We start from the raw sequence: 288358 nt of genomic DNA on the forward strand, positions 1-288358 counted from the left end.
CTTCTGCACTGGACTCCCTCTCTTCCTCCTTGGCTGGCTGAAGGGAGTCATGCAAGGTCTTGTTTTAAAGCAATCTCTGCATTAAAACAAGACCAAGATTGAGACGCTAGCTGTGATAAATGGCAAGTAAGAGCAGCTTTCACTGGGATCTGTTCTAAGAGATGAGATCGTCAGTTTTTAATCAAAACTGGTTACAATCTCTAGCTGTTACAAAACCTGAGATCCAGCCATCCGTAGCAAGGACGTACGAGAAATGTCCTTGATTACTGAATTTCCACTCTGCAGGGACATATGACATACGTCCTTGGCAGGGAAAAGGTTAAAGGTGTTGTCTAATGAAAAATATTCAACATTTTTCAAACCAGTGTCGGGATCTGCATACTTGAGTCAAATTAAAAATGTAGTATAGTCACTGAGTTATTCAATAAAATGTATGTGTATAGCGCCACCTGCTGCTTGTTCTGTTCCTTATTTCCGCTGAACTGCCACCAGCTGGCTCTACAGTTAGAATCTATGACAGTTATAGGGATATTGCTGCAACGGAAAGGACACACTCCCGGAGCTTCCAGATAGAAATAAATCTAGCAGAGCCATTGGAATATTAAATGGGGAAGATCACTGGATTCACGAGGTACAGGTTTGGTTCGAGCTTTGTTAGGGCTCGTTCACACGACCGTTGGTGTCCCGTTTCCCGTATTGCGGAGGAATCGCGGACCCAATTAAGCGAATGGGTCTTCGATTCCCATGCGCCTGCTCCACGGAAGGTGCCCGTGCATTGTGGATCGCAATTTGCGGTTCACAGCACGGGACACCAACGGTCGTGTGAACAAGCCGTTAGAAAGATATATTTTGATTTGTAGATTAATCATACAGCGACCCCTTTAACCCCTTAACGACCCAGGACGAGAATGCTCGTCCTCAATCGCCGGCACTTAGTATTCTCGTCCTGCAGTCGTTCCTCCCCGCGTGCGGTCCCCCCGATCAGCAGCAGAGATCCGGCGGTTACTGACAGACTGATCCCTGCTGCATCCACCAGCAGCCGGTGAATTAACCCCTCATATGCCGCGGTCAGCGCTGACCGCGGCATATGGGAGGTTTGCGCTCCCTCACCTCATACATCGGGTCCCCGCACTGCTGTGGCGGGGACTTGATGGTTGCCATGTCAGCCCCAAGCTATTCCAAGGCTTGGGGCCTGTCATGTACGGAAGCCTAAGAGGTCCAGCCCCCAGGCTGGGTCTCCTAGGCAACTGTTAGCGTCTTACAGTGTAAGACACTAAGGCCTCTTTCACACGGGCGTGTCCGGATGCGTTCCGGTGCATTGCGGCAAACCCGCGCGAGTAGGAACGCAATTGCAGTCTGTTTTGACTGCGATTGCGTTCCGATTTTCAGTTTTTATTGGGCGGGTGCAATGTGTTTTGCATGCGCGTGATAAAAAACCGACTGTGGTACCCAGACCCGAACTTCTTTACAGAAGTTCAGGTTTGGGTTAGTTGTAGTGTAGATTGTATTATTTCCCCTTATAACATGGGTATAAGGGAAAATAATAGCATTCTGAATACAGACTGCATAGTAAAATAGCGCTGGAGGGGTTAAAAAAAAAAAATATAATAATAATTGAACTCACCTTAATCCACTTGTTCGCGCAGCCCGGCTTCTCTTCTGTCTTCATCTGTGAGCAATTGGACCTTTGATGACGTCACTGCGTCCATCACATGGTCCATCACATGATCCATCACCATGGTGATGGATCATGTGATGAGCGTAGTGACGTCATCAAAGGTCCTATTGCTCACAGATGAAGACAGGTAAGTGGATTAAGGTGAGTTAAATTTTTATTTTATTTTTTTTTAACCCCTCCAGCCCTATTGTACTATGCATTCTGTATTCAGAAAGCTATTATTTCCCCTTTATAACCATGTTATAAGGGGAAATAATAATGATCGGGTCCCCATCCCGATCGTCACCTAGCAACCGTGCGTGAAAATCGCACCGCATCTGCACTTGCTTGCGATTTTCATGCAACCCCATTCATTTCTATGGGGCCTGCGTTACGTGAAAAACGCACAAAGAGGAGCATGCTGCGATTTTCACGCAACGCACAAGTGATGCGCGAAAATCACCTCTCGTGTGCACAGCCCCATAGAAATGAATGGGTCAGGATTCAGTGCGGGTGCAATGCGTTCAACTCGTGCATCGCATCCGCGCTGAATATTCTCCCGTGTGAAATGTACAGATGTATTGTGCTGTATTGAAACAAGGATCAGACCCTGTCCCATAGTGGGACAAAAAATAAAGTGAAAAAAAAAGTTTTACAAAAAAAATTAAAAGTTAAAAAAAAAAAAAAAAAGCGTCCTTTTCCAAAAATAAAGTAAAAAAAAATAGGGAAAAGGCATATAGACATATTAGGTATCGTCACGTCTGTATCGACCGGCTCTATAAACATACCACATGACCTAACCCAGATGAACACCATAAAAAATAAAAACTGTGCTAAATAAACAATTTTTTTTGTCACCTTACATCACAAAAAGTACAACGGCCAGCGATCAAAAAGGCGTACGCCCACCAAAATAGTACCAATCTAACCGTCACCTCATCCCGCAAAAAAGAGCCCCTACCTGAGACAATCGCCCAAAAAAAAAAAAACTATGGCTCAGAATATGGAGACACTAAAACATCTTTTTTTGTTTTAAAAAAGCTGTTATTGTGTAAAACTTACATAAATAAATAACTTACATAAATAAATAAAAAAGTAGACATATTAGGTATCGCCGAGTCCGTATTGACCGGCTCTATAAAAATATCACATGACCTAACCCCTCAGATGAACACCGTAAAAAAAAAAAAACGGTGTAAAAAAAATGCAATTTTTTGTCATCTTAAATCACAAAAAGTGTAATAGCAAGTGATCAAAAAGTCATATGCAGCCTAAAATAGTTCCAATCAAACCATCATCTCATCCCACAAAAAATGAGCCCCTACCTAAGATAATCGCCCAAAAACTGAAAGAACTATGGCTCTCAGAATATGGAGACACTAAAACAGACCTGGGCAAACTACGGCCCGCGGGCCGTATACGGCCCGGCGGACCTTTTAATCCGGCCCCCGGGCGGAGCCAGAGGCGTGCCAAGCAACGATACCCCTCCTCCGCGAATGAAGAGGACTTCCGACTCGGCGTGCTGCGTGTGGCATGGCGCGGTGGCAGGGAGGCAGCGTCAGCGGCAGTACTGTCTAGGTAAGACACAGCAGGGGGGGGGGGGGTGCCTCGTGCGAGCCGTACCCGGGACCCGGCCGGCCGCAATTATTCCCTTCTCTGTAACAGTCTGACACTGACAGTCACAGAGCCGACAAGCATGAAGCTGCGGCCGCCTCCCCCTGTGCTGTGTGTAGTCAGTGTGACTAACACATGGCTGATCATCTCTGAGCATTACGTTTCTAAAGGCAAGGGGGGGGGGGAGGGGTGTGTACTATTGTAAGGGGGGGGGGGGTGTTCTGTATATGATGGGGGGGCCGGGGGGGTGTTCTGTACACAAGGGGACAATGGCTGGATTCACAGGGGGACAATGGCTGGATTCACAGGGGACAATGGCTGGATTCACATGGGGACAATGGCTGGATTCACAGTGGGACAATGGCTGGATTCACAGGGGGACAATGGCTGGATTCACAGGGGACAATGGCTGGATTCACAGGGGGACAATGGCTGGATTCACAGGGGGACAATGGCTGGATTCACAGGGGGACAATGGCTGGATTCACAGGGGACAATGGCTGGATTCACAGGGGAACAATGGCTTTCACTAATATGAGTCACAAATAGTGAAAAATGTTCATTGTTTTGGGAAATTTTGTTTAATAAATTTAAATTTTTTTCTTGTAAGGCAACCTCACTTTTTCATTGTTTAACTATAACAAGTACTCGTACCAGTTGTCCAACAATGATATTTACTGCTTTTTATAAAGAAATACAATTGATTTTATGCAGTATTGAGTTTAGCCTTTTGGCCCGGCCCTCCAAAATATTTTCAGTTTCTCATGTGGCCCCATCGAAAAAATAATTGCCCACCCCTGCACTAAAACATGATTATTATTTTTTGTTTCAAAAATGAAATCATTGTGTAAAACTTACATAAATAAAAAATTTTGTACATATTAGGTATCGCCGCGTCCATGGCAACCTGCTCTATAAAAATACCACATGATCTAACCTGTCAGATGAATTTTGTAAATAACAAAAAATAAAAACGGTGCCAAAACAGCTATTTCTTGTTACCTTGCCTCACAAAAAGTGTAATATAGAGCAACCAAAAATCATATGTACCCTAAACTAGTACCAACACAACTTCCACCCTATCCTGTAGTTTCTAAAATGGGGTCACTTTTTTGAAGTTTCTTCTCTAGGGGTGCATCAGGGGGGCTTCAAATGGGACATGGTGTCAAAAGGAAACAGTCCAGCAAAATCTGCCTTCCAAAAACCGTATGGCGCTCCTTTCCTTCTGCGTCCTGCCGTGTGCCCGTACAGCAGTTTACGACCACATATGGGGTGTTTATGTAAACTACAGAATCAGGGCCATAAATAACGAGTTTTGTTTGGCTGTTAACCCTTGCTTTGTAACTGGAAAAAAAATATTAAAATGGAAAATCTGCCAAAAAAGTGAAATTTTGAAATTGTATCTCTATTTTCCATTAATTCTTGTGGAACACCTAAAGGGTTAACAACGTTTGTAAAATCAGTTTTAAATACCTTGAGGGGTGTAGTTTCTAGAATGGGGTCATTTTTGGGTGGTTTCTATCATGTAAGATTCACAAAGTGACTTCAGACCTGAACTGGTCCTTAAAAAGTTGGTTTTTGAAAATTTCTGAGAAATTTCAAGATTTACTTCTAAACTTCTAAGCCTTGTAACGTCTCCCAAAAATAAAATGTCATTCCCAAAATGATCCTAACATGAGGAAGACATATGGGAAATGTAAGGTAATAACTATTTTTGTAGGTATTAATGTGTGTTATAGAAGTAGAGAAATTGAAACTTGGAAATTTGCAAATTTTTCCAAATTTTTGGCAAATTTGGTATTTTTTTATAAATAAAAATGCATTTTTTTTTTTTACTCCATTTTACCAGTGTCATGAAGTACAATATGTCTCAGAATGGCCTGGATAAGTCAAAGCGTTTTAAAGTTATCACCACATAAAGTGACACTGGTCAGATTTGCAAAAAATGGCCTGGTCCATAAGGTGAAAATGAGCCCGGTCCTTAAGGGGTTAAAGAGACCCACAGCAGCATAGTAGGATAGGCTGCCTTGTCTACAGTCACTTTGGTGACGCCTGGACACCTGATTTGGTGGGAACCCCTGCAGAGTTTACAATCCCTGACCCAGTGTAAGAACTATTGTATTTGGTCATGCCACTTCTTAAAAATTCGGCTACTTTCACACTGGCGTTTTGGCTTTCCGTTTGTGAGATCCGTTCAGGGCTCTCACACGCGGTCCAAAACGGATCAGTTTTGCCCTAATACATTCTGAATGTAAAAGGATCCGCTCAGAATGCATCAGTTTGCCTCCGTTCCGTCTCCATTCCGCTTTGGATGCGGACATCAAAACGCTGCTTGCAGCGTCTTGGTGTCCCTCTGACAAAACTGAGCCAAACGGATCTGTCCTGGCACACAATGTAAGTCAATGGGACGGATCTGTTTTCTATGAGACAATCTGGCACAATAGAAAACGGATCCGTCCTCCATTGACTTTCAATGGGGTTCAAGACGGATTAGTCTTGGCTATGTTACAGATAATACAACCGGATCTGTTCTGAACGGATGCAGTGGCGGATCCAGAGCCTGGTCTCAGGAGGGGCACTTTCAGATTTCTTTTCAGTCCGCCGCCACAAAACAATGGTGCTTATAGAACAGACTACACAGTGTAGCGGTATACTGTATATTGTGGGGCACAGTGTAGCGGTATACTGTATATTGTGGGGCACAGTGTAGAGGTATACTGTATATTGTGTGGCACAGTGTAGAGGTATACTGTACATTGTGTGGCACAGTGTAGCGGTATACTGTATATTGTGTGGCACAGTGTAGAGGTATACTGTATATTGTGGGGCACAGTGTAGCGGTATACTGTATATTGTGGGGCACAGTGTAGAGGTATACTGTATATTGTGTGGCACAGTGTAGCGGTATACTGTATATTGTGGGGCACAGTGTAGCGGTATACTGTACATTGTGGGGCACAGTGTAGCGGTATACTGTATATTGTGGGGCACAGTGTAGCGGTATACTGTATATTGTGTGGCACAGTGTAGAGGTATACTGTATATTGTGTGGCACAGTGTAGAGGTATACTGTATATTGTGTGGCACAGTGTAGAGGTATACTGTACATTGTGTGGCACAGTGTAGCGGTATACTATATAATGTGGGGCACAGTGTAGCGGTATACTATATAATGTGGGGCACAGTGTAGAGGTATACTGTATATTGTGGGGCACCGTGTAGAGGTATACTGTATATTGTGGGGCACCGTGTAGAGGTATACTGTATATTGTGGGGCACAGTGTAGAGGTATACTGTATATTGTGTGGCACAGTGTAGAGGTATACTGTATATTGTGTGGCACAGTGTAGAGGTATACTGTATATTGTGGGGCACAGTGTAGAGGTATACTGTATATTGTGGGGCACAGTGTAGAGGTATACTGTATATTGTGGGGCACAGTGTAGAGGTATACTGTATATTGTGGGGCACAGTGTAGGCTATATGTGTTGTGAGACAGTGACAGGTCTCACGTAGGTTAGAGGCAAGGAAGGGGTGGATAGTGCGGTCCACACCCGTTCCACCACAGGTGAGACCAGCTCGAGGTACTCAGCCTGGCATAAGGCACCTCCCAGAGTGTCAAAGGGGGGAGTGTGTTACCTGTAGACAGAGGCCTGGAAGCTCTGTCTGTGTGGTCTCAGCTGGGCTAGGCTGAGGGACCACGAGGCTAAGTGACAGCCTGGAATTTGGGGGACGCAGTGACGCCTGCGGTACAAGGGCCACAAGGTCAGAGTCGGGAGGACTGCTGGACCACAATCCCCCAAAGGGACTTGCATTTGCTACAGCCTGGAGGCTGCTGGGCTAGCTGAGAAAGCTGCATGTTGTAACCGTGTCTGAACAGCACTCTATAGGTGAGTCAGGGATTCTGCACGATGTTGAGTTAGAGCCCAGCCGGGCAGGTATTTGTTTTGTATTATGTTTGTTTTGCTAAGGTGCCAAATAAAAGCGAAGTTTGGACCTTAAACTTGGTGTCTGGCAAAGATATTTGTGTGAATGACCCCCGGAGAAGAGCTAAACCCCTACAGTGTATAACAAACATATTTCACATGAAAACTTACAATTACTTGGCTTGGCCCTTGGGGATCTCGGACGCCACTTCAACACTTTGGCCGGGGGCTCGGCGGAGCTGATGTGTTTTATCCTAATGAGAAAGATTTCATAATAAGGATTTGGAGAAGGGGCAGAGGGATAGCAGAGCAGGGAGAGGCTGGTGCTGCTACTAGGGGGTCATACCATGGGGGAGTAATAAAGCCCACCATAATATCTCCCCCAGTAGAAATAATTCTCCTTATAATGTGACAGTGCAAAAAATACCCCCTTGTAATGCCCCCAGTTGAGCTAATGTCCCCATAGTGCCCCCATAATGTGCCAGTATAAAATACCTTTATATAGAGCCCCTTGTAAATGCCCCCATAGTGCTCCACACCCTCCTTCCTCCTAGTGCCCCCCATAATTTACCAGTATAAAATGCTCCAGTAGATGCCCTCAGTGTCCCCCATAATTTGCAAGTATAAAATACCCCTTCTTAGTGCCCCTCGTAGATGACCCCATAGTACTCCTCTCCCCCCTTCCCCATAGTACCCATTATAATGTGTCCCGTAGGGCTGCACGATATGGGAATTTTGTGCGATTGCGATTAGGGCCCTAAAAATTGCGATAACGATATGCAATGCAATATTTTAAGGGAATTGTGCTAGAGGTCTATTTGCTTGGATTTTCCCATATGAGCCGCTGACGCGGCTGGGTATGACCTAGTTATGGGGGCTCTGTGGATGGCGCTGTTATGTGGGGGATCTGTGGATGACGCTGTTATGTGGGGGATCTGTGGATGACGCTGTGTTGTGGGGGGATCTGTGGATGACGCTGTGTTGTGGGGGGATCTGTGGATGACGCTGTGTTGTGGGGGGATCTGTGGATGACGCTGTGTTGTGGGGGGATCTGTGGATGACGCTGTGTTGTGGGGGATCTGTGGATGACGCTGTGTTGTGGGGGGATCTGTGGATGACGCTGTGTTGTGGGGGGATCTGTGGATGACGGTGTGTTGTGGGGGGATCTGTGGATGACGCTGTGTTGTGGGGGATCTGTGGATGACGCTGTGTTGTGGGGGATCTGTGGATGACGCTGTGTTGTGGGGGATCTGTGGATGACGCTGTGTTGTGGGGGATCTGTGGATGACGCTGTGTTGTGGGGGATCTGTGGATGACGCCGTGTTGTGGGGGATCTGTGGAGGACGCCGTGTTGTGGGGGATCTGTGGAGGACGCAGTGTTGTGGGGGATCTGTGGAGGACGCTGTGTTGTGGGGGATCTGTGGAGGACGCTGTTATGGGGTGGATCTGTGGAGGACGCTGTTATGGGGTGGATCTGTGGAGGACGCTGTTATGGGGTGGATCTGTGGAGGACGCTGTTATGGGGTGGATCTGTGGAGGACGCTGTTATGGGGTGGATCTGTGGAGGACGCTGTTATGGGGTGGATCTGTGGAGGACGCTGTTATGGGGTGGATCTGTGGAGGACGCTGTTATGGGGTGGATCTGTGGAGGACGCTGTTATGGGGGATGTGTGCTATGACACATAGGGCCATGGGGGGGGGCAGCATAAGACGTATAGCATCTTATGCTGGTTCCCCTCATGGCCCTATGTGTCCCCTCATGTGTTCTAAACTGCGCACATAACTGGCTTTGTGTGTAAAGTATTTTACTAGTGTGTGAAACAATCTCTCTCCTATTGATAACATGGCCGCGTCTGTAGTCACTGTCACTATGACTGCACTACAGCGAGCGGCAGCGAGCTGGCCGGCGCGTGACTGACGTCACTGAGTAATGCTCCTCCCACTTCAGGAAGCAAGAGCGTTACTAAGTGACGTCAGTCACGCGCCGGTCGGCCCGCTCGCTGCAGTGCATTCATCGTGAAAGTGAGTACAGAGGCTGGACCTGTTATCTATAGGAGAGAGATTGTTTCACACACTAGTAAAATACTTTACACACAAAGCCAGTTATGTGCGCGGGGCCCCTTCTTATATAATCGCGGCATTTTCGGGTTGGCCAAATCGCCATATCGCATTTGCCGATTATCGCGATTCGATTATTTTTTGGATTTATCGTGCAGCCCTATGTCCCAGTATAACATTGTACTGTACAGAGCGCCCATATAAAATACCCTTTCTTTGTGGCCTCAGTAGATGCCCCTATAGTGCCCCCAATCATGTGCCAGTATTAATAACAGCCCCCCATGTGCCAGTATTAATAACAGCCCCCCCATGTGCCAGTATTAATAACAGCCCCCCCATGTGCCAGTATTAATTACAGCCCCCCATGTGCCAGTATTAATAACAGCCCCCCCTGTGCCAGTATTGATAACAGCCGCCCCCCTGTTCCAGTATTAATAACAGCCGCCCCCCTGTGCCAGTATTAATAACAGCAGCCCCCCTGTGCCAGTATTAATAACAGCAGCCCCCCTGTGCCAGTATTAATAACAGCCGCCCCCCTGTGCCAGTATTAATAACAGCCGCCCCCCTGTGCCAGTATTAATAACAGCCGCCCCCCTGTGCCAGTATTAATAACAGCCGCCCCCCTGTGCCAGTATTAATAACAGCCGCCCCCCTGTGCCAGTATTAATAACAGCCGCCCCCCTGTGCCAGTATTAATAACAGCCGCCCCCCTGTGCCAGTATTAATAACAGCCGCCCCCCTGTGCCAGTATTAATAACAGCCGCCCCCCTGTGCCAGTATTAATAACAGCCGCCCCCCTGTGCCAGTATTAATAACAGCCGCCCCCCTGTGCCAGTATTAATAACAGCCGCCCCCCTGTGCCAGTATTAATAACAGCCGCCCCCCTGTGCCAGTATTAATAACAGCCGCCCCCCTGTGCCAGTATTAATAACAGCCGCCCCCCTGTGCCAGTATTAATAACAGCCGCCCCCCTGTGCCAGTATTAATAACAGCCGCCCCCCTGTGCCAGTATTAACAGCCGCCCCCCTGTGCCAGTATTAATAACAGCCGCCCCCCTGTGCCAGTATTAATAACAGCCGCCCCCCTGTGCCAGTATTAACAGCCGCCCCCCTGTGCCAGTATTAATAACAGCCGCCCCCCTGTGCCAGTATTAATAACAGCCGCCCCCCTGTGCCAGTATTAATAACAGCCGCCCCCCTGTGCCAGTATTAATAACAGCCGCCCCCCTGTGCCAGCAATAACAGCCGCCCCCCTGTGCCAGCAATAACAGCCGCCCCCCTGTGCCAGCAATAACGGCTGCCCCCCTGTGCCAGCAATAACACCCGCCCCCCTGTGCCAGCAATAACAGCTCCCCCCTGTGCCAGCAATAACAGCCGCCCCCCTGTGCCAGCAATAACAGCCGCCCCCCTGTGCCAGCAATAACAGCTCCCCCCTGTGCCAGCAATAACAGCTCCCCCCTGTGCCAGCAATAACAGCTCCCCCCTGTGCCAGCAATAACAGCCCCCTACCCCCCTGTGCCGACCTAGTGCCTGCAGTCTATCAGAGGAAGGGAAAGGGACACGCCTCTCCCTCCCCTGCCGCAGCGTAGACATCTGTATCGCTGTCCTGAGGACGGCGATACAGATGACTGGAGATGAGCGCTTCCACAATGGAAGCGCTCATCTCCCTGTGCCCCGCCGTCGCCAGCTCGGGGGGGGGGGGGGGGGGCAATTGCCCCGTTGCCCCCCCCCTGGATCCGCCACTGTGCAGACGTTTGTATTATCTGAACGGATCAGTCTGTGCAGATCCATGACGGATTCGCACCAACACGAGTGTGAAAGTAACCTAAATCTACTAAACTGCATTATCTATGTGGTCGTGAGGATGAGCTGTCAAAAACAAAATCCGTCATCTCGATGTGTGTCTAGATAAGAACCTGTAGAATCCTCCACTGCTCCAGCACTGAAGCTCCTCTGGTCTCCTTCAGTCTGTTTACATCACTGCAGAGACAACATTGGTTGGAGCTGCAATGGCAGTATGTATGTCACCTGACCATTGAGGCCTATGATGGTCTATGGTGGTCACGTGCTGTTCATACTGGCATCACTGATGTGGCCTTACCTTTCATTGGTTCTAGGTCATGTGAAAGTCTGACATATATTTTGAAACTGCCTTGACCTTACACATGGTGCTTCTGCCTTGTGTTCCCTATAAAAGAAGAGAACACAACATCTACACTTTATTATCTCCTCCAATGTCTCCTCTTATTATCTCCAGTTAATGTGTTTTACAAGTTGTTTTTTTTTTTTTAGCATTTACATTGTCTCATCTTCTCTCCATTCAGGTTCCTACAATATAGGATCTGCTCAGTGGATATCTTCTATATAAGATCCTTCTCCTGATTGACACGTCAAGGATGGATAGGGACGGAGACAAGATGGCAGAGAGTATAATAAATCTCACCCTAGAGATCCTCTTCCGGCTTACTGGAGAGGTGAGAAATTCTGAGGATTTGGGGGGTGGACCATCTCTCCTTGGGGAGAGAGCTCCTTAGTCGGCGTGAGGAGACTTATAGGCCATACATGCTCCTCTGGAATTCTGAGAAGAAAAAGTTGCAAATGAGCCCTTAACAATCTCTGCTTCTAATGCCACCAGATGTAAGGCAGCCATCCTATAAGTCAATGTTCGACTCTTTAAATAGGCCTTGAGACTTGACTTGGATAATAAATAAGCCAGCACCTCATCTGCAGACAGCTGTTTCGAGGTGATTGCCCCTAATCAGTGCAGAGCAGAGAATACTGGCTTAACTGGGTGAGTGGCCTAAGTCAGGATTTGGGGGGTACTATTTCTCCTTGGGGAGAGAGCTCCTTAGTCGTCGTGAGGAGACTTATAGGCCATTTTGAGAAGAAAGGGATGCAAATGGTATATTAACAAGCTCTGCTTCTAATGCCACCAGAGGTAAGGCAGCTATCCTATAAGGACACGACAGTAGAGGTGAGGGACTATGGAAATGTATGGAGTGATATTTATTACATAGTCTCTCCATAACCAGGACTACACAGTAGTGAAGAAGACCTCTAATGAGCGCTGTCAGGACCCTGTGTCTGAAGGATGGGGAAGAAAACTGAGCCCAATGACGGGGCCTCCACCTCACCCCCTGATGCATGAGGAAATCAATAGAAAGAAAATCCTAGAACTCACCAACAAGATGATTGAGCTGCTGACTGGAGAGGTGACACTGCTGGGAATGCTGGGATATTATACAGGAACGCTATGAAGGGATCTGGGTGATTACTGTATCATTGTGTTGTCAGGTTCCTATAAGGTGTCAGGATGTCACCATCTATTTCTCCATGGAGGAGTGGGAGTATTTAAAAGGACACAAAGATCTGTATAAGGACGTCATGATGGAGGATCACCGGCCTCTCACACCAACAGGTAATAGACATGACTAAATACACATGTCCTCTCATTATCTGTATGTAAGGAATGAATTCAGTCACTGGATGTGTTTTTCTACAGTTAAGGAAGAGATAAGAACACCGGAGAGATGTCCCAGTCCTCTTCTTCCACAGGATGGTTTTGAAGAACATTACAATGTCCCACAGTATGATCAAGTATATGGAGATAAGGACATTATGATGGAGGATCGCCGCCTCCTCACATCACCAGGTAATAGACATGACTAAATCCACACGTCCTCTCATTATCTGTATGTAAGGAATGAATTCAGTCACTTGATGTGTTTTTCTACAGTTAAGGAAGAGATAAGAACACCGGAGAGATGTCCCAGTCCTCTTCTTCCACAGGATGGTTTTGAAGAACATTACAATGTCCCACAGTATGATCAAGTATATGGAGATAAGGACATTATGATGGAGGATCACCGGCCCCTCACACCTAAAGGTAATAGACATGACTAAATCCACACGTCCTCTCATTATCTGTATGTAAGGAATGAATTCAGTCACTGGATGTGTTTTCTACAGTTAAGGAAGAGATAAGAACACCAGAGAGATGTCCCAGTCCTCTTCTTCCACAGGATGGTTTTGAAGAACATTACAATGTCCCACATTATGATCAGGTAGATGGAGATAAGGACATTATGATGGGGGATCACCGGTCCCTCACACCTACAGGTAATAGACATGACTAAATACACACATCCTCTCATTATCTGTATGTATGGAATGAATTCAGTCACTGGATGCGTTTCTTACAGTTAAGGAAGAGATTAGAACACCAGAGAGATGTCCCAGACCTCTTCTTCCACAGGATGGTTCAGAAGAACATCACAATGTCCTACAACATGATGAGGTAGATGGAGATAAGGATTTCATGATGGAGGATCACTGGCCCCTCACACCAAAAGGTAATAGACATGACTAAATACACACATCCTCTCATTATCTGTATGTATGGAATGAATTCAGTCACTGGATGTGTTTCTTACAGTTAAGAAAGAGAGAAGAACATCGGAGAGATGTCCCAGTCCTCTTCTTCCACAGGATGGTTTTGAAGAACATTACAATGTCCCACAGTATGATCAGGTAGATGGAGATAAGGACATCATGATGGAGGATCACCGGCCCCTCACACCAACAGGTAATAGACATGACTAAATCCACATGTCCTCTCATTATCTGTATGTAAGGAATGAATTCAGTCACTGGATGTGTTTCCTACAGTTAAGAAAGAGAGAAGAACATCGGAGAGATGTCCCAGTCCTCTTCTTCCACAGGATGGGTCAGAAGAACATCACAATATCCCACCAGATGATCAGGTAAATTAAGATAAGGTCTCATGAAATGTCCTCTATGATCTGTAGAAGGCTGTGAAGATCTTGGGCCAGATTTATCATTAGCTCAAGTCAGAATAATGGAGTGAAAAAGTTAAAAAAAAATTGCGCAATCGCTTAAACTGCGCAAAAATTTGAGACTTTTATTGGCTCTGCGCTATTTTCACCAGTTTTTTGAAAGTGGGCGTGTTTTCTTATGTAAATGAATCTCTAGACAGATTTACTATTGTGACCATTTAAGAAGTTGCAAAAAAATGTGCAAAATCACTCCAGTGCGGACCATGCTTATCTTATGCGACTTTTTACAAGAACATGCGACTTTTCGTAAAGACGTGCGACTATTGTAAAGCTGCTTACTGACTGATAAACTGCTACGGTCAAACCACATTTCACAGTCTTAAAGGGCCGATCATAAATCTGATTGGAATAAGCTGTCAGAGTAATGATAAATCTGTCCCCTTGTGTTCAGTCTTGTTTTATCCGTGTATAATAAGAAAGGTGGAGATTGCAAGATTACAGCTGACCATAGATATTACATGTTGTCTGGTTTTTCTCACAGTTTTCTGGTTATGGAGACTGCTGGTTGGAATAGGGAACCCTTTGGACTTATACAGAAGACCTGCAGATATTGGTGTCTGATAACTGGCAGTGGAGGTGCCCACCCTACCAAAAACTGATAATGTGGCCATATTGCTGATATGGTTGTGTTAAGAACATGTTTGGTGTATGTTTTCCTTTGCAGGCTATGGAAATTTAGTTAGACGTTTATAATGTTAGGTTGTTGTTACGAGCAACAGACTCTGTTTCATTTTCACCTGGTTTCAAATTTTGTGTGGGCAGTTGCTATGCATTTGCCTTGCTTCTGAACCTAGGCATGGTTATCACCTAGCTGTCACGCCCTGCCCTGTGGGTGTTCTGAGGAGATCTGTCAGAATTGCTGCACGTAACTTGATCTGACAGTTTGTTTTGTTGTGGGTTTGAGCAAAATCCCACCTCCTCCCAGGTGTTGTTATTTAGGTAATTGGTGAGGCTATTTATTCCTCTCTCTCCCTATAGCATTTGTGGGTTATAGTTCTGCCTTGTGTGAGCTCTGAAGTTTGGTGGATCATCTGCGCCAATACATCTCTAGATAAGTCCTTTTCCCTTTTTCCTTCTGTGTCTGTTTTGTCCAGGCCTCTAGGGAGACGCTCGCTCCTTCGGTTGTCGAAGTCTCTTTCCCTCTTCCCTACAGCTGAGGGTTTGGTTCAGTGTGTTTTAGCCTTAGGTACGTGGGCATATGCATATCTACCATTGAGATATGCACATGGGCATAGCAGCTTAGGGAAAGTCTTTTAGGGATTACTTGGAGGTGACCCCTTTGTTCCCTAGCATTTGGTGCCTAGTCAGTTGTTTTGTTTGCTTTGCCGTGTTCTGTTTCCTTCCCTTATCTTATCTACGTGACATTATAACCCGCCATACCGTCATTTGTGCCTTGCTGTTTGCAAAATGGAAACTATTGATCATTCATCAACTATCTACCTGTATGTCACACATCTGTCATCCATTCCTTTGGTGGATAATTTCCTCTTTCTGTGACCCTTAGCATTCAGTTTCTGTTATCAGAGCCAAATAGGCACCAGAGGGGGTGGTGCCAGAGAGTTTTAAATTTTTATTTTTACTTGACCACCCACCCCCTGCTAACTAGGTAACCTGTCATGAAGTAGGGAGTGGGGTGAGGGGCTGTGGTGTTTTGCAAAGGCCCAAAAGAAGTGACTACTAACCTGGATCAGCTCTGTATTTGCTACACTGCAAGAGCTGAAGGATCTGCGGTGGTGTCACCATCATGTGATCAGTGTAAGAGGGGCCAGAGCTCCGCAGTGGAGATAGGTAGAAGTGAAGGACCTGTGATGACATCACAGTCATGTAATCAGTGCAGGAGCCAGGGCTGAGCAATGGAAAAGTGGTGAGCCTGAGAAACATTTGGGTTAATATAGTAGTCCTCTCATTTTATACCCCTCTCTCCAATATCCTCTATCCCATAATAACGACCTGGACATGCTGGGAGTTATAATCCTCTCTTACAACCTCCCCCCTCCCCTCCCCTCCTGATATATACTCTGATATCCCATAATAACAGCTTGGGCATCCGATCCGTGCCTCCGCTCCATATCTTGTGGATTGCAGACCCATTCTGTTTGTGGCCACAATACAGGCATGGGCCACACATACGTTCGTGACCCCTTCAGCTGATTTGTGGAGCAGCAGTGAGCAGAAACTACTACTCCACCAATCCGCCCAGTCACATACACTCCTGCAGTGCCAATGAGGAATTAGGAGCACTGTGACTACAGGCCTGCCCAACTCTTGCTTCTGGGCCCAGGCTAGCCTAGAACTGAAGCCTGAACACTACAGTAGCCAGACTGCCCCCCCCCCCCCCCATAGGCAGAAGAGGAGAACTGAAGAGGCCCCCCCAAGTGTGACTCCGGCCTGCGCTAACTCTTCCTCGGGGTGGAGGATTCCATAAGTGATTGATGTTAATGCATTAGACTAAATTCACACAGGTGAGTTTTCCATGCACGAAGGGAAACGCAGAGCATCCGGACTGAATCCTGACCCGTTCATTTCAATGGCTCTGTGCACGAGTACGTTTTTCACGAATCATCTCTGAGTTCAGGAAATATCGTAGCCTGTTCTATATTGTGCAGTTTTCACGCAGCTCTGGCCCCTTCGTAGTGAATGGGGCTTGTGTGCAAAACGTAAGGGAGGAAGGCGTCTGGATGCAATGTGTATTTCACTGATGATTGCTCGGAGATGTGGATTGTTATTCTTAATTTTTGCGCATAAAATACACATGCAATCCGGATGGAATAATCAGAAACTCAACGCAATGGCGGACAAAACTAAGTAAGCTTGTGTGCAAAACAACCATTTTATCCCTGAACAGATCCTGACACAATCCGTATCACTCGTGTGAAAGAGGCCTTAAAGGGGTTGTGTCACTTCAGCAAATGGCATTTATCATGTAGAGAAAGTGAATACAAGGCACTTACTAATGTATTGTGATCGTCCATATTGCTTCCTTTGCTGGCTGGATTCATTTTTCCATCACATTCTAACCTGCTTGTTTCCATGGTTCCGACGAGAGATGAGCGAATTAAAGTTGACGAAGTGGAATTCGATCTGAATTTCAGTAAAAACTCAATTTGTCCCAAAGTTGAATTTCCTAGCACTTCGTGTTAATGAATGGCTGCTGCACATGTTACAAAGTGAAAGTAATAAGCCCGGGAACGAGGGAGCACCCACAATGCCATGCGTGAAGCCAATCGGCAGATAGTGAGCCCCTGTGATGTCACAGCTCTATAAAAAGCCTCCTCATGCCCGGTCTCTGCTATTTTTCAGTGAACTTAGTGCAGGGAGAGACGTGTCAGGCACTAGGGACAGTGATCAGGAAAGACTTATTAAAAAAAATATTACTATTGAGCAATTCAGAGACAGATTATTCATAGTGTAGGGAAAGGATAGGGAGGCATTATCCACACTGTAGGGAGAGAGCAGGGACCAATAGGGGAGTGTAAAGCCTGGGTAATAGGGACTATTCTATTGCACCTTGCTGTACTAATTGGGGATACAAAGTGATCTATTACTACAGATTTTAGATTGGTTTAAACAGTAATTGCAGTAATCTTAGCATCTGTTATTGGGGTGAAAGTGCGGTCTGATGCAACCAGTTTTGGGGTGTATTTATTTTAAAGGGTAACAGTCATGTTTTCATCGAAAAATCTATTTTAGCATATGTTACTGCTGGTGGAGCATTATGCAAAAAGCAATCTTCAGTTTCTTTACATACCACAGTTTTCCTTGAGTTTTTCCCTTACTTACGGCTGTTTAAACATTTACAATATGAGGACCTTCTCAAGATGGCTCCTCTGCCAGTTCTCTGAGGCCAAAACTGCTTTCCCTCACTTCCCATACACACTTGCTGTAGCCAGCAGCTCCCTGCCAGCCAATCAGATTGGATTACTGAGAGACACGCCTCCTCAATCTGAAGCCTAATGCAGGCATGCAGTGTGAAGGACCGCCCCTCCGTCTTCCTGTCTTCTTAGCCGGAGACAGACAAGCCGTAGCAACTATCTTTTAAGGGAGCAGTGGAAAGGGGCAGAGGACATTAATGAAAACTGTTATTATAAGGTAATTACAGATCTTTTGACAATCTCATTGACAGACTAACTCAGGTATACATGCCTAGCTCTAATAAACTAGCAAATAAAATAAAAATATGACAGTTACCCTTTAATATATAAAATTACGTCCATTCATCCTTGCTTTTGGGGTGAATTTGCTGTCTGATGCAACCAGTTTTGGGGTGTATTTAGTTTATATATAAGTACTTGCGGTCTGGCATGCTGCACGAGTGAAGAAAGCTCACTCCTCGGGCTTAAGAAAAAAAAAAAGATACTAGAGGTGATCACACCATAAAGGCCACAGAACCTGAAAAGGTTTAGTCGCCAAGGCCATGGTTCACCGAAGCAGAGCACTTCTCTACACACTTTTAGGGAGGTCAAATTCTTTTACGCCTAATTCGATGCCTCAATCCGTAGTTGTGGAGTTGGTGTGAAATAGCGGCCGGATAGTACACACTTTAGGGTGACTTCACACTTCAGTTATTTTATCAGTTATTACGATAATTTTTTGTCAGCTAAAACCAGTAGTGAAGCCTACTCAGGGATAAGGTGAAATGGAAAGATCTGCACCTGTTCTGTGTTTTTGACCCAAATCTGGTTTGATACTACACATTTTAGGGTGTTCAAATTCTTTTACACTTAGGCTACTTTCACACTAACGTTTCTATTTTCCGTTATTGAGATCCGACATAGGATCTCAATACCTGAAAAAAATCTTCCGTTTTGTCTCCATTCATTGTCAATAGGGACAAAACTGAACTGAACAGAACGGAGTGCTCCAAAATGCATTCTGTTCAGTTTGGTTGTGTTCCCATACTGGAGTTGCGGTTTTCTTTCCAACATGGGATGCGGAGCAAGACGTCATGACCCACAATGCAAGTCAATGGGGACGAATCCGTTCAACTTTGACACTATCTGACACAATAGAAAACGGATCCGTCCCCCAATGATTTTCAATGGAGTTCATGACGGATCCGTCTTGGCAATGTTAAAGATAATACAACCGGATCCATTCATAACGGATGCAGATGGTTGTATTATCAGTAACTGAAGTGTTTTTGCTGAACCCTGCCGGATCCAGCAAAAACGCAAGTGTGAAAGTAGCCTAATGTGTCAATCAGTAGTTGCGGAGTTGGTGCGAAATTGTGGCCTGGTACTATTGCTCTTTTACCCTTGCAGTTACGGTACAGTGTGTCCGACAGACAGGTGAGGAGGAGAGATCCGCTACTTCCTCCGGTAGACGAGCAAGTAGCGACGATGATTTTCGCATGGGAGCTGCTGTTGCAAGCAGTCAGGCACGTGGCCCCGGGTAACTTAAGTGACGTGCAGACAGTGGCGGACGATGAAGAGGGGAGCTTCATTATCATCATCAGGAGAAGAAGGTGGCAGCTTGCGCGTGAGGCAGTGGATGAGCCAACAGGGTGGTAACGTGGCCGTGAGTCAGCAGGGTGGAAGCAGTGTGAGATCTGTAGCCAAACGTGCCTACTTGTCCGCAAAGAAGTAGCGGTGCACGGAGGCAGCGGTAGCAGGCAGTCATGACCAGCAGTCTACTCATATGAAACATTCCCCATAACTTCTCCAACCGTATGATGACCTCTCCATTATTTGACTCACAGGTTCTGAATCCGAGTGAAGATCTGAACATTATATATGTTACAGAGACAGATGTGAAGGGTGATGAGCAGAATATAGAGGACATTCCTACAGATAACCGCCCAGGTGAGTAGTAACCACTAAATAAAGCAGAGAAGACTAACAGATTCTACTCCTTCACTGAATACTACAATTTTATGTTGAATTCTTTATGGTCTGTATTCTGTAAGGTTTTTCAGCCAAAATATAAATTGAATAAGGATGAAAATGTGATTCTGATTTTGAGAGTGAGGAACCATTAGCTCCTATTAGGGTCACATAAAATGTTATTGTGTGCTGACACAGAACAGATATACACCCAAATAAGAGAGGGAGGATGGAAGGTCAGAGCTATTAGTGTCAGGAATGGTGGTCACCAGAGTCTAGGAGGAAGAGATGAGGTTCTCTTTGTACTCTCAACCTCCTCTTCTAGTGATTTGTTCCTTCAGAAGTCCAACTGTAGACATACTAGGGATAGTGTTTAAGCACTGCCCAGTGAAAATGACCGCAGGTGGACCCCTGCCACAAGCTATGCGTCCCAGGTACCAGAATTTACTACGTTGCAGGTTTTCACATGGACATGGTTGGACTTGTGAAAATCAGAGGTATTGCTAGGGTCTCAAAAGATTCAGGGCGAAAATCTTAATGCATATGTGTCAAATTCTCAATCTAACCCCTTCCCCAGTGCTAAAGGCATATTTTAATGGACATTACATTTCGCATTATCACACGTACAGAGGACTACAGCACCACCTACCTATTAATCCAGTGATATCTCCCTTGATGTAGACGTCCTTTCCATTCGGCCCAAGCTAAATTTGTAAAATCGGAGAGTCTTGAGAGACTTCATTGAATAACTTCTGCCTACGATTCTACAACTAAAAAACATTTTAAAACCGTAATCCGAAGTCAGCTTCGGTACCAGTTGGTACCTTGTAACCAAAGCCGACTTCGGATTCCTGTTTTAAAATGTTTTTAAAGTCGTAGAATCAAAAGCCGAACTTCTTCACCGAAGTCTTGCGAGACCATAATACCGCCGTGAGGTATAATGCCCCCCTTGTAGTTCCCACCATCATTGAAACAGGTAGCCCTGGAAGACCCTTTGGGTTCTACCCCAGAGCAAGAACCTACTACATCGGGGTCCTTTTTTCATTACGACCACCAAAGGTTGCAGCTTGTTGCTTAAATCCTTAGAGGTTGCTCATAAAAATGAAAGGATTCTAGGATAACATAATAAAGACTCTTCAGGGTAGTAGGAAGCTGGTCACTTCGACCATCTACTGAACCTTCAGATCTGGAAGAGGTTCTGTTCTTGGTAGGATAAGGTGATGGTCCCCCAAATCAATATAGATTAGTAAGGGTACTTTCCCACTAGCGTTATTCTTTTCTGGCATTGAGTTCCGTCCTAGGGTCTCAATACCGGAAAAGAACTGATCAGTTTTATCCTAATGCATTCTGAATAGAGAGCAATCCGTTCAGGAAGCATCAGTTCAGTCTTTTTTACTTTTCAGGACGGAGATAATACCGCAGCATGCTGCGGTCTTATATCTGTCCGGAATGCCAGCTCCGGCATTATTTCCCATTGACATGCATTAATGCCGGATCCGGCTCCAAGTGTTTCGGAAAAACGGATCTGGCATTGCGGTCTGCGCATGCTCAGACTGCAAAAAATGTGAAAAAAATAAATGCCGGATCCGTTTTTCCAGATGACACCGGAGAGACGGATCTGGCATTTCAATGCATTTGTCATACGGATCAGGATCCTGATCCGTCTGACAAATGGCATCAGTTTGCATGCGTTTTGACGGATCCGGCAGGCAGTTCCAGCGACGGAACTGCCTGCCGGAATCCTCTGCCGCAAGTGTGAAAGTATCCTTATTCAGAGGATCCTGGTTTTCTTTCAGTAGGGTATTAAAAAGGACTGAGACCCAGCACTTTCAAAGTATCGATCTTGGCTTTGAGTGTCTTCTTTGAGACTAATTTGATGAAGTACAGGTGGATACAGAGGTTGAACAGAGCTGCATCTAGACTGAGACCTTCTATTAAGAATTGTATTCTTCAATGGGACTTCAATTTAGTTCTTTGGGCACTAATGGGGCTACCATTTGAACCCCTGGACTCTGTCAGTCCAAATTCCACTCTCATAAAGTAGCTTTCTTGATCCACAATTGCTGATGTTTATATAGAGAGAGAGAAAAAAGCCATTCTACAAGAACCATTGCTTCCTCTTCAGCTGCAAGAGCTGGGGCTTCTCTACAACAAATTTGTAGGGCAGCAACTTGGTCTAATTTCCATACATTCCTAAAGCATTATAGATTACACTTGCAAAACTTAAAACATTTTTCTTCTCCAGGCCATTGTCTCTCCCTAATTACTAATCTGGGACATCTCTAGGTGGTGCTGCCATGGGGACAAAATGGAAAATGGGAATTTGCTATACCTATAAACTGTTTCCATTAATCCTCCATGATTGCACATATTTTTATACCTCCCTTTGTTTCTGCCTGGTGTATGATGGTAATACAATACATTTCTTGGTTTGGCAGATTATCATTGGTGACTGTAGTCATTTAGTAAACACTGGTGGGTATGTTCTGGATGAGGGGTGGGGTCAAATTTAACCTTAGTCTGTTCCAGCCCCTAAAGAGATCAAGGTGGTACCCTCATAAGGGACTCATGGAAACCGAATTGCCAGTAAGAGTAATTCCCATTTTTTGTGGCTAAGCGAAGAGTTGCAGTGATGGCCTACTGCGTTTATCCTAGATCTTTCTGGGCTGTCAGACAGCTAACTCCCAAGATATAGGAAATTGGTGTCAAGAACGCAGAGTTATGAAATCTGAGTATGGAAACTCTAGCGGTAAACTTTGGAAGATATAGAAGTTGGACCCTGGCCTGCTAGGTTTTCTAGGTTACCCTGGGCATATACCATGTTAAAATGGTCATGACATGCAGTATTTATAGGGTATTACTAGGTACACAAGCACTACCAATTCCTGCAGCAGCAACTCCCAATTATGTGGCCTTACTGGGTTCTACATGGTAACATATAACATTAACAACACCATTTTTACATTATTGCAGGGTTCAATGCGATCAAGAAGTAGGCATGCTAACTTATCAACATTACACATTTCAGTAGAGCTGGGAAGGTCATCAGCAACATAACCATCCCAGATCAGAACCTAGTAAGACATTGGTGAGAATATTCTCAGACACTCCAACTTAATCCCTCTCCTGCATTGTAGTACAAATACACCCATGCCATAGCCAAGGCAAGGTTGACTCTTTCAAACTAGTCAGTGACAATCAGGGCTTTCCCGAGTGTTATATCCTCAGAAGACACACATTTGGGACAGACTAGTATCATTTCAGCACCAGTGTCTTTTAGTCTCAAAACTATTGTAACAGTAAATTGTCAATGGGTTTCCCTTATCCCACTCACAAACAAAAAAGCTGGTTAGAAACAGGTGGTTTTGGTAAGTGGGTGTCCTTTTGTCAGGACAAATATTGCTGAGGTGTCCAAATTTCAAATGCAGGGTTGGTATATTATAAAGGGGTAGAACCTCGAGGAAAAAAATCTCTAGAAAACGGTCTTCAAGTTTTCAAAGATAGTAATGGACAATCCATGGATCCATTGCTGAATATTGATTTTCCGGCCATTTACCACATCAGAGTAGCTGATAATAGTTCCACAAGAAGTCCTATATTTTTTGATAGACCTTTTGGGTGAGGTATTATTTCAGATGAGAGCTTTTTTAATTATCTCATAATCCTCACCCTGGTGTCGGGGAAGTTCTGCAACCATTTACAGGGTTTCCTCATAACCAGGGTATTAAGTTGTAAAATGAAGCACAAAATACGCCAAATGCAAACTAAAACAACAAACGAAGTCAGAACAATACCAAATCGCCAGAAGCCAAAAATGTAGTCGCAATACCAAATCCAAAAATCTAAGCAAAGAAGTCTTCCTTAAATGCAAGAGAACAGTAAGGGGAGCCAGAGGACAAGAAATTCACTGGCACATTCAGGTTCCGGCCTTTTAAACAGAAGAAAGGCAGCTGACTCCAGCGTGCCTGCCCACCGAGTGGAGATGCTGGCCGCAAGCCCTGACGCTCGGGAGCCCCAGCGTACCTCCTCATTGGCCCAGGGCTCCAACATCAGCATAGACTGCCAGTAGACCGGGCAGCAGTGGCTGGGGGAACCGTGACATATACAAAATAAAAACAAGAAGGGGGACACTGATTGCAAGTATTTCCTAATTTAAAATAAGCAGTGAGCTTGTCATTGTAGACTGGTTTATTCCTCGAAAAGGATTCCACGTATGTGTGTCAAAGAGATACCACCTAATAGCTCCGACTTGCAAATCCTTCATGATTCTCCACTGAGAATTTCAATAGAACAGTGTAGAGATCGTCAAGAACATAAACCTGTGAAGAAGTGGAAAACTGGAAAAGAACAGCCTTGTGCCTGAACATAATCTACTGGTCCTTGTTCTGAAGTCTTCCGCTAGATTGTGATCTGTTTTCTCACCACTGTCTTACATTAATAATTGAATTTTGTTCTATACTTTGCAATTTGTATTAAACTTTTTCTATAGAAATGGATCTGGTTATATTGCTCACAATAATAAAATCTGTTTTATTCTTGCAGATGACTGTACCAGGAGCTCAGATGAACATTGGATTACATTAGCTTTGGATGCAACTGCTCATGATAGTACCCAAGCAACATATGAAGCTATACCCTCAGCCCTTCACAGCCAAGATCTTTCATTTGATATATTTCCGCAGGTACAATCTTCTGATTCATCACAGACTGTAACTCAAAATAAAAGTGGTAGAAGTTCTGACGCGAGAGCTGACACGAAGATTAAGTTGTTTTCATGTTCAGAATGCGGAGAATCGTTTAACCATGAATTAGAACTTCTTCAACATGAGAGAAGCCACACAGACGAGAAGCCGTTTTCATGTTCGCAATGTGGGAAACGTTTTGCTTTCAAAAAAACTCTTGTTGCTCATGAAAAGATGCACATTGAAGAGAAGGCACAGAGGAGTCACACAGGGAACAAGCCTGTCTCATGTCCTGAATGTGGGAAAATTTTTCTCAGAAAATCAAATCTTCTTAAACATCAGAGAATTCACACAGGAGAGAAGCCGTTTTCATGTTCTGAATGTGGGAAATTATTTATCAATAAATCAAATCTTATTACACATCAGAGAATTCACACAGGGGTGAGGCCATATGTGTGTTCAGAATGTGGGAAATGTTTTACTCAGAAATCGGATCTTGTTAGACATTGGAGAATTCACACAGGCGAGAAGCCATATTTGTGTTCAGTATGCGGAAAATATTTTTCTCGGAAAACATATCTTTTTGATCATCAGAAAACCTTTCACAATGGAAAAAGTCATTTATGAATGTGGGAAACATTTTACCCAAAAATCACATCTTTCTATCTTTAAAGAACTTAAGCAGGGATGTACGGTAGTCATTTTCTTTTTTTAACTAACATGTCATGCAACAGAAAGGAAAGGCAAATAAGAGCCGTAAATTATAATTATTAAATGTATGCAATTAAGAGTTCCTTGACTGCCATAGGCCTACAGGTGAACTTTCTGTTAGTTTGCAACTTAAAGGGGTTATTCAGACATACCCTTATTTTCACCCAGGCAGCACCCCTAAGGGCTAGCATCGGAGCATCTCATCCTCCGATGCGCTCCCTTGCCCTGCGCTAGATTGCGCAGGGCACGGGCTCTTTTGTTTATCATAACACACTGCCGGGCGGAGGCTTCCGCCCAGCAGTGTGTTCGGTGACGTCACCGGCTCTCATGGGCGGGCTTTAGCGCTGCCCTACTGGCTAGGGCAGCGCTAAAGCCCACCAATCAGTGCCGGTGATGTCACCAGGCTTCCTGGCAGCCCCATGGAGAGCCCGGTTCGTTACCGAAACTCCTAAAAATACCTTTGCCCTGAGCGATTTAGCACAGGGCAAAGGAGAGCATCGGAGCATGATCTGCTCCGATGCTTAAGTCAGGGGGGCTGCCTGGGTGAAAAAATGGGGATATGTCCGGGTTCATCTCTGAACTCGGACAACCCCTTTAAATCCCAGATAATAACCTGTAGCCACCACTAGAGGGAGCTTGGTGAAAAGAGATTTTTACAGTTTGCATTGAGCTCAATGGAAGTCATATTTATTCCTATACTGTTTGGAAGAGGCGAAGGAATTAGAGCTGTATAGAGGAGATTTGGCAATGTCAGTTGCCTGGTGTAAATAGATTCAGAGATCATGGGGTTCAGAATGAGCGCCATATTTATAAAGCCCCTGCTCTACTTTTTACAACATAGGAGTTAGGGAAAGTACGATTTTGTAAAAATTTTGATTTGTGTACCAATAAAAAAAAAATGATGTCAGAAAGGTCACAGAAAGCCAATTTTCCCAAGGGTTCCAAAAATGTTGTTGTATGCCCCTGACAGTTACAGAGAAATTGTGAAAGGGCTAATAATACCTAGCAAACCATAGAGTAGTGAAGCCTGTATAGGATTGAAGAAGACCAAACTTGGCCAAAGCTTGGTCATCTGTTTTGACTACACAAAAAGCAGACACCGCTGTAGTGAAAGCATAGTCAAATTTCAAGTCCATGTGGAAATGGATGTAGCACAGATAGGTCATCAATATTAGATCGGCAGGAGTCGTACTTCCGGCACCCCCGCCGATCAGCTGCTTAAAGAGAAAGCCGCGGCGAGCAGTGTAATTACAACTATGGTGTCCCCATTCACTTGAACAGACAGAAGTTGTCCTATAGAGGTGAATAGAGATGCCATAGTTGTAATTACACTGCTCGCCACTTCAATTGTGACAGCGAGCAGGTAAACAGAGAAGGTAGTGCTTGTACAAGCGCTGCTTTCTCTTCAAATAGCTAATCGGCAGGGGAGCCAGGAGTCAGACCCCTGCCGATCTGATATTGATGACCTATCCTATTGATGATCGATAGGTCATCATTATAAAAAAGCGGACAACCTCTTTAATTTAGTTCAAATGGTTTAAAGTTTTTGCTACACCCACCTCTATCAGGAATTTCTGTGATTACTTGTCCTGATAGCAATATTTTACCAACTGTATCTTTATTACCAATAAATCCTTATAACACACCTGTATATCCACCATGTGTATAGAATATTTTACATTAAATATACTAATGTGTTCCTCCAGTATCCATAAATGAATAGTACACAGGAATATAAGTAAACTTTGTAATATATCTTGTTAAAGTAAAAAGCTTCTATCTGCTTTTAGATGGCTGCTTTGCTCATTCCTATATTTGACTGACATCTGGATGAGGAGGAGGAGGCTGCTGGATGAGAGACCCACAAACTGTAGTTTTTTAGCTCTGCTACACTTAGCACTTTTGAATCTACTACATCTAGTAGGATAGGGCTCTACCACTGTTTAGAGTGATGTAATAAATCACTTACTAGCTGGCAGCAGCCCCCCTCTTTCCTGAAATTTTTGTGTGTGAGGCTGGACATGAAGACGGGCTACAAGACATAAGAGGGAGAATGAGGAGGAAGAGAAGTAAATTGCCCTCAGAAGCCCAATAGGAAAATGAAATCTTTAATACAATATATTATAAAGTTTATTATATTCACTTGTACTGTTCATTTCTGAAAATGTGTTTCTTACTGGAGGTACACTATAATGGTCTTAAATCTTGTTACTAATCATTAATAAACATCTGCTTGTAAAACCTCTATGCTTGTGTTTGAGCCAATCATACTTCATCCTTTAGATGTTGCCACAGAACTAATGGAGGTGCAGTGGAGCTTATAGATATACTGTATATGTTCCAGAGAGAGAGATGATGCCCAGTCCTTTCTTGTAAGTAGGTGCGAAAACCTTTGATGCTTCAGAAAGGCATTTCTGCAGGATGTTAAAGAGGACCTTTCACTAGAATAAAACATCTAAACTAACTATACAGACATGTACAGCGGCGCCCAGGGATCTCCCTGCACTTACTGTTATACCTGGGCGCCGCTGTACATGTCTGTATAGTTAGTTTAGATGTTTTATTCTAGTGAAAGGTCCTCTTTAACCGCCTAACGCAGGATCGCGTTCCGGAGGCGTCAGCTGCAGGCAGAGTCACACATATACGCGTCATCTTGCGAGACGCGAGATTTCCTGTGAACGCGCGCGTTCACAGGATCGGAAGGTAAGCGAGTGGATCTCCAGCCTGCCAGCGGCGATCGTTCGCTGGCAGGCTGTGGATGCGATTTTTTTTAACCCCTAACAGGTATATTAGACGCTGTTTTGATAACAGCGTCTAATATACCTGCTACCTGGTCCTCTGGTGGTCCCTTTTGCTTGGATCGACCACCAGAGGACACAGGCAGCTCAGTAAAAAGTAGCACCAAACACCACTACACTACACCCCCCCTGTCACTTATTAACCCCTGATCACCCCATATAGACTCCCTGATCACCCCCCCTGTCATTGATCACCCCCCTGTAAGGCTCCATTCAGACATTTTTTGGGCCCAAGTTAGCGGAAATTTTTTATTTCTTTTTTTTCTTACAAAGTCTCATATTCCACTAACTTGTGTCAAAAAATAAAATCTCACATGAACTCACCATACCCCTCACGGAATCCAAATGCGTAAAATTTTTTGGACATTTATATTCCAGACTTCTTCTCACGCTTTAGGGCCCCTAAAATGCCAGGGCAGTATAAATACCCCACATGTGACCCCATTTCGGAAAGTAGACACCCCAAGGTATTCGCTGAGGGGCATATTGAGTCCATGAAAGATTGAAATTTTTGCCCCAAGTTAGCGGAAAGGGAGACTTTGTGAGAAAAAACAAAAAAAATCAATTTCCGCTAACTTGCGGCAAAAAAAATAAAAATTCTATGAACTCGCCATGCCCCTCATTGAATACCTTGGGGTGTCTTCTTTCCAAAATGGGGTCACATGTGGGGTATTCATACTGCCCTGGCATTTTAGGGGCCCTAAAGCGTGAGAAGAAGTCTGGGATCCAAATGTCAAAAAATGCCCTCCTAAAAGGAATGTGGGCCCCTTTGCGCATCTAGGCTGCAAAAAAGTGTCACACATCTGGTATCGCCGTACTCAGGAGAAGTTGGGGAATGTGTTTTGGGGTGTCATTTTACATATACCCATGCTGGGTGAGAGAAATATCTCGGTCAAATGCCAACTTTGTATAAAAAAATGGGAAAAGTTGTCTTTTGCCGAGATATTTATCTCACCCAGCATGGGTATATGTAAAATGACACCCCAAAACACATTGCCCAACTTTTCCTGAGTACGGCGATACCACATGTGTGACACTTTTTTGCAGCCTAGGTGGGCAAAGGGGCCCACATTCCAAAGAGCACCTTTCGGATTTCACCGGCCATTTTTTACAGATTTTGATTTCAAACTACTTCTCACGCATTCGGGCCCCTAAAATGCCAGGGCAGTATAACTACCCCACAAGTGACCCCATTTTGGAAAGAAGACACCCCCAGGTATTTCGTGATGGGCATAGTGAGTTCATGGAAGTTTTTATTTTTTGTCACAAGTTAGTGGAATATGAGACTTTGTAAGAAAAAAAAAATCATCATTTTCCGCTAACTCGTGACAAAAAATAAAAAGTTCTATGAACTCACTATGCCCATCAGCGAATACCTTAGGGTGTCTACTTTCCGAAATGGGGTCATTTGTGGGGTGTTTGTACTGTCTGGGCATTGTAGAACCTCAGGAAACACGACAGGTGCTCAGAAAGTCAGAGTTGCTTCAAAAAGCGGAAATTCACATTTTTGTACCATAGATTGTAAACGCTATAACTTTTACCCAAACCATTTTTTTTTTTACCCAAACATTTTTTTTTTATCAAAGACATGTAGAACAATAAATTTAGAGAAAAATGTATATATGGATGTCGTTTTTTTTGCTAAATTTTGCAACTGAAAGTGAAAAATGTAATTTTTTTGCAAAAAAATCTGTAAATTTCGATTAATAACCAAAAAAGTAAAAATGTCAGCAGCAATGAAATACCACCAAATGAAAGCTCTATTAGTGAGAAGAAAAGGAGGTAAAATTCATTTGGGTGGTAAGTTGCATGACCGAGCAATAAACCGCTAAAGTTGTGGAGTGCCGATTTGTAAAAAAGGGCCTGGTCACTAAGGGGGTATAAACCTGTGGTCCTTAAGTGGTTAAGCTAGGGGGGCTGAGGTGGTTAAAGAGGTTGTCCGGTCCAAAAAAAAATCTAAATTCTTTTTATGTGCTCCTAACACCCCTCACCATGCCTACATATGCCCCCAATCCCTGTTTTCCATGTCCGAGTTTTCCTTCTCCCCTAGAAGACATCACATTATCCTGGCAGATCTGTTTACTTTCTCCCCTTCTTGTTTTGTTGAATACATAACTTTATTAATACACAAGCCTGGCTGCACTGCACAGAGATGAGTCACAGGCTGGCCACGCCCCCCACACTGCTCTGTCTGCAGCAGCTCCACCCACTACAACTCCTGTGTCCATCTTTCTACACCCAGACAGGAATCTACTTCTCACTCAGTGTCTGAATCCCATCACTGACCGTCCATAGGCTCTGCCCTCACATGTGTATCTAATCCTATCCTGTGTGATACAGCCTGCCGAGCTGTGTATCTAATCCCATCACTGACCGTCCACAGGCTCTGCCCTGACATATGTATCTAATCCTATCCTGTGTGATACAGCCTGCTGAGCTGTGTATCTAATCCCATCACTGACTGACCACAGGCTCTGCCCTCACCATCTCCAGAGTGTAATAAACACATTATACAGCTGTATCTAATCCTAACATGTACTGTATGTGTGCCTGATGTGCAGTGACCAGGATTTGGGGTACGCGCTGATGCCACTTATGCAGTGGGACAGAATATGGGTGGTTAATAGTCTATACGTTTGTTCGTGATTCCAATTGCAGTCACAGGGACCTTTCCAAGGTGTTATAACGCACGTCCCAGGTTAGGAATGCCAGAGGGGTGTAATGTCTCTGTATGGTGGTGGTAATGGTGTCAACGGTGTCTCCTACCTGGGTACGGCTGGACTCCTGGCTTACTTGCATCAAATTGAGTGTAGTGATAGGAGGAGTAATAGAGGGATTTTGCAGTAGAAATTGATGTCCAGATCTTTAGATGAAGTTCAAACTTGGCTTTACTGAAGATAACTTTCATCCAAACAAAATACAGCTTTGGTCTTGGTCCCAACCAGCTTTGGCAATGGTTGGCAGGAATAAATCGTCTGCACTATAAATCTGTGAGCTTGCAGGAAAAGACATCCACTTGTGAGCTCTGTAATCGTGGCAGGAATTTGGCTTCTGCACTTCTCTCTATCATCTGCTGTATGGGGACTGACTAGCTGAGGAGGAATATTGGTTCTTCTAGGTCTCTGGACTTTACTCACAGGCTCTAAGGGAATGCTTTCTTCCTGGAGGTTTTCTGCTTAACTGGTGGTTTTCAGCTTGCTTCATCCAGCCGAGGCTGCAGGGCTCAGGATGGGGAGGTGATCAATGTCTCAGCCGAGACAAGATCCTGGCTTTCTTCCCTAGACAGGGGGACTCCTTACACACACACACACACACACACACACACACACACACACCCTACCCCTAGCAGGGGGTGGGCTACACTGACTCTAACTTCCTGTCATGGTCTTACCTTCTTGCTGTTCTCCTTCGTTTGACATGTGCTGGCGGCCATCTTGGTTTCTGGGTTTCTTGTAGCCTCCCACCCTGCGGCTCCTCCTTCCCACTGGGAGGAGCTGGATGCCTAGCTCATATATATAGGAGGTCTGTGGCTTCAGTTCCTTGCTTGGTCCTCCTGTGTTCACATGCTTCTAAGACTGCTGCTGCTTCTGGTTCCTGATCCTGGTTTCGTCCGACTACCCTGCTGGTTCCTGATCCTGGTTTCGTCCGACTACCCTGCTGGTTCCTGATCCTGGCTTCGTCTGACTACCCTGCTGGTTCCTGATCCTGGCTTCGTCTGACTACCCTTCTGGTTCCTGACCTCTGGCTTCGCTAAGACTCTGCTTCGGTTTCGCCATCCGTTTGGACTTTTGCTTTACAGCTTTATTTTCAATAAAGCCTTCTTATTTTCACTTATCTCTTGTTGTACGTCTGGTTCATGGTTCCGTGACACTTCCCTTCTCTCCCAAGCAGCAGGATGTGGGAACATTCCACACGTCCACAGAGGGGGAGCTAAGCTGGAATGAACCATTCCAGCTTAGCTAAACTAAACTAGAACTAGTTCCTTACCAATCCATTGCTGCCACCTGCTGGTGAACATGGAAAATGACAATTATTATATTTAACAAGGTTTTATATGCACATTGTGAAGACATAATGTAAGTTACATGAGATGACAATGTAAAGGCTCTTAGGAGATAGTAGCGGGGTAGAGGCGTGTCGTAACACAACTCTGGGGTGTTACAGATGCATAGCCTGTTGTATGCGATACTCCCTGCTGAAGTGTGTATCTAATCCCATCTTCTATAATACTCCCTGCTGAAGTGTGTATCTAATCCCATCTTCTATGATACTGCCTGCTGAAGTGTGTATCTAATCCCATCTTCTATGATACTGCCTGCTGAAGTGTGTATCTAATCCCATCTTCTATGATACTGCCTGCTGAAGTGTGTATCTAATCCCATCTTCTATGATACTGCCTGCTGAAGTGTGTAAATAATCCCATCTTCTATGATACAGCCTGCTGAGCTGTGTATCTAATTCCATTTTGTATGACACAATCTGCTGAGTGGTGTATCTAAGCCTATCTTGTATGATCCTGCCTGCTGAGCTGTGTATCTAAACCCTTATGCACACAGCCGTATCCATTTTTCGTTCTGCGAGACGCAGATCCGCTAAATAAGGATACTGTCCTTGTGCGACCAGCATTTTTTTATTTATTTTTTTCAGTCCCATTGATTTCTATGGATTTCAGGTCTGCATTATGAGGACTAAAATAGGACATGTTCTTTTTTTTTTTTTGCATAACTGACACTGTGCTTTCCACATCCGTTTATCAGTACAGCAAAAGATAGAACGGGTCTTATTCTGGTCCTCAATGCAGATCTAAAGCCCATAGAACTCAATGGTTCTGGAAAAAATGCACATCTCACACAGGCAGTATCCTTATTTAGCAGATCTGCTACTTGGAGAGGAGGCCAAATCCTATCTTTTTTTGGTCCTGACTGCTGAAGGGTTTATTTTGGGCCATCATGTGTGATACACGTGAGATAAGACCATGATCAGCCTGGGAAACACTGTCCGTGTGTCGCCGCATTTCTGAGGCCGACCGCACTCTCCTGACAGAACTGACGATATGACAGTAATGTATGATACAGCCAGTCTCTTATCTGGTTGGGGAGCCGAGGTTGGCCTGGAAATTGTGGCTGAGATATGGATTCCTGGGCCGATCACAGTAGTTTGCATGATCCCTATCACTCATACTGAGCTGCCATAACAGTGTCATCCACAGTGTCCCCATAACAGTGTCATCCACAGTGTCCCCATAACAGTGTCATCCACAGTGTCCCCATAACAGTGTCATCCACAGTGTCCCCATAACAGTGTCATCTAGAGCACCCCCATAACAGTGACATCCAGTGCTCCCATAGTGTCATCCACAGCGCCCCCATAACAGTGACATCCACAGCGCCCCCATAACAGTGACATCTACAGTGCTCCCATAACAGTGACATCCACAGATCCAACATAAGTGACATCCACAGCGCCCCCATAACAGTGACATCCACAGCGCCCCCATAACAGTGACATCCACAGCGCCCCCATAACAGTGACATCCACAGCGCCCCCATAACAGTGACATCCACAGCGCCCCCATAACAGTGACATCCACAGCGCCCCCATAACAGTGACATCCACAGCGCCCCCATAACAGTGACATCCAGAGTGCTCCCATAACAGTGACATCCACAGATCCAACATAAGTGACATCCACAGATCCAACATAAGTGACATCCACAGTGCCCCCATAACAGAGACATCCACAGTTCCCCCATAACAGAGACATCCACAGTGCCCCATAACAGTGTCACTCGTATGGGAGCACTGTGGATATCACTGTTATGGGGTCACTCTAGATGTTATCTACAGTGCCCCCATGTGCCATCCACAGATCCCTCAATGACCTCCACAGCATAGCAATCAGCTATGTGGCTGATCGCTATGCTGTCACTCGTGTACAGCGCTTACATCGCGCTGTACATGAGTCAGTACAGGCTTCGCATAGAAGCCTGTACACTCAAGAGATGGCCGGCGGTCCCGGCGCATGCGCAGTAGTGTGCAAGCGACGGGACCGAAGAAGGCTGGAAGGAGGCAGTGACGTCAGTGATGACGCTCCGTCTCCTGCCTCAGGCAGGTTAAGAAGAAGACGGTGCTGGACCGGAAGACTTCAAAACGCTTCAAGAGCGGTCACGTGACGTGAAGGGAATCATAGGAAGCGCTGCGCTGTGGAGGGTAAGTATTGGTGTAAGAACCTTCCCTCCACAGGTTATGAAGATGGGCAATTTTCAAGTAGGAGCCGGAGAACCCCTTTAAATTATGGATTGGCAGAAGCTGTCGTGAAGTTTAAAATTTCTTGGACTGACCATAGATAGTGTATCCTGTACATCTGAAAAGGTAGGGCTACACCCACCATATTCTCAGGGCTCTAGTTTTTGGTAGGCAGCTTAGGCTACGTTCACTGTAGCGTTCTGAAATGCGGCAGGCTGTTCTGCCAGAGTCCACCATATTCGGAACTGTCAGACATGATTATAATGGGCTCTAACAGTAACTCAGACATTTTCCGACTTTTGGCCAGGCAAATACAGCGGCATGCAGCTTTTTTTGTCCAGCAGATAGCATTTATGCCAGAACAGCCTTCCGGGACAGGTTGCTGGATTTATTAATGCTGGTGTGAATCTAGCGCTAGAGAAGGGTCTCTCCCCCAAATTAATGGAGAGATCATTGCTCCACTAAAGAACTACTGTGACATCACAATATCAGAATTGTGTGCTGTCCACAGTAAGGCCTCTCTCACACGAGCGAGTTTTCCGCGCAGGTGCAATGTGTGAGGTGAACGCATTGCACCCGCACTGAATCCGGACCCATTCACTTCTATGGGGCTGTGCACATGAGCGATGATTTTCACTCATCACTTGTCTGTTGCGTAAAATTGCAGCAAGCTCTATATTGTTAAAAATTATTAGAAAATAATTAAACTCACCTCATCCGCTTGTTCGCGCAGCCCGGCTTGTCTTCTTTCTTCTTCTTTGATGACCTGGGAGGAAAAGGACCTTTGGTGACGTCACTGCGCTCATTACATGGTCCATCACCATGGTGAGCGCAGTGACGTCACCAAAGGTCCTTTTCCTCCCAGGTCATCAAAGAAGAAAGAAGACAAGCCGGGCTGCGCGAACTAGCGGATGAGGTGAGTTAAATAATATTTATTTTTTTAACCCCTCCATCTCTAATTTACTAAGCATTCTGTATTACAAATGCTATTATCAGGAGCCACTGAGGAAGAAAACAGTACAGTCTTCGAAACGCGTCTAGCGTATCGGATAAGATATTTGAATCTGGCATTATAATAACCGGCAAATGGATAACTAACATCGCTCTCCTAGCTGATGTTAAAGAAAGCGCTTTCATCCAAACAAGCCCAGACATCCCGGCAGCGATTGGCGTGCTACAGGAAGTAGCAGGAAGCTAGCGAAGCCCCATCACTTGTATAGGCACCGCAGGAGACACGAGGGACGCCAGAGACATACAGGGAGCCTTCTCATAAGCTGATTCTGGGACAACCAGAGAAGAACTATGATTTACAGCAGAGTTCTGTCTACCAGTCACAACAGACTGCATCTGCGGCAATGAGGTATTATTGAAGCCTTCTATTTACAACAGACAAAAGTCCGAGGTAAGCTTACCCTAGACTCGCCCCACGTGGGACGCCACGAATTGGATATCACCTTCTGTTACAATCCTACAGGCTCACCTGAGTCAGAGGATAGCTGGCTGGAGGTGGAGCCCAGTGGCAAGGACCGCAGGCAGGTTGTAGTTGCAGGAAGTCACACAGAGGCGTAATCGGTTAGCAGGCGGTGGGTCAGGGCAGGCGGCAGTGAGCGTGGTCAGACAATCCGGATCGGGAACGGTGGAAGCAGTTCAGTTGGTAGGGACGAGCAGAAGAGTAGTCGGGGACAATTCCAAGGTTGGCAGCAGTCAAGTTGGTAGCAGTAGCAGCAGAGGAACAGCAGTAGATGCAGCAGGATCAAGTCCAGAAGAACAATAACCAGCAGGGATCTGGTGCAAGAGGCTGGGCTTATAAAGAGGAAGTAGCAGGTGCAAGGAATCACAGCAAAAGTAGAAGGAAATGTCCAGAAGGGTTGGTAGTCTAGTGGTTAGAGCTACTGCCTGGGACATGGCTGGTCACTGGTTCGAATCCCGACAGTACTCCCCCCCCCTTCCAGGCACAGGAAAATATTCGGGACAATCTTCATCGAGCCCAGAGCCGCTTCAAGCAGGCAGCGGATAAGCACCGCAAACCCGCTCCGGAATTCCAGGTAGGGGACAAGGTGTGGCTCCCCGAACTGTACTGTACTCCCCGAACTGTACTCCCCCCCCCTTCCAAGGTGACCTCCGGGCACCGCAGATGATGGTTTATCGGGATGTCTTTGGTGGAAAGATTTTACCAGTCTGGGGGCATGGACATTTTCCTCCGGCTCCCAGGAGTTATCCTCGGGGGAATAGCCCTTCCACCCAACTAGATACTGCAGCCTTCCACGGTGGAGTCTGGAGTCAAGGATCTTGGCCACAGTGTATTCCTCCTGGTCTTGTACTCTTACCGGAGGAGGAGGAGGGGGGTGGCGGCCTGGGAAAGTGTTCTCAACATGTGGTTTCAGGAGAGAGCAGTGGAAAACCGGGTGCACTCGGATGGAGTCGGGAAGGTCGAGTCGGAAGGTGACTTCGTTGATTCGAGCCGTGATCCGGAAAGGACCCATGTATTTTTGGCCCAACTTCCGGGAGGGAACCTTTGGGCTTAGGTTTCTGGTGGAGAGCCACACCTTGTCCCCTACCTGGAATTCCGGAGCGGGTTTGCGGTGCTTATCCGCTGCCTGCTTGAAGCGGCTCTGGGCTCGATGAAGATTGTCCCGAATATTTTCCTGTGCCTGTTGTAGACTTGCAAGACGTTCGGCCACAGCTGGGACTGTGGTGGAAATGGGCAAGTGAGGGATGAAGGTTGGGTGTAGGCCGGTGTTAGCGTAGAACGGGCTGTATTGGGTAGAACTGTGCTCCGCATTGTTATAGGCGAACTCGGCCGTAGAGAGGTGGTCCAGCCAGTCGTCCTGCAGATGGGTGACGAAACAGCGCAAATACTGCTCGAGGGTTTGATTCGTTCTCTCGGTCTGCCCATTGGATTGGGGGTGGAACGCAGAAGACAGGTTCACCTTGATCCCAAGGGCTTGACAGAAGTTTCTCCAAAACCTGGAAGTGAACTGTACTCCCCGATCCGAAACAACATCGTCCGGGGCCCCATGTAGCCTAAAAACCTCTCGGAGTACGAGATCGGCCGTCTGTTTGCCGGTAGGTAGGCCCTTGCAGGGGATGAAGTGGGCCATTTTGGTGAGACGGTCGACGACGACCAGAACGGTGTTCATGCCTTTGGAGGGAGGAAGTTCCACAATAAAGTCCATGGAGATTGAACCCCAGGGGCGGGAGGGAACCGGGAGTGGACATAGCAAGCCCACGGGGGAGGAGCGGGGGGTCTTGTTGCGGGCGCACGTCGTGCATGAGGAGACAAACCTCTCGGTATCTTTTCTGTAAGTTGGCCACCAGAAGAGACGGGAGAGGAGCTCCTGGGTCCTTCTGATACCCAGATGGCCGGCCGGTTTGGAATCGTGGTTGAGTTTAAGTACGTCAAGTCGTGCAGATTCTGGTACGTACAACTGCTGATCCCGGTACAACCAGTAGCCACCCTTGAGAGTAAGGTTTACAGCTCCAGGTGGGTAGGTGAGGAGGTGATCGTTCTCATACCCTTCCTTGAGGGAACCCAGAAGTTCCCTCAAGTAGGTGGCTCCTATGATGCTTCTGTCGGGAAGGATACCGGCCGGAGCCTCATTGATCTGAGAGGGTTCAGAGAACATCCTTGAGAGAGCATCCGCTTTGCCGTTCTTCGACCCAGGGCGATAGGAGATAACAAAATTGAATCTGGAGAAAAACAGACTCCACCTGGCCTGTCTGGCGGTGAGTCTCTTGGCGCTGCGGATAAACTCTAGGTTCAGGTGGTCAGTGTATACAGAGATGGGATTATGGGCCCCCTCCAGCAAGTGTCTCCACTCGGTGAAAGCGTCCTTGATTGCCAGCAGTTCCTTATTCCCGATGTCGTAATTCCGTTCAGCGGGGGACATCTGGCGGGAGAAGAAAGCGCAAGGGTGTAGGAGCATCTTTTCCCCTGAACGTTGAGACAGAATTGCGCCCACCGCAGCGTCGGAGGCGTCCACCTCAACCGTAAATGGTAATTCAGGGTTGGGGTGGGCCAGGATCGGGGCAGAGGTGAAGAGGGACTTCAGTTTAGCAAAGGCCTCCTGTGCCTCCGGAGTCCACCCGAAGGGGACAGTCTTTTTTGTTAGTTGAGTGATTGGGGCGATGATTTTTGAAAAGTTCCTGATGAACTTCCGATAAAAGTTTGCAAAACCTACAAACCTCTGGACCTCCTTTTCGTTCTTCGGGGCGGGCCACTCAGTCACGGCCTGGATCTTCCGGGGATCCATACTTAAGCCCTCCGGTGAAATAATATAGCCGAGGAATTGGGTGGAAGTCTGTTCAGTTGGTAGGGACGAGCAGAAGAGTAGTCGGGGGCAATTACAAGGTCGGCAGCAGTCAAGTTGGTAGCAGTAGCAGCAGAGGAACAGCAGTAGATGCAGCAGGATCAAGTCCAGAAGAACAATAACCAGCAGGGATCTGGTGCAAGAGGCTGGGCTTATAAAGAGGAAGTAGCAGGTGCAAGGAATCACAGAGATTAACAAGGCAAGGCTGGAACAAGGTAGATCAAAGAGTTCAGTAGAAGGAAATGTCCAGAAGGGTTGGTAGTCTAGTGGTTAGAGCTACTGCCTGGGACATGGCTGGTCACTGGTTCGAATCCCGACACCTTCATACATGTGAGTACTGGACTAACCCTTGGCAAACGGCACTGTTTATTACGGAATCCTTCTTCTTGATCATACTGTGAATTCAAGTCCCAGATTGCTACATTGTATATGAACATGAAGTAGGAACTATAAGCGACATTCCCTAGAGAACTATAAGCTACATGCCTTAGGGAAGGGACTTGGGCATCACTACTGCGGAGTTCCCTCATACTGCTGGCAGTTTATCCATATCATCACTTTGATCAACAGGCCTTTCTCTGTGAGCACGTTTGCACCTTAGAGTATATAACCTCTATTTTTGCTGCACGTATTGTATCCTCTCTACAATACTCTAGATTTTTTTCACTTTTATATATACACTGCTCAAAAAAATAAAGGGAACACTTAAACAACACAATGTAACTCCAAGTCAATCACACTTCTGTGAAATCAAACTGTCCACTTAGGAAGCAACACTGAGTGACAATCAATTTCACATGCTGTTGTGCAAATGGGATAGACAACAGGTGGAAATTATAGGCAATTAGCATGACACCCCCAATAAAGGAGTGGTTCTGCCGGTGGTGACCACAGACCACTTCTCAGTTCCTATGCTTCCTGGCTGATGTTTTGGTCACTTTTGTATGCTGGCGGTGCTTTCACTCTAGTGGTAGCATGAGACGGAGTCTACAACCCACACAAGTGGCTCAGGTAGTGCAGCTTATCCAGGATGGCACATCAATGCGAGCTGTGGCAAGAAGGTTTGCTGTGTCTGTCAGCGTAGTGTCCAGAGCATGGAGGCGCTACCAGGAGACAGGCCAGTACATCAGGAGACGTGGAGGAGGCCGTAGGAGGGCAACAACCCAGCAGCAGGACCGCTACCTCTGCCTTTGTGCAAGGAGGAACAGGAGGAGCACTGCCAGAGCCCTGCAAAATGACCTCCAGCAGGCCACAAATGTGCATGTGTCTGCTCAAACGGTCAGAAACAGACTCCATGAGGGTGATATGAGGGCCCGACGTCCACAGGTGGGGGTTGTGCTTACAGCCCAACACCGTGCAGGACGTTTGGCATTTCCCAGAGAACACGAAGATTGGCAAATTCGCCACTGGCGCCCTGTGCTCTTCACAGATGAAAGTAGGTTCACACTGAGCACATGTGACAGAGTCTGGAGACGCCGTGGAGAACGTTCTGTGCAACATCCTCCAGCATGACCGGTTTGGCATTGGGTCAGTAATGGTGTGGGGTGGCATTTCTTTGGAGGGCCGCACAGCCCTCCATGTGCTCGCCAGAGGTAGCCTGATTGTCATTAGGTACCGAGATGAGATCCTCAGACCCCTTGTGAGACCATATGCTGGTGCGGTTGGCCCTGGGTTCCTCCTAATGCAAGACAATGCTAGACCTCATGTGGCAGGAGTGTGTCAGCAGTTCCTGCAAGACAAAGGCATTGATGCTATGGACTGGCCCGCCCATTCCCCAGACCTGAATCCAATTGAGCACATCTGGGACATCATGTCTCGCTCTATCCACCAATGTTACGTTGCACCACAGACTGTCCAGGAGTTGGCAGATGCTTTAGTCCAGGTCTGGGAGGAGATCCCTCAGGAGACCGTCCGCCACCTCATCAGGAGCATGCACAGGCATTGTAGGGAGGTCATACAGGCACGTGGAGGCCACACACACTACTGAGCCTCATTTTGACTTGTTTTAAGGACATTACATCAAAGTTGGATCAGCCTGTAGTGTGTTTTTCCACTTTAATTTTGAGTGTGACTCCAAATCCAGACCTCCATGGGTTGAAAAATTTGATTTCCATTTTTAAATTTTTGTGTGATTTTGTTGTCAGCACATTCAACTATGTAAAGAACAAAGTATTTCAGAAGAATATTTAATTAACTCAGATCTAGGATGTGTTATTTTTGTGTTCCCTGTATTTTTTTGAGCAGTGTATTTTGTACTCCTTTGACTTACACAGATCTGGACTTTTTTTTACCTATAGGTCACAGCTTGTAATTGATATACATTTTTTCTTTTACACTATTTCAATAATTTGTTCATCACATCACATGAAGATTCATTCACCTTTTTTTGCCTGAGATTGGAATGAACTCTGCTTGGATCTTAGAACTTGCATATCAGCAGCTACTCTATATGCTTTCAAGTTGATATCCATATTTTATTTTATATTCGCAGTGCTGCTAATTTTATATAATTTTATATATTTTTCTTTGTTCTTGATATATTTCCTATACTCTTCCTACTATACCTGAAGATACTTGTACGGACATTTTTATATATATTTTATATTTATATCTCCAGTTACCCTTGATACACGCATCTATTTAATAAATTAATTTAGTGATGCTATATATTGAGTCTATGTGTATCCATATATAAGAGTGCCCACTCATTTCCTTTTTATTTTCCATTATAACCATGTTATAAGGGAAAATAATAAAATCTACACAACACCTAACCCAAACCCGCACTTCTGTGAAGAAGTCTGGGTGCGGGTCTGGGAACCAAACATGCCAATTTTTCTCACGCGCATGCAAAACGCATTAAAACGCTTTGCACTTGTGCAGAAAAATTGCGCATTTTCCCACGACACACCCGCATCCTATTCGGCCCTCCCACGCGACGCCCGTGTGAAAGAGGCCTTTGATAAGCCACACACTATGAGGTCAAATTAAATTATGGTTATGACAGATGTAATGCTGTTGTACTTTTAGTACCGGAGGAAAAATGGTCACCAGACTAATCCTCCATAGCAATGACTAGAGATGGGCTGCAAGTGTTATAAGCCACTAAAGGCTTTTCAACATATCTTAGTATGTTATTCAGTACTACAAGAAAATATATATGCATTTCACTTCTGCAATTATTTCTGTTGAAAGCGTATAGTGGCGTATTTCAGTACTACAATAAAAATATATACGCATTTCACTTCTGCAGTTATTTCTTTTGAAAGCGTACAGGGGCGTATTTCAGTACAAGAAATATATATACGCATTGCACTGTTGCAGTTATTTCTGGTGAAAGCGTATAGGGGCGTGTTTGAGTACTACAAGAAAAATATATACGCACTTCACTTTTTTTTTTTTTAAGCAAAAAAAAAGCTTTTTAGTTCTTTAAAAGTTGGAAAACATCATGTAAACTATGGTATATTACTTTGGGATCTCTGGAATCATAGTGACCCACAGATTCAATTTAAAATGCCATTTTTACTGCGCTGTGAACACCTTCAAAATGAAACCCTGAAAAACGTGGCGGAATTGTTGTGTTATTTTCACACCGTCATGCCAAAAAATGTCTTAAAAGTTATGCAGTAAATTAATAAGATGTACCTCAAAATAGCACCATTAAAAAAAAAAAAAACTCAGTCTGAAAAAAGATACATACACAGCTATAGCAGAGCCAACACCCACACCCGGCGAGCCATCACTAGGGACAAGCGAAGTGAGCCCCGGATCCCAAAAATGAGTTCGCACTTCACTCTTTAATTGTTTTCTGGTCAAAGCGTATAGTGGCCTATTTCAGTCCAACAACAAAAATATATTCTCAGTTCACTTCTGCAATTTTTTCTGTTGAAAGCGTATAGGGGCGTATTTCAGTACAACAGGAAAAATATATACGCACTGCACTGTTGCAGTTATTTCTGGTGAAAGCATATAGGGGTGTAGTTCAGTACAACAAGAATAATATATTCTCAGTTCACTTCTGCAGTCATTTCTGTTGAAAGCTTATGGGGGCGTATTTCAGCACTACAAGAAAAATACATACGCACTTCACTCTTTAATTGTTTTCTGGTCAAAGCGTACAGAGGCCTATTTCAGTCCAACAAGAAAATTATATTCTCAGGTCACTTCTGCAGTTATTTCTGTTGAAAGCGTATAGGGGTGTATTTCAGTACTACAAGAAAAATATATTCTCAGTGCATTTCTGTAGTTAGGTTACTTTCACACTAGCGTTTAACTTTTCCGGCATAGAGTTCTGTCCTAGGGGCTCTATACCGGAAAAGAACTGATCAGTTTTCTCCCCATGCATTCTAAATGGAGAGCAATCTGTTCAGGATGCATCAGGATGTCTTCAGTTCAGTATTTTTGACTGTTCAGGACGGAGATAATACTGCAGCATGCTACGGTTTTATCTCTGGCCAAAAATCCGTAACAGATGCCGGATCCGACATTTTTTTCCATAGGAATGTATTAGTGCCAGATCCGGCATTCAAAATACAGCAATGCCGGACCTGTCCTTCTGGTCAACAAATAAAAATAAAAAAAATGCCAGATTCGTTTTTTCCGGATGACACCGGAAAGACGGATCCGGCATTTCAATGCATTTGTGAGAATCCTGATCAGTCTTACAAATGCCATCAGTTGGCATACGTTTTGACGGATCTGCCAGGCAGTTCCGGCGAAGGAACTGCCTGCCAGGTTCCTTTGCCACAAGTGTGAAAAGTGTGAAAGTACCCTTAATTGTGGTGAAAGCGTTTAGTGGACTATTTTTGTAAAAAATGAAAAATATATTCGTCGCTTTTAGGGGTGTTTAATTTGTGTAGTTCAGCTACAAGTATGTCAGGCAGAGAAGTTTCAGGCCATGCATAGAGGAGTGGCAGAGGCCTGAATGTTTCTGGCGCAAGCAGAGGTTGCAGCAGAGTAAGGGGGTGTGGCAGCAGGAGTCGCAGCAAGAGGCCTGAGCTCCCAGTTTCATCTAGCGTTCGTGTCTTGACCAGCAACCCAGCGGTTCTTCATTGGTTAACTCGGTCATCCACGTCATCCCAAGTGACATCAGACACCCCCAGCCAACAGTTGGTGGGTTCGTCAGACACAACCCTTAGTTGGCATGGCCCGGGAACAGGCCCTGAGCCCTCACCTGTGCTAAACCTGCCTCTGTCTTTTTCTGTTCCCTCACCACGAGAAGTACTATATTCTGTGAGCTCAGCTCCACTTTTCAGCGAGGAAGAGCTACTAGAGAACAGTCAGCAGCTACTGCCCAGCCAAGATCTGGAAGAGACATCCGCCGTTTCCTCTGCTAGGTGGGCAATTAGCGATGAGGAAAGGAGCTCAGGAGCTTGTGTTGCGAGCGGTCAGGCTCCTGACCTAGAGACCATTGAGGAGAACATCAGTGACGTGCAGACACTACTTGATGATGATGAAGCCGATCGCACTTGGGAGCCGGGTGCAGAAGGGGCTTCATTATCATCAGGAGAAGAGGGTGGCAGCTTGCCTGTGAGGCAGCGGATGAGCCTCAAGGTGGTAGCATGGCTGGGAGTCAGCATGGTGGCAGCAGTTGCTCAGCATGGTGGCAGCAGTTGCAGGTCGGGAGCCAAACGTGCCTGGGGTAGACCACCTGCTTCACAGCAGCCTACCTGCCTGGAAAGTAGTGGTGCGGCGGTAGCAGTCAGTCAGTGCGGACTGTTGGGGGGGAAATCACCTACTCGGCCGTGTGGCAGTTTTTTATTAGGCTGCCAGAGGAGGTTACGTGGCCACATGTAGAATATGTGGGCAGAAAGTGAAGCGTGGCCAGGGTGCCAATGTTGGCACTATGGCCCTGCATCAACATATGCAGCATCGTCATGCAGTGGCCTGGTAGAACCGTGGCTCCAATATAGTGGTCCAGCCTGCCACAGCAACAGCTGCATCACCCAGTGGCACACACCCGATTTCAGCCAGTCAAGACTCCACCACCTCAGCCGAAGGGAGCCGTCTGTCATTCCCATCTTCTGCTATTCCAGATGCTCCTGGTCAGTCATTCCGTAAGCAATCAATCACTGAAGCAATTGGGAAGAGACAGCAGTATGCGTCCATGCATCCAACGGTGCCGAAGCTGAACGTGCTCCTGTCCAAGTTGCTGGTGCTGCAGTCCCTCCCTTTCCAAGAGGTGGACTCTGCACCTTTCAGAGAACAGATGGCTTGTGCCGAGCTGAAGTGGAGAGTCCCAAGCCGTCATTTATTTGCGAAAAAGGCAGTACCAGCCCTGCACAAATATGTCGAACAGAAGGTGGGCCAGTCCTTGAGCCTGTAGGTGTCTGCCGAAGTGCACGGCAGTGCCGATGTGTGGAGCTGGAACTATGGTCAGGGACAGTACATGTCCTTTACGGCCCACTGGGTGAATGTGGTTCCTGCACAGCCACACCAGCAACTTGGTTAGGTCACGCCACTTCCACCTCCACATTGTCACGCCGTTGGTCCTGCAACAATGTCCGCCTCTGCCTACTCAGCCTCCACTGCAGGGACAAGTCACAGTGCCCCTCCAGCATACCACATGTGCAGGGCTCGGCGGTGTCACTCTGTTCTGCACCTGGTTTGCCTTGGCGAATTGAGTCACACAGGGGAGGAACTGCTCCATGTGATGCATCAAGAAATCGAATTTCTCCATGACAACTGAAAATTGGAACCATGCTGACCGACAACGGGAAGAACATGGTGACAGCACTGCATCAAGGAAGGCTGAGCCATACGCCCTGCATGGCACATGTGTTCAATCTTGTCAAGCAGTTCCCAAAGTCTTCCACCCATCTCCAAAAAAAACATAAAAATGGGCAGGAAACTTTGCATGCACTTCAGCCACTCGTACACTACAAAACACACCCTCCTTGAGCTGCAGCGGCAGAACGGCATCCCCCAACATAGGCTGATATAAGACGTTTCCACCCATTAGAATTCCACCCTCCATATGTTGGACCACTATACGAACAGAGAAAGGCCATCAACGATTTCTTGATGATGCAAGCGGATAGGAGAACCCCACTATGTAACTTCGATGTCAGCCAGTGGCAGCTCATGCGTGACACCTGCCGTTTGCTCAGGCTCTTTGAGGAGGCCAAGTTATTTGTCAGTCGCCAGGACTACGGAATGAACATCATTCCACTGCATCATGTCCTGGAACAGATGCTGGTAACTATGGCTGGTTAGGGTACAGGAGACGTGGTGCCTTGATCTCATGGCCACATGAGCCCTGTGGGGGCTGAACTGGGAGAGGAGGGCATTAGAGCACAGGTAATGTGTAGCCAAATGGGTGGTTTTTCTACTCAGCTGAAAGGAGAGGAGGAGCAGGAACAGCCAGAGGAGCTACAGGGCGATAAGGAAGATGAGACAGAGGACCCGGACACACCGTGGCATTATGCAGTGGAGATGGAGGCATGGAGTCCCTCCGAGTCACTTGCACAAATAGCATGATGCATGCTCACTTGCTTGCGTAGTGACAGCCGAATTGTCACTATTCGGCAGAAGGATGACCCTCGCTACTGGTGGAGAATGGGGGCCTTTTTTACACCCACCGAGAGGGAGGACAAATTGAACTACTACAGAGACATCCTATGTAGTCAGTTGGCCGCTGCCTATCTGCACCATCGTCCATCCTCTAGCAGCTCTGACCGGGGGGCCCTCTGCGCTCACATTCCACTGCCATGGCTGCTGGGGAGGGGTGGGGTGGCAGGAGCAGTACCAGCTCCTCCAGCAACAGCTTGAGTCTACAGTCGCTGATGAGTAGCTTTCTTCACCTGCATAGTGAAGAAACTACTCACCAGCAGCAGGTAGACCTGGAGCAGGACCTGAACCATCAGGTGGTGGCATACTTGGACATCACCCTGCCACCCCACATTGAAGATCCGCTGGACTACTGGGCAGCCAAACTAGATTTGTGGCCGCAACTTGCAGAGTTTGCCCTGGAAAAGCTGTCCTGCCGGGCCAGTAGTGTGGCATTGAGAGTGGGGGCCATAGTTACCCCAAGGAGAACTCGTCTGTCCACCTAAAATGTGGATCTTTGTCAAGATGAATCAGGCGTGGATAAGCTGGGGAGGGGTGGGGTGGCAGGAGCAGTACCAGCTCCTCCAGCAACAGCTTGAGTCTACAGTCGCTGATGAGTAGCTTTCTTCACCTGCATAGTGAAGAAACTACTCACCAGCAGCAGGTAGACCTGGAGCAGGACCTGAACCATCAGGTGGTGGCATACTTGGACATCACCCTGCCACCCCACATTGAAGATCCGCTGGACTACTGGGCAGCCAAACTAGATTTGTGGCCGCAACTTGCAGAGTTTGCCCTGGAAAAGCTGTCCTGCCGGGCCAGTAGTGTGGCATTGAGAGTGGGGGCCATAGTTACCCCAAGGAGAACTCGTCTGTCCACCTAAAATGTGGATCTTTGTCAAGATGAATCAGGCGTGGATAAGCCAGGAATTCGTACCACCAATTCCTGATGCATCAGACTAGATCATCCATGGTGCCACACCAACACTGATAAAAGAGACTGGTTTCTTCTGACTACCTGCCTCAGCTACTACTGATACTGCAACCTGCCTGATGCCACACATCTGATGCCAAGTGCTCCTTATTTCACCCACCTTCGTTAGCGGGCACTGGTATTGCCACCCACCGCCCCACTCTATTACTGGGTCACTTTGTGGTCTCCTGATGCAGCTGCTGCTACTGCCATCTCCACACTATGTTACCTTTCCACTCTGTGGTATTCTGCTGCTGCCATCTCCACATTATGTCACCTTGCCACTCTGTGGTCTCATGCTGCTACTGCCATCTTCACACTATGTCACCTTGTCACTCTGTGGTCTCCGGATGCTGCTGCCACCTCCAAACTATGTCACCTTGCATCTCTGTGGTCTCCTCATGCTGCTGCCATCTCCACCCTATATCACCTTGCCACTCTGTGGTATCCTCCTTATGCTGTTACTGTCGCCACCTCCAGACTCTGACATTGTGCCACTTTGGGGCCTCCTGATGCTGCTGCCAACTCCAGACTGTGTCATTGTGCCACTCAGTGGCTTCATCATACTGCTGCCAACTCCAGACTCGGTCATTGTGCCACTCTGTGGCCTCATCATGCTGCTTCCACGGTTCCACGTCACCACTATGTCATAGGGCCACTCTGTGGACTTCTCATGCTGTTCCCACCCACCCCACGTCATGACTGGGCCACTATTTTGCCTTTCGGCCTGGCTGACATAATGATTTATTTAACCGTTCTTCTGATTTGTCAGAAGGAAGGAAAAATTTGATGCACAACGGATCCTGTCTGTGTAGCAGCTGTAAGGCCTGTATGGTCCCATCAGAATTGGCCTATGATTTGGTAGCCAAAAGTAGGAGTGGGTAGAAAACACAGAAGACATGCAAATATTCCATTCACGTGTCATCTCTGTTTTAGATCCACTCCTGTTTTTTTTGGCATTAGCAATACTGATGGATAACTGAGCAAATGCTGACTGAGCGAAAGGCGTATGCTCCACAGACAGGATACGTTTTTTGTAGGTTATTTTTCTGATGGATCAGAGGAAGGGCAAAATAATCAGTGACGTCAACACAAACTTACTGCTAACACCCTCTACACTCTGTCCGGGGGGCTCTACTTGTATAAGCGTTTAATAGAACAGGTTGTGTAGACATCTATGTGAAATCAGCTGGCGATGGTGTAAAAGGAGTGCTCTTCTTCTTGGCGCTAACATCGACCTGTAAGGCTGAGTTCATACTTGAGTTATTTGGTCAGTTTTGGCCTCGTGACTTCCCAAATAAGTGAAGTGTGCAGTGATTCTAAGAGCGACGCCTGTCATCTGCATGTCATACGGGCTCACAGTGTTATTTCACTACCAAAACAGACTCCCTATGTGTGTTACTGCAAGGCACAGTGTTCTACACCCCTATAAAGGCTCTCTGCAGCCCGGAAATAGCCATTTTAACGCGATACGTCACAAATAAATTCGGATCGAAGTGAATTTGTTCAGAATTTTTTTTTTTTTTATTCGCTCATCATTAGCAATGACGTCTCATCCAGCAGCATAAAACTATGCTTCCTATATAAAAAGACATACACAGAAAGCTTACCATATCACTCTTTTCAAGGTCCTTGAAATATTTACTGGTTAGCTTTGACAGAAAAAAAAGTTTGGAGTCTCGGGAGGGGGGAGATGGCTGCTTGATTCTTAGCTCTCCCTGATATAGATGCCTCACCACAGCTCACAGTGCTTTCCCTGCCCTGCTGTAAGTACGTCATATCGGCCACAAAGATGAACAGACATCTGAAGCAGCTCTGTGCAACCTCTCCTCCCACCAAGCGGGGAGCATACAGTTTCTGACAGCCTCTGAGGCTACATTCTGCGGCGGCCATATTGCCCACATATAGAGATGACAGCGCAGCCACACAGAGGAACAGACGGCTGAAGCAGCTCTGTGCATCCTCTTCTCCTACATTTCACCCCGCTGTCCTCACACTGCTCAGGAAGCACAGGGTTTCTGACAGCCTCTGAGGCTACATGCTGCGGTGGCCATATTGCCCACGTGTAGAGCTAACAGCATGGTTTTCTGCTCTTGGAAAGCTAGTTGCTTGGAGCTAGGGCCTGCCATCCAGTTCACCATACTTGCCAGGACTATTACTCTGATATACTCACCTGCTCCATGTATCAACGCTTCCAGCGAGGTCTGCCAGCGTGTTTCCTCTGGTTCCCTAATCAGCTTGAGGGGCCACCATTATGGATCTGCAGACACCATAACAATACCTGAGCTCAGGATTATTAGTGACGGATTGTCCTCTTAACATCATTGGGCCTTCTGAATGTCACAGTAGTGATATTTTATCCTCATCACTAGAGGTACCCTCATCACACAATCAGGTACTGTTTAACACTTCTTTGCACATTTTTCATTTTATTTTGTTCTGTTCCTGTATTGTGGCTTAATATGACAAAGCAACATGGAAAATCTGCTGCTCCTAGGAACCTAATAAACTTTTTTGGTGCTGGGGAGCCACCCCCTGCTTCCTTGGAAGTGCATGAATGTTATGCAAGCAGGTGTGGACCCACTCCGCCAACTACCTGGTCTTCACTAGAGCCTCTGATGGGGAGGATACGCTTGGGTCGATAGGGTAGTTGCTAGGTACCACTCCAGAGCAGTCCCCAAGTCAGGAGTACATGGTCAGGAAGTCCAAAGTCAGCGATCAAGCAAAGTCCATAAACGAAGTCCAAGGTCAGAGGCAGGGGGCAAACAAGCAAATTATGATAAATCCAAAAGCAGGGTCCAGTACACAGAAAAGCAGGAACTCCAAAAACACCTTCACACTAGGAACTAGACAAGCTAGTGACCAAGAGTTGCTCAGGCATCTTCCTGTGGTAAGAAGCACCTTTAAATACTTCCTGCGATCCAGCCATAGGCTGGGGAGATAGCGGGTGTGTACATGCTGCCTCACAAGGGAGGAGAGACACACCCATGCATCCCTAACAACAGTACAGGACTCAAGCAGGAAGTAAGCTCTGGGAAGGAGCACAGATACAACAGTTAAACTAGCTGATGCCCACGCTTGTCAGCACAGCAGCAGGAGGGAAAGAGGGCACCCGTGCCTGCGAGTAGGGGCAGCAGCACTTTCATAGACCGCTGGCCTAACAGTACCCCCTCCTTACACCCCCTCTCCTCAGGCCTGGCCCTAGAAGAAAAAAAAAATTTCAGAAGAGGGGCATTGATGTTCTCTCTAGGTTCCCAAGATCTTTCCTCAGGGCCAAACCCCTTCCAATCCACAAGAAACAGGGTTTTGCCTCTACTCTTCTTCATCCCCAGAATAGTTTTTACCTCATAGACGTTGTCCGGATCCGGCGTGTACTCCACTTGCCGGAATTACACGCCGGATCCGGAAAAACGCAAGTGTACTGAAAGCATTTGAAGACGGAACCGTCTTCCAAATGAGTTCAGTGTTACTATGGCACCCAGGACGCTATTAAAGTCCTGGTTGCCATAGTAGGAGCGGGGGAGCGGTATACTTACAGTCCGTGCGGCTCCCGGGGCGCTCCAGAATGACGTCAGAGCGCCCCATGCGCATGGATGACGTGATCCATGTGATCACATGATCCATGCGCTTGGGGCGCCCTGACGTCACTCTGGAGCGCCCGGGGAGCCGCACGGACGGTAAGTACACTGCTCCCCCGCTCCCCGCTACACTTTACCATGGCTGCCAGGACTTTAGCGTCCCGGCAGCCATGGTAACCACTCTGAAAAAGCTAAATGTCGGCTCCGGCAATGCGCCGAAACGACGTTTAGCTTAAGGCCGGATCCGGATCAATGCCTTTCAATGGGCATTAATTCCGGATCCGGCCTTGCGGCAAGTGTTCCGGATTTTTGGCCGGAGCATAAAGCGCAGCATGCTGCAGTATTTTCTCCGGCCAAAAAACGTTCCGTTCCGGAACTGAAGACATCCTGATGCATCCTGAACGGATTTCTCTCCATTCAGAATGCATTAGGATAATCCTGATCAGGATTCTTCCGGCATAGAGCCCCGACGACGGAACTCTATGCCGGAAGACAAGAACGCAAGTGTGAAAGAGCCCTTAACTGACATCACTGACTGCAACAAGAGCTGAGACAGGTTTTTTGACAAAACAAATCAGGATGACAGGTTTCAGCAGAGAGATTTGGAAAGAATTTGGTACCCGAAGAGAGGCCGGCAGCTTAAGCTTGTAAGAAACATCATAAATTTGCTCAAGGATCTCAAATGGACCGATGAAGCGCGGACCCAATTTGTAAGAGGTTATTTTGAGCCTGATGAATTTGGAGGCAAGCCACAATTTATCACCAGGATGGAAATTAGGAGAATCTCTACGTCTTTTATCAGCAGTCTCCTTCATGCGCACAGAAGCCTCTTTCAGAGCTCCCATGGTCTCCTCCCAGATTTTAGAGAACTCTCTTGAAGTTGCATCTACAGCAGGGATACCAGAAGTAGAAGACACCAGGAGTGGGATGTTAGGTTGTTGACTATAAACAACAAAAAAATTGTGATTTCTTGGAGGACTCGCTGACATGATTGTTGTACAAAAATTCAGCCCAGGGTATTAGTTCAACATAGGTAGTTGTCATGACGAATATTAGTGAAATGGCGCAAAAAGTTGGTAAGAATTTGGTTGACACGCTCCACTTGACCGTTGAACTGCAGATGATACGCCAGAGAGTAGTCCAGAAATACATTCAGTAACTTGCAGAGAGCGCTCCAGAATTTTGACATGAAATGTACGCCTCTTTCAGACTGTCACTGCCGGCACTGGCAGAGATCTTAGAAGTTCAAATAGATGGAAGACTCAGGATTCTATCTGACAGATCTCTCTTTTTTTTCATTGTTGCCGACAAGTTTCCACCCCTTCGCAGATGCTGCTCATTATCAGTCAGGTGGCTCTTTATATGTTCCACCTCTCACTTGTTTCCCTGCGGCTGATAGCTCTTCTGTGGAGTGCTCTGCTTGTGTGGTGGTTCTCCTGTTCCAGTTACATCTCAAGCTACGTCCTTTCCCTTTTCTTGGTGTGTCTGTCCTGACTAGGCCTCAGGGAGACACTAGCTCCTTCAGTTTGGGTTTTGTGTAGTGTTTCAGCAGTCTCAGGTTCCTGTGCATGTGCATTTCTACCACTGAGATTTGCACATGTTGTTAGCAGCTTAGGGAGAGTATCAGGGAATGCTAGGAGGTGACCTCTTTATTCCCTAGGTTTGGGGCCTAGTCTGTTGTTGTTTAGTTGTGGTCTCCATTGGTTGCCTTTCCTTCCCCGTACTTCCTGTGACACAGACATACTACAGAGCGGGAAGCCATGGAGACGGAAGATGTGCTCAATAAATTTGTTGCCCAGTTGGGGAGCAGAATGGAGTCCAGGGGAACAAAATGCGCAATTTTAGAGAAGCGGTTTACCACTACCAAAATCAACCAGAGGAAGTGGGCAGTTCCGTAATAAAGTCCATGGCTATTTATTGCCAGGGAACCTCAGGAACAGGAAGAGAAAGCAGAAGGCCAGCTGGACATTGTTTGGAAGTCTTATTTTGTGCACAGGATGGACAAGCAGCGCCAAATTCTTGGATGTATTGTTGCATGGACGGCCACCAGTACCGCTGCGCTATGAATCTGAAGGTCTTTCGCTGATCGGCATGAACCGCCACTTTAGATGAATTGCCCCATAGTAAGACCTGCTTTCTGAGAGACTCTGCAACAAAAGTCTTTCCAGATGGAATCTCGGATAGCTTGGCAGGGCAGGTAGAGATTTAAGTGGGATTGATGATATGTTGGTGCTCCTCTTCCTGGTCGGTAGAATCAAAGGATCTTGAGAGAGCATCTGCTTTGATGTTCTTGTCTGCAGCACGAAAGTAAAGAATTAAATAAAAATGGCCAAAGAACAGGGACCATCTAGGATTAAGTTTCTGTGCAGACTGCAGATATGTGAGGTTCTTGTGGTCGGTATAGAGCACCACAGGATGACCAGCTCCCTCCAGAAGGTACCACCATTCCTCCAATGCCATATTGATGGCAAACAACTCTCTGTCCCCAATTGAGTAGTTGCACTCAGGAGCGGAGAAGGCCCTGGAGAAGAAGCCACAGGTTGTCATCTTACCCGAGCAAGACTTTTGTGAAAACACCGCCCCAGCACTAATAGACGATGCATCCACCTCCAGAAAAATTAGCTTACTGGCATCAGGACGATGGAGTACTTGAACTGTAGAGAAGGCTTGCTTCAAGGCTTGAAAGGCTGATCCAGCCTCAGCTATACAACTCTTGGGATTCGCCCCTTTGCGGGTGAAGGCTGAGATGGGAGCTGTCAAAGAAGAGAAGCCTGGCACAAACTGGCGGTAGTAGTTGGTGAACCCCAGGAAACGTTGAATTGCAGAAGGACGAGGCCACTTCAAAATCACAGACAGCTTCTCAGGATCATTGCAGACCAGTATCAGATAATATGTACCCCAGAAATGGAAGCGAGCATTGTTCAAAAATACATTTTTCAAATGTGGCAAACTGATTATTCTCTCAAAGCCTTTTTAGGATGAGGTGGACCTGTTTTCGGTGGGATACCAAATCTGAGAAGAATATTAGAATGTCATCAAGATAGACCACAACACAGGAATACAGTAAGTCTCTAAAGATATCTTTAACAAATTCATCAAATACCCCCGGGGCATTGCTTAGCCCTAAAGACATTACCAGATACTCATAGTGACCATCACGGGTGTTAAAGGCGGTCTTGCACTCATTCCATCGGCAAATTCAGATCAAATTGTAGACCCTACGCAGATCTAATTTGGAAAAGATCTTAGCTTCTCTGAGGCAGTCAAACAACTCTGGAATAAGGGGAAGAGGGTATTTGTTCTTGACTGTGAACTTATTGACACACCTATAATCGATGCATGGCCGGAGATAACCATCTTTTTTCTTCACAAAGATGAAACCAGCGCCAGCCGGAGATGACTTCCGGATAAATCCTCTATCAAGATTTACTTTAATATATTCGGACATGGCTTGCGTCTCTGCTGGCGACAGGGGATAAATATGACCACGGGGAGGTGAAGAACCATGAACCAGGTCACAAGGACAATCATAGGGCCTGTGTGGAGGTAACATCTCAGCCTCTTTATTATCGAAGACATTGGCATAGGTGTGATATGCTGCAGGCAGATCTTCAAGATTTGGTGGTACACGAGCAGGCTGTACAGGAGAAAGACATTTTCCAAAGAAGCACATCTCTGGACTTCCAATCAAGAACAGGTTCATGGATACAGAGCCATAGTAGTCCCAAAAGAAGAGGATGAGACAGACTTGGAAGAATCAAGAACAAAATGTCTTCAGTATGGAGTGCTCCCACCTGTAGTTTCACAAGTTCAGTAGTAATCTGTACAGACTCAGAGCCCTTCCATCGACAGATGACACCATCAATGCTCTCTGCAGGCGTCGGACTGGAATACGATATCGATCCACTATGGCTTGCTGCAGGAAGTTTCCTGCCAATCCGGAATCCAGAAGTGCCATCTCCATGAACCAATTATCTCCAAATGACAAAGTTGCCGGCAGAGTCAGGGGTAAAGAGAAATTATCTTCACCTAGGGCCGCCTCTGCAACAGACCTTAGGCTCGGGAGTTTCCTGGCTTCAGGGAACAAGCACAGAGAAAATGATCAGAACCACAACAATAGAAACAAAGTCCTTTAGCATGCCGGTAAGCACATTCCTGTTCAGTCAGCCTAGCGCCACTGCATAGATATCACACAGAGACAGCTCTGCTACATACACGTCACACAGAGACAGCTCCGCTACAATCACATCCAGTGGCGGATCCAGAGCCTGGTTTCGGGAGGGGCACTTCCAGATTATTTTCTGTCCGCCGCCACAACACAATGGTGCTTATAGAACAGACTACACAGTGTAGAGGTACACTGTACATTGTGTGGCACAGTGTAGAGGTACACTGTACATTGTGTGGCACAGTGTAGCGGTACACTGTACATTGTGTGGCACAGTGTAGCGTTACACTGTACATTGTGTGGCACAGTGTAGCGTTACACTGTACATTGTGTGGCACAGTGTAGAGTTACACTGTACATTGTGTGGCACAGTGTAGAGTTACACTGTACATTGTGTGGCACAGTGTAGAGGTACACTGTACATTGTGTGGCACAGTGTAGAGGTACACTGTACATTGTGTGGCACAGTGTAGAGGTACACTGTACATTGTGTGGCACAGTGTAGAGGTACACTGTACATTGTGAGGCACAGTGTAGAGGTACACTGTACATTGTGAGGCACAGTGTAGAGGTACACTGTACATTGTGAGGCACAGTGTAGAGGTATACTGTACATTGTGTGGCACAGTGTAGAGGTATACTGTACATTGTGTGGCACAGTGTAGAGGTATACTGTACATTGTGTGGCACAGTGTAGAGGTATACTGTACATTGTGTGGCACAGTGTAGAGGTATACTGTATATTGTGGGGCACAGTGTAGAGGTATACTGTATATTGTGGGGCACAGTGTAGAGGTATACTGTATATTGTGGGGCACAGTGTAGCGGTATACTGTATATTGTGGGGCACAGTGTAGCGGTATACTGTATATTGTGGGGCACAGTGTAGAGGTATACTGTATATTGTGGGGCACAGTGTAGAGGTATACTGTATATTGTGTGGCACAGTGTAGAGGTATACTGTATATTGTGTGGCACAGTATAGAGGTATACTGTATATTGTGTGGCACAGTGTAGAGGTATACTGTATATTGTGTGGCACAGTGTAGAGGTATACTGTATATTATGTGGCACATTGTAGAGGTATACTGTATATTGTGGAGCACAGTGTAGAGGTATACTGTATATTGTGGGGCACAGTGTAGAGGTATACTGTATATTATGTGGCACAGTGTAGCGGTATACTGTATATTGTGGGGCACAGTGTAGCGGTATACTGTATATTGTGGGGCACAGTGTAGAGGTATACTGTATATTGTGTGGCACAGTGTAGAGGTATACTGTATATTGTGTGGCACAGTGTAGAGGTATACTGTATATTGTGTGGCACAGTATAGAGGTATACTGTATATTGTGGGGCACAGTGTAGAGGTATACTGTATATTGTGTGGCACAGTGTAGAGGTATACTGTGTATTGTGTGTCACAGTGTAGAGGTATACTGTATATTGTGTGGCACAGTGTAGCGGTATACTGTATATTGTGTGGCACAGTGTAGCGGTATACTGTATAGTGTGGGGCACAGTGTAGAGGTATACTGTATATTGTGTGGCACAGTGTAGAGGTATACTGTATATTGTGTGGCACAGTGTAGAGGTATACTGTATATTGTGTGGCACAGTGTAGAGGTATACTGTATATTGTGGGGCACAGTGTAGGCTATATGTGTATAACATAAACATACTCCATATGAAAACTTACAATTACTTGGTTTGGCCCTTGGGGATCTCGGACGCCACTTCCACACTTTGGCCGGGGGCTCGGCGGAGCTGATGTTGTGTTTTATCCTAATGAGAAAGATTTCATAATAAGGATTTGGAGAAGGGGAAGAGGAATAGCAGAGCAGGGGGAGGCTGGTGCTGCTACTAGGGGGTCATACCATGGGGGGGGTAATAAAGCCCACCATAATGCCCCCTCCCCCCCTAGTAGAAATAATTCTCCTTTTAATGTGACAGTGCAAAAAATACCCCCTTGTAATGCCCCAAGTTGAGCTAATGTCCCTCATAGCGCCCCCATAATGTCCCAGTATAAAATACCCCTATATAGTGCCCCCAGTGAATTCCCCCATAGTGCTCCTCTCCCCCTTCCTGCTAGTGCCCCCCATAATGTACCAGTATAAAATGCCCCATATATAGTGCCCCTGTAGATGCCCCTCAGTGTCCGGCCTCTGATAGGCTGCCGGCCTAGTGTCCCCATAGATGCCCCCCCATCATGTGCCAGTATCAAATGCCTCTCTCCTCCCCCCCACATGTCCCAGTATCATAGTGCCATCTACCCCCCAATGTGCCAGTATGAAGTGCCTCCCCCCCCCCCCCCCACATGTCCCAGTATCATAGTGCCATCTACCCCCCAATGTGCCAGTATGAAGTGCCTCTCTCCTCCCCCCCACATGTCCCAGTATCATAGTGCCATGCCATCTCCCCCCCCCCCCCAAAAAAAGTGCCAGTATCAAGTGCCTCCCCCCCATGTCCCAGTATCATAGTGCCATTCCATCCACCCCCCCAAAAGTGCCAGTATCAAGTGCCTCTCCCCCCCCCCATGTGTCAGTATCATAGTGCCATGCCATCTCCCCCCCACCCCATGTGCCAGTATCAGGTGCCAACCCCCCTCCCCCCATGTGCCAGTATCAAGTGCCTCCTGCTCCCCCCATGGCAGTAACAGTCGGGTATTAAAAAAAAACTAAAAAAAACACTTCTACTTACCTCCATGTCAGCGATGCAATGCAGCCTCTTCCTGTATGTCCATATATGGAGTCAGTGCTTGTGTATTTCAGAAAAGGTTCGACCCACGACCTTCTGTATCAGAGGCAAAGCATTTAACCTCAAGACCATAAGAGGTGCCATGCTACTGACTGACAAAATGTGAGACTTAGCTGGCTAAGTGTACATCTATACATATGACAGCTGCCCTAACACATCCAGCACTGCTATATCTCTATATGACAGCTGTCCCAGCACACTCAGCTTTGCTATATCTCTATAAATGATAGCTGCCCCAGCACACCCAGCTCTGCTACATCTTATACACATGACAGCTGCACACTCAGCTCTACTATATCTCTATATATGACAGCTGCTCCAGCAAACCCAGCTCTGCTACATCTATACACATGACAGCTGCCCAAACACACCCAGCACTGCTACATCTAATACACATGACAGCTGCACCAGCACACTCAGCTCTACTATATCTCTATATAGGACAGCTGCTCCAGCAAACCCAGCACTGCTACATCTATACACATGACAGCTGCCCAAACACACCCAGCACTGCTACATCTAATACACATGACAGCTGCACCAGCACACTCAGCTCTACTATATCTCTATATATGACAGCTGCTCCAGCAAACCCAGCACTGCTACATCTATACACGACAGCTGCACACTCAGCTCTACTATATCTCTATATATGACAGCTGCTCCAGCAAACCCAGCTCTGCTACATCTATACACATGACAGCTGCCCAAACACACCCAGCACTGCTACATCTAATACACATGACAGCTGCCCCAGCACACTCAGCTCTACTATATCTCTATATATGAGAGCTGCTCCAGCAAACCCAGCTCTGCTACATCTATACACATGACAGCTGCACACTCAGCTCTACTATATCTCTATATATGACAGCTGCTCCAGCAAACCCAGCTCTGCTACATCTATACACATGACAGCTGCCCAAACACACCCAGCTCTGCTACATCTATACACATGACAGCTGCACCAGCACACTCAGCTCTACTATATCTCTATATATGTCAGCTGCTCCAGCAAACTCAGCTCTGCTACATCTATACACCTGACAGCTGCCCAAACACACCCAGCTCTGCTACATCTATACACATGACAGCTGCACCAGCACACTCAGCTCTACTATATCTCTATATATGTCAGCTGCTCCAGCAAACTCAGCTCTGCTACATCTATACACCTGACAGCTGCCCAAACACACCCAGCACTGCTACATCTAATACACATGACAGCTGGAGCAGCTGTCATATATAGAGATATAGTAGAGCTGAGTGTGCTGGTGCAGCTGTCATGTGTATCATATGTAGCAGAGCTGGGTGTGCTGGGGCAGCTATCATTTATAGAGATATAGCAGAGCTGAGTGTGCTGGGACAGCTGTCATATAGAGATATAGCAGTGCTGGGTGTGTTAGGGCAGCTGTCATGTGTATAGATGTACAGCTATAATTTTTCAATCAGTAGCAAGGCTGTTCTTATGGTCTTGAGGTTAAATGCGTTGACTCTGATACAGAAGGACTCTGATACAGAAGGCCGTGGGTTCGAATCCCAGCAGAAGCTTTTCTGAAATACAGCCTGACTCCATATATGGACATACAGGGCGGGACACAGGAAGAGGCAGTGCTTTGCCTCTGATACAGAAGGTCGTGGGTTCGAATCCCAGACACATCTTTCCCTCTCCTGAGGCAATACAAATGATTCGTAAATCGGCCCTGCTGGTGTCACCCCCATCAATGGTGTCCGCAACGCCACTGCTTATTCGTCGCATATAATTTTTACAGGGTCAGCTCACTAGCAAGCCTTCACCTACAACCTTTTAGAGGGTCAGCTCACCAGCAGGCCCTTGCATATAATTTTTTACAGGGTCAGCTCATCAGCAGGCCTTCACCTACAATCTTTTACAGGGTCAGCTCACCTGCAGGCCGGACCTAATTATACCTAATAGGTAATTTGCGCGCATGCTGCCTTGCTTGGATGTGGTAGACGTAGCTGTTTCTCAGGCTCCCTCTCCGGACTCATAGAAACATAGAATGTGTCGGCAGATAAGAACCATTTGGCCCATCTAGTCTGCCCAATATACTGAATAGTATGGATAGCCCCCGGCCCTATCTTATATGAAGGATGGCCTTATGCCTATCCCATGCATGCTTAAACCCCTTCACTGTATTTGCAGCTACCACTTCTGCAGGAAGGCTATTCCATGCATCCACTACTCTCTCAGTAAAGTAATACTTCCTGATATTACTTTTAAACCTTTGCCCCTCTAATTTAATACTATGTCCTCTTGTAGCAGTTTTTCTTCTTTTAAATATTCTCTCCTCTTTTACCTTGTTGATTCCCTTTATGTATTTAGCAGTTTCTATCATATCCCCTCTGTCTCGTCTTTCTTCCAAGCTATACATGTTAAGGTCCTTTAATCTTTCCTGGTAAGTTTTATCCTGCAATCCATGTACTAGTTTAGTAGCTCTTCTCTGAACTCTCTCCAAAGTATCAATATCCTTCTGGAGATATGGTCTCCAGTACTGAGCACAATACTCCAAATGAGGTCTCACTAGTGCTCTGTAGAGCGGCATGAGCGCCTCCCTCTTTCTACTGGTAATGCCTCTCCCTATACACCCAAGCATTCTGCTAGCATTTCCTGCTGCTCTATGACATTGTCTGCCTACCTTTAAGGCCCCCTTTCACACGGGCGAGTATTCCGCGCGGATGCGATGTGTGAGTTGAACGCATTGCACCCGCACTGAATACCGACCCATTCATTTCTATGGGGCTGTTCACACGAGCGGTGATTTTCACGCATCACTTGTGCGTTGCGTAAAAATCGCAGCATGCTCTATATTCTGCGTTTTTCACGCAACGCAGGCCCCATAGAAGTGAATGGGGTTGCGTGAAAATCGCAAGCATCTTTATGTGATATACAGGTTGTATCGGAATGCCTCTTCCTTGTAATTTTTGGCAGCATTTGCACTTTATATACCCAAGTAAATATACAAGAAAGAATGTTTCCTAACAATTTTTCCTCTAAAATTGATTTTATTATCGGTTTGGTGCATATCATTGTCAGTCTGTAAAAGTAACTACTTGGACAACATCATTCCCAGCAGCAATCTGGGAGTCCAAGATGCATCCAGACATCCTCCCCATGCTCTTCCCGAACCATTTAGGTGGTGTTTCCATCATTTTCTGACCTTTTCCTATGAACCAGGCACCCTCCCCTCTTCAGAGCAGGGGGTGCCTGGTTTAATGCTCGGGTTCTCCCATTGACTTCCATTGTGCTCGGGTGCTTGGTAGAGCACTCGAGCATCCCGATGTGTTCAGCCCGAGCACTATGGTGCTCAATCAACACTAGTCAAGACGAAAGGCAACCGGATTAATAATGGCAGAGATCTTATATGGCCCAATAAACCTTAAGCCCAACTTCTAAGAGGGTACCTTCAACTTAATGTTTCTTGTGCACAGCCACACAGAATCACCCACTCTCAAGTCAGGATCACTCATATGTCTCTTGTCAGCCATATGTTTATACTTTTTGCCCATCTTTTTTAAATTGTTTTGAATTTTCCGCCAGATAGATGACAACAAAGAGGAAAATCTTTCCTCTTCCAGTATACTAAAAGTCTCAGTACCCAAAAATGTGCCAAACTGCGGATGGAACCCATATGCTCCAAAAAAATGGCGACTTATCAGTGGACTCCTGTCTACGGTTATTTATGGCAAACTCATCCAACGACAAAAATGAAGACCACTCTTCCTGACAAAACATCACAAATAAGTCTCCAGATTCTGGTTAGTGCATTCAATCTGTCCATTCGACTGAGGATGAAAGGCCGAAGAGAAGGACAATTGGACCCCCAGGTGCGTACTGAACGCCTTCCAGAATCTGGAAACAAACTGTCCCCCTATCAGACACCACATCAGAGGGGATACCGTGTAGTTTCACAATGTTATTGACAAACACTTGTGCGAGAGTTTTAGCATTAGGTAGACCTTATAACGCTATAAAGTGCGACCTCTTGCTGAAGCCATCAACAACCACCAGAATCAAAGTTTTCCCTGAGGAATTAGGCAAATCTGTGATAAAGTCCATGAACAAATGAGTCCACGGTCGGGACGGGCTAGACAAGGGAAGCAGAGATCCTGAAGGCCGAGTATGTGTCACCTTGGCACGCACACAAGTCTCACAAGCTGACACATAACCCTCAACACACTTACGCAACCCTGGCCACCAGAATCTCCGGGAAATGAGATCAACTCTGTATCTGCTCCCAGGGTGTCCCGTAAGAACAGTACTGTGATGTTCCTCAAACACCTTGTGCAGTAATTCCGAAGGAACAAACAACTTCCCTGAAGGACAAGAATGAGGTGCATCTCCCTGGGCCCCAAACACCTCTGCCTCCAGTTCAGGATAAAGAGCGGATACAACCACCCCATCAGCTAATATCGGACCAGAATGCTCTGAATCCCCCCCCCCCTTCCCCCGGGAAAGCTACACGACAAAGCATCCGCCTTGACGTTCTTAACCCCAGGGCGATAGGTGACAACAAAATTAAATCTGCCAAAAAAAAAATAAATAAATAAATAAATCGACCATCTGGCCTGTCTTGGGTTCAGATGTTGTCATGCCCCACTCTGACGATGTGCGGAGGTCAGCCAGGATTGCAGCACGAGTCTAGTATTTGTTTTGATGCTGTGCTGGATCCGCCTCGCATCAGGTGCACTGGGTGGAGTCATTAGTTTAAATAGTCTCCAGCTAAGGTGCTCTGAGCGGATTATACTCTTCATTGTGGTCTTGGAAGCTAGGATGGAAGGTTGGCTGTTTGTTCCTGCTCTCAGCAGATAAGTGTCTTTGGTTGTTTATGTCATCTATCCGATCCAGGTTCTGTGCGAGCTGGCAGCTCCTTTCTCCCCACTTCACCATCTCAGGGAGTTCAGGGTTCTGTTAGCATAGGCTGGTGGACACAGCAAATCTACCTTCAAGGTTTGTCTGTGGGCTGAGCATTGTAGGGAAAGAGGTCAGGGATAAATTAGGAGGTGACCCTTCCCCCGTCTCTCGTCCAGAGCCTGGTTGGTGTGTTATCTGTTTAACTGTGCACGTCCGCCGTGACAGATGTTTAGCCAACTCCAAATTAACAACAGTCGAGTAATTCAAGATAAATTTACGGTAGTTGGTAAACCCCAGAAATCGCATGAGCGCCTTCAGATTTTCGGGTCGATCCCAGTCCAACACAGTCCGGACTTTTTTCCGGGTCCATACTAAAACCCTTAGAAGAGAGTAGGTAACCCAGGAATTGCACTTCCAGGACTGCAAATACACACTTCATCATAGCATACAATTTATTCTCCCTCAGGATCTGTAAAACCTGTCTCACATGATCCTGATGATTCTCCATGTCAGGGGAATAACTTAGAATATCATCCATATACACCACCACAAACCTACCCACCAGATGAAAGATGTCATTGATAAAATGTTGAAAAACAGCAGGAGCATTGGTCAACCCAAACGGCATGACCAAATACTCAAAATGACCTTAAGGGGTAATAAAGGTAGTCTTCCATTCGTCCCCCTCCTTTATCCTTACCAGATTATATGCCACCCTCAAATCCAACTTAGAGAACACCTTGGCACCAACAATTTGATTGAACAAATCTGGGATCAAAGGAAGGGGGTAGGGATCACGGACAGTAATTCGATTAAGCTCACAGAAGTCCAAACATGGGCTAATAGTTCCGTCCTTTTTTTTTTTTTACAAAGAAGAACCCTGCATCCACTGGCGATTTGGATGGTCTAATACAGGGCTCGACAAATCCCAGGCGCCAGGTCGCCATGGCGATCAGGAATTTGGTCCTGGCGCCTGGGTATTTGTCAGCCCGTTTTCAAAGGTGCATGGGCGACGGTTGCGGAGTGCCGGAGGGGGGCCCGTTCAGTCCGGATGCAGCAGGAGTGGAGATGAGCGCCTCCATTGTGGAAGCGCTCATCTCCATATTCATCTGTATCGCCGTCCTCAGGACAGAGATACAGATGAATGGTGGGGAGAGGCTTCCTCACATTCACCCGCCAAACCTTCCGGAACATGGTGGGCACCGGCCCGCGCGCGTGCACACACACAGCACTGCCTGCGGCCCGAGGAGCTGCCCGCCCGAAGCAAAGCAGACGCTGCACTGGGCTCACGGCAGGAAATCACAGCGATCCCTGCTGCACGGCGGTGTTACTAGCAGGGATGGAAGCTTAGCCGAAGAAAAACCTACTGCTGACACCTAGTGGCTAGGAGATGGAATAGACAAAGGAGACAAGGCAGTAGTTGTCCAGCGGCTGGATGCCATTCTAGTTTAGGGGGCACATTTACTACAGTGTCTGCTCCAGTATTCAGCAGTGAAAAAGCTGTTTCAGACTTTGGTAAGTCTCATTTACAAATTCCGCCTGAGCCGTACAGGCCGGAAGAGGCCTGCATCGCATCACTAACAGCAGCATAAGGTAAGTTTTTGAGTTTATTGTTTTTATTATTTATAGTATACTGTGGCAAGAAGGGGGGTGGGGGCCCTATATACTGGCACAATATGGGGGGGGCGGGCACTATGGAGAAGCACTATGGGGGCCCTATATACTGGCACAACATGGGGGCACTATGGAGAAGAGGGGAAGCACTATGGGGGCCACTATATACTGGCACATTATGGGGGGCACTATGGAGAAGAGGGGAAGCACTATGGGGGCCCTATAGACTGGCACAACATGGGGGCACTATGGAGAAGAGGGGAAGCACTATGGGGGCCCTATATACTGGTACATACAAACTTCGGAATAATACTGTACGGAGATTCATTGCCGTACAGTATTAGAATGTATGGGCTCCCATGAGCTGAAGTTAGTTATTCACGAAGTTGAATAACTTTGGTAGTTGATTTTTAAAGCGGAAAATCACTTTTAAAACTTGAAACCGAACCCATAATTTAACGTTTTTTTTTTTTTATATGAACATAGGCTGGTTGAGGTGCTGTACATTGAATATATGCATGTAGTGCAGTAAGTCTACTGTGTTATGTGCCACTTGTGCAGGGGGTGGGAGACTAGGGGCCCACCGGGGGATTCCCCTGTACCCCTGTGGGCCAGTCCGAGCCTGACTACCGAAGTTATTCAACTTAGTCACTCGCGACTTCGTGAATAACTAACTTTGGCTCCTCGGAGCCCATACATTCTAATACAGTACGGAGATGAAGCATCCGAAGCTCGCTTCGCTCAACACTACTGATGACCTATCTGGTGGAAAATAAGGTTCTAGCCCGAAAAACCAGCGCTTTCTCAGCGCACCAACACTAAAGCGCGTTATTGCCGTATGAACCCACATATCTAAAGAAATGTAGGGATAACACGACCGCCGCTTCATGGTAGATTCGCTTACCTGAGTGATCGCCGGTCACTTCCTGTTCAGGGGAGTCACATAACAGGCAGGAGGCGCGCACCGAGGAGGAAAGCAGTCCTGACCGCTACACTAACAGCGACGCCTTATATAAGGGGCGGATTGTGACGGGAACTTACTTTTCTTTGTCTCCTTCCTGCCTAACATGGAGTAAAACTATATATTTTTTTTTCCCCATCAACTTTGCCGTATGACGGCTTATTGCTGGCGGGACGAGTCGTACATTACAACAGCAGTTGAATCTACCGTATAATGAACCACAGGACGGCTAATAAATCATTATCTGCGGTGGAGGGAAAAATAAACCGCAACTTCCTTATTGTTTTGTAGGTTTCAGTTTTACGGTATTAATTGTGCAATAAAAGTGACGTTACCTTTATCCTGCCGGTCACTAGGAGCACGGAGAAACCGGACAGACGGTGACGGTGACTGTACACCTCCCTCCAACGGTACCGCTGTACTATACCAGTATGGGGGAGGGGGAGACTAGTGGGCTAAAGGACCTTTCATGATGTCATGACCACGTGATCATGTGTGGGAGGAGTCAGGCTCCAAGCTGTGCTGCTGGAGGTAAAGGACCTGTGATGATGTCATGACCATGTGATTGTGTGGGCGGAGTCAGTGATCATATGACCAGCTTAAGCAGGATTCTGCTCTGCAGGTTGTGATCAGTGCTGATGGCCTGAAGATTTTGTGTCGCATCAGGATGGAATTACAGTGTGTATGTAGCAGAGCCGGGAGCGTAACTACCATAGTGGCAGACCATGCGACTGTGATGGGGCCCAGTTGGGATCATCTCCTCTTCTACTGGAGGTGAAAACCTTGTCAGGACTCTACCCTCTAAAGCAGGCATGCTCAACCTGCGGCCCTCCAGCTGTTGCAAAACTACAACTCCCAGCATGCCTGCTCTAACGGAACAACTTTTAGCAAATGAGGCAGTGGAAAAAATGACCAAAGTGTCATTGAAAGGGGTTTAGGCAGAAAACCCTTCTGTCCTGTGTGGGGGGGGTCGGTTTAACCCTTGGTATGGGGCCCTTACTTCTCTATGTACGCCACTGGTCACACAGACAGCTCCGCTACATACACATCACACAGAGACAGCTCTGCTACATACACATCACACAGAGACAGCTCTGCTACTTACACATCATACAGAGACAGCTCTGCTACATACACATCACACAGAGACAGCTCTGCTACATACACATCACACAGAGACAGCTCCGCTACATACACGTCACACAGAGACAGCTCTGCTACATACACGTCACACAGAGACAGCTCCGCTACATACACGTCACAGAGAGACAGCTCCGCTACATACACATCACACAGAGACAGCTCTGCTACATACACATCACACAGAGACAGCTCTGCTACATACACATCACACAGAGACAGCTCTGCTACATACACATCACACAGAGACAGCTCCGCTACATACACATCACAGAGAGACAGCTCCGCTACATACACATCACACAGAGACAGCTCTGCTACATACACATCACACAGAGACAGCTCTGCTACATACACATCACACAGAGACAGCTCTGCTACATACACATCACACAGAGACAGCTCTGCTACATACACATCACACAGAGACAGCTCCGCTACATACACATCACACAGAGTCAGCTCCGCTACATACACATCACACAGAGACAGCTCTGCTACATACACATCACACAGAGACAGCTCCGCTACATACACATCACACAGAGACAGCTCTGCTACATACACATCACACACACAGACAGCTCCACTACATACATGTCACACAGAGACAGCTCTGCTCAGTGGTGTACATAGAGAAGTAATTGTCCCCTAGCAAGGATAATACCAGGCTCCCCACACAGGACATTTGCTAAAAGTTGTTCCGTTAGAGCAGGCATGCTGGGAGTTGTAGTTTTGCAACAGCTGGAGGGCCGCAGGTTGAGCATGCCTGCTTTAGAGGGTAGAGTCCTGACAAGGTTTTCACCTCCAGTAGAAGAGGAGATGATCCCAACTGGGCCCCATCACAGTCGCATGGTCTGCCACTATGGTAGTTACGCTCCTGGCTCTGCTACATACACACTGTAATTCCATCCTGATGCGACACAAAATCTTCAGGCCATCAGCACTGATCACAACCTGCAGAGCAGAATCCTGCTTAAGCTGGTCATATGATCACTGACTCCGCCCACACATAATCACATGGTCATGACATCATCACAGGTCCTTTACCTCCAGCAGCACAGCTTGGAGCCTGACTCCTCCCACACATGATCACGTGGTCATGACATCATGAAAGGTCCTTTAGCCCACTAGTCTCCCCCTCCCCCATACTGGTATAGTACAGCGGTGCCGTTGGAGGGAGGTGTACAGTCACCGTCATCGTCTGTCCGGTTTCTCCGTGCTCCTAGTGACCGGCAGGATAAAGGTAACGTCACTTTTATTGCACAATTAATACCGTAAAACTGAAACCTACAAAACAATGAGGAAGTTGCGGTTTATTTTTCCCTCCACCGCAGATAATGATTTATTAGCCGTCCTGTGGTTCATTATACGGTAGATTCAACTGCTGTTGTAATGTACGACTCGTCCCGCCAGCAATAAGCCGTCATACAGCAAAGTTGATGGGGAAAAAAAAATATATAGTTTTACTCCATGTTAGGCAGGAAGGAGACAAAGAAAAGTAAGTTCCCGTCACAATCCGCCCCTTATATAAGGCGTCGCTGTTAGTGTAGCGGTCAGGACTGCTTTCCTCCTCGGTGCGCGCCTCCTGCCTGTTATGTGACTCCCTGAACAGGAAGTGACCGGCGATCACTCAGGTAAGCGAATCTACCATGAAGCGGCGGTCGTGTTATCCCTACATTTCTTTAGATATGTGGGTTCATACGGCAATAACGCGCTTTAGTGTTGGTGCTAGGGCTGCACGATATGGGAATTTTGTGCGATTGCGATTAGGGCCCTAAAAATAGCGATAACGATATGCGATACGATATTTTAAGGGAATTGTGCTAGAGGTCTATTTGCTTGGATTTTCAAGGCAAAAGCACACACAAATTACTGATAATGCTGAAATGTAGTTATGCTCAACTCAAGAACTGAAATGCACAGTGTTTTTCAAAATAAAACATCTTTTACTAAATTAAATAACATATTTGCATTACTGCAAAAGGACAAAATACAAAACTTGCCATTTTCTTACTAGCACTGCACAGAACAGATAAATAAAATAGAATAAATAGAAGAACATTTGTTCATTAAAATAACGACTTGCCTCCAGCCCCTCCTCCCTCTCCGCACAGTAACTGATGTATCGCCGGCCGCGCTGTGCAGCATATCGGCCGGCGATACATCCGTGTCAGCCACGTAAAAAGTCAACCATCGCTTTTTGGGGGACAAAGTTTGTCTTATAAAGCGAAAAATATGGTAATACAATTGCAGCATTTTTGGGTCGGCCAATTGGCGATTGCGATATGGCGATTTATTGCAATTGCTTTGGCGATATATTGTGCAGGCCTAGTTGGTGCGCTGAGAAAGCGCTGGTTTTTCGGGCTAGAACCGTATTTTCCACCAGATAGGTCATCAGTAGTGTTGAGCGAAGCGAGCTTCGGATGCTTCATCTCCGTACAGTATTAGAATGTATGGGCTCCGAGGAGCCGAAGTTAGTTATTCACGAAGTTTCGAGTGACTAAGTTGAATAACTTAGTCACTCGCGACTTCGTGAATAACTAACTTCAGCTCGTCAGAGCCCATGCAGTCTAATACTGTACGGTGATGAATCTCCGTACAGTATTATTCCGAAGTTTTGAACAAAGCATCCGAAGCTTACTTCACTCATCACTAATCGGTGGGGTCCGTCACCGGTGTCACAGGTGTTTTTACGCCATCCTTGCCGCTCCCAAGTGACAAGGGAGTGTCAGGGGCCCGCCTGGGGCTGAACTGTGCTTCCCAATACTCTACTGGGAAATGCAGGGAACGCCATGGGGTTCTGCATCTTGCATGCATACATTAAATTGGCTCTACCTCCCAAAAGCCTTAAAGGGGTTGTCCGGGTTCAGCGCTGACATATCCCTTTTTTCACCCAGGCAGCCCCCTTGACATGAGCATCGGAGCACTTCATGCCCAGATGCTCTCCCGTGCCTTGCTCTGTATCGTGCAGGGCAAGGGCTGTTTGTCTATTTTTATTTACACTGCTAGGCAGAGGCTTCCACCTAGCAGTGTTCCCAATATCGATCCAAAGGAACAACACACCAGCTCAACCAACACCAAACAGGAGATATCAACCGCATAGTAAGCAGTGTGAGTCAGAACTAAATAGGGCCTCAGAAATTATTACAAGCTGCTTTTGACAAGAGGTGTGGTTAAGCAAAACAACAACACTGCAAGGAGAAAACAAAGAGACTGTCAGATAGCGTCACGTGCCACCAGTCTCTCAGATCTTCTCACGTCTTTCATGGGAGGGACCGTGACAGTACCTCCACCTCTACGGGTGACCTCTGGACACCCAGGACCAACTTTATCAGGATGCGCCCTATGAAATGCCTTCACAAAGCGACTGGCATTAACGTCGGTCGCAGGGACCCGCATTCTTTCCTCTGGACTGTAACCTTTCCAGTGCGCGAGATACTGAAGAGATCGACAAAGAATTTGTGAGTCCACTATCCTGGCAATCTGAAATTCAAGATTACCGTCCACTAAGACAGAAGCAGGAGGTAAGGAGGACGGTTAAGCAGGGTCGACATATCTTTTCAGTAATGACTTGTGAAAAACATTATGAATTTTTAAAGCTTGTGGGAGTTCAAGATGAAAAGCAACCAGTTTAATAATGACAGAGATTTTATATGGCCCAATAAACCTTGGTCCCTACTTCCAAGAAGGTACATTCAACTTACTGTTTCTTGTGGACAGCCACACAGAATCACCCACACTCAGGTCCGGACCACTTATACGTCTCTTGTCAGCCATATGTTTATACTTTTTGCCCATTTTTTTTCAATTGTTTTGAATTTTCTGCCAAATAGATGACAACGAAGAGGAAAATCTTTCCTCTTCCGGTATACCAGAGGTCTCAGTACCAGAAAATGTGCCAAACTGCAGATGGAACGCATATTCTGCGAAAAATGGCGACTTATCAGTGGACTCCTGCCTACGTTTATTTGTGGCAAACTCATCCAACGACAAAAATGAAGACTACTTGTCCTGATTCTCCGAGACATAACATCTCAAATAAGTCTCCAGATTCTAGTTAGTGCGCTCAGTCCATTCAACTCCATTCGACTGAGGATGAAAAGCCAAAGAGAAGGACAATTGGACCCCCAGGCGAGTACAGAATCTGGAAACAAACTGTCCCCCTATCAGACACCACATCAGAGGGGATACAGTGTAGTTTCACGATGTTATCAACAAACACACGCGCAAGAGTTTTACCATTAGGAAGACCTGATAATACTATAAAGTGCGACATCTTGCTGAAGCGATCAACAACCAGAATCAGTTTTCCCCGAGGAGCTAGGCAAATCTGTGATAAAGTCCATGGACAAATGAGTCCACAGTCGGGACGGGATAGACAAGGGAAGTAGAGATCCTGAAGGCAGAGTATGTTTCAGCCTTTGCCCATGCACAAGTCTCACAAGCTGACACATAGCCCTCAATACATTTATGCAACTCTGGCCACCAGAATCTCTGGGAAATGAGATCAACCGTGGATCTGCTCCCAGAGTGTCCCGTAAGAACAGTACTGTGATGTTCCTGGAACAGCTTGTGCCGTAGTTCTGAAGGAAAAAACAACTTCCCTGGAGGACAAGAGTCAGGTGCATCTCCCTGGGCCTCCAACACCTCTGCCTCAAGTTCAGGATAAAGGGCGGATACAACCACCCCATCAGCTAATATCAGACCAGGATCCTCCAAATCACCCCCCCGGGAAAGCTACGCGACAAAGCATCCGCTTTGACGTTCTTATCCCCAGGGCAATAGGTGACAACGAAATTAAATCTGGTAAAAAACAACGACCATCTGGCCTGCCTTGGGTTCAGACGTTTAGCCAACTCCAGAGAAGCCCGATTTTTGTGATCAGTAATTACCGTATTGGGATGAATCGCTCCTTCCGACCAATGACACCATTCCTCAAAAGCCAACTTAATGGCCAGCAATTCTCTATTACCTTCATCCTAATTTCTTTCAGCAGTAGGGAGTTTTTTTAGAAAAAAAAAGAACATGGGCGCCATTTGCTAGGAGAAGGACCCTGCAACAAGACTGCTCCAACCCCTACCTCTGGTGAATCAACTTCCACAATGAATGGCTGTAACACATCAGGTTGCACCAGTATAGGAGCAGAAGCAAACACTCCTTCACCACTGAAAAAACAGGTAATGCCTCATCAGACCAGACTGAGAAATCCGCACCTTTCTTAGTCATATCTGTTGATGGTTTAACAACAGTCGAGTAATTCAAGATAAATTTACGGTAGTAGTTGGTGAATCCCAAAATTGCATGAGTGCTTTCAGATTTTTGGGTCGCTCCCAGTCCAATACATCATGGACTTTCTCCGGATCCATACAAAAACCCGAAGATAAGAGAATGTACCCCAGGAATTGCACTTCCGGAACCGCAAATACACACTTCTCCATCATAGCATACAATTTATTCTCCCTCAGGATCTGTAAGATCTGTCTCACGTGATCCTGATGCTTCTCCATGTTGGAAGAATAAATTAAAATATCATCCAGATACACCAACACAGTCCTGCCCACCAGGTGATGAAAGATGTCATTGAAATGTTAAAAAACTGCAGGAGCACTGGTCAACCCAAAAGGCATGACCATATTTTCAAAATGACCCTCAGGGGTATTAAAGGCTGTCTTCCATTCGTCCACCTCCTTGATCCTTATCAGATTATATGCCACCTCAAATCCAACTTCGAGAACACCTTGGCACCGACAATCTGATTTGAACAAATCTGGAATCAAAGGAGGGGGATAAGGATCACTGACAGTAATGCGATTAAGCTCACGGAAGTCTAAACATGGCCTAAGAGTTCCGTCCTTTTTCTTAACAAAGAAGAACCCTGCATCCACTGGGGATTTGGATGGTCTAATATGACCGTTGGCCAATCTCTTGGGGATATATTCTCGCATGGCGGCTCTTTCGAGTTCAGAAAGATTATACAACCGAGATTTGGGCAACTTAGCTCTGGGAATAAGGTTGACGGGGCAATCATACTCCCGATGTAGAGGTAACTCCTGGTTTCCACTTTTAGAGAATACATCAGAAAAATCGAAAATAAATGAAGGTATAACTTTAGTGGTTACACCAGAAAGCGATGTGCTAAGACAGTTTTCTATGAAAAAATCACTCCAATCAAGAATCTGTGTCTCTTGCCAATCGATGGTAGGGCTATGTTTGGATAACCACGGTAAACCTAGCAGCAGAGGAGCAGGCAGACCCTCCAGCACAAAACATGAATTGGATTCTTGATGAGAATCTCCCACCTTTAGGCAAATGTCCTGTACTACTGTATTTTTGAAAAATACTTTTGCGAGAGTGGAGCGGAATCAATCGTAAACACCAAAATATTTTTGTCTAATGCGCTTGTTGTCAAACCATGCATACGGACGAATTGGCTATCCATTAGGTTAACCCCTGCCCCACTGTCAATAAATACTTCAATTCCCACAGTTTTGGAGTCTAGCGCCACCTTGGCAGGCAGGAGAAATCGGGTACTACCGGTAAAAAGTACATTCTCCGATTCCCTACCCGCACCACCAAAAGTGAGAAGAGGACTAAACACATTAGTTTTCTTTTTACTTTTTTCACCTTGACGTTTTACATAAGGACATACGTTATCAAAATGTCCCCCATTACCACAGAAAAAGCAGAGTCTTTTCTTAACCCTAACGTCTTTATTACCAGATCCAGGAGTTACTTTCCCCAACTGCATTGGCTCATAATCAGACATGAGCTCAAGTGCCTCCTTACCCAAAATGTCAGAAGAGGCCGCCTCCCCATATGATAGTACATCTCGAGCGAGAGGAACATTAGACCTCTCCCTCAGGTGTCTATCAATACGTACTGCCAGAGATATGGCTGCCTCTAATGACTCTGGATATTCGTCAAATGCCAATGTGTCCTTCAGGTTCTCGGATAACCCTTGACAGAATTAACTACGGAGGGCTGGGTCATTCCACTCAGTATCAGTTGCCCATCTCCTAAATTCAGGGCAATAGGACTTAGCAGAACGTTCTCCCTGCCGTAAACCACGCAGCTTAGTCTCGGTCAGGGAGCCCCGATCTGGGTCATCGTAGATAAGTCCCAGAGCTCTGAAAAATTAATCTACCGACCGGAGATATTGTGATCCGGTCGGCAAAGAAAAAGCCCAAGACTGAGCATCACCTTTCAGTAATGAAATAATAATTCCCACTCTTTGACTCTCGTCCACAGAAGAGTTAGGAATCGAAAATATAGTTTGCACGACTCCCTGAACCGAATAAAGTTGTCACTTCCGGAAAACCTATCCGGAAGAGCGACCTTTGGTTCAGGACAGGCCTGGTTCCTGCTGCCGTAACCCGCCGCCTGTGGCCTCGGAAACTGCGAGACGGCCGTGCAGAGTTCAGCCACCTCCAAAGACATATGATCGACCAGTGCAGAAACAGTATCCATCGCTGTACTGACACAAATAAATTGACGGTTTTTGGGCTGTTGATAATGTCACGGGTATTGGGGAGGGTGTTACACCAAAATACATGCTGAAGGAAATAAACCAGATTCTAGGCCTCAAAGCTAAGGAAGGGGGATGGTGACCTCCTAGGAATCTCTAGACCTCTCCCTGACTCCTGCCAGTATGAATAGACTTTGAAGGTGGAAATACTCATGCACCGGAGCCTAAGCCCTGGGGACCCTGGTAAGCACTAGGAACGGTCGCAGGGAATAAGACTACTGGTTCCTTCCCAAATGAAGAAACCAGCATCTCCCTGAGGCCTAGAAAACAAAACACACGAGCGAACAACAAAATGCAAAATGAAATGCACTTTTCTTAAAGAAGGATGGAGGAGCAGGAGATCCAAAGGAACAACACACCAGCTCAACCAACACCAAACAGGAAATATCAACCACATGGTAAGCAGTGTAAGTCAGAACTAAATAGGAGGGACCGTGACACGGTATGTCACCGGATCTCAGGAAAAAGCTATTTTCCTGCGTGATTTAGCTCAGGGCAAAGTAGAGCATCGGAGCATGAAATGCTCCAATGCTCATGTCAGGGGGCTGCCGGGGTGAAAATGGGGATATGTCTGGGTTCAGCTCTGAATGCAGACAACGCCTTTAGAAGGCATTTCCGAGAGATGCTGCTAATACTGTGGGCGCAGTCTCAAAATGTGCCAAACTTACACCAAGCTTGGCTTCCGCTAGCTGTGTGTGAGCAGCTCGTGTATAATATTTTTTTCTCCACAAGGCCAGCACACAAAATCACAGCTGTGTGCAAGATCTGCTGGATTAAAGTAAGCTGTGGGTATTCCAACACAAACAAAGGTACCAGAGCTCTACTGTAGCACATGAGGCGGCATCACTGGATCCTTAGGGAAAATAGAACTGACTGGCATTCCCAATCAAAACAAGTCTGTCCTCCATCTCCCGGTCTTTTGTGCAGCCAGCCCGCATCCCCAAGCAGTACAGTGGCCTTGTGATCAACCTCATCAGTGGCCTTGTCCTCCGCTCCATTATGAGACATCCAAAACACAATGTGTGGTCATGAGAAAACTATTATCGACCAGCAATTAGCTTGTCTACAAGCTGAATCCCCACCTGGCCAAGTTGCTGGTGGTGCAGTTGCTACTGTACCTCTTAGTTGTGGTAATGGTTTTGCAGTTTGGCACGTTCACTAAAATTTCATTCTGCTCTATAATATTCATACTTCTACTCAGCTGTCCATTTTTTTTTTTTTCAACACAATTTTTTTCTAATCACATTTCTCACTGTGCAGCAAGGTGCAGGACCAGCTGTTACGGGCCGGGACAGTAGATGTCTTTTCCAGCCCACTGGGTCAATGTTATTTGAGGCAGCACCCCAGAACAAGGTCAGGTCTTATCAACACCGCCACATTTGTGTCAGTCTAGTTCCCACACCAGGTGCTTATTTGCCTCCTCCATGGACATCCTCCTGTCCTCAACAGCAGCAGGGCAAAGCGTTGCTCCCACTCCCCCTCCCTACAGTCGCATGTAAAGTGAAGTGATGTCATGCACTAGACCGCCTCAGCAGGGAGCATGTGTTGTTCTGAGGTCAGGCAGTGACAGCTAATCATAGATGCCTATTGCTTGCTGAAGCCCTTAGAAGAGGCCACAAAATGTGTCAGTGGGAACCACATGCAATCTCACCCCCCTCATATTTATCTTAGAACAGATGGTGATGCTCATGCAGCAAGGGACGAGGGCAGGAAAAGAACAACTAATGCATCTTTCTTACCAGGAAACACTGTGTACGCAGCTTGCCGCAGCTTTCTGCAAGCACACGCGTGCCGCTAGTGGGTCTGAAAGGGAGGTCCCTCTTTGCCCCTTGCAGGGTTACCCATCTTCTGTCCTCTCTGCTGCCACAAGCAGCAGAAGCCGCAGCAGCCAGTTCAGTGTCCTAACATAATGGAAAGGCTTTCATGCGCTGCGCCAGACTATGCAAATCGACAAATAGAGACCTTATGCCTCAACACCCTGGACTCTGCCCTGGCACAGCACGCTCTGTCTTCTTTCTTGCCCGGCCTTCAGTGTCATCTCGGATATGGTTTTCAGCACGGCAGGTGGCATGGTGATGCCAAAACAGACCAAGTTGTCCTCCGCTGGTGTCCAAAACATCGGCCCTATTATACCATTGCTTCTGTCTGCCTGCCAAACATGTAACATATGGCTGCTGCTGCCACTGCAGCCACTATTTCTTGCTACTAATCCATTACTTCCACCACTATTAATGCCACGCTTCTACCACTACTACCATTACTACTACTACCCAAAAACAGCCAGTCTACTGCCATGTATATTCCATCCTATGCTGTCACTGCTGCCACCACTATTGCGGCCACATGCTGCTTTGCTTTACCCTTTCCACACTGCTCTGCTGCCAGGCCCGGCGCTATAATAAGGCAGACCAAGTGGCTGCCTTAGGGCGCAGAGACGCCGAGCCAAATCACTTGCGCGCCGACAGCTGCCCGCCTGCGGCTGTTTTCCTCTGTGTGGTCTTGGTATCTTCTCTCTGGGCTCCCGACAAGTTTGAGGACCTTTCCCACTCAGTCAAACAGTGGCCGCAGCTGTTTCACGTGTCAGACCAGTGATTTTCTGCTGAGCCAATCACTGGCCTGACACGTGACAAAGCTGTTGCCACTGATTGGCTGAGTGGGACAGGTCCTCAAACTTTTCGGGAGCCCAGAGAGAAGATGCCAGGACCACACAGAGGAGAAGGGGATCTGCTGCAGACGGGATCAGGGCCAGGTGAGCATAATGTCTTTTACAAAACATTAATAGAGAGGGGAGGGGGAGAAATGTGACATTGAGGGGGAGAAATGTGACATTGAGGGGGAGAAATGTGACATTGAGGGGGAGAAATGTGACATTGAGGGGGAGAAATGTGACATTGAGGGGGAGAAATGTGACATTGAGGGGGAGAAATGTGACATTGAGGGGGAGAAATGTGACATTGAGGGGGAGAAATGTGACATGGAGGGGGAGAAATGTCACATTTCTCCCCCTCCATGTTACATCACCCCCACTGAGTTCTGGTGGGGGGGGCACCAAAATGTAACTTCGCTTATGTTGGCAAAAATCCTTGCATTGGCCCTGTCTGGTGCTGCTCTCAATTAAAAGGAAGAATTTTTCTAGGCTAGTTCAGAACGAGTCAATTTTCTTCTGACAATTAACACTTGTGCGTGTCGTAGGGGAAGGCATCCTCCCCATGTTAAGGCATGATTTTTGGACGCTTGGTCCGCTGACAAGCCACTGTTCCCCCCCCCCCCCCCCCCCCACCCAATAACACTGTGTGTGTTTAACCCCTTCAGGACCCTGCCATTTTTTACCTTAAGGACCAGGACATTTTTTGCAAATATGACATGTCACTTTATGAGGTGAAAACTTTAAAACGATTTTACTTATCCAAGCCATTCGGAGATTATTTTCTCATCACATATTGTACTTCATGACAGTGGTAAATTTGAGTCAAAATATTTCATTTTTATTTTTTTAAAAATTCAAAATTTACCCAAAAATTTATATTTTTCTGCTTTTAAAACAGATAGTGATACCTCCTAAAATATTTCTAACTTAACATTCACCATATGTCTACTTCATGTTTTGGATTATTTTGTAAATTACATTTTCTTTTTTGGAGACATTAGAAGGCTTAGAAGTTTAGAAGCAAATCTTTCCAAAAAATTTCCAAAACCTAATTTTTAAGGACCAGTTCAGGTCTGAAGTCACTTTGTGGGGCTTACATAATAGAAACCACCCATAAATTTCCCAATTTTATAAACTACACCCCTTTACAAACTTTGTTAACCCTTTAGGTCAGGCATGGCCAACCTGCGGCTCTCCAGCTGTTGTAAAACTACAACTCCCACCATGCCCTGCTGCAGGCTGATAGCTGTAGGCAGTCTGAGCATGCTGGGAGTTGTAGTTTTGCAACAGCTGGAGAGACTCAGGTTGGCCATGCCTGCTTTAGGTGTTCCACAAGAATTAAAGGAAAATGGAGATGAAATTTCAGAATTTCACTTTTTTGGCAGATTTTCCAATTTAACCACCTCAGCCCCCAGTGCTTAAACACCCTGAAAGACCAGGCCACTTTTTACACTTCTGACCTACACTACTTTCACCGTTTATTGCTCGGTCATGCAACTTACCACCCAAATGAATTTTACCTCCTTTTCTTCTCACTAATAGAGCTTTCATTTGGTGGTATTTCATTGCTGCTGACATTTTTACTTTTTTGTTATTAATCGAAATTTAACGATTTTTTTGCAAAAAAATGACATTTTTCACTTTCAGTTGTAAAATTTTGCAAAAAAAACGAGATCCATATATAAATTTTGCTCTAAATTTATTGTTCTACATGTCTTTGATAAAAAAAAAATGTTTGGGTAAAAAAAAAAAATGGTTTGGGTAAAAGTTATAGCGTTTACAAACTATGGTACAAAAATGTGAATTTCCGCTTTTTGAAGCAGCTCTGACTTTCTGAGCACCTGTCATGTTTCCTGAGGTTCTACAATGCCCAGACAGTACAAACACCCCACAAATGACCCCATTTCGGAAAGTACACACCCTAAGGTATTCGCTGATGGGCATAGTGAGTTCATAGAACTTTTTATTTTTTGTCACAAGTTAGCGGAAAATGATTATTATTTTTTTTTTTTTTTCTTACAAAGTCTCATATTCCACTAACTTGTGACAAAAAATAAAAAGTTCTATGAACTCACTATGCCCATCACGAAATACCTTGGGGTCTCTTCTTTCCAAAATGGGGTCACTTGTGGGGTAGTTATACTGCCCTGGCATTCTAGGGGCCCAAATGTGTGGTAAGGAGTTTGAAATCAAATTCTGTAAAAAAATGACCAGTGAAATCCGAAAGGTGCTCTTTGGAATATGGGCCCCTTTGCCCACCTAGGCTGCAAAAAAGTGTCACACATCTGGTATCTCTGTATTCAGGAGAAGTTGAGGAATGTGTTTTGGGGTGTCTTTTTACATATACCCATGCTGGGTGAGATAAATATCTTGGTCAAATGCCAACTTTGTATAAAAAAATGGGAAAAGTTGTCTTTTGCCAAGATATTTCTCTCACCCAGCATGGGTATATGTAAAATGACACCCCAAAACACATTCCCCAACTTCTCCTGAGTACGGAGATACCAGATGTGTGATACTTTTTTTGCAGCCTAGGTGGGCAAAGGGGCCCATATTCCAAAGAGCACCTTTCGGATTTCACTGGTCATTTTTTACAGAATTTGATTTCAAACTCCTTACCACACATTTGGGCCCCTAGAATGCCAGGGCAGTATAACTACCCCACAAGTGACCCCATTTTGGAAAGAAGAGACCCCAAGGTATTCGCTGATGGGCATAGTGAGTTCATGGAAGTTTTTATTTTTTGTCACAAGTTAGTGGAATATGAGACTTTGTATGGGGAAAAAAAAAAATCATCATTTTCCACTAACTTGTGACAAAAAATAAAAAATTCTAGAAACTCGCCATGCCCCTCACGGAATACCTTGGGGTGTCTTCTTTCCAAAATGGGGTCACTTGTGGGGTAGTTATACTGCCCTGGCATTTTCCAGGGGCCCTAATGTGTGGTAAGTAGGTAAATGACCTGTGAAATCCTAAAGGTGCTCTTTGGAATGTGGGCCCCTTTGCCCACCTAGGCTGCAAAAAAGTGTCACACATGTGGTATCGCCGTATTCAGGAGAAGTTGGGCAATGTGTTTTGGGGTGTCTTTTTACATATACCGGTAGAACAGGGGAGCAGGGAAAGGAAAGTTCAGCGGCACTACTTGCGCACACCTGTGTCTTCATACGCCCGTGTCAAACCCAGGGGAGGCAGCCGTGATGGAAGACCCAGCAGGGAGTGGTGCTCAGCGTGATAAAGCGGTATGTGGATGGAGGTTGAGAAAGAGACGCGGCACTCACCGGACTTCTTGATGCTGGTGGCTGTTTATTACAGGTAAGACATCATGCGCAGGCAGGGGGGGCGGGATGGCCACAGTGTGCGTCGGCGGCGACGGCCGTTTCGCGCTGGGATAGCGCTTCTTCTGGCCGGATATGACGTGCGTATGCACGGCTGACCTTATATAGGGGAAGAAAAGCCGGGCGTATCCATGGCAATCCCGGACCTCCCCTGTGTGCAGGTGCATTTAAAAACATACAAGCAGAGACACAAGTAAATAGTTAAAGTATACAGATAATGTCATAAGAGCAAGACAAGACAATAATGAGATACCCATACTATAGTTAGGCGACAATTTCCAGGGGTCAGGCCGAGGTTACTAGCAATTAAAACAGTTTCTGAAATATAATTGCATACATAAGGGCTCAAAATCTAAAGGGGGGGATAATATCATTGGTTACCAGGAATGGTGTGGGTGATGCGCTCAATACTGCAGGAAAGAGATAGTGGGGCCAGAAATGGGAAAGGGACAAAAACGACACGGCCGTGCCGTCATAAGAAGACAGCGATGTCGTTCTTATCATTTAAACCGAGAGGACCCATGGCATTGGTCCTAATGATCCATCTGGCCTCCCGTTGCAGCAAGAGACGGTGACGGTCACCTCCACGGAGGATGGGTCCCACAGCCTCAATGCCTGCAAAGGAGAGGCCAGATGGATCACCATGGTGGGCCACATGCACATGTTCAATGAGGCGAGGAGAACCTCGCCCGGTGCGGATAGAATTAATATGCTCGCGCACCCGTTCAAGCATCGGCCTAATTGTCTTCCCGATATAAAACATGTTGCAAGTACAAAAAATGACATACACCACAAAGGGGGTGCGACAATTTATGAACTGTCGAACTTTGTGTGTTACACCCCCTAGGGACAAGGTTTTGGCCTGGGCATTTTGATGGCAGAAGGAGCAAGTGCCACATTTATTATTACCTATGGGAATCCTGCTATTCAACCAATTAGACCGTTTAGGTTGCCGAAGAACGCTTTGGACCAATTTGTCCCTTATGGTGTGGCACTTCCTAAAATAAATAATTGGTTTGCTGGAGGTTACTGTGCCCAGTGAGGCGTCATGTTTTAAGAGGTCCCAGTTACTGTATATTGCCCGTCTAATGATGTCAGCCACAGGACTATACTTAAAGACGAAGGCAAATCTCTTGTCTTTGTCGTCGCCAATGTTGTCCCTAAGGAGACTGGATCGAGGGCGGATGGCTGCTCGATGCAATGCATCCAGTACAGTCCTCCTTGGGTAACCCCTCTCAACAAGTCTACCCACAAGTTGGTAGGCCTGCTTAAAAAAGTCCGCGTCGGTGCTATTAATTCTGCGCAACCGGACAAATTGTCCGTAAGGTAACGCATCTTTCACGGCGGGAGGATGGAAGCTGGCCTGGTGGAGCAGCGAATTAGTGGCAGTAGGTTTACGAAAACCTGTTGTGTGCAGGTAACCTTCAACGACGGAGACATGTACGTCAAGGAAATCCAGACATCTGCCTCCGAAGTTGAAGGTGAACTTCATGTTCATATTGTTAGTATCATTAAGATACTGCACAAAAAGTCCACACTGCTCTTCGCTGCCCGACCAGACCAGGAACACGTCATCCACGTATCTGAGGAACCTATGGATGTAGACAAGGAAGGGGTTACCCAAGGAGAAAATGTACGTCTCCTCAAATACCGCCAGATACAGGTTGGCAAAGGTACATGAGACCGGTGTACCCATTGCCGTGCCCTGTATCTGGCGGTACCATTGGCGCATGATGTCTTACCTGTAATAAACAGCCACCAGCATCAAGAAGTCCGGTGAGTGCCGTGTCTTTTTACATATACCCATGCTGGGTGAAAGAAATATCTCGGCAAAAGACAACTTTTCCCATTTTTTTATACAAAGTTGGCATTTGAGCAAGATATTTCTCACCCAGCATGGGTATATGTAAAATGACACCCCAAAACACATTCCCCAACTTCTCCTGAGTACGGCGATACCACATGTGTGACACTTTTTTGCAGCCTAGATGCGCAAAGGGGCCCACATTCATTTTATGAGGGCATTTTATTAGACATTTGGATCCCAGACTTCTTCTCACGCTTTAGGACCCCTAGAATGCCAGGGCAGTATAAATACCCCACATGTGACCCCATTTTGGAAAGAAGACACCCCAAGGTATTCAATGAGGGGCATGGCGAGTTCATAGAATATTTTTTTTTTTGGCACAAGTTAGCAGAAATTGATATATATTTTTTTTTCTCACAAAGTCTCCCGTTCCGCTAACTTGGGACAAAAATTTCAATCTTTCATGGACTCAATATGCCCCTCACGGAATACCTTGGGGTGTCTTCTTTCCGAAATGGGGTCACATGTGGGGTATTTATACTGCCCTGGCATTCTAGGGGCCCTAAAGCGTGAGAAGAAGTCTGGAATATAAATGTCTAAAAAATTTTACGCATTTGGATTCCGTGAGGGGTATGGGGAGTTCATGTGAGATTTTATTTTTTGACACAAGTTAGTGGAATATGAAACTTTGTAAGAAAAAAAAATAATAATTTCCGCTAACTTGGGCCAAAAAAATGTCTGAATGGAGCCTTACAGGGGGGTGATCAATGACAGGGGGGGTGATCAATGACAGGGGGGTGATCAATGACAGGGGGGTGATCAGAGAGTCAATATGGGGTGATCACCCCCCTGTAAGGCTCCAGGGAGATGCCTGCATGTGTTTTGCCGATCCGATCCATCTATCAGTGGATCCGTAAAAATCATACGGACATCTGAATGCAGCATGACAGGGGGGGTTGATCAATGACAGGGGGGGGTGATCAATGACAGGGGGGTGATCAGGGAGTCTATATGGGGTGATCACCCCCCCTGGAAGGCTCCAGGGAGATGCCTGCATGTGTTTTGCCGATCCGATCCATCTATCAGTGGATCCGTAAAAATCATGCGGACGTCTGAATGGAGCTTTACAGGGGGTTGATCAATGACAGGGGTGTAATCAATGACAGGGGGGTGATCAGGGAGTCTATATGGGGTGATAACCACAGTCATTGATCACGCCCCTGTAAGGCTTCATTCAGACGTCCGTATGCGTTTTGCGGATCCGATCCATCTATCAGTGGATCCGTAAAAATCATGCGGACATCTGAATGGAGCTTTACAGGGGGTTGATCAATGACAGGGGTGTAATCAATGACAGGGGGGTGATCAGGGAGTCTATATGGGGTGATAACCACAGTCATTGATCACGCCCCTGTAAGGCTTCATTCAGACGTCCGTATGCGTTTTGCGGATCCAATCCATCTATCAGTGGATCCGTAAAAATCATGCGGACATCTGAATGGAGCTTTACAGGGGGTTGATCAATGACAGGGGGGTAATCATTGACAGGGGGGTGATCAGGGAGTCTATATGGGGTGATAACCACAGTCATTGATCACGCCCCTGTAAGGCTTCATTCAGACGTCCGTATGCGTTTTGCGGATCCAATCCATCTATCAGTGGATCCGTAAAAATCATGCGGACATCTGAATGGAGCTTTACAGGGGGTTGATCAATGACAGGGGGGTAATCATTGACAGGGGGGTGATCAGGGAGTCTATATGGGGTGATCAAGGGTGAATAAGGGGTTAATAAGTGACAGGGGGGGGGTGTAGTGTAGTGGTGCTTGGTGCAACATATTTACTGAGCTACCTGTGTCCTCTTGTGGTCGATCCAAACAAAGGGGACCACCAGAGGACCAGGTAGCAGGTATATTAGACGCTGTTATCAAAACAGCGTCTAATATACCTGTTAAGGGTTAAAAAAAACACATCTCCAGCCTGCCAGCGAACGATCGCCGCTGGCAGGCTGGAGATCCACTCTCTTACCTTCCGTTCCTGTGAACGCGCGCGCCTGTGTGCGCGCGTTCACAGGAAATCTCGCGTCTCGCGAGAGGACGCGCCGGCGCGTCCACCCAGAAGAGCAGGGCCGCCGCAAAGACGCAATCCTGCGTACGGCGGTCCTGAGGAGGTTAATATTCGTGCACCAGCCGTGTGCTCCCCACATCACAGATGCAAACCCATTCACTTGAATGGGTTCGCAATACGGAGCTGCGGTGCATAACGGAGGCAAGAAACCCTACGGAAGCACTACGGAGTGCTTTCGTGGTGTTTCTGTCCATGCCTCCACACCGCAAAAAAATAGAACATGTTCTATTTTTTTTTTTTTTGCAGTGCGGACGGATCACGGACCCATTCAAGTTAAATGGGTCTCGATCCCTCCCGGCAGCCGCAGGGAACGGCCGCACGATGGCCGTGTGCATGAGGCCTTACCCTGATTCTGTAGTTTACAGAAACAACCCATTTGTGATCACAAACTGCTGTACGGGCGCACGGCAGGGCGCAGAAGGAATGGAGCGCCATGTGGTTTTTGGAAGTCAGATTTTACTGGGATAATTTTCAGTTGCCATGTCACATTTGAAGACCCCCTGAAGCACCCCTAGAGTACAAACTCCAAAAAAGTGACCCCATTTTGGAAACTACGGGATAAGGTGGCAGTTTTATTTGTACTATTTTAGGGTACATATGATTTTTGGTTGCTCTATATTACACATTTTGTGAGGTAAGGTAACAAAAAATTGCTGTTTTTAGCACCGTTTTCATTTTTTGTTATTTACAACGTTCATCTGACAGGTTAGATCATGTATATTTTTATAGAGCAGGTTGTTACGGACGCGACAATACCACATATTACTCTTTTTTTGGTTGTTTATTTCAGTTTTTTTTTTTTTTGAAAATAATTTTTTATTGGTGTTGCCAAAATACACAGTTTACAGACTTTTCAGTTACATGAATAGAGTGACAATACCCGTTTACAATTTTATTATACAGTACCCAGAGCCCCACTCCCACCCCCCTCCCCCAAACAACTCGGTCAAATCAGCGCATGCCCATCCCCCAATAATACCAACAGATTACTAAAGTTTCCCCTCAGGACCTTAAACAGTTACTATAGGACCTTGTATACTCAAGTCGAATCAATCAATCAAATGGCTAGTTTCCCCAAGGTGCCTTTGAGGGCCTCCAGGTTGTACCACTCTGTATATTGAAATGACAAAAAAATCTCTCTGATGACCTCTTGTTTGAAGTTATTTGTAATAAAAATTTTCCATTTTTTAAAAAACCCCTTAGTTTTCTTATCTTTGTTAGATTCTGTGTCAAGTTTATCAATGTACATTAAACGCGTCAACTGAGACTTAACCTCTTGGATCCCTGGTATCTCAGGCTTCAGCCACTTCTGAAGAAGGCAACGCAGTGAGACCAACAAAGCTACATCCACTATCAAAGGGGTAGGGCTTCGAGAGGTCTCAAAATCGTGAAATAGCATAGTTTCAGGTGTTAGGTTCAGGTCCGTTCTCCAAATTTCCCTAAGCCAGTTCCCGACCTGACTCCAGAAGGCCTGCACCCGAGGACATAACCATATACAATGAGCTAGATCCGCTTTGTCCTCCCCACATTTCGGACATGCAGTAAGAAAATCTGTCTTATTGGGTTGCTTAGGGAAAGCAAAAGCATATATGGCCGAGTGCATTAAACGCAAGTGCGACTCCCTCCACACCTCGCAAGGTACAGCCCTACACACTCTGATCCAACCCTGGAGGATTTTTTCGGAAGTGACTGAGATACCTAACTTTTTTTCCCATTTTTTAAAAAGAAACTGGGCTGAGGCTTTGTTGCCTGATTCCCTTAGCACTTTGTATATGTGAGATATAGAGAGCCTGGACTTGTCCGCTCCCAAGGAGAAAATTAAAGCGGCCCCTGCGCATTCGCTTGTTACATCCCTTAGCCTATCTCTGCAGAACAAATGAACTTGCTGAAAGGGTAACATATGATGTTTATCCAGATTATATTTTTGGCAGAGTTCTGGAAAGGTAAGATATCTTTTATCTCTAACTTGAAGAAGGTCAATTAAAGTTTTAATGCCCCTATCCCTCCAGACCTGAAACATCTTATTCGTCACTCCTTGCGGAAACTCGGGATGCTGCCAAACACCCATTACACTAGAGGCTAGATAAGGTTTTTTGGATAGTTTGCGGGCCTCTTTCCAAGCAACCATGGTATCTCGGATAATCAAAGAGTGCTTCAAAATTTGGGGTAGAACCTGCCTCCTAGAGTGTAGTAAATTTACTAAGGGCCAAGGGCGAGACATCTGTGTCTCCAGATCATAGTTAGAAAAATGGCTAGTCTCGTGCACCCAATCTAGACCATGTCTGATAAGACATGCCAAATTGTACAGTCTAATGTTTGGTAGATTAAGGCCGCCCAATTCCCTAGGTAACATTAACTTGGTTAAGGCTATACGAGGTCTTTTACCTGCCCATATGAATCTCGTAAAAACAGACTGCAAGTCACGCACATCCGAATGTTTCAGAAGTACTGGTATCGTTTGTAGAGGATAGAGTAATTTAGGGAAACATACCATCTTCAGTAGATGACACCTTCCAGACAAGGATAAAGGGAGGCCCTGCCACCTGTTGAGATCCGATTTAATTTTTTTGAACAAGGGGAGGTAGTTCAGACCATAGAGTGAAGAAGGAGATCTTCCTATTTTAATACCTAGATAGGTGATTTGGGAGTTGCTAACCCTGATACCCTCGCATACACTGGGAAATCTACTTCCGGCCGTCCCTGGTTTTAGTGGCAACAGAACACATTTATCCCGGTTTATTTTGAATCCAGACACCAGTTCAAAGGAGTCCAGGAGACGGATAACATTTTCCATGTCCTCTGAGGGGTTGGCCATGAACAGGAGAACATCATCAGCAAAAAGTGATGAAAATACTTCCTTCTGTCCCACCTTGATCCCCCTAAAGACCCCCCCCCCCCTCTAACAGACGAGCTAAGGGTTCCAAAGTGAGATTAAATAACAGCGGGGAAAGCGGACACCCCTGACGTGTCCCCCTGCATAACGGAAAAGAAGGAGACAAAAAGCCAGGAATTGCAATCCTTGCTTTAGGGGAAGTATAAAGCGCTGAAATAAAGGTTCTAACTGGACCACCGAAACCCATCCTGTCTAGTATCTCGTCCATCCAATCCCACCTGACACTGTCAAATGCCTTCTCCGCGTCGATCGCAAAAAGCGCCGGACACGGAGAAGGACAAGTGTTCCACTGAACCACATCTAGTATCGTCAGCACCTTTCTGATATTGGAAACAGCTGCCCTACCCTTGACAAAGCCCGCCTGGGATGGTGACACTAACCCCGGCATATATGAAGAGAGTCTGTCTGCTATAATCCTCGCCACTAGTTTCAAGTCCACATTGATTAAGGATATCGGACGGTATGATGAGGGGTCCGTTGCATCCTTTCCCGTTTATTTCAGTTTTACATATTAAAGCATTTTTGAAGAGTTTGTTAGTGTCTTCATATTCTGAAAGCCATATTTTTTTTTTTTTTATGTGTTTGGGCAACTGTCTTATGTAGGGGCTCATTTTTTTTCGGTATGACATGACTGTTTGGTACTATTTAAGGGTGCATATGACTTTTTGATCGCTTGGTATTACACTTTTTGTGATGTAAGGTGACAAATCATGTTTTAGTGTTTCCATATTCTGAGAGCCATAGTTTTTTATTTTTTGCCCGATTGTTTTATGTAGGGGCATATTTTTTTGCTGGATGAGGTGACTGCTTGATTGGTACTATTTTGGGGGGCATACGCCTTTTTGATCGCTTGGTGTTGCACTTTTTGTGATGTAAGGTGACAAAATGGTTGTTTTTAGCACAGTCTTTTATTTTATTTTTTTCTACGGCATTCAGTTGAGGGGGTGGATCATGTGATATTTTTATAGAGCCGGTCATTACGGATGTGGCAGTACCCAATATGTCTGTTTTTTATTTTTTTTCCTATTTCTTTTTAAAATTTTATGTGTTATTTTGGGAAAGGGACATTTTTTTTTTTTTTTACTTAAAACTTTATTTATTTATTTTATTCTGAAAAAAACGTTTTAATTTTTTATTTATTTTTTTAAACTTTTTTTTTTTTGTCCCACTCTGGGACTTCAACTTCTGGGGGTCTGATCCTCTCTGCAGTGCATTACAATACAGCCTGTATTGTAACACATTGCATGGCAGCTTTTAGGCCGACAGCCTGCCTGTGAGACCCAGCCTAAGGGCGGGATCTCGCAGGCTTCTGTAGAAAGCAAGCCCTGATGCCTATGGAAGGCATCGTGCTTGCCTTCTCTGCCATCGGGTCCTTGCCACTGCAGCGCGGGTATCCGATAGAGATGCGAAGGGCACGTGTCGGCTTTGACCGTGGCATACAAGGAGATAATACGCCGGCATCGGTGTCTTCACAGTGACTGCTGGGTCCGTGCTGCTGATCGGGCGGGCGCTGCTCCTGCACCCGCCCGATCAGCCCACCATACATGTATGGCGCTGATCTTTAAGTCACGTCCACCAGCGCCGTACATGTACGGTGGAGGTCCTTAAGGGGTTAAACACCACCTGCCCTTGGTAAGGGACAATTTTTGGAAGCTTTGGAATATGAAAACACATAAAACATGTGCCGGCGCGGTGTGTTTTTAGACACAATGTTTGTTAATGCTGTCAAACATGTATTTCCCCACAGCTATGTACAGTATGTCCGTGTCACTAGGACATCATTTACTACTGCTGTCATTTTCTTCAAGCTTTTGGGGTGGGGGATAGAAAAGGCAAACATTTATGAAAAATTAAAGGGGTTATCCAACCCCTATAATGCCCCTAAAATGCCCGGTCACCTCCCTAGCATTGGCGGGGAATGGGGTAAGTATAATATGTATGGGGGGCCCGGGCATTTTAAGGGGCATTATAACCCCTTTAACAAAAAGATAACGTAATTTCCTACAAGTCCTTGCAGACTAGAGGGGTTATATAACAATTTCTAGGGCAACTGAAGCAACTTTGGTTTGGGTAGTATCGATTTGGGTCTGAACCAAACTTTTAGAAAAATTCTGCAAAGCTGAAATGAACTGTATCTCAAAAGGTCCGCTTATCTCTACCTTATGCACATAAAATATAGTTTGTCAAACTGGGCTGGCTCCAGGTTAATGTGGGCCCTTGGGCGAGAAATCCCAGTGGGCCCCCTTGAGGCATTTGTTTACATTTACATGTCTCCCGGCGGCTTCCACACCGTATAATAACCCCCAGTGGCCCCCAAACAGTATAATGACCACTAGTGGCCCTTCAAACAGTATAATGACCCCACAGTGGCCCTTCACACAGTATAATGACCCCACAGTGGCCCTTCACACAGTATAATGACCCCACAGTGGCCCTTCACACAGTATAATGACCCCACAGTGGCCCTTCACACAGTATAATGACCCCACAGTGGCCCTTCACACAGTATAATGACCCCACAGTGGCCCTTCACACAGTATAATGAACCCACAGTGGCCCTTCACACAGTATAATGACCCCACAGTGGCCCTTCACACAGTATAATGACCCCACAGTGGCCCTTCACACAGTATAATGACCCCACAGTGGCCCTTCACACAGTATAATGACCCCACAGTGGCCCTTCACACAGTATAATGACCCCACAGTGGCCCTTCACACAGTATAATGACCCCACAGTGGCCCTTCACACAGTATAATGACCCCACAGTGGCCCTTCACACAGTATAATGACCCCACAGTGGCCCTTCACACAGTATAATGACCCCACAGTGGCCCTTCACACAGTATAATGACCCCACAGTGGCCCTTCACACAGTATAATGACCCCACAGTGGCCCTTCACACAGTATGATGACCCCACAGTGGCCCTTCACACAGTATGATGACCCCACAGTGGCCCTTCACACAGTATGATGACCCCACAGTGGCCCTTCACACAGTATGATGACCCCACAGTGGCCCTTCACACAGTATGATGACCCCAAGTGGCCCTTCACACAGTATGATGACCCCAAGTGGCCCTTCACACAGTATGATGACCCCAAGTGGCCCTTCACACAGTATGATGACCCCACAGTGGCCCTTCACACAGTATGATGACCCCAAGTGGCCCTTCACACAGTATGATGACCCCAAGTGGCCCTTCACACAGTATGATGACCCCAAGTGGCCCTTCACACAGTATGATGACCCCAAGTGGCCCTTCACACAGTATGATGACCCCAAGTGGCCCTTCACACAGTATGATGACCCCAAGTGGCCCTTCACACAGTATGATGACCCCAAGTGGCCCTTCACACAGTATGATGACCCCAAGTGGCCCTTCACACAGTATGATGACCCCAAGTGGCCCTTCACACAGTATGATGACCCCAAGTGGCCCTTCACACAGTATGATGACCCCAAGTGGCCCTTCACACAGTATGATGACCCCAAGTGGCCCTTCACACAGTATGATGACCCCAAGTGGCCCTTCACACAGTATGATGACCCCAAGTGGCCCTTCACACAGTATGATGACCCCAAGTGGCCCTTCACACAGTATGATGACCCCAAGTGGCCCTTCACACAGTATGATGACCCCAAGTGGCCCTTCACACAGTATGATGACCCCAAGTGGCCCTTCACACAGTATGATGACCCCAAGTGGCCCTTCACACAGTATGATGACCCCAAGTGGCCCTTCACACAGTATGATGACCCCAAGTGGCCCTTCACACAGTATGATGACCCCAAGTGGCCCTTCACACAGTATGATGACCCCAAGTGGCCCTTCACACAGTATGATGACCCCAAGTGGCCCTTCACACAGTATGATGACCCCAAGTGGCCCTTCACACAGTATGATGACCCCAAGTGGCCCTTCACACAGTATGATGACCCCAAGTGGCCCTTCACACAGTATGATGACCCCAAGTGGCCCTTCACACAGTATGATGACCCCAAGTGGCCCTTCACACAGTATGATGACCCCAAGTGGCCCTTCACACAGTATGATGACCCCAAGTGGCCCTTCACACAGTATGATGACCCCAAGTGGCCCTTCACACAGTATGATGACCCCAAGTGGCCCTTCACACAGTATGATGACCCCAAGTGGCCCTTCACACAGTATGATGACCCCAAGTGGCCCTTCACACAGTATGATGACCCCAAGTGGCCCTTCACACAGTATGATGACCCCAAGTGGCCCTTCACACAGTATGATGACCCCAAGTGGCCCTTCACACAGTATGATGACCCCAAGTGGCCCTTCACACAGTATGATGACCCCAAGTGGCCCTTCACACAGTATGATGACCCCAAGTGGCCCTTCACACAGTATGATGACCCCAAGTGGCCCTTCACACAGTATGATGACCCCAAGTGGCCCTTCACACAGTATGATGACCCCAAGTGGCCCTTCACACAGTATGATGACCCCAAGTGGCCCTTCACACAGTATGATGACCCCAAGTGGCCCTTCACACAGTATGATGACCCCAAGTGGCCCTTCACACAGTATGATGACCCCAAGTGGCCCTTCACACAGTATGATGACCCCAAGTGGCCCTTCACACAGTATGATGACCCCAAGTGGCCCTTCACACAGTATGATGACCCCAAGTGGCCCTTCACACAGTATGATGACCCCAAGTGGCCCTTCACACAGTATGATGACCCCAAGTGGCCCTTCACACAGTATGATGACCCCAAGTGGCCCTTCACACAGTATGATGACCCCAAGTGGCCCTTCACACAGTATGATGACCCCAAGTGGCCCTTCACACAGTATGATGACCCCAAGTGGCCCTTCACACAGTATGATGACCCCAAGTGGCCCTTCACACAGTATGATGACCCCAAGTGGCCCTTCACACAGTATGATGACCCCAAGTGGCCCTTCACACAGTATGATGACCCCAAGTGGCCCTTCACACAGTATGATGACCCCAAGTGGCCCTTCACACAGTATGATGACCCCAAGTGGCCCTTCACACAGTATGATGACCCCAAGTGGCCCTTCACACAGTATGATGACCCCAAGTGGCCCTTCACACAGTATGATGACCCCAAGTGGCCCTTCACACAGTATGATGACCCCAAGTGGCCCTTCACACAGTATGATGACCCCAAGTGGCCCTTCACACAGTATGATGACCCCAAGTGGCCCTTCACACAGTATGATGACCCCAAGTGGCCCTTCACACAGTATGATGACCCCAAGTGGCCCTTCACACAGTATGATGACCCCAAGTGGCCCTTCACACAGTATGATGACCCCAAGTGGCCCTTCACACAGTATGATGACCCCAAGTGGCCCTTCACACAGTATGATGACCCCAAGTGGCCCTTCACACAGTATGATGACCCCAAGTGGCCCTTCACACAGTATGATGACCCCAAGTGGCCCTTCACACAGTATGATGACCCCAAGTGGCCCTTCACACAGTATGATGACCCCAAGTGGCCCTTCACACAGTATGATGACCCCAAGTGGCCCTTCACACAGTATGATGACCCCAAGTGGCCCTTCACACAGTATGATGACCCCAAGTGGCCCTTCACACAGTATGATGACCCCAAGTGGCCCTTCACACAGTATGATGACCCCAAGTGGCCCTTCACACAGTATGATGACCCCAAGTGGCCCTTCACACAGTATGATGACCCCAAGTGGCCCTTCACACAGTATGATGACCCCAAGTGGCCCTTCACACAGTATGATGACCCCAAGTGGCCCTTCACACAGTATGATGACCCCAAGTGGCCCTTCACACAGTATGATGACCCCAAGTGGCCCTTCACACAGTATGATGACCCCAAGTGGCCCTTCACACAGTATGATGACCCCAAGTGGCCCTTCACACAGTATGATGACCCCAAGTGGCCCTTCACACAGTATGATGACCCCAAGTGGCCCTTCACACAGTATGATGACCCCAAGTGGCCCTTCACACAGTATGATGACCCCAAGTGGCCCTTCACACAGTATGATGACCCCAAGTGGCCCTTCACACAGTATGATGACCCCAAGTGGCCCTTCACACAGTATGATGACCCCAAGTGGCCCTTCACACAGTATGATGACCCCAAGTGGCCCTTCACACAGTATGATGACCCCAAGTGGCCCTTCACACAGTATGATGACCCCAAGTGGCCCTTCACACAGTATGATGACCCCAAGTGGCCCTTCACACAGTATGATGACCCCAAGTGGCCCTTCACACAGTATGATGACCCCAAGTGGCCCTTCACACAGTATGATGACCCCAAGTGGCCCTTCACACAGTATGATGACCCCAAGTGGCCCTTCACACAGTATGATGACCCCAAGTGGCCCTTCACACAGTATGATGACCCCAAGTGGCCCTTCACACAGTATGATGACCCCAAGTGGCCCTTCACACAGTATGATGACCCCAAGTGGCCCTTCACACAGTATGATGACCCCAAGTGGCCCTTCACACAGTATGATGACCCCAAGTGGCCCTTCACACAGTATGATGACCCCAAGTGGCCCTTCACACAGTATGATGACCCCAAGTGGCCCTTCACACAGTATGATGACCCCAAGTGGCCCTTCACACAGTATGATGACCCCAAGTGGCCCTTCACACAGTATGATGACCCCAAGTGGCCCTTCACACAGTATGATGACCCCAAGTGGCCCTTCACACAGTATGATGACCCCAAGTGGCCCTTCACACAGTATGATGACCCCAAGTGGCCCTTCACACAGTATGATGACCCCAAGTGGCCCTTCACACAGTATGATGACCCCAAGTGGCCCTTCACACAGTATGATGACCCCAAGTGGCCCTTCACACAGTATGATGACCCCAAGTGGCCCTTCACACAGTATGATGACCCCAAGTGGCCCTTCACACAGTATGATGACCCCAAGTGGCCCTTCACACAGTATGATGACCCCAAGTGGCCCTTCACACAGTATGATGACCCCAAGTGGCCCTTCACACAGTATGATGACCCCAAGTGGCCCTTCACACAGTATGATGACCCCAAGTGGCCCTTCACACAGTATGATGACCCCAAGTGGCCCTTCACACAGTATGATGACCCCAAGTGGCCCTTCACACAGTATGATGACCCCAAGTGGCCCTTCACACAGTATGATGACCCCAAGTGGCCCTTCACACAGTATGATGACCCCAAGTGGCCCTTCACACAGTATGATGACCCCAAGTGGCCCTTCACACAGTATGATGACCCCAAGTGGCCCTTCACACAGTATGATGACCCCAAGTGGCCCTTCACACAGTATGATGACCCCAAGTGGCCCTTCACACAGTATGATGACCCCAAGTGGCCCTTCACACAGTATGATGACCCCAAGTGGCCCTTCACACAGTATGATGACCCCAAGTGGCCCTTCACACAGTATGATGACCCCAAGTGGCCCTTCACACAGTATGATGACCCCAAGTGGCCCTTCACACAGTATGATGACCCCAAGTGGCCCTTCACACAGTATGATGACCCCAAGTGGCCCTTCACACAGTATGATGACCCCAAGTGGCCCTTCACACAGTATGATGACCCCAAGTGGCCCTTCACACAGTATGATGACCCCAAGTGGCCCTTCACACAGTATGATGACCCCAAGTGGCCCTTCACACAGTATGATGACCCCAAGTGGCCCTTCACACAGTATGATGACCCCAAGTGGCCCTTCACACAGTATGATGACCCCAAGTGGCCCTTCACACAGTATGATGACCCCAAGTGGCCCTTCACACAGTATGATGACCCCAAGTGGCCCTTCACACAGTATGATGACCCCAAGTGGCCCTTCACACAGTATGATGACCCCAAGTGGCCCTTCACACAGTATGATGACCCCAAGTGGCCCTTCACACAGTATGATGACCCCAAGTGGCCCTTCACACAGTATGATGACCCCAAGTGGCCCTTCACACAGTATGATGACCCCAAGTGGCCCTTCACACAGTATGATGACCCCAAGTGGCCCTTCACACAGTATGATGACCCCAAGTGGCCCTTCACACAGTATGATGACCCCAAGTGGCCCTTCACACAGTATGATGACCCCAAGTGGCCCTTCACACAGTATGATGACCCCAAGTGGCCCTTCACACAGTATGATGACCCCAAGTGGCCCTTCACACAGTATGATGACCCCAAGTGGCCCTTCACACAGTATGATGACCCCAAGTGGCCCTTCACACAGTATGATGACCCCAAGTGGCCCTTCACACAGTATGATGACCCCAAGTGGCCCTTCACACAGTATGATGACCCCAAGTGGCCCTTCACACAGTATGATGACCCCAAGTGGCCCTTCACACAGTATGATGACCCCAAGTGGCCCTTCACACAGTATGATGACCCCAAGTGGCCCTTCACACAGTATGATGACCCCAAGTGGCCCTTCACACAGTATGATGACCCCAAGTGGCCCTTCACACAGTATGATGACCCCAAGTGGCCCTTCACACAGTATGATGACCCCAAGTGGCCCTTCACACAGTATGATGACCCCAAGTGGCCCTTCACACAGTATGATGACCCCAAGTGGCCCTTCACACAGTATGATGACCCCAAGTGGCCCTTCACACAGTATGATGACCCCAAGTGGCCCTTCACACAGTATGATGACCCCAAGTGGCCCTTCACACAGTATGATGACCCCAAGTGGCCCTTCACACAGTATGATGACCCCAAGTGGCCCTTCACACAGTATGATGACCCCAAGTGGCCCTTCACACAGTATGATGACCCCAAGTGGCCCTTCACACAGTATGATGACCCCAAGTGGCCCTTCACACAGTATGATGACCCCAAGTGGCCCTTCACACAGTATGATGACCCCAAGTGGCCCTTCACACAGTATGATGACCCCAAGTGGCCCTTCACACAGTATGATGACCCCAAGTGGCCCCCACACTGGGGGTGATTATACTGTATGGGGGGTCACTGGGGGTGATCATACTGTATGGGGGGTCATTGGGGGTCATTATACTGTATGGGGGGTCATTGGGGGTCATTATACTGTGTAAGGGGCCCTCACAGTGTAATGACCCCCTAGTGGCCCCCTCGCATACCCATCATTGCTGGAGCGCAGGGGAGCCGGCGGTCCTGTTATTCACTAACCGCAGCTCCTTCAGGCCCGCTGCAGCAGTGAGACGGTCATGATGTCACCGCTGGGCCGGGCCTGGAGGAGAGAAGGAGCTGTGCAGTGATGTAGCTAGAACTGACTGGGCCCCACAGCAAATTTTAGTTCCCCCCCCCCCCCCTTCCCCAGTGGATTTACATCACGTTTTTCCTATCGGTTTGATGTATACAAATGTGCAGCACTCCACGTTTTTGTATCCTGCAGAGTCCAGTAAAAAATACCTACGTTAACATATATGTTTTTTTTACAATGGAACTGGCCCAGTCTGAGGCAGCTGTTAACGCATACATTTTTGGTATACATGAAACTGATGGCAAAAATGTAATGTGAACCCAGAATAAGCATCAGTACACAGCGGAGCGGAGAGGGGAGGCCGCCATGTACTGACAGAGCGCTACCTGGTCCTGGTGGTCAGGGATGAGGACTGTGTTTCCCAAGGATCATTTATCTACTGGGAAATACAGGGCACAGTATAATACACTATATTATATAACATAATATATATATACTATAAAGATATTAGCCCTACCCTGGAATAATAATACAATTAGGTGGTCATTTATTATAAATAGAAATACGTCTATGTTAATCTTATTTCTGACACAGATTGTGGCGCAAAGGTCCTTAGCACCTCAATCTGCAACTTTTCTCCACTTATGCCAGGTCTAAAAAAGGTGGCGTTGGCAGGGTAGGGGATACAGTTATGGCCACACAGTTATTGGATACCACCGCCATACAGTCACCGGATAACACCGCCATACAGTCATTGTATAGCACCACCATACAGTGACCAATAAAAAGGGTATAAGAGGGCACAGTACAGGGAATGACTAGGGGCACTGCACAGGGTGTAGTAAGAGGGCACAATGCAGGGTATAAGGGGGCACAGTACGGGGTGCGGGTCACAGTCACATGACCCTGAGACGTTAAAAGGTCCTTATGGTGAATGCGGTTTAGACACCACCATAATGAGAGGCAGAGGAGTGAGACAGGCGCCCGGGGCCCTGGATGGACAGGAGGGGTGGACACAGTAAGTAGGCGGAAGGGGCTCTGAGGGGGATTCATACAAGTAGGGGCAGGAGGTCTGTGCAGGGCAGCAATAGGAGATAGAAGGGTGGAACAGGAGCTCTGGATACATGAGGGAGGAAAGGAGACAGCAGGGGCTCCATGAGGATGAGATAGGACAGGATATGGGGGGCAGGGGCATGTGTCATAGAGGCAAATTGCTTAATGAGGCAGTAAAACGACTAAATATCATGAAGCTGCTGGTCTACAGCATCCAGCAGCAGCTTGAAGAGTTTCCTACCCCCCCCCCCCCCCCACTCCTGTCCCACAGACTGTCTGCACCTCTTCAGACTGCTGCTCCAGCTGCTGGGGTCTCTCTCTTCCTCAGGCAGCACGCCCTGTGTAGGGAGGGCGTGTCTGATGCTGGTAAGGCAATATGTCTTCTCTGCTGGAGTGAAGAGGGGGCGTGTCTGAAGCGCCGCAGCACAGGAGCTTGTAAGGAGGACAGCAGCAGCTGGCCTCATGTGACTATCAGAGGGCCCACCAGAGGATGCGGGAACATGTGCGATTTTTCCACGCGAGTGCAAAACATTGTAATGCGTTTTGCACGCGCGTGAGAAAAATCAGCATGTTTGGTACCCATGTTTGGGTTAGGTGTTCTGTAGATTGTATTATTTTCCCTTATAACATGATTATAAGGGAAAATAATAGCATTCTGAATACAGAATGCTTGGTAAAATAGGGCTGGAGGGGTTAAAAAAATAAATAAAATAATTGAACTCCCCTTAATCCACTTGATCGCGCAGCCGGCATCTCTTCTGTCTTCTTCTTTGCTGTGCACAGGAATAGGACCTTTGACGTCACTGTGCTCATCACATGGTCCAGTCACATGGTTCATCACCATGGTGAGGGACCATGTGATTGGATCATGTGATGTGACGTCACCACAGGTCCTTAGCCGGCAGCTCAACATTACAGAAGAAGACAGAGATCCGCAACTACGCGATCAAGTGGACTCGGTGAGTTAATTATTATTATTTTTTTTAACCCCTCCATCACTATTTTACTTTGCATTCTGTATTCAGAATGCAATTATTTTCCATGTTATAAGGGAAAATAATACAGATCGGGTCCCCAGCCCGATAGTCACCTAGCAACCATGCGTGAAAATCGCACCGCATGTGCACTTGCTTCGGATGCTTGCGATTTTCACGCGGCCCCATTCACTTCTATGGGGCCTGCGTTGCGTGAAAAACGCAGAATATAGAGCTTGCTGCGATTTTCACGCAACACACAAGTAATGCGTGAAAATCACAGCTCATGTGCACAGCCCCATATAAATGAATGGGTCAGGATTCAGTGCGGGTGCAATGCGTTCAACTGGCGCATCGCATTCGCGCGGAAAACTCGCCCCGTGTGAAAGGGGCCTTACTCCAGTCTGAAGCTGCGAAAGTGAAAGGACTGCTGCTCCCTGCCCGGGTATTCCTGGTGCTGATGCCGGCCCTGCTGTCAAAAACTGTGAGGGTGTTAATTTATTAAGGGTATTTTCACACTTGCGGCAGGACGGATCCGACAGGCTGTTCACCATGTCGGATCCGTCCTGCGGCTGTTTCGCCGTGCCCCCGGGCCGCCGCTCCGTCCCCATTGACTATAATGGGGATGGGGGCGGAGCTCCGGCGCAGCACGGCGGTGCACGGCTTAAGGCCGCCGGACTAGAATTACTGCATGTCAGGTTTTTTAGTCCGGCGGCTTTCTCCGTGCACCGCCGTGCTGCGCCGGAGCTCCGCCCCCATCCCCATTATAGTCAATGGGGACGGAGCGGGGGCACGGCGAACAGCCACAGGACGGATCCGACATGGTGAACAGCATGTCGGATCCGTCCTGCCGCAAGTGTGAAACTAGCCTAAGACCGGAGTTTTAGACGACAATTTTAATAGCCCCAGCGCTGGCGGTGGATCATCGAATTTATGAAGAGGCGCCGGCATCCCCATAACTTCAGCCCATGCAGCGCCGCTTCCTAGCTGGCTTACATTTAGACCATTTTTTACGCCTACCCGTCATTTCACGCCCACTTTTTTACACCGTTGCGCCACCGTCTGTGCCTGAAATACACCTAATATAGGCTTATTTCATGTTTAATAAATGACCCTGATAAGAAAATGAGAACGACATACCTGGTTCTGATGAACTGCGGGAGGTTCGGGCGTTGCATCTGTAGAATGGACAAAAAAGGCCCATATTACACTTGTCTGAAAAGCCTCTATACGGTTTAAAAAATCCAAGGTAATTGAAAACAATGGTTTATGGCAGTAAAGTGGCAGTAGAGTGAAAAAGTAATTTCTGATGATTTATTTTTTTCCATCTGTCAGAGTTAAATTAGATATTCTTCTCTATGCACTGATTGATGGATAAAGGGAGTTGATAACATGCACATAAGTCCATGTTATCCTCCCCCTGGGACAATATAAAGTTACACAGAGAAGAGAGAAGGCTCTATATGTCCCTCTCTCTCTGTGCTGCCACTTCTGCACTGGACTCCCTCTCTTCCTCCTTGGCTGGCTGAAGTTAGTCATGCAAGGTCTTGTTTTAAAGCAATCTCTGCATTAAAACAAGACCAAGATTGAGACGCTAGCTGTGATAAATGGCAAGTAAGAGCAGCTTTCACTGGGATCTGTTCTAAGAGATGAGATCGTCAGTTTTTAATCAAAACTGGTTACAATCTCTAGCTGTTACAAAACCTGAGATCCAGCCATCCGTAGCAAGGACGTACGAGAAATGTCCTTGATTACTGAATTTCCACTCTGCAGGGACATATGACATACGTCCTTGGCAGGGAAAAGGTTAAAGGTGTTGTCTAATGAAAAATATTCAACATTTTTCAAACCAGTGTCGGGATCTGCATACTTGAGTCAAATTAAAAATGTAGTATAGTCACTGAGTTATTCAATAAAATGTATGTGTTAATAGCGCCACCTGCTGCTTGTTCTGTTCCTTATTTCCGCTGAACTGCCACCAGCTGGCTCTACAGTTAGAATCTATGACAGTTATAGGGATATTGCTGCAGCGGAAAGGACACACTCCCGGAGCTTCCAGCTAGAAATAAATCTAGCAGAGCCATTGGAATATTAAATAGGGAAGATCACTGAATTCACGAGGTACAGGTTTGGTTCGAGCTTTGTTAGGGCTCGTTCACACGACTGTTGGTGTCCCGTTTCCCGTATTGCGGAGGAATCTCGGACCCAATTAAGCGAATGGGTCTTCGATCCCCATACGCCTGCTCCACGGAAGGTGCCCGTGCATTGTGGATCGCAATTTGCGGTTCACAGCACGGGACACCAACGGTCGTGTGAACAAGCCGTTAGAAAGATATATTTTGATTTGTAGATTAATCATACAACGACCCCTTTAACCCCTTAACGACCCAGGACGAGAATGCTCGTCCTCAATCGCCGGCACTTAGCGCTCGAGGACGAGTGTTCTCGTCCTGCAGTCGTTTCTCCCCCCCCCCCCCCCCTCCCCGCGTGCGGTTCCCCCGATCAGCAGCAGAGATCTGGCGGTTACTGACAGACGGATCCCTGCTGCATCCACCAGCATCCGGTAAATTCACCCCTCATATGCCACGGTCAGCGCTGACCGCGGCGTATGGGAGGTTTGCGCTCCCTCACCTCATACATCGGGTCCCCGCGCTGCTGTGGCGGGGACTCGATGGTTGCCATGGCAGCCCCAAGCTATTCCAAGGCTTGGGGCCTGTCATGTACGGAAGCCTAAGAGGTCCAGCCCCCAGGCTGGGTCTCCTAGGCAACTGTTAGCGTCTTACAGTGTAAGACACTAAGGCCTCTTTCACACGGGCGTGTCCGGATTAGGTCCGGATGCGTTCCGGTGCATTGCGGCAAACCCGCGCGAGTAGGAACGCAATTGCAGTCAGTTTTGACTGCGATTGCGTTCTGATGTTCAGTTTTTATTGCGCGGGTGCAATGTGTTTTGCACGCGCGTGATAAAAAACCGACTGTGGTACCCAGACCCGAACTTCTTTACAGAAGTTCAGGTTTGGGTTAGTTGTAGTGTAGATTGTATTATTTCCCCTTATAACATGGGTATAAGGGAAAATAATAGCATTCTGAATACAGACTGCATAGTAAAATAGCGCTGGAGGGGTTAAAAAAAAAAATATAATAATAATTGAACTCACCTTAATCTACTTGTTCGCGCAGCCCGGCTTCTCTTCTGTCTTCATCTGTGAGCAATTGGACCTTTGATGACGTCACTGCGTTCATCACATGGTCCATCACATGATCCATCACCATGGTGATGGATCATTTGATGAGCGTAGTGACGTCATCAAAGGTCCTATTGCTCACAGATGAAGACAGAAGAGATGTCGGCTGTGCGAACAAGTGGATTAAGGCGAGTTAAATTTTTATTTTTATTTTTTTAACACCTCCAGCCCTATTGTACTATGCATTCTGTATTCAGAAAGCTATTATTTCCCCTTTATAACCATGTTATAAGGGGAAATAATAATGATCGGGTCTCCATCCCGATTGTCTCCTAGCAACCGTGCGTGAAAATCGCACCGCATCTGCACTTGCTTGCAGATGCTTGCGATTTTCATGCAACCCCATTCATTTCTATGGGGCCTGCGTTACGTGAAAAACGCACAAAGAGGAGCATGCTGCGATTTTCACGCAACGCACAAGTGATGCGCGAAAATCACCGCTCATCTGAACAGCCCCATAGAAATGAATGGGTCAGGATTCAGTGCGGGTGCAATGCGTTCAACTCGTGCATCGCATCCGCGCTGAATACTCACCCCGTGTGAAATGTACAGATGTATTGTGCTGTATTGAAACAAGGATCAGACCCTGTCCCATAGTGGGACAAAAAATAAAGTGAAAAAAAAAGTTTTACAAAAAAAATTTAAAGTTTCAAATAAAAAAATAAAAAAAAGCGTCCTTTTCCAAAAATAAAGTAAAAAAATAGTAAAAAAAAATAGGGAAAAGACATATAGACATATTAGGTATCGTCACATCCGTATCGAGCAGCTCTATAAATATATCACATGACCTAACCCCTCAGATGAACACCATAAAAAATAAAAACTGTGCTAAATAAACAATTTTTTTTGTCACCTTGCATCACAAAAAGTACAACGGCCAGCGATCAAAAAGGCGTACGCCCACCAAAATAGTACCAATCTAACCGTCACCTCATCCCGCAAAAAAGAGCCTACCTGAGACAATCGCCCAAAAAAAAAAAAAAACTATGGCTCAGAATATGGAGACACTAAAACATCTTTTTTTTGTTTTAAAAAAGCTGTTATTGTGTAAAACTTAAATAAATAAAAAAGTATACATATTAGGTATCGCCGCGTCCGTATTGACCGGCTCTATAAAAATATCACATGACCTAACCCCTCAGATGAACACCGTAAAAAAAAAAAAAAAAAAAAACGGTGTTAAAAAAAAGCTAGTTTTTGTCATCTTACATCACAAAAAGTGTAATAGCAAGCGATCAAAAAAGTCATATGCAGCCTAAAATAGTTCCAATCAAACCATCATCTCATCCCACAAAAAATGAGCCCCTACCTAAGATAATCGCCTAAAAACTGAAAGAACTATGGCTCTCAGAATATGGAGACACTAAAACATGATTATTATTTTTTTTTGTTTCAAAAATGAAATCATTGTGTAAAACTTACATAAATAAAAAATTGTATACATATTGGGTATCGCCGCGTCCATGGCAACCTGCTCTATAAAAATACCACATGATCTAACCTGTCAGATGAATTTTGTAAATAAAAAATAAAAACGGTGCCAAAAAAGCTATTTCTTGTTACCTTGCCTCACAAAAAGTGTAATATAGAGCAACCAAAAATCATATGTACCCTAAACTAGTACCAACACAACTTCCACCCTATCCCGTAGTTTCTAAAATGGGGTCACTTTTTTGGAGTTTCTACTCTAGGGGTGCATCAGGGGGGCTTCAAATGGGACATGGTGTCAAAAGGAAACTGTCCAGCAAAATCTGCCTTCCAAAAACCGTATGACATTCCTTTCCTTCTGCGCCCTGCCGTGTGCCCGTACAGCAGTTTCCGACCACATTATGGGGTGTTTCTGTAAGCTACAGAATCAGGGCCATAAATAACGAGTTTTGTTTGGCTGTTAACCCTTGCTTTGTAACTGGAAAAAAAATATTAAAATGGAAAATCTGCCAAAAAAGTGAAATTTTTAAATTGTATCTCTATTTTCCATTAATTCTTGTGGAACACCTAAAGGGTTAACAACGTTTGTAAAATCAGTTTTGAATACCTTGAGGGGTGTAGTTTCTAGAATGGGGTCATTTTTGGGTGGTTTCTATCATGTAAGATTCACAAAGTGACTTCAGACCTGAACTGGTCCCTAAAAAGAGGGTTTTTGAAAAATACCGAGAAATTTCAAGATTTACTTCTAAACTTCTAAGCCTTGTAACATCCCCCCAAAATAAAATGTCATTCCCAAAATGATCCTAACATGAGGAAGACATGGGAAATGTAAGGTAATAACTATTTTTGTAGGTATTAATATGTGTTATAGAAGTAGAGAAATTGAAACTTGGAAATTTGCTAATTTTTCCAAATTTTTGGCAAATTTGGTATTTTTTTATAAATAAAAATGAATTTTTTTTTTTACTCCATTTTACCAGTGTCATGAAGTACAATATGTCTCAGAATGGCCTGGATAAGTGAAAGCGTTTTAAAGTTATCACCACATAAAGTGACACTGGTCAGATTTGCAAAAAATGGCCTGGTCCTGAAGGTGAAAATGAGCCCGGTCCTTAAGCGGTTAAAGAGACCCACAGCAGCATAGTAGGATAGTGTCACTACCAGAGCTTTGGGACATTCTCGAATCGCTATGCGAACTTACATCTCCGAGAGTCTCGAAAAGGGGCATATTCGTCCCTCAAAGTCACCTGTGGCCGCGGTTTTTTTTTTTGTTAAAAAGAAAGATGGCTCTCTGAGACCTTGCCTAGATTTTAGGGAGCTGAACCGTATCACGATTCGCGATCCCTATCCCCTTCCTCTGATCCCGGACCTCTTCAATCAAATTGTTGGGGCCAAGGTGTTTTCCAAATTGGATTTGAGAGGCGCGTACAACCTGGTCAGGGTCAGAGAGGGGGATGAATGGAAAACGGCCTTTAATACCCCTGACGGGCATTTCGAGAATCTCGTTATGCCTTTCGGCCTGATGAATGCTCCGGCCGTCTTTCAGCATTTTGTTAATAGTATTTTGTATCATTTAATGGGTAAATTTGTATTGTATCTTGATGATATTTTGATTTTTTCCCCTGATGTTCAGACCCATCAGGATCATCTTTTTCAGGTTCTGCAGATTCTGCGGGAAAATAAATTGTACGCCAAGCTGGAGAAATGTCTTTTTATGGTATCGGAGATTCAATTTCTGGGTTTTCTCCTCTCTGCTTCTGGTTTTCGCATGGATCCCGAGAAGGTCCGTGCTGTACTTGAGTGGGAGCTTCCTGAGAATCAGAAGGCATTGATGCGCTTTCTGGGTTTTGCGAACTATTACAGAAAGATCATTTTGAATTATTCCTATGTTGTCAAACCCCTCACTGACATGACAAAAAAGGGGGCGGATTTTTCCTCTTGGTCGGAGGAGGCGCTTACAGCCTTTTCTAAGATTGTGCATCCCGATGTTTCCTTACCTTTTATTGTTGAGGTGGATGCTTCCGAGGTGGGTGTGGGTGCGGTTTTGTCCCAGGGCCCTTCCCCTGCCAAGTGGCGACCCTGTGCCTTTTTCTCTAAAAAACTCTCCCCGGCAGAGAGAAACTATGATGTGGGAGATAGGGAGTTGTTGGCCATCAAGTTGGCTTTCGAGGAATGGCGCCATTGGTTGGAGGGGGCCAGGCACCCTATCACCGACCATAAGAATCTGGCATACTTGGAGTCGGCCAGGCGTATGAATCCGAGACAGGCCAGATGGTCTCTGTTCTTCTCCAGATTCAATTTTGTTGTTACATTCCGACCTGGGATAAAAAATGTGAAGGCTGATGCTCTCTCTCGCTGTTTTCCGGGAGGAGGAAACTCCGAGGACCCGGGTCCCATTTTGGCGGAGGGGGTAGTTGTTTCTGCTCTATATTCCGATTTGGAGGCCGAGGTCCAGGCTGCCCAGACTGAGACACCTGCCCGTTGTCCTTCTGGGAAGTTGTTCGTGCCTCCTGAGCTACGTCACAAACTCTTTAAGGAGCATCATGATACGGTTCTTGCTGGTCACCCCGGGAGTAGAGCCACGATAGATCTCATTGCTCGGAGATTTTGGTGGCCGGCTCTTCGTAAGTCGGTGGAGGGTTTTGTGGCTGCTTGTGAGACGTGCGCTCGCGCTAAGGTCCCTCGTTCACGGCCTTCAGGTTCCCTTCTCCCGTTACCCATTCCTTCCCGTCCTTGGACACACCTGTCCATGGACTTTATCACGGATCTTCCTCGTTCCTCGGGGAAGTCGGTGATCCTGGTGGTGGTGGACCATTTTAGCAAGATGGCTCATTTCGTACCTTTCCCTGGTTTACCCAATGCTAAAACGTTGGCGCAAGCTTTTGTCGACCATATTGTTAAATTGCACAGCATTCCCTCTGATATTGTTTCCGATAGAGGCACGCAGTTTGTGTCCAGGTTCTGGAAGGCTTTCTGTTCTCGCCTGGGGGTTCGGCTGTCCTTCTCTTCTGCTTTTCATCCGCAGTCGAATGGTCAGACTGAGCGCCTCAATCAGAATCTGGAGACATATTTGCGCTGTTTTGTGGCAGAGAACCAGGAGGATTTGTGTTCATTTCTCCCTCTTGCTGAGTTTGCTCTGAACAACCGTCGTCAGGAATCTTCTGATAAGTCACCATTCTTTGGTGCATATGGGTTCCATCCGCAGTTTGGGACATTCTCGGGAGGGGCTCTTTCTCGTTTACCTGAGGAGGAGAGATTTTCCTCGTCTTTGTCTACCATTTGGCAAAAGATTCAGAGTAATCTTAAAAAGATGAGTGAGAGGTATAGGCGTGTGGCTGATAAGAGACGTGTGCCTGGTCCGGACCTGAATGTGGGTGATCTGGTGTGGTTGTCTACTAGAAACATTAAGTTGAAGGTTCCCTCCTGGAAATTGGGTCCCAAGTTTATTGGGCCTTATAAAATCTTGTCAGTCATCAATCCTGTTGCCTTCCGTCTTGATCTTCCACGGGTTTGGAAGATACATAATGTATTTCACAGATCTCTCTTAAAACCATATGTCCAGCCCACGGTACCCTCCTCTTTGCCTCCTCCTCCGATTTTGGTTGATGGCAATCTGGAGTTTGAGGTTTCCAGAATTGTGGACTCTCGCATTGTCCGCGGTTCTCTTCAGTACCTCGTTCATTGGAAGGGTTATGGTCCTGAGGAGAGGATGTGGGTTCCGGTGTCGGACATTAAAGCCACTCGCCTCATCAGGGCATTTCATAGGGCTCATCCTGAGAAGGTGGGTCCTGGGTGTCCGGAGTCCACCCGTAGAGGGGGGGGTACTGTCACTACCAGAGCTTTGGGACGTTCTCACAGCTCTGTTTCTCCACCCCTGTGATGATTTCACTACTAGAGCTGGGAGGAGTTCTCACTACTCTGTTTACTTTTGGTTTCTTTCACCACAGCTGTTCTTCATGTGTTTGATTTCCCTCTCTTTATATCACCCCTCCTCCTATGATAGGATGTGGATTATAGTTCTCACTTCAGTTGTAGCTCTTGCTTTAGTTTCTTCACTTGTAGCTATCAGTTCACTGGACCTGTGTTCTGCTGCCGCTTGCACTCCGGATATTGCCAGCCTGTCCTTGGATCCGTCTTCTCTGCGGCTGCAACACCTTCAGCTAAGTGTGCAGACATTGTTGTGTTCCTGTTTATTTTCTGACTGGATCTGAGGTGGCCACGGTTCCCTCCATATACTGAGTAGGGCACTGGTGGCCGTGCCCCTTCCACTATTGTAGGGGTTACAGTGGTCATTAGTCTTAGGCACGTGGGCATGCCTCGTTCCGCCATTTGGATCCGGGCATGTGCTTTAGCAGAATAGGGAGAGCGTTGAGGGTCGGACAGGGGTCACCCTTTATCCTCCCTAGTTCTGGGTCCAGTCAGTAGCTCTGTCCTGTGTATTACTATTGTTGCTCACATACACCCGTGACAGATAGGCTGCCTTGTCTACAGTCACTTTGGTGACGCCTGGACACCTGATTTGGTGGGAACCCCTGCAGAGTTTACAATCCCTGACCCGGTGTAAGAACTATTGTATTTGGTCATGCCACTTCTTAAAAATTAGGCTATTTTCACACTGGCGTTTTGGCTTTCCGTTTGTGAGATCCGTTCAGGGCTCTCACAAGCGGTCCAAAACGGATCAGTTTTGCCCTAATACATTCTGAATGTAAAAGGATCCGCTCAGAATGCATCAGTTTGCCTCCGTTCCGTCTCCATTCCGCTTTGGATGCGGACATCAAAACGCTGCTTGCAGCGTCTTGGTGTCCCTCTGACAAAACTGAGCCAAACGGATCTGTTCTGACACACAATGTAAGTCAATGGGGACGGATCTGTTTTCTATGACACAATCTGGCACAATAGAAAACGGATCCGTCCTCCATTGACTTTCAATGGGGTTCAAGACGGATTAGTCTTGGCTATGTTACAGATAATACAAACGGATCTGTTCTGAACGGATGCAGACGCAGTGGCGGATCCAGAGCCTGGTCTCAGGAGGGGCACTTTCAGATTTTTTTCAGTCCGCCGCCACAAAACAATGGTGCTTATAGAACAGACTACACAGTGTAGCGGTATACTGTATATTGTGGGGCACAGTGTAGCGGTATACTGTATATTGTGTGGCACAGTGTAGAGGTATACTGTATATTGTGGGGCACAGTGTAGCGGTATACTGTATATTGTGTGGCACAGTGTAGAGGTATACTGTATATTCTGTGGCACAGTGTAGAGGTATACTGTACATTGTGTGGCACAGTGTAGAGGTATACTGTACATTGTGTGGCACAGTGTAGAGGTATACTGTACATTGTGTGGCACAGTGTAGAGGTATACTGTACATTGTGTGGCACAGTGTAGAGGTATACTGTACATTGTGTGGCACAGTGTAGAGGTATACTGTACATTGTGTGGCACAGTGTAGAGGTATACTGTACATTGTGTGGCACAGTGTAGAGGTATACTGTATATTGTGTGGCACAGTGTAGAGGTATACTGTATATTGTGGGGCACAGTGTAGCGGTATACTGTACATTGTGGGGCACAGTGTAGCGGTATACTGTATATTGTGGGGCACAGTGTAGCGGTATACTGTATATTGTGGGGCACAGTGTAGCGGTATACTGTACATTGTGGGGCACAGTGTAGCGGTATACTGTATATTGTGTGGCACAGTGTAGCGGTATACTGTATATTGTGGGGCACAGTGTAGCGGTATACTGTATATTGTGGGGCACAGTGTAGCGGTATACTGTATATTGTGGGGCACAGTGTAGAGGTATACTGTATATTGTGGGGCACAGTGTAGGCTATATGTGTTGAGACAGTGACAGGTCTCACGCAGGTTAGAGGCAAGGAAGGGGTGGATAGTGCGGTCCACACCCGTTCCACCACAGGTGAGACCAGCTCGAGGTACTCAGCCTGGCATAAGGCACCTCCCAGAGTGTCAAAGGGGGGGGGGGAGTGTGTTACCTGTAGACAGAGGCCTGGAAGCTCTGTCTGTGTGGTCTCAGCTGGGCTAGGCTGAGGGACCACGAGGCTAAGTGACAGCCTGGAATTTGGGGGACGCAGTGACGCCTGCGGTACAAGGGCCACAAGGTCAGAGTCGGGAGGACTGCTGGACCACAATACCCCAAAGGGACTTGCATTTGCTACAGCCTGGAGGCTGCTGGGCTAGCTGAGAAAGCTGCATGTTGTAACCGTGTCTGAACAGCACTCTATAGGTGAGTCAGGGATTCTGCACGATGTTTAGTTAGAGCCCAGCCGGGCAGGTATTTGTTTTGTATTATGTTTGTTTTGCTAAGGTGCCAAATAAAAGCAAAGTTTGGACCTTAAACTTGGTGTCTGGCAAAGATATTTGTGTGAATGACCCCCGGAGAAGAGCTAAACCCCTACAGTGTATAACAAACATATTTCACATGAAAACTTACAATTACTTGGCTTGGCCCTTGGGGATCTCGGACGCCACTTCAATACTTTGGCCGGGGGCTCGGCGGAGCTGATGTGTTTTATCCTAATGAGAGATTTCATAATAAGGATTTGGAGAAGGGGCAGAGGGATAGCAGAGCAGGGAGAGGCTGGTGCTGCTACTAGGGGGTCATACCATGGGGGAGTAATAAAGCCCACCATAATATCTCCCCCAGTAGAAATAATTCTCCTTATAATGTGACAGTGCAAAAAATACCCCCTTGTAATGCCCCCAGTTGAGCTAATGTCCCCATAGTGCCCCCATAATGTGCCAGTATAAAATACCTTTATATAGTGCCCCTAGTAAATGCCCCCATAGTGCTCCACACCCTCCTTCCTCCTAGTGCCCCCCATAATTTACCAGTATAAAATGCTCCAGTAGATGCCCTCAGTGTCCCCCATAATTTGCAAGTATAAAATACCCCTTCTTAGTGCCCCCCGTAGATGACCCCATAGTACTCCTCTCCCCCCTTCCCCATAGTACCCATTATAATGTGTCCCGTAGGGCTGCACGATATGGGAATTTTGTGCAATTGCGATTAGGGCCCTAAAAATTGCGATAACGATATGCAATGCGATATTTTAAGGGAATTGTGCTAGAGGTCTATTTGCTTGGATTTTCCCATATGAGCCGCTGACGCGGCTGGGTATGACATAGTTATAGGGGATCTGTGGATGGCACTGTTATGGGGGATCTGTGGATGACGCTGTGTTGTGGTGGGATCTGTGGATGACGCTGTGTTGTGGGGGGATCTGTGGATGACGCTGTGTTGTGGGGGGATCTGTGGATGACGCTGTGTTGTGGGGGATCTGTGGATGACGCTGTGTTGTGGGGGATCTGTGGATGACGCTGTGTTGTGGGGGATCTGTGGAGGACGCTGTGTTGTGGGGGATCTGTGGAGGACGCTGTGTTGTGGGGGATCTGTGGAGGACGCTGTGTTGTGGGGGATCTGTGGAGGACGCTGTGTTGTGGGGGATCTGTGGAGGACGCTGTGTTGTGGGGGATCTGTGGAGGACGCTGTGTTGTGGGGGATCTGTGGAGGACGCTGTGTTGTGGGGGATCTGTGGAGGACGCTGTGTTGTGGGGGATGTGTGCTATGACACATAGGGCCATGGGGGGGGGGGGCAGCATAAGACGTATAGCATCTTATGCTGGTTAACCTCATGGCCCTATGTGTCCCCTCATGTGTCCTAAACTGCGCACATAACTGGCTTTGTGTGTAAAGTATTTTACTAGTGTGTAAAACAATCTCTCTCCTATTGATAACAGGTCCAGCCTCTGTACTCACTGTCACTATGAATGCACTACAGCGAGCGGCAGCGAGCTGGCGGCCGGCGGGGGATCTGTGGATGACGCTGTGTTGTGGGGGATCTGTGGATGACGCTGTGTTGTGGGGGATCTGTGGATGACGCTGTGTTGTGGGGGATCTGTGGATGACGCTGTGTTGTGGGGGATCTGTGGATGACGCTGTGTTGTGGGGGATCTGTGGATGACGCTGTGTTGTGGGGGATCTGTGGATGACGCTGTGTTGTGGGGGGATCTGTGGATGACGCTGTGTTGTGGGGGATCTGTGGATGACGCTGTGTTGTGGGGGATCTGTGGATGACGCTGTGTTGTGGGGGATCTGTGGATGACGCTGTGTTGTGGGGGATCTGTGGATGACGCTGTGTTGTGGGGGATCTGTGGAGGACGCTGTGTTGTGGGGGATCTGTGGAGGACGCTGTGTTGTGGGGGATCTGTGGAGGACGCTGTGTTGTGGGGGATCTGTGGAGGACGCTGTGTTGTGGGGGATCTGTGGAGGACGCTGTGTTGTGGGGGATCTGTGGAGGACGCTGTGTTGTGGGGGATCTGTGGAGGACGCTGTGTTGTGGGGGATCTGTGGAGGACGCTGTGTTGTGGGGGATCTGTGGAGGACGCTGTGTTGGGGGGGATCTGTGGAGGACGCTGTTATGGGGGGGATCTGTGGAGGACGCTGTTATGGGGGGGATCTGTGGAGGACGCTGTTATGGGGGGGATCTGTGGAGGACGCTGTTATGGGGGGGATCTGTGGAGGACGCTGTTATGGGGGGATCTGTGGAGGACGCTGTTATGGGGTGGATCTGTGGAGGACGCTGTTATGGGGTGGATCTGTGGAGGACGCTGTTATGGGGTGGATCTGTGGAGGACGCTGTTATGGGGTGGATCTGTGGAGGACGCTGTTATAGGGGATGTGTGTCATAGGGTCATGAGGGGGGGGGCAGCATAAGACGTATAGCATCTTATGCTGGTCCCCCTCATGGCCCTATGTGTCCCCTCATGTGTCCTAAACTGCGCACATAACTGGCTTTGTGTGTAAAGTATTTTACTAGTGTGTGAAACAATCTCTCTCCTATTGATAACAGGTCCAGCCTCTGTACTCACTGTCACTATGAATGCACTACAGCGAGCGGTAGCGAGCTGGCCGGCGCGTGACTGACGTCACTTAGTAATGCTCCTCCCACTTCAGGAAGCAAGAGCGTTACTAAGTGACGTCAGTCACGCGCCGGTCGGCCCGCTCGCTGCCGCTCGCTGTAGTGCATTCATAGTGACAGTGAGTACAGAGGCTGGACCTGTTATCAATAGGAGAGAGATTGTTTCACACACTAGTAAAATACTTTACACACAAAGCCAGTTATGTGCGCGGGGCCCCTTCTTATATAATCGCGGCATTTTCGGGTCGGCCAAATCGCCATATCGCATTTGCCGATTATCGCGATTCGATTATTTTTTGGATTTATCGTGCAGCCCTATGTCCCAGTATAACATTGTACTGTACAGAGCGCCCATATAAAATACGCTTTCTTTGTGGCCTCAGTAGATGCCCCTATAGTGCCCCAAATCATGTGCCAGTATTAACAGCCCCCCCATGTGCCAGTATTAATAACAGCCCCCCCTGTGCCAGCAATAACAGCCCCCATGTGCCAGCAATTACAGCCCCCCCCCTGTGCCAGTATTAATAACAGCCGCCCCCCTGTACCAGCAATAACAGCCCCCCCCCCTGTGCCAGCAATAACAGCCCCCCCCCCCTGTGCCAGCAATAACAGCCCCCCCCCCCTGTGCCAGCAATAACAGCCCCCCCCCCTGTGCCAGCAATAACAGCCCCCCCCCTGTGCCAGCAATAACCGCTCCCCCCTGTGCCAGCAATAACCGCTCCCCCCTGTGCCAGCAATAACCGCTCCCCCCTGTGCCAGCAATAACCGCTCCCCCCTGTGCCAGCAATAACCGCTCCCCCCTGTGCCAGCAATAACCGCTCCCCCCTGTGCCAGCAATAACCGCTCCCCCCTGTGCCAGCAATAACAGCTCCCCCCTGTGCCAGCAATAATAGCCCCCTACCCCCCTGTGCCGACCTAGTGCCTGCAGCCTATCAGAGGAAGGGAAAGGGACACGCCTCTCCCTCCCCTGCCGCAGCGTAGACATCTGTATCGCTGTCGTGAGGACGGCGATACAGATGACTGGAGATGAGCGCTTCCACAATGGAAGCGCTCATCTCCCTGTGCCCCGCCGCCGCCAGCTCGCGGGGGGGCAACTGCCCCGTTGCCCCCCCCCCCTGGATCCGCCACTGCCCAGACGTTTGTATTATCTGAACGGATCAGTCTGTGCAGATCCATGACGGATTCGCACCAACACGAGTGTGAAAGTAACCTAAATCTACTAAACTGCATTATCTATGTGGTCGTGAGGATGAGCTGTCAAAAACAAAATCCGTCATCTCGATGTGTGTCTAGATAAGAACCTGTAGAATCCTCCACTGCTCCAGCACTGAAGCTCCTCTGGTCTCCTTCAGTCTGTTTACATCACTGCAGAGACAACATTGGTTGGAGCTGCAATGGCAGTATGTATGTCACCTGACCATTGAGGCCTATGATGGTCTATGGTGGTCACGTGCTGTTCATACTGGCATCACTGATGTGGCCTTACCTTTCATTGGTTCTAGGTCATGTGAAAGTCTGACATATATTTTGAAACTGCCTTGACCTTACACATGGTGCTTCTGCCTTGTGTTCCCTATAAAAGAAGAGAACACAACATCTACACTTTATTATCTCCTCCAATGTCTCCTCTTATTATCTCCAGTTAATGTGTTTTACAAGTTGTTTTTTTTTTTTTTTTAGCATTTACATTGTCTCATCTTCTCTCCATTCAGGTTCCTACAATATAGGATCTGCTCAGTGGATATCTTCTATATAAGATCCTTCTCCTGATTGACACGTCAAGGATGGATAGGGACGGAGACAAGATGGCAGAGAGTATAATAAATCTCACCCTAGAGATCCTCTTCCGGCTTACTGGAGAGGTGAGAAATCCTGAGGATTTGGGGGGTGGACTATCTCTCCTTGGGGAGAGAGCTCCTTAGTGGGCGTGAGGAGACTTATAGGCCATACATGCTCCTTTGGAATTCTGAGAAGAAAAAGTTGCAAATGAGCCCTTAACAATCTCTGCTTCTAATGCCACCAGATGTAAGGCAGCCATCCTATAAGTCAATGTTCGACTCTTTAAATAGGCCTTGAGACTTGACTTGGATAATAAATAAGCCAGCACCTCATCTGCAGACAGCTGTTTCGAGGTGATTGCCCCTAATCAGTGCAGAGCAGAGAATACTGGCTTAACTGGGTGAGTGGCCTAAGTCAGGATTTGGGGGGTACTATTTCTCCTTGGGGAGAGAGCTCCTTAGTCGTCGTGAGGAGACTTATAGGCCATTTTGAGAAGAAAGGGATGCAAATGGTATATTAACAAGCTCTGCTTCTAATGCCACCAGAGGTAAGGCAGCTATCCTATAAGGACACGACAGTAGAGGTGAGGGACTATGGAAATGTATGGAGTGATATTTATTACATAGTCTCTCCATTACCAGGACTACACAGTAGTGAAGAAGACCTCTAATGAGCGCTGTCAGGACCCTGTGTCTGAAGGATGGGGAAGAAAACTGAGCCCAATGACGGGGCCTCCACCTCACCCCCTGATGCATGAGGAAATCAATAGAAAGAAAATCCTAGAACTCACCAACAAGATGATTGAGCTGCTGACTGGAGAGGTGACACTGCTGGGAATGCTGGGATATTATACAGGAACGCTATGAAGGGATCTGGGTGATGACTGTATCATTGTGTTGTCAGGTTCCTATAAGGTGTCAGGATGTCACCATCTATTTCTCCATGGAGGAGTGGGAGTATTTAGAAGGACACAAAGATCTGTATAAGGACGTCATGATGGAGGATCACCGGCCTCTCACACCAACAGGTAATAGACATGACTAAATACACATGTCCTCTCATTATCTGTATGTAAGGAATGAATTCAGTCGCTGGATGTGTTTTTCTACAGTTAAGGAAGAGATAAGAACACCGGAGAGATGTCCCAGTCCTCTTCTTCCACAGGATGGTTTTGAAGAACATTACAATGTCCCACAGTATGATCAAGTATATGGAGATAAGGACATTATGATGGAGGATCGCCGCCTCCTCACATCACCAGGTAATAGACATGACTAAATCCACACGTCCTCTCATTATCTGTATGTAAGGAATGAATTCAGTCACTGGATGTGTTTTTCTACAGTTAAGGAAGAGATAAGAACACCGGAGAGATGTCCCAGTCCTCTTCTTCCACAGGATGGTTTTGAAGAACATTACAATGTCCCACAGTATGATCAGGTAGATGGAGATAAGGACATTATGATGGGGGATCACCGGTCCCTCACACCTACAGGTAATAGACATGACTAAATACACACATCCTCTCATTATCTGTATGTATGGAATGAATTCAGTCACTGGATGCGTTTCTTTCAGTTAAGGAAGAGATAAGAACACCAGAGAGATGTCCCAGTCCTCTTCTTCCACAGGATGGTTTTGAAGAACATTACAATGTCCCACAGTATGATCAGGTAGATGGAGATAAGGACATTATGATGGAGGATCACCGGCCCCTCACACCTACAGGTAATAGACATGACTAAATACACACATCCTCTCATTATCTGTATGTATGGAATGAATTCAGTCACTGGATGCGTTTCTTACAGTTAAGGAAGAGATAAGAACACCAGAGAGATGTCCCAGTCCTCTTCTTCCACAGGATGGTTCAGAAGAACATTACAATGTCCCACAGTATGATCAGGTAGATGGAGATAAGGACATTATGATGGAGGATCACCGGCCCCTCACACCTACAGGTAATAGACATGACTAAATACACACATCCTCTCATTATCTGTATGTATGGAATGAATTCAGTCACTGGATGCGTTTCTTACAGTTAAGGAAGAGATAAGAACACCAGAGAGATGTCCCAGTCCTCTTCTTCCACAGGATGGTTCAGAAGAACATTACAATGTCCCACAGTATGATCAGGTAGATGGAGATAAGGACATCATGATGGAGGATCACCGGCCCTTCACACCAACAGGTAATAGACATGACTAAATCCACATGTCCTCTCATTATCTGTATGTAAGGAATGAATTCAGTCACTGGATGTGTTTCCTACAGTTAAGAAAGAGAGAAGAACATCGGAGAGATGTCCCAGTCCTCTTCTTCCACAGGATGGGTCAGAAGAACATCACAATATCCCACCAGATGATCAGGTAAATTAAGATAAGGTCTCATGAAATGTCCTCTATGATCTGTAGAAGGTTGTGAAGATCTTGGGCCAGATTTATCGATAGCTCAAGTCAGAATAATGGAGTGAAAAAGTTAAAAAAAAATTGCGCAATCGCTTAAACTGCGCAAAAATTTGAGACTTTTATTGGCTCTGCACTATTTTCGCCAGTTTTTTGAAAGTGGGCATGTTTTCTTATGTCAATGAATCTCTAGACAGATTTACTATTGTTACCATTTAAAAAGTTGCAAAATAATGCGCAAAATCACTCCAGTGCGGACCATGCTTATCTTATGCGACTTTTTACAAGAACATGCGACTTTTCGTAAAGACGTGCGACTATTGTAAAGCTGCTTACTGACTGATAAACTGCTACGGTCAAACCACATTTCACAGTCTTAAAGGGCCGATCATAAATCTGATTGGAATAAGCTGTCAGAGTAATGATAAATCTGTCCCCTTGTGTTCAGTCTTGTTTTATCCTAGTATAATAAGAAAGGTGGAGATTGCAAGATTACAGCTGACCATAGATATTACATGTTGTCTGGTTTTTCTCACAGTTTTCTGGTTATGGAGACTGCTGGTTGGGATAGGGAACCCTTTGGACTTATACAGAAGACCTGCAGATATTGGTGTCTGATAACTGGCAGTGGAGGTGCCCACCCTACCAAAAACTGATAATGTGGCCATATTGCTGATATGGTTGTGTTAAGAACATGTTTGGTGTATGTTTTCCTTTGCAGGCTATGGAAATTTAGTTAGACGTTTATAATGTTAGGTTGTTGTTACGAGCAACAGACTCTGTTGTTTCATTTTCACCTGGTTTCAAATTTTGTGTGGGCAGTTGCTATGCATTTGCCTTGCTTCTGAACCTAGGCATGGTTATCACCTAGCTGTCACGCCCTGCCCTGTGGGTGTTCTGAGGAGATCTGTCAGAATTGCTGCACGTAACTCGATCTGACAGTTTGTTTTGTTGTGGGTTTGAGCAAAATCCCACCTCCTCCCAGGTGTTGTTATTTAGGTAATTGGTGAGGCTATTTATTCCTCTCTCTCCCTATAGCATTTGTGGGTTATAGTTCTGCCTTGTGTGAGCTCTGAAGTTTGGTGGATCATCTGCGCCAATACATCTCTAGATAAGTCCTTTTCCCTTTTTCCTTCTGTGTCTGTTTTGTCCAGGCCTCTAGGGAGACGCTCGCTCCTTCGGTTGTCGAAGTCTCTTTCCCTCTTCCCTACAGCTGAGGGTTTGGTTCAGTGTGTTTTAGCCTTAGGTACGTGGGCATATGCATATCTACCATTGAGATATGCACATGGGCATAGCAGCTTAGGGAAAGTCTTTTAGGGATTACTTGGAGGTGACCCCTTTGTTCCCTAGCATTTGGTGCCTAGTCAGTTGTTTTGTTTGCTTTGCCGTGTTCTGTTTCCTTCCCTTATCTTATCTACGTGACATTATAACCTGCCATACCGTCATTTATGCCTTGCTGTTTGCAAAATGGAAACTATTGATCATTCATCAACTATCTACCTGAATGTCACACATCTGTCATCCATTCCTTTGGTGGATAATTTCCTCTTTCTGTGACCCTTAGCATTCAGTTTCTGTTATCAGAGCCAAATAGGCACCAGAGGGGGTGGTGCCAGAGAGTTTTAAATTTTTATTTTTACTTGACCACCCACCCCCTGCTAACTAGGTAACCTGTCATGAAGTAGGGAGTGGGGTGAGGGGCTGTGGTGTTTTGCAAAGGCCCAAAAGAAGTGACTACTAACCTGGATCAGCTCTGTATTTGCTACACTGCAAGAGCTGAAGGATCTGCGGTGGTGTCACCATCATGTGATCAGTGTAAGAGGGGCCAGAGCTCCGCAGTGGAGAGAAGTAGAAGTGAAGGACCTGTGATGACATCACAGTCATGTGATCAGTGCAGGAGCCAGGGCTGAGCAATGGAAAAGTGGTGAGCCTGAGAAACATTTGGGTTAATATAGTAGTCCTCTCATTTTATACCCCTCTCTCCAATATCCTCTATCCCATAATAATGACCTGGACATGCTGGAAGTTATTGTTATAATCCTCTCTTACAACGACCCCCCCCCTCCTGATATATACTCTGATATCCCATAATAACAGCTTGGGCATCCGATCCGTGCCTCCGCTCCATATGTTGTGGATTGCAGACCCTTTCTGTTTGTGGCCACAATACGGGCATGGGCCACACATACGTTCGTGACCCCTTCAGCTGATTTGTGGAGCAGCAGTGAGCAGAAACTACTACTCCACCAATCCGCCCAGTCACATACACTCCTGCAGTGCCAATGAGGAATTAGGAGCACTGTGACTACAGGCCTGCCCACCTCTTGCTTCTGGGCCCAGGCTAGCCTAGAACTGAAGCCTGAACACTACAGTAGCCAGACTGCCCCCCCCCCCCCCCCATAGGCAGAAGAGGAGAACTGAAGAGGCCCCCCCAAGTGTGACTCCGGCCTGCGCTAACTCTTCCTCGGGGTGGAGGATTCCATAAGTGATTGATGTTAATGCATTAGACTAAATTTACACAGGTGAGTTTTCCATGCACTGCACGAAGGGAAACGCAGAGCATCCGGACTGAATCCTGACCCGTTCATTTCAATGGCTCTGTGCACATGAGTACGTTTTTCACGAATCATCTCTGAGTTCAGGAAATATCGTAGCCTGTTCTATATTGTGCAGTTTTCACGCAGCTCTGGCCCCTTCGTAGTGAATGGGGCTTGTGTGCAAAACGTAAGGCAGGAAGGCGTCTGGATGCAATGTGTATTTCACTGATGATTGCTCGGAGATGTGGATTGTTATTCTTAATTTTTGCGCATAAAATACACATGCAATCCGGATGGAATAATCAGAAACTCAACGCAATGGCGGACAAAACTAAGTGAGCTTGTGTGCAAAACAACCATTTTATCCCTGAACAGATCCTGACACAATCCGTATCACTCGTGTGAAAGAGGCCTTAAAGGGGTTGTGTCACTTCAGCAAATGGCATTTATCATGTAGAGAAAGTGAATACAAGGCACTTACTAATGTATTGTGATCGTCCATATTGCTTCCTTTGCTGGCTGGATTCATTTTTCCATCACATTCTAACCTGCTTGTTTCCATGGTTCCGACGAGAGATGAGCGAATTAAAGTTGACGAAGTGGAATTCGATCTGAATTTCAGTAAAAACTCAATTTGTCCCAAAGTCGAATTTCCTAGCACTTCGTGTTAACGAATGGCTGCTGCACATGTTACAAAGTGAAAGTAATAAGCCCGGGAACGAGGGAGCACCCACAATGCCATGCGTGAAGCCAATCGGCAAATAGTGAGCCCCTGTGATGTCACAGCTCTATAAAAAGCCTCCTCATGCCTGGTCTCTGCCATTTTACAGTGAACTTAGTGCAGGGAGAGACGTGTCAGGCACTAGGGACAGTGATCAGGAAAGACTTATTAAAAAAAAATATTACTATTGAGCAATTCAGAGACAGATTATTCATAGTGTAGGGAAAGGATAGGGAGGCATTATCCACACTGTAGGGAGAAAGCAGGGACCAATAGGAGAGTGTAAAGCCTGGGTAATAGGGGCTATTCTATTACACCTTGCTGCACTAATTGGGGATACAAAGTGATCTATTACTTGAGATTTTAGATTGGTTTAAACAGTAATTGCAGTAATCCTAGCATCTGTTATTGGGGTGAAAGTGTGGTCTGATGCAACCAGTTTTGGGGTGTATTTATTTTAAAGGGTAACAGTCATGTTTTCATCGAAAATTCTATTTTAGCATATGTTACTGCTGGTGAAGCATTATGCATAAAGCAATCTTCACTTTCTTCACATACCACTGTTTTCCTTGAGTTTTTCCCTTACTTACGGCTGTTTAAACATTTACAATATGAGGACCTTCTCAAGATGGCTCCTCTGCCAGTTCTCTGAGGCCAAAACTGCTTTCCCTCACTTCCCATACACACTTGCTGTAGCCAGCAGCTCCCTGCGAGCCAATCAGATTGGATTACTGAGAGACACGCCTCCTCACTCTGAAGCCTAATGCAGGCATGCAGTGTGAAGGCGGCCCCTCTGTCTTCTTAGCCGGAGACAGACAAGCCGTAGCAACTATCTTTTAAGGGAAAGGCAGTGGAAAGGGACAGAGGACATTAATGAAAACTGTTATTATAAGGTAATTACAGATCTTTTGACAATCATTGACAGACTAACTCAGGTATACAGTACAGACCAAAAGTTTGGACACACCTTCTCATTCAAAGAGTTTTCTTTATTTTCATGACTATGAAGGCATCAAAACTATAAATTAACACATGTGGAATTATATACATAACAAACAAGTGTGAAACAACTGAAAATATGTAATATTCTAGGTTCTTCAAAGTAGCCACCTTTTTCTTTGATTACTTCTTTGCACACTCTTGGCATTCTCTTGATGAGCTTCAAGATGTAGTCCCCTGAAATGGTCTTCCAACAGTCTTGAAGGAGTTCCCAGAGATGCTTAGCACTTGTTGGCCCTTTTGCCTTCACTCTGCGGTCCAGCTCACCCCAAACCATCTCGATTGGGTTCAGGTCCGGTGACTGTGGAGGCCAGGTCATCTGGCGCAGCACCCCATCACTCTCCTTCATGGTCAAATAGCCCTTACTTTCAAAGTTTTCCAAATTTTTCAGCTGACTGACTGACCTTCATTTCTTAAAGTAATGATGGCCACTCGTTTTTCTTTACTTAGCTGCTTTTTTCTTGCCATAATACAAATTCTAACAGTCTATTCAGTAGGACTATCAGCTGTGTATCCACCTGACTTCTCCTCAACGCAACTGATGGTCCCAACCCCATTTATAAGGCAATAAATCCCACTTATTAAACCTGACAGGGCACACCTGTGAAGTGAAAACCATTTCAGGGGACTACCTCTTGAAGCTCATCAAGAGAATGCCAAGAGTGTGCAAAGCAGTAATCAAAGCAAAAGGTGGCTACTTTGAAGAACCTCGAATATGACATATTTTCTGTTTGTTATGTATATAATTCCACATGTGTTCATTCATAGTTTTGATGCCTTCAGTGTGAATCTACAATTTTCATAGTCATGAAAATAAAGAAAACTCTTTGAATGAGAAGGTGTGTCCAAACTTTTGGTCTGTACTGTACATGCCTAGCTCTAATAAACTAGCAAATAAAATAAAAATATGACAGTTACCCTTTAATATATAAAATTACGTCCATTCATCCTTGCTTTTGGGGTGAATTTGCTGTCTGATGCAACCAGTTTTGGGGTGTATTTAGTTTATATATAAGTACTTGCGGTCTGGCATGCTGCACGAGTGAAGAAAGCTCACTCCTCGGGCTTAAGAGAGAAAAAAAGATACTAGAGGTGATCACACCATAAAGGCCACAGAACCTGAAAAGCTTTAGTCGCCAAGGCCACCGTTCACCGAAGCAGAACACTTCTCTACACACTTTTAGGGAGGTCAAATTCTTTTACACTTAATTCGATGCCTCAATCCGTAGTTGCGGATGAAATAGCGGCCGGATAGTACACACTTTAGGGTGACTTCACACTTCAGTTATTTTATCAGTTATTACTATAATTTTTTGTCAGCTAAAACCAGTAGTGAAGCCTACTCAGGGATAAGGTGAAATGGAAAGATCTGCACCTGTTCTGTGTTTTTGACACAAATCTGGTTTGATACTACACATTTTAGGGTGTTCAAATTCTTTTACACTTAGGCTACTTTCACACTAACGTTTCTATTTTCCGTTATTGAGATCCGACATAGGATCTCAATACCTGAAAAAAATCTTCCGTTTTGTCTCTATTCATTGTCAATAGGGACAAAACTGAACTGAACAGAACGGAGTGCTCCAAAATGCATTCTGTTCAGTTTGGTTGTGTTCCCATACTGGAGTTGCGGTTTTCTTTCCAACATGGGATGCGGAGCAAGACGTCATGACCCACAATGCAAGTCAATGGGGACGAATCCGTTCAACTTTGACACTATCTGACACAATAGAAAACGGATCCGTCCCCCATTGACTTTCAATGGAGTTCATGACGGATCCGTCTTGGCAATGTTAAAGATAATACAACCGGATCCATTCATAACGGATGCAGATGGTTGTATTATCAGTAACTGAAGTGTTTTTGCTGAACCCTGCCGGATCCAGCAAAAACGCGAGTGTGAAAGTAGCCTAATGTGTCAATCAGTAGTTGCGGAGTTGGTGCGAAATTGTGGCCTGGTACTATTGCTCTTTTACCCTTGCAGTTAATGTTATGGTACAGTGTGTCCGACAGACAGGTGAGGAGGAGAGATCCGCTACTTCCTCCGGTAGACTAGCAAGTAGCGACGATGATTTTTGCATGGGAGCTGCTGTTGCGAGCAGTCAGGCACGTGGCCCCGGGTAACTTAAGTGACGTGCAGACAGTGGCGGACGATGAAGAGGGAGCTTTATTATCATCATCAGGAGAAGAAGGTGGCAGCTTGCGCGTGAGGCAGTGGATGAGCCAACAGGGTGGTAACGTAGCCGTGAGTCAGCAGGGTGGAAGCAGTCCGGAAAGAAGTAGCGGTGCACGGAGGCAGCGGTAGCAGGCAGTCATGACCAGCAGTCTAGTCATATGAAACATTCCCCATAACTTCTCCAACCGTATGATGACCTCTCCATTATTTGACTCACAGGTTCTGAATCCGAGTGAAGATCTGAACATTATATATGTTACAGAGACATATGTGAAGGGTGATGAGCAGAATATAGAGGACATTCCTACAGATAACCGCCCAGGTGAGTAGTGACCACTAAATAAAGCAGAGAAGACTAACAGATTCTACTCCTTCACTGAATACTACAATTTTATGTTGAATTCTTTATGGTCTGTATTCTGTAAGGTTTTTCAGCCAAAATATAAATTAAATAAGGATGAAAATGTGATTCTGATTTTGAGAGTGAGGAACCATTAGCTCCTATTAGGGTCACATAAAATGTTATTGTGTGCTGACACAGAACAGAACATGGAGACATACACCCAAATAAGAGAGGGAGGATGGAAGGTCAGAGCTATTAGTGTCAGGAATGGTGGTCACCAGAGTCTAGGAGGAAGAGATGAGGTTCTCTTTGTACTCTCAACCTCCTCTTCTAGTGATTCGTTCCTTCAGAAGTCCAACTGTAGACATACTAGGGATAGTGGTTAAGCACTGCCCCGTGAAAATGACCGCAGGTGGACCCCTTGCCACCGCAGTGCGTCCCAGGTACCAGAATTTACTACGTTGCAGGTTTTCACATGGACATGGTTGGACTTGTGAAAATCAGAGGTATTGCTAGGGTCTCAAAAGATTCAGGGCGAAAATCTTAATGCAGATGTGTCAAATTCTCAATCTAACCCCTTCCCCAGTGCTAAAGGCATATTTTAATGGACATTACATTTCGCGTTATCACACGTACAGAGGACTACAGCACCACCTACCTATTAATCCAGTGATATCTCCCTTGATGTAGACGTCCTTTCCATTCGGCCTAAGCTAAATTTGTAAAATCTGAAGTCTTGAGAGACTTCATTGAATAACTTCTGCTTATGATTCTACAACTAAAAAACATTTTAAAACCGTAATCCGAAGTCAGCTTCGGTACCAGTTGGTACCTTGTAACCAAAGCCGACTTCGGATTCCTGTTTTAAAATGTTTTTAAAGTCGTAGAATCAAAAGCCGAACTTCTTCACCGAAGTCTTGCGAGACCATAATACCGCCGTGAGGTATAATGCCCCCCTTGTAGTTCCCACCATCATTGAAACAGATGGCCCTGGAAGACCCTTTGGGTTCTACCCCAGAGCAAGAACCTACTACATCGGGGTCCTTTTTTCATTACGACCACCAAAGGTTGCAGCTTGTTGCTTTAAATCCTTAGAGGTTGCTCATAAAAATGAAAGGATTCTAGGATAACATAATAAAGACTCTTCAGGGTAGTAGGAAGCTGGTCACTTCGACCATCTACTGAACCTTCAGATCTGGAAGAGGTTCTGTTCTTGGTAGGATAAGGTGATGGTCCCCCAAATCAATATAGATTAGTAAGGGTACTTTCCCACTAGCGTTATTCTTTTCTGGCATTGAGTTCCGTCCTAGGGTCTCAATACCGGAAAAGAACTGATCAGTTTTATCCTAATGCATTCTGAATAGAGAGCAATCCGTTCAGGAAGCATCAGTTCAGTCTTTTTTACTTTTCAGGACGGAGATAATACCGCAGCATGCTGCGGTCTTATATCCGTCCGGAATGCCGGCTCCGGCATTATTTCCCATTGACATACATTAATGCCGGATCCGGCTCCAAGTGTTCCGGAAAAATGGATCTGGCATTGCGGTCTGCGCATGCTCAGACTGCAAAAAATAAATGCCGGATCCGTTATTCCAGATGACACCGGAGAGACGGATCTGGCATTTCAATGCATTTGTCATACGGATCAGGATCCTGATCCGTCTGACAAATGGCATCAGTTTGCATGTGTTTTGACGGATCCGGCAGGCAGTTCCAGCGACGGAACTACCTGCCGGAATCCTCTGCCGCAAGTGTGAAAGTATCCTTATTCAGAGGATCCTGGTTTTCTTTCAGTAGGGTATTAAAAAGGACTGAGACCCAGCACTTTCAAAGTATCGATCTTGGCTTTGAGTGTCTTCTTTGAGACTAATTTGATGAAGTACAGGTGGATACAGAGGTTGAACAGAGCTGCATCTAGACTGAGACCTTCCATTAAGAATTGTATTCTTCAATGGGACTTCAATTTAGTTCTTTGGGCACTAATGGGGCTACCATTTGAACCCCTGGACTCTGTCAGTCCAAATTCCACTCTCATAAAGTAGCTTTCTTGATCCACAATTGCTGATGTTTATATAGAGAGAGAGAAAAAAGCCATTCTACAAGAACCATTGCTTCCTCTTCAGCTGCAAGAGCTGGGGCTCCTCTACAACAAATTTGTAGGGCAGCAATTTCCATACATTCCTAAAGCGTTATAGATTACACTTGCAAAACTTAAAACATTTTTCTTCTCCAGGCCATTGTCTCTCCCTAATTACTAATCTGGGACATCTCTAGGTGGTGCTGCCATGGGGACAAAATGGAAAATGGGAATTTGCTATACCTATAAACTGTTTCCATTATTCCTCCATGATTGCACATATTTTTATACCTCCCTTTGTTTCTGCCTGGTGTATGATGGTAATACAATACATTTCTTGGTTTGGCAGATTATCATTGGTGACTGTAGTCATTTAGTAAACACTGGTGGGTATGTTCTGGATGAGGGGTGGGGTCAAATTTAACCTTAGTCTGTTCCAGCCCCTAAAGAGATCAAGGTGGTACCATCATAAGGGACTCATGGAAACCGAATTGCCAGTAAGAGTAATTCCCATTTTTTGTGGCTAAGCGAAGAGTTGCAGTGATGGCCTACTGCGTTTATCATAGATCTTTCTGGGCTGTCAGACAGCTAACTCCCAAGATATAGGAAATTAGTGTCAAGAACGCAGAGTTATGAAATCTGAGTATGGAAACTCTAGCGGTAAACTTTGGAAGATATAGAAGTTGGACCCTGGCCCGCTAGGTCTTCTAGGTTACCCTGGGCATATACCATGTTAAAATGGTCATGACATGCAGTATTTATAGGGTATTACTAGGTACACAAGCACTACCAATTCCTGCAGCAGCATCTCCCAATTATGTGGCCTTACTGGGTTCTACATGGTAACATATAACATTAACAACACCATTTTTACATTATTGCAGGGTTCAATGCGATCAAGAAGTAGGCATGCTAACTTATCAACATTACACATTTCAGTAGAGCTGGGAAGGTCATCAGCAACATAACCATCCCAGATCAGAACCTAGTAAGACATTGGTGAGAATATTCTCAGACACTCCAACTTAATCCCTCTCCTGCATTGTAGTACAAATACACCCATGCCATAGCCAAGGCAAGGTTGACTCTTTCAAACTAGTCAGTGACAATCAGGGCTTTCCCGAGTGTTATATCCTCAGAAGACACACATTTGGGACAGACTAGTATCATTTCAGCACCAGTGTCTTTTAGTCTCAAAACTATTGTAACAGTAAATTGTCAATGGGTTTCCCTTATCCCACTCACAAACAAAACAGCTGGTTAGAAACAGGTGGTTTTGGTAAGTGGGTGTCCTTTTGTCAGGACAAATATTGCTGAGGTGTCCAAATTTCAAATGCAGGGTTGGTATATTATAAAGGGGTAGAACCTCGAGGAAAAAAATCTCTAGAAAATGGTCTTCAAGTTTTCAAAGATAGTAATGGACAATCCATGGATCCATTGCTGAATATTGATTTTCCGGCCATTTACCACATCAGAGTAGCTGATAATAGTTCCACAAGAAGTCCTATATTTTTTGATAGACCTTTTGGGTGAGGTATTATTTCAGATGAGAGCTTTTTTAATTATCTCATAATCCTCACCCTGGTGTCGGGGAAGTTCTGCAACCATTTACAGGGTTTCCTCATAACCAGGGTATTAAGTTGTAAAATGAAGTACAAAATACGCCAGATGCAAACTAAAACAACAAACGAAGTCAGAACAATACCAAATCGCCAGAAGCCAAAAATGTAGTCGCAATACCAAATCCAGAAATCTAAGCAAAGAAGTCTTCCTTAAATGCAAGAGAACAGTAAGGGGAGCCAGAGGACAAGAAATTCACTGGCATATTCAGGTTCCGGCCTTTTAAACGGAAGAAAGGCAGCTGACTCCAGAGTGCCTGCCCACCGAGTGGAGATGCTGGCCGCAAGCCCTGATGCTCGGGAGCCCCAGCGTACCTCCTCATTGGCCCAGGGCTCCAACATCAGCATAGACTGCCAGTAGACCGGGCAGCAGTGGCTGGGGGAACCGTGACATATACAAAATAAAAACAAGAAGGGGGACACTGATTGCAAGTATTTCCTAATTTAAAATAAGCAGTGAGCTTGTCATTGTAGACTGGTTTATTCCTCGAAAAGGATTCCACGTATGTGTGTCAAAGAGATACCACCTAATAGCTCCGACTTGCAAATCCTTCATGATTCTCCACTGAGAATTTCAATAGAACAGTGTAGAGATCGTCAAGAACATAAACCTGTGAAGAAGTGGAAAACTGGAAAAGAACAGCCTTGTGCCTGAACATAATCTACTGGTCCTTGCTCTGAAGTCTTCCGCTAGATTGTGATCTGTTTTCTCACCACTGTCTTACATTAATAATTGAATTTTGTTCTATACTTTGCAATTTGTATTAAACTTTTTCTATAGAAATGGATCTGGTTATATTGCTCACAATAATAAAATCTGTTTTATTCTTGCAGATGACTGTACCAGGAGCTCAGATGAACATTGGATTACATTAGCTTTAGATGCAACTGCTCATGATAGTACCCAAGCAACATATGAAGCTATACCGTCAGCCCTTCACAGCCAAGATCTTTCATTTGATATATTTCCGCAGGTACAATCTTCTGATTCATCACAGACTGTAACTCAAAATAAAAGTGGTAGAAGTTCTGACACGAGAGCTGACACGAAGATTAAGTTGTTTTCATGTTCAGAATGCGGAGAATCGTTTAACCATGAATTAGAACTTCTTCAACATGAGAGAAGCCACACAGACGAGAAGCCGTTTTCATGTTCGCAATGTGGGAAACGTTTTGCTTTCAAAAAAACTCTTGTTGCTCATAAAAAGATGCACATTGAAGAGAAGGCACAGAGGAGTCACACAGGGAACAAGCCTGTCTCATGTCCTGAATGTGGGAAAAATTTTCTCAGAAGATCAAATCTTCTTAAACATCAGATAATTCACACAGGAGAGAAGCCGTTTTCATGTTCTGAATGTGGGAAATTATTTTTCGATAAATCAAATCTTAATACACATCAGAGAATTCACACAGGGGTGAGGCCATACGTGTGTTCAGAATGTGGGAAAAGCTTTACTCAGAATTCGGATCTTGTTAGACATTGGAGAATTCACACAGGCGAGAAGCCATATTTGTGTTCAGTATGCGGAAAATATTTTTCTCGGAAAAGATATCTTTTTGATCATCAGAAAACCTTTCACAATGGAAAAAGTCATTTATGAATGTGGGAAACATTTTACCCAAAAATCACATCTTTCTATCTTTAAAGAACTTAAGCAGGGATGTACGGTAGTCATTTTCTTTTTTTAACTAACATGTCATGCAACAGAAAGGAAAGGCAATTAAGAGCAGTAAATTATAATTATTAAATGTATGCAATTAAGAGTTCCTTGACTGCCATAGGCCTACAGGTGAACTTTCTGTTAGTTTGCAACTTAAAGGGGTTATTCAGACATACCCTTATTTTCACCCAGGCAGCACCCCTAAGGGCTCCTCCGATGCGCTCCCTTGCCCTGCGCTAGATTGCGCAGGGCACGGGCTCTTTTGTTTATCATAACACACTGCCGGGCGGAGGCTTCCGCCCAGCAGTGTGTTCGGTGACGTCACCGGCTCTCATGGGCGGGCTTTAGCGCTGCCCTACTGGCTAGGGCAGCGCTAAAGCCCACCAATCAGTGCCGGTGATGTCACCAGGCTTCCTGGCAGCCCCATGGAGAGCCCGGTTCGTTACCGAAACTCCTAAAAATACCTTTGCCCTGAGCGATTTAGCACAGGGCAAAGGAGAGCATCGGAGCATGATCTGCTCCGATGCTTAAGTCAGGGGGGCTGCCTGGGTGAAAATGGGGATATGTCCGGGTTCATCTCTGAACTCGGACAACCCCTTTAAATCCCAGATAATAACCTGTAGCCACCACTAGAGGGAGCTTGGTGAAAAGAGATTTTTACAGTTTGCATTGAGCTCAATGGAAGTCATATTTATTCCTATACTGTTTGGAAGAGGCGAAGGAATTAGAGCTGTATAGAGGAGATTTGGCAATGTCAGTTGCCTGGTGTAAATAGATTCAGAGATCATGGTGTTCAGAATGAGCGCCATATTTATAAAGCCCCTGCTCTACTTTTTACAACATAGGAGTTAGGGAAAGTACGATTTTGTAAAAATTTTGATTTGTGTACCAATAAAAAAAAAAAATGATGTCAGAAAGGTCACAGAAAGCCAATTTTCCCAAGGGTTCCAAAAATGTTGTTGTATGCCCCTGACAGTTACAGAGAAATTGTGAAAGGGCTAATAATACCTAGCAAACCATAGAGTAGTGAAGCCTGTATAGGATTGAAGAAGACCAAACTTGGCCAAAGCTTGGTCATCTGTTTTGACTACACAAAAAGCAGACACCGCTGTAGTGAAAGCATAGTCAAATTTCAAGTCCATGTGGAAATGGATGTAGCACAGATAGGTCATCAATATTAGATCGGCAGGAGTCATACTTCCGGCACCCCCGCCGATCAGCTGCTTAAAGAGAAAGCCGCGGCGAGCAGTGTAATTACAACTATGGTGTCCCCATTCACTTGAACAGACAGAAGTTGTCCTATAGAGGTGAATAGAGATGCCATAGTTGTAATTACACTGCTCGCCACTTCAATTGTGACAGCGAGCAGGTAAACAGAGAAGGCAGTGCTTGTACAAGTGCTGCTTTCTCTTCAAATAGCTAATCGGCAGGGGAGCCAGGAGTCAGACCCCTGCCGATCTGATATTGATGACCTATCCTATTGATGATCGATAGGTCATCATTATAAAAAAGCGGACAACCTCTTTAATTTAGTTCAAATGGTTTAAAGTTTGTGCTACACCCACCTCTATCAGGAATTTCTGTGATTACTTGTCCTAACAGCGATATTTTACCAACTGTATCTTTATTACCAATAAATCCTTATAACACACCTGTATATCCACCATGTGTATAGAATATTTTACATTAAATATACTAATGTGTTCCTCCAGTATCCATAAATGAATAGTACACAGGAATATAAGAAAACTTTGTAATATATCTTGTTAAAGTAAAAAGCTTCTATCTGCTTTTAGATGGCTGCTTTGCTCATTCCTATATTTGACTGACATCTGGATGAGGAGGAGGAGGCTGCTGGATGAGAGACCCACAAACTGTAGTTTTTTTAGCTCTGCTACACTTAGCACTTTTGAATCTACTACATCTAGTAGGATAGGGCTCTACCACTGTTTAGAGTGAGGTAATAAATCACTTACTAGCTGGCAGCAGCCCCCTCTTTCCTGAAATTTTTGTGTGTGAGGCTGGACATGAAGACGGGCTACAAGACATAAGAGGGAGAATGAGGAGGAAGAGAAGTAAATTGCCCTCAGAAGCCCAATAGGAAAATGAAATCTTTAATACAATATATTATAAAGTTTATTATATTCACTTGTACTGTTCATTTCTGAAAATGTGTTTCTTACTGGAGGTACACTATAATGGTCTTAAATCTTGTTACTAATCATTAATAAACATCTGCTTGTAAAACCTCTATGCTTGTGTTTGAGTCAATCATTCTTCATCCTTTAGATGTTGCCACAGAACTAATGGAGGTGCAGTGGAGCTTATAGATATACTGTATGGGCCAGATTTATCATTAGCTCAGGTCAGAATAATGGAGTAAAAAAGTCCCAAACGCTAAAACTGCGCACAAATTTGCGACTTTTTTCTTCTCTGCACTATGCTCGCCAGTTTTCTGAAAGTGGGCGTGTTTTCTTATGTAAATTAATCTCTAGACAGATTTACTATTGGGACTATTTAAAAAGTTGCAAAAAAGTCGCAATTTCACTCCAGTGCGGACCATGCTTATCTTATGAGACTTTTTAATAGAACATGCGACTTTTTCATAAAAACGTGCGACTTTTTCGTAAAGATGTGCGACTTTTGTAAAGCTGCTTACTGACAGATAAACTGCTACCGTCAAACCACATTTATTACAGTCCTAAAGGGCCGATCATAAATCTGACTTGGCTAAAACTGACTTTAGCCATATGTGAAAGTGGAGTGAGCTGTCAGAGTCATGATAAATCTGGCCCAATATGTTCCAGAGAGAGAGATGATGCCCAGTCCTTTCTTGTAAGTAGGTGCGAAAACCTTTGATGCTTCAGAAAGACATTTCTGCAGGATGTTAAAGAGGTTGTCCGGTCCCAAAATTTAAATTCTTTTTATGTGCTCCTAACACCCCTCACCATGCCTACATATGCCCCCAATACCTGTTTTTCATGTCAGAGTTTTCCTTCTCCCCTAGAAGACATCACATTATCCTGGCAGATCTGTTTACTTTCTCCCCTTCTTGTTTTGTTGAATACATAACTTTATCAATACACAAGCCTGGCTGCACTGCACAGTGATGAGTCACAGGCTGGCCACGCCCCCCACACTGCTCTGTCTGCAGCAGCCACACCCACTACAACTCCTGTGTCCATCTTTCTACACCCAGACAGGAATCTACTTCTCACTCAGTGTCTGAATCCCATCACTGACCGTCCATAGGCTCTGCCCTCACATGTGTATCTAATCCTATCCTGTGTGACACAGCCTGCCGAGCTGTGTATCTAATCCCATCACTGACCGTCCACAGGCTCTGCCCTGACATGTGTATCTAATCCTATCCTGTGTGACACAGCCTGCCGAGCTGTGTATCTAATCCCATCACTGACCGACCACAGGCTCTGCCCTCACCATCTCCAGAGTGTAATAAACACATTATACAGCTGTATCTAATCCTAACATGTACTGTATGTGTGCCTGATGTGCAGTGACCAGGATTTGGGGTACGCGCTGATGCCACTTATGCAGTGGGCCAGAATATGGGTGGTTAATAGTCTATACGTTTGTTCGTGATTCCAATTGCAGCGTGCGCAGAGTACTGTCACAGGGCCCTCCCAAGGTGTTATAACGCACGTCCCAGGTTAGGAATGCCAGAGGGGTGTAATGTCTCTGTATGGTGGTGGTAATGGTGTCAATGGTGTCTCCTACCTGGGTACGGCTGGACTCCTGGCTTACTTGCAATAAATTGAGTGTAGTGATAGGAGGAGTAATAGAGGGATTTTGCAGTAGAAATTGATGTCCAGATCTTTAGATGAAGTTCAAACTTGGCTTTACTGAAGATAACTTTCATCCAAACAAAATACAGCTTTGGTCTTGGTCCCAACCAGCTTTGGCAATGGTTGGCAGGAATAAATCGTCTGCACTATAAATCTGTGAGTTTGCAGGAAAAGACATCCACTTGTGAGCTTTGTAATTGTGGCAGGAATTTGGCTTCTGCACTTCTCTTTATCATCTGCTGTATGGGGACTGACTAGCTGAGGAGGAATATTGGTTCTTCTAGGTCTCTGGACTTTACTCACAGGCTCTCAGGGAATGCTTTCTTCCTGGAGGTTTTCTGCTTAATTGGTGGTTTTCTGCTTAACTGGTGGTTTTCTGCTTGCTTCATCCAGCCGAGGCTGCAGGTCTCAGGCTGGGGAGGTGATCAATGTCTCAGCCGAGACAAGATCCTGGCTTTCTTCCCTAGACAGGGGGACTCCTTACACACACACACACACACCCTACCCCTAGCAGGGGGTGGGCTACACTGACTCTAACTTCCCTTCTCTCCCAAGCTACAGGATGTGGGAACATTCCACACGTCCACAGAGAGGGAGCTAAGCTGGAATGAACCATTCCAGCTTAGCCAAACTAAACTAGAACTAGTTCCTTACCAATCCATTCCTGCCACCTGCTGGTGAACATGGAAAATGACTATTATATTTAACAAGGTTTGATATGCACATTGTGAAGACATAATGTAAGTTACATGAGATGACAATGTAGCGATAGTAGCGGGGTAGAGGCGTGTCGTAACACAACTCTGGGGTGTTACAGATGCATAGCCTGTTGTATGCGATACTCCCTGCTGAAGTGTGTATCTAATCCCATCTTCTATAATACTCCCTGCTGAAGTGTGTATCTAATCCCATCTTCTATGATACTGCCTGCTGAAGTGTGTATCTAATCCCATCTTCTATGATACTGCCTGCTGAAGTGTGTATCTAATCCCATCTTCTATGATACTGCCTGCTGAAGTGTGTATCTAATCCCATCTTCTATGATGCAGCCTGCTGAACTGTGTATCTAATTCCATTTTGTATGACACAATCTGCTGAGTGGTGTATCTAATCCTATCTTGTATGATCCTGCCTGCTGAGCTGTGTATCTAAACCCTTATGCACACAGCCGTATCCATTTTTCGTTCTGCGAGACGCAGATCCGCTAAATAAGGATACTGTCCGTGTGCGACCAGCATTTTATTTTTTTATTTTTTTTTCAGTCCCATTGATTTCTATGGATTTCAGGTCTGCATTATGAGGACCAAAATAGGACATGTTCTTTTTTTTTTTTTGCAGAACTGACCCTGTGCTTTCCACATCCGTTTATCAGTACAGCAAAAGATAGAACGGGTCTTATTCTGGTCCTCAATGCAGATCTAAAGCCCATAGAACTCAATGGTTCTGGAAAAAATGCACATCTCACACAGGCAGTATCCTTATTTAGCAGATCTGCTACTTGGAGAGGAGGCCAAATCCTATCTTTTTTTGGTCCTGACTGCTGAAGGGTTTATTTTGGGCCATCATGTGTGATACACGTGAGATAAGACCATGATCAGCCTGGGAAACACTGTCCGCGTGTCGCCACATCTCCCAGGCCGACCGCACTCTCCTGACAGAACTGACGATATGACAGTAATGTATGATACAGCCAGTCTCTTATCTGGTCGGGGAGCCGAGGTTGGCCTGGAAATTGTGGCTGAGATATGGATTCCTGGGCCGATCACAGTAGTTTGCATGATCCATATCACTTATACTGAGCTGCCATCACAGTGTCATCCACAGCGTCCCCATAACAGTGTCATCCACAGTGTCCCCATAACAGTGATATCTAGAGCACCCCCATAACAGTGACATCCACAGATCCCACATAAGTGTCATCCACAGCGCCCCCATAACAGTGACATCCACAGTGCCCCCATAACAGTGACATCCACAGCGCCCCCATAACAGTGTCATCCATAGATCCCACATAAGTGACATCCACAGCGCCCCCATAACAGTGACCTCCACAGCGCCCCCATAACAGTGACATCCACAGATCCAACATAACAGTGACATCCACAGTGCCCCCATAACAGTGACATCCACAGCGCCCCCATAACAGTGACATCCACAGCGCCCCCATAACAGTGACATCCACAGCGCCCCCATAACAGTGACCTCCACAGCGCCCCCATAACAGTGACATCCACAGCGCCCCCATAACAGTGACCTCCACAGCGCCCCCATAACAGTGACATCCACAGCGCCCCCATAACAGTGACATCCACAGCGCCTCCATAACAGTGACATCCACAGCACCCCCATAACAGCGACATCCACAGCGCCCCCATAACAATGACATCCACAGCGCCCCCATAACAGTGACATCCACAGTGCCCCCATAACAGTGACCTCCACAGCGCGCCCCCATAACAGTGACATCCACAGCGCCCCCATAACAGTGACATCCACAGCGCCCCCATAACAGTGACATCCACAGCGCCCCCATAACAGTGACATCCACAGCGCCCCCATAACAGTGACATCCACAGCGCCCCCATAACAGTGACATCCACAGCGCCCCCATAACAGTGACATCCACAGCGCCCCCATAACAGTGACATCCACAGCGCCCCCATAACAGTGACATCCACAATGCCCCCATAACAGTGTCACTCGTATGGGAGCACTGTGGATATCACTGTTATGGGGTCACTCTAGATGTTATCTACAGTGCCCCCATGTGCCATCCACAGATCCCTCAATGACCTCCACAGCATAGCAATCAGCTATGTGGCTGATCGCTATGCTGTCACTCGTGTACAGCGCTTACATCGCGCTGTACATGAGTCAGTACAGGCTTCGCATAGAAGCCTGTACACTCAAGAGATTGCCGGCGGTCCCGGCGTATGCGCAGTAGTGTGCAAGCGACGGGACCGAAGAAGGCTGGCAGGAGGCAGTGACGTCAGTGATGACGCTCCATCTCCTGCCTCAGGCAGGTTAAGAAGAAGACGGTGCTGGACCGGAAGACTTCAAAACGCTTCAAGAGCGGTCACGTGACGTGAAGGGAATCATAGGAAGCGCTGCGCTGTGGAGGGTAAGTATTGGTGTAAGAACCTTCCCTCCACAGGTTATGAAGATGGGCAATTTTCAAGTAGGAGCCGGAGAACCCCTTTAAATTATGGATTGGCAGAAGCTGTCGTGAAGTTTAAAATTTCTTGGACTGACCATAGATAGTGTATCCTGTACATCTGAAAAGGTAGGGCTACACCCACCATATTCTCAGGGCTCTAGTTTTTTGTAGGCAGCTTGGGCTACGTTCACTGTAGCGTTCTGAAATGCGGCAGGCTGTTCTGCCAGAGTCCACCATATTCGGAACTGTCAGACATGATTATAATGGGCTCTAACAGTAACTCGGACATTTTCCGACTTTTGGCCAGGCAAATACAGCGGCATGCAGCTTTTTTTGTCCAGCAGATAGCATTTATGCCAGAACAGCCTTCCGGGACAGGTTGCTGGATTTATTAATGCTGGTGTGAATCTAGCGCTAGAGAAGGGTCTCTCCCCCAAATTAATGGAGAGATCATTGCTCCACTAAAGAACTACTGTGACATCACAATATCAGAATTGTGTGCTGTCCACAGTAAGGCCTCTCTCACACGAGCGAGTTTTCCGCGCAGGTGCAATGTGTGAGTTGAACACATTGCACCCGCACTGAATACGGACCCATTCATTTCTATGGGGCTGTGCACATGAGCGATGATTTTCACTCATCACTTGTCTGTTGCGTAAAATTGCAGCAAGCTCTATATTGTTAAAAATTATTAGAAAATAATTAAACTCTCCTCATCCACTTGGTGATGTACCATGTGATGAGCGCAGTGACGTCACCAAAGGTCCTTTTCCTCCCAGGTCATCAAAGAAGAAGAAAGAAGACAAGCCGGGCTGCGCGAACAAGCGGATGAGGTGAGTTAAATCTTTTTTTTTTTTTAACCCCTCCATCTCTAATTTACTAAGCATTCTGTATTACAAATGCTATTATAAGGAGCCACTGAGGAAGAAGACAGTACAGTCTTCGAAACGCGTCTAGCGTATCGGATAAGATATTTGAATCTGGCATTATAATAACCGGCAAATGGATAACTAACATCGCTCTCCTAGCTGATGTTAAAGAAAGCGCTTTCATCCAAACAAGCCCAGACATCCCGGCAGCGATTGGCGTGCTACAGGAAGTAGCAGGAAGCTAGCGAAGCCCCATCACCTGTATAGGCACCGCAGGAGACACGAGGGACGCCAGAGACATACAGGGAGCCTTCTCATAAGCTGATTCTGGGACAACCAGAGAAGAACTATGATTTACAGCAGAGTTCTGTCTACCAGTCACAACAGACTGCATCTGCGGCAATGAGGTATTATTGAAGCCTTCTATTTACAACAGACAAAAGTCCGAGGTAAGCTTACCCTATACTCCTCACGTGGGACGCCACGAATTGGATATCACCTTTATACATGTGAGTACTGGACTAACCCTCGGCAAACGGCACTGTTTATTACGGAATCCTTCTTCTTGATCATACTGTGAATTCAAGTCCCAGATTGCTACATTGTATATGAACATGAAGTAGGAACTATAAGCGACATTCCCTAGAGAACTATAAGCTGCATGCCTTAGGGAAGGGACTTGGGCATCACTACTGCGGAGTTCCCTCATACTGCTGGCAGTTTATCCATATCATCACTTTGATCAACAGGCCTTTCTCCGTGAGCACGTTTGCACCTTACAGTATATAACCTCTATTTTTCCTGCACGTTTTGTATCCTCTCTACAATACTCTGGATTTTTTCACTTTTATATACAGTACAGACCAAAAGTTTGGACACACCTTCTCATTCAAAGAGTTTTCTTTATTTTTATGACTATGAAGGCATCAAAACTATGAATTAACACATGTGGAATTATATACATAACAAACAAGTGTGAAACAACTGAAAATATGTCATATTCTAGGTTCTTCAAAGTAGCCACCTTTTGCTTTGATTACTTGATTGCACACTCTTGGCATTCTCTTGATGAGCTTCAAGAGGTAGTCCCCTGAAATGGTTTTCACTTCACAGGTGTGCCCTGTCAGGTTTAATAAGTGGGATTTCTTGCCTTATAAATGGGGTTGGGACCATCAGTGGCGTTGAGGAGAAGTCAGGTGGATACACAGCTGATAGTCCTACTGAATAGACTGTTAGAATTTGTATTATGGCAAGAAAAAAGCAGCTAAGTAAAGAAAAACGAGTGGCCATCATTACTTTAAGAAATGAAGGTCAGTCAGTCAGCCGAAAAATTGGGAAAACTTTGAAAGTAAGGGCTATTTGACGATGAAGGAGAGTGATGGGGTGCTGCGCCAGATGACCTGGCCTCCACAGTCACCGGACCTGAACCCAATCGAGCTGGACCGCAGAGTGAAGGCAAAAGGGCCAACAAGTGCTAAGCATCTCTGGGAACTCCTTCAAGACTGTTGGAAGACCATTTCAGGGGACTACCTCTTGAAGCTCATCAAGAGAATGCCAAGAGTGTGCAAAGCAGTAATCAAAGCAAAAGGTGGCTACTTTGAAGAACCTAGAATATGACATATTTTCAGTTGTTTCACACTTGTTTGTTATGTATATAATTCCACATGTGTTAATTCATAGTTTTGATGCCTTCATAGTCATGAAAATAAAGAAAACTCTTTGAATGAGAAGGTGTGTCCAAACTTTTGGTCTGTACTGTATATTTTGTACTCCTTTGACTTACACAGATCTGGACTTTTTTTTACCTATAGGTCACAGCTTGTAATTGATATACATTTTTTCTTTTACACTATTTCAATAATTTGTTCATCACATCACATGAAGATTCATTCACCCTTTTTTGCCTGAGATTGGAATGAACTCTGCTTGGATCTTAGAACTTGCATTTCAGCAGCTACTCTATATGCTTTTAAGTTGATATCCATATTTTATTGAATATTCGCAGTGCAGTAATTTTATATAATTTTATATATTTTTCTTTGTTCTTGATATATTTCTTATACTCTTCTTACTATACCTGAAGATACTTGTACGGACATTTTTATATATATTTTATATTTATATCTCCAGTTACCCTTGATACACGCATCTATTTAATAAATTAATTTAGTGATGCTATATATTGAGTCTATGTGTATCCATATATAAGAGTGCCCACTCATTTCCTTTTTATTTTCCATTATAACCATGTTATAAGGGAAAATAATAAAATTTACACAACACCTAACCCAAACCCGCACTTCTGTGAAGAAGTCTGGGTTCAGGTCTGGGAACCAAACATGCCAATTTTTCTCACGCGCATGCAAAACGCATTAAAGCGCTTTGCACTCGCGCAGAAAAATCACGCATTTTCCCACGACGCACCCGCATCCTATTCGGCCCTCCCACGTGACGCCCGTGTGAAAGAGGCCTATGATAAGCCACACACTATGAGGTCAAATGAAATTATGGTTATGACAGATGTAATGCTGTTGTACTTTTAGTACCAGAGGAAAAATAGTCACCAGACTGATCCTCCATAACAATGACTAGAGATGGGCTGCGAGTGTTATGTTGAAAAGCCTTTAGTGGCTTATATCTTAGTATCTTATTCAGTACTACAAGAAAATATATATGCATTTCACTTCTGCAGTTATTTCTGTTGAAAGCGTATAGTGGCGTATTTCAGTACTACAATAAAAATATATACGCATTTCACTTCTGCAGTTATTTCTTTTGAAAGCGTACAGGGGCGTATTTCAGTACAAGAAATATATATACGCACTGCACTGTTGCAGTTATTTCTGGTGAAAGCGTATAGGGGCGTGTTTGAGTACTACAAGAAAAATATATACGCACTTCACTCTTTAATTGTTTTCTGGTCAAAGCGTATAGTGGCCTATTTCAGTCCAACAACAAAAATATATTCTCAGTTCACTTCTGCAGTTTTTTCTGTTGAAAGCCTATAGGGGCGTATTTCAGTACAACAGGAAAAATATATACGCACTGTACTGTTGCAGTTATTTCTGGTGAAAGCATATAGGGGCGTAGTTCAGTACAACAAGAAAAATATATTCTCAGTTCTCTTCTGCAGTCATTTCTGTTGAAAGCGTATGGGGGCGTATTTCAGCACTACAAGAAAAATACATACGCACTTCACTCTTTAATTGTTTTCTGGTCAAAGCGTACAGTGGCCTATTTCAGTCCAACAAGAAAATTATATTCTCAGGTCACTTCTGCAGTTATTTCTGTTGAAAGCGTATAGGGGTGTATTTCAGTACTACAAGAAAAATATATTCTCAGTGCATTTCTGTAGTTAGGGTACTTTCACACTAGCGTTTAACTTTTCCGGCATAGAGTTCTGTCCTAGGGGCTCTATACCGGAAAAGAACTGATCAGTTTTCTCCCCATGCATTCTGAATGGAGAGTAATCTGTTCAGGATGTCTTCAGTTCAGTCTTTTTGACTGTTCAGGACGGAGATAATACTGCAGCATGCTACGGTTTTATCTCTGGCCAAAAATCCGTAACAGATGCCGCAATACAGCAATGCCGGACCTGTCCTTCCGGTCAACAAATAAAAAAAATGCCAGATCCGTTTTTCCAGATGACACCGGAAAGACGGATCCGGCATTTCAATGCATTTGAAAGACGGATCAGAATCCTGATCAGTTTTACAAATGCCATCAGTTGGCATACGTTTTGACGGATCCGCCAGGCAGTTCGGGCGAAGGAACTGCCTGCTGGATTCCTTTGCCACAAGTGTGAAAGTACCCTTAATTGTGGTGAAAGCGTTTAGTGGACTATTTTAGTAAAAAATGAAAAATATATTAGTCGCTTTTAGGGGTGTTTTAATTTCCATTTAATTTGTGTAGTTCAGCTACAAGTATGTCAGGCAGAGAAGTGTCAGGCCATGCATAGAGGAGTGGCAGAGGCCTGAATGTTTCTGGCGCAAGCAGAGGTTGCAGCAGAGTAAGGGGGTGTGGCAGCAGGAGTCGCAGCAAGAGGCCTGAGCTCCCAGTTTCATCTAGCGTTCGTGTCTTGACTAGCAACCCAGCGGTTCTTCATTGGTTAACTCGGTCATCCACGTCATCACAAGTGACATCAGACACCCCCAGCCAACAGTTGGTGGGTTCGTCAGACACAACCCTTAGTTGGCATGGCCCGGGAACAGGCCCTGAGCCCTCACCTGTCCTCAACCTGCCTCTGTCCTTTTCTGTTCCCTCACCACGAGAAGTACTATATTCTGTGGGCTCAGCTCCACTTTTCAGCGAGGAAGAGCTACTAGAGAACAGTCAGCAGCTACTGCCCAGCCAAGATCTGGAGGAGACATCCGCCGTTTCCTCTGCTAGGTGGGCAATTAGTGATGAGGAAAGGAGCTCAGGAGCTTGTGTTGCGAGCGGTCAGGCTCCTGACCCAGAGACCGTTGAGGAGAACATCAGTGACGTGCAGACACTACTTGATGATGATGAAGCCGATCGCACTTGGGAGCCGGGTGCAGAAGGGGCTTCATTATCATCAGGAGAAGAGGGTGGCAGCTTGCCTGTGAGGCAGCGGATGAGCCTCAAGGTGGTAGCATGGCTGGGAGTCAGCATGGTGGCAGCAGTTGCTCAGCATGGTGGCAGCAGTTGCAGGTCGGGAGCCAAACGTGCCTGGGGTAGACCACCTGCTTCACAGCAGCCTACCTGCCTGGAAAGTAGTGGTGCGGCGGTAGCAGTCAGTCAGTGCGGACTGTTGGGGGGGAAATCACCTACTCGGCCATGTGGCAGTTTTTTATTAGGCTGCCAGAGGAGGTTAACGTGGCCACATGTAGAATATGTGGGCAGAAAGTGAAGCGTGGCCAGGGTGCCAATGTTGGCACTATGGCCCTGCATCAACATATGCAGCATCGCCATGCAGTGGCCTGGGAGAACCGTGGCTCCAATATAGTGGTCCAGCCTGCCACAGCAACCGCTGCATCACCCAGTGGCACACACCCGATTTCAGCCAGTCAAGGCTCCACCACCTCAGCCGAAGGGAGCTGTCTGTCATTCCCATCTTCTGCTATTCCAGATGCTCCTGGTCAGTCATTCCGTAAGCAATCAATCACTGAAGCGATTGGGAAGAGACAGCAGTATGCGTCCATGCATCCAACGGTGCAGAAGCTGAACGCGCTCCTGTCCAAGTTGCTGGTGCTGCAGTCCCTCACTTTCCAAGAGGTGGACTCTGCACCTTTCAGAGAACAGATGGCTTGTGCCGAGCTGAAGTGGAGAGTCCCAAGCCGTCATTTATTTGCGAAAAAGGCAGTACCAGCCCTGCACAAATATGTCGAACAGAAGGTGGGCCAGTCCTTGAGCCTGTAGGTGTCTGCCGAAGTGCACGGCAGTGCCGATGTGTGGAGCTGGAACTATGGTCAGGGACAGTACATGTCCTTTACGGCCCACTGGGTGAATGTGGTTCCTGCACAGCCACACCAGCAACTTGGTTAGGTCACGCCGCTTCCACCTCCACATTGTCACGCCGTTGGTCCTGCAACAATGTCCACCTCTGCCTCCACTGCGGGGACAAGTCACAGTGCCCCTCCAGCATACCACATGTGCAGGGCTCGGCAGTGTCACGCTGTTCTGCACCTGGTTTGCCTTGGCGAATGGAGTCACACAGGGGAGGAACTGCTCCATGTGATGCATCAAGAAATCGAATCCTGGTTTTCTCCGTGACAACTGAAAATTGGAACCATGCTGACCGACAACGGGAAGAACATGGCGACAGCACTGCATCAAGAAAGGCTGAGCCATACGCCCTGCATGGCACATGTGTTCAATCTTGTCAAGCAGTTCCCAAAGTCTTCCACCCATCTCCAAAAAAATCATAAAAATGGGCAGGAACCTTTGCATGCACTTCAGCCACTCGTACACTGCAAAACACACCCTCCTTGAGCTGCGGCGGCAGAACGGCATCCCCCAACATAGGCTGATATACGACGTTTCCACCCATTAGAATTCCACCCTCCATATGTTGGACCACTATACGAACAGAGAAAGGCCATCAACGATTTCTTGATGATGCAAGCGGATAGGAGAACCCCACTATGTAACTTCAATGTCAGCCAGTGGCAGCTCATGCGTGACACCTGCCGTTTGCTCAGGCTCTTTGAGGAGGCCAAGTTATTTGTCAGTCGCCAGGACTACGGAATGAACAACATCATTCCACTGCATCATGTCCTGGAACAGATGCTGGTAACTATGGCTGGTTAGGGTACAGGAGACGTGGTGCCTTGATCTCATGGCCACATGAGCCCTGTGGGGGCTGAACTGGGAGAGGAGGACATTAGAGCACAGGTAATGTGTAGCCAAATGGGTGGTTTTTCTACTCAGCTGAAAGGAGAGGAGAAGCAGGAACAGCCAGAGGAGCTACAGGGCGATAAGGAAGATGAGACAGAGGACCCGGACACACTGTGGCATTATGCAGTGGAGATGGAGGCATGGAGTCCCTCCGAGTCACTTGCACAAATAGCATGATGCATGCTTACTTGCTTGCATAGTGACAGCCGAATTCGGCAGAAGGATGACCCTCGCTACTGGTAGAGAATGGGGGCCTTTTTTACACCCACCGAGAGGGAGGACAAATTGAACTACTACAGAGACATCCTATGTAGTCAGTTGGCCGCTGCCTATCTGCGCCATCGTCCATCCTCTCGCAGCTCTGACCAGGGGAGGGGGGCCCTCTGCGCTCACATTCCACTGCCATGGCTGCTGGGGAGGGGTGGGGTAGCAGGAGCAGTACCAGCTCCATCAGCAACAGCTTGAGTCTACAGTCGCTGATGAGTAGCTTTCTTCACCTGCATAGTGAAGAAACTACTCCCCAGCAGCAGGTAGACCTGGAGCAGGACCTGAACCATCAGGTGGTGGCATACTTGGACATCACCCTGCCACCCCACATTGAAGATCCGCTGGACTACTGGGCAGCCAAACTAGATTTGTGGCCGCAACTTGCAGAGTTTGCCCTGGAAAAGCTGTCCTGCCGGGCCAGTAGTGTGGCATCAGAGTGGGGGCCATAGTTACCCCAAGGAGAACTCGTCTGTCAACCTAAAATGTGGATCTTTGTCAAGATGAATCAGGCGTGGATCAGCCAGGAATTCGTACCACCAATTCCTGATGCATCAGACTAGATCATCCATGGTGCCACACCAACACTGATAAAAGAGACTGCTTTCTTCTGACTACCTGCCTCAGCTACTACTCTGATACTGCAACCTGCCTGATGCCACACATCTGATGCCAAGTGCTCCTTATTTCACCCACCTTCGTCAGCGGGCACTGGTATTGCCACCCACCTCCCCACTCTATTACTGGGTCACTTTGTGGTCTCCTGATGCAGCTGCTGCTACTGCCATCTCCACACTATGTTACCTTTCCACTCTGTGGTATCCTGCTGCTGCCATCTCCACATTATGTCACCTTGCCACTCTGTGGTCTCATGCTGCTACTGCCATCTCTACACTATGTCACCTTGTCACTCTGTGGTCTCCGGATGCTGCCGCCACTTCCAAACTATGTCACCTTGCCACTCTGTGGTCTCCTCATGCTGCTGCCATCTCCACACTATATCACCTTGCCACTCTGTGGTATCCTCCTTATGATGTTACTGTCGCCACCTCCAGACTCTGACATTGTGCCACTCAGTGGCTTCATCATACTGCTGCCAACTCCAGACTCTGTCATTGTGCCACTCTGTGGCCTCATCATGCTGCTTCCACGGTTCCATGTCACCACTATGTCATAGGGCCACTCTGTGGACTTCTCATGCTGTTCCCACCCACCCCACGTCATGACTGGGCCACTATTTTGCCTTTCGGCCTGGCTGACATAATGATTTATTTGACCGTTCTTCTGATTTGTCAGAAGGAAGGAAAAATTAGACGCACAACGGATCATGTCTGTGTAGCAGCTGTAAGGCCTGTATGGTCCTATCAGAATTGGCCTATGATTTGGTAGCCAAAAGTAGGAGTGGGTAGAAAACACAGAAGACATGCAAATATTCCATTCACGTGTCATCTCTGTTTTAGATCCACTCCTGTTTTTTTTGGCATTAGCAATACTGATGGATTATTGAGCAAATGCTGACCGACAGAAGGCGTATGCTCCACAGACAGGATCCGTTTTTTGTAGGTTATTTTTCTGATGGATCAGAGGAAGGGCAAAATAATCAGTGACGTCAACACAAACTTACTGCTAACACCCTCTACACTCTGTCAGGGGGGCTCTACTTGTATAAGCGTTTACTAGAACAGGTTCTGTAGACATCTATTTGGAATCAGCTGGCGACGATGTAAAAGGAGTGCACTTCTTCTTGGCGCTAACATCGACCTGTAAGGCGGAGTTTATACTTGAGTTATTTGGTCAGTTTTGGCCCTATAACTCCCAAATAAGTGGTGTGTGCCGTGATTCTAAGAGTGACGCCTGTCATCTGCATGTCATACGGGCTCACAGTGTTATTTCACTACCACAGCAGACTCCCTATGTGTGTTACTGCAAGGCACAGTGTTCTACACCACTATAAAGGCTCTCTGCAGCCCGGAAATAGCCATTTTAACGCGATACGTCACAAATAAATTCGGATCGAAGTGAATTTGTTCAGAATTTTGAAAAATTCGCTCATCATTAGCAATGACGTCTCATCCAGCAGCATAAAACTATGCTTCCTATATAAAAAGACATACACAGAAAGCTTACCATGTCACTCTTTTCAAGGTCCTTGAAATATTTATTGGTTAGCTTTTTGACAGGGCTTCAAAAGGTCCTGAGAAAGCAGAAAAAAAAGTTTGGAGTCTCGGGAGGGGGAGATGGCTGCTGCCTAAGATGGCTGCTTGATTCTTAGCTCTCCCTGATATGGATGCCTCACCACAGCTCACCTGCCTCTCTGCACAGCTGGACCTCACCTTGGTCCTACCAGAACTGGCAATGGCACATTACCAGGTCTGCTGCTTTCCCTGCAATCGTGTACTTGCAATGGGACTCCGCCAACTACCTGGTCTTCACTAGAGCCTCTGATGGTGAGGATAGGCTTGGGTCGATAGGGTAGTTGCTAGGTACCACTCCAGAGCAGTCCCCGAGTCAGGAGTACATGGTCAGGAAGTCCAAAGTCAGCGATCAAGCAAAGTCCATAAACGAAGTCCAAGGTCAGAGGCAGAGGGGAAAACAAGCAAATTACAATAAATCCAAAAGCAGGGTCCAGTACACAGAAAAGCAGGAACTCCAAAAACACCTTCACACTAGGAACTAGACAAGCTAGTGACCAAGAGTTGCTCAGGCACCTTCTTGGGGCAGGAAGTGCCTTTACATACTTCCTGCGATCCAGCCATAGGCTGGGGACATAGCGGGTGTGTACATGCTGCCTCACAAGGGAGGAGAGACACACCCATGCATCCCTAACAACAGTACAGGACTCAAGCAGGAAGTAAGCTCTGGCATAGAGCACAGATACAACAGTTAAACTAGCTGATGCCCACGCTTGTCAGCACAGCAGCAGGAGGGAAAGAGGGCACCCGTGCCTGCGAGTAGGGGCAGCAGCACTTTCATGGACTGCTGGACTAACAGTAGAGGGGCATTGATGTTCTCTCTAGGTTCCCAAGATCTTTCCTCAGGGCCAAACCCCTTCCAATCCACAAGAAACAGGGTTTTTCCTCTACTCTTCTTTATCCCCAGAATCGTTTTTACCTCATAGACGTTTTAACTGACTGCAACAGGAGCTGAGACAGTTTTTTTGACAAAACAAATCAGGATGACAGGTTTCAGCAGAGAGATGTGGAAAGAATTTGGTACCAGAAGAGAGGCCGGCAGCTTAAAGGGTTTCTGTCACCCCATTAAACCGTTTTTTTTTTTTTTTCTTTAATAATAATCCCTATAGTGCGATCTCATGATACATAATCAACTTAATAATTTTGGTTCAGTAGATTTTGGTAAAAAACGATTTTTAAAATATGCTAATTACCTTGCTACCAGCAAGTAGGGCGGCTACTTGCTGGTAGCAGCCGCATCCGCCGGCGTCTTCTCTTCCGGGTGTATGCGATGACGTCATCGACGCAGGCGCATTGAGGATGGAGCGGTCGAGCAGACCGTTGAACTGCAGATGATACGCCAGAGAGAAGTCCAGAAATACATTCAGTAACTTGCAGAGAGCGCTCCAGAATTTTGACATGAAATGTACGCCTCTATCAGACTGTCACTGCCGGCCCTGGGAGAGATCTTAGAAGTTCAAATAGATGGAAGATTCAGGATTCTATCTGACAGATCTCTCTTGTTTTCATTGTTGCTGACAGGTTTCCACCCCTTCGCAGATGCTGCTAATTATCAGTCAGGTGGCTCTTTATATGTTCCACCTCTCACTTGTTTCCCTGCGGCTGATAGCTCTTCTGTGGAGTGCTCTGCTTGTGTGGTGGTTCTCCTGTTCCAGTTACATCTCAAGCTATGTCCTTTCCCTTTTCTTGGTGTGTCTGTCCTGACTAGGCCTCAGGGAGACACTAGCTCCTTCAGTTTGGGTTTTGTGTAGTGTTTCAGCAGTCTCAGGTTCCTGTGCATGTGCATTTCTACCACTGAGATTTGCACTGCACATGTTGTTAGCAGCTTAGGGAGAGTATCAGGGAATGCTAGGAGGTGACCTCTTTATTCCCTAGGTTCGGGGCCTAGTCTGTTGTTGTTTAGTTGTGGTTTCCATTGGTTGCCTTTCCTTCCCCGTACTTCCTGTGACACAGATATACTACAGAGAGGGAAGATGTGCTCAATAAATTTGTTGGCCAGTTGGGGAGCAGAATGGAGTCCAGGGGAACAAAATGCGCCATTTTAGAGAAGCGGTTTACCACTACCAAAATCAACCAGAGGAAGTGGGCAGTTCCGTAATAAAGTCCATGGCTATTTATTGCCAGGGAACCTCAGGAACAGGAAGAGAAAGCAGAAGGCCAGCTGGACATTGTTTGGAAGTCTTATTTTGTGCACAGGATGGAGAAGCAGCGACAAGTTCTTGGATGTATTGTTGCATGGACGGCCACCAGTACCGCTGCGCTATGAATCTGAAGGTCTTTCGCTGATCGGCATGAACCGCCACTTTAGATGAATGGCCCAATAGTAAGACCTGCTTTCTGAGAGACTCTGCAACAAAAGTCTTTCCAGATGGAATCTCTGATAGCTTGGCAGGGCAGGCAGAGATTTAAGTGGGATTGATGATATGTTGGTGCTCCTCCTCCTGGTCGGTAGAATTAAAGGATCTTGAGAGAGCATCTGCTTTGATGTTCTTGTCTGCAGCACGAAAGTAAAGAATTAAATAAAAATGGCCAAAGAACAGGGACCATCTAGGATTAAGTTTCTGTGCAGACTGCAGATATGTGACGTTCTTGTGGTCGGTATAGAGCACCACAGGATGACCAGCTCCCTCCAGAAGGTACCACCATTCCTCCAATGCCATATTGATGGCCAACAACTGTCCCCAATTGAGTAGTTGCACTCAGAAGCGGAGAAGGCCCTGGAGAAGAAGTCACAGGTTGTCATCTTACCCGAGCAAGACTTTTGTGAAAACACCGCCCCAGCACTAATAGACCACCTCCAGAAAAATTAACTTACTGGCATCAGGACGATGGAGTACTTGAACTGTAGAGAAGGCCTGCTTCAAGGCTTGAAAGGCTGATTCAGCCTCAGCTATACAACTCTTGGGATTCGCCCCTTTGCAGGTGAAGGCTAAGATGGGAGCTGTCAAAGAAGAAGAGAAGCCTGGTACAAACTGGCGGTAGTAGTTGGTGAACCCCAGGAAACATTGAATTGCAGAAGGACGAGGCCACTTAAAAATCACGGACAGCTTCTCAGGATCATTGCAGACCAGTATCAGATAATATGTGCCCCAGAAATGGAAGCGAGCATTGTTCAAAAATACATTTTTCAAATGTGGCATACTGATTATTCTCCCAAAGCCATTTTAGGACGAGGTGGACCTGTTTTCGGTGGGATACCAAATCTGAGAAGAATATTAGAATGTCATCAAGATAGACCACAACACAGGAATACAGTAAGTCTCTAAAGATATCTTTAACAAATTCATCAAATACCCCTGGGGCATTGCTTAGCCCTAAAGACATTACCAGATACTCATAGTGACCATCACGGGTGTTAAAGGCGGTCTTCCACTCATCCTATCGACAAATTCAGATCAAATTGTAGACCCTACGCAGATCTAATTTGGAAAAGATCGTAGCTTCTCTGAGGCAGTCAAACAACTCTGGAATAAGGGGAAGAGGGTATTTGTTCTTGACTGTGAACTTACTGACACATCTATAATCGATACATGGCCGGAGATAACCATCTTTTTTCTGAAACCAGCGCCAGCCGGAGAAGATGACTTCCGGATAAATCCTCTATCAAGATTTTCTTTAATATATTCGGACATAGCTTGAGTCTCTGCTGGTGACAGGGGATAAATATGACCACGGGGAGGTGAAGAACCATGAACCAGGTCACAAGGACAATCATAGGGCCTGTGTGGAGGTAACATCTCAGCCTCTTTATTATCGAAGACATTGGCATAGGTGTGATAAGCTGCAGGCAGATTTTCAAGATTTGGTGGTGCCCGAGCAGGCTGTACAGGAGAAAGACATTTTCCAAAGAAGCACATCTTTGGACTTCCAATCAAGAACAGGTTCATGGATACAGAGCCATAGTAGTCCCAAAAGAAGAGGATGAGACAGACTTGGAAGAATCAAGAACAAAATGTCTTCAGTATGGAGTGCTCCCACCTGTAGTTTCACAAGTTCAGTAGTAATCTGTACAGACTCAGAGCCCTTCCATCGACAGATGACACCATCAATGGTCTCTGCAGGCGTCGGACTGGAATACGATATCGATCCACTATGGCTTGCTGCAGGAAGTTTCCTGCCGATCCGGAATCCAGAAGTGCCATCTCCATGAACCAATTATCTCCAAATGACAAAGTTGCCGGCAGAGTCAGGGGTAGAAAGAAATTATCGTCACCTAGGGCCGCCTCTGCAACAGACCTTAGGCTCGGGAGTTTCCCGGCTTCAGGGAACAAGCACAGAGAAAATGATCAGAACCACCACAATAGAAACAAAGTCCTTCAGCATGGCGGTGAGCACATTCCTGTTCAGTCAGCCTAGCGCCACTGCATACATATCACACAGAGACAGCTCCGCTACAATCACATCACACAGAGACAGCTCCGCTACAATCACATCCAGTGGCGGATCCAGAGCCTGGTCTCGGGAGGGGCACTTCCAGATTATTTTCTGTCCGCCGCCACAACACAATGGTGCTTATAGAACAGACTACACAGTGTAGAGGTATACTGTATATTGTGGGGCACAGTGTAGAGGTATACTGTATATTGTGTGGCACAGTGTAGAGGTATACTGTATATTGTGTGGCACAGTGTAGCCGTACACTGTACATTGTGTGGCACAGTGTAGAGGTACACTGTACATTGTGTGGCACAGTGTAGAGGTATATTGTGTGGCACAGTGTAGAGGTATACTGTACATTGTGTGGCACAGTGTAGCGGTATACTGTACATTGTATGGCACAGTGTAGCGGTATACTGTACGTTGTGTGGCACAGTGTAGTGGTATACTGTATATTGTGTGGCACAGTGTAGGCTATATGTGTATAACATAAACATACTCCATATGAAAACTTACAATTACTTGGCTTGGCCCTTGGGGATCTCGGACACCACTTCCACACTTTGGCCGGGGGCTCGGCGGAGCTGATGTGTTTTATCCTAATGAGAAAGATTTCATAATAAGGATTTGGAGAAGGGGCAGAGGGATAGCAGAGCAGGGAGAGGATGGTGCTGCTACTAGGGGGTCATACCATGGGGGGGTAATAAAGCCCACCATAATGCCCCCCCAGTAGTAATAATTCTCCTTATATTAGACAGTGCAAAAATACCCCCTTGTAATGCCCCCAGTTGAGCTAATGTCCCCATAGTGCCCCCATAATGTGCCAGTATAAAATACCCCTATACAGTGCCCCAGTAAATGCCCTCAGTATTCCCCAAAATTTGCAAGTATAAAATACCCCTTCTTAGTGCCCTCCGTAGATGACCCCATAGTACTCCTCTCCCCCCTTCTCCATAGTACCCACCATAATGTGTCCCAGTATAAAATGCTACTGTACAGAGCCCCCCCCATATAAAATACCCCTTCTTTGTGGCCTCAGTAGATGCCCCTATAGTCCCCCCCATTATGTGCCAGTAATAACAGCCCCACCCCCAATCTAGCAGTAAAAGTATTGTGTGTATATATATATATATATAAAACAAACACTTATACTTACCTCCACGTCAGCGATGCGATTGCAGGCCTCTTCCGGCCTGTGTCCCACACTGTATGGCTCAGGCAGCGTAATGACATCATCGCGCTGCCCTCTGATAGGCTGCCGGCCTAGTGCCTGCAGCCTATCAGAGGAAGGCAAAGGGACACGCCTCTCCCTCCCCTGCCTCAGCACAGTCATCTGTATCGCTGTCCTGAGGATGGCGATACAGATGACTATGGAGATGAGCGCTTCCACAAGCTCTCATCTCCCTGTGCCCCGCTGCCGCTAGCTCGGGGGGGGGGGGGGGGGAATTGCCCCGTTGCCGCCCCCCCCCCCTTGGATCCGCCAGTGATCACAGCTCCAAGTCTCTTTGGATAAGTCTCTATGAGCTTCCCACTGGGATTTTTGCCCATTCCTCTTTGCAAAACTGCTCCAGCTCCTTCAGGTTGGATGGTTTGCGCTTGTGAACAGCAATCTTTAAGTCTGACCCCAGATTTTCTATTGGATTGAGATCTGGGCTGTGACTCGGCCATTCCAACACATTTATATGTTTCCCCTTAACCCCTCAAGTGTTGCTTCAGCCGTGTGTTTGGGGTCATTGTCCTGCTGGAAGGTGAACCTCCGTCCTAGCCTCAGATCACACAGAGTGGGACAGGTTCTGCTCAAGAATATAAAAAAAAACTAAGATTATGGCATCAGGATCCATCCCCTCCTGGCGAATAGAGGGGGAAGAAATGGAAGCAGTGTTAGATTTTGTTTTCTTGGGCTCAAAGATCACTGCAGATGGTGACAGTGCAATTAAAAGCAGAGATGTCACCTTGTCAACAAAAGTCCATATGGTCAAAGCCATGGTTTTTTCTGTAGTAATGTATGGTTGTGAGAGCTGGACCTTAAAGGGCTTCTGTCACCCCCCAAAACTCATTTTTGGGCATATTAAAATCCTTATTGGACCACTATTCCCTATATAGGGCTCTTACCTTGTTCTGTGGCTTCGTTTCATTAAAAAAAAAATATGCATTTAAAATATGCAAATGACTTCACTACCAGCAAGTAGGGCGTCTACTTGCTGGTAGCCGCTGCAGCCTCCTTTTAAAAAACCGCCCCCTCCTCCTGTCGATTGACAGGGCCAGCGAGCGCTCTCCTCCTCCGGCTGGCCCTGTCAGCATTTCAAATCCCGCGCCTGTCTTCATTCGGCGCAGGCGCTCTGAGAGAAGGACGCTCGCCTCCTCAGCATTCCCTCAGTGCGCCTGCCGTCTTCTCTAATGCATGGAATAGCCTTCCTGCAGAAGTGGTAGCTGCAAATACAGTGAAGGAGTTTAAGCATGCATGGGATAGGCATAAGGCCATCCTTCATATAAGATAGGGCCAGGGGCTATCCATAGTATTCAGTATATTGGGCAGACTAGATGGGCCAAATGGTTCTTATCTGCCGACACATTCTAACAAAGGGAGTGAATACATACGCACATATATAAATAATAGTTTTATTTATATATTTTTCTGATTTCACTTTACCAACTTAGACTATTGTGTTCTGATCCATCACACAGAGACAGCTCCGCTACATACACGTCACACAGACACAGCTCTGCTACATACACATCACACAGAGAGACAGCTCCACTACACACACATCACACAGAGACAGCTCTGCTACATACACATCACACAGAGAGACAGCTCCACTACACACACATCACACAGAGACAGCTCTGCTACATACACGTCACACAGACAGCTCCGCTACATACACATCACACAGAGACAGCTCCTCTACATACACGTCACACAGAGACAGCTCCGCTACATACACGTCACACAGACACAGCTCTGCTACATACACATCACACAGAGAGACAGCTCCACTACACACACATCACACAGAGACAGCTCTGCTACATACACGTCACACAGACAGCTCCGCTACATACACATCACACAGAGACAGCTCCTCTACATACACGTCACACAGAGACAGCTCCGCTACATACACGTCACACAGACACAGCTCTGCTACATACACATCACACAGAGAGACAGCTCCACTACACACACATCACACAGAGACAGCTCTGCTACATACACGTCACACAGACAGCTCCGCTACATACACGTCACACAGAGACAGCTCCGCTACATACACATCCCACAGAGACAGCTCCGCTACATACACATCCCACAGAGACAGCTCCGCTACATACACGTCACACAGAGACAGCTCCGCTACATACACATCACACAGAGACAGCCCTGCTACATACACATCACACAGAGACAGCTCTGCTACATACACATCACACAGACACAGCTCTGCTACATACACATCACACAGACACAGCTCTGCTACATACACAGACACAGCTCTGCTACATATACACACACAGAGACAGCTCTGCTACATACACATCACACAGAGACAGCTCTGCTACATACACACACACAGAGACAGCTCTGCTACATACACAGACACAGCTCTGCTACATATACACACACAGACAGCTCTGCTACATACACATCACACAGAGACAGCTCCGCTACATACACAGCACACAGAGACAGCTCTGCTACATACACATCACACAGAGACAGCTCCGCTACATACACATCACACAGAGACAGCTCCGCTACATACACATCACACAGAGACAGCTCCGCTACATACACGTCACACAGAGACAGCTCCGCTACATACACGTCACACAGAGACAGCTCCGCTACATACACGTCACACAGAGACAGCTCCGCTACATACACATCACACAGAGACAGCTCTGCTACATACACATCACACAGAGACAGCTCTGCTACATACACATCACACAGAGACAGCTCTGCTACATACACATCACACAGACACAGCTCTGCTACATACACATCACACAGAGACAGCTCTGCTACATACACATCACACAGACACAGCTCTGCTACATACACATCACACAGACACAGCTCTGCTACATAGACATCACACAGAGACAGCTCTGCTACATACACATCACACAGACACAGCTCTGCTACATACACATCACACAGACACAGCTCTGCTACATACACATCACACAGAGACAGCTCCGCTACATACACGTCACACAGACACAGCTCTGCTACATACACATCACACAGAGACAGCTCTGCTACATACATGTCACACAGACACAGCTCTGCTACATACACACTAATTCCATCCTGATGCTACACATAAACTTCGGGTCCATCACAACCACAGAGCAGCACCTGGTCATGTGACCCCTGACTCCTCCCACACATGGTCATGGCCTCATCACAGGTCTTTTTCCTCCTCCAGCAGCACAGCCTCCAGCCTGACTCCTCCCACACATGGTCACATGGGCATGACATCATGAAAGGTCCTTGACTAAACTTCATGGGCCGTAGGAAGCTTGTGACATCACAGGGTCACGTGACTCTGGAGCCTCGATCCCAAGCTCAGGGTAAGCACCGTGCTATTGTTACTGTTACATCTTTATTACCACAGCGCACGGATGTAGATATTACCCTGCTGCTGCAGACCCCATGACTCCAATGTCACGTGACCGTGTGACGTCACCAGGTCCTTCCGGCGCATGGAGGTTGGACACGATGGTTAGTGGCCGGTGGTGCCAGTGGAGGTAGGTCTGTAGTAGAAGGGACAATCTGTGCGGCATCACAGCAGGTTATTTATACTAGGCCACGCCTCTAACCCCGCCCACAATCACTGACGGGGAGCGGTTGGGTGAGTGGACGTTCCTTTAATGCGGAGTCCGCGGGACAATTCTTTTCTTGCGCTTCAATATCCATTGAAATATTAGCGCAGAAATCATCACATTCCAGATATTTTATAGATAGCACCAAATACTGAAGTTCTGGTCCATCGTGGCGTGCCCAGGGTGTTTGGCACCCTCTCCTTGCCCCCCCAAAACTTGACCACATCCCTCTTACATCCAGCGACATCTCCTGCCATGTAGACCTTCTCTGTCCTATTCTCCTCCGTCAGACCGCCATGACTAATTCTTTCAGCCGCATCTCATCTCTACAGCGTTTGTAACACAGACACGTTAGATTTCTAAATTTTTCCATAACCCCCCCCCCCCCCCCCATCCTGGTGTCCCCACAGTGTCATCCTGCTGCCACCCCCAATACTGTGCCCCCCAATGCCCCAGGTACTATACTGCTGAAAGAATAGTGACCCCAGTGGACATAATTGGGGTCATTTATCAAACAGGCATAAAGTAGAACTGGATTTCCAAAGGAGCTGTCAAATATGGAAGGTGGAATCTGATTGGCTGCTATGGGCAACTAAGCCAGTTCTACTTTACACCAGTTTGATAAATTACCCCAAATGTTCCTTTAGTGTCCACAGCAGATATAATGTCCCCTAGAGACCCCCAGTAATAATACCACCTTATATTGTGCTCCAGGTAATAATCCCTGTATAGTGTCCCCAGAAATAATAGAATGGCCCCTGCAGTGCCTCCCCAATAGAAAGGCGTCAAAGGGTAAAGGGGATCAGCCTGGCCAAAAGGAGAAATAAGGGAGCAGGTCACCTCCTACCGCGTCTCTAATCCTCTCCCTGACTCCTCACCGTATGAGAGGACCCCGATGGTAGGACGACTCATACTCAGGATTCCTAGAGACCCTAAGTCGCCCTGGTAATCCCTCACCAAGGAGCAGGGAAGAGACGACCTGTTCATCCCAGTAATGGAAGAACAGGAGTCTCTATCTGAGGCCAGGCTGCAAGGAGAGGGGAACACATACATCTTAAGGAGATGGCAGGTAAGTGAAACCCATAACACACTTACCTGCCACAGACACACTGACTGGAACCCGTCCAACTGCCCGGCCTCCTGCGATAGTTTAATACTAGCAAGTTAGGGTCTGAAGTGATTTTGCACTATAAGTAGTTTAACATCCCCTACTTGATAGATATGATTAGATGAGCGGGGCCCGGTGTAATAGAATACAGTGACCTGCTGCTATTACAAAACCGAAATGCCAGCCCCCACCCCTGTATTGGGGGTCATTCACTATCACTACACAGGGACACTGTTATGGGGGGGGGGGGGGGGGGTCTGTGGATGACACATATGTGTCATCCACAGATCCCCCCATAACAGTGCCATCCACAGATGTCCCCATAACAGTGCCAGCCATCCAAAGATGCCCCCATAACAGTGCCAGCCATCCAAAGATCCCCCCATAACAGTGCCAGACATCCAAAGATCCCCCCATAACAGTGCCAGACATCCAAAGATCCCCCCATAACAGTGCCAGACATCCAAAGATCCCCCATAACAGTGCCAGCCATCCAAAGATCCCCCCATAACAGTGCCAGCCATCCAAAGATCCCCCCATAACAGTGCCAGCCATCCAAAGATCCCCCCATAACAGTGCCAGCCATCCAAAGATCCCCCCATAACAGTGCCAGCCATCCAAAGATCCCCCCATAACAGTGCCAGCCATCCAAAGATCCCCCCATAACAGTGCCAGCCATCCAAAGATCCCCCCATAACAGTGCCAGCCATCCAAAGATCCCCCCATAACAGTGCCAGACATCCAAAGATCCCCCCATAACAGTGCCAGCCATCCAAAGATCCCCCCATAACAGTGCCAGCCATCCAAAGATCCCCCCATAACAGTGCCAGCCATCCAAAGATCCCCCCATAACAGTGCCAGCCATCCAAAGATCCCCCCATAACAGTGCCAGCCATCCAAAGATGCCCCCATAACAGTGCTAGCCCTCCAAAGATGGCCCTATAACAGTGCCAGCCATCCAAAGATCCCCCCATAACAGTGCCAGCCATCCAAAGATCCCCCCATAACAGTGCCAGCCATCCAAAGATGCCCCCATAACAGTGCTAGCCCTCCAAAGATGGCCCTATAACAGTGCCAGCCATCCAAAGATCCCCCCATAACAGTGCCAGCCACCCACACTGTCGGAACGTCTCTTCTCTGCAACAGGTAACATAGCGTGTAAGAAGAGAGCTAGCCTAAGCCCTGGCCATGTGGATATGTTGTCTTTTTTTACATTGTAATACAAAATTTTAATACTTATGTAACTCCTAAAATTGTTTTAATATGGCCTTTGAACATACTTTTTCAAGTAAAATTATATAAACCCCTTTTTTTTGTCATTTTGGTGTTTTTTTCTCAATTAATCAATGAAATTATCGACAACTAATCGATTATTCAAATAATCGTTAGCTGCAGCCCTACCGGACACCAAACATCACCAGCCATGTAATACAACACCCTGAACATAACCCATACAAACCAAAAGATAAGAAGGGAAAGAGACACCATAATAACATCTATGACCACAAGGGTGGCCCTCGCTGGACAGATGGTAAAAGCCAGGAACAGTGAACCACCAGCACACACCAAGGCATCCAGCAGAGGCTAAATAGCCCAAGCAGCCGCACCCGCACCCACACCCGCACCCACACAAACCCAGTGTTCACAAAACACTAGGAAGGGAGTTAACCCTTCCAACACCAGACAGAGGAAGGAAGCCACTTAAAGGGGAAGTGCACACACCAGCATACCAAACTACACGTTATCACCGGCAACAGCGTGGCAACCATGTCACGGCAATCACCCAGAAGGCCGAGACACTGCCACCGCATGCTCTCACAGCAACACATTGCCACGGGCAACTGCAAGTGTGGCAACAGTGTCACAGCGCAAACCAAAGGCCATGACACCCCCATACAGTAGTGTCCCCCACACTGCCCCCCATACAGTAGTCTCCCCCACACTGCCCCCATACAGTAGTGTCCCCCACACAGTCGTGTCCCCCACACTGCCCGCATACAGTAGTGTCCCCCACACTGCCACCATACAGTCGTGTCCCCCACACTGCCCCCATACAGTCGTGTCCCCCACACAGTCGTGTCCCCCACACTGCCCGCATACAGTCGTGTCCCCCACACTGCCACCATACAGTCGTGTCCCCCACACTGCCACCATACAGTCGTGTCCCCCACACTGCCTGCATACAGTAGTGTCCCCCACACTGCCACCATACAGTCGTGTCCCCCACACTGCCCCCATACAGTCGTGTCCCCCCCACACAGGTGTGTCCCCCACACTGCCCGCATACAGTCGTGTCCCCCACACTGCCACCATACAGTCGTGTCCCCCACACTGCCCCCATACAGTCGTGTCCCCCACACAGTCGTGTCCCCCACACTGCCCGCATACAGTCGTGTCCCCCACACTGCCACCATACAGTCGTGTCCCCCACACTGCCCGCATACAGTAGTGTCCCCCACACAGTCGTGTCCCCCACACTGCCCGCATACAGTCGTGTCCCCCACACTGCCACCATACAGTCGTGTCCCCCACACTGCCCCCATACAGTCGTGTCCCCCACACAGTCGTGTCCCCCACACTGCCCGCATACAGTCGTGTCCCCCACACTGCCACCATACAGTCGTGTCCCCCACACTGCCCGCATACAGTCGTGTCCCCCACACTGCCCGCATACAGTCGTGTCCCCCACACTGCCCGCATACAGTCGTGTCCCCCACACTGCCACCATACAGTCGTGTCCCCCACACTGCCCCCATACAGTCGTGTCCCCCCACACTGCCCCATACAGTCGTGTCTCCCACACTGCCCCCATGCAGTAGTGTCCCCCCACGCTACCCCCACACAGTAGTGTCCCCTACGCTGCCCCCCACACAGTAGTGTCCCCCACATTGCCCATATAGTAATTTCCCCCACATAGTAATCCCTCCCATAATAATTTGCGGGCCACTGTGCCACACAGTATCCCACCATATTCCCCCCCCACGTCCTGTGTGCACCCCCCTCATGTCCCCCAAAGTTGGCACATAAAATAAAATAATTTGCCCCCACACAGTATCCCACCATATTCCCCCCCCCCCACACACGTTCTCTGTCCTGTGTGCACCCCGGCCCCCTCATGTCCCCCAAAGTTGACACATAAAAAAAACCTAAAAGCTAAATACTTACCTGCGCTTGCTTGAAGAGTCCCGCCACTGTGCTGCTGAGTCCCGGCACAGGCGTGCGCGATGACGTCATCACGCGCGCCTGCGTCTGGATTTCACTACCACATAGGCTTCAGGCCTACTAGGCCTGAAGCCTATGGCGGTGATCTGCAACGGGGCAGGGAACTATGCGCTCCGCTCCCTGCCCCGCCGCAGTATGTGTGTGTCAGCGCTTCAGCAATGAGCGCTTCCATCTGTATTGATGGAAGCGCTCATTGCTTCTGCACCTGCTGGCACCCGGGGCGGACCGCTGCCCCCCCTTCCCCCCCCCTGGGCACACCACTGATGGTCTAATATACAGGGAGAAGCCATACAGATAGCTTAGTGAGGAGCAATGTAGGAAAGGTATTAATGCGCGGTTATACATTAACTTCCCTGGTCAGAAAGAGGGACACTTGGGAGACATGGGGTTGTCACCTTTACCAACAAAAAATACCGACCAAGTTAAGCCACACCCCAAAGGGGAGGGTGTTTGTGGGGGCGTGGCTTTACACGGGATGTTAAGTCACTGTCCTACTGTGGCGCCCAATAATAGTAATGCCCAAATTAGTGCACCCCAGAATTAATGCTTTCCCAGTAAGGCTAGGTCTACACGACGACATTTGTCGCCCGACAACTTTTATAATGATAGTCTATGCTGTCGCACTGCGACTGCGACACAACAGTCGCAAAAAACCCATTCAAGATGGATTTTTTTGCGACTGTCGCGTCGCAGTCACAGCATGTCGCATGTCGTAGTGCGACGCCATAGACTATCATTATAAAAATTGTCGCACAACATATTTTGCAGTGTAGTTGTGCCCTATGTGTCGCACGACACATGTCCTCGTAGACCTAGTGTCACGACCATGGTTATGGTCGTGACTCTTTGGTCGCATGCAGTTGTCAGCGGTTTGTTCTATGTTGTCAACCACAGTTGAGGGCTCTGGGTTTGTTGCCTCAGGTGTGGTTGCCATTGGCAACATATGGTTGTTGGCAGTGTAGCTGCTGGAGGCTAGGCGGCTCGCTGTCACGGCATGCGGTTGCCTCTGGCAACGTGTGATTTTAAGTGTTCACTTTCTATGTTTGGTATGAGGGAGTTTGTTGTGTGTACACTTCCCCTTTAAGGGACACTTACCTTGTCTGGTGATGAAAGGGTTAACTCCTTTCCTGGTGTGTGTGTGTGTGTGTGTGTGTGTGTGGGTGTGGCTGCTTGGGCTATTTAGCTCCTGCTGGAAGCCAGAAGTCTGAGGGGCACTTCAGCCATGTGGTTTGCTGGAGTCATCCTCCTGGTTCAGTTACCATCTGTCCAGTGAGGGCCACCCTTGTGGTCATAAAAGTTAGGCATGATGTTAAGTTGATGTTGTTATCCTTTCTATGTTTATTGCAGCTATGGATGTCCTGGTTACCTGTGTGATTTGTGGTGTGTGCTGTGTCCTTAGTGTTTGTGTGGACAGCAGTACTGGTTCATGGGTTCCAGTCAGCGAGGCTGTGGCAGGTAGGTTTGGAACTGGTGTAGTTCACCTGCCATATCCATATGTCTGTATATGTTCCCCCTTCCTTGCAGCTTGGCCAGTGAGACTCCTGTTCGTCTGTGTCTTACCCTGCTCCTAGCACAGGGTTTTCCTGAGGGATAGTAGGGACCCCAGGTTCCAGAGTATGAGCCCTCCTACCATCTGGGTTGGCTCACACAGTTAGGAGTCAGGGTCAGAGTTAGGGACGCGATAGGAGGTGACCTGTTCCCTGATCCTGTGGTCCTGGCCTAGCAGCTACCCTATTCCATAACATCGCACGGATGAGGGTTTCCCCCACTCTCATCCGTGACACCTAGCCTTAAAGTAGTACCCCCATTAGTGCCCCCTAGTAAGAATAATGCCTCCATTATTGCCCAACTGTAAGAATAACGCCTCCATTAGTGCCCCCCAGTAAGAATAATGCCCCCATTAGTGCCCCCCCAGTAAGAATAATGCCCCATTAGTGCCCCCCAGTAAGAATAATGCCCCCATTAGTGCCCTCCTGTAAGAATAGTGCCCCCAGTAAGAATAATGCCTCCATTAGTGCCCTACTGTAAGAATAATGCCTCCATTAGTGCCTCCCAGTAAGAATAATGCCCCCATTAGTGCCCCCCAGTAAGAATAATGCCCCCATTAGTGCCCTCCTGTAAGAATGATGCCCCCATCAGTGCCCCCAGTAAAAATAATGCCCTCATTAGTGCCCCCCAGTAAGAATAATGCCCCCATTAGTGCCCCTCACTAAGAATAATACCCCCATTAGTGCCTTCCTGTAAGAATAATGCCCCCATTAGTACACCCCAGTAAGAATAATGTCCCCCATTTGTGCCCCGAGTAAGAATAATGCACCCATTAGTGCCCCTCAGTAAGAATAATGCCCCCATTAGTACCCCCCAGTAAGAATAATGCCCCCATTAATACCCCCCAGTAAGAATAATGCTCCCTTTAGTACCCCCCAGTAAGAATAATGCCCCCATTAGTACCCCCCAGTAAGAATAATATCCCCGATTTGTGCCCCCCAGTAAGAATAATGCCCCCATTAGTGCCCCCCATTAAGAATAATGCCCCCATTAGTGCCCCCCATTAAGAATAATGCCCCCATTAGTACCCCCCAGTAAGAATAATGCCCCCATTAGTACACCCTAGTAAGAATAATGTCCCCATTAGTACACCCTAGTAAGAATAATGTCCCCCATTTGTGCCCCCGGTAAGAATAATGCCCCCATTAGTAGCCCCCAGTAAGAATAATATCCCCGATTTGTGCCCCCCAGTAAGAATAATGCCCCCATTAGTGCCCCCCAGTAAGAATAATGCCCCCATTAGTGCCCCCCATTAGTGCCACCCATTAAGAATAATGCCCCCATTAGTGCCCCCCATTAAGAATAATTCCCCCATTAGTACCCCCCAGTAAGAATAATGCCCCCATTAGTACACCCTAGTAAGAATAATGTCCCCATTAGTACACCCTAGTAAGAATAATGTCCCCATTAGTACACCCCAGTAAGAATAATGTCCCCCATTTGTGCCCCCGGTAAGAATAATGCCTCCATTAGTGCACCCAAGTAAGAATAATAGTAACATAGTATATAAGGCCGAAAAAAGACATTTGTCCATCCAGTCCGGCCTGTTATCCTGCAAGTTGATCCAGAGGAAGGCAAAAAAAAACCTGTGAGGTAGAAGCCAATTTTCCCCACTTTAGGGGAATAAAAAATTCCTTCCCTACTCCAATGCCCCCATTAGTACCCCCCAGTGAAAATAATGCCCCCATTAGTACCCCCAGTAAGAATAATGCCCCCATTAGTACCCCCCAGTAAGAATAATGCCTCCATTAGTGCCCCCAAGTAAGAATAATGCCCCCATTTGTGCCTGCCAGAAAGAATAATGCCCCCATTAGTGCACCTCAGTAAGAATAATGCCCCCATTAGTGCCTATTAGTAAGAATAATGCCCCCATAAGTGCACCTCAGTAAGAATAATGCCCCCATTAGTACCCCCCAGTAAGAATAATGCCCCCATTAGTGCCCTTCTGTAAGAATAGTGCCCCCAGTAAGAATAATGCCTCCATTAGTGCCCTACTGTAAGAATAATGCCCCCATTTGTGCCTGCCAAAAAGAATAATGCCTCCATTAGTGCCCCCAAGTAAGAATAATGCCCCCATTTGTGCCTGCCAGAAAGAATAATGCCCCCATAAGTGAACCCCAGTAAGAATAATGCCCCCATTAGTACCCCCCAGTAAGAATAATGCCCCATTAGTACCCCAGTAAGAATAATGCCCCCATTAGTACCCCCAGTAAGAATAATGCCCCCATTTGTGCCTACCAGAAAGAATAATGCCCCCATAAGTGCACTACTGTAAGAATAATGCCCCCATAAGTGCACTACTGTAAGAATAATGCCCCCATAAGTGCCCTACTGTAAGAATAATGCCCCCATTAGTGCCCCCCAGTAAGAATAATGCCCCCATTAGTGCCCCCCAGTAAGAATAATGCTCCCATTAGTGCCCCCTTAAGTGCCCTCCTGTAACAATTTATGCCCCCATTAGTGCCCCCCAGTAAGAATAATGCCCCCATTATGCCCCCAGTAAGAATAATGCCTACATTAGTGCCCTCCTGTAAGAATAATGCCCCCATTAGTGCCCTCCTGTAAGAATAATGCCCCCATTAGTGCCCCCTAGTAAGATTAGTGCCCCCCTGTTAGAATGATGCCCCCATTAGTACCCCCCAGTAAGAATAACGCCCCCATTCGTACACCCAGTAAGAATAATGCCCCCATTCGTGCCCCCAGTAAGAATAATGCCCCCATTTGTGCCCCCAGTAAGAATAATGCCCCCATTAGTACCCCCCAGTAAGAATAACGCCCCCATTAGTGCCCCCAGTAAGAATAACTCCCCCATTCGTGCCCCCAGTAAGAATAATGCCCCCATTCGTGCCCCCAGTAAGAATAATGCCCCCATTAGTGCCCCCCAGTAAGAAGAATGCCCCCATTAGTGCCCCCCAGTAAGAATAAATTATACAAACTAAATAGACCTCACAGCACATGTAACGTTTACTTTAATAGTGGCTATAACAATTGGTCCTGGCTGCGTCTCTTCTCTCCCATAGACACTGTAAACAGGCTGACACTCCCAGTGGTTTACAGGCTGGCTGCTTCTCCCGGTCTATGAATCACTGCTCTTTAGATTTCCTCACAGCAGCGCTCGAAATACTAATACTCTGTAGCAACTTCAGCCTTGGAGCGCTCGGGCTGACGGTCTATTTCTGCATCCCGACATGTTTCGCTGGAGACCCAGCGTCTTCAGGGGTAATGCAGGTATCCCCTGTTTAAGATCAATTGAATTGGGATTACTAATAATAATCAATAAATCGTCTGCGAATGCCGCGCACTTGATGTTGGGTTCCCCCTAACTGTAGCCCCTCAATTCTATCATCCTGTCTGATCTTAATAGTAAAGGGGAAGGGGGAACCTTGTCGGGTGCCATTGTGAAAGGAGAGCCACTTTTTGTTGCAGTCACAGCTCCAAGTCGCTTTGGATAAGTCTCTATGAGTTTCCCATATCTTACCACAGTTCTTTGGTTGATGTGATGTGTTGGGTTTGCGCCAGACATAGCGTTTTCTTTGGCCGAAAAAGTTCAATTTTAGCCTCATCAGACCAGAGCACCTTTATCTGTACGTTTTGGGAGTCTCCACATGCCTTTTCGCAAACTCACAACGTGCTTTTCCAAACGCCTCCACAGCGGCACAGATTCACAGGAGGGTTACCCCGCCTCCCCCAGGGAGCCCCCTCCACTTACCTGCTCCAATTGTTTTCTGTCCCTCTGGGATGTGTGGAGATCCTCCTGCAAAGGCTGGGCGCTCGCAGGAGTTCGTTTCTTAGCGCCTCTTGTGTGCTGGGCGGAGAACAGGGCCGCGGGGCTCGCGGTGCGACCATTCCTGGTTCTCTGGCATAAGTCCTCCGGTGGAGGCAGCACCGGGCAACGTCCGTGTGAGTTATCGCGAGAGGACGGGCAGGTCACGTGATCGCAGACGAGATGCTGGTGCCGGCATACTTCCCCTAGATACGAGCACTTTAAGGCTGGGTTCACACTTGAGCGTTTTACAGCGCGTTCAAACGCGCTGTAAAAATCTCAACACATGAAAACCAATGCTTCCCTATGGCCCTGGTTCTCACTTGAGCGTTTTACAGCGCGTTTGAACGCGCTGAAAATCGCCCTACGCTCAAACAAGTTCTTGAGCTTCTTTGGGGCGTTTTGACGCGCGTTTGTGGCCTAAAAGAGAAGGAAGAAGTGCTTTTTTCCAGCGTCTTGCTGAAAAGCAGAAGCAGTGGATCATGTCTACTCCAGGGGATTCAGACAGAGTACAGAGGTCTGCAGACCCAACCAAAGCCCTCAGCCCGGTAAGCTCTACTCCCCTGGGGGGTTATAAATGACTTGTAACAGATATGTTTCACTTCAGGTGACAAAGAAATTAAGTTTTTTTACCATGGTGAGGGGAAACCTATTTCCTTTTATGACCTAAGGCCGCTTCCTTCTGAACATTTTCTCTCATATATTCCCCTAGGTCAGGGATACGCAAAAGTCGGCTGAATCTTCTCATCGTATTGAAAAAATTGTTCAATTTGCAGAAAAGGACTGCCTTCCGGTCATAAAAAAACCTTCTGTGTGAAGTGTTTGGAAAAGATTGTATCAGAAGAATCTCCTTCCTTTCTGGATAATATCAGAAACATTATCAAAGAGGAAGTGAGCAGCGCTGTGGACTGTAAAGTGGCGTCCACGTCTCAAAAACCTTCCACCTCCATGTCAGCAGCGTCCGCCGCTTCTGAAGAAGTAGAAGAAGAAAATCCCTTTATTGTCCCTCAGTGGCGAAATGGATCTGCAGGAGGAAGATTTTGATGAAGGGGAATTACTTTCAGGGTGCAACTCTGATTTATCTTAAGACGAGTCTGGTCGTCCCCTTTGTTCCATTGAAGAGACAGATTCTCTTTTGAAAACCATAAGTGCGACTTTAAATCAGACTCTAAACAACCAAAATTCGTACATGACCTTATGTTTAGAAGTTTGGGGGGGGGGGGGAAGGAAAAGAGTTTTTCCCTTCCATTCTAATATTATCAAACTTATTAATAAAGAATGGTCGGACCCAGAAAAGAAGCCCGGGGTTTCTAAAATGTTTAAGAGAAAGTATCCATTTTCCGAGAAGGATACCACCCCTTGAGATAAATGCCCTAAAGTAGATGCTCTGGTAGCAAAAATAACTAAAAAAATCTGCTCTCCCTTTTTGAGGATGTAGGTCTTTCAAAAGACCACCTGGACAAAAAAAGTGAAGATCTTTTTAAAAGATCCTGGGAAGCTTCTATGGCCATTCTAAGACCAAGTGTAGCGGGCACTTATACTGCCAGGTCCATGGCCATTTGGATTAACCAGATGGAGGAGCATTTAGTGGCAGGTACTCCAAGGGAGGATATTATTGCCTCCTTACCTATGTTTAAGCAGGCAGCAAATTTTCTGATGCCTCCGTAGATACCGTAAAACTGGCAGCCAGATCTGCAGCCCCCTCCAATGCCACTAGAAGAGCGGTGTGGCTGAGGTCATGGTCAGGGGATTCTGCTTCAAAAAATAGGTTATGCGGTATCCCCTGTGAGGGAGACAGAGTATTTGGGTCTGTACTCGATGATATACTTGAAAATGCCACGAATAGGAAAAAAGGTTTTCTGACAGAACCCAAAAATTTTCATCAAATCGAATTTTGGCTCCTCCACAAGGGGCAGACCGGACCAGAAAAAATAGGTTTTTCAGGAAGATGGCAGACAGGTAGAGGTAGAGGTTTTTTCTTTAGCCCAGCAAATTCCTCCCAAAAACCTAGCAGTCAATGATGCCAGAAGTGCAGTGGGAGGAAGGCTAAAAAAATGTTTTCCCTCCTGGGAAAAAATCTCCAGATCCCCCTGGGTATTAGACGTATTGTCGTCAGGTCTAAAGATAGAATTTTCCTCCCCTCCTCAGAATGTTTTTTGCATTACCAAAAAAAAAAAAAGAGCAGTCAGTGCTCATAAATCAATTGACGATACTACTTCAGAAAAAGGCCATAGTTTCTGTTCCACCTGGAGAAGAAAAGACAGGCTTTTATTCCCCAATTTTATTAGTAAAAAAAACAAATGGCTCTCACAGAGCAATTATAAATTTAAAGGGCCTAAATCGCCAGGTCCAGTACAAACATTTCAAAATGGAAACAATAAAATCTACAATAAATCTTCTCGAAAAAGACGTTTATATGGCAACCTTGGAGATTTGCGGTTAAGTCAGGGAAAAAAGTTTTTCACTTTCAATTCCAGGTCCTTCCCTTTGGCCTAACATCAGCCCCCAGAGTCTTCTCAAAAGTAATGTCAGCGGTAGTAGCAAGCCTACATCAGAAGGGGTACTTGTTATCCCTTATGTGGACGATTTCCTCATCCCCTTATCACTTGAACATAGTACAGCAGGATCTGAAAGACCTAGGCTGGATTATAAATCTAGAAAAATTAGATCTTCATCCCGAAAAAAGGAAGGTTTTTCTTGGAATGTTGTTGGACTCTCATCTTATGAAGACTTTCCTCCCTGTAGAAAAATTACCGGTAGCAAAAATCAATCAGGGAATTTCTCTCTTTCGGAGCAAGAAAAAAGTGACTATTTGGGTAGTGATGAAGGTGCTGGGCCTTATGTCATCTTCAATTCCAGTAGTAAGATGGGCACAAGCACACTCTCGGGTCCTACAGATGTTTATGTAAAAAAATTGGGTCAAGACTATGTTCTCATTAGAAAAGAAAGTGAGAGTCCCTCAACAGGTAAAATACTTTTTAATATGGTGGCTAGACAGAAGAAACCTATGCGACAAAGTGTCATGGCGACCGATAGCCCCTCTAACCCCTACAGATAGCCCCTATAACAATAACAACAGACGCCAGCAGATCCGGTTGGGGGGCTCATTCAGGCGTGTCCGTAGTACAGGGACACTTTGAAAGAAGGAGAATGGTGCCTAAATCGACAAATATTCCTTCAGATAACAAAGAAGTGCTCGATTCCACAACTAGACCTGTTTGCGACTCGGCAGAACAGACAGATGGAGAAATTTTGTTCCCTATCCTACAAAGACCACCCTTTGTTCATGGATGCACTCTCCCATCCTTGGCCGAACAAGATCCTGTACGCATTTCCCCCGTTTGCCCTAAAACCCAGGATTCTATCAAATGTGTTACAAGAAAAGTCCAAACTAATTCTAGTGTCTCCATGCTGGCCAAGATTTTGGTTCCCCCTACTATTGAACATGTCAGCAGGGGATTATTGGATCCTGCCGCCTCTCCCAGACCTTTTTTATCAGGGTCCAGTCTTGCAACCTAGGTCGGCACAACTACGTCTGACAGCTTGGAACCTGAACGGGAATTATTGAGGAAAAAAAAGCTTTCAGAGGCGGTAATTTCGACTATTTTATGTAGTCGTAAACCTATTACATTAAAGATTTGCCATAGAGTCTAAGAAGCTTTTTTAAAATTCTCAAAAGATAGTCTAAGGCTACTTTGAAAAATAGATAAATAACATTATGTTGCCTCCATTTCAGAGTTTCTCGGTTATTTACTGGAGCAGGTAAGGGGAGGGGGCTATTTAAAGATCTCCATGTTATTTCCTGTCCCTGGGGTAGGCGGAGTAACCCTCCTGTGAATCCGTGCCACTGTGGAGGCTAGAGGAAAAACCAATTACCAGTAAGTAATTGTAATCTTTTTGTTTTTTGCTGAAAAAAATGGCTTTCTTCTGGCCACTCTGCCATAAAGCCCAACTCTGTGAATCGTACGGCTTATTGTCGTCCTATGTACAGATACTCCAGTCTCTGCTGTGGAAGTCTGCAGCTCCTCCAGGGTTACCTTAGGTCTCTGTCCTGCCTCTCTGATTAATGCCCTCCTTGCCCAGTCCGTGAGTTTTGGTGGGCGGCTGTCTTTTGGCAGGTTTACTGTTGTGCCATGTTCTTTCCATTTGGTTATGATAGATTTGATGGTGCTCCTGGGGATCATCAAAGATTTGGATCTTTGTTTATAACCTAACCCTGACTTATACTTCTCAACAACATTGTCCCTTACTTGTTTGGAGAGTTCCTTGGTCTTCGTGGCAGTGTTTGGTTAGTGATGCCTCTTGCTTAGGTGTTGCAGACTCTGGGGCCTTTAAAAAAAAGTGTGTATATGTAATGACAGATCATGTGACACTTAGATTGCACACAGGTGGACATCATTTCACTTATTATGTGACTTCTGAAGGTAATTGGTTACACCAGAGCTTTTTATGGGCTTTCTAACAAAGGGGGTGAATACATACGCACATGCCAATTTTCTGTTTTCTATTTCTAAACAATAGTTTTATTTATATTTTTTTCTCATTTCACTTTACCAACTTAGACTATTGTGTTCTGATCCATCACATACAATTAGCAAAACATTGAACTTAAGGCTGTAATGCAAAAAAAATACGAAAAAAGTCAAGGGGGGTGAATACTTTTGCAAGGCCCTGTATGTATTGTGAAGAAAAGTGGTATTTAAGCAGTACCCTAGTCATGAGCAGCCAATCTACTTGGTCAAAGGCCTTCTTGGCATCTGTGCCAAGAAGAACCAATGGTGTCGGTCGTTTTCGGGCATGGTGTATGAGGTGAAGAAGGCGGTCGGTGTTGATATGGTCTTCTCTGCCCGCAACGAATAATGAAATAATAGGGCGATAGCTCGCACATGAAGTAGGGTCTTTCCCTTTTTTAGGGATGATTGTCGCATGTAACATGTGGCGGTAAAGGGACTGCCTGAAGTGTGTCATTTGAAATTTTTAAAAGCTTGGGCAGTAAGAGAGACTGAAAGATTTTATAATAAAGCAAGGGTAGTCCGTCAGAGCCTGGGCTTTTATACAAGGGAGTCAGTCGGACTGCTGTGTTGAGTTCTTCAATGGTAAAAAGCCGTGAAAGGGAAGCCGCCGGTTCAGTGGTCAAGCGAGGCAGGTGGATTAAATCTAGCCATGCGTTAAGCTCACTAAAGCGGGACGCTATATGGTTGGTTGTCCACAATGGCTGAGAAGAAGCTGAGTTGACAGAGCAGATATAAGTAGGGGTCCTGCGTTTCTTAAGCTGGGAAAGCATAAATTTGGAGGTCATGTCCCCATGGGCCTAATATTTATATCATGCTGTCACATCCATAAGGTTTGTAAAAGAGCTGGATCTTAACACAGGGGCCACTTAATATGTTGGATCTGGTCATCTCTATAATGGGGACACCCCTTTGCTTGGTTTTCCTTCTCTGGAGGAATATCTGGCCTTCACTGTGTTGTAGACCCATAACTGGGGCTCCACTGTTAATTTGCATATTACTGTTTCCCAGGGAGCTTTGCACTTTGGATTGCTGTATTGAGACTCTAAGGCCCTTTCACACGGGCGAGAATTCCGCGTGGGTGCAATGCGTGAGGAGAAAGCGTTGCACCCGCACTGAATCCGGACCCATTCACTTCAATGGGGCTGTGCAGATGAGTGGTGATTTTTTTTCACGCATCCCATGTGCGTTGCGTGAAAATTGCAGCATATTATATATTCACGCAACGCAGGACCCATAGAAATGAATGGGCTGCGTGAAAATCGCATAGCATCCGCAAGCAAGTGCGATTTTCACGCATTGTTGCTAGGAGATGAGTAAAAGTCAATTTACTGTATTATTCTATCTTCATTCTTTTATTTTCATTCAGCAGGACCTGCGCTGATGTCACCACGCTCACCACGTGGTGAGCGTGATTACGTCATTAAAGGTCCTTTTGCAGGTCCTGAAAGAAGAAGAAAGAAGACATGCCGGCTGCGCGAATAAGAGGATGAGGTGAGTTAATATAAATTTTTTTAACCCCTCAAGCGACATTTTAGTAAGCATTCTGTATTAAGAATGCTATTATTTTCCCTTATAACCATGTTATAAGGGAAAATAATCCAGTAAATTGACTTTTATCAATTTACTAACATCATCTGCTATGCGATTTTCACGCAGCTCATTCTTTTCTATGGGTCCTGCGTTGCGTGAATATAGAACATGCTGCAATTTTCACGCAACGCACAAGTGATGCGTGAAAATCACCGCTCCTGAAAGAAGAAGAAAGAAGACGATGCTGGCTGCGCGAACAACAGGATGAGATGAGTTAATAAATTAATTTTTTTAACCTCTCAATCGACATTTTAGTAAGCATTCTGTATTAAAGAGGACCTTTCACTACTCTACAAACTAAAAACTAACTATATCAGTGGGCAGAGCGGCGCCCAGGGGTCCCCCTGCACTGACTAGTATGTCTGGGCGCCGCTCCGTTCGCCCGGTATAGGCTCCGGTGTCTGCGCTCCCTCTGACTGATTTTTTGTATGAGGCGTGTCCCTTGCTGCAGTGCTGGCCAATCGCAGCGCACAGCTCATAGCCTGGCTATGAGCTGTGCGCTGAGATTGGCCAGCGCTTTAGCAAGGGACACGCCTCATACAAGAAATCACTCCAATACAACAGAGGGAGCGCAGACACCGGAGCCTATACCGGGCGAATGGAGCGGCGCCCAGACATACTAGTAAGTGCAGGGGGACCCCTGGGCGCCGCTCTGCCCACTGATATAGTTAGTTTTTAGTTTGTAGAGTAGTGAAAGGTCCTCTTTAAGAATGCTATTATTTTTTTTTATAACTATGTTATAAGGGAAAATAATAAAATGAATAAAACACCTAACCCAAACCCGAACTTCAGTGAAGAAGTCCGGGTTCGGGTCTGGGTACCACATATATTATTTTTCTCACCCGCGTGCAAAACGCATTGCACTCGCGCGGAGAAAACTAAACATCGGAACGCAGTCGCAGACAAAACTGACTGCAATTGCGTGCCTACTCGAGAGGTTTTCTCGCAATGCACACGCGACGCATCCGGAGCAAATACGTGACGCCCGTGTGAAAGAAACATTAAAATGAGGCTCCACTGTGTTTTTTGCTATTGGATTTTTTTTTTGTATTTTCCAAAGCATTGCTCCCGGTTATCCAGAATCCTACTCCACACCGATGAGAGGAAAACCCCCGAAACAGCTGTCTGTGGATGGATAACTGGCTTAGGTCTTCCCCTGTCACATCCTTAAGGCTTGTAAAAGAGGTGGATCTTGACATAGGGGCCACTTAAAGGGTTTCTATCACTTGGTATCACATAATTAGCTGTCAGACACTAGCGATCTGCTAGTGTCTGCTCTGGCCAACCATCCTACTCCTACTATAATCGCTTGTGGGGCAGCGGTTTTGCTAAAAAACGAACTTTTATAAATATGCTAATGAGCCTCTAGGTGCTATGTGGGCGTCATTAGCACCTAGAGGCTCCATCTACCTTCATAAACAGCCGCCGCCCAGCGCGTCCCTCCAGCCCGCCCATGTCCTCCTCCTTATGACGCAGCGGACGAATTCTCGCGCATGCGCCGTGCGCGGCTGTATTCGGCGCATTTGAGATGTCTGAGCTCGGAGCGGTCAGACATTCTATGCGCATGCGCCGAATACAGCCGCGCACGGCGCATGCGCGAGAATTCGTCCGCTGCGTCATAAGGAGGAGGACATGGGCGGGCTGGAGGAACGCGCTCGGCGGCGGCTGTTTATGAAGGTAGACGGAGCCTCTAGGTGCTAATGACGCCCACATAGCACCTAGAGGCTCATTAGCATATTTATAAAAGTTCGTTTTTTAGCAAAACCGCTGCCCCACAAGCGATTATATTAGGATGGTTGGCCAGAGCAGACACTAGCAGATCGCTAGTGTCTGACAGCTAATTATGTGATACCAAGTGATAGAAACCCTTTAATATGGTGGATCTGGTGTTCTCTGAAATGGGGACACCTCTTTGCTTGGTCTTCCTTCTCTGGAGTGATATCTGGCTTTCACTGTGTTGTAGACCCATAACTGGGGTTCCACGGTTATTTTGTATAGTGCTAAGTTTAGCTGTGCATCTGTTAAGAAGGTTTTTTAGTTCTGATCTTAGGAGATCTAAACGAGCTAGAACTTCCAAGTTTAGCTTCCGTTTATGTAACCGTTCCAATTCCTGTATTTTACGCTAAGGCCCCTTTCACACGGGCGAGTATTCCGCGCGGATGCGATGCGTGAGGTGAACGCATTGCACCCGCACTGAATACCGACCCATTCATTTCTATGGGGCTGTTCACATGAGCGGTGATTTTCACGCATCACTTGTGCGTTGCGTGAAAATCGCAGCATGCTCTATATTCTGCGTTTTTCACGCAACGCAGGCCCCATAGAAGTGAATGGGGTTGCGTGAAAATCGCAAGCATCCGCAAGCAAGTGCGGATGCGGTGCGATTTTCACGCACGGTTGCTGGGGGACGATCGGGATGGAGACCCGATCATTATTATTTTCCCTTATAACATGGTTATAAGGGAAAATAATAGCATTCTGAATACAGAATGCATAGTAAAATAGCGCTGGAGGGGTTAAAAAAAACAAAAAATGTTTTTAACTCACCTTAATCCACTTGATCGCGGCCCGGCATCTCCTTCTGTCTACTTTACTGAACACGACCTGTGGTGAGCATTTATTACAGGTCAAGGACCTGTGGTGACTTCACTCCGGTCATCACATGATCCATCACATGATCTTTTACCATGGTGATGGATCATGTGATGACCGGAGTGACGTCACCACAGGTCCTTGACCTGTAATGAATGCTCACCACAGGTCCTGTTCAGTAAAGGAGACAGAAGGAGATGCCGGGCTGCGCGATCAAGTGGACTAAGGTGAGTTAAATTTTTATTTTATTTTTTAACCCCTCCAGCGCTATTTTACTATGCATTCTGTATTCAGAATGCTATTATTTTCCCTTATAACCATGTTATAAGGGGAAATAATACAATCTACAGAACACCGATCCCAAGCCCGAACTTCTGTGAAGAAGTTCGGGTTTGGGTAACAAACATGCGCGATTTTTCTCACGCGAGTGCAAAACGCATTACAATGTTTTGCACTCGCGCGGAAAAATCGCGGGTGTTCCCGTAACGCACCCGCACATTTTCCTGCAACGCCCTTGTGAAAGAGGCCTAAAGCTCTAAGATGTCCCTCACCCTTTTCCTTTTCAAAAAGGTACCTAGGGAAATCAAATGGCCCCTTATGAGAACATTGTGAGCCTCCCGAACCAAACTTGATGAGACTGAAGCCGATTAGTTGTCCGAGAAGGAGTTCTTCACCATACTTTGGACATGAACTGGGTTACTTAGCAAGGTTTGTTCAGTTAACAGGTATATTCTGGCTTTGGGAGACCCACAAGGCCGATCTCTATAAATTGAGGCACATGATCTGAAAGAAGGTTACCAATTAATGCCTGTTTGCAGAAGGATAGTATTTAGGGTGGGACAAAGATATAATCAAGATGTTGATATGACTCATGGGCCACAGAGTAGAACGTATAATCTCTCATGTTAGGATGTATTGTTCTCCAGGCATCCACTAGGCCAGAATCTGCTATTGCAGCTCGAATTTTTCGCAGTGCCACTTGGGAGAGGGAGGACATCCCTGCAGAGCTGTCCTGTTGGGGGTGGAGAGCTATATTCAAGTCTCCGCCTATGATTGAAATAACCTCAGCAAAATTACAGTAAGCTTCCCAAAGGTATATAGCTGGTTGCCTATCAACCCTTTAATAAAAACATATCTCCCTTCCTTGTCTGTGAGGGTAGAATGCAAATCACGGAAAAAAATATATAAAACATCCTGCACGATATGATAATGAATTTTGCGGATGTACATGGCTACATTTATACAGTCACAGAAAATAATGCACTATAAAAATGGATGCAAGCATAACATATGGACTAAGCTCTGAGAGACTTGGTAAATACATTTTGATCAAAACACATCTAAGCCCACCTACCAAGCGACAAGGTGCTCTCAGTTCAGGCGGGTCTTACGCTAAACCTGCCTATTCCATTATGCATTTATTTTCATGAGCGCAGACCTCACAAATATAGTGTGTTGCTCCTAGTTACCTCCATGTGCAGCAGCAACCGGTGGGAGGAGGAGCACACACCTATATGTACCACCTTAATCAAGGTCGTCTATTAGATAGGTGGGTCAAAAGTGCACATGAATACTACTCCCAGGATAGGAGCGTATTCACAAATGCAGGTGCCACTTCTTCAAGACAAGTTAAACAAATCACGAAAAAAAGGGTAGAACGCACCTCTAAGGGTAGGTTTTTGTGAATTGAAATAGATATGTCTTTAGTGGCAGTAAGACTATGGAACCATTGATTGTAAACTGAGTGAGTCATGTTGGGAACATGGCCCACCCGGAAATGGGTTTCCTGTAACATAGCCACTCCCACATGGTTTTGTTTAAGAATTGGCAAATTTGAGAGCGCTTGGAGGGTGCGTTCAGACATCTTGAGTTAAAGAAGCAAATAACTGTAGCCATGAGATAAATTATGCATTTCACAAGATTTTACCATTGTGGGCACTTTAAAAAAAAAGTTGGGTATGTAATAAAACCAAATAAAAACTGCGAAAACAGTAAAAACTTAAAGAGTTGGCGCAACAAACTTCCAGTAGACCTGAGAGAAAGTATCTCCTAAAAAGGTCAAATCTGGGATAACAGAATTCTTCTGTATACTTATATTCTGAATATGGAAGAGGGGGGGGGGGGGGGGGGTGTGACCACTACGTGGATGGTATCAGTGGAGTATGGGCCTTTATTTAACCCAATATTGGGCAATGGGTGTGTAATATTAATGAACTTGAGCAGAGCTTGCACAGATATGTGTGCACAGCTCCGAAGCCAGGCCTAATGACCTGATCTATAAAAGGATCTCGTTAATTTTATGAACGTCATAAAAATAAAAAATAAAAACTATGATGGAATTGCAATTTTGTCCACCTCACTTCCCCAAAAATGTTAGAAAAAGTGATCAAAAAAGTCATATGTACCCAAAATTAGTAACAATCAAACCATCACCTCATCCTGCAATTGCCAAAAAAATAAAAACAATACAGACACAAAAGCATTTTTATTTTTTTTCAAATATGCTTTTATTGTGTAAAATAAAATAAAAAAAACAAATGCACATATTAGGTATCGCCGTGTCAGTAACAACCTGATCTATAAAACTATCATGGGATCCAACCCGTCTGGTGAACCAAGTGTCCCAAAATGGTACCAATCAAACCGTCACCTCATCCTGCAAAAATTGAGACCCTACCTAAGACAATCGTCCAAAAAATTAAAAAAATATGGCTTTCAGAAAATGATGACACAAAAACATGATTTTTTTTTTTCAAAAATGTATTGTGTAAAACCTAAATAAAATTTTGAGAAATAAACAAATTTGGTATTGCCAGGTCCGTAACGACCTGCTCTAAAAAATTTCACATGATCTACCCTGTCAGGTGAACATTGTAAAATACAGAAAATAAAAACTGTGCCAGAACAGCTATTTTTTGGTTACCTTGCCTCACAAAAAGCGTAATATAAATAAATATATAGATACACACACGACGCACAACTACCTCTAGCAAAAGATTTATATACTGCAGGAGTAACCCTAATAATATGCACTGCCTGTCCACAAAAAAAAAGTCGCCACCAAAAAATAAAGGTCACTATCACGGATGTAGTAGGGGAGAACACCAAAAGACAACAAGAAGGAAGGGGAAAGACACTAGGCCTCACCGCTAGGGAAGGAAAAGGGTCACCACCTATAAAACCCTGCTCCTGGCCCTAACTCCTATCCGTATGGGTACCTCTCGATGGTAGAGATGCCCATACACAGGAACCTAGAAAACCCTGGTGACCCTCAGATGGCCTAAAGGTAATGACAGGGCAGAGACAACCTATTCCTTCCCTGGTGAAGGAACCAGCGTCTCGCTGAGGCCTAGTAAACAACCAGGGGGGTGAGAATACAAAACACAACAAGCGGAACACTTAACTACTGAGGATGATGGATGAACAGGACTTTAACAAGAACCACACTCCAGCTCTTCCAAAACCAAATGAAGGTATCCAGAGCAAGGAGTGATGGGTGAAGTCAGACTAAATAGGGAGAGATAAAGGTCACATGATCCACTCCTGAATAGGAGGTGTGGACATACCAGCAACACACAGACAAAGTGAAACCAAAAGAGGCTGTCAGATCACTAATGTGTAGATAATCTTTCAGACCTTCCAAGACCTGTCACAGGTGTGACAGTCATGCACTCTAATATTTCGTTGGACCGCCTTTAGCTTTGATTACAGCATGCATTCGCTGTGGCATTGTTTCGATAAGCTTCTGCAATGTCACAAGATTTATTTCCATCCAGTGCTGCATTAATTTTTCACCAAGATCTTGCATTGATGATGGTAGAGTGTGACTGCTGCGCAAAGTCTTCTCCAGCACATCCCAAAGATTCTCAATGGGGTTAAGGTCTGGACTTTGTGGTGGCCAATCCATGTGTGAAAATGATGTCTCATGCTCCCTGAACCACTGTTTCACAATTTGAGCCCGATGAATCTTGGCATTGTCATCTTGGAATATGCCTGTGCCATCAGGGAAGAAAAAATCGATTGATGGAATAACCTGGTCATTTAGTATGTTCAGGTAGTGGCTGGCCTCATTCTTGGAGCACATACTGTTGTTGAACCTAGACCTGACCAACTGCAGCAACCCCAGATCATATCACTTCACCTGCCTCTTTAGAAAAGGTGAAGTAAAGCAATCTTTATGCTCTTTAGCAAATTGAAGCCTTTTTTTTGTGGTTTGCCTCACTGATTAGGGGTTTTCTTACGGCTACACAGCTGTTCAGTCCCAATCCCTTGAGTTCCCTTCGCATTGTGCGTGTGGAAATGCTCTTACTTTCACTATTAAACATAGCCCTGAGTTCTACTGTTGCTTTTCTTTGATTTGATTTCACCAAATGTTTAAGTAATCACCAATCATGATCATTCAGGATTTTTTCCCCACCACATTTCTTCCTCGAATACGATGGGTCCCCACTATCCTTCCAGTTTTTAATAATGTGTTGGACAGTTCTTAAACCAATTTCTGCAATCTCCTTAGATGTTTTCTCTGGTCGATGCATGCCAATGATTTGACCCTTCTCAAACAGACTAACATCTTTTCCATGAGATGTGTCTTTCGACATGGTTGTTTAAGAAATGAGAAGCAACTCATTGCACCAGTTGGGGTTAAATAACTTGTTGCCAGCTGAAAGATAATCGCCCATGCAGTAATTATCCAATAGGAGGCTCATAACTATTTGCTTAGTTAAATCCAGGTGGCGACTTTTTTTTTGTACAGTAATTGCAGCAGAGCAGGTGAAATATAAATATGGAGGTGATGCCAATAGATCCGGCAAAAAATCCGGTATAATATAAAAATAAAAAACAACGGCAGCACTCTCAGAAAAAAAGAGTGAAAAGAAAAACACTTTTTTCACCCCTGTGGTTGCAACGTTTCCGCTTATAGCTTGAAAAAAGGCTCTATGAATGAGCCGAAAACGTTGCGACCACAGGAGTGAATTAAGTGTTTGAGAGTGCTGTCACTTTTTTTTTATATTGTCATTTCTCAAACTGGTGTAAAGTCGAACTTGCTTAGTTGCCCATAGCAACCAATCAAATTCCACTTTTCATATTTCACAGCTCTTTTGTAAAATGAAAGGAGGAATCTGATTGGTTGCTATGGACAACTAAGCCAGTTTTCCTTTGCACTAGTTTTGATAACTCCCCCCCCCCCCCCCCTGTGTTTTTCTATGTGTACATGGCATTGTGTGTCGTCACACTGTACTAATCTGTCTGGGAAAAGTGACAGTTCATGTGCGGACTGCACACAATACTGTATTCAGAAGAGAGAGCGCATGTGGTGACCACGTGAGAGCGTCAGTAAAGGAGATCTATATCCTTTGTATAACACCATGGTTCTGACTGTAGATCGCTGCACTAACGTTATCAGCAGAAATATCTATTGCCGTCAACAAATAATGGACTTTCTACAGAATGGAAAGTGAGAAATAGATCTGCTGATTACAGGCCTTCTGTATGGAAGTGGCTGATAGCTGTGCCATCATGTGACAGGATGTGGGGTGGGGCTTATCTCAGAGAAGGGGCAGAGCAGAGCTGTGCCATGTGACAGGATGTGGGGGCAGGGCTTATCTCAGGGAATGGAGGGAGGGGGAGCAGAGCTGTGCTGGTGCATGTGAAATCAACAGACAGGGGAGAGGCCATGTGACCAGTGCTGAGGGAACGCCTACAGAGCCTCACAGGAGATGACCACAGTGAGAAAAAATCATAGAAGAGCATTTCTGAGTGCGTGTGAAGCAAAGCTGATACCAATAAACAAACATGTGCAATTTTATCATGTGCTGCATTACAGTAAGATATAGGTTGTTCATTTTTAATGTACAAAGGTGTCCATAGCCTTTAAGTTGTGACATATGAAACTACCTTGACCTCACACATTGAGGATCTACCTTGATTAAGCTATTTAACTCATGTTCCTATCCAAACAAAAAGAGAGAACACAACATCTACACTTTATTATCTCCTCCAATGTCTCCTCTTATTCTCTCAAATAATTGTATTTTACATGGTATTTTGTAGGATTTTACATCTTCTCATCTTCTCTCCATTCAGGTTCCTACAATATAGGATCCGCCCAGTGGATATCTTCTATATAAGATCCTTCTCCTGATTGACCCATCAAGGATGGATAGGGACAGGGACAAGATGGCGGAGAGTATAATAAATCTCACCCTAGAGATTCTCTTCCGGCTTACTGGAGAGGTGAGAAATTCTGATGATGTCACATTACATCATCTTATCTATGTTACTAACAGATGGACATGACTGGAGAGGTGAGTGACTCTGGAGATGTATGGAGTGATATTTATTACTGTGTCTCTCCATAACCAGGACTACACAGTAGTGAAGAAGACCTCTAGTGAGCGCTGTCAGGACCCTGTGTCTGAAAGACGGGGAAGAACCCTGAGCCTAATCACGGGGCCTCCACCTCACCCCCTGATACATGAGGAAATCAATAGAGAGAAGATCCTAAAGCTCACCAATAGGATGATTGAGCTGCTGACTGGAGAGGTGACACTGCTGGGAATGCTGGGACATTATAAAGGAATGTTATGAAGGGATCTGGGTGATGACTGTATGATTGTGTTGTCAGGTTCCTATAAGGTGTCAGGATGTCACAATCCATTTTTCCATGGAAGAGTGGGAGTATTTAGAAGGGCACAAAGATCTGTACAAGGACGTCATGATGGAGGATCACCGGCCCCTCACATCACAGGGTAATAGACATGACTAAATCCACACGTCCTCTCATTATCTGTATGTAAGGAATTAATTCAGTCACTGGATGTGTTTCCTATAGTTAAGGAAGAGACAAGAACACCGGAGAGATGTCCCAGTCCTCTTCTTCCACAGGATGTTTCAGAAGAACATCACAATGTCCCACAGGATGATCAGGTAGATGGATTGAGTCCTCTTGAAATGTTCCCTATGATCTGTAGAAGGTTGTGAAGATCTTGTTTTATCCACCAGTATTATATGTTTTATCCTTGTATAATGAGAAAGGTGGAGATGGCAGGATTACAGCTGACTATAAACATTACATATCTCTAGTTATGGAGACTGCTCGTTGGAATAGGGAACCCATTGGATTTATACAGAAGACCTGTAGATATTTGGGTCAGATAACCGGCAGTGAAGGTGCCCACCCTACCAAAAACTGATAATGTGGCCATATTGCTGATATGGTTATGTTCAGGACATGTTTGGTGTATGTTTTCCTTTGCAGGATATGAAAATTGACTGTATTCCAGTTTATAATGTTAGGTTGTTACAAGCAACAGGGGTCTGCCTGTTGCTTCATTTTCAACTGGTTTCTCATTTTGTTTGGGTATTTTTTATTCAGTTGCCTTGTTTCTGAATCTGGGCATGGTTATCGCCTAGCTTTGTCTGGTGATTAGGGGGGAGTTTCTGATTGTCTAGCCTTTATATATTCAGGCCTTACACAGTTCTGGTTTTCAGGTGCTTTCTAGATGCATTCCCTTCCAGGTAGTTCGTACTTTGTTCTGTATTCTGAGACTAGTCGTCCTGTGACTGTATCTTTGTATCTGTGTATTTTGGGATCTGTAGTTTTATGGTCTTTTTTTCCCTGTGTTTGAGATTTGCTTGTTGCGTTGCTGTTGTGTCCTGGCTGATCTGCTGACTTGAATTCAGATTCAGTTCAGTACTGCTCATTCATCCACTCTCTACCTGTATGTCACACATCTGTCATCCATTCCTTTGGTGGATCATTTCCTCTTTCTGTGACCCTTAGCATTCAGTTTCTGTCATCAGAGCCGTATTTACGAATAGGCACCCGAGGGCAAGTGCCTAGTGCCGAGCCGAGCAGAGGGGGCATGTGATCAGTGCAGGGGCCAGGCTCAGTAACGGAGAAGTGGTGAGCCTGAGAAACGTTTGGGTTAATATAATAGTCCTCTCCTCTTATACCCCTCCCTGAAATATCCTCTATCCCATAATAACGGCTTGGCCATTCTGGGAGTTGTAGTCGTCTTATTTTATACCCCTCCCAGAAAATTCCTCTATTCCATAATAACGGCCTGGGCATTCTGGGAGATGTAGTCCTCTCCTCTTATACCCCTGTCCTGAAATATTGCCAATCCCATAATAACAGCTTGGACATTCTGGGCGTTGCATTCCTCTCTTTTCTACCTCCTGCCTGTAATATCTGCCAACGCTGATATATAGATTATGGTCTTCATTCTGTGTGTTATATCATCACCTGGGTATGATGCCCTCCTTTTGGGGCATATGAAAGTGGTCCCCCTGATTGTGGTGCTCAGTGTTAGGGCTCATGCACAAGAACGTGCACGGACCAAACTCCCCTGGAAATTCTTCATAATGCTTCCGTGGGCATCTGATCAGTATCTTGTGGATTACAGACCCATTCTGTTTGCAGGCCGTAGTACGGGCACGGGGCACACACTCATTCATGTGCATGAGATCTTAAGCTGATTTGTAGAGCTACTTCCTCAATCTGCTGAGTCACATACACTCCTGCAGTGCCAATAGGGAAGCAGGAGCACTGTGACTACAGGCCTGCCTGCCCAGTTGGAAGCCTAGCCTACTGAGCTGGAAGCCTGCCCACCCAACTCCTGCCTCTGGGCCCCGGCTAACCTACAACTGAAGCCTGAACACTGCAGTAGCCACACTGCCCCCCAAAGGCAGAAGAAGAGAACTGAAGAGGTGCCCCAAGTGTAACTAATGTGCCAACAGGTCTACAGCAAATAATTTCATCTGCAAATTGCTGGTATCACTACAGATGAGATTATACAGGTGACGTGCAGATTACAAGAAATGTTTTCTAATGACGTATTATCAGAAGCACGTGATCATTTATGATCTGGATTTATTGCAGAATATCATGGGTAGCAGGGCACTTCCGGGACACGCACAGCCTTCTGGAACACACGAGTCAGGCCAGGGGCCTTCATTAGGCCCTGGCCTGCTGCACTGACATCGGCACCCAGCAATCTCATTTGCGGGGTGTCAATGGGAGACAGAGGGAGTCCACTCCCTCTGTAACCGCTTACATGCCCTGGGCGCTATTGTCTGCGGCATGTAAGAGATTAAATGGCCTGGATCGTAGATCCTGCCAGGCCACACTGTTAGAGCAGGAGAGTGGCTCTCATGTGAGGGTCGAATCCCTGCTCTCTGCTGCACTGGACCCATGCAATGCTTAGCCTGGGCCACCATAAAAAAATGCTCAGCCTAGGGCCCCTTAGTGACCGATGTAAAAAGGTGCATTGGTGGTCACTAAGGGTTTAAACTACTTGTATTATTTGGTTGCTCTCAGCGCTACATTATACCTCACCATCTACTGCTGCTTGATCATGTTTGGCTGTCAATCTAACTACTGATATTTTCTGTTCATAAAAAACCTTCCACACGACTTCTCCAACTGTCTGATGACTTCTACATTATTTCTTTCATAGCTTGTTACAGAGACAGATGTGAGGGGCGATGAGCAGAGTATAGAGGACATTCCTACAGATAACCGCCCAGGTGAGTAGTGACCAGTAATAAAGCAGAGAAGACTCACAGATTCTACTCCTTCACTGGATACTACAATTTTATGTTGAATTCTTTATGGTCTGTATTCTGTAAGGTTTTTCAACCAAAATAGAAATTAGATAAGGGTGAAAATGTGGTTCTGACTTTGAGAGTGAGGAACCATTAGCTCCTATTAGGGTCACATAAAATGTTATTGTGTGCTGACACAGAACAGAACATGGAGACATACACCCAAATAAGAGAGGGAGGATGGAAGATCAGAGCTATTAGTGTCAGGAATGGTGGTCACCAGAGTCTAGGAGGAAGAGATGAGGTTCTCTTTGTACTCTCAACCTCCTCTTCTAGTGATTCGTTCCTTCAGAAATCCAACTGTAGACATACTAGGGATAGTGTTTAAGCACTGCCCCGTGAAAATGACCGCAGGTGGACCCCTGCCACAAGCTATGCGTCCCAGGTACCAGAATTTACTACGTTGCAGGTTTTCACTTGGACATGGTTGGACTTGTGGAAATCATGGGTGTTGCTACGGTCTCAAAAGATTTGGGGCCCAAATCTCAATGCAAATGTGTCAAATTCTCCATCCAACCCCCTCCCCAATGCTAAAGACATATTTTAATGGACATTACATTTCGTGCTATCACACGTACAGAAGAATACAGCACCACCTACCTATTATTATATTCAGGGACGTCTCCCTTGATGTAGACGTTATCTTTCCTCATCTTCTCCATTCGGCCCAGACAACACTTAACAACTCATGTTTAGTTATCCTCCTCCTGGTGTCCCAACAGTGTTATCCCATGCTAAGTGAAATAGAAAAGGACGATTCCGGCACTTATTTTTCTTCCCATAAAATCTTCCTCTTTATTAAATCACATCATGTAAGAGGACAGTATCACAGACAAGTTGTTTACGCGTTTCGGAGACCTTCTCCTTAGTCGTAACAATGTGGTCTGGGAGCTTGGAGAAATTTAAAGGCCCATGCACCCTCCCCCATCTAGTGGGTGGTGGTAACATGATGTCACAAATAGGGGTGCACCGAAATTTCGGCAGCCGAAAATATCGGCCGAAAATGCACCTAATCCACTTCGGCCGATATTGTTACATATCGGCCGAAAATATGGGGTGTGGGATTTGTCACCCACCATCTGCGGGCGGGCGCCGGGCGGGCGGTTTACTTTGTCACTGCATCTTAATTTTACCTTACAATCGTGAGGCTCCAGTAACTAACAACTCTGCAGGCAGAGCGGAGGGCGGCGTAACGTCACTTACTCACGTGACGCGCCTGCTCCGCCTCCTTCATTCATAAAGTGGGCGGAGCAGGTGCGTCACGTGAGTAAGTGACGTTACGCCGCCCTCCGCTCTGCCTGCAGAGTTGTTAGTTACTGGAGCCTCACGATTGTAAGGTAAAATTAAGATGCAGTGAGTGATGCTGTGAGCAGCAGGGCCGGGGCTGTTATGGGTAGGGGGATCGGTCTATGGCACTGCTATGGGGAGGGGGGATCTGTGCACTGCTATGGGGAGGGGGGATCTGTGCACTGTTATGGGGAAAGGGATCTGTGCACTGTTATGGGGAAAGGGATCTGTGCACTGTTATGGGGAAAGGGATCTGTGCACTGTTATGGGGAAAGGGATCTGTGCACTGTTATGCCCATAACAGTGCACATATCCCCCCCTCCATAACAGAGCCACCCACAGATCCCCCTCTCCATAACAGCGCCACCCACAGATCCCCCTCTCCATAACAGTGCACAGATCCCCCTCTCCATAACAGCGCCACCCACAGATCCCCCTTTCCATAACAGCGCCACCCACAGATCCCCCTCTCCATAACAGCGCCACCCACAGATCCCCCTCTCCATAACAGTGCCACCCACAGATCCCCCTCTCCATAACAGCGCCACCCACAGATCCCCCTCTCCATAACAGCGCCACCCACAGATCCCCCTTTCCATAGCGCCACCCACAGATCCCCCTCTCCATAACAGCGCCACCCACAGATCCCCCTCTCCATAACAGCGCCACCCACAGATCCCCCTCTCCATAACAGCGCCACCCACAGATCCCCCTCTCCATAGCGCCACCCACAGATCCCCTTTCCATAGCGCCACCCACAGATCCCCCTCTCCATAACAGCGCCACCCACAGATCCCCCTCTCCATAACAGCGCCACCCACAGATGAATTTCATTCATGAAAAAGAATTATTAATAAAATCATTAAAAAAAAAGTATTTTAAAAGTATTTGGGCAAAAAGGCAGTTTCGGTTTCGGTTTTCGGTCAAGGGCATCCTGAATTTTCGGTTTCGGTTTCGGACCAGAATTTTCATTTCGGTGCACCCCTAGTCACAAATCAATCAGCTCGCAGACTCACACCTGAAGCATCATTTTCAAAGAACATAGATTAAAATGGCCCCACATGATAGGCTTCCCACATCCCCGCGCTTGGGCTGGAGCAGCACAGGCAAAAGTCTGTCTGCAAAGCACAAGCGCAGGGTGTGAGAAACCGCATCATGTGAACAGGGCTATACAAAATATTAAAGATTCAAATAAAATGTAAACCTGTAGAAAAATCTACATGCGGAAATGGATAACATGGATGACCACAGCTGCAATTTTCATATCATTGTAATAAAATAAAATACAATATAATGAATAAACGTGTTTGAATATGTCACAGTAAATATACAATCAGATGAAAATGAAAAAATAGAAAAGACAATGCACAAGAATAAAGCACATCCCTGCATTAACCCCTACATGTTCTGCTACTTAGTTTATTATGTTTGGACCCATGAAAGGTCCTCTTTAACAACTTCTTTCAGCCATGTTTCGTTCTTCTCCTGGTGTCCCAACAGTGTTATCCCATGCTACCCTCAACACTGTGCCCTCAAATACTAAAATGAAGAAATAACAGTACCATACAGATAGACCCCAAAGTGCTCCCAAAAGTCCCACCAATAGTAATAATTCTCTCCCAAAGTGTACTCATTAGTAATAGTGCCCTCTACAGTGATAATGCTCTTCAAGAATGACCCTGTTAGTAGTAGTACCCTCCATAATGTGCCCAATAATAATAATTAGGGGTGCACCGAAATTCCGGCAGCCGAAAATATCGGCCGAAAATGTACCTAATCCATTTCGGCCGATATTGTTACATATCGACCGAAAATATGGGGTGTGGGATTTGTCACCCACCAAGTAGCTCACCATCTGCGGGCGGGCGGTTTACTTTAAGTCACTGCATCTTTATTTTACCTTACAATCGTGACGCTCCAGTACAACTCTGCAGGCAGAGCGGCGTAACGTCACTTACTCACGTGACGCGCCTGCTCCGCCTCCTTCATTCATAAAGTGGGCGGAGCAGGTGCGTCACGTGAGTAAGTGACGTTACGCCGCCCTCCGCTTTGCCTGCAGAGTTGTTACTGGAGTGTCACGATTGTAAGGTAAAATAAAGATGCAGTGAGTGATTAGTCTGCTGTGAGCAGCAGGGCCGGGGCTGTTATGGGTAGGGGGATCGGTCTATGGCACTGCTATGGGGAGGGGGGATCTGTGCACTGTTATGCCCATAACAGTGCACATATCCCCCCTCCATAACAGCGCCACCCACAGATCCCCCTCTCCATAACAGCGCCACCCACAGATCCCCCTCTCCATAACAGAGCCACCCACAGATCCCCCTCTTCATAACAGAGCCACCCACAGATCCCCCCCTCCATAACAGCGCCACCCACAGATCCCCCTCTCCATAACAGCGCCACCCACAGATCCCCCTCTCCATAACAGCGCCACCCACAGATCCCCCTCTCCATAACAGCGCCACCCACAGATCCCCCTCTCCATAACAGAGCCACCCACAGATCCCCCTCTCCATAACAGCGCCACCCACAGATCCCCCTCTCCATAACAGAGCCACCCACAGATCCCCCTCTCCATAACAGCGCCACCCACAGATCCCCCTCTCCATAACAGAGCCACCCACAGATCCCCCTCTCCATATATAATATGATTTATTAAATTCATGAATAAGAATTATTAATAAAATCATTTAAAAAAAAGTATTTTAAAAGTATTTGGGCAAAAAGGCAGTTTCGGTTTCGGTTTTCGGTCAAGGGCATCCTGAATTTTCGGTTTCGGTTTCGGACCAGAATTTTCATTTAGGTGCACCCCTAATATTAATGCCTCTACAGAACCCCCAGTAGTAATAATGCCACCTAAAGTGCCCCCAGTAATTATAATGGCCCCCCCCTAGTGCCCCAATAAATATAATGCCCCTCTGTAGTACCCCCAGTCATTGTAATGCCCCCTGTAGCGCTCTCAGTTGGTATAATGCCCTGTGTAGTATCCTCAGTTGATATAATCCCCTCAGCAGTGCCCCAGTAGGTATAATACCCAACAGTAGTGCCCCCAGGAGGTATAATGCCCCTTGTCTCTTGTAGGTATAATGCCTCCTGCAGTGGCCCCAGTCAGTTTTAGGGGGGAGCAAATCGCGCTTTGTTTCTAAAATCTGAAGTCGATTCGTTCCCCAACTTCGTTTTTATACTATAAGGATGTACGATATATGCTGCGTGGAGGCTCAATTAGTCTCTCAAGAGACTTCCCGGAATAACTTCGGCCTTCGATTCTACGACTTTAAAAACATTTTAACCCCCTGGCTACCAGAGTTTTTTTTTTTTTTTTTTTACGTTCTCATTTTTTTCCCCTATTTTCCTTTTTTATATTTCCGGTCACATTGCTGTATGAGGCCTTATTTTTTGCGGGACAAGTTGTATTTTCTCGTGCCACCATTAATTATGGCATAAAATGTAGTGGGAAGTGGGAAAAAACGCAATCCCTCCACCGTTTTACGGGTTTTGTTCCCACAGTGTTTTGTTTACAGCAAAACTGACCCATGCCCTTCATTCTCTCGGTCAGTCCGATTACAACGATACCCCATATGTATAGGTTTTTTATGTCTAAATAGTGTAAAAATAAATTTCAACTTTTAGAAAAAAAATAATTTTTTTACATCACCATATTCTGACCCCCATAACTTTTTTATACTTATGTCTACTGAGCTGTTTAGGGGCTCATTTTTTGCGAAACAATCTTTACTTTTTATTGATACCATTTAGGAGTGTGTGCGAAGCAATGAAAAAATTGCAAATCGTCCATTTTGACAGTTTTTTCCATTACGCCATTCGCCGTATTGGAATAATTTTTTTTTTCTATTTTAACAGTATGGGCATTTTCAGTCGCGGTGATACCCATGATGTTTATATTTATTGTTATTTAGGTATTTATTTTTTTAATTATACGGGAAGGGGGGTGATTTTAACTTTTATATTTGTTATATATTAAAAATAAAATAAAAATTGTGATCATTTTGTGGCTCATATTTCAGCTTATTATTCTCCTAGTGCCGCCCAGCTCATTAGTATTCACTGCACTGGGCGGCTTTTTTTTTCTCCCGACGCAGTGAAATCCCGCGCATGCCCAGTACTATCTTCTACTAGAGCTGGAGGGTGCCAGGGACCTTATCCGGCGCAGGCACGGAGAGACAAGATGAAGCTGATGCCAGGAAGATAGTACTGGGCATGCACGTGATTTCGCCGCGTCGGGAGAAAAAAAAGCCGTGAATACTAATGAGCTCGGCGGCACTAGGAGACGGCAGTTGGGGTGCGGCTGGGCACAGAACTGAATGAGGGACAGACCCTTGGGCACAAAGTAAGGTAATTAGCATATTGATAAAAACACTTTTTATAAGTAACGGAAAGGCAGCGAGGGGTGATAATGGTATAGTTTAATTAGGCATATTAAGACCAATAGACGAATATATGTCACTTTATATGCTCTAACGGCCTGTCAGTGTCCCTTTAAGCCTCATCAGCGAGGCTGAAAGTGTTCAGCGCAAGTACCGATGCCCCATTTGGCCACCCAGGGCATCGGTAGCAAGCCCAGAAGCGTGAGCTTCCCGGTTTTTGCGCATTTAGATGCCGTGACCTCACTCTGTCACGGCATCTAAAGCATTTAATTACCACGATCGGCATTATTGCCGGTCACAGTAATTAGCCGCAGAGATCTGCTAGCCATGACGCCCGCTGCACATGCAAGCGGGCGCCATGTTCGCACATCGCTCCAGCGCTGTACATGTGCGGCGCTGGTAGCGAAAGGGTCAAAACAGGAATCCAAGCCAACTTCGGATTCCTGTTTTAAATTGTTTTAAAGTCATTGAATCAAAGGCCGAAGTTCTTCACCAAATTCTTGCTATACTGCCTCCGTGCAGCACATACATTTTGATGCTATACGGAGACAGCATTAAAATGAAGTTGGGGAAAGAATCAACTTTGGATCTTGGATCCAAAGCTTGATTCGCACACCCCTAGTCAGTTTCATTCTGCTCCATAATGCCGCCAGGGGGTATAATGCTCCCACTATGACAGATGGCCCTGGAAGACTATGACCTTCTACATCAGGATACTTTTTTCATTTAAACCCCCCAAAATTTCAGCTTGCTGCTTAAAGCCTTAGAGGTTGTTCATAAAAATAAAAGGATTCTAGAATAACATAATAAAGACTTTTCAGGCTAGTAGGAAGCTGGTCACTTCGTCCATAAACTGTACCTTAAGATCTGGAACCGGTTCTGTTCTTGGTAGAGTATGGTGATGGTCCCCCAAATCAATGTAGACCAGTATTTCCTTTCTTGATCTTGCCTTTGAGTGCCTTCTTTGAGACTAAAGCAGTATAGATATATTTCACGGCACTCATCCCAGTTTGTCGAAAATTTGCTTTATTCAGCTATATGCACGATGCAGGGAAACAGTACTCCACAGATGCAGCCAGCCTACGGCAATTTTGCATCTTCCGAAGTTTCTCGAGGCCTGATTGAGACTACTTTGAAGTACACGTGGATACAGAGGTTCAACCAAGCTGCATCTAGACTGAGACCTTCCATTATCAATTTTATTCCTTAATTGGACTTTAATTTAGTTTTTTGAGAACTAATGGGGCCTCCATTTGAACCCCTGGACTCTGTCAGTCTAATTTTCTCGAAAAGGTTTCCAAGAATGTGTGTCAAAGAGATACCACCTAATAGCTCCGATTCACAAATTCCTTCATGATTCTCCACTGAGAATTTCACTTGAAAAGTGTAGAGATAGCCATGAAGATGGACCTATGAAGAAGTGGAAAACTGGAAGAGAACAGCCTTGTGCCCGAACATCATCTACTGGTCCTTGCTCTGAAGTCTTCCGCTAGATTGTGATCTGTTTTCTCACCGCTGTCTTACGTTAATAATTTAATTTTGCTCTATACCTTGCAATTTGTATTAAAGTAGAACTCCCGCAAAAATTTTCATTCTCTGACCTGCTAGAAAGGTACATCATGTAATCTGTAGTGAATGTAATCTTCTCATCAGTGACTGTATTTGTGAGTTATCCCCTTCTGATCCTCAGCTGTGTCATGTGAGCAACTCTCTGATCTCCAACTGACACAGGACAGGAAGTCAGCTACTTCTTTATTCATTCCTATGAGAGTGAGGCTCCCATAGGAATACATAGAGAAACTGACTTCCTGTCCACACATAAGATGCTGTGTCATTTGGAAAGTCTGATTGCTGGTCACATGACACAGATGAGAAGCAGAAGGGAGGTGATAACTCACAAATACAGACTCTGGTAAGAAAATGACATTCAGCACAGGTTACATCATGTACCTTTCTAGCAGGTCCGAGAATACATTTTTTTGCGGAAGTTTTTCTTTCAACTTTTTATATAGAATTGCTTATGGTTATATTATTCACAGTAATAAAATCTGTTTTATTCTTGCAGATGACTGTACCAGAAGTTCAGCTGGACATTGGATTACTTTAGCTTTGGAGGCAACTTCTCATGATATTACACAATCAACATATGAAGCTATACCGTCAGCCCTACTCAGCCAAGATCTTTCATTTGATCCATTTCAGCAGGCCCAATCTTCTGATTCATCACAGACTGTAACTCAAAATAAAAGCGGGAGAAGTTCTGTTGAACAAAGAGCTGACACAAAGATTAAGTTGTTTTCGTGTTCAGAATGCGGAAAATCGTTTAACCATGAATTAGAACTTCTTCAACATGAGAGAAGCCACACAGACGAGAAGCCGTTTTCATGTTTGCAATGTGGGAAATGTTTTGCTTTCAAAAAAACTCTTGTTGCACATGAAAAGATGCACATTGAAGACAAGTCACATCAGGGGAGTGACACAGGGAAGACGCCAAACTCGTGTTCTCAATGTGGAAAAACTTTTATCATAAAAGCAAATCTTGTTGCACATGAAAAGATGCACATTGAAGACAAATCACATCAGAGTAGTGACACAGGGAAGGAGCCAATCTCATGTTCTGAATGTGGGAAAATTTTTATCAGAAAAGCAAATCTTATTACACATCAGAGAATTCACACAGGAGAGAAGCCATTTTCATGTTCCCAATGTGGGAAACGTTTTGCTTTCAAAAAAACTCTAGTTGCGCATGAAAAGATGCACATTGAAGAGAAGGCACATCAGAGGAGTCACCCAGGGAAGAAGCCAATTTCATGTTCCGAATGTGGGAAAATTTTTATCAGAAAATCAAATCTTGTTACACATCAGAGATTTCACACAGTCGAGAAGCCGTTTTTATGTTCTCAATGTGGTAAATGTTTTGCTTTCAAAAATCTTGTTGCTCATGAAAAGATGCACATTGAAGACAAGTCACATCAGAGAAGTCACCCAGGGAAGAAGCCAAACTCATGTTCCGAATGTGGGAAAATTTTTATCAGAAAATCAAATCTTATTACACATCAGAGAATTCACACAGGAGAGAAGCCATTTTCATGTTCTGAATGTGGGAAATTATTTCTAAATAAATCAAATCTTATTACACATCAGAGAATTCACACAGGGCAGAGGCCACATGTGTGTTCAGAATGTGGGAAATGCTTTACTCAGAAATCGGATCTTGTTAGACATTGTAGAATTCACACAGGGGAGAAGCCATATTTTTGTTCAGTATGCGGAAAATATTTTTCTCGGAAATCATATCTTTTTAATCATCGGAAAACCGTTCACAATGGAAAAGGACATTTATGAATGTGGGAAACATTTTACCCAAAAATTACATCTTTTTAATCTTCAAAGAACTCAAGCAGGGATTTAGTAATTTTCTTTTTTTAACTAACATGTCATGCAACAGAAAGGAAAGGCAATTAAGAGCAGTAAATTATAATTATGAAATGTATGCAATTAAGAGGTCCTTGATGCGTTTAAAGCATTTATGAGAGGGATTTTTATCAGTACAATTGCAAACCTGAGCAAATGCTATGCTATGAAGGAGAAAGAACTAGAGGAAGCAGCCTCTGCAGGAATGGCTAGGTATGTCAAGGGGAAAACGGAGGAAGGCAGAGAGATTATGCAGCGGACAAGTCAGGCGTTTTCTGACTTTCTTCTGGATAAAGCACAACAGAAGCTGTTCTTTAGAGGACAAAAATATTTTTCAGAGGCAGGTCGCCCTGGGAAGATGCTGGCTAGAGTAATAGCAAGCCAGGATGCAAAGAAAGAGATCCGTAGTATACGTATGCCTGATGGTACTATGGTGGAAGATCAGGAGGGAATAGTAGAAGTATTTATAAAATATTTTGGTCAATTGTATGAATCGGAGAGCTATGAGGCTATCTAGTGTTATTACAACAATTATACATCCAGACCAAAATGGCTTTATTCCTAATAAGGGGACCCATTATAATTGACATCGTCTTTTTTCTAATATACAGACCTCTGGAGGGTCTTCACGATCTTTCTTGTCTATAGATGCGTCCAAGGCTTTTGATAGAGTTGAGTGGGGATTTCTATGGAGAGTGCTTCATAGGATGGGCTTTGGCCCTAGGTTTATTAACATGGTTAAGCTTCTCTATAGATCTCCCACGGCAAGATTAAATATAAATGGACATCTTACAAGAAGCTTTCCCATGACCTGGGGCACTCGCCAGGGATGTCCATTATCTCCTCTTTTATTTGATATCTATATTGAACCTTTGGCTGCTAGGGTTAGACAGGATACTAGGGTTCGGGGTATTGGGAACGGAAGATCGCATTTCTTTATATGCCGATGATATTTTATTCTATGTCCAACAGACAGAATCTACCCTGTTAACTATTATGCAAATTATAAACTCTTTTGGAGAAGCCTCAGGTCTGGATGTGAATTGGGATAAAACTACGATTATGCCATAAGACGTAACCACTATGTCCTTAGAAAAATTCTTATTCCCCAATGATAGTCCGCTGAACACCCTGAAAATTGGTGACTCCTTTGAGTATCTTGGTATCACAGTCTCCCCTAGGGTGGAAGATTTTATTCCTCTCAACTTGATGCCATTGATAAATAAGCTAAGGTTAAAAATAACAACATGGCTTCGTCTATCTTTATCAAAGGCTGATAGAATATCTTTAGTTAAGATGGTGATTCTTCCTCAGCTACTCTATCTCTAGGAATTCTCCAGTCTGGATCCCGGATAGGTTCTTTAAGGTAATCGAAAGGATTAATAATGATCTACTTTGGGGGAGGAAACGGGTAAGACTTAAGTTAGAGCATTGGTATAAGCCCCTGGAGAGTGGAGGAGTTAACCTCCCGTGTGTCAAGGGATATTTCTTAGCTGCACAGTTTTGTTTTCTTCGGGAATGGAAAGATAGCCCACTCTGCAGGGACTTAGTGAACAGATCTCCATATGATATTTTTTTTACTCTATTGGAGTCTGATCAATTGATCAACTCCGATAGAGAATTTAGATCAGCCAGGAATCTTTTCATGAAGTCATGGTACTCTATTAGACTATGGTGTGGAGTGAAAGGTTCACTGGGATGCACTCCTTTGTGGTATAACCAGCATTTACAAACTTTAGATGAACTAGCTAAGGAACAATATTGGCAAAAAAGTAATATTGTATATTTGACACAGGTAGTAAGTAATGGAGATATCATTTAATTTGTAGAATTAGCACAGAGAAAAAGCACAGAAATGATTATGGTTTCGGTACCTACAGTTGAGATCGGCACTTTTGAGTATAAAGGAAAGAAATAGGTTTCAAATAGATACTTCAACACAAGTTAATGAGTGGATAGGGAATTGGGATCAGAAGATGAAGATTTCTCACTCTAACTGTCCTAGGTGGGATGTTCCCGAAGCAGATTATTTGCATGTTCTGGTCCTGTGCAGAGTTGAAACAGTACTGGGGGGCTATTCATAAATATATTGAGGGAAAATTGAAGGTGCAGATCCCTTTCTCCGCGGAATGCTGGGTACTGGGTGAGTTGGCCAAGGTGAGCTGTCAGCAACATAAAAAAAATCTTTTATTTAAGATAATGTTTTTGGCACGAATATTGATAGCACGCTCCTGGTTTTCACGTATCAGTCCCACTATGAACATATGGCTAAATCTGGTGAATATTACTAAAAGATATGAATATATTTTGTATAAGCAGAGAAACTCTGAGAAAAAATGGATTGGAATCTGGGGAGACTGGAACTCATGGAGCTTCCTCATACCTCACCCGTCACCACTACTCCTCTGTCTTGGATGGAGGAGTGGTGGGGAAGGAAGACGCATCGCAAGGGGGGGGGGGGGAGTTTTTGTGGGGTTAAAGGAAAATATGTTGATATATGTTAATAACAACATGTTTTATGTAATGGTTGTTGTTAATAAAGTGTTTAAAAAAAAAAAATGAGGTCCTTGATATGGAGGCAGACCACATCACTGCTGCGGGCCATGTGGTAAAGTAAGACCATGTTCTGTCAGTTCCCAGCTTAAATCCCAGATAATTACCTGTAGCCACCACTAGAGGGAGCGTGGTGAAAAGAGATTTTTACAGTTTGCATTGGGCTCAATGGTAGTCATATTTATTCCTATACTGTTTGGAGAGGCAAAGGAATTAGAGCTGTATAGAGATTTGGCAATGTCAGTTGCCTGGTGTAAATAGATTCAGAGATCATAGTGTTCAGAATGAGCGCCATATTATAAAGCACCTGCTCTACTTTTTACAACATAGGAGTTGGGGAAAGTACGATTTTGTAAAAATTAAGATTTGTGTACCAATAAAAAGAAATTTAAATGTCAAAGCTCACAGAAAGCCAGTTTTCCTATGGGGTCCAAAAATTTTGCGGTATGTCACGGACGTCATCCGTATTTTTTTCTGATATGTTTTTTGCGCACCGCAAAATACTGAAAAAGCCATACGGTCGTGTGCAAGAGGCCTAAGGCCGTTTCCCTTCCCATTCTGGTGTTTATGGGGTTAAGGTATGAGCAAGGTGGAACTGGGTGTGGCCTCTTGGCTCTTATTGTTCTGGAGTTGTGAGCCTGATTTGAGATTGTCTTCTGTGTCTTGAGGAGCTGGTGCTTTGCCATCTGCCCAGTCCTTGAGGGCCACCTTATGGGACATCAAGATCACCTGTTGTCTTCTGATGTCACCCCTTTGTGTCTGTTTCAGTTACCCTACCTCACTTGTTGCATGTTTGGTGTGGGTTTATGTTTGGGGTTGTTGTTATGTCTGGTTTGGTGCGTCATATCTGGCCTGTTTGGTGTTTCAGGTCAGCATGGATGCCAGACATATCCTTTGTATGTCCTAACCTCTGGAAGGGGGTCCCTGGAGTTCTACGGAGGGGGAACTACAAGCAGCTCAGCCTGGTGCTGCCATGGTTCATGCATAATGGTGGTCCAGGTTGTTTTTACTGGATTCTGTGTTTGTGCTGGGTCCTGCCTGGTGTGTGTGTTTGGGCCTATGCTCATTTCCAGGATCCAGTGGTAGCAGCCCGAGCTCCTGTTGCAGCTGTGTCAGGTAGGTGTCCATGTTGGCAGTGGTGTTTTCTGCCTCTGGCCACTTACCTGTTGTGTCGTCCACTGCTGGCTGCTTTCTTCCCCTTTGTTGCTAGGCCTGTTGGAGACTCCGGTTCCTCCGTGTCGTGGAGGAATCGGTTGTCTCCACCTTCTGACGCCATATTGCAGGGACTCTTAGGGTCAGTAGGGCCCAGGTTTGAGAATATGATCCCCCCTACCACCAAGGGCGGCTCATACAGTCAGGGATAGGATTTAGGGATGCTTAGTTAGTTACCAGCTCCCTTTTCCCTGTTTCCAGGCCTAGCTGCTCCCTTACTTTCCCTTCATTGTACGGTGGGGGGGTTTCCCCCACTCCCCACCATGACAATATTTGAGGATTGTTTTTATTTGTAATGTTGGTTTCCTGAAACAACCAATTTTTCCAACAATTTATCTATAGGAGTATTATAAGGGATCGTGTACTTGCAATGGGACTCTGGAGGTTAAAAGTCCAAATAGTGGTATATTGGCTCCTCAGCACAGCGCAATTTGTGGCATCCAAGTTAACAGTCACTTGGCTGAAGCTTCAGCACATACCACAACAAAACATCAAAACCAACACCAGCCCTTCTGGGCTCTACCTAGACAGGTCGTCTCTAACTCACCACTACAGCACAGTTCACACAGGAGGAGTCATCTAGCTTCCCAGGGGTGGCCTAACCTGCATGGCGTGAGGAAGCAAAGTCACAGTGCTCCTCCAAAATCCTGAGGAAAACCCTACAAACACCTGGCAGAATCGGGATTAATCAAGCTCCCACAAGCAACATCAAGCCCCCTAAGCTTGGGGGACACGCCATACCGACCTGCACGCTGCGGGTTAAGTGCCATCCTGAGAATGCCGACGGCGCAGGGGTAAGAGCGGGAAGGTACTGGGTGACGAGACTGTGGAGCGGCGGTGTCAGGACCTGGCGTTGCGGAGGAAACATTCTAAAGGGACGGCACCGTACCAATAGTTGTTGGCTCGTAGTAAGCTGCTTCCAGTGCCGGGAGGACGCACGCGACCTGCGGTGGGACCGGAGAAGGAGCCGCGTGGTGAGCGCTATCTTGACAGCAGAGGTGGTGTGCCGGAGCTCTCCTCTCAGACCTGGTAGACTCAGTGGGGCAGAGTGAGTGAGCGTCTCTCCCCTGATAGCACTGCCAGTGCAGGACCTACTGCGATCTTCCTACTAAAGAACCGTTTATGTGGACACTGTAGTGGCTGCTGGAGGATCCCCTGGGCATATACAGCGCTTCTGTAGGGTGGGACTGACATACTTACCCCCCTGACATAGTAGGGAAAAATTTTATAGCAGTCTGACTGACTGATCCTCAAGTCTCACTGGACTCTGTAGAGTAATTATCTGATAGTCTGCAGGAGTGTCATACCTAAGCTGGTCATTCAAGGATCTGTGGACTGTTTATATGGGCCGCAAAACCTCTTCTGTGGCTCCATCAACTGTTAAACAATACATGGATGCCATGAGTCAGACAGAGCAAGAAAGTGAGGGGTCTCATGTCCCTATGGCCTCTGCTGAAGCCTCTCAAATCATGAAAGCTATAGAGGCCTGTCAAGCTGCTCTTACATCAAAAATAGATCATCTCCAGTCTGATCTGAGCTGTTTGCTGCACGACTTTGACAAAATACGTGAGAGAACGTCTGCAGTGGAGCAAAGAGTAAGCGACGTGGAAGATGTGTCCAGAATGGTTGGAAATGACACCAGGCAGCTATTACAGCAGGTCCAGATGCTGCAAACCAGAGCGGAAGATGCTGAGAATCGTAGTAGACGTAATAACATCCGTATTCTGGGCCTACCGGAGCGTGTGGAGGGGTCTACTCCAGAAACGTTTGCGGAACAACTTATAAAAGAGGTACTGCATCCTACCACTCTCTCCAGTTGCTTTGTTGTATAAAGGGCACATCGGGTCCCGACTAGGCCTCTACCGCCGGGATCTCCTGCAAGGCCTTTCATTATGAGAATTCTGAATTACAGAGATAGAGATGGTATTTTGTTGGCCGCCAGACAGAAGGGTAATATCACCTATGAAAGTGTCCGCTTGTCATTCTACCCGGACTTTACTGCGGAGGTCCAAAAGAAAAGGAAGCAATTTACTGAGGTCCGAGCATGGCTGAGAGATACAAATGTGAAATATGCAATGATCTACCCTTCCCGATTGCGGGTGCAAGATGGAGAAACTGTCCGTTTCTTTAATGCTCCCGAAGAAGCAGCAGATTGGATCGACAGGAATCTAAATGCAAGGCCTCATCGCTGACGGACTGAGCCCTGGCGGTGATAGTTTTAAAAGCTAATAATTGATTAAATGTTAGATTTCATTACTGGCAGAAATGGTAAAGGGGGAATGGGAGTGTTAGACTTCACCGCACTACTGTTATTCCTGTTATAATTCCTAATCCTGGGTGTTATCTGTTGATAAGATTTTAACCCTATATACGTGTGCTGGGTGGCAATACCCTGAACAGGCACGCACTGTAATGAGAGGAGTTGTTTACTTGCTTTTTATCACTAAAATACCTATATAGTATACATGTTCATCTAAAGGGTTATGGTAGTGCGATCATACCCGAAAGTTTGCTAGTTAAGGGATAAAGGCTCAACCATGTTAGGAAGGATTCGGCTGGGGAGTTTGGGATGGGGAGGGTTCGAGAGGGCGTCTGTACTGGAATTATCTTTGAGAGGGTATGTATGTGTGTGTGATTGTTCCTTCATCGGTCTGAGATATTGGATATTATTTTTCTGGTGGGAAAAATGGCGTTAATTAAAGAGGACCTTTCACTAGAATAAAACATCTAAACTAACTATACAGACATGTACAGCGGCGCCCAGGGATCCCCCTGCACTTACTATTATACCTGGGCGCCGCTCCGTTCTCCCGGTATAGGCTCCGGTATCTTCATATGTTCGGCTCCACCCAGTGGAACCTGCCGGCGTCTCCTTCTCCCAGGCTGTAGCACTGGCCAATCGCAGCGCTCAGCTCATAGCCCGAGAGAAAAAAAGCCTCTGAGGCTATGAGCTGAGCGCTGCGATTGGCCAGGGTCACTAGTGGGGTGACAAGAGGAGGGGGAAGCAGGGTCACTAGTGGGGTGACAGGAGGAGGGGAAGCAGGGTCACTAGTGGGGTGACAGGAGGAGGGGGAGCAGGGTCACTAGTGGGGTGACAGGAGGAGGGGGAGCAGGGTCACTAGTGGGGTGACAGGAGGAGGGGGAGCAGGGTCACTAGTGGGGTGACAGGAGGAGGGGAAGCAGGGTCACTAGTGGGGTGACAGGAGGAGGGGGAGCAGGGTCACTAGTGAGGTGACAGGAGGAGGGGGAGCAGGGTCACTAGTGGGGTGACAGGAGGAGGGGAAGCAGGGTCACTAGTGGGGTGACAGGAGGAGGGGGAGCAGGGTCACTAGTGGGGTGACAGGAGGAGGGGAAGCAGGGTCACTAGTGGGGTGACAGGAGGAGGGGGAGCAGGGTCACTAGTGAGGTGACAGGAGGAGGGGGAGTAGGGTTACTAGGGGGCGACAGGAGGAGGTGGGAGCAGGGTCACTAGTGAGGTGACGGGGGGAGCAGGGTCATTAGGGGGGACAGGAGGATGGGGGGAGCAGGGTCACTAGGGGGGACATGATGAGGGGGAGTAGGGTCACTGGGGGGGGCAGAAGGAGGGGGGAGCAGGGTCACTAGTGGGGTGACAGGAGAAGGGGGAGCAGGGTCACTAGTGAGGTGACAGGAGGAGGGGGAGTAGGGTTACTAGGGGGCGACAGGAGGAGGTGGAAGCAGGGTCACTAGTGAGGTGACGGTGGGGGGGGAGCAGGGTCATTAGGGGGGACAGGAGGATGGGGGGAGCAGGGTCACTAGGGGGGACATGATGAGGGGGAGTAGGGTCACTGGGGGGGGCAGAAGGAGGGGGGAGCAGGGTCACTAGTAGGGTGACAGGAGGAGGGGGAGCAATGCCAGGGTCACTAGTGGGGTGACAGGAGGAGGGGGAGCAGGGTCACTAGTGGGGGACAGGAGGAGGGAGATTAGGGTCACTAGGGGGGGTAGGGTCACTAGGGGGGACACAGGAGGAGGGGGAGAAGGGTCACTAGTGGGGGGAAGAAGGAGGGGAAGCAGGGTCACTGGGAAGGGGGACAGGAGAAGGGGGGAGTAGGGTCACTAGTGAGGTGATAGGAGGAGGGGGGGCAGGGTCATTAGGGGGACAGGAGGAGGGGGAGCAGGGTCACTAGGGTGGGGGACAGGAGGAGGGGCGGAGCAGGGTCACTAGTGAGGTGACAGAAGGAGGGAGCAGGGTCACTAGTGAGGTGACAGAAGGAGGGAGCAGGGTCACTAGTGAGGTGACAGGAGGAGGGGGAGTAGGGTTACTAGTGGGGTGACAGGAGGAGGGGGAGCAGGGTCACTACTGGGGTGACAGGCGGAGGGGGAGCAGGGTCACTAGTGGGGTGACAGGAGGAGGGGGAGCAGGGTCACTAGTGGGGTGACAGGAGGAGGGGGAGTAGGGTTACTGGGGGCGACAGGAGGAGGTGGGAGCAGAGTCCGCTCCGCTCTCCGTAATATAGTCACTTCCGGAAGCCGGCCCCTCCTCCTTCCAGCTCTCGCCGGTTCCCCTGCCTGACCCGACCTGTATCGCCAATACCCAATACCTTGCAGTAAGGAGCTTTGTTATTGGTTTTTCAGGCACAGGCAGCATCGCTGCGCTCACTGCGCGGATGAATGTGGGGGACTTTTTCCAGGGAGTAAAATGTATTATTTGGTAAAAGCAGTGGCGTGCCTAGGTTGCTTGGCCCCCGGTCCTTTCTCTGGCAACCCCCCCCCCCATACTTTAAGAAAAAAAAATCGTACCCCCTCATAGTAGTATTGCCCTCATTGTACAACCTTCATAGTAGTTTTGTACAGATGTGTGCCCCCTAACAGTCGTTATGCCCACATTGAGCCCTCTTAAAGTACTTATCCCTTCATTGTGCCCCCTTCATACTAGTTATGCCCAATTTGTGCCCCTTCACAGTTGTAATTCCCTCTTTCTGCCCCCTCACAGTAATAATCCCCATTGTGCCTACTTCACAGTAATAATGCCCCTTAATAGTAGTAATGCCCATTGTCCCCCTTCACAGTAATAATGCCCATTGTGCCCCCTTAATAGTAATAATTCCCATTGTGCCCCCTTCATAGTAGTAATGCCCTCTGTGCACTGTTCCCCCTCCAGAGTAGAAATGCCCATTGTGCCCCCTTCACATTAGCAATGACCATTGTGCCCCCTCCAGAGTAGAAATATCCATTGTGCCCCCTTGTGTGTTAAAAAACAAAAAAAGTCTTCCTGCTCCACCATTCAGAGCGCCGCCGGCTTGAAGGAGGGGAGGAGCGCGGGGAGCAGAGCGGTAAGTGACAGGACTACAGCTCCCTGCGCTCCAGCAACGAGCGCTTCCATCTGTATTGATGGAAGCGCTCATAGCTTCTGGCATCCCCCGTGAGAGCCGGCAACCCCCCCCCCCCCACACTTAGTACGACACTGAGTAAAAGTTAATGCGACCAATGGCTACAGGAGTGAACGGGCCCCATAGTGGCCGCGGGCCCTCGGTCCATGTCCGAATGGTTAGTCTGCCCCTGCTACATACACACAGAGACAGCTCTGCTACATACACATCACACAGAGACAGCTCCGCTACATACACATCACACAGAGACAGCTCCGCTACATACACGTCAAACAGAGACAGCTCTACTACATACACATCACACAGAGACAGCTCTACTACATACACATCACACAGAGACAGCTCCGCTACATACACATCACACAGAGACAGCTCCGCTACATACACATCACACAGAGACAGCTCCGCTACATACACATCACACAGAGACAGCTCCGCTACATACACATCACACAGAGACAGCTCCTCTACATACACATCACACAGAGACAGCTCCGCTACATACACATCACACAGAGACAGCTCCACTACATACACATCACACGGAGACAGCTCCGCTACATACACATCACACGGAGACAGCTCTGCTACATACACATCACACAGAGACAGCTCTGCTACATACATGTCACACAGAGACAGCTCCGCTACATACACGTCACACAGACACAGCTCTGCTACATACACATAACACAGAGACAGCTCTGCTACATACACGTCACACAGAGACAGCGCTGCTACATACACATCACACAGAGACAGCTCTGCTACATACGCATCACACAGACACAGCTCTGCTACATACACATCACACAGAGACAGCTCCGCTACATACACATCACACACAGACAGCTCCGCTACATACACATCACACAGAGACAGCTCTGCTACATACACATCACACAGACACAGCTCTGCTACATACACACTAATTCCATCCTGATGCTACACATAAACTTCAGGTCCATCACAACCACAGAGCAGCACCTGGTCATGTGACCCCTGACTCCTCCCACACATGGTCATGGCCTCACCACAGGTCTTTTTCCTCCTCCAGCAGCACAGCCTCCAGCCTGACTCCTCCCACACATGGTCACATGGGCATGACATCATGAAAGGTCCTTGACTAAACTTCATGGGCAGTAGGAAGCTTGTGACATCACAGGGTCACGTGACACTGGAGCCTCGATCCCAAGCTCAGGGTAAGCACCGTGCTATTGTCACTGTTCCCTTAGGTCCTAACCGGTGGCACAGATGGGGTATTCCGCCCCCGTGGACTGGTAGGACAGGTGGAAATGTTATTGACACTTAATAATTGACTAGACCCTCCCACCTCCAGTAAAGAGGGGATCACCCCTAGTCCCCTTGTGTGTTTTGCTGTCCTCCGGACAGGTTTGGACTGGTGGAGGTCCTCCTCTGGGGATCCCTGTTCGTTTCAACGTGACACTTGCCCCTTTGGGGTAACTCGGCTGTCCGCAGGGTAATCTCTGCCGCTCTCGGGCGGTGAGGATGGTTGTATTCGGCCCACTTGTGGCTCCCTGCTGTCCTTTATCTAGGCGCTGGAGCCTGGAAACAGAGGCCCCACGTGTTTCCCGTGGGCTCCGCCATTTTGGGAGTGACGTCTCCGGCTGTGATGTCACTTCCTGTTTCTAGGAGAAGTGTTTTCTCCTTTAATAATGTACTTTTTTTTGCCAGTTTTGGCGAATTAAGCTATTTTGGCTCCCTCTTAGCCTAGTATTTCGATTTTGATCTTGGTTTTTAGTCATTTTTATTGATGATTAGATTTTGGCGCTAGCTCTGCCCCTTTTGGGGGCGGAGCCTATTTTTTGCGCCACGGTTGCCATTTAAATCCTGCACCAGTGGTCATTTGGCCTCCTGGAGCGCAGGTGTACGGGTGTCCTATACTCTGTCTGTCTTGGATACTGGTGAAGCTTCCCCCCTTCCAAGTGGTTTTCCTTTGTTCAGCTAGTGCTGTCATCTGCTATTTTACCCTTGCGGGTTTTGCTTGAAGCAGTTTCTTGTTTTTTTCTGTGAAAAAGCCTATTTGCTTGGATTATTTTCCTCCATCCATTCTTAACAGTTAATTCTATTTGTTTCTTGTAGCCATGTCGTCTACAGGGGCCCGGGCAGGAAGAGTTCTGGCAAAATACGTCATCTTCTATGCCACGATTGTCAAATTGTCCTGGAAGACAATTTATTTTCGCGATGTCCGCCCTGTAGAGCTAAGCTACTTCCCCAGCAGGAACCTACGGTTCATTCACTGGGTGAAGAACTACATGGAGTCCCACATGAACCAGGTGAACTCCTCTATAGAGGAGCTGAAGCAGGCCTTTAGTTCTAAGCTCCAAAGACCTTCCTCTCCTCATCGGGGGATCAATCCGGTTAGGGGACCAGGATGTGGATCAGGGTGAAGCCTCTACCTCCACCTCTAAGGGGCCCAGGGTCTTTAAAGCGGACGATTCCCTCCTGTCATTAATGAGGACGGAGTGGAAGAAACCAGAAAAAGGTCTCGTGCTGACCAAAAGATTTAAGTCTGTCTTCCCGGTAAGAGAAGATCAGTTGTCCTCTTGGGGGGGCAGAAGCAAAGGTGGATATGGCCATTTCCAAGCTTTCCAAGAGGACCATGGTACCATCGGACGATGGTTCAAGTCTTCAGGATCCGATGGACTGCAAGGCTGATTGCGTTTATTCCTCTGCTTCGGCTTCTGCCTCGGTCACAATAGCGTCCTCTGAAGTGGCGAACTTTCTCAAGACCAGGTTCGCTCAAATTCAGTCTGACCTACACCAGGGGGTCTTTAGGGAAGACATCTTGGCCTCTTGTAAGATGGCCGGTCTGGCCATTTGATTTTTTTTTTTTTTTTTTTGTGTGATGCTGCTCCACAACATCTAAAATTGGCTTCCAAGACCATGGCGCTCTCAGCCGCGGGCAGGCGTCTGCTCTGGCTAAAACCCTGGAAGGCTGATACAACTTCCAAGCATAATCTCTGCGCCATGGCATATGAACCCAGCAGACTATTTGGGACAGAGCTTGACCATATTATGGAGGGACTGTCGGATAAGAAGGGCAAGTCCCTACCCCAACAGCCCTTTCGTGGTCAGGGCAAAAGGTATGGGTCCAGGTCTGGACCTCAGCCCAAAGTCCAGAGAGATTGGAGCTCCCGTAGTGGGGGGAAATCCTCCAGGGTCTGTAAGCCCCCAAGAAATCCTCAACGCTCTGATTGCAGGCCTCTTCGAGGCTCTTGGTACAATGCCGGTCTGACTGGATTCTCAGAACTCCCTGCTTCCCATATTCCTGTAGGCAGTCGCCTATAACACTTTCTAGAATCTTGACAGATCCACATCCAAGACCCTTGGGTGCTCCGTATTATATCTCAAGGATATCTGGTAGACTTGGACAGTCCCCCATTGGACAAATTTGTGCTAACAAGACTGCCTCCGTCCAGCAAACAGTCATCAACTGTCATCCACAGACGCTTCCATGCCTACCATCCTACAGTTCCTGCAGGATGGTCTGGACAAGGGGTTGTCACCGTCTACCCTCAGAGTGCAAACTTCTGCTATCTCTGCCTGTCTCAACTGGTCCATTTCTCAAGAACCACTTATCAAGAGGTTCCTGAAGGGAGCTTCAAGGTTAAAGCCTACAGTAATCGGACCTATCCCGGTATGGGATTTAACGGTCGTGCTCAGGGGGTTATCACCCCCCCCCCCCCCCCTTTGAGCCTTTAGATGAGGTGGAGTTCAAATTTCTTGCCTGAAAAATTACTTTTTTATTGGCTATCACTTCTGCAAAGCGAGTTGGGGAACTCCAAGCTTTTTCTGCTTTTGAGCCGTACACCAAGTTCCTGCAAGACCGGCGGGTGCTGCTCAAGTTCTTGCCTACCTTTTATTCCAAAGGTGCCTTCATTCAGCAACCAGGTGATTTCTCTTCCAGTTTTGGCTCCACTCCCCTCCTCAGAAGAAAGAGGGCTCCATACCCTTGATGTGTCGAGATGTCTCAGGATTTACCTGGAGCCGTCCAAGGCATTTAGGAAAGATTAAAATCTCCTTATCCTTTTTTCCTGTACCCACAAGGGGAGGAAAGCCTCTAAGCCCTCGATAAGTCGATGGATTAAAAAGGCAATTCGGGAGTCTTATGTGTCTCAGGGTTCTGAGCCACCTGAGTTTGTAAAGGCCCACTCTACTCGAGTGGTGGCTACTTCCTTTGCAGAAAGAAGCTCGATTCCACTGGATGTCATCTGTAAATCAGCTTCCTGGAGTTCTCACTCCGCTTTTATCTCACACTATAGAGTGGATTCTAGAATAGCTACCTATTCCTCATTTGGCCGGACAGTGTTAACCTCCACCAGGCATGAGTCCCCTCCCTTGGGGGTTTCGACTTGCTAATCCCCATCTGTGCCACTGGTTAGGACGTAAGGGAATCGTTAATTTCTAACGATAATTTGTTTTCCCTTAGTCCTAACAGTGGCACACAAATATCCCCCCCTTAGTCATTGGTTGTTATATATTATTGTTGCTTATTTCTACTTGTAACTACACAAGGGGACTGGGGGTGATCCCCCTCTTTATTGGAGGTGGGAGGGTCTTGTTAATTATTAAGGGTCAATAAAATTTCCACCTGTCCTACCCCATCCGTGCCACTGTTAGGACTAAGGGAAAACAAATTATCGTTAGAAATTAACGATTACATTACATTGCTGATCCTTATTACCACAGCACACGGATGTAGATATTACCCTGCTGCTGCAGACCCCCCTTGACTTAGGGTCCATTCACACGTCCGCAAAATGGGTCCGCATCCGTTCTGCAATTTTGCGGAACGGGTGCAGACCCATTCATTTTCAATAAGGCCGGAATGTGCTGTCCGCATCCGCATTTGCAGATCCGCACTTCCGCTTCCGTTTCGGCAAAAAAATAAAACAAGTCCTATTCTTGTCCGCAATTGTGGACAAGATTAGGCATTTTCTATTATAGTGCCGGCGATGTGCGGTCCACAAATTGCGGAATGCACATTGCCTATGTCTGTGTTTTGCGGATCCGCAAAACACTTACGGATGTGTGAATGGACCCTTACATGTCACGTGACCATGTGACGTAACAAGGTCCTTCTGGTGCATGGAGGTTGGACACGATGGTTAGTGGCCGGTGGTGCTGGTGGAGGTAGGTCTGTAGTAGAAATGGCAAAGAAGGACAATCTGTGCGGCATCACAGCAGGTTATTTATACTAGGCCACGCCTCTAACTCCGCCCACAATCACTGACCGGGGAGCGGTTGGGTGAGTGGACGTTCCTTTAATGCGGAGTCCGCGGGACAATTCTTTTCTTGCGCTTCAATATCCATTGAAATATTAGCGCAGAAATCATCACATTCCAGATATTTTATAGATAGCACCAAATACTGAAGTTCTGGTCTAATATACAGGGAGAAGCCATACAGATAGCCCTCCGTAAGAACAGTGCCCCCCTGTATGAATAACGCCCCCATTAGTGCCCTCCTGTAAGAATAATGCCCCCATTAGTGCCCTCCTGTAATTCGTACCCCCAGTAAGACTAATGCCCCCATTCGTGCCCCCAGTAAGAATAAATTATACAAACTAAATAGGACCTCACAGCACATGTAACGTTTACTTTAATAGTGGCTATAACAATTGGTCCTGGCTGCGTCTCTTCTCTCCCATAGACACTGTAAACAGGCTGACACTCCCAGTGGTTCACAGGCTGGCTGCTTCTCCCGGTCTATGAATCACTGCTCTTTAGATTTCCTCACAGCAGCGCTCGAAATACTAATACTCTGTAGCAACTTCAGCCTTGGAGCGCTCGGGCTGACGGTCTATTTCTGCATCCCGACATGTTTCGCTGGAGACCCAGCGTCTTCAGGGGTAATGCAGGTATCCCCTGTTTAAGATCAATTGAATTGGGATTACTAATAATAATCAATAAATCGTCTGCGAATGCCGCGCACTTGATGTTGGGTTCCCCCTAACTGTAGCCCCTCAATTCTATCATCCTGTCTGATCTTAATAGTAAAGGGTAAGGGGGAACCTTGTCGGGTGCCATTGTGAAAGGAGGGGAAAGAACAGTGTTTACTAGGACTCGTGCAGATGTATTATGGTACATGGCCATAATAGCATCTACAGTGCCTTGCAAAAATATTCACCCCCCTTGACTTTTTTCGTGTCATTTAATTTACAGAACATGCCCACAACTTTGAAGATGTATGTTTAGTTTCTTTTTATTGTGAAGCAAACAAAATACCAGAAAAAGTCAATGTGCATAACTATTCACCCCCCTAAAGTCAGTACTTTGTAGAGCCACCAGTCACAGCTCCAAGTCGTTTTGGATACATCTCTATGAGCTTCCCACATCTTACCACTGGGCTTTTTGCCCATTCCTCCTTGCAAAACTGCTCCAGCTCCTTCAGGTTGGATGGTTTGTGCTTGTGAACAGCAATCTTTAAGTCTGACCACAGATTTTTCTATTCGATTGAGATCTGGGCTTTGACTAGGCCATTCCAACACATTTACATGTTTCTTCTTAAACCACTCAAGTGTTGCTTTAGCAGTGTGTTTGGGGTCATTGTCCTGCTGGAAGGTGAACCTCCGTCCTAGCCTTAAATCACGCACAGAGTGGTGCAGGTTCTGCTCAAGAATATCCCTGTATTTAGCACCATCCATCTTTCCCTCAACTCTGACCAGTTTCTTAGTCCCGGCTACTGAAAAACATCCCCACAGCATGATGCTGCCACCACCATGTCTCACTGTGGGGATGGTGTTCTTCGGATGATGTGATCTGTTGGGTTTGCGCCAGACATAGCGTTTTCTTTGGCCGAAAAGTTCAATTTTAGCCTCATCAGACCAGAGCACCTTCCTCCGTACATTTTGGGAGTCTCCACATGCCTTTTCACAAACTCACAACGTGCTTTTCCAAACGCCTCCACAGCGGCACAGATTCAGTGGAGGGTTACCCCGCCTCCCCCAGGGACAGAAAACAACGTGGAGTTCTTTAAATAGCCCCCTCCCCTTACCTGCTCCAATTGTTTCCTGTCCCTCTGGGATGTGTGGAGATCCTCCTGCAAAGGCTGGGCGCTCGCAGGAGTTCGTTTCTTAGCGCCTCTTGTGTGCTGGGCGGAGAACAGGGCCGCGGGGCTCGCAGTGCGCCCATTCCTGGTTCTCTGGCATAAGTCATCCAGTGGAGGCAGCCCGGGGGACGTCTGTGCGAGTTATCGTCAGAGGACGGGCAGGTCACGTGATCGCAGACGAGATCTCTGTGGGCGGGAGATCTCGGGAGCGCTAGTGCCGGCATACTTCCCCCCCCATACGAGCACTTTAAAAGAGAAGGAAGAAGTGCTTTTTTCCAGCGTCTTGCTGAAAAGCAGAAGCAGTGGATCATGTCTACTCCAGGGGATTCAGACAGAGTACAGAGGTCTGCAGACCCAACCAAAGCCCTCAGCCCAGTAAGCTCTCCTCCCCTGGGGGGTTATAAATGACTTGTAACAGATATGTTTCACTTCAGGTGACAAAGAAATTATTTTTTTTTACCATGGTGAGGGGAAACCTATTTCCTTTTATGACCTAAGGCCGCTTCCTTCTGAACATTTTCTTTCATATATTCCCCTAGGTCAGGGATACGCAAAAGTCGGCTGAATCTTCTCATCGTATTAAAAAGTGTTCAATTTGCAGAAAAGGACTGCCTTCGGTTCATAAAAAAACCCTCTGTGTGAAGTGTTTGGAAAAGATTGTATTAGAAGAATCTCCTTCCTTTCTGGATAATATCAGAAACATTATCAAAGAGGAAGTGAGCAGCGCTGTGGACTGTAAAGTGGCGTCCACGTCTCAAAAAACTTCCACCTCCATGTCAGCAGCGTCCGCCGCTTCTGAAGAAGTAGAAGAAAAAAATCCCTTTATTGTCCCTCAGTGGCGAAATGGATCTGCAGGAGGAAGATTTTGATAAAGGGGCATTACCTTCAGGGTGCAACTCTGATTCCTCTTAAGACGAGTCTGGTCGTCCCCTTTGTTCCATTGAAGAGACAGATTCTCTTTTGAAAACCATAAGGGCGACTTTAAATCAGACTCTAAACAACCAAAATCTGTACATGACCTTATGTTTAGAAGTTTGGAGGGAAAAAGGAAAAGAGTTTTTCCCTTCCATTCTAATATTATCAAACTTCTTAATAAAGAATGGTCGGACCCAGAAAAAAATCCCGGGGTTTCTAAAATTTTTAAGAGAAAGTATCCATTTTCAGAGGAGGATACCACCGTTTGAGATAAATGCCCTAAAGTAGATACTCTTGTAGCAAAAATAACTAAAAAATCTGCTCTCCCTTTTGAGGATGTAGGTCTTTCAAAAGACCACCTGGACAAATAAAGTGAAGCTCTTTTTAAAAGATCCTGGGATTAACCAGATGGAGGAGCATTTAGTGGCAGATACTCCAAGGGAGGATATTATTGCCTCCTTACCTATGTTTAAGCAGGCAGCAAATTTTCTGGCGGATGCATCCGTAGATACCGTAAAACTGGCGGCCAGAGATGCAGCCCCCTCCAATGCCACTAGAAGAGCGGTGTGGCTGAGGTCATGGTCAGGGGATTCTGCTTAAAAAAATAAGTTATGCGGTATCCCCTGTGAGGGAGACAGAGTATTTGGGTCTGTACTCGATGATATACTTGAAAAAGCGACGAATAGGAAAAAAGGTTTTCCGACAGAACCCAAAGATGGGGGGCGTGGCCTGACCGAGCTCGATGGCGGCTGCTTGTTAGCAGAGCTCTCGCCACCAGGCCCTATCTCAGCCTTATTCTTAGCATTACCCTGTGACCGGCATGAAGATTCAGCCGAAGTAGAGCCCGCAAGACGTCCCCGGGCATAAGGGAGACTCGAATTCACGGTCGGACATGGAGAAATTTCTCAGTAAACCAGCTTCTCAGCTGACAGCGAGGACCTCCAAGATGGCGCCGAAACAGCATGGCGCGGCCTCAGAGGGCGCAGCAGACTCCCAAGCGATGAGAGATGGTGAGGCTATGGGGGCATGTAGCCTGCAGCACGGGGGTGAGCAGTCTGAACTCACCAGAGAGTTTCTGGAGGGAGCGCTACAAAGAGCCGCTGGCGGCAGACCTGGCGTCCAATAAATCTGACGTCCGTCATATCGGAGATCGGGTCGATACCCTCGAGCAGTCCCAAGACGCTTTACTTACCTTCAATTCAGCAGTGAAGGACTCCTTGCACTCTCACACTAGAGCGATGAATACTCTACTGCTGCAGATTGAGGACCAGGAGAACAGGAATAGACGTAGGAACATTAGGATCCGGGGCTTACCAGAGGCAGAAGATAAAGAGGATCTGTTCCAGGTTATGGACTCTCTTTAATATGCTCCTAGGCCCTGAGCAAGCGGTCCATGTCACGGTTGAGAGAGTGCACCGGGCCTTGCAGCCTAAACTGGTATCCCTTGACAACCCAAGGGATATAATATGTGGGATTCTGAGCTATAGAGACACTAAGCTGATCTTACAGGCGGCGAGGAAAAGAGGAAAAGTGAAGCTACAAGGGGTTAATGTCCAGATATATCAGGACTTAGCTGCTTCCACCCTTTAAAAACTGAGGATTTTAAAACCGCTCACTGACCTTCTACACTCTTCCAAGATTCCTTACCGATGGCTCTTTCCCTTTGGGATCCTGATTACAGCTGGAAATCGTCGCATAACCGTCCATGCACCTGAGGATCTTCTCCCAGTGTGGGATACACTGCAATTGTCGCCATTGGAGATCCCTTCTTGGATGCCCATCCCAACTATAGAGGATCTACCGCCACTTCCCACTGTATCAAAATGGATGAAACCAAGACCCCAGAGATCCGGGAGGAATAAAAAGGTCTTGACCAAGGTCGCGCCAGACTGAGGGTCGTGCGCTGGCGGTATATTAATATTACTAGCGACTGTTTGTTATGACCATGTCCTTAGGCATATTTCGATACCTTTAACAGACGTTATTTCCTAGTTATACAATGATCTTGCCGATCCTGATTATTATGTATCTATGTTTGCTATGCTTACTGGTTCTATGTTTATCATGGGCTCTCTCTTTCACATAATAGGTGGGTCACAAAGGGTGGTTCCTGATCACTTTATCACATTTATTGTGAGGCTGGGTTAGTGGGGTTCTGGGCTAGTCGGGATACACATGTTGCTTGCATGCGTATTTGCCTCCCCCTCCTAGTACAATATTCCGATTTATATTGGAATTTGCTCATCAGATATATTCACTTATTATATGATTCTGTTTATTTTGTTGTGTATATCCTTGATGTTTGGTCATATATACGGCCTTCGCTCGCGGTTCTATAGACCATACTAATGGCCCCATTAACCGTGAAGCGCAGTAGAAGAATCACAGTTGACATAGTCCTTCTCCAAGAGACCTATTTCTCTAGCTCTCGAGTGCCCAACCTGGGTAACTCCTCTTTCGGCCTATGGTATCATGCTCTTTCTCATAGCTCATCCGCAAGAGGAGTTAGCATTGGATTTTAAGGGGGTGTCCCCTTTACATTCCACTCAGAGTTGAAAGACCCTGAAGGACGGTACCTTCTTTTGAAAGGCGAAATAGGGCGCTTGATGGTCACTGTTTGCAATATATATGCCCCGAATGTTAAAACGGCCAGCTGGTTGAAGGTCATACTTAATACTATCAATGCCTTCGCCACGGGCGTCCTTTTAGTTGGGGGTGACCTCAACCTAACCCTGAATCCTCTGTTTGATTCTTCAACCCAGAAATCTGCTGTCTCATTTCGAGCTCTCAAGTCTGTCCAAACACGTCTCGGAGACCTCCATCTCAGTGACATTTGGAGATCGGTGCACGGAGATAGGCGAGATTACACATTCTACTCTAATCCTCATAAGTCCTATCAGAGGCTGGACTATTTCTTCATCTCTGATAGATACTTACCCGCTGTTCAATCCTCAGTAGTCCATAATATCACGGTATCTGATCATGCGCTGGTCTCCTTTGTTATGTTTTCCAGACTTGTGCGCGAAAGAGTGGTCGTGGAGATTGAATCATACTCTCCTCGACTCTCAGGCACAAGTGGACACTATATCACAGAAATTGCAAGAGTACTTTATCCTGAATGTTGATTCCACATCGTCTAGGGCCTTAATGTGGGAAGCACATAAAGCGGTGATACGTGGGGAATTTATCGCGTTGGGTTCTCACATTAAAAAAGACAGAATGAGGAGAATGTCAGACCTTTTAGCCCTTATTTCCACACTAGAAGCGTCTCATAAAAAGTCACTAGCAATACGGGATTTTGAAGAACTAAAAACCCTTAGACAGGAACTTAAGGGGTTACTAAACGTGAAAGCGGCCAGGGCTTACTTGAGAGTAAAACACAAACATTACGTCCATGGAAGCAGGGGTGGTAAGATCATGTCGGCGCACATTAAAAACCAAGATGACCAGGCCTTCATTAAACAAATGAGATCGCAGGAAGGGTCCCTCACTGCGGATACCCAAAGTATATCAAAAATATTTAGTACTTATTATCATGCATTGTATAATCTTAGGCCTGTTGAGACTGGGGATGAGGTACTTATTAGGGAGGAGGAAATTGGGAGGTTCCTACAATGGTTGGACTTACCTGTTATTTCAGAGTCTTCTAAAATAGCTTTGTTGGCCCCCATGACTTTAGATGACGTTAAGACGGTTCTTAAATCCACACCATCAGGTAAGAGCCCGGGCCTAGGTGGCCTTACGGTGGCTTATTACAAACGTTTTTTTTTCCCAGTATTAGGTCCGCAACATTTTACTTTTTTCAATTCATTGATGAACGGAACCCCCTTAACCAAGCAGGCACTAGAGGCACATATTATCGTGTTGCCGAAGCCAGGCAAAGACGCGGAGGTTCCTTCCAGTTATAGGCCGATTTCGCTGTTAATTGCAGATGTCAAATTGTGGGCGAAACTTTTGGCCAACAGACTCTCTCCTCTGTTGCCAGGGATTATATCGCCGGAACAGTCTCGATTTGTGGGGGGCAGGGAGTGCAGGGACAGCACGTTTCGAGTCCTTCAGGCACAGCAGTACGCCTTGAAACACGGGTGGAAGCTTGCATTCCTTAGTACTGACGCTGAAAAGGCGTTCGATAGGGTGAACTGGATTTTTATGAATGCCACCCTGTTGAAATTCGAACTCCCCTTGCAGTTTGTCGGTGCGGTGCTGTCTCTGTACTCTAACCCCTCCACAAGGGTCCAAGTGAACGGTATCTTTTCCCCCTCTTTTAATATAGTGAATGGGACGCGGCAAGGTTGCCCGCTCTCACCCACATTGTTTATACTCTGCCTAGAGACATTCATTCAAGCTTTAAGACAGGATCCTGTGATCAAGGGACTAGCAGTGGGCCCCGAAATGTATACTGTAGCCGCGTTTGCGGACGATATGTTACTATTCCTGACAAATCCAGAAGAAGCGCTTCCAGCCCTCCTGAAGCAATTAGACAAATTTGGGTCTTTGTTCAATTTTAAAATTAATCTCTCCAAATGCACTGCTTTAGGCATAAACATTGCCCGCTCTTTAACAGAAGGATTCAAGAGGGATTTCCCTTTTCAGTGACATGACTCCCATATTGGTTATTTAGGTATTAAAGTGACAAAGGTACCTAGTCAGTTGTTTTCCCTGAATTACGTGCCTCTACTGTCCAGTATTAGGCAACAACTCGCGGACATCAAGATTGCATACCTATCCTGGGGGGGCAGAAAAAATGTACTAAAAACTTTTATCTTACCCAAACTCTTATATACTCTGCAGACCCTTCCCATTTCCCTTCCCCAATCTTTTCTGGCCCAAACTCATAGACTCTTCTCTTCCTTCATATGGGGGAGCAGCAGTCCTAGGCTCGCATATACGATTTTAGCTAAATCTAGATTTAAGGGTGGCTTTGGGCTTCCAGACGTGGCTAATTATTATAAAGCAGTTCAACTGAGATTGCACTCGAAACTTAGTAACCCAAAAGTTTGCAAATTAGGGTGCCAAATAGCCAGGAAGCTATTAGGCCCGAGGGGTCTAGCAGGGTTATGGGACCCTAAAGTTAAATGTAATAAGGGCTCAGACAAACATGACCCTCTCAGAGGCGTTTTGGATACGTGGTCCAAATTGTCAACACACATTTACTCCACTCAATGCCTGTCGCCGTTCACCCCTATATGCTATTTACCGTATCTATTGGTTAAAGATTTCCAAGACTACTTAGGAATATGGTCAGCATTGGGAACAGGTGCAGTGGGGGAACTTCATGGAACAGCGCGAGGTCCCTTCACTTCAATGGCTCCAATTTAGCTTCCCACATATATCGTGGACCCCTTTACATTATTCGCAGTTTTTGAAAATATGCACTCAATACATCGCATGTACCCCTGGTCATTATGACTCTAATTGGTACGATGTAGTCTTGATGCAACAAGCGAGTAGGAAAGGGGCAGTCTCCTTGATATATAATAAATTACTAGACACTGATGACTCCTCCAAACCCCTTTACATTACACAATGGGAAAAAGACATGGATACCTCCTTTGACAGTGAGACAGTGGCTCGTATTCTATGCCATTCACATGGTTATTCACACTGTATTAGGATCCAGGAAAATGCTTATAAGTTAGTCACTAGGTGGTACAACACGCCTGTTAAACTTCGAGCCATGGATTCCTCACGCTTGGCTCAATGCTGGAGATTCTGTGATGCCATAGACACATTGTTTCATATATGGTGGTCGTGTCCACTGATATCCCCCTTTTGGGACATTATTTCCAAGCATATTCAGGAGATTTGCCCTTCTTCCTCGCCACTTACCCCATTAGTGGTTTTGCTTAATCTACCTAGCACTAGCTTTGCGATGTCAAAACATTCCCTGTTAGCCTCCCTAGTTTCTGCAGCAAAGCTATTAGTTCCTATGTTCTGGTTATCCAGTAAAACGCCGCAAATTGGCGATTGGGTTAGTAAAATGCATGAGATATGTCTTCTTTATCGCACTATAAGTATCTTCTGACATGGAATCCATGGCTTAAATGGCATAAAAAATTCAACCTTCGCTAGCACTACTCACAAGGATAAGATCCACTCTGCTCTGGCACACGTCGCTGATGTTAGTGATGTTAGTGAAACACCGAACCTCAATTATGCATCACAATATCTCCTGTATAGTTGCATCTCAGATCAACTGCGCTGCAGTAGTCCTTTAGTAATGGAATGTTGAACTTACTGTTTTATTGTCTATGTCCACCAACATACTGTGCAGAGTTGACGGTCGCGAGCGATCGTGTATATATATGTCCAATCCTTTGCTATGTATCTTATGACTCAAAATCAAGGATGTTGTTAATGTTCTATGATGTTCACATATACAATGTCTTATCCATTGCTTTCCGCATGTGAAATCTTAATTAAAGATTTGCTAAAAAAAAAAACAACAAACCCAAAGACGTAATTTAGGCTCCTCCACAAAGGGCAGACAGGACCATAAAAAATAGGTTTTTCAGGAAGATGGCAGACAGGTAGAGGTAGAGGTTTTCTCTTTAGCCCCAAAAACCTAGCAGTCAATGATGCCAGAAGTGCAGTGGGAGGAAGGCTAAAAAAATGTTTTCCCTCCTGGGAAAAAAATCTCCAGATCCCCCTGGGTATTAGACGTAATATCGTCAGGTCTAAAGAGAGAATTTTCCTCCCCTCCTCAAAATGTTTTTTGCATTACCAAAGAATAAAAAAAAAAGAAAAAAAAAGTCAGTGCTCATAAATCAATTGACGATACTACTTCAGAAAAAGGCCATAGTTCCTGTTCCACCTGGAGAAGAAAAGACAGGCTTTTATTCCCCAATTTTCTTAGTGAAAAAAAACAAATGGATCTCACAGAGCAATTATAAATTTAAAGGGCCAGTTCCACTACAAACATTTCAAAATGGAAACCATAAAATCTACAATAAATCTTCTCGACAAAGACATTTATATGGCAACCTTGGACCTTGCAGATGCATATTATCATATTCCTATATGCAGCAGTCACCACAAATATCTGAGATTTGCGGTTAAGTCAGGGAAAAAAGTTTTTCACTTTCAATTCCAGGTCCCTCCCTTTGGCCTAACATCAGCCCCCAGAGTCTTCTCAAAAGTAATGTCAGCGGTAGTAGCAAGCCTACATCAGAAGGGGTACTTGTTATCCCTTATCTGGACGATTTCCTCATTGCCGCAAAATCAAAAGAAAATTTTGAGTATCACTTGAACATAGTACAGCAGGATCTGAAAGACCTAGGCTGGATTATAAATCAAGAAAAATTAGATCTTCATCCCGAAAAAAGGAAGGTTTTTCTTGGAATGTTGTTGGACTCTCCTCCCTGTAGAAAAATTAGCAAAAATCAATCAGGAAATTTCTCTCTTTCGGAGCAAGAAAAAAGTGACCATTTGGGTAGTGATGAAGGTGCTGGGCCTTATGTCATCTTCAATTCCAGTAGTAAGATGGGCACAAGCACACTCTCGGGTCCTACAGACGTTTATGTTAAAAAATTGGGACAAGACCATGTTCTCATTAGAAAAGAAAGTGAGAGTCCCTCAACAGGTAAAAGACTAGCCAAGTTATAGGGGCTATCTGTCTAGCCAAGACTTTAATATGGTGGCTAGACAGAAGAAACCTATGCGACGAAGTGTCATGGCGACAGCCCCTAAATAACAACAGATGCCAGCAGATCCGGTTGGGGGGCTCATTCAGGCGTGTCCTTAGTACAGGGACACTTTGAAAGAAGGAGAATGGTGCTTAAATCAACAATTATTCCTTCAGATAACAAAGAAGTGGTCGATTCCACAACTAGACCTGTTTGCGACTCGGCAGAACAGACAGAGGAATTTTGTTCCCTATCCTACAAAGACCACCCTTTGTTCATGGATGCACTGTCCCATCCTTGGCCGAACGAGATCCTGTACGCATTTCCCCCGTTTGCCCTAATACCCAGGATTCTATCAAAAGTGTTACAAGAAAAGTCCAAACTAATTCTAGTGGCTCCATACTGGTCAAGAAGATTTTGCTTCCCCCTACTATTGAACATGTCAGCAGGGGATTATTGGATCCTGCCGCCTCTCCCAGACCTTCTTCATCAGGGTCTAGTCTTGCACCCTAGGTCGGCACAACTAGGTCTGGCAGCTTGGAACCTGAACGGGAATTGTTGAGGAAAAAAAGGCTTTCAGAGGCGGTAATTTCTACTATTTTATGTAGCCGTAAAACTATTACATCAAAGATTTACCATAGAGTTTAAGAAGCTTTTTTAAAATCCTTAAAAGATAGTCTATCATTCTAGATTTCCTGCAAGCGGGCCTAAATAAAGGTTTAAGAGTCAGTACCATATAAGTCCATATCTCAGCCCTAAGTGCCTTTCTAGATACAAAGTTGGCAGAATTAGATCTTGTTAAAAGATTTATAAAAGGGGCAAGGTGGAAGGAACCTATAGTTAGGTCTACAATCCCTCCTTGGGACCTAAATTTAGATTTGTCAGTTTTAATCAATTCCCCATTTGAGCCATTATCTGAAATCCCTTTAAGATTACTGTCATTTAAAACAGTCTTCCTTGTTGCAATTACTACAGCTAGAAGAGTAGGTGAAATACAGGCGTTTTCATGTAGACCTCCCTATCTAACTGTTAGAGATGATAGGATAGTGCTGAAACATTCTCCCTCTTTTTTTACCTAAGGTGGTCTCAAAATTTCACTGTTTGCAAGTAGTTTCGTTGCCATCATTCGGTTCTCCAACAGGTTGTCCGGAGGAGAGGCGTTTTTATAATCTGGACGTTCGCAGATGTTTGTTAGTTTACCTGACAGCAACAGAAACCTTCAGGAAGACAGACAGACTCTTTATTCAGTTTGCTGTACCAAATAGATGACAGACGGCAAGCAAGACAACCATCGGAAGATGGATCACATCTACAATCCTTTTTTGCTACAACTTAAAGGGTGTCATTTCTCCAAAGGGACTAAAAGCTCATTCAACCCGATCAGTCGTGCCCTTCATGGGCAGAGTCAGCAGACGTCTCGCTGGAACAAATATGCCAGGCAGCCACCTGGTCTTCACCTTCTACTTTTTTTCGACATTATCAGTTATATGTGTTAAAAAATAAGAACTTATCATTTTCACGCAGAGTGTTATCTGCAGTGGTCCCTACCTAGTTAATCAATTTATCTGTTATTCCTCCTGTGAATCCCTGCTGCTGTGGAGGCGTTTGGAAAGATTACAATTATTTACCGGTAATTGTTTTTTCCTCTAGCTTCCACAGCGGCACAGGAAATCCCCCCCCCCCACACACACATTTATGTGATAATCTGATGCCGTATTGTGGTATTTTCGTTATTTGAAAAATAGATAAATAACATTATGTTGCCTCCATTTCAGAGTTTCTCGGTTATTTACTGGAGCAGGTAAGGGGAGGGGGCTATTTAAAGATCTCCGTGTTATTTCCTGTCCCTGGGGGAGGCGGAGTAACCCTCCTGTGAATCCGTGCCACCCCAAACTAATTCACAGAAGTTCTGGTTTGGGTTAGGTCTTCTGTAGATTGTATTATTTTCCCTTATAACATGGTTATAAGGGAAAATAATAGCATTCTTAATACAGAATGCATAGTACAATAGTGCTGGAGGAGTTAAAAAAAAAAAAAAAAAAAAAAAAAATTTAACTCACCTTAATCCACTTGTTTGCGCAGCCGGCATCTCTTCTGTCTTCTTCTTTGAGGAATAGGAACTTTGATGACGTCACTACACTCATCACATGGTCCGTCACACCATCCATCACCATGGTAAAAGATCATGTGATGGACCATGTGATGAGCGCAGTGACATCATCAAAGGTCCTATTCTTGTGCTCAGCAAAGATGAAGACAGAAGAGAAGCCGGGCGGAAATCTCGCCCATGTGAAAGGGGCCTTAGGCTGTAATGTAACAAAATATGAATAAAGTCAAGGGAGGTGAATACTTTTGCAAAGCACTGTATGTATTGTGAATAAAAGTGGTATTTGAGCAGCACCCTAGTCATGAGCAGCCAATCTACTTGGTCAAGTAGGGCGATAGCTCGTACATTCCCTTCTTAAGGGATGTGTAACAGTCCTACAGGCTCACCTGAGTCAGAGGACTGCTGGCTGGAGGTAGGAGTGGAGCCCAGTGGCAAGGACCGCAGGCAGGTAGTAGGTGCAGGAAGTCAGGCAGAGGCGTAGTCGGTAGGCAGGCGGTGGGTCAGGGCAGGCGGCAGTAAGCGTGGTCAGACAATCCGGATGGCAACGGTGGTAGCAGTTCAGTAGGTAGGGACAAAGCAGAAGAGTAGTCGGTAGGCAATTCCTGGTCAGCAGTGGACTTCCAGTAGTAGCAAGAGCAGCAGATGAGGAGAAGCTTGATCAAGGCTCAGGAGCTCAATAATCAGCAAACTGGAGTGTAAGGGGCTGGACTTATATAGGGAAGTACCAGGTGTGGGGAATCAAGGGTGATGAGCAAGGCTTGGCAAGACTGAGGTTAACTAATAGGCTTCAGGAAGGAATGTCCAGAGAGGACGGTAACCTAATAAGCAGGGCTACCGCCTGGGATGTGGCTGGTCATGGGTTCGAATCCTGACAGTACTCCCCCCCCCCCCCTTCCAAGGTGACCTCCGGGCACCGCAGGGGCAGGCTTACCGGGGTGCCGTTGGTGGAACTCTTTTACCAGTCTGGGGGCGTGGACATTTTCTTCTGGCTCCCAGGAGTTATCCTCGGGAGCTTCTCTCCCGCTCCTTCTGGTGGCCAACATACAAGGAGGACATCAAGAGGTACATCTCCTCGTGCACGGTCTGTGCCCGCAATAAGACTCCTCGTTCCTCTCCCGTGGGTCTGTTACAACCCCTCCTGATTCCCTCCCGCCCCTGGGGCTCGATCTCCATGGACTTTGTGGTAGACCTTCCTCCTTCAAAAGGGATGAACACCATCCTGGTCGTGGTCGACCGTCTCACCAAGATGGCCCATTTCATCCCCTACAAAGGCCTACCCACCGCCAAACAGACGGCCGATCTTATTCTCAGAGAGGTCTTCAGGCTGCATGGGATCCCAGACGATGTGGTCTCCGACCGAGGCGTACAATTTGCCTCAAAGTTCTGGAAGAACTTCTGCCTGGTGCTCGGGGTTAAAGTGAACCTGTCCTCCGCTTTCCACCCTCAGTCAAACGGGCAGACGGAGAGAACTAATCAGACCCTAGAGCAGTACCTACGCTGTTTCAGCTCCCACCTGCAGTATGACTGGCTTGATCATCTCCCCACGGCCGAGTTCGCCTACAACAATGCTGAGCACAGCTCAACCAAGCACAGCCCCTTCTTTGCTAACACAGGCTCGCACCCGGTGTTCATTCCCCACCTACCCGTCGCCTCCACCCTCCCAGCAGTGGCCGAACGCCTAACAACCCTACAGGAGGCACAAAAGAACATTATAGACAATCTCCAGCTTGCCCAGAGGCGCTTTAAACAGGAGCAGACAGACGTCGCAAACCCACCCCGGGCTTCCATGTGGGAGACAAGGTGTGGCTGTCCACCAGGAACCTCAGATTGAAGGTCCCCTCCAAAAAGTTGGCCCAAAGATACATGGGTCCGTTCCGGATCACCGCACAAATCAACGAGGTCACGTTCCGGCTCAACCTTCCGTACTCCATTAGGGTGCACCCTGTCTTCCATTGTTCACTCCTCAAGCCATACGTGGAGAACACCTTCACAGGCCGCCACTCGCCCCCTCCACCACCCGTGAGGGTACAGGGTGAAGAAGAATACACTGTCGCAAAGATCCTCGACTCCAGGATCCACCGGGGAAGACTACAATACCTAATTGGGTGGGAGGGTTACCCTCCTGGACCTAACCTTTGCCCGCGAAAAGAACATTCCACTGACAATCAAGGCAGCCCCCGTTGACCTGGAAACCGTCGACAGATCCCCACTCTCCTCGGTGCCGGCCACTCACGAGACCACCGAACTACAACTCCTCATAGAACCCGATCACAGCGAAAAGATCCACTTCTCGCTGATCGCCTCCCCGAAGTTCCCGGTGATCTTGGGCATCCCATAGTTGGCCACCCACAACCCCTCGGTGGACTGGCAAACCCGCTGCATACAATTCCCGTCCGAGTTCTGCTTGCTAAATTGCTCCTACAAACCCGTCCTTCCACCTGAAGACACCACCATCTCAAAACTATACGTCTGCTACCCCCTCAATACAGCGAGTTCCAGGATGTCTGCGACAAGAAAAACGCAGACAAGCAGCCACCACACCGACCCTACGACTGCCCTATAGAACTGTTGCCCGGGGCCGAAATACCCTTTGGCAGTATCTACCCCCTCTCAGAGCCTGAACTCAAGGCTCTGAAAGAGTACCTGGACGAGAACCTGAGGAAGGGGTTCATCCGGCCCTCTACCTCCCCAGCGGGAGCCCCCTTTTTCTTCGTAGAGAAAAAAGACTCCTCCCTGCATCCCTGCATAGACTACAGAAAGCTTAACAACATAACCGTAAAAAAAACGGTACCCGCTCCCACTGATTTCAGAACTCCTCGAGAGACTCCGGGCAGCGAAGATCTTCACTAAACTCGACCTTCGAGGGGCCTACAACCTCGTCCGAATCCGCCCTGGGGACGAATGGAAGACCGCCTTCCGGACATGTTATGGTCATTTTGAGTACCTGGTCATGCCTTTTGGACTCTGCAATGCTCCCGCCACCTTCCAGCACTTCATTAACGACGTCCTCAGGGACATGCTGGATCTGTTTGTAGTCGTTTACCTGGACGACATCTTGATCTTCTCTGAAGACCTCGAGCAGCACCGCGAACACGTCCGCAGGGTACTGCAGAGACTCCAACAGAACTCTCTCTATATCAAGCTAGAGAAATGCGAGTTTGAGCGAACCACCACTCAGTTCCTCGGATACATCATCTCCCCTGAGGGCCTAAGTATGGACCCGGGGAAGGTCCAAGCTGTGATGAACTGGCCCGTTCCGAGAAACGAGAAGGAGATACAAAGATTCATTGGCTTCGCCAACTTCTATCGGAAGTGTATCCGGAACTTCTCCAAGGTCATAGCACCAATCACCCAACTCACCAAGAAGGCAGTCCCCTTCCCCTGGACACCTGAGGCCCAAGAGGCCTTCACTAAGTTGAAACTCCTCTTCACTTCTGCTCCAATCCTAATCCACCCGAACCCCGAGCTGCCATTTACAGTCGAAGTGGATGCATCAGACTCCGCTGTGGGGGCAGTTTTGTCACAACGGACAGGGGAGAGGATGCTATTACACCCGTGCGCATATTTCTCCCGCCAGATGTCCCCCTCCGAGAAGAACTATGACATCGGGAAAAAATAACTACTGGTGATCAAGGATGCCTTCTCCGAGTGGAGACACCTGCTGGAGGGAGCCACCAACCCCATAATCGTACTAACTGACCACAAGAACCTCGAGTTCATCCGCAGCGCTAAGAGACTCTCAGCCAGACAGGCCAGATGGAGCCTATTCTTTTCCCGCTTCAACTTTCTCATCACCTACCACCCCGGATCAAAAAACGGCAAGGCTGACGCCCTCTCCAGAATGTTTTCCGAGCCCTCACAGAGTAACAAGGGCCAAAATAACATCCTACTCGAGAAAAGGGTCGTAGGGGCCACCTACTCTAAAGAACTCCTGGGCACAATCAAAGAAGGATATAAAAATGACCCCTTCCTCGCCCACCCCACAGGGAATGTCAGCCTTACGTTTAAGAACGGTCATTGGTTTCATCAGGACCTACAACTATATGTACCAGAAATCGCACGGCTCGAAGTGCTCAAACTCAAACATGACTCCAAGGTGGCCGGCCATTTTTGCACAAGAAAGACCCATGAAGTTGCCTCCCGCCCCGGAGTCTAACATCGCTGAACAGGGGAGTTGTCTCCCCTCAATGTCGATGAGGATGGGAACGATGAAGTGGGATCCATGAGCCGCCGTGTTGTTATTTTCCGGGGCTGCTGGCGGGGTTGGAGTCTGTGGTTGCTCCTTTAGTTCCATGACGGCAATAGTCTTTCGGATCTTATGAGGACATTTGATGGAAAAATGACCCGGCTCCCCACAGTAGAGGCAGAGGTTTTCGGCCAGCCGTCTCTCCTTCTCAGCTGTGGATAGAGACCTACGTAGAGCGTCGACCTGCATAGGTTCAGTTGCTGATTGGGGGTCGTGCTGGGCGGTGGAAGAGAAGGAGTAAGTGGATTTGTGGTCCGAGGACCAGAGTCTTTCTTTCTTCCTCTCGGAGAGTCTTTGATCTATCCGGATGCATAACTGAATGAAGTCATCCAGATCGTCCGGGGCTTCAACTCTGGCGAGTTCGTCCTTTATTAATTCGGACAGGCCTCGCCGGAATTGGCTCCTCTGTGCCGCTGGGTTCCAGGTGGTGTCCGTGACCCAACGGCGAAACGCGGCGGTGTATTCGGCGACGGAGCGTCTCCCTTGCCGCAGACCATGTAGTCGCGCCTTGGCTGTCGCACAGCTGTTGGGGTCGTGGAAGACTTGGCTCATGGCGGTGATGAAGTTGTTTAGGTTGTCCAGGAGCTGACTGTTAGTCTCCACGTAAGGTGATGCCCATGCTAATGCTTCATCCGTCAGGAGATTGACCATGAATAGCACCTTCTTTTTCTCGGTGGTGAAGGGGGCCGGGTACATCTGAAAATAGATGCGGCATTGGTTTAGAAACCCCAGATACTGGCGTCTGTCGCCGCCGAATCTTGATGGGAGTGGCATGCGGGTGTCTGCGGCCGCGCCGCGGACGTCCAGGAGTTGCCTCTGTAGTTCAATAATCTCCCTTTGCTGGCTTTGGACTACGCCTTGGAGCTGGGCAAATTTCTCCTGATATGTAGTACCAAATTCTTGAAGTTCGGAGACCTGCTTACGCAGAGTGGCCATTGCGGACTCCATAGTGTGGCTGATTATTCTGTAACAGTCCTACAGGCTCACCTGAGTCAGAGGACCGCTGGCTGGAGGTAGGAGTGGAGCCCAGTGGCAAGGACCGCAGGCAGGTAGTAGGTGCAGGAAGTCAGGCAGAGGCGTAGTCGGTAGGCAGGCGGTGGGTCAGGGCAGGCGGCAGTAAGCGTGGTCAGACAATCCGGATGGCAACGGTGGTAGCAGTTCAGTAGATAGGGACAAAGCAGAAGAGTAGTCGGTAGGCAGGCGGTGGGTCAGGGCAGGCGGCAGTAAGCGTGGTCAGACAATCCGGATGGCAACGGTGCTAGCAGTTCAGTAGGTAGGGACAAAGCACATGGTGAACGTCCTAAAAAGAAAAAATAAAAAAAAATAAAAACTATGATGGAATTGCAATTTTGTCCACCTCACTTCCCCAAAAATGTTAGAAAAAGTGATCAAAAAAGTCATATGCACCCAAAATTAGTACCAATCAAACCATCCCCTCATCCCGCAATTGACAAAAAATAAATAAATACAGACACAAAAAACATGATATTTTTTTTCAAAAATGCTTTTATTGTGTAAAATAAAATAAAAAAAACAAATGCACATATTAGGTATCGCCGTGTCAGTAACAATCTGATTTATAAAACTATCATGGGATCCTACCCATCTGGTGAACGCTGTAAAAAAAATTAAAATAAAAGCTGTGCCAAAAAAGCCATTTTTTATCACCTTACATCACAAAAAGTGTAATACCATGCAATTAAAAATGTATATGTGCCCCAAAATGGTACCAATCAAACCGTCAACTCATCCTGCAAAAATTGAGACCCTACCTAAGACAATCATCCAAAAAATAAATATGGCTTTCAGAAAATGATGACACAAAAACATGATTTTTTTTTTTTTTTTTAAATTGTGTAAAACCAAAATAAATTTTTTAAAAATAGACAAATTTGGTATCGCCGGGTCCGTAACGACCTGATCTATAAAAATATCACATGATCTACCTTGTTAGATGAACATTGTAAAATACAGAAAATAAAAACTGTGCCAGAACAGCTATTTTTTTGGTTACCTTGCCTCACAAAAAGCGTAATATAAATAAATATATAGATACACACACGACGCACAACTACCTCTAGCAAAAGATTTACATACTGCAGGAGTAACCCTAATAAAATACACTGCCTGTCCCCAAAAAAAAAGTCACCACCAAAAGAAAAGTCACTGTCACGGATGTAGTAGTGGAGAACACCAAAAGACAACAAGAAGGAAGGAGAAAGACACTAGGTCTCACCGCTAGGGAAGAAAAAAAAGGGTCACCACCTATAAAACCCTGCTCCTGACCCTAACTCCTATCCGTATGGGCACCTCTCGATGGTAGAGATGCCCATACACAGGAACCTAGAAAACCCTGGTGACCCTCAGATGCCCTAAAGGTAATGACAGGGCAGAGACAACCCATTCCTTCCCTGGTGAAGGAACCAGCGTCTCGCTGAGGCCTAGTAAACAACCGGGGCACATACTGTTGCTGAACCTAGACCTGACCAACTGCAGCAACCCCAGATTATAGCACTGCCCCCACAGGCTTGTACAGTAGGCACTAGGCATGATGGGTGCATCACTTCATCTGCCTCTCTTCTTACCCTGATGCGCCATCACTCTGGAACAGGGTAAATCTTGACTGATCAGACCACATGACCTTCTTCCATTGCTCCAGAGTCCAATCTTTATGTTCTCTAGCAAATTTAAGCCTTTTTTTTTCTGGTTTGCCTCACTGATTAGGGGTTTTCTTATGGCTACACAGCTGTTCAGTCCCAATCCCTTGAGTTCCCTTCGCATTGTGCGTGTGGAAATGCTCTTACTTTCACTATTAAACATAGCCCTCAGTTCTACTGTTTTTCTTCCATTTGATTTCACCAAATGTTTAAGTGATCGCCGATCACGATCATTCAGGATTTTTTCCCCGCCACATTTCTTCCTCAAATATGATGGGTCCCCACTATCCTTCTAGTTTTTAATAATGCGTTGGACAGTTCTTAACCCAATTTTAGTAGTTTCTGCAATCTCCTTAGATGTTTTCTCTGCTTGATGCATGCCAATGATTTGACCCTTCTCAAACAGACTAACATCTTTTCCATGACCACGAGATGTGTCTTTTGAAATGGTTGTTTAAGAAATGAGAAGCAACTCATTGCACCAGTTGGGGTTAAAAAACTTATTGCCAGCTGAAAGATAATCGCCCATGCAGTAATTATCCAATAGGAGGCTCTATTTGCTTAGTTAAATCCAGGTGGCAACTTTTATTTTGGGCAGGCAGTGTTTGTGTGTGTGTGTATGTGTGTGTATATATATATATATATATATATATATATATATATATACACACACACACAAGCTTTGCCTCTAATGTCACCAGATGTAACTCAGCTATCCTATAAGTTAATATTCAGCTCTTACAATAAGCCTTGAGACATGACTTGGATATTAAATAAACCAGCACCTCATCTGCAGACAGCTGTTTCAGGGTGATTGCCCCTCATCAGTGCAGAGCAGAGAGTACTGGCTTAACTGGGTAGGAGGCCTGTGTCTGAGCAAGGGGGAACTAATTCTCCTTAGAGAGAGAGCACCTTAATCAGTGTGAGGAGACTTATAGGCCATACATGCTCCTCTGGAATTCTGGGAGGGAAGAAATGCAAATGAGCTCTGCCTTTAATGCCACCAGATGTAAGGCAGCTATCCTATAAGTCAATATTCAGCTCTTACAATAATCCTTGACACATGACTTGGATATTAAATCCCTAAGGAGAGTTAGTTCCCCCCCTTGCTCGGACAGAGGTTTCACGGTGGGGAGTGGGGGAAACCCCCCACCGTGCGGTGTCAAAGGATAAAAGGGGATTAGCCTGGCCAAAAGGAGTAATAAGGGAGCAGGTCACCTCCTACAGTGTCCCTAATCCTTTCCCTGACTCCTCACTGTATGAGAGGACCCCGATGGTAGGACGACTCATACTCAGGATTCCTAGAGACCCTAAGTCGCCCTGGTAATCCCTCACCAAGGAGCAGGGAAGAGACGACCTGTTCATCCCAGTAATGGAGGAACAGGAGTCTCTATCTGAGGCCAGGCTGCAAGGAGAGGGGAACACATACAGCAAAAAGAGATGGCAGGTAAGCGAAACCAATAACACTTACCTGCCACAGACACACTGACTGGAACCCGTGCACTAGTGCTGCTGTCCACACCAACATAAAGCACACAGCACACACCACAAACCACACAGGAACCCAGGACATCCATAGCTGCAATAACATGAGACAGGGGAATGTCTAGTAAACATGACACCAAACACCACCAGACATATAACACCAAACTAGACATACAAACACCCTGAACATAACCCACTCCATACAAATAGGGACAGGAAGGGAAGGAGACACCGGAATGACATTGATGACCACAAGGGTGGCCCTCGCTGGATAGATGGTTAAAGCCAGGAATAGAGAACCACCAGCATACACCAAGGCTGGAGGAACCCTCAGCTTCAGGCATCCAGCAGAGGCTAAATAGCCCAAGCAGCCACACCCCCACACACACAAACCCAGTGTTCACAAAACACTAGGAGGTAGTTAACCCTTCCAACACCAGACAATGGAAGGAAACCACTTAAAGGGGAAGTGCACACACAAGCATACCAAACCACGTAACCACTGGCAACAGCATGAGTGGCAACCATGTCACGGCAATCACCCAGAAGGCCAAGACACTGCCACTGCATGCTCTCACAGCAACACGTTGCCCGCGGGCATCCGCAAGTGTGGCAACAGTGTCACAGCGTACACCATAGGCCATGACAACAGGCCTCCTACCCAGTTAAGCCAGTACTCTCTGCTCTGCACTGATGAGGGCCAATCACCCCGAAACAGCTGTCTGCAGATGAGGTGCTGGCTTATTTAATATCCAAGTCATGTCTCAAGACTTCTTGTAAGAGCTGAATATTGACTTATAGGATAGCTGCCTTACATCTGGTGGCATTAGAGGCAAAGCTTGTTAAGAGCTCATTTGCATTTCTTCCCTCCCAGAATTCCAGAGGAGCATGTATGGCCTATACGTCTCCTCACACTGATTAAGGTGCTCTCTCCCTAAGGAGAGTTAGTTCCCCCCTTGCTATATATATACTGTAATGGCAGCACAGCAGGCCAAATATAAATATGGAGGTGATGCCAATGGATCTGGAAAGAAATCTGGGATAATATAAAAATAAAAAACAATAGCAACACTCTCAGAATAAAAGGGTAAAAAGAAAAACACTTTTTTCACCCCTGTGGTTGCAACGTTTCCGCTTATAGCTTGAAAAAAGGCTCTATGAATGAGCCGAAAACGTTGCGACCACAGGGGTGAATTAAGTGTTTGAGAGTGCTGTCACTTTTTTCTTTATATTGTCATTTTTCAAACTGGTGTAAAGTAGAACTTGCTTAGTTGCCCATAGCAACCAAAAAAATTCCACCTTTCATATTTCACAGCTCTTTTGTAAAATGAAAGGAGGAATCTGATTGGTTGCTATGGGCAACTAAGCCAGTTTTCCTTTGCACTAGTTTTGATAAGTCCCCCCCCCCCTTCCCATGTTCTTCTATGTGTACATGACATTGTGTGTCGTCACACTGTACTAATCTGTGTGGGAAAAGTGACAGTTCATGTGTCACAATACACAATACTGTATTCAGAAGAGAGAGCGCATGTTGTGACCACGTGAGAGCGTCAGTAAATGAGATCTATATCCTGTGTATAACACCATGGTTCTGACTGTAGATCGCTGCACTAACGTTATCAGCAGAAATATCTATTGCCTTCTACAAATAATGGACTTTCTACAGAATGGAAAGTGAGAAATAGATCTGCTGATTACAGGCCTTCTGTATGGAAGTGGCTGATAGCTGTGCCATGTGACAGGATGTGTGGGTGGGGCTTATCTCAGAGAAGGGGCAGAGCAGAGCTGTGCCATGTGACAGGATGTGGGGGTAGGGGAGAGGCCATGTGACCAGTGCTGAGGGAACGCCTACAGAGCCTCACAGGAGATGACCACAGTGAGTAAAAATCATAGAAGAGCATTTCTGAGTGCGTGTGAAGCAAAACTGATACCAATAAACAAACATGTGCAATTTTATTATGTGCTGCATTACAGTAAGATATGGGTTGTTGATTTTTAATGCACAAAGGTGCCCATAGCCTTTAAGTTGTGACATATGAAACTACCTTGACCTCACACATTGAGGATCTGCCTTGACTAAGCTATTTAACTCATGTTCCTATCCAACAAAAAAAGAGAACACAACATCTACACTTTATTATCTCCTCCAATGTCTCCTCTTATTCTCTCCAGTAATTGTATTTTACATGGGATTTTGTAGGATTTTACATCTTCTCATCTTTTCTCCATTCAGGTTCCTACAATACAGGATCCACTCAGTGGATATCTTCTATATAAGATCCTTCTTCTGATTGACCCATCAAGAATGGATAGGGACAGGAACAAGATGGCGGAGAGTATAATAAATCTCACCCTAGAGATCCTCTTCCGGCTTACTGGAGAGGTGAGAGATTCTGACGATGTCATATTACATCATCTTATCTATGTTACTAACAGATGGACATGACTGGAGAGGTGACTCTGGAGATGTACAGTCGTGGCCAAAAGTTTTAAGAATGACAAAAATATTAGTTTTTACAAAGTTTGCTGCTAAACTGCTTTTAGATCTTTGTTTCAGTTATTTCTGTGATGTTGTAAAATATAATTACAGCACTTCATACGTTTCAAAAGCTTTTATCGGCAATTACGTGACATTTATGCAAAGAGTCAGTATTTGCAGTGTTGGCCCTTCTTTTTCAGGACCTCTGCAATTCGACTGGGCATGCTCTCAATCAACTTCTGGGCCAATTCCTGACTGATAGCAAACCATTCTTTCATAATCACTTCTTGGAGTTTGTCAGAATTAGTGGGTTTTTGTTTGTCCACCCGCCTCTTGAGGATTGACCAAAAGTTCTCAATGGAATTAAGATCTGGGGAGTTTCCAGGCCATGGACCCAGTTGTCAACGTTTTGGTCCCCGAGCCACTTAGTTATCACTTTTGCCTTATGGCACGGTGCTCCATCGTGCTGGAAAATGCATTGTTCTTCACCAAACTGTTGTTGGATTGTTGGAAGAAGTTGCCGTTGGAGGGTGTTTTGGTACCATTCTTTATTCATGGCTGTGTTTTTGGGCAAAATTGTTAGTGAGCCCACTCCCTTGGATGAGAAGCAACCCCACACATGAATGGTCTCAGGATGCTTTACTGTTGGCATGACACAGGACTGATGGTAGCGCTCACCTTTTCTTCTCCGGACAAGCCTTTTTCCAGATGCCCCAAACAATCGGAAAGAGGCTTCATCGGAGAATATGACTTTGCCCCAGTCCTCAGCAGTCCATTCACCATACTTTCTGCAGAAGATCAATCTGTCCCTGATGTTTTTTTTGGAAAGAAGTGGCTTCTTTGCTGCCCTTCTTGACACCAGGCCATCTTCCAAAAGTCTTCGCCTCACTGTGCGTGCAGATGCGCTCACACCTGCCTGCTGCCATTCCTGAGCAAGCTCTGCACTGGTGGCACTCCGATCCCGCAGCTGAATCCTCTTCAGGAGACGATCCTGGCGCTTGCTGGACTTTCTTGGACGCCCTGAAGCCTTCTTAACAAGAATTGAACCTCTTTCCTTGAAGTTCTTGATGATCCTATAAATTGTTGATTGAGGTGCAATCTTAGTAGCCACAATATCCTTGCCTGTGAAGCCATTTTTATTCAACACAATGATGGCTGCACGCGTTTCTTTGCAGGTCACCATGGTTAACAATGGAAGAACAATGATTTCAAGCATCACCCTCCCTTTAACATGTCAAGTCTGCCATTTTAACCCAATCAGCCTGACATAATGATCTGCAGCCTTGTGCTCGTCAACATTCTCACCTGAGTTAACAAGACGATTACTGAAATGATCTCAGCAGGTCCTTTAATGACAGCAATGAAATGCAGTGGAAAGGTTTTTTTGGGATTAAGTTAATTTTCATGGCAAAGAAGGACTATGCAATTCATCTGATCACTCTTCATAACATTCTGGAGTATATGCAAATTGCTATTATAAAAACTTAAGCAGCAACTTTTCCAATTTCCAATATTTATGTAATTCTCAAAACTTTTGGCCACGACTGTATGTAGTGATATTTATTACTGTGTCTCTCCATAACCAGGACTACACAGTAGTGAAGAAGACCTCTAGTGAGCGCTGTCAGACCCCTGTGTCTGAAGCACGGGGAAGAACCCTGAGCCCAATCACGGGGCCTCCACCTCACCCCCTGATACATGAGGAAATCAATAGAGAGAAGATCCTAAAGCTCACCAATAGGATGATTGAGCTGCTGACTGAAGAGGTGGGAATGCTGGGACATTATAAAGGAATTCTATGAAGGGATCTGGGCGATGACTGTATGATTGTGTTGTCAGGTTCCTATAAGGTGTCAGGATGTCACAATCCATTTTTCCATGGAGGAGTGGGAGTATTTAGAAGGGCACAAAGATCTGTACAAGGACGTCATGATGGAGGATCACCAGCCCCTCACATCACCAGGTAATAGACATGACTACATATACCCGTCCTCTCATTATCTGTATGTAAGGAATTAATTCAGTCACTGGATGTGTTTCCTACAGTTAAGGAAAAGAGAAGAACACCTGAGAGATGTCCCAGTCCTCTTCTTCCACAGGATGGTTCAGAAGAACATCACAATGTCCCAAAGGATGATCAGGTAGATGGATTGAGTTCTCACGAAATGTTCCCTATGATTTGTAGAAGGCTGTAAAGATCTTGTGTTCAGTCTTGTTTTATCCACCAGTATTATATGTTTTATCCTTGTATAATAGGAAAGGTGGAGATGGCAGGATTACAGCTGACCATAAACATTACGGTACATATCTCTAGTTATGGAGACTGCTCGTTGCAATAGGGAACCCATTGGATTTATACAGAAGACCTGTAGATATTTGGGTCAGATAACCGGCAGTGAAGGTGCCCACCCTACCAAAAACTGATAATGTGGCCATATTGCTGATATGGTTGTGTTCAGGACATGTTTGGTGTATGTTTTCCTTTTTAGGATATGAAAATTGACTGTATTCCAGTTTATAATGTTAGGTTGTTGTTACAAGCAACAGGGGTCTGCCTGTTGCTTCATTTTCAACTGGTTTCTCATTTTGTTTGGGTATTTGTTATTCAGTTGCCTTGTTTCTGAATCTGGGCATGGTTATCGCCTAGCTTTGTCTGGTGATTAGGGTGGAGTTTCCAGACATCCCAATCTGCAAAAACTCATTTCAGGGAGGTTTTCTTTTTTTTTTTTTTCACAAACTTTTTATTACATTTTCCAAACATATGCAGTATCTGCACACTTTGCTCTATGGTGTGGAGGACTGGGCTCATTACCCTGCCTCAAATTATCATATTTATGTATATGATTAAAGGGATTCTGTCACCACCTATAAGCCCTGTGAGCTAAACATATGCTCATGTCCAGGGTAGCATTCTGATTTGTAAGGTGGCCTTATAAAAACTATTTGTGGCTTTATTCTGCGGAAAAACAGGTTTTACTAACCTGTCAATCATTGAATTAAGGTGCCCAAGCTGGGGAGGTCTGTGGATGCATGGTGCCCAGCCGCACGCATCGCCGTTCGTGCCCAGCGTCGCCTTCTACTCCTCAGTGCCGCCTCTCCCCTCCCTCCCGCACGTGCGCACAGGCTCAGCCTGATACGCCGTTGCGAACTGCTGGCATCGGCTTCTTCTTGCACTGTGCGCACGCGCCGAGAAGAGAACACTGCTACAGGTTGCCAGAAAGGTTTACTGCGAGTAAACTAGAGATGGGAAGTTCGGATCTTTCACATGAATCGGTTCATTTGAATCAGTTCATTTAAATGAACCGATTCATGAATCGAATCTTCGGTTCATTCGCTGAGCTGACAAGAAGCAAGTGAACAGAAGCTTAGGTTGCGCATGCGCGGATGCTTGGATTCACTTGCTGACTCGCTGAGTCGGCTCTTGGTCTGAGTCAGGAAGTTTATTCTTTAAAATCCTGTGTGTAATTATCTACCCCACTGTAGGAAAAAAACAAGCATCCAGGGGGGTGAATTTAACACTGGGGTAAATAATATAATTAAAATGGAGGGTTAAATGTGCAAATGTATTTAAAAAAAAATACATCTCTCTCAATAGTTCTATAGCTACTGAATGAGACAGAAGAAGGGATGCCTTTAACATATATTTCTCCTTGAGAAGCCAATTTGACCCTAATTGGTTAATTCAACCTGTAATCTAAACTCTGTGTCCTGTCACTTCTCTTATCTCTCTGCTCTGCTATCAGTGAACCTTTCCGGAATATATTGTTTCACATGCGGGTGTCAGGGAGCCGCTATCTAATAGCGGGAGACTGCCTGAACCTCCGGGAGACTTGAGATCCCTGAGTTTCTGATTGTCTAGCCTTTATATATTCAGGCCTTACACAGTTCTGGTTTTTGGGTGCTTTCTAGATGCATTCCCTTCCAGGTAGTTCGTACTTTGTTCTGTATTCTGAGACTTGTAGTCCTGTGACTGTATCTTTGTATCTGTGTATTTTGGGATCTGTAGTTTGATGGTCTTTTTTTTCCCTGTGTTTGAGATTTGCTTGTTGCGTTGCTGTTGTGTCCTGGCTGATCTGCTGACTTGAATTCAGATTCAGTTCAGTACTGCTCATTCATCCACTATCTACCTGTATGTCACACATCTGTCATCCATTCCTTTGGTGGATCATTTCCTCTTTCTGTGACCCTTAGCATGCAGTTTTTGTCATCAGAGCCGTATTTACGAATAGGCACCCGAGGGCAAGTGCCTAGGGTAGGGTCGAGCAGAGGGGGCATGTGATCAGTGCAGGGGCCAGGCTCAGCATCGGAAAAGTGGTGAGCCTGAGAAACATTTGGGTTAATTTAATAGTCCTCTCCTGTTATACCCCTCCCTGAAATATCCTCTATCCCATAATAATGGCTTGGCCATTCTGGGAGTTGTAGTCCTCTCCTCTTATACCCCTCCCTGAAATATCCTCTATTCTGTAATAATGGCCTGGGCATTCTGGGAGATGTAGTCCTCTCCTCTTATACCCCTGTCCTGAAATATTGCCAATCCCATAATAACAGCTTGGACATTCTGGGCGTTGCATTCCTCTCTTTTCTACCTCCTGCCTGTAATATCTGCCAACGCTGATATATAGATTATGGTCTCCATTCTGTGTGTTATATCATCACCTGGGTATGATGTCCTCCTTTTGGGGCATATGAAAGTGGTCCCCCTGATTGTGGTTCTCAGTGTTAGGGCTCATGCACAAGAACGTGCACGGACCAAACTCCCTTGGAAACTCTTCATAATTCTTCCGTGGGCATCTGATCAGTATCTTGTGGATTACAGACCCATTCTGTTTGCAGGCCGTAGTACGGGCGCGGGGCACACACTCATTCATGTGCATGAGATCTTAAGCTGATTTGTAGAGCTACTCCATCAATCTGCTGAGTCACATACACTCCTACAGTGCCAATAGGGAAGCAGGAGCACTGTGACTACAGGCCTGCCTGCCCAGTTGGAAGCCTAGCCCACCGAGCAGGAAGCCTGCCCACCCAACTCCTGCCTCTGGGCCCTGGCTAACCTACAACTGAAGCCTGAACACTGCAGTAGCCACACTGCCCCCCAAAGGCAGAAGAAGAGAACTGAAGAGGTGCCCCAAGTGTAACTAATGTGCCAAAAGGTCTACAGCATATAATTTCATCTGCAAATTGCTGGTATCACTACAGATGAGATTATACAGGTGACGTGCAGATTACAAGAAATGTTTTCTAATGACGTATTATCAGAAGCACGTGATCATTGATGGTCTGGATTTATTGCAGAATATAATGGGTAGCAGGGCACTTCCGGGACACGCACAGCCTTCTGGGACACGCTAGAGGCAGGCTAGGGGCCTTCACTAGGCCCTGGCCTGCTGCACTGACCTGCCTGCACTGACATCGGCACCCGGAAATCTCATTTGCGGGGTGTCAATGGGAGACAGAGGGAGTCCACTCCCTCTGTAACCGCTTACATGCCCCGGGCGCTATTGTCTGCGGCATGTAAGAGATTAAATGTCCTGGATCGGCGATCCTGCCAGGCAGCACTGTTAAAACAGGAGAGTGGCTCTCATGTGAGGGTCGAATCCCTGCTCTCTGCTGCACTGGACCCATGCAATGCTTAGCCTGGGCCACCATGCCCAGGGCCACCATGTCCATCAGCCTATGGCCCCTTAGTGACCGATGTAAAAAGGTGCATTGGTGGTCACTAAGGGTTTAAACTACTTGTATTATTTGGTTGCTCTCAGCGCTACATTATACCTCACCATCTACTGCTGCTTGATCATGTTTGGCTGTCAATCTAACTACTGATATTTTCTGTTCATAAAAAACCTTCCACACAACTTCTCCAACTGTCTGATGACTTCTACATTATTTCTTTCATAGCTTGTTACAGAGACAGATGTGAGGGTTGTTGAGCAGAGTATAGAGGACATTCCTACAGATAACCGCCCAGGTGAGTAGTAACCAGTAAATAAAGCAGAGAAGACTCACAGATTCTACTCCTTCACTGGATACTACAATTTTATGTTGAATTCTTTATGGTCTGTATTCTGTAAGGTTTTTCAACCAAAATAGAAATCAAATAAGGGTGAAAATGTGGTTCTGATTTTGAGAGTGAGGAACCATTAGCTCCTATTAGGGTCACATAAAATGTTATTGTGTGCTGACACAGAACAGAACATGGAGACATACACCCAAATAAGAGAGGGAGGATGGAAGATCAGAGCTATTAGTGTCAGGAATGGTGGTCACCAGAGTCTAGGAGGAAGAGATGAGGTTCTCTTTGTACTCTCAACCTCCTCTTCTAGTGATTCGTTCCTTCAGAAATCCAACTGTAGACATACTAGGGATAGTGTTTAAGCACTGCCCAGTGAAAATGACCGCAGGTGGACCCCTGCCACAAACTATGCGTCCCAGGTACCAGAATTTACTACGTTGCAGGTTTTCACGTGGACATGTTTGGACTTGTGGAAATCATGGGTGTTGCTACGGTCTCAAAAGATTTGGAGCCCAAATCTCAATGCAAATGTGTCAAATTCTCCATCTAACCCCCTCCCCAATGCTAAAGACATATTTTAATGGACATTACATTTCGTGCTATCACATGTACAGAAGAATACAGCACCACCTACCTATTATATTCAGGGACGTCTCCCTTGATGTAGACGTTATCTTTCCTCATCTTCTCCATTCGGCCCAGACAACACTTAACTTCTTTCAGCCATGTTTAGTTATCCTCCTCCTGGTGTCCCAACAGTGTTATCCCATGCTAACCTCAACACTGTGCCCTCAAATACTAAAATGAAGAAATAACAGTACCATACAGATGGTCCCCAAAGTGCTCCCAAAAGTCCCACCAATAGTAATAATTCTCTCCCAAAGTGTACTCATTAGTAATAGTGCCCTCTACAGTGATAATGCTCTTCAAGAATGACCCTGTTAGTAGTAGTACCCTCCATAATGTGCCCAATAATAAAAATGCCTCTACAGAACCCCCAGTAGTAATAATGCCACCTAAAGTGCCCCCAGTAATTATAATGGCCCGCTCTAGTGCCCCAATAAATATAATGCCCCTCTGTAGTACCCCCAGTCATTGTAATGCCCCCTGTAGCGCTCTCAGTTGGTATAATGCCCTGTGTAGTATCCTCAGTTGATATAATCCCCTCAGCAGTACCCCAGTAGGTTTAATACCCATCAATAGTGCCCCCAGGAGGTATAATGCCCTTTGTCTTGCCTCTTGTTGGTATAATGCCCCCCTGCAGTGGCCCCAGTCAGTTTTAGGGGGGAGAAAATTGCGCTTTGTATCTAAAATCTGAAGTCGATTCATTCCCCAACTTCGTTTTAATACTGTAAGGGTGTATGTGCTGCGTGGAGGCAAAATTAATCTCTCACGAGACTTCCGGGAATAACTTTGGCCTTCGATTCTGTGACTTTAAAAATATATCAACCCCTTTTTGTTTTTGCGTTTTCAGTTTTCTTCCCTATTTTCCGTGAGCCATATCCTTTTTATATTTCCGGTCACATTGCTGTACGAGGGCTTATTTTTTGCGGGACAAGTATTTTCTTGTGCCACCATTAATTATGGCATAAAATGTAGTGGAAAGTGGGAGAAAAATTCCAAATAGGGTGGATTTGGAAAAAAAAATATCGATCCCTCCACCGTTTTACGGGTTTTGTTCCCACGGCGTTTTGTTTACGGCAAAACTGACCCATGCTTTTCATTCTCTGGGTCAGTATGATACCCCATATGTATAGGTTTTTTATGTCTATATAGTGTAAAAATAAATAAAAAATTTGAGGAAAAAAAAACATTTTTTAAATCACCATATTCTGACCCCCATAACTTTTTTTTATTCTTATGTCTACTGAGCTGTTTAGGGGCTCATTTTTAGCAGAACAAGCTTTACTTTTTATTGGAGTGTGTGCGAAGCAATGAAAAAATGGTAAATCGTCCATTTTGACCCTTTTTTCCATTACGCCATTCGCCGTATTGAAATTATTATTTTTTCTATTTTAATAGTATGGGCATCTTCAGATGCGGCGATACCCATGATGTTTATATTTATTGTTATTTAGGTATTTTTTTTTTTAATTATACGGAAATGGGGGTGATTTAAACACAGATATATTTGTTATATATTTTGTAACATTAAAAAAAAAATTGTGATCATTTTGTGGCTCATATTTGAGCTTATTAATTAGGTTTTTTAATTTTAAATTTTGCTCTTTCAGGGATTTTTAAATTGCTATTGAAAGTCAATATTGCTAATCTCTTATCCTGACCTGCCATCTGGTGGCCAAAATAAGAATTGCAGCATGAACACTTTAAGCCTCATCAGCGAGGATTAAAGTGTTCAGCGCAAGTACCGATGCCCCATTTGGCCACACAGGGCATCGGTAGCAAGCCCAGAAGCGTGAGCTTCCGGGTTTTTGCGCATTTAGATGCCGTGACCTCACTTGGTCACGGCATCTAAAGCATTTAATTACCGCGGTCGGCATTATTGCGGGTCACAGTAATTAGCCGTAGAGATCTGCTGGCCAGGACGCCCGCTGCACGTGCAAGCGGGCGCCATGTTCTCACATCGCTCCAGCGCTGTACATGTGCGGCGCTGGTAGCGAAAGGGTTAAAATAGGAATCCAAAGCCAACTTCAGATTCCTGTTTTAAAATGTTTTAAAGTCGTTGAATCAAAGGCTGAAGTTCTTCACCAAAGTCTTGCAATACTGCCTCCGTGCAGCACATACATTTTGATGCTATACGGAGACAGCATTAAAATGAAGTTGGGGAAAGAATAAACTTGGGATCTTGGATCCAAATCTTGATTCATACACCCCTAGTCAGTTTCATTCGCCTCCACAATTCCCCCGGGAGGTATAATTCCCTTCTATAGTGCCCCCAATAGATATAATGCCCCACTTGTAGTGCCCCTACTATGACCGATGGCCCTGGAAGACTATGACCTTCTACATCAGGATACTTTTTTCATTTAAACCCCCCCAAAATTTCAGCTTGCTGCTTAAAGCCTGAGAGGTTGTTCATAAAAATAAAATGATTCTAGGATAACATAATAAAGACTCTTCAGGCTAGTAGGAAGCTGGTCACTTCGTCCATAAACTGTACCTTAAGATCTGGAACTGGTTCTGTTCTTGGTAGAGTATGGTGATAAATCAATGTAGACCAGTATTTCCTTTCTTGATCTTGCCTTTAAGTGCCTTCTTTGAGACTAAAGCCGTATAGATATATTTCACGGCACTCATCCCAGTTTGTAGAATATTCAGCTATATGCACGATGCAGAAAAACAGTACTCCACAGATGCAGCCGGCCTACGGCCATTTCGCGTCTTCCGAAGCTTTCTCGAGGCCTGATTGAGACTAATTTGAAGTACAAGTGGATACAGAGGTGCAACCAAGCTGCATCTAGACTGAGACCTTCCATTATCATTTTTATTTCTCAATTGGACTTTAATTTAGTTTTTTGAGCACTAATTTGAACCCCCGGACTCTGTCAGTCTAATTTTCTCGAAAAGGTTTCCAAGAATGTGTGTCAAAGAGATACGACCTAATAGCGCCGATTCACAAATTTCTTCATGATTCTCCACTGAGAATTTCACTAGAAAAGTGTAGAGAAAGCCATTAACATGGACCTAGGAAGAGGTGAAAAACTGGAAGAGAACAGCCTTGTGCCCGAACATCATCTACCGGTCCTTGCTCTGAAGTCTTCCGCTAGATTGTGATCTGTTTTCTCACCACTGTCTTACGTTAATAATTTAATTTTGCTCTATACCTTGCAATTTGTATTAAAGTAGAACTCCCGCAAAAATTTACATCATATAATCTTCTCATCAGTGACTGTATTTGTGAGTTATCCCCTCCCTTCTGATCCTCAGCTGAGTCATGTGAGCAACTCTCTAATCTCCAACTGACACAGGACAGGAAGTCAGCTACTTCTTTATTCATTCCTATGAGAGTGAGGCTCCCATAGGAATACATAGAGAAACTGACTTCCTGTCCACACATAAGATGCTGTGTCATTTGGAAAGTCTGATTGCTGGTCACATGACACAGATGAGAAGCAGAAGGGAGGTGATAACTCACAAATACAGACTCTGGTAAGAAAATTATATTCACCACAGATTAAATCATGTACCTTTTGTAGCAGGTTAGAGAATATTTTTTTTTGCAGTTTTTCTTTAAATTTTTTAATATAGAAGTGTTTATGGTTATATTATTCACAGTAATAAAATCTGTTTTATTCTTGCAGATGACTGTACCAGGAGCTTAGATGGACATTGTATTACTTTAGCTTTGGAGGCAACTGCTCATGATGTTACACAAGCAACATATGAAGCTATACCCTCAGCCCTACTCAGCCAAGATCTTTCATTTGATCCATTTCAGCAGGTCCAATCTTCTGATTCATCACAGACTGTAACTCAAAATAAAAGCGGGAGAAGTTCTGTTAAACAAGGAGCTGACACAAAGATTAAGTTGCTTTCGTGTTCAGAATGCAGAAAATCGTTTTACGATGAATTAGAACTTCTTCAACATGAGAGAATTCACACAAGAGAGAAGCCATTTTCATGTTCACAATGTGGGAAACGTTTTGCTTTCAAAAAATCTCTAGTTGCACATGAAAAGATGCACATTGAAGAGAAGGCACATCAGAGGAGTAAATTCAGAGGAAAGAAGACATTTTCATGTTCCGAATGTGGGAAAATTTTTATCAGAAAATCAAATCTTATTACACATCAGAGAATTCACACAGGAGAGAAGCCACATGTGTGTTCAGAATGTGGGAAATGCTTTACTCAGAAATCGGATCTTGTTAGACATTGGAGAATTCACACAGGGGAGAAGCCATATTTGTGTTCAGTATGCGGAAAATATTTTTCTCGGAAATCATATGTTTATAATCATCAGAAAACCGTTCACAATGAAAAAGGACATTTATGAATGTGGGAAACATTTTACCCAAAAATCACATCTTTTTAATCTTCAAAGAACTCGAGCAGGGATGTAGTCATTTTCTTTTTTTTAACTAACATATGCAACAGAAAGGAAAGGCAATTAAGAGCAGTAAATTATAATTATGAAATGTATGCAATTAAGAGGTCCTTGATATGGAGGCAGACCACATCACTGCTGCGTGCCATGTGGTAAAGTAAGCCCATGTTCTATCAGTTCCCAGCTTAAATCCCAGATAATTACCTGTAGCCACCACAAGATGAAGCTTGGTGAAAAGAGATTTTTACAGTTTGCATTGGGCTCAATGGTAGTCGCATTTATTCCTATACTGTTTGGGAGAGGCAATGGAATTAGAGCTGTATAGAGGAGATTTGGCAATGTCAGTTGCCTGGCGTAAGTAGATGCATGGTGTTCAGAATGAGCGCCATATTTATAAAGCACCTGCTCTACTTTTTACAACATAGGAGTTGGGGAAAGTACAATTTAGTAAAAATTAAGATTTGTGTACCAATAAAAAAAATGTAAATGTCAAAGCTCACAGAAAGCCAGTTTTCCCATGGGGTCCAAAAATTTTGTCGTATGCCCCTTACAGTTACAGAGATTTGTGAAAGAGTTAAAAATACCTGGCAAACCATAGAGTAGTGAAGCCTGTATAGGACTGAAGAAGACCAAACTTGGCCAAAGCTTGCTCATCTGTTTTGACTGCACAAAAAGCAGACACCGCTGTAGTGAAAGCATAGTCAAATTTCAAGTCCATGTGGAAATGGATGTAGCACAGATAGGTCATCAATATTAGATCGGCAGGAGTCATACTTCCGGCACCCCCGCCGATCAGCTGCCTTAAGAGAAAGCCGCGGCGAGCAGTGTAATTACAACTATGGTGTCCCCATTCACTTGAACAGACAGAAGTTGTCCTATAGAGGTGAATAGAGATGCCATAGTTGTAATTACACTGCTCGCCACTTCAATTGTGACAGCGAGCAGGTAAACAGAGAAGGCAGTGCTTGTACAAGCGCTGCTTTCTCTTCAAACAGCTGATCGGCAGGGGTGCCAGAAGTCAGACCCCTGCCGATCTGATATTGATGACCTATCCTATTGATGATCGATAGGTCATTATTATAAAAAAGCGGACAACCTCTTTAATTTAGTTCAAATGGTTAAAAGTTTGTGCTACACCCACCTCTATCAGGAATTTCTGTGATTACTTGTCCTGACAGCGATATTTTACCAATTGTATCTTTATTACCAATAAATCCTTATAACACACCTGCATATCCTCTATGTGTATAGAATATTTTACATTAGTATATTTAATGTGTTCCTCCAGTATCCATAAATGAATAGTACACTGGAATATAAGAAAACTTTGTAATATATCTTGTTAAAGAAAAAAGCTTTTATCTGCTTTTAGATGGCTGCTTTGCTCATTGGATCCGTCATGGATCTGCACAAACGCTTCCGTTCAGATAATACAACCGTCTGCATCCGTTCAGAATGGATCCGTTTGTATTATCTGTAACATAGCCAAAACGGATCCGTCTTGAACACCATTAAAAGTCAATGGAGGACAGATCCATTTTCTATTGTGCCATATTGTGTCAGTGAAAACGGATCCGTCCCCATTGACTTACACTGTGTGTCAGGACGGATCCGTTTGCCTCCTCGTCATCAGACGGACACCAAAAAGGTACAAGCAGTGTTTTGGTGTCCGCCTCTAAAGCGGAATGGAGGCAAACTGATGCATTCTGAACGGATCCTTATCCATTCAGAATGCATTAGGGCAAAACTGATCCGTTTTGGACCGCTTGTGAGAGCCCTGAACGGATCTCACAAACTGAAACCAAAATGCCAGTGTGCAAGTTGCCTTAAAAATAAACTGGAGTAAATCTGCTTGTATCCCTTTGGATCCAATAGGAGACTTTATCCCGGGGTCCCTGGTGATCAAGGAGGAGGGGGAAAGTGTAAAATATTTAGGAATTCACCTAACTAGTACCCCAAAGGACTATATAAGATTAAATGTAATACCCTTAACGCAAAAGTCCCTGATAGCCAGGCCCCTGCAGTATCCGCCGACATCACTGTTTACAGAGATGCCGGCAGATTAACCCCTTCTATGCCGCAGTCAGCGCTGACCGCGACATAGAAGAGGTTTGCAGCGGATGAAGGAGCACATCGGGTCCCCGCGCTGCTGTGGCGTGGGACCCGATGTGTGACGAGGCAGCCCGATGCCGTGCAGAGGCTGCCCAATGCCTTGCACAGCATCGGGACCTGCCTTCTACGGGGGCCGAGGAGATCCAGCTCCAAGCTGGGTCTCTTAGGCAACCTGTTAGTGTATCACTTTGTAAATACAGTAACAGGCAGATGTATTGTAATGCACTGAAGAGGGGATCAGACCCCCAAAAGTTGAAGTCCCAGATTAGGACAGAAATAAAGTTTGAAAAAAAAAGTTCAAAAAAGTGTTTTCAATAAAAAAAATCAAGTTTCAAGTTAAAAAAAGAAAAAAACGCCCCTTTCCCTTGATTTTATAAGAAAAAAACGAAAAAAAAAAAACATATTAGGTATCGCCGTGTCCGTAACAACCTGCTCTATTGCTCTATAAAATTACCATATGACCTAACCCCTCAGGTGAACACTGTAAAAATAAAACAAAAATGGTGTCAAAAAGCCCTTTTGCCACCCTACATCACAAAAAGTGTAATAGCAAGCGATCAAAAAGTCATACACACCCCAAAATTGAACTAATTAAACAGTCATCTCATCCCGCAAAAATGATATCCTACCTAAGACCACTACCCCGAAAAATAAAAAAAACTATGGCTCTCAGAGTATGGAGACACTAAAACATGATTTTTTGTTTTTGTTTTAAAAATTATATTAGTGTATAATTTTTTTTTTAAATAGATAAAAGTATACATATTAGGTAATGCCACGTCCATAAAGACTTGCTCTATACAAATATCACACAACCTAACCCCTCAGGTGAAGGCCTCTTTCACACTACCGTTTTTTTTTTTCGTTTTGCGGGCCGTTTTTTGCGTTCAGTATACGGGCCGTATACGGAACCATTCATTTCAATGGGTCTGCCAAAAAAAACGGAATGTACTCCGTATGCATTCCATTTCCGTATCTCCGTTCCGTGCAAAGATAGAACATGTCCTATACTTGGCCGCAAATCACGTTCCTGAAATGTTGCCTCCTGCTAAGATGTTACATATCAGCTGGTGGTGCTGGTTGTTGTGGCGTGCTGACAAAGCTTTTCCACATTTTGAATATGCTAACCTTGCTTTCTGAGGTGCTGGCGGTGCCCCAGCTGCATTGGCAACCTCTTCCTCGTCCTCTGCCTTCGCCTTGTGCTTCCACTGTGCCCCCGCTGTCAGGTGGGAATGCCACCAGCAGCGCGTCTACCAGCGTGCGCTTGTACTCGCGCATCTTACGATTATGCTCCAGTGATGGAATTAAGGACGGTATGTTGTCCTTGTAACGGGGATCCAGCAGCGTGGCCACCCAGTAATGAGCACAAGTTAGAATGTGGGCAACTCGGCGGTCATTGTGGAGACACTGCAGCATGTAATCGCTGATGTGTGCCAGGCTGCCCAGAGGCCACGAAAAACTGTCCTCTGTGGGAGGTGTATCGTCTGTCTTCTGTATCCCCCCATCCACGCACCAGTGATGGCCATTAGCTGGTCTGGGTGCCACCCTGCTGTGAACATGGTTCCTCCTCCTGCATCTCCTCCTCCTCATCCTCCAGAACTGTGCCCTGGCTGGGCAATTGTGTACCTTGGGTTTGTGGGTGCAGGAACCCACCCTCGGAGCCACTTGGGAATGACTTGCCGGAAACCCTACGAAATGATCCCTCTTCCTCCTCCTGTGCCACATCCTCTTCCATCATCGCCAGGAGCGTTTTTTCAAGGAGGCATAGAAGTGGGATAGTAACGCTGAGAACGGCGTTATCGGCACTGGCCATGTTGGTGGAGTACTCGAAACAGCGCAACAAGGAACACAGGTCTCGCATGGAGGCCCAGTCATTGGTGGTGAAGTGGTGCTGTTCCGCCGAGCGACTCACCCGTGCGTGCTGCAGCTGAAACTCCACTATAGCCTGCTGCTCGCACAGTCTGGCCAGCATGTGCAAGGTGGAGTTCCACCTTGTGGGCACGTTGCATATGAGGCGGTGAGCGGGAAGGCCGAAGTTACGCTGCAGCGCTGACAGGCTTGCAGCAGAAGGGTGAGAATGCCTAAACCGCGCACAGACGGCCCGCACTTTATGCAGCAGCTCGGACCTGTCGGGGTAATTTTTAAGGAATATCTGCACCACCAAATTCAGCACATGCGCCATGCAAGGGATGTGCGTCAAACCGGCTAGTCCCAGAGCTGCTACGAGATTTCGCCCATTATCGCACACCACTAGGCCGGGCTTGAGGCTGACTGGCACAAACCACTCATCGGTCTGTTGTTCAAGGCCCGTCCACAGCTCCTGCACGGTGTGGGGTTTGTCCCCCAAACAGATAAGTTTTAAAACTGCCTGCTGTCGTTTACCCCTGGCTGTGCTGAAGTTGGTGGTGAAGGTGTTACGCTGACCGGATGAGGAGGTGGTAGAGGATGAGGAAGCAGAGTAGGAGGAGGAAGCAACAGGAGGCAAACTGAAGCGCCCTGCAATCCTCGGTGGTGGAAGGACATGCGCCAAACTGCTATCAGCCTCAGGCCCAGCCGCCACTGCATTTACCCAGTGTGCTGTTATGGAGATATAACCGCCCTGACCGTGCTTACTGGTCCACGTATGCGTAGTCAGGTGCACCTTGCCACAGATGGCGTTGCGCAGTGAACACCTGATTTTGTCCCCTACTTGGTTGTGCAGGGAAGGGAATTACAGCATTTCAAATACCAGTAATTTAGAAATGCTGGCATTCAGGGCTAGGGATCGCGGGTGGGTTATGGAGAGCTGAATGCTTGCGTGGGACATTGTGGAGATGCTTGGTGACCCAGGTGTTGGTGGCAGATCCTCTGTTTGCGGGGTGCCAGGTGGCACTGTCACTCCAGAGGTGGATGAAGAGGCCGCGACTGCAGCAGAAGAGGAAGCAGTAGGAGCCAGAGACCTTTCTTGGTGTTTGAGGTGTCTACTCCACTGCAGCTCGTGCTTTGCACTTAAATGCCTGGTCATGCAGGTTGTGCTCAGGTTGAGAACGTTTATGCCTCGCTTCAGGCTCTGATTGCACGGCATGCAAACCACTCGTGTCTTGTCGTCAGCACATTGTCTGAAGAACTGCCACGCCAGGGAACTCCTTGGAGCTGGCTTTGGTGTGCTCGGTCCCTTGCTGCGGTGGGCAGTAGGAGGCGTACTGTCTAGAGGACGGCCGCTCCGCTTTTGCACCCTGCTCCCTCTTCTGCTGTGCTGGTGGCTCTGTGCGACCACCGCCTGTTCCTCCGAACTACATAGGTCACCCGCATGACCTTGATTCCATGTGGGATCGAGGACCTCATCGTCCTCCACATCATCTTCCACCCAGTCTTCACCCCTGCCTTCCTTGTCGGTCTGCACACTTTCAAAAGCCCCAGCAGTTGGCACCTGTGTTTCGTCATCATCCGAGACGTGCTGCGATGGTCCTCCCATGTACTCATCTTGAAAGATAAGTGGTTGGGCATCGGTGCACTCAATCTCTTCCACTTCTGGGGCAGGGCTAGGTTGATGTCCCTGGGAAACCCTGCTAACAGAGTCATCAAAAAGCAAAAGAGACTGCTGCAGGACTTGGGACTCAGACTGCTTGGCTGATTTGCAAGGGGGTGAGGTGAAAGACTGATGGACATTGGCTGCAGGTGCCAACTGTGGTCTTTCAGCAGGAGACTGGGTGGGAGACAATGTGAAGGAACTGGATCCACTGTCAGCAACCCAATCTACTATCGCCTGTACTTGTTCAGGCCTCACCATTCGTAGAGCAGCATTAGGCCCGACTAAATACCGCTGTAGGTTTTTTCGCCTACTCGCACCTGAGGAAGGGGTTTCACTTGTGCGTGTAGCTGGCACAGATCGACCACGTCCTCTCCCTGCAACAGGAGCTCCACCAGCAGCACCACGACCTGGGCCATGTCCTTTATTTGACGCTCTCCTCACATTTTTAAGGAATTCTGTCACCAAGCTTTAGGCTATAGAGATACGGACATGCACAGCTAGATCGCCGCAATATACCTGTTCTATAGGGCTGTGTGCTTTTATTTTCTTTAAAAAAGGATTTTAGAGATATGTAAATTAGTCTTGTAAGGTGCCCAAGGGTCTGTACGAACCTTCCTGGTGCCCAGCCACGCCCACCTGTGAAGGAGCCCAGCACCGCCTATGTCCTCCAAATCTCCTCCTTTCGTCACCGATAGATTGCCGTAATCTCGCGATGCGCGAGCTCGCGCATGCTCAGTTCCTTCCCTGAGGGTGATGCCAACACAGGGAAGGAACACTATACCGGCACTGCGCATGCGCGAGCTAGCACATCGCGAGATTACGGCAATCTATCGCGAGATTACGGCAATCTGACCCTTGGGCACCTTACAAGACTAATTTACATTTCTCTAAAATCCTTTTTTAAAGAAAATAAAAGCACACAGCCCTATAGGACAGGTATATTGCGGACATGCTAGCGGCGATCTAGCCGTGCATATCCGCAGCTCTATAGCCTAAAACTTGGTGACAGAATCCCTTTAAATTTAGGACCTTGCCCAAAATGGGTGTTTAATTAATAGTTGAATAGAACGACAGTATGTAAAGGGTGTATCTCACACGGCCTGAATGTCACCGCCAGTTCTGTGAGAAGGTCTGTTAGACGTTCTTCTCTACCTCTTGCATGACGTTCTTTGTTTTGGTTTCACTTTGTCATCTTCTTTCCTTCTCCCAGCTGTCACCTATTTACACTAATTGTCTCCCTTTATATTCCCTCCCATACTGCCTCACTTTGCGGTTTATACTTCTTCCTGGATGAGTTGTTCACTGCTGGAGGCTGCTACTGCTGATTCCTCAGATAAGTCTTTTTCCTTTATTTGTGTTTCCTTGCTGGCTTGATTCTAGGTGACCCTGACTCCGTCCATGTTAAGTGCAGGGAGCCGGTGGTCGTGTCCCCTCACTATTCTAGGGTTTTCAGGTGTCACACAGTATTTAGGTACATGGGCATGCAATTGTCTACCAAAAAGACCTTTGCATGGGCATAGCAGTCAGGGAGAGCTCTAGGGGTTTTATAGGGCTCACCCATATGCTCCTTAGTTTGGGATCAAGCCAGTCGGATGTTTATTTATAAGTTCCAGCTTTCTGCAACACCATCCGTGACACTGAACCAGACTAGGCCTCAATAAAATATTTTTTTGCCCAAAAATGGCTGTATTTCAAATGGCTGTATTTCAAATGGCTGTATTTCAAATGCCTAATTCAAACCCCTGTATGTAGAGGTAGAATCTCACAGGGCCTGAACCAGTGTAGGCCTGCAGTAAATATATCTTTTCACAAAATGGCTGTATTTCAAATGCCTAATTCAAACCCCTGTATGTAGAGGTAGTATCTCACAGGGCCTGAACCTCTGTAGGCCTGCAGTAAATATATCTTTGCACAAAATGGCTGTATTTCAAATGGCTGTATTTCAAATGCCTAATTCAAACCCCTGTATGTAGAGGGGGTATCTCACAGGGCCTGAACCAGTGTAGGCCTGAATTCAATATTGGTGCACCAAATGGCGGTATTTAAAGAGGACCTTTCACTAGATTAAAAAAAATCTAAACTAAGTATACAGACAGACATGGAGAGCGGCGCCCAGGGATCCCCCTGCACTTACTATTATCCCTGGGCGCCGCTCTGTTCTCCCGGTATAGCCTCCGGTATCTTCACATGTTAGGCTCCACCCAGTGGAACCTGCCGGCGTCTCCTTCTCCCAGGCTGGAGCGCTGGCCAATCGCATCGCTCAGCTTATAGCCTGAGAGGCTTTTTTTTCTCTCAGGCTTTGAGCTGAGCGCTGCGATTGGCCAGCGCTACAGCATGGGAGAAAGAGACGCCGGCAGGTTCCACTGGGTGGAGCCTAACATGTGAAGATACCGGAGGCTATACCGGGAGAACAGAGCGGCGCCCAGGGATAATAGTAAGTGCAGTGAGATCCCTGGGCGCCGCTCTCCATGTCTGTATACTTAGTTTAGATTTTTTTATCTAGCGAAAGGTCCTCTTTAAAATCTCTGAATGTAACCCAAATACAGCAGTATATAAGCCTGTAATTTCACACGTGCTGAAGCTGCAAGGCCTGAAAATAGTGTTTTTTGTCAAAAGAGTGTGTTTTTCAAACCCCAGAAAATGATGGGTGTATTTCTACCTTAAATTGCACATTGACTAATACAAATGTTGTAGATTGCCCAAAAAGTCTTTTTTTGCTAACAGAATATGAAAGCTGTATATATTAAACTTGAATTTAACACTTGCAAATCTGGAAAATACTGTTTTTTGAAAAAAAATAGTGTGTTTTTAAAACCCCAGAAAATGATGGGTGTATTTCTACCTTAAATTACACACTGACTAATACAGATGTTGTAGTTTGCCCCCAAAAAATGGTGATTTGCAATGTCCCAAAAGCTCAGATGCAGTGCTGGTGCACTGAGCATGCAGAAAATGGCCGCCGCCGCCACCCACCTAACTAACAGTTAGTATTTTTTGGTCAATGAGCTCAGGGCAGGGTAAAACGATTGTGCCCTGCACCCACACAACTATTTCTAGGTAGATCGCTGAGTTAGATTCTCTCCTATTCTCTCCCTGATATCACCAGTCCAGCTGCATCCTATCCCTACACTTGTAACAGCAGAGTGACGTGCAGCGCTACGTGACTCAAGCTTATATAGAGGCTGGGTCACATGCTGCTCTGGCCAATCACAGCCATGCCATTAGTAGGCATGGCTGTGATGGCCTCTTGGGGCAAGTAGTATGACGCTTGTTGATTGGCTGCTGTGCAGCCTTTCAAAAAGCGAAGAAAAAAAACGCTGAACACCGAACCCGAACTTTTACGGAAATGTTCGGGTTCGGGTCCGGGGTCCAAAAATCCTAAAGTTCGGTACGAACCCGAACTTTACAGTTCGGGTTCGCTCAACCCTAGTATGTAAGCCATTTTCAGAAAAATTTCAAGATTTGTTTCTAAACTTCCAAGCCTTCTAACGTCCCCAAAAAATAAAATGGCATTCACAAAATTATCCAAACATGAAGTAGACATATGGGGGAATGTAAAGTAATAACTATTATATGAGGCATCACTATCTGTTTTAAAAACTGAGAAATAGAAATTTGGAAAGTTTTGATTGAATAGACTCAGAAAGAAGGTACAAATATGGAAAAAGCTGGGATTGTCAATGGTATGGAGAATCTCCCTAATAAAGATGTGTCTACTCCCAATGATAAACTATATATTATGGAACTCTCCAGTAGAAATACCTAAAAAAGTCCTTAAGACCATAGAGAGTTTATTCAGGGAGTTGATATGGAGGGGACGAAAACCCAGAATTAAAGAGCTTCTGTCACCCCACTAAACTGTTTTTTTTTTTTTTGGTTACTTATAATCCCTATACTGCGATTTTTGCATACATACTGTAATTAATCATTTCGGTTCAGCAGATTATGTTAAAAACGTACTTTTCAAATATGCAAATTACCTTGCTACCAGCAAGTAGGGCGGCTACATGCTGGTAGCAGCCGCATCCTCCTATCCTAAAGACGCCCCCTCCGCATGTTGATTGACAGGGCCAACGGACGGGATCGTCCTCTGGCTGGTCCTGTCTGGTATCAAGATCTTGCGCCTGCGCCGTAACGGTATTCAGTCGGCGCAGGCGCACTGAGAGGAGGACGCTCGCTCGGCCGCTCCATCCTCAATGCGCCTGCGCCGATGACGTCATCAAGTACACCCGGAAGAGATTTATTATTAATAATCGTTGGTGGTATAGTGTTAATAACTGTCATTTTTATAAAATTATTTATTCCCATTTCGTTGGTGGTTTTTGTGGCAGCATGCTTATTACGTACATACTTACCTGATTCGAGCATCCAGCGACGTCACCAGACTCTCCGCCTCCTTCCAGCGATGCCGGCGTCTTCTCTTCTGGGTGTACTTGATGACTTCATCGGTGCAGGCGCATTGAGGATGGAGCGGCCGAGCGAGCGGCCGCCTCTCAGTGCGCCTGCGCCGACTGAATACCGTTACGGCGCAAGTGAGATCTTTATAGCAGACAGGACCAGCCAGAGGACGATCCCGTCCGTTAGCCCTGTCAATCAACATGCGGAGGGGGCGTCTTTAGGATAGGAGGATGCGGCTGCTACCAGCAAGTAGCCGCCCTACTTGCTGGTAGCAAGGTAATTTGCATATTTTTAAAGTACTTTTTTAACATAATCTGCTGAACCGAAATGATTAATTACAGTATGTATGCAAAAATCACAGTATAGGGATTATAACTAACCAAAAAAAAAAAATGTTTAGTGGGGTGACAGAAGCCCTTTAATTCTGGGTTTTCGTCCCCTCCATATCAACTCCCTGAATAAACTCTCTATGGACATTTAGTAAGTAGTACAGATGGGGCTGGGGATCGGAACTTAAATTAAGGTTATTAATATAAAAGGTTTAGTCAGTAAAGCAGTGAGTGAGCGGCGGGGCCGGAGTAAAGTGACCGTACCGGCCCCGCCGCATTTGCATGACACCGGCCCCTCCTCCATCCAGCTGATACATCACAGTCTGCGAGGTAAAATGGCTGCATTCACCCCATAAGACACTTTGGGTGGGGGGGGAGGGAGTGCGTCTTATGGGGCAAAAAATACGGTACTGTGACATCACAATATCAGAATTGCGTGCTGTCCACATTTTTTGCGGCCCCTTTGAAATAAATGGGTCCGCATCCAATCTGCAAATAATGTGGATCAGATGCAGGAAGAGGAATATGCTCATGTCCATGAAGCCTTATACAGTGCTTTTGGTGTACCGAAAGGAGCTGCATTGTGAAAGTCAAGTCATGGCGTTTGCCACATGGTGGTTTATGATATGCTGTTTTTAACTTCAGTGAGTATAATAAAAGCGTGTGAGGAGCATATTGCCAGTGCAGTGCTTCACTATTTTTCCCAATGTAAGGATCGTGGAGTGGCTGTACCAGAAGGAAAGAGAAGCAGATCAGATCAACCATGGCTGGACTCACCAGTGGAGAGTCTTATTCGCATTGAAAATATACCAATGGAGGTTTCTTCAATATGCAAGTCAGACATCTTTGATCCATTTTCAGTGTGGTTTAAATACACTTTTGTGGAGTTGTGACATCCTATTTTTTCTTTGTATGGATTTGAGAGACTGCCCATCTTATTTAAGGACAACCTGCACTTAGAATCTGAGACTATATTTGTCACAGCTGTGTCATGGTCTGGAGTTAGTGGACCGCGACACTTTTGCCGTGCATGCTTGTTGACTGTGGCAACAAGGTGTTTGTAAAGCTTGTGTGTGCACTTCCCCTTTAAGGTCTCTTGCACACGAATGTTTTTTTTCCCCCCGTTTCCGTTCCGTTTTTTGCGTTCTGTATACAGAACCATTCATTTCAATGGGTCCGTAAATAAAAACGGAATGTACTCTTTATGCATTCTGTTTCCGTTACGTTCAAAGATAGAACCTATCCTATTATTGTCCGCATAACGGACAAGGATAGTACTGTTCTATCAGGGGCCAGCTGTTCCGTTCCGCAAAAAAAGGGATGCACACGGACATCATCCGTATTTTTGGCGGATGTTTTTTGCGCACCGCAAAATACTGAAAAAGTTATACGGTCGTGTGCAAGAGGCCTAAGGCAGTTTCCCTTCCCAATTTGGTGTGTATGGGGTTAAGGTATGAGCAAGGTGGAGCTGGCTGTGGCCTCTTGGGTCTTATTGTTCTGGAGTTGTGAGCCTGATTTGAGATTGTCTTCTGTGTCTTGAGGAGCTGGTGCTTTTCCATCTGCCCAGTCCTTGAGGGCCACCTTATGGGACATCAAGATCACCTGTTGTCTTCTGATGTCACCCCTTTGTGTCAGTTTCAGTTACCCTACCTCACTTGTTGCATGTTTGGTGTGGGTTTATGTTTAGGGTTGTTGTTATGTCTGGTTTGGTGTTTCATGTCTGGCCTGTTTGGTGTTTCAGGTCAGCATGGATGCCAGACATATCCTTTGTATGTCCTAACCTTCGGAAGGAGGTCTCGGAAGTTCTACAGAGGGGGAACTACAAGCAGCTCAGCCTGGTGCTGCCATGGTTCATGCATCATGGTAGTCCAGGTTGCTTCTACTGGATTCTGTGTTTGTGCTGGGTCCAGCCTCGTGTGTGTGTTTGGGCCTATGCGCATTTCCAGGATCCAATGGTAGCGGCTCGAGTTCCTGTTGCAGCTGTGTCAGGTAGGTGTCCATGTTGGTCCTGTTGGCAGTGGTGTTTTCTGCCTCTGGCCACTTACCTGTCGTGTCTTCCACTGTTGGCTGTTTTCTTCCCCTTTATTGCTAGACCTGGTGGAGACTCCGGTTCCTCCGTGTCGTGGCGGAATCGGTTATCTCCACCTTCTGACGCCACATTGCATGGACTCTTAGGGTCAGTAGGGCCCAGGTTCGAAAGTATGAGCCCCCTACCATCAAGGCCGGCTCATACAGTCAGGGATAGGATTTAGGGATGCTTAGTTAGTTAACAGCTCCCTTTTCCCTGTTTCCAGGCCTAGCTGCTACCTTACTTTCCCTTCATTGTACGGTGGGGGGTTTCCCCCACTCCCCACCGTGACAATATTTGGGGATTGTTTTTATTTGTAAGGTTGGTTTCCTGAAATAACCTATTTTCCCCACAATTTATCTACAGGAGTATTATAAGGGATCGTGTACTTGCAATGGGACTCTAGGGGTTAAAAGTCCAAATAACGGTATATTGGCTACTCAGCACAGCGCAATTCGTGGCATCCAAGTTAACAGTCACTTGGCTGAAGCTGCAACATCCCCCAACAAAACATCAAAACCAACCCCAGCCCTTCTGGGCTCTACCTCGACAGGTCGTCTCTAACTCACCACTAGAGCACAGTTCACACAGGAGGAGTCATCTAGCTTCTCAGGCTTTCTGACACTGACCGACAATCTGGAACCTGATGTTATTCCCCAGTAATGATACCAGCAGTAACAGCTGAGATCACCTCAGGCTAGGGGAAATAGCTGCGCTGGAAGGGTGTAGACTGGTGGACTTCATTTACCTCATCCATGTGAGGATTCTGGGTGAAGTATACACCCCTTCCAGTACTTTACTGTACACCTTACCACAGTATGATAAGCCACACACTATGAGGTCAAATGAAATTATGGTTATGACAGATGTAATGCTGTTGTACTTTCAGTACCAGAGGAAAAATAGTCACCAGACTGATCCTCCATGGCAATGACGTCTCATCCAGCAGCATAAAACTATGCTTCCTATATAAAGAGTCATACACAGGAAGCTTACCATATCACTCTTTTGAATGTCCTTGAAATATTTACTGGTTAGCTTTTTGACAGGGTTTCAAAGGTCCTGAGAAAGCAGAAAAAAAAGTTTGGAGTCTCGGGAGGGGGAGCTTGGCTGCTGCCTAAGATGGCTGCTTGATTCTTAGCTCTCCCTGATATGGATGCCTCACCACAGCTCACAGTGGCTCTAACCTGCTAAACAACTGCTGCAAGCAACTTCTTTCCTCTTCCTGCCTCTCTGCCCAGCTGGACCTCACCTTGGTCGTACCAGAACTGGCGATAGCACATTACCAGGTCTGCTGCTTTCCCTGCCCTGCCGTGCTGTATGTCATAAGGCCACATAGAGGAACAGACATCTGAAGCAGCTCTGTGCATCCCCTTCTCCTACATTTCACCCCACTGTCCTCACACTGCTCAGGGAGCACAGGGTTTCTGACGCCTCTGGGGCTACATGCTGCGGCGGCCATATTGCCCACATGTAGAGCTAACAGCTGGGTCTTCTGCTCTTGGAGAGCTAGTTGCTTGGAGCTAGGGCCTGCCATCCAGTTCACCATACTTGCCAGGACTAGTACCCTGATATACTCACCTGCTCCATGTATCACTGCTTCCAGCGAGGTCTGCCAGCGTGTTTCCTCTGGTTCCTTAATCAGCTTGAGGGGCCACCATTATGGATCTGCAGACACCATAACAATACCGGAGCTCAGGATTATTAGTGACGGATTGTCCTCTTCATCATTAGGGCCTTCTGAATGTCACAGTAGTGACACGTAATCCTCATCACAGCACATTTTTCTTTTTTTTTTTGTTCTGCTCATGTATTGTGGCTCAATATGACAAAGCAACCTAATAGACTTTTTTGGTGCTGGGGAGCCACCCCCTGCTTCCTTGGAAGTGAATGAATGTTATGCAAGCAGGTGTGGACCCACTGCGCCACTGACTGGCCATACTCTGGAGGGCGTGACTAAGCAACTACCTGGTCTTCACTAGAGCCTCTGATGGTGAGGATAGGCTTGGGCAATTAGGGTAGTTGCCAGGTGCCAGTCTAGAGCAGTCCCCGAGTCAGGAGTACATGGTCAGGAAGTCCGAAGTCAGCGATCAAGCAAAGTCCATAAACGAAGTCTAAGGTCAGAGGCAGGGGGAAAACAAGCAAAATACGATAAATCCAAAAGCAGGGTCCAGTACACAGAAAAGCAGGAACTCCAAAAACACCTTTACACTAGGAACTAGACAAGCTAGTGACCAAGAGTTGCTCAGGCATCTTCCTGTGGTAAGAAGCACCTTTAAATACTTCCTGCGATCCAGCCATAGGCTGGGGAGATAGCGGGTGTGTACGTGCTACGTCACAAGGGAGGAGAGACACACCCATGCAAGCCCTAACAGTACAGGACTCGAGCAGGAAGTAAGCTCTGGCATGGAGCACAGCTAGCTGCTGCCTATCCTTGTCAGCATGGCAGCAGGAAGTAAGCTCTGGCATGGAGCACAGCTAGCTGCTGCCTATCCTTGTCAGCATGGCAGCAGGAAGGAAAGAGGGAGCCCGGCGGCCGTGCCTGCGGGTAGGGGCAGCAGCGCCGTAATGGACCGCTGGGCTAACAGTAGCCCCTCTCCTCAGGCCTGGCCCTAGACAAAAACATTTTTCAGAAGAAGAGGGGCATTGATGTTCTCTCTAGGTTCCCAAGATCTTTCCTCAGGGCCAAACCCCCTTACAGTCCACAAGAAACAGGGTTTTACCTCTAATCTTCTTCATCCCCAGAACAGTTTTTACTTTATAGATTTTTTCACTGACTGCAACAGGAGCTGAGACAGGTTTTTGGACAAAACGATCCAGGATGACAGGTTTCAGCAGAGAGATGTGGAAATAATTTGGTACCCGAAGAGGGGACGACAGCTTAAGCTTGTAAAAAAACATCATTAATTTGCAAGGATCTCAAATGGACCGATGAAGTGTGGACCCAATTTGTAAGAGGGTATTTTGAGCCTGATGTATTTGGAGACAAGTCAAATTAGGAGAATCTCTATGTCTTTTATCAGCAGCCTCCTTCATGCGCACAGAAGCCTCTTTCAGAGCTCCTGGTCTCCTCCCAGATTTTAGAGAACTCTCTTGAAGTTGCATCTGCAGCAGGGTTACCAGAAGTAGGAGACACCAGGAGTGGGATGTTAGGTTGTTGACCATAAACAACAAACAACGGTGATTTCTTGGAGGACTCGCTGACATGATTGTTGTACGAAAATTCCGCCCAGGGTAATAGTTCAACCTAGCTGTCATGATGAATATTAGTTGAGTTGCGCAAAAAGTTGGTAAGAATTTGGTTGACACGCTCCCCTTGACCATCGAACTGCAGATAATACGCCAAAGAGAAGTCCAGAGATACATTCAGTAACTTGCAGAGAGCGCTCCAGAATTTTGACGTAAACTGTACGCCTCTATCAGACACAATACGGAGAGGGAAGCCATGGAGACGGAAGATGTGCTCAATAAATTCCTTGGCCAGTTGGGGAGCAAAAGGGAGTCCAGAGGAACGAAATGCGCCATTTTAGAGAAGCGGTCAACCACTACCCAAATCACAGAACAACCAGAGTAAGTGGGCAGTTCCGTAATAAAGACCATGGCTATTTATTGCCAGGGAACCTCAGGAACAGGAAGAGAAAGCAGAAGGCCAGCTGGACAAGTTTGGAAGTCTTACTTTGTGCACAGGATGGACAAGCAGCGACAAATTCTTGGATGTCTTGTCGCATGAACGGCCACCAGTACTCCTGCGCTATGAATCTGAAGGTCTTTCGATGACCGGCATGAACCGCCACATTAGATGAATGGCCCCATAGTAAGACCTGCTTCTGAGAGACTCTGAAACAAAAGTCTTTCCAGGTGGAATCTCGGATAGCTTCACAGGGCAGGCAGAGATTTAAGCGGGATCGATGATATGTTGGGGCTCCTCCTCCTGGTCGGTAGAATCAAAGGATCTCGAGAGAGCATCTGCTTTGATGTTCTTGTCTATAGCACGAAAGTAAAGAATGAAATCAAAATGGGCAAAGAACAGGGACCATCTAGGATTAAGTCTCTGCGCAGACTGTAGATATGTGAGGTTATGGTCGGTATAGAGCACCACAGGATGACCAACTCCCTCCAGAAGGTACCACTATTCCTCCAATGCCATGAATGCTGTTGAATTGCCTTTAAACCAGAAGGACGAGGCCACTTCAAAATCATAGACAGCTTCTCAGGATCCATCTGCAGGCCAGTATCAGATATTATGTACCCCAGAAATGGAAGCGAGGATTATTCAAAAATATATTTTTCAAATTTGGCATACTGATTATTCTCTCAAAGCTTTTTTAGGACCAGGTGTACCAGTTTTCGGTGGGATGCCAAATCTGAGTAGAAGATTAGAATATCATCAAGATAGTCCACAAAACAGGAATAGAGTAAGTCTGGAGAGAACTATCTTTTTTCTTCACAAAGAAGAAACCAGCACCATCCGGAGAAGATGACTTCCGGATAAATCCTCAATCAAGATTTTTTTAAATATATTTGGACATGGCTTGCGTCTCTGCTGGCAACAGGGGATAAATATGACCACGGGGAGGTGAAGAACCAGGAACCAGGTCACAAGGACAATCATAGAGCCTTTGTGGAGGTAACGGCTCAGCCTCTTTCTTATCGAAGACATTGGCATAGGTGTGATCTGCTGCAGGCAGATCTTCAAGGTTTGGTGGTACCCGAGCAGGCTGTACAGGAGAAAGACATTTTCCAACGAAGCACATCTCTGGACTTCCAATCAAGAACAGGTTCATGGATACAGAGCCATAGTAGTCCCAAAAGGAGAGGATGAGACAGACTTGGAAGAATCAAGAACGAAATGTCTTCAGTATGGAGAGCTCCCACCTGTAGTTTCACAAGTTCAGTAGTAATCTGTACAGACTCAGAGCCCTTCCATCGACAAATGACACCATCAATGGTCTCTGCAGGCGTCGGACTGGAATACGATATCGATCCACTATGGCTTGCTGCAGGAAGTTTCCTGCCAATCCGGAATCCAGAAGTGCCATCTCCATGAACCAATTATCTCCAAATGACAAAGTTGCCGGCAGAGTCAGGGGTAGAGAGAAATTATCGTCACCTAGGGCCGCCTCTGCAACAGACCTTAGGCTCGGGAGTTTCCCGGCTTCAGGGAATAAGCACAGAGAAAATGATCAGAACCACCACAATAGAAACAAAGTCCTTCAGCATGGCGGTGTCACTACCAGAGCTTTGAGACGTTCTCACAGCTCTGTTTCTCCACCCCTGTGATGATGTCACTACTAGAGCTTGGAGGAGTTCTCACTGCTCTGTTTCTCCGCCCCTGTGATGAGGTTTTTACTTTCTGTTTCCTTCCTCCCAGCTGTTCCTCCTGCGTTTGATTTCCCTGCCTTTAAATCACCCCTCCTCCTTTTGTAGGGTGTGGATTATATTTCTCATTTGAGTTGTAGCTCTTGCTTGAGTATCTTCACTTGTAAGCTATCATTTCACTGGACCTGTGTTCTGCTGCAGCAAGTACTCCGGATATTGCCAGCTGTCTTTGGATCCGTCTTCTCTGGTGCTGCAGGTCCTTCAGCTAAGTGTGCAGACATTGTAGTGTATCTGTTTATTTTCTGACTGGATCTGAGGCGACCACGGTTCCCTCCATATACTGAGCAGGGCACCGGTGGCCGTGCCCCTTCCACTATTGTAGGGGTTACAGTGGTCATCAGTCTTAGGTACGCGGGCATGCCTCGTTCCACCATTTGGATCCGGGCATGTGCTTTAGCAGCATAGGGAGAGCTTTGAGGGTCTGACAGGGGTCACCCTTTATCCTCCCTAGTTTGGGTTCGGTCAGTAGCTCTATTTACTGTGTATGCTCTTGTTGCTCACATACAGCCGTGACAGGCGGTGAGCACATTCCTGTTCAGTCAGCCTAGCGCCACTGCATACACATCACACAGAGACAGCTCTGCTACATACACATCACACAGAGACAGCTCTGCTACATACACATCACACAGAGACAGCTCCGCTACATACACATCACACAGAGACAGCTCCGCTACATACACATCACACAGAGACAGCTCCGCTAAATACACATCACACAGAGACAGCTCCGCTACATACACATCACACAGAGACAGCTCCGCTACATACACATCACACAGAGACAGCTCCGCTACATACACATCACACAGAGACAGCTCCGCTACATACACATCACACAGACACAGCTCCGCTACATACACATCACACAGAGACAGCTCCGCTACATACACATCACACAGAGACAGCTCCGCTACATACACAGACACAGCTCTGCTACATACACATCACACAGAGACAGCTCTGCTACAGACACAGCTCTGCTACATACAGACACAGACACAGCTACATACACATCACACAGAGACAGCCCCGCTACATACACGTCACACAGAGACAGCTCCACTACATACACATCACACAGAGACAGCTCCGCTACATACACATCACACAGAGACAGCTCCGCTACATACACATCACACAGAGACAGCTCCACTACATACACATCACACAGAGACAGCTCCGCTACATACACGTCACACAGACACAGCTCTGCTACATACACATCACACAGACACAGCTCTGCTACATACACATCACACAGACACAGCTCTGCTACATACACATCACACAGACACAGCTCTGCTACATACACATCACACAGAGACAGCTCCGCTACATACACAGACACAGCTCTGCTACATACACATCACACAGACACAGCTCTGCTACATACACATCACACAGACACAGCTCCGCTACATACACATCACACAGACACAGCTCTGCTACATACACATCACACAGAGACAGCTCTGCTACATACACATCACACAGAGACAGCTCTGCTACATACACATCACACAGACACAGCTCTGCTACATACACACTAATTCCATCCTGATGCTACACATAAACTTCGGGTCCATCACAACCACAGAGCAGCACCTGGTCATGTGACCCCTGACTCTTCCCACACATGGTCATGGCCTCACCACAGGTCTTTTTCCTCCTCCAGCAGCACAGCCTCCAGCCTGACTCCTCCCACACATGGTCACATGGGCATGACATCATGAAAGGTCCTTGACTAATGGGCTGTAGGAAGCTTGTGACATCACAGGGTCACGTGACACTGGAGCCTCGATCCCAAGCTCAGGGTAAGCACTGTGCTATTATTACTGTTACATCTTTATTACCACAGCGCACGGATGTAGATATTACCCTGCTGCTGCAGACCCCATGACTCCCATGTCACGTGACCGTGTGACGTCACCAGGTCCTTCCGGTGCATGGAGGTTGGACACGATGGTTAGTGGCTGGTGGAGGTAGGTCTGTAGTAGAAGGGACAATCTGTGCGGCATCACAGCAGGTTATTTATACTAGGCCACGCCTCTAACCCCGCCCACAATCACTGACCGGGGAGCGGTTGGGTGAGTGGACGTTCCTTTAATGCGGAGTCCGCGGGACAATTCTTTTCTTGCGCTTCAATATCCATTGAAATATTAGCGCAGAAATCATCGCATTCCAGATATTTTATAGATGGCACCAAATACTGAAGTTCTGGTCTAATATACAGGGAGAAGCCATACAGATAGCCCTCCATAAGAACAATGCCCCCCTGTATGAATAACGCCCCCATTAATGCTCCCCCAGTAAGAATAACGCCCCCATTAGTGCCCCCTGTAAGAATAACGCCTCCATTAGTGCCCCCCAGTAAGAATAACGCCCCCATTAATGCCCCCCCAGTAAGAATAGCGCCCCCATTAGTGCCCCCTGTAAGAATAATGCCCCCATTAGTGCCCTCCTGTAAGAATAATGCCCCCATTAGTGCCCCCTGTAAGAATAATGCCCCCATTAGTGCCCCCCTGTAAGAATAACGCCTCCATTAATGCCCCCCCAGTAAGAACAATGCCCCCCTGTATGAATAACGCCCCCATTAATGCCCCCCTAGTAAGAATAACGCCCCCATTAGTGCCCCCCAGTAAGAATAACGCCCCCATTAGTGCCCCCGAGTAAGAATAATGCCCCCATTAGTGCCCCCCAGTAAGACTAACGCCCCCATTAGTGCCCCCCAGTAAGAATAATGCCCCCATTAGTGCCCCCCAGTAAGAATAACGCCCCCATTAGTGCCCCCGAGTAAGAATAATGACCCCATTAGTGCCCCCCAGTAAGACTAACGCCCCCATTAGTGCCCCCCAGTAAGAATAATGCCCCCATTAGTGCCCTCCTGTAAGAATAATGCCCCCATTAGTGCCCCCCTGTAAGAATAACGCCTCCATTAGTGCCCCCGAGTAAGAATAATGCCCCCATTAGTGCCCCCCAGTAAGAATAACGCCTCCATTAATGCCCCCCCAGTAAGAATAACGCCCCCATTAGTGCCCCCCAGTAAGAATAATGACCCCATTAGTGCCCCCCTGTAAGAATAACGCCTCCATTAATGCCCCCCCAGTAAGAAAAACGCCCCCATTAGTGCCCCCGAGTAAGAATAATGCCCCCATTAGTGCCCCCCAGTAAGAATAACGCCTCCATTAATGCCCCCCCAGTAAGAATAACGCCCCCATTAGTGCCCCCCAGTAAGAATAATGACCCCATTAGTGCCCCCCAGTAAGACTAACGCCCCCATTAGTGCCCCTCAGTAAGAATAATGCCCCCATTAGTGCCCTCCTGTAAGAATAATGCCCCCATTAGTGCCCCCTGTAAGAATAATGCCCCCATTAGTGCCCCCCTGTAAGAATAACGCCTCCATTAATGCCCCCCCAGTAAGAATAACACCCCCATTAGTGCCCCCCAGTAAGAATAATGCCCCCATTAGTGCCCTCCTGTAAGAATAATGCCCCCATTAGTGCCCCCCTGTAAGAATAACGCCTCCATTAGTGCCCCCGAGTAAGAATAATGCCCCCATTAGTGCCCCCCAGTAAGAATAACGCCTCCATTAATGCCCCCCCAGTAAGAATAACGCCCCCATTAGTGCCCCCCAGTAAGAATAATGACCCCATTAGTGCCCCCCTGTAAGAATAACGCCTCCATTAATGCCCCCCCAGTAAGAAAAACGCCCCCATTAGTGCCCCCGAGTAAGAATAATGCCCCCATTAGTGCCCCCCAGTAAGAATAACGCCTCCATTAATGCCCCCCCAGTAAGAATAACGCCCCCATTAGTGCCCCCCAGTAAGAATAATGACCCCATTAGTGCCCCCCAGTAAGACTAACGCCCCCATTAGTGCCCCTCAGTAAGAATAATGCCCCCATTAGTGCCCTCCTGTAAGAATAATGCCCCCATTAGTGCCCCCTGTAAGAATAATGCCCCCATTAGTGCCCCCCTGTAAGAATAACGCCTCCATTAATGCCCCCCCAGTAAGAATAACGCCCCCATTAGTGCCCCCCAGTAAGAATAATGACCCCATTAGTGCCCCCCAGTAAGACTAACGCCCCCATTAGTGCCCCTCAGTAAGAATAATGCCCCCATTAGTGCCCTCCTGTAAGAATAATGCCCCCATTAGTGCCCCCTGTAAGAATAATGCCCCAATTAGTGCCCCCCTGTAAGAATAACGCCTCCATTAATGCCCCCCCAGTAAGAATAACGCCCCCATTAGTGCCCCCCAGTAAGAATAATGCCCCCATTAGTGCCCCCTGTAAGAATAACGCCTCCATTAATGCCCCCCCAGTAAGAATAACGCCCCCATTAGTGCCCCCGAGTAAGAATAATGACCCCATTAGTGCCCCCCAGTAAGACTAACGCCCCCATTAGTGCCCCCGAGTAAGAATAATGCCCCCATTAGTGCCCCCCAGTAAGAATAACGCCTCCATTAATGCCCCCCCAGTAAGAATAACGCCCCCATTAGTGCCCCCCAGTAAGAATAATGACCCCATTAGTGCCCCCCAGTAAGACTAACGCCCCCATTAGTGCCCCTCAGTAAGAATAATGCCCCCATTAGTGCCCCCTGTAAGAATAATGCCCCCATTAGTGCCCCCCTGTAAGAATAACGCCTCCATTAATGCCCCCCCAGTAAGAATAACACCCCCATTAGTGCCCCCCAGTAAGAATATTGCCCCATTAGTGCCCCCCAGTAAGACTAACACCCCCATTAGAGCCCCCCAGTAATAATATTGCCCCATTAGTGCCCCCAGTAAGTATAACGCCCCCATTAGTGCCCCTTCTCTGCTTCTGGTTTCGGTTTAGAGTAGGACCTGACGCACTATTATATATAATACACAACCTTCCAGAGTGTCACACGGACACACGAGTCTGAACAGGGCTCTGGTGACTATGACTCCCACCACTAGTTATTCCACACGATGCTTGGATCCAAACACTGTTCAGATAACCCCGATTACCAGGTAGGTATGATCGCTGCTCACCCTGGTCGTTAGCCGGGTAGCTTATACATACGTATTATCGTGGCTTCACAGCTGCCGATCTCTGGTGCCGGCACATTCGTTTTCAGCGCATGCGCAATGCAGGTCCACGGACGCCAAATGAGACTCGTGGTTGTGTGCGTTGATCTTACACTTTAGCCCAGTGTTCAGACCGGCTTCTACTAGATTCTGTAGAAGTTGCTTATGGACCGAAGTCTAACACTATTGTGTTCTGATCCATCACATAACACTGAACTGTAATGTAGCAAAATACGAAAAATGGAATACTTTTGCAAGGCCCTGTATGTATTGTGAAGGAAAGTCATGAGCAGCCAATCTTCTCGGTCAAAGGCCTTGGCATCTGTGCCGAGAAGAACCAATGGTGTCGGTCGTTTTCGGGCATGGTGTATGAGGTGAAGAAGGCGGTCGGTGTTGATACGGCCTTCTCTGCCCGCAACGAATAATGAAATAGGGCGATAGCTCGCACATGAAGTAGGGTCTTTTCCTTCTTTAGGGATGATTGTCGCATGTAACATATGTGGAGGTAAAGGGACTGCCTGAAGTGCGTCATTTTACATTTTTTAAAGCTTGGGCAGTAAGAGATCCCTGGGCGCCGCTGTATATGTCATGATACTTAGTTCACAATGTTTGGACCGATGAAAGGTCCTCTTTAAGGATGTGACAGCACAATAAAAATATTACAGTCAGGTCCATAAATATTGGGACATGGACACAATTCTAATATTTTTGGCTCTATACACCACCACAATGGATTTGAAATGAAACAAACAAGATGTGCTTTAACTGCAGACCGTCAGCTTTAATTTGATGGCATCCAAATCAGGTGAACGGTGTAGGAATTACAACAGTTTGCATATGTGCCTCCCACTTGTTAAGGAACCAAAAGTAATGGGACAGAATAATAATCATAAATCAAACTTTCACTTTTTAATACTTGGTTGCAAATCCTTTGCAGTCAATTACAGCCTGAAGTCAGGAACGCATAGACATCACCAGACCCTTGGTTTTATCCCTGGTGATGCTCTGCCAGGCCTCTACTGCAACTGTCTTCAGTTCCTGCTTGTTCTTGGGGCATTTTCCCTTCAGTTTTGTCTTCAGCAAGTGAAATGCATGCTCAGTCGGATTCAGGTCAGGTGATTGACTTGGCCATTGCAGAACATTCCACTTCTTTCCCTTAAAAAACTCTTTGGTTGCTTTTGCAGTATGCTTTGGGTCATTGTCCATCTGCACTGTGAAGCACCGTCCTATGAGTTCTGAAGCATTTGGCTGAATATGAACAGATAATATTGCCCGAAACACTTCAGAATTCATCCTGCTGCTTTTATCAGCAGTCACATCATCAATAAATACAAGAGAGCCAGTTCCATTGGCAGCCATACATGCCCACGCCATGACACTACCACCACCATGCTTCACTGATGAGGTGGTATGCTTAGGATCATGAGCAGTTACTTTCCTTCTCCATACTCTTCTCATCACTCTGGTACAAGTTTATCTTGGTCTCATCTGTCCATAGGCTGTTGTTCCAGAACTGTGAAGGCTTTTTTAGATGTCGTTTGGCAAACTCTAATCTGGCCTTCCTGTTTGAGGCTCACCAATGGTTTACATCTTGTGGTGAACCCTCTGTATTCACTCTGGTGAAGTCTTCTCTTGATTGTTGACTTTGACACACATACACCTACCTCCTGGAGAGTGTTCTTGATCTGGCCAACTGTCATGAAGGGTGTTTTCTTCACCAGGGAAAGAATTATTCGGTCATCCACCACAGTTGTTTTCTGTGGTCTTCAGGTTCTTTTGGTGTTGCTGAGCTCACCGGTGCGTTCCTTCTTTTTAAGAATGTCCCAAACAGTTGTTTTGGCCACGCCTAATGTTTTTGCTATCTCTCTGATGGGTTTGTTTTGTTTTTTCAGCCTAATGATGGCTGATCGTGACAGCTCTTTGGATCTCATCTTGAGAGATCCAGAATTCTTCTGTATACTCATATTCTGAATACGGAGGGGGGTGACCACTACGTGGACCGTATCAGTGGAGTACGGGCCTTTATTTAATCCAATATTGGGCAATGGCTGTGTAACATTAATGAAAAACTGTATTTCTATGTATTTCACTGAACTAGCGAGGTCAACAGAACACCTGGTCACTGAGACCAGTTCCCAGCATCAAATAAAGGAAAGGGAAAAATAAAGGAAAGGGAAAGGAAAGTTAAAAGTCCAAAAAGGAAGATGGTTAGGTAATCTGAGTGGACTCCATGGGCTAAGTCTGTTGGAGCATAAATGTGGTTATAGTGCAGTCAAAAAGAAGGCCTCCAAGGCAAAGCATTGTGTCTTGTTGCCCTGGACAATGGTTCATCCCTCGGTGTCCACTGGTAGCCTTCTTGGTCTGAGCTTGTCCTGCTTCCTGTCATTGGTGCTTTGCTGGATGTGATGGCGTTCAAGGGGCAAAGAAGTGGAGGCAGTTCTGCTAGATCACGGGTGGTGTTCCAGTCCGGTATATTTAGAGCAGCTATATCCAACGTATCACAAACCACTTGTCGATTTCTCAGTCAATTTCTTCCCAGGGGCATTAATAAGTAGCCCCACAGGATGTAGCCAGCGATATGTGATGGATTTCCCCTTTAGGATCTCTAGGAGTGGTTTCATGACTCTCCACTTCTGCATTGTCATGGGGGAGAGATCTTGATATGAATGAACACAGAGGCGCCTGTAAAGGTGAAAGATGGAGTGGCCTGTGCAGCTTTTAAGATCTTCTCTTTAGTTTGATAGCTGACCATGCGGCTTATAACGTGGGAGCTCATTTTGCTTTGCTGGTGGGCGCAGTGAGCTCTGTCCATAGTCAGGTCAGCAGAGGTCTATGTTCCCAGCAGTAGAGAGAACAATTCAGTCACAGAAGCAATTAAACTTTCTGTTGGTATGGTTTCAGGGAGTCCTTTAAGATGCACATTATTTCTGTGTCCTTTATAATCTTGGTCTTCTACCAAGTTGTATAATGAGTTGATGTAGGCCTGTGTGTTGTCTAGGCTAGATGATACCGCAATACCAAACTCCACTATGGCTCCTTGGTTAACCTCCATCGTGTCGACTCGTTTAGATACTTGCCTTATGTCACATTTGATGTCCTGTAGGTCCTTTCTGATCTGATCTAGAGTTTCCGAAATGAGTGCTCTCATGAAAGCTCGAGACACCGGTAATTGCTCCTGCGTACATGCCTCGTCTGCAACGCTCTCTCTTTCCCCTTCCATGCCCTCTTCCTCCAGCGCTATCTTGTTTCCCCATAGAAGGCCCGATCTTCCTCATAAATTTATCCATGTCTCCAGCACCTAGGACAGGTTTTTGCGTACCCGGGCGTTCCTCGGCTTGTCCTCAATTATCGTGCCCATATCGGATGTGTCGATTCAGCGTATGAAGCCCATTTCCACACGGTCCAGAGCCGAGCTCGCACAGACATGTGTGCACATCTCCGCTGCCAGGCCTAACGACCTGATTTATAAAAGGATCACATTACTTTTTCCCTAACGCCTCCACAACGGCACTTATAGGAGGGATGTCCCCGCCCCGGACAGGAAACAACAACGTAAAAGCAGAAGATTTAAGGGCCTCCTCCCCCTTACCTAGTTAGTCGTTTCCTGTCCGGCGGACGTACGTGGAAGCCGCTCCTGCAGTCAAGGAGAAACTCTCTCTTTTCCGCCCAGCATCACCTTGGTTCCTGGGGTCCTTCCCCACACTTATGTGGGAGGGCTGGAGCAGGGAACGGGTCTTTGGAGACGCTTGGCCTCCCTTCCTGTTCCTGGGAGTAAGTCCTGCTTGCAGGCGTCCCCGGGCGCATGCGCAAATAGTTTCGGAAACTATCGTGGGATCCGACGTTTGACGTCAGCGGGTGAGATTCTCCTTGGGCAAGAGAATCTCGCGAGAAAGCGGAGCTTAAAGCTGTTATGCATTCTGTACTATACCTCTTATTGTGCAGTTGGTGCCTGCTGCTTTCCACCACCGGTGAAGGGTCTGGCCTCTCAAATAGGTTTTTCACTGGTCTCTAAATGTGCTCCCCATTGTGTTTTCTGTGTTGATCTTAGGCCAGAGAGACCGCAACCCCGAAACCGCCTGGTGGAGATCTGGCACGAAAAAAATGTGCCATTTGTCGCAAAGCACTCTCCTCCAAATCAAAAAAACATCTGTGCCCCAAGTGCACAGAAAAAAATTGTCTCAGAGGAATCTCCTTCCCTTCTTGAATCTATGAGGTCAATAATTAAAGAGGAAGTTAATGCGGCAGTAGACTTAAGAATGCCGTCATCCCCAAGACCATCCACCTCTCAAAAATCCCTATCCTCTGACGCCGGGTTTGAGTTGGATGAAGTGGAAGTCTTTTCAGGATCAGACTCCTCCTCTTCTGAAGACGACTCGGGTAAACCACTCTTTCAGCCGGAAGAGACAGATGGGCTCTTAAAAATCATCAGAGCAACTATGAACATTGAGGAGGTGAAGGAGGCTCATTCCGTACAAGACCAAATGTACCAAGGGTTAGAAGAAAGGTAGAAAAGAACCTTCCCCATTCACAATAATGTCAAGTCCTTTATTGCTAGGGAGTGGAAAGATCCAGAAAAAAGGGTTGCTACATCAGGCGCATTTAAGCGCAAATACCCCTTTGATGACTCTGACTCAAACCTGTGGGAAAAAACCCCAAAGGTAGATGCACCAGTAGCCCGGATCTCTAAAAGAACCTCGCTACCTTTTGAGGATACTGGCCTCCTCAGGGACCCCATGGACAAAAAGTGTGAAAGCCTTTTAAAAAAAATCATGGGAGACTAACACAGCTATGCTGCGGCCAAGTATAGCTTCTACCTGTACTGCCAGAACACTCTCAGTTTGGCTGAACCAGCTAGAAAATCACCTGGCAGCTGGTACCCCGCGAGAAGAAATCTTGGCTTCCCTACCAGCTCTCAAGAAAGCGTCTAATTTTCTTGCTGATGCTTCAGCGGACTTAGTGAAACTCTCTGCCAGATCAGCAGCCTTATCAAATGCCACAAGAAGAGCTGTCTGGCTCCGCACCTGGTCAGGGGACGCGAGCTCAAAGAACCGCCTATGCTCCATCCCGTGTGAAGGCGATAGATTATTTGGTACCACTTTAGACGATATTCTGGACAAAGCTGCTGACAAAAAGAAGGGTTTTCATATGGAGAACCGCTATTTTCATCAGAGGCGTGCCTTTCAAAATCAAAGAAAGCCCAAAGGGGATTCTAAGAAAAAAGAGAGTTCGAAGAGATGGCAGCCCTCCAGAGGTAAAGGTAGAGGGTTTCTCTTTAACCCCAAAAATGCTTCATCCTCAAAACAATGACGCCAGAGGTCAAGTGGGGGGCAGACTAATCCGCTTTGCTGCCGTCTGGGAAAATATGGGAGCATCTCCCTGGGTGGTAGACACCGTAAGTCAAGGCCTAAGGTTAGAGTTTCTTACAGTACCATCAGATCGTTTCATGATCAACAAAATTCTGCCTCATCGAGAGAAACAATCTTGCCTAGAGTTAGAAATTATGTCTCTGATTTAAAAAGGCGTAATTCGTCAGGTTCCTGCGGAAGAACAGGGCAAGGGGTTTTACTCCCCTGTCTTTTTAATCCAGAAACCCAACAAAACCTATCGACTAATTATAAACTTAAAAGGCCTAAACAAGTTTATCGTTTACAAGCGCTTCAAGATGGAGTCAGTGAGATCCGCCATAAATGTCCTTCCTCAAGACTGCTTCATGGCGACCATGGACCTTCAGGACGCCTATTACCACGTCCCGATTGTTATGACCCATCAAAAGTACTTAAGAATTGCTGTCTTTATAAAAAATCGGCTCTGTCACTTTCAATTTACAGCCCTCCCCTTCGGGCTCTCCTCAGCCCCAAGGGTGTTTTCAAAGATCATGGCAGAGGTCGTCAAAGCCCTTCACCTAAGAGGCATTCAAATTATACCTTACCTGGACGATTTTCTGGTAGTCGCTCCCTGTGCAGAGACCCTTCTGTCCCACCTAGCAGACTTTCAGGAATTCTTTACCACTCTAGGGTGGATCATAAATTTCAAAAAATCTGACTTATTTCCGGCGCAAAGGAAGACCTTTTTAGGGGTAACATTAGATTCCCATCAATTAATGTCCTTTCTTCCACAGAACAAACAGATCGAGCTCCAGGAAAAAGTCTTGCTATTCTGCAGTCAAAAATCTACAATGGTACGAAACCTCATGACCATTCTAGGTATCCTTACGTCAACGATCGAGTCAGTAAGGTGGGCCCAATACCACACAAGACCACTTCAGGCGTTCCTCCTATCTTCCTGGGATGGCACCTCCTCGACCCTGGAAAAGCATGTGATGATCCCAAAGTTGGTAAAAATATCTCTTATGTGGTGGAGAATCAGAAAACACCTTCAAACGGGAGTTTCCTGGAGACAGGGAGATCAAATGATCATAACCACAGATGCCAGCAGCATCGGCTGGGGAGGTCACTCAAACGGAAGAGTGGTCCAAGGCACTTGGGGAACAGATCTGCTACAAGCCTCCTCCAACTTAAGGGAACTCTCAGCGGTATACAACGTCATGGTCGCTCTCTTTACGCCTACATCACCAAAAACTATAAAAGTCTTCTCAGACAATACTACTACGGTCGCCTATTTAAACAAACAGGGAGAAACCAGGAGTCGCTCCCTGGCATCTGTAAGCGACAAGATTTTTTCCTGGGCAGAAAGCAACCTAATTTCCCTTACAGCCTTGCACGTCAGAGGAGAAGAAAATTCCTTGGCCGACTTCCTCAGCCGTCAGACTCTGAAAGAAGGAGAGTGGTCCCTAAATCCGCAAATATTTCATCAGTTGTGTCTCAAGTGGGGGACTCCAAAAATAGATCTGTTTGCGACAAAGACCAACAAACAGACCAAACAGTTCTGTTCCCTCTCACAAAGGGACCAGCCACTATGTATAGATGCCCTATCCCGACCATGGCCAGACTGTCTTCTTTACGCCTTTCCTCCCTTCAGCCTAATATCAAAGACTCTGATGAAGATGCAGGAAGAAAAGGCCAAGGTAATCTTTATAGCCCCTCACTGGCCGAGAAGATCCTGGTTCCCACTTTTTTTGCATCACTTCCGAGTCCTCTCTAATTGACTGACTAGGTAAGGGGGAGGAGGCCCTTAAATCTTCTGCTTCTACGTCGTTGTTTCCTGTCCGGGGCGGGGACATCCCACCTATAAGTGCCGTTGTGGAGGCTATCGGAAAAATCAATTACCAGTAAGAGTAATTATTTCTTTATCACACGGTGAACGCCATAAAAAAAAAAAATGAAAAAGAAAAAAAAAATTAAAACTATGATGGAATTGCAATTTTGCCCACCTCACTTCCCCAAAAATGGTAGAAAAAGTGATTAAAAAAGTCATATGTACCTAAAATTAGTACAAATCAAACCATCCCCTCATCCTGCAATTGCCCAAAAAATATAAAAATACAGACACAAAAACATAATAAAAAAAATAAAATATGCTTTTATTGTGTAAAATATATATATTTTTTAAATGCACATTAGTTATCGCCGTGTCCGTAACAACCTGATCTATAAAACTATCATGGGATCCAACCTGTCTGGTGAACGCCGTAAAAAAATAAAATTAAAAGCTGTGCCAAAAAAGCAATTTTTTTATCACCTTACATCAGAAAAAGTGTAATACCATGCAATCAAAAAGTCCTATGTGCCCCAAAATGGTACCAATCAAACCTTCACCTCATCCTGCAAAAATTGAGACCCTACCTAAGACAATCGTCCAAAAAATAAAAATAAATATGGCTGACACAAACACATAATTGTTTTCAAAAAGGCTTCAATTGTATAAAACCAAAATAAAATTAAAAAAATAGACAAATTCGGTATAGCCGCGTCCATAACGACCTGCTCTATAAAAATATCACATGATCTACCCTGTGAGGTTAACATTGTAAAAGACAAAAAATAAAAACTGTGCCAGAACAGCAATTTTTTTAGTTATCTTGCCTCACAAAAAGCGTAATATAAATAAATATATAGATACACACACGACGCACAACTACATCTAGCAAAAGTTTTTTATACTTCAGGAGTAACCTATATATATATACTGTAATGGTGGCACAGAAGGCCCAATATAAATATGGAGGTTATGCCAATGGATCCGGCCACAAATCTGGGATAATATTAAAAAAAAAAAATGGCAGCACTCACAGAAAAAAAGAGTGAAAAGAAAAACACTTTTTTCACCCCTGTGGTTGCAACGTTTCCGCTTATAGCTTGAATGAGTCGAAAACGTTGCGACCACAGGGGTGAATTAAGTGTTTGAGAGTGCTGTCACTTTTTTCGTTATATTGTCATTTTTCAAACTGGTGTAAAGTCGAACTTGCTTAGTTGCCCATAGCAACCAATCAAATTCCACCTTTCATATTTCACAGCTCCTTTGGAAAATGAAAGGAGGAATCTGATTGGTTGCTTTGGGCAACTAAGCTAGTTTTGATAAGTCTCCCCTTGCCCGTGTACTTCTATGTGTACATGGCATTGTGTGTCGTCACACTTTACTAATCTGTGTGGGAAAAGTGACAGTTCATGTGCGGACTGCACACAATACTGTATTCAGAAGAGAGAGCGCATGTTGTGAGAGCGTCAGTAAATGAGATCTATATCCTGTGTATAACACCATGGTTCTGACTGTAGATCGCTGCACTAACGTTATCAGCAGAAATATCTATTGCCTTCTACAAATAATGGACTTTCTACAGAATGGAAAGTGAGAAATAGATCTGCTGATTACAGGCCTTCTGTATGGAAGTGGCTGATAGCTGTGCCATGTGACAGGATGTGGGGGTGGGGCTTATCTCAGAGAAGGGGCGGAGCAGAGCTGTGCCATGTGACAGGATGTAGGGGAGAGGCCATGTGACCAGTGCTGAGGGAACGCCTACAGAGCCTCACAGGAGATGACCACAGTGAGAAAAAATCAGTGCGTGTGAAGCAAAGCTGATACCAATAAACAAACATGTGCAATTTTATTATGTGCTGCATTACAGTAAGATATGGGTTATTGATTTTTTTTATGCACAAAGGTGTCCATAGCCTTTAAGTTGTGACATATTATGAAACTACCTTGACCTCACACATTGAGGATCTGCCTTGACTAAGCTATTTAACTCATGTTCCTATCCAAACAAAATGAGAGAACACAACATCTACACTTTATCTCCTCCAGTGTTTCCTCTTATTCTCTCAAGTAATTGTATTTTACATCTTCTCATCTTCTCTCCATTCAGGTTCCTACAATATAGGATCCGCCCAGTGGAGATCTTCTATATAAGATCCTTCTCCTGATTGACCCATCAAGGATGGATAGGGACAGGGACAAGATGGCGGAGAGTATAATAAATCTCACCCTAGAGATCCTCTTCCGGCTTACTGGAGAGGTGAGAGATTCTGACGATGTCACATTTCATCATCTTATCTATGTTACTAACAGATGGACATGACTGGAGAGGTGAGGGACTCTGGAGATGTATGGAGTGATATTTATTATTGTGTCTCTCCATAACCAGGACTACACAGTAGTGAAGAAGACCTCTAGTGAGCGCTGCCAGGACCCTGTGTCTAAAGGATGGGGAAGAACCCTGAGCCCGATCACAGGGCCTCCTCCTCACCCCCTGATACATGAAGAAATCAGTAAAGAGAAGATCCTAGAGCTCACCAATAGGATGATTGAGCTGCTGACTGGAGAGGTGGGAATGCTGGGACATTATACAGGAATGCTATGAAGGGATCTGGGTGATGACTGTATGATTGTGTTGTCAGGTACCTATAAGGTGTCAGGATGTCACAATCCATTTTTCCATGGAGGAGTGGGAGTATTTAGAAGGGCACAAAGATCTGTACAAGGACGTCATGATGGAGGATCACAGGCCCCTCACATCACCAGGTAATAGACATGACTAAATACACACGTCCTCTCATTGTCTGTATGTAAGAAATGAATTCAGTCATTGGATGTGTTTACTATAGTTAAGGAAGAGAGAAGAACACCGGAGAGATGTCCCAGTCCTCTTCTTCCACAGGATGGTTCAGAAGAACATCACAATGTCCCACAGGATGATCAGGTAGATGGAGATGAGTCCTCACGAAATGTGCCATATGATCTGTAGAAGGCTGTGAAGATCTTGTTTTATCCACCAGTGTTATATGTTTTATCCTTGTATAATGAGAAAGGTGGAGATGACAGGATTACAGCTGACCATAGACATTGCATATCTCTAGCTATGGAGACTGCTCGTTGGAATAGGGAACCCATTGGATTTATACAGAAGACCTGTAGATATGTGGGTCAGATAACCGGCAGTGAAGGTGCCCACCCTACCAAAAACTGATAATGTGGCCATATTGCTGATATGGTTGTGTTCAGGACATGTTTGGTGTATGTTTTCCTTTGCAGGATATGAAAATTGACTGTATTCCAGTTTATAATGTTAGGTTGTTATAAGCAACAGGGGTCTGCCTGTTGCTTCATTTTCAACTGGTTTCTCATTTTGTTTGGGTATTTTTTATTCAGTTGCCTTGTTTCTGAATCTGGGCATGGTTATCGCCTAGCTTTGTCTGGTGATTAGGGGGGAGTTTCTGATTGTCTAGCCTTTATATATTCAGGCCTTACACAGTTCTGGTTTTTGGGTGCTTTCTAGATGCATTCCCTTCCAGGTAGTTCGTACTTTGTTCTGTATTCTGAGACTAGTCGTCCTGTGACTGTATCTTTGTATCTGTGTATTTTGGGATCTGTAGTTTGATGGTCTTTTTTTCCCTGTGTTTGAGATTTGCTTGTTGCGTTGCTGTTGTGTCCTGGCTGATCTGCTGACTTGAATTCAGATTCAGTTCAGTACTGCTCATTCATCCACTATCTACCTGTATGTCACACATCTGTCATCCATTCCTTTGGTGGATCATTTCCTCTTTCTGTGACCCTTAGCATTCAGTTTCTGTCATCAGAGCCGTATTTACGAATAGGCACCCGAGGGCAAGTCCCTACGGCAGGGCCGAGCAGAGGGGGCATGTGATCAGTGTAGGGGCCAGGCTCAGCATCGGAAAAGTGGTGAGCCTGAGAAACGTTTGGGTTAATATAATAGTCATTTCATCTTATACCCCTCCCTGAAATATCCTCTATTCTGTAATAATGGCCTGGGCATTCTGGGAGATGTAGTCCTCTCCTCTTATACCCCTGTCCTAAAATATCGCCAATCCCATAATAACGACCTGGGCATGCTGGGAGTTTTAGTCCTCTCCTTTTATAACCAATCCCTGACATATCCATTGATAACCCATAAAAACGTCCTGGACATGCTGGGAGTTGTGTTCCTCTCTCTTCTACCTCCTGCCTGTAATATCTGCTGACGCTGGTATATAGATTATGGTCTCCATTATGTGTGTTATATTATCACCCACTGCCCCCGGTGTGATGCCCTCCTTTTGGGGCATATAAAAGTGGTCCCCCTGATTGTGGTGCTCAGTGTTAGGGCTTATGCTTCCGTGGGCATCTGATCGGTGCCTCCGCTCCACATCTTGTGGATTATAGACCCATTCAGTTTGCGGGTCGTAGTACGGGCACAGGGCACACACTCATTTGTGTGCATGAGCCCTTAAGCTGATTTGTGGAGCAGCAGTGAGTGGAAACTACTACTCCATCAATCTGCTGAGTCACATACACTCCTGCAGTGCCAATGAGGAAGCAGGAGCACTGTGACTACAGGCCCGCCTGCCCAGTTGGAAGCCTAGCCCACCGAGCTGGAAGCCTGCCCGCCCAACTCCTGCCTCTCGGCCCTAGCTAGCCTACAACTGAAGCCACAACAGTAGCCACACTGCCCCCCAAAGGTAGAAGAAGAGAACTGAAGAGGTGCCCCAAGTGTAACTAATGTGCCAAGAGGTCTGCAGCATATAATCTAATCTGCAAATTGCTGGTATCACTACAGATGAGATTATACAGGTGACGTGCAGATTACAAGAAATGTTTTTTAATGACGCGATCATTGATGGTCGGGATTTATTGCAGAATATCATGGGTAGCAGGGCACTTCTTGTTAAAGGGAGATTTGCATATTGATGAGCTATCCTCAGGATAGGTCTTCGATATTAGATCACCAGGGTTCCGATGCAGCCTCTTCCTAGGCCAGTGACGTCTAGGAGTGGCTCATTCCCTTTCTTGGCAAGCTGTGAGGACTCCAATGATCGCTGCGGCCTCCTCAATCCGCTGATCGACAGGGGTCTCGGGTAATGCTGAGCGAAGCGAGCTGCTGGTCAATGATTTTTCTCATCTGTCTCATTGGGGGACACAGGCCTTGACCATGGGTATAGCTGTTGCCGCTAGGAGGCGGACACTAAGCACACAAAGTATAAGCTCCTCCCTCTTCAGCTATATCCCTTCCTGCAGGGACTAAGCTAATCAGTTTTTCGCTTAGTGTCTGTAGGAGGCAGACCTTCCTGCGTTGCAGGTCTGATAATTTTGTCATTTTTTTTTTTTCCTTCTAGCAGGAAGCTTCAGGCAGTCTTTAAACAGCCTGCACTCCCAACCAGGAGATGGGAGACCAGGGGGTCACCCAAACCGCCTGCTTGTTCCCGCTCTCGGGAATAAAAGGAGGACCAGAGGTTCCCGTAAAAACCTCTGTCTCCCGCCAGAAATCGCATCACCACGTCCGCCCCAGAAAGTCCCCTCTGTTTCCGGTGTAGCGTTCCTCACCAAGGGGCTGCACACCAAAGGTGGTGATCCAGCTGGAGCCAGGGGGCAGAAGATTTCGGACAGGTGAGTAGGAGCAGTGCTCTCCTCCACACTCCTTCAAGTAATCCCTTCAGTACCACCTCCAGTGCCCCCCTCCGGGACCCCCTCCAGTACCCCGGCTAGTTTCCCCTCCTCCCCACGTGTGGACTTGGGCAGCAATCTCCTTTAAAGGGTTCATTTACCTGGGACGCTGCTGCAGCAAGAGGGTGGCTGCTTTCTTTGTACACGCCTCGCGTCTGCTGCGGCTTCCCGGGCTGACGGCGTCTTTTGGAGCGCACCGGTATAGTGCGGGGCGTTGTTAATGAAAGCCCCGGCTTCTGTGCGGCCTATTCATGCAGGGTCCCCCCCATGGCTTATTGTCCCTGGCCAGTATCTCATACGGCCGGGGGTGCCGGCGTGGTTCTGGCGAGCGTGGGGGCGTGGCCTAAGAGGATGGACAGGCGCTGTGTTCGCCTCACCCCCACGTCAGCGGCAGGGCAGGGCAGTGGGAGAGTATGCTCCGCCCACTTCCGGATTTTTAAAGTTCCTGGCGGGAAATGAGGGTCTGACCTGCGTTTGGAGGGACACAGGCTGGGTAATTGTTGTTTGTCCCTTCTTGCAGGGCCTAACCTTCCCATTTGTCTCATTGGGGTGACAGGGGTGTCATTATGTCTGAACCCAGGCTCCAGGTCCTGAAGCAGGCGGTCCCTTTGGTGCATAATTTTGCCTGCGCATCATGTCGCGCAAAATTTCCATGGGATTATAAATCATACCCAAACCATATAACCAACTAACCAATAGCTTAACCCAATAAAAATTCACGTGGACACTTTAATGGGTGGAAAAAAATTAGGCCACGGCCATCTTTATTAAAGATTAGCTTAAAGTCATTTAACAATAAATCATCATAAAATTAAATCATCAATGAATTAAATCATCATCAATATCTTATTAACAAACCAATAATTAGACCAGCTATAAGCTTGGCCTAAACTACTGACTCAACTCGTCCGCTCACCTTATCAGTGAGCGACTTTTATCCACCGGAACATGCCAGATAAACAGGCGGCATGGGCCCCACCCCACCAACCGCTAACTCAATCATAGCCTGCAAGTTTAAATAAAAAATATCCAAACCAATTGCTGACAAATGGATTTTATCTGAAAAATAAAGGCCGGGCAAACCACCTTCAAGGTCCACGTGACGAAAAGAGAATCCCCAGACCAGAGGCATGAAACGAGCCATAATCCTATTAATTCATATCCTAATCTTATCCAAGTACTTAAAATTAGGATAAGACCATAGCAAACGAGGAATTATTTCGGAAAAAACAAGACGGGCATCAGGAAACAACCGTCCTGTTCTGACCATAGTACTCTTCATACAGAAAGCCAATTCAATGGTGCTAAACTTGCCAACATCATTGGCCCCTGCATCAAAAATAATGACATCAGGGTCTGGGTATAACACATCTCCAAAACTATATCCAATAAACCATCCCATCGCAAACCCCTGACTCCATTCCAATATACTCTAACGACATCTGTAGGCCAGGACAGATTGTCACCGTACGATCTTTCCAAAGCTCTTCTATGGGCCCACTGCACGAATGAATGGCCGATGATCCATATGGTGAGCCCTGTGAAAGCTATAAACAAAAGAATGTTAAACAACGGTAAAATCAGAGCGAATATACAGTTTAAAACGATTAGACGACCGTCTACCAATACTCTTTATTACAGACGTACTCAAACCAGACGTCGCTGCCGTCGTGGCGGCACCAATCCGAAAGAAATGAGATGTGAGGAGAAAACCCTCTAGACCCAGCTCCCTTAAACATTTTGAAAGGACAGACCTGAACTGATACTGTGTCAACGGAGAAGCACTCCCATGAATAAAAAAACATACTACCACCCACAGGTCTGAAATGCCAATATTGAGATAACATACTCACCGGACAAATAGAACCAAACCTGACTTTGTTCACACGAATCCAGGTACCCTTACCTGATTGATCCACTTTGGACGATGGAAGAAAAATTAAAACATAGTTAACATGAATATGAACGTGCTGTAACGCCAGGCCGAAACCTGATCTTCCGTTCTTGGGAAACAGCTCACCAATTCTAAACGCACCAAAAAACATACAACAAAATGCAGTGGAAAAAAGCAATGCCTCAAAATCATCCGAGCAAACCCTAGAAGTAGCGTGACATAATGACCTCAACAACGCAGGGGATATAGGACACCTGCTGTCAGGAAAACATTTACCCCGTCTTTATCCCTTCAAAACCTGTTTAATAATAAAATAATCTAAAACGGAAGGGGAACCTAAAACTCGAAGAAAAAAAGAAATACCAGACAAAACCCTTAAAAATGTAGCATAAGCCAAACCCTCCTGAAATAACGTCAAACAAAAAGCTAAAGCCGCAACCTCGCCACAGACATAAGGGGACCAACCTCTACCAGCAGCAAAACGACACCAACGACTCCAAGACCGAACATAATCCAACCACGTTGCAGGAGCCACATAAGACTGCAAGTACGACATGCCTAGGACCAGATTCCACAGATGCGCGGGGCATAGCTCCCCATCCGGGTCGGCCCCTTCTGCTAGCTGATGAAATTTCTGAAACTGAAAACGTGACAATGAATCAGCAATAGAATTATCTATTCCAGGAACATGACGAGCCTTCAGCCAAATATTTAACTTCAAACACAGAAGAACTAAATGACTTAACAACTTAACTACTAACGGACACTTAGACGACAAACAATTAACTGCAAACAAAACACCCTTATTATCAGAATGCAAAATAATCCTTTTATTAGAGAAAAAAAACACAAAACTAAAGATACCACTACAGGGAAAAGCTCCAACAAAACAATATTCCTAGTCACCCCATTTCACACCCATGCCAGATGCCACTCTGCAGCACACCAATGCCCGTTCCAATATGCACCAAAACCGCACGAAACGGCAGCATCAGTAAATAAATCCAAGGATGAAGACACAACAAAATCGTCCTGCCAATACGACCTACCATTATATTGCTGAAAAAATTCCAACCAAACCACAAAATCTTCCTTAACCTCCTTGCACAAACGAATATGAAAAGCTGGATTACTAATGGCCGAACTTTTTGAAGACAACTGCCTGCAAAATACTCGCCCCATCGGCATTACTCTACTAGCAAAGGCTAACATGCCTAAAACCGACTGAATCTCTTTCACCGTAGCTTTACGCCTTTATAACAAATTGGACAAAACCGCGCATATCTTGGTAACCTTTTGCAATAAGAGACAGCACACACCCTTCTCGGAATCAATGACTATTCCCAAGTATTCTAAACGATTAACAGGGTAAACAGTCTTATCCTCCGCAAGTGGGACACCAAACTCCGAACATACTGCAAAAAAGGATTCCAACAATTCAGAACACACCGAAGAGTCCGCCGGACCGATGAACAAAAAATCATCCAAATAATGCGTCACTGCTCCTCGCATACACTTTACCGATACCGCCCATTCGAGGAAAAAAACTTCAAAATAAAAACATGATAAAGAACATCCCATAGGAAGGCATCTATCAAAATAAAATAAACCCTTAAAATGAAAACCCAGCAAATTAAAACATGAAGGATGAACGGGCAATAAGCGAAAAAACGGACTGTCCGCTTTTCCCATTAAAGCGCCTTTGCCACAGCTCCGTACCAAATCAACTGCAGAATCAAAGGTGGCATATTTAACAGAACATAATGCCTTATCGATTTCATCATTCAAAGATGCCCCATATGGAAAGGACAAGGGATGAATTAAACGATAAGCATTAGGCTCCTTTTTTGGGACCACCCCTAATGGAGAAAGGCGAAAAATTAGCAAAAGGAGGACACGAGAAAGGACCTTTGCTAATTTAGATTGAACAACTGAAGGGAACTGATCAACAGAAGACAAATTATTAACCCATTCACAACCAAAACCAGAAAATGACGGTAACTGAAAACCAAAAGCAAAACTATCCAGAAGCAACTCCGCCATCATGCAATTTGGGTATCGCTCGAGCCAAGGACGCATGTTCTCCAGATTTACTGGCGTCCAGGCTCTTAGCCACATACTCTTTTGTGGAAGGCTGGGTTGGCATGTTAGCTCTTTTATAACACCGAACCAGCGGGTGGCTACCTCCACAAAAGGCACACTCATGACGGTACTTGTAGGAAGCAGGCCACCTGCACTGTGATTCATTAAATGCAAAGCATGTACCTTTCTTAAACAACTTAAAATGTGAGGCTGTCGGAGTGGGCTGTTGCCTTGCGGCAGCAAAGGATGAACGCTGCGGCAACAATAAATTCAGCCACAGCCCAACATCCTTTGCGCCCCAATGCATGCTGGGGTACACCGACAGCCTTTGTCTGAAACCTTCATCATATACCCCCAAAATTTCTATACGCCTCTAACACATTATCCAAATGCTGAAAAAGACCAGAACATTTCATAGGAAATTTTCCCCCATCACGCTACAAAAAATACAATATGCTTGCAGCCAATTATTAAAAGTTCAGGGAATGGGACGTCTTCTGTCTTTCTCCGACTTATCCTCCCGCTTCTCCAGTTTCGCAACGAAATCCTTTGACACGGGTAAAAGGGATAATATATCTACAAATTCATTTCTCCATATCTTCTCTTTCACCGACATAGAGAGGTTAAAACCTAAAGGGGATATTTCACACGGCAACATTTCTTTATAACACACTTCAGAAACACCTTTGCGTCTAGAAACTACTGGTCGAGGGAGAGATTCATCACTATCCGAATCCCTACCCACCTCCTGACCGCTAAACCGCCAAGCGTCAGAAAAATCACCTGCCACACCAGCCGGCTCAGGAGGAGGGGGGGAGGAGCCGATCAGCGTGGGGACGGCAGTGTATCCCAGCTGATCGGCGTGGGGGCGGGACTTCTGTGCAGCGGTATTTCAAGTCCCATGCGGTTGCCTAGCACTGGGAGGAAGTTAAAGCCACTTCCTCCCAGTACTCTGGCGCATCTGCATGGGAAGGATTGCAGCAGGCCAGGTGGGTATGGTGGTGCATGAAATGGAGGAGAAATTCAGTTAATTTCTCCCCATTTCATTTTAAAACATACAAAAAGTGAATAATAAAATAAGGTGCGGGGTAATGGGCATATATTAGTGATCACCAACCAGTGTGCCTCCAGCTGTAGCAAAACTACACCTCCCAGCATGCCCGCACAGCCAAAGCTGTCCGGGCATGCTGGGAGTTGTAGTTTTGCAACAGCTGGAGGCACGCTGGTTGGGAAACACTGTTATATGCCCATTCTCTCTCTTCATATGCCCATTCCCCTCCTTATATGCCAGTGTTTCCCAACCAGTGTGCCTCCAGCTGTTTCAAAACTATACCTCCCAGCATGTCCGCACAGCCAAAGGCTGTCCGTGCATGCTGGGAGTTGTAGTTTTGCAACAGCTGGAGGCACACTGGTTGGGAAACACTGTTATATGCCCATTTATTAACCCTTGTACAAAGGAAAAGTAGAGCAGTTGTCCATAGCAACCAAATTCCAGCTTTAATTTTTTTCATTGCTATCAGCAACTGCGCCGCTGTTTCTTTGTACAAGGTTTGATAAATCTCCCCTATGACTAAATTAAATTGGAATTTGCTGTAAAAACATTACCACCATAATTGGTAGGTATCGGTAATTGGTATAGCTGAGTACTTAAATAAAAGTATCGGTACTCGTACTCAGTCTTAAAGAAATGGTATCGGGACATCCCTACTTGTTAGCATATCAAAGGCAGGAAGGGCACATTGTAAAAGCAGTTGGACTATATTCTCTTGGCCAACAGATTGGGAAGATATTTGGGTGGTCACAGGGTGGAGTCAATGGTAGGGGGTGGGACACAGGAACATATAGGTGACATGAAACTTGGGAGTCTCTCTCTCTCTTTCTTCCTGCCAGCGCCTTGGACCAACAGCACTTTAGAAGCAAGCTAAGTTATATGTCTGGTTGTGTGTATGTATATAAGTATAATATCCCAGTAGACTTTATATGTGTATAGATATGAATAGATATTTGAAGTCTGCGATTGTATTACCAGTAGATTATATATGCTGTTTATGCATGATTTACTATATGTACATGTACTAATGGTCAGGTCCTGGATGTCATTTGGGTAGAAGAGCAGATCCAGTAGACGGTATATTGGTGGACTTTGGATGTACTTTATATACATACACATTATTAGCCACATTTGCTTAGCATCCAGGGAGGGTAGGAACGGAGGCAGCTGTGTGTGGGGGTGTCCTCTATGTACTGTCTTATTTGTATTGTCTGTATCTTTATGTATAATGTCCATTGCTTTGTCATCTCTGTTATCAGTAAACTATTCTTATATATCTGCGAGGGTTTTATGTTACTCCTGTGTATATGAAGGACTGGAGGGGTGTATATAATACACAGAATGAGTGGGTTATATAGGAAACAAGAACAACAGTCTAGGAATAGAATAGAAGGGACGGAATACGGAGAGGGATATAAATGTCCAATTTCCAATAAGCAGCAAAACCTCCCTTTATCAGAGACCCAAGCAATGCTTAGCCTGGGCCACCGTAAAAAACGCCTAGCCTAGGGCCCCTTAGTGACCACTGTAAAAAGGTGCATTGGTGGTCACTAAGGGTTTAAACTTCTTGTATTATTTGGTTGCTCTCAGCGCTACATTATACCTCACCATCTACTGCTGCTTGATCATGTTTGGTTGTCATTCTAACTACTGATCTTTTCTGTTCATAAAAAACCTTCCACACGACTTCCCCAACTGTCTGATGACTTCTACATTATTTCTTTCACAGCTTGTGAATCCGGGTGAAGATCTGAACATCATATATGTTACAGAGACATATGTGAGGGGTGATGAGCAGAATATAGAGGACATTCCTACAGATAACCGCCCAGGTAAGTAGTGACCACTAAGTAAAGCAGTAGTAACCACTAATAAAGCAGTAGTAACCACTAATAAAGCAGTAGTAACCACTAATAGACTCACAGATTCTACTCCTTCACTGGATACAACAATTTTATGTTGGATTCTTTATGGTCTGTATTCTTTAAGGTTTTTCAGCCAAAATAGAAATTAGATAAGGATGAAAATGTGGTTCTGATTTTGAGAGTGAGGAACCATTAGCTCCTATTAGGGTCACATAAAATGTTATTGTGTGCTGACACAGAACAGAACATGGAGACATACACCCAAATAAGAGAGGGAGGCTGGAAGGTCAGAGCTATTAGTGTCAGGAATGGTGGTCACCAGAGTCCAGGAGGAAGAGATGAGGTTCTCTTTGTACTCTCAACCTCCTCTTCTGGTGATTCGTTCCTTCTAGTCCAACTGTAGACATACTAGGAATCGTATTTAGGCACTGTTCAGTGAAAATGACCCCAGGTGGACCCCTGCCACAAACTATGCGTCCCAGGTACCAAAATTTACTACGTTGCAGGTTTTCACGTGGACATGCTTGAACTTGTGGAAATCAGGGGTGTTGCTAGGGTCTCAAAAGATTTGGGGCCCAAATCTCAATACAAATGTGTCAAATTCTAGATCCAACCCCCTCCCCAATGCTAAATACATATTTTAATGGACATTACATTTCATGCTATCACATGTACAGAAGAATACAGCACCACGTACCTATTATATTCAGTGACGTCTCCCTTGATGTAGACGTTATCTTTCCTCATCTTCTCCATTCGGCCCAGACAACACTTAACAACTTCTTTCAGCCATGTTTCGTTCTCCTCCTGGTGTCCCAACAGTGTTATCCCATGCTAACCTCAACACTGTGCCCTCAAATACTAAAATGAAGAAATAACAGTACCATACAGATGGTCCCCAAAGTGCTCCCAAAAGTCCCACCAATAGTAATAATTCTCTCCCAAAGTGTACTCATTAGTAATAGTGCCCTCTACAGTGATAATGCTCTTTGGTCCATAATGTGCCCAATAATAATAATGCCTCTACAGAACCCCCAGTAGTAATAATGCCACCTAAAGTGCCCCCAGTAATTATAATGGCCCCCTCTATTGCCCCAATAAGTATAATGCCCCTCTGTAGTTCCCCCAGTCATTGTAATGCCCCCTGTAGCGCTCTCAGTTGGTATAATGCCCTGTGTAGTATCCTCAGTTGATATAATCCCCTCAGCAGTGCCCCAGTAGGTATAATACCCATGTAATGCCCCTTGTCTTGCCTCTTGTTGGTATAATGCCCCCCTGCAGTGGCCCAAGTCAGTTTTAGGGGTGAGTGAATCGCGCTTTGAATCTAAAATCTGAAGTTCATTTGTTCCCCAACTTCGTTTAAATACTGTAAGGATGTATGTGCTGCGTGGAGGCAAAATTCGTTACCTCCGAAGTCTCACGAGACTACAGGGAATAACTTCAGCCTTCGATTCTACGACTTTAAAAACATTTTAAAACAGGAATTCAAAGCCAACTTTGGATTCCTGTTTTAAAGTCGTTGAATCAAAGGCCGAAGTTCTTCACCAAAGTCTCGCAAGACTGCCTCCGTGCAGCACATACATTTTGATGCTGTACGGAGACAGCATTAGAATAAAGTTGGGCAAAGAATCGACTTCGGATCTTGGATCCAAAGCTTGATTTGCTCACCCCTAGTCAGTTTATTTCCCCTCCATAATGCCCCTGAGAGGTATAATTCCCCTCTATAGATCCCCCAATAGATATAATGCCCCACTTGTAGTGCCCCCACTATGACAGATGGCCCTGGAAGACTATGATCTTCTACATCAGGATACTTTTTTCATTTAAACCCCCTAAAATTTCAGCTTGCTGCTTAAAGCCTGAGAGGTTGTTCATAAAAATGAAAGGATTCTAGAATAACATAATAAAGACTCTTCAGGCTAGTAGGAAGCTGGTCACGTCATCCATAAAAAGTACCTTAAGATCTGGAACTGGTTCTGTTCTTGATAGGGTATGGTGATGGTCCCCCAAATCAGTGTAGACCAGTAATTCAAAGGATCCAGGTTTTCTTTCTTGATCTGGGCTTTGAGTGCCTTCTTTGAGACTAAAGCAGTATGGATATATTTCACGGCACTCATCCCAGCTTGTAGAAAATTCGCTTTAGGCCTCATGCACACGACCGTTGTGTGCATCCGTGTCCGTTGTTCCGTTTTCTGCGATTTTCTTCGGACCCATTGACACGTTGAAAACTCTGAAAATGCACCGTTTTTCATCCGCGTCCGTGATCCGTGTTTCCTGTCCGTCAAAAAAATAAGACCTGTCCTATTTTTTTGACGGACAACGGTTCACGGACCCATTCAAGTCAATGGGTCTGTGAAAAAACACGGATGCACACAAGATTTTCATCCGCGTCCGTGATCCGTGTCCGTAGGCTACTTTCACACAGACTGATCCGCAGATCCGTCTGCATAAAAGCTTTTTTAGATCTGAGTTTTCACTTAGTGAAAACTCAGATCCGACAGTATATTCTAACACAGAGGCGTTCCCATAGTGATGGGGACGCTTCAGATTAGAATATACTAAGAACTGTGTACATGACTGCCCCCTGCTGCCTGGCAGCACCCGATCTCTTACAGGGGGCTGTGATCCGCACAATTAACCCCTCAGGTGCCGAACCTGAGGGGTTAATTGTGCTTATCATAGCCCCTGTAAGAGATCAGGTGCTGCCAGGCAGGAGGGGGCAGACCCCCCTCTCTCCCCAGTTTTAAATTCATTGGTGGCCAGTGCGGCCCCCCCTCCCTCCCTCCCCTGTATTACATTCATTGGTGGCCAGTGCGGCCCCCCCCTCTCCCCCCTCCTAATTAAAATCCCCCCCCCATCATTGGTGGCAGCGGAGAGTTCCGATCGGAGTCCCAGTTTAATCGATGGGACTCCGATCGGTAACCATGGCAACCAGGACGCTACTGCAGTCCTGGCTGCCATGGTTACTTAGCAATTTTAGAAGCATTATACTTACCTGCGCTGTCTGTGACCGGCCGGACGCTCCTCCTACTGGTAAGTGAAAGGTCTGTGCTATAAGCAATGCGCCGCACAGACCTGTCACTTACCAGTAGGAGGAGCGCCCGGCCGGCCACAGACAGTGAAGGTAAGTATAATGCTTCTAAAATTGCTAAGTAACCATGGCAGCCAGGACTGCAGTAGCGTCCTGGTTGCCATGGTTACCGATCGGAGTCCCAGCGATTAAACTGGGACTCCGATCAGAACTGTCCGCTGCCACCAATGATGGGGGGGGGGATTTTAATAAGGAGGGGGGAGAGGGGGGGCCGCACTGGCCACCAATGAATGTAATACAGGGGAGGGAGGGAGGGAGGGGGGGGCCGCACTGGCCACCAATGAATTTAAAACTGGGGGGGGGGAGGGGGGTCTGCCCCCTCCTGCCTGGCAGCACCTGATCTCTTACAGGGGCTATGATACGCACAATTAACCCCTCAGGTGCGGCACCTGAGGGGTTAATTGTGCGGATCACAGCCCCCTGTAAGAGATCGGGTGCTGCCAGGCAGCAGGGGGCAGTCATGTACACAGTTCTTAGTATATTCTAACTTGAAGCGTCCCCATCACTATGGGAACGCCTCTGTGTTAGAATATACTGTCGGATCTGAGTTTTCACGATATAACTCAAATCCAATGGTATATTTTAACATAGAGGCGTTCCTATGGTGATGGGGACGCTTCAAGTTAAAATATACCATCGGATTGGAGAAAACTCTGATCCGATGGTATAATAGGGACTCCTGACTTTACATTGAAAGTCAATGGGGGACGGATCCGTTTGCAATTGCACCATATTGTGTCAACGTCAAACGGATCCGTCCCCATTGACTTGCATTGTAAGTCAGGACGGATCCGTTTGGCTCCGCACGGCCAGGCGGACACCAAAACGACTTTTTCCTTCATGTCCGTGGATCCTCCAAAAATCAAGGAAGACCCACGGAAGAAAAAACTGACACGGATCACGGAACTACGGAACCCGTTTTTGCGGACCGCAAAAAAAACCTGTTGTGTGCATGAGGTCTTATTCAGCTATATGCGCGATGCAGGGAAACAGTACTCCACACATGCAGCCAACCTACGGCCATTTCGCATCTTCAGAAGCTTTCTCAAGGCCTGATTGAGACTAATTTGAAGAACAGGTGGATATAGAGGTTCAACCAAGCTGCATCTAGACTGAGACCTTCCATTATCAATTTTTTTCCTTAATTGGACTTGAAATTAGTTTTTTGAGCACTAATGGCGCCTCCATTTGAACCCCTGGGCTCTGTCAGTCTAAATTCCTCGAAAAGGTTTCCAAGTATGTGTACCGAATAGCTCCGATTCACAAATTCCTTCATAATTGTCCACTGAGCATTTCACTAGAAAAGTGTAGAGATAGCCATGGACCTATGAAGAAGTGGAAAACTGGAAGAGAACAGCCTTGTGCCCGAACATCATCTACTGGTCTTTGCTCTGAAGTCTTCCGTTAGATTGTGCTCTGTTGTCTCACCACAGTCTTATGTTAATTATTTAATTTTGCTCTGTGCCTTGCTATTTGTATTAAAGTAGAACTCCCGCAAACATTTTTATTCTCTGAACATCTGGAAAGGTACATCATGTAATCTGTAGTGAATGTAATCTTCTCATCAGTGACTGTATTTGTGAGTTATCCCCTTCTGATCCTCAGCTGTGTCATGTGAGCAACTCTCTGATCTCCAACTGACACAGGACAGGAAGTCAGCTACTTCTTTATTCATTCCTATGAGAGTGAGGCTCCCATAGGAATATATAGAGAAACTGACTTCCTGTCCACACATAAGATGCTGTGTCATTTGGAGAGTCTGATTGCTGGTCACATGACACAGATAAGAAGCAGAAGGGAGGTGATAACTCACAAATACAGACTCTGGTAAGAAAATGACATTCACCACAGATTACATCATGTACCTTTCTAGCAGGTCCGAGAATAAAAAAATTTGTGGAAGTTTTTCTTTAAACTTTTTCTATAGAATTGCTTATGGTTATATTATTCACAGTAATAAAATCAGTTTTATTCATGCAGATGACACTACCAGGAGCTCAGATGGACATTGGATTACTTTAGCTTTGGAGGCAACTGCTCATGATATTACACAACCAACATATGAAGCTATACCCTCAGCCCTACTCAGCCAAGATCTTTCATTTGATCCATTTCAGCAGGTCCAATTTTCTGATTCATCACAGACTGTAATTCAAAATAAAAGCGGGAGAACTTCTGTTGAACAAGGAGCTGATACAAAGAGTAAGTTGTTTTCGTGTTCAGAATGCGGAAAATCGTTTCACCATGAATTAGAACTTCTTCAACATGAGAGAAGCCACACAGGCGAGAAGCCGTTTTCATGTCTGCAATGTGGGAAATGTTTTGCTTTCAAAAAAACTCTTGTTGCACATGAAAAGATGCACATTGAAGACAAGTCACATCAGAGTAGTGACACAGGGAAGAAGCCAACCTCATGTTCTGAATGTGGGAACATTTTTATCAGAAAATCAAATCTTATTACACATCAGAGAATTGACATAGGCGAGAAGCCGTTTTCATGTTCGCAATGTAAGAAACGTTTTGCTTTCAAAAAAACTCTTGTTGCACATGAAAAGATGGACATTGAAGACAAGTCACATCAAAGGCGTCGCACAGGGAAGAAGCCAATCAAATGTTCCGAATGTGGGAAAATTTTTCTCAGAAAATCAAATCTTTTTAAACATCAGAGAATTCACACAGGAGAGAAGCCATTTTCATGTTCCGAATGTGGGAAATCATTTATCGATAAATCAAGTCTTAGTACACATCAGAGATTTCACACAGGGGAGAAGCCACATGTGTGTTCAGAATGTGGGAAATGTTTTACTCAGAAATCAGATCTTGTTAGACATTGGAGAATTCACACAGGGGAGAAGCCATATTTTTGTTCAGTATGCGGAAAATCTTTTTCTCGGAAAACATATCTTTTTAATCATCAGAAAACCGTTCACAATGGAAAAGAACATTTATGAATGTAGGAAACATCTTACCCAAAAATCACATCTTTTTAATCTTCAAAGAACTCAAGCAGGGATGTAGTCATTTTCTTTTTTTAACTAACATGTCATGCAACAGAAAGGAAAGGCAATTAAGAGCAGTAAATTATAATTTTGAAATGTATGCAATTAAGAGGTCTTTGATATGGAGGCAGACCACATCACTGCTGGGGGCCATGTGGTAAAGTAAGCCCATGTTCTGTTAGTTTCCAGCTTAAATCCCAGATAATTACCTGTAGCACCACTAGAGGGAACTTGGTGAAAATACATTTTTACAGTTTGCATTGAGCTCAATGGAAGTCAT

General features: G+C 46.2%; 3 protein-coding genes across 8 annotated transcripts; all 3 read left to right on the forward strand.

The window, feature by feature from the left end:
• The first annotated feature begins 12634 nt into the window (after positions 1-12634).
• On the forward strand, positions 12635-25534 carry LOC121004490 (zinc finger protein with KRAB and SCAN domains 8-like). Its single transcript, XM_040436747.1, has 7 exons — positions 12635-12672; positions 12757-12906; positions 12991-13140; positions 13690-13839; positions 13923-14017; positions 19809-19911; positions 24475-25534. The coding sequence occupies exons 1-7, from the start codon at positions 12639-12641 to the stop codon at positions 25239-25241; spliced, it is 1449 nt and encodes a 482-aa protein (XP_040292681.1). The 5' UTR covers positions 12635-12638; the 3' UTR covers positions 25242-25534.
• An 88711-nt stretch (positions 25535-114245) lies between these two features.
• On the forward strand, positions 114246-240221 carry LOC121004464 (oocyte zinc finger protein XlCOF22-like). Of its 5 annotated transcripts, XR_005779715.1 has the most exons (8): positions 114256-114293; positions 114378-114501; positions 114736-114761; positions 114845-114994; positions 115078-115172; positions 122327-122429; positions 189349-190788; positions 193261-193467. XR_005779715.1 is itself a non-coding variant. In XM_040436695.1 (7 exons), the coding sequence occupies exons 1-7, from the start codon at positions 114260-114262 to the stop codon at positions 239360-239362; spliced, it is 1374 nt and encodes a 457-aa protein (XP_040292629.1). In that variant the 5' UTR covers positions 114256-114259; the 3' UTR covers positions 239363-240221. The 5 variants fall into 5 exon arrangements, 1 of the variants encoding a protein (XP_040292629.1); XR_005779716.1 differs by lacking the exon at positions 114736-114761 and having other exon boundaries at positions 114378-114527; XM_040436695.1 differs by lacking the exons at positions 189349-190788; positions 193261-193467 and adding an exon at positions 238671-240221 and having other exon boundaries at positions 114378-114527; positions 114612-114761.
• Positions 204877-230329, forward strand: LOC121004527 (oocyte zinc finger protein XlCOF29-like). Of its 2 annotated transcripts, none has more exons than XR_005779723.1 (3): positions 204877-204967; positions 228153-228302; positions 229985-230329. XR_005779723.1 is itself a non-coding variant. In XM_040436808.1 (3 exons), exons 1-3 carry the CDS (start codon positions 227787-227789, stop codon positions 230198-230200), a joined length of 375 nt encoding a protein of 124 aa, XP_040292742.1. In that variant the 5' UTR covers positions 227764-227786; the 3' UTR covers positions 230201-230329. The 2 variants fall into 2 exon arrangements, 1 of the variants encoding a protein (XP_040292742.1); XM_040436808.1 differs by lacking the exon at positions 204877-204967 and adding an exon at positions 227764-227795.
• Positions 240222-288358: the final 48137 nt, after the last annotated feature.

The sequence above is a fragment of the Bufo bufo genome, chromosome 6 (assembly GCF_905171765.1).
Source record: "Bufo bufo chromosome 6, aBufBuf1.1, whole genome shotgun sequence".
Taxonomy (NCBI): domain Eukaryota; kingdom Metazoa; phylum Chordata; class Amphibia; order Anura; family Bufonidae; genus Bufo; species Bufo bufo.

Coding starts and splice junctions, on each gene's coding strand:
- LOC121004490 (XM_040436747.1), top strand. CDS start 12,639: ATGATGGAGGATCACCGGCCTCTCACACCAACAG. Junction 12,907..12,990: donor CCGCCTCCTCACATCACCAG/GTAATAGACATG, acceptor GTTTTTCTACAG/TTAAGGAAGAGATAAGAACA. Junction 13,840..13,922: donor CCGGCCCCTCACACCAACAG/GTAATAGACATG, acceptor TGTTTCCTACAG/TTAAGAAAGAGAGAAGAACA.
- LOC121004464 (XM_040436695.1), top strand. CDS start 114,260: ATGATGGAGGATCACCGGCCTCTCACACCAACAG. Junction 115,173..122,326: donor ATGTCCCACAGTATGATCAG/GTAGATGGAGAT, acceptor TTTGACTCACAG/GTTCTGAATCCGAGTGAAGA. Junction 122,430..238,670: donor TCCTACAGATAACCGCCCAG/GTGAGTAGTGAC, acceptor TTATTCTTGCAG/ATGACTGTACCAGGAGCTTA.
- LOC121004527 (XM_040436808.1), top strand. Junction 228,303..229,984: donor TCTTCCGGCTTACTGGAGAG/GTGAGAGATTCT, acceptor CTCCATAACCAG/GACTACACAGTAGTGAAGAA.